Genomic DNA, 288,358 nt, shown 5'->3' with positions numbered 1-288,358 from the left:
TTGTAATTGGGCTTTCATATCCTAGGTATCATTGCAAGACACTTCGCTTGTTGTCTTGTTTCCCCTTAAATTAAAATAATCTCAACGATAAACCAGGCATCTTTGTAAGTTTGTATCCATAGCTCATCTCGCTATTCACTAGGCTACTGTGTGGTAGCTCGACGACAACCGTACTTTAAAATGCTTTAATGTAATTGGTTGACTCAATAACCGATCGAAACTACTGAATTATTCATGACTTAGTCCCGTCCTGGGATAACAATTACGCGGGCGTTGCTTTTATGCGCAAATAAAGCCCCCTGACCCTCGGAGGGTTGTAGACAACCAAATCGGACTTAACGCTTAAAAGTAGTCTGAAGGGTCCGTGAAATGAAATTTTCTAAGTAGCATATTTTATGTAACTTTCCACTCCTTTTAAATATACAACTTATTGCAGTACGTAACATAATTAAGGTAAACTGACTGCTTTACTCATTCAATATGTATTTTTTAATTTATATGTTTTCAAGGTACTTTTTGTCCGGCGAATTTTACCAAAATTGTGTATTACTTTATTACATAACAATTTTTACCTAATTATTTTTAACATATCTTTTTGAGAGTGTGTCAGTACATGGCAGTACGCCAGTGAGCACACTTTTCCACACAGATGTTTTCATGAGCAACCTTTTGGGTTTACATTTGAACAGAAAACCCCTTTAAGGGAAAATACAACATTTGCAAACATCAAAAAATAAAACTACCAAATCATTTTGAAATACCTTGCTGGACTGTTAGTGAATGACAGTGTAAAGCATCCCGTTTCATAGCACCTGGTATACTGTCATTTTCAAGAAAAGTGGTATTTTTGTATCAATTTCCAACGCTGATCGGCCGATCAGCGTTGGAAACGACTGCCTTTTTTTCAAATACTGGCCCCAATTGACCATCGCACTTGTTTGCAATCGATTACAAACCTATGAACGGGTACGAGCCAGCTAGACTGGTTCCCCTGACCTTACAATTCCCCAATGTATGTAGACTGCTCTGTTTCTTCTTATATGGAGTCAGGAAACCAGACTACAGGAAAATGATCGTTTTTCTTGGTTTTTATAGCATTTAAATTTCGAACCCAAAACCTAAAAAAAGTCAGTGTAACTATATTTGCTATATATTTCCAACCACCAAATTCCATCCATTTCTGAAAATTACAGCAAAAGCAAATGATGTATATTCCCTTTAAATGACTTCACAGTAATAGCGCCCTCTGTTGTCCAGAAAAGCGTGGACATTGCAATGTTTTCAGGAGTTCACTTTCAATGAAATTTACCAAAAGGGGATGTCAAATATATATAGGTAAAACGTACTAAAACAAGGTAAAAACGTACACGCGGTGACGCGATACAGCTAGCACAGCACAGCATAAGTGAAGATGGAGTACACCGTGTCGCAGCTAATGTCGGTCTTTGAAGGTAACATTTTCTAAAGCTCTTGCGATTGTTATAACAATGAATCACCAAAGAACAGAAAATTCACAACAGCAAATTATCCTAAATTCTGCCAACTTTGGTGCTGAAATAACTGCAACATTGGGGTATCTGCCTGAAATTAATAAAATCACTTTTGCTCATGAATATGGACATTTGTATTAGCATAAACAAAAGGCACAAAATACCTTTGAAAATGGCAAAACGAAAATGAAAAATGACTTATTGGGATACAAAGGTGTATTTTCAAGGACATTAAAAAAATCACATACTATGGCCCTTTAAACAAAACTCAAATAGAAAACTTGTTAGAAAAATGAAACATTATAAGAGCACAGGAATGTATTTTTAAGCCTTTGCAATTAACGCCATAACATTTCTTGCTGGTATTGTAGTGTTGCATTACCCAGTAACTAAGCATTGGCCTCAGGCAATAAGAGTGTAAAAACAAAGACTGTGCTTAAGATGTTTCGGTGTCTACAAAAATTTACCTCAAGATAATTCCCAAGATAAGATAGACACATAGAAACCAACATAAAAACCATGATGGAAACTTTGCCCACTTCATTTTTACAATGTATAAGCACAAAAAGGTTACCAGCCAAACTATAATACAATGCGCATGGCTGGTGACTGGTTCCCCGTTGAAGTTGCTGTACGCATAAACTTGCTTACACTTTCTGGTTTTCAGCTCCATTAGTCAATTTGAGGTATGGCCGACACAATAATGAGGGCGCTATTTGGTTTGGGTAAATAAAAAGAAAAGACTTTACCGAAATCAAACAGCGCCCTCCTATTGTGTGTGAGAGATCTCAAACAGGCTAATGGGTTTGCCTGGTGTTAATATATATATTTAATATGTAATCTCATTTTAATCCATATTCCAAAAAAATAGCATATTAGCGTTAACTGTTATAGCACTGCGCATGGGTTGTCGCGGAAGCAAATTATTGTCCAGGGACTTCACCCTTTCGATTTAAGATTATTTGGAGCAATGTTTGCATCAAAATACACTTATCCTTTTTTCCCTATTTTTTTTAAAGCAGAAGGCTTTACTTAAGATTGTATTAACTCAACTTTATATGTCACATGATTCTATCAATCGCAATTAGAAATATTAACAAAATCATCAAAAAACTTAAGTAAGCAATAAAAGGTAGGCCCACGTCTGCTTAGTTGCTTGAATATCTCATCTGTTTTGAAATGACATGCACGTCTTTCTTATCACCGTATCTGATTTCTTAATTGAAATGGTTACTCAACTCAAGCCAAATCAGCGTCCATGACAAACGTTTACCATTTCATGGTGAACTTTAGGTATGAACAGGACGGCTATACTGCTGCAATGCTACGGTGAATTGTGAATAATCGGCCCAAAAGAACACTGAGTATACAAAAGAAAGCGAAGCCATATCCTCACACAATCTCAGCCAAACCAATTGTCAATGACAAAAGGCGACCATTTCATGGTCAAGTTTACGTATAAACATGTATACTGGTGCAATACTATAATCTGAATACAACAATCTGAGTACATTGTATATACAAAGAATACAAAGCAGTCAACTAAACTAATTATGTTATACTTTCAATGACGTCACAGGGCTTTTTGAGGAGAGTACCAAAGAATGTTTATGTCCCTTCAGTCTCGAAAGTTTACTGAAACTCAAAAATCAGCATGAGAACGCTTACATTATTACCAATTGTAGCATTTTCCTATCTCTATTTTTATAAACTATTATCATCTATTACTTTTCTGCTAAGCTATAAATGCTACTTGAGCTAGACCATGACTTATTTAGAAGGCACCAGCGTGCCTCAAGCACTATGATCATTTTATTGGATGGTCGTAACGCTATGGGATCAGCAAATGTAGAGCGTTGATAGAAGAATTACTAGCATCTCTAGACTCAATTCCACTTTCTCTTTTTGTTTGAAAAATTGGAATTTAGATGCAAGTAGGCCTAACACAGTTCGTTTATCCAGCACCTATGTCGATCCCATATAGCGTTTAATACGACCACCCAAAAATTGTTAGTGCTAGAAGGCAAAATATATGGTGCCTTCTTGTTCTAGTAGACCAAGTTCCCATGCAAGCAGAATCGGTCAACCCACATGACATTACTCCTTCGCATATATCTTGACTGACTGGCAGTCAGCCACTGCCAGCCGCTGCCCATCTGCTGTGAAAGTTAGTCCGTACGGGTTGTACAGATCCTTGGCCACGCATGCGATAAACCGCCCTCTCGTGTCGTAGTGGTGAACATGACACTTGTTGAAGGTCTTGGTGGTCGCTGCGATGTAGATACCGGAGTCATCAGCGCACATACCTCGGCAGTCCATCGCGGGTTTGCCCTCCAAAATCGGATGGATTTCCCTCAATTTGGTAGCTACATCAGTATCGGAGACCTCAATGATGAACACCTTGCGCTGGTTCAAGTCACTGATCGCTATCACCTCGACGAGTTGATCAAATCGCTGGTCGTACATCACGGCTAAGAAAAAGGGTTTGATCTCAATTCGTATGGTGCGTAGAATCGATCCATCTGGGCTGTGCTCGGTCAACACCTTCATGTCATCACCCACGATGATGTTACCATTTGTCTTGACTGCCAAAGCGATGAGGTTCACTCTACGCTTCTCATCCTCACTCACCGTCTTGAACTCGGAGACATACTCTGCGTCCTCTTTGTTGTATAATTGGACCGCAGTAGGGTTAGCAATCACCCATCGTTTGGGTGTAGCCGCCACGTCATCTGAAGAAAAGAAAAAAGAAACAAGTGCGAGTGCACAATAAGCTGTGGCCGTGTTGCAAGAAGTCTTGCATGGAAACGATCAAATTGATCCCTACCAGGGCTTGAAACATGCGACGACGAAAAATTCGGGACAGGCACAGACAGACCATCCGACCAACCGACCGACCATAGCGACCACCAAGTGACATGAAGAAGCTCTTGCTAGAGCTTAATAACCCAAATTGGCGGAAATGTTTAACTTGCGACAGTGAGGTTGAATAAAAAGAGCATTTTTTGCACGGTATTTAAAGATGCGCCACGATCTAGGCAAAATAGTATAAAGAACTGTTTTTGGTTTAACTTTAATTGATTACAGATTTTGTTTAAGCGATTATCTTGCATCTGAGGGCGCTGTTTTTGTGATGTAACTTGACACTCAATGGACCATTTGTTTGTAAATGGATACAATTCATGGTCACGTGACATCCCCTTTTACTGGGAAAATAAGCCACTGGTGTATTTCTATTATGTGAGTGAGTTTTGAAAGGGGAGACTAACATTGGAAATATGAGGGAAATAGCGAAAAACAGAGATGGTGTCTGCTATTAGCTTATCTGTATCTGAGATATGGCGGACATAATAGGAGGGCGCTGTTTGAGTTGGGTAAAGTCTTTTGTAATTGCCGAAATCAAACAGCGCCTCCTATGGTGTCTGCCATTATCTCAAATAGGCTAATGCCATTCGCCTGTCGGCAACCGACAGACATGATGCGTGATCACAATAGTCTACGCAGTTTAATACGTGTATGAGGTACGACGAGAGGGCGTCCGTGGATTGGTAGCACCTAATACAGTGTTTAATTGATGTTGCATGAAAGTGCTGGGGATCTTACTTGCTTCAATGCTAATGGACTTCCAGTTGTTTCCCTGGCTGTTGCAGATGACGACACGCCCATTCTTCCTGTCAGTCACTGCAATCTTGTCCGGTTTAGCCGCAGCAATGCCTCGTGCACCTTCAAACTCCCCCTCACCGTTCCCCTTCCGGCCGATAGTGTGCACCTGTTTCCAAGTATCCACCATCACCAATTTGCCCAGGTCGATACCGCCTACCGAGGGGCCCTCCAGGAACATCGGGTAGGAGAGCTGGGCCTGCATCTTGCTAGGGGCACCGACTGGCTTCTGAAACTTCTCCAGAGCGGCCGGATACTGGAGAAGGAATGTATTGTTGGGTGTGCGTGTGATGTCAGTCACTCGTTTGGCTTCTTCTATCTTTTCGGACAGCCTCTTCTTCTGTTCCTGCAGTTCTGCTCTTTCATCGTGGAAACTCTGACTGCGTCTTTCCCGTTGGTGTTCAATGTCATGGACGGCCTGTTTCCCCTTTGTTTCCACCTCTTTGATGATCTTGGCGACTGCTTCCTTGACATTCTCGAGTGCTTGGTCCACTTTTCTTTTGTAATCCTTTTCCACCTTCTCCAGAGTCTGCCAAGCCTGTTCGGTCGCCTGCCGTTCGGTGTCCACCACTTGAATCTGGTCTCGCAGGTTTTGTCTGTACCTGTCCGAGATTTCTCGGATGTCATATGCAGCGTGCTCCTGGTCGTGGTGGTATGACCGAACACAATCTTTACAAATCATCTTCTGGCATGTCTCGCAGTAGTACTGTTTGAAGTTGCCCACGTGATCCGCACAACAAAAAAAATCAAATTGAGGGCTTTTCGGGACTGGGCAACCTGCGGTCGAAAAAGAAACGCAGATTGTTGTCGATTATCTGTCGAACGCAAAGTTTATAATATTTGACAGGTTTTGTATGACAAAAACATACTTAAATATAGTAAATGTTCGATGGTATGATAACTTTCTTTTAAACAAAATTGTTTGAAAGATTGGGATTTGGGGGAAAATAACAATATTTTAATGACAGGTTTACATTCGCCGAATGAACATGCCTTCGGTCTATACTTGCCAAGTACGTGTGTCCTGTTTACAAAAGCATTAGTCTTGCGATCTATCAATCTTTGCAGGATTTATTGCCAATATTGGTCAGTTTTGTCACTAATTCACATTTGCGAATTGGTCGTTTGGTAAATAATCAGGTTTACTTCTGAACTAAGCCTGCATGATGTGACCGTTTATTGAAACAGAGTAAAAAGATCTCTATTAAATCACTTTAATTCCTTATTCTTGGAGTGGTCAGATTTAAAACAAAAAAATCTAGTTTAGTGAGCACTGTGCCTCAGGGTAAGAGAGGAAAACTTTGGTGCGTCGTGTTCTATTTTAAACATGACGACAATTACCTCGGTGTTTCCCAAAACTCGGATCCGTCGCCATTTTGGCTTGGCCTGATATCCGCCTATTATGTTTTCCTTCAAAAAAATATCAAACTGTAGGCCAATGTGATATGCCGTGATATGGCGAAAGCCGAAACAGAGACAAAGCCGACCCTGAGAAAGGGTCATCATGCGTGTTTATTTTACCTGACCTATAAGATTTTGTCACAATGGTCGGGAACTTTTGGTCTGGGTACCAGATTATAATTATACCTTTCAGTTTCTCGGCGAGATCTTGTCTATCGACCTTAACAAACGCTGCACGCAGACTGTCGACCAGGTCGCTGCCTGGAAAGGCCTGTCGTTTCCACATCATCAGCATCTGGAAGATTTGTTCGTTTGTGTTTCCCGGATGATCCGCCCTGATTTTGGCCACCTGCGCGTCCTTGATGCCCAGGTAGGTTGCCAATTGCTGCCATTCGTTACCAATATCCTTAGAGAAATCGCGTAGATGTATTTCGGTTAATTCTGGAGAGTAAAATATCAATATACAGTTAAACACAATGCACAAGTTGTGGTTTCCAATAGGTGTATTATTCTTATGCGAATGTAGGTATGCGGACGGGTGTAAAAACAGACGTGTGGCCAACATTGTTTGATGTTCGTTTAAATGTACATGCGTTGCATCACTTCAAACATGCCGATTTTACAGTACATGGATGTTTAATTTTTGATTTAGGTAAAGTTGCTTAAGCCAAAAAAAAAAAATAAGTCGGTCTCTGGTCAGCGCGTGCGTCGAATTTAATCATGCGCGCGGTAGCTCCAACAGCGCCCTCTATTTCCGCCCCTCCTCAATTTTTTTTTACCAAAGAGCACCAAGGAATGGGAAATTGCACCAAGGCAAATGATCGAAAGCACCAAGGCAAATTATTGAGGAAACCAATGTACATGAGGACACAAAAAAAACAAAATAGTACCCTACTTGTCTGTACAATCCAAGCTTGAAGAAAAAAATAAAAAGCAAAAAAAAAAAAAAAAAGCCGCGTGGCCGCGTCAATTCCGGAACTGTGGTCTGACCAGAGACCGACTTTTTTTTGGGCCTAACTAAACTTATTCAGTGAACGTACTTTCCAGCGCTTTTGTAGGAGGTCGAGCTTTTAAACGTCAACAAGCGTCAACAAAGCGTCAACGTGTTGTGGTTATCCGGATGCCAATTTTTCAGTGGGGGCGACTGGGGCGAACTTTTTGTGGTGGGCGTGCGGCCCCCCACGGCCCCCACGCCCCCCCCCCCCCCCCCCCCACGCCGCTGGCAAAATAGTGTATGGCTAAACGACAGAACACTTTTCATATTATTTTGTTTTGGACAGGTTTAGTGACTGTTTAGTGATGAACAAAGAAAATTTGAAAAAAAGATAATTACCTTAAAAATGTAAATCTCATACACAAACTAGGATAACCTAATATTCTGCATGTATCCATGAGAAAAAAATATATACAATCACATCGACATAGCCTAATAAAATATCCCTGTCAACCACAGCCCTTACCCTGAACTAGTCAGTGAGATGAGAAAAAAACATGTCAACATCAATACAGTATGTCCTGTGTCCGTCTGACTATTTTTGAAATAGCTACAAAATCATGAGGTCCATTTTGAAAATGTTTGGTTGCGCAGAGTATGCGTGGCTCAAACCCCTATGAGTTTCATTTAATTTCAGTCACGCATCACTACACATTATATATCGATTATTATCGATCGTAACAACATTTCTGGATGCAACCCTACAAATAAATTCCCATAGACACTAGTGCTAAATGCCCATAATTCAAAATTCTTTAAAAAATACTAAGAACTCTCACATGTATTCAAGCTGCACAGAAAAATGATGATCAACATCTCATCTGTCGTTTTCTTTTCATTTTTTGGTGGGTTGACCATTGACTTTTCGAGATATTCTCACCCAAAGAAGACGACCCCTATTTTCCCCCAAAGCGGAAAAGTAGCCATCTTGAAAAAGATCCCTCCACAACATGGCAAAATAGCGCCACTTTCGAGCCCAAAAGCATCCAAAATGCTCAGCATTGGAAGCCCCAAGTCCGGGCCAGAGGTTCATTACCATATCTCTTCAATTGCCCCATTTTACGGCGCTCAGAACTCTCTAATATAGAATATTTTGAGGGTATAACTTTTATTCATGAGCTCGGCGGATGGATTTAGGCCTATTTACCGGTGTGCACCCTTCTGGACACTGTAACCAAGTTCCATGTCCTTCATGTTGTGAAAAGGGCTGCAGTTGGGATTAGAATCACTCATCATGGCAAAGCATCAGTTTAATGTTCATGGGCAAATGGTTCCAATTCCAAACCACATCGGCCTTTTTTCCACAACATGCAAGATTTCACACAGCTTGCATAACTCAGCACTGAAATTGGTTAAGGCATGGAACTTGGTCGCAGTGTCCAAAAATGTTGTTGTGCTCAATTGACAATTATTGTGTAGCGATGCGTGACTGAAATGAAACTCATAGGGGTTGAGGCCAAGGCTTAGGAGTATCTACACAACCAGCAATTTTCAAAATTGACCTCACGGTTTTGTAGTTATTTTAAAAACAGTCAAACTGACACTTTTTTTGGGGGGGGGGCAACACTGTACAGGGTGAGTAAAAAAAAAAAGCGCGGGACCCAAATCCGCAAAATTATCTTTCATATTTAAAAAAAATATGTAGCATCAAACATGGAAAACCGATTTCATAAGCTACTTTTAGATGAAAAAAATTACTGAAATTACTCAATCCGTTCAAAGAATGTCGCCATTTAAACACAACGACTCTAAACCCTCTTTCGTCCAAAAATGCGAATTCAAGAATCGTCGTCATAATTGTCTTCGAACATCACCAGCGACAAAATCTCAGTTGAAAGTTAAACATGTTCAACAAAGTCCTTTTGAAGGCCTGTCTTTTAATAAAAAAAGTGGATTTTATAAATCTTGTTTACCTATCTAAGGTTGTTAATCAAAATATTGTGCACTACAGTTTTTGACAGTAAACAAGTATTCTGTGTGATTTTCTCTGTTGTTCCAAACAGTCAAAATAGGGGAGGGGGGTTTGGACGAAAGAGGTTTTAGGGTCATTGCGTTTAAACGGTGATATTCTTTGAACGGATCGAGCAATTTCAGTAATTTTTTCCATCTATTATGTTTTAGTGCTACATATTTTTTGTAAAATATGAAATATATTTTGTGGGGGTTTGGGTTCCGCTTTTTTTGACTCACCCTGTATAATGAATACAGAAAAGCTAGAAAAGTGTCTTAGTACATGTACGTCGGCTGTATTCGATTACCTGCAATATCCTCCCGTGTATCGTCTTTGACGTCCTTAGAACCTCCTTCTGCCATTTTCCTTCCTTCCACCTGTTTATTGGTTCACTCCTTTTCAAAAACAAATTGAACAAATATTTGAAATTCTTCGTAAAATATTTCCATAAGGAAATTATATTTTCATCTATAATTAAAACATTCGAAAAGGCTAAATTCTGGATTTGGAAAGAGGCGACCATGCAGTCCAAGACAAAAAGCTGTCAGTCCAAACTGATTTATGAAGACAAAACAAAAAACTGAATGAGGAACAGTTGTGGTCCTAAATACACCGTGACTGAAATGCATCCAGATGGCCAACATAGACCTCATTCACTAGGAAGACTTTTTGGGTCGTGTTCTCTGAATTTATTTTATGAGTTTTAAACTCCTGAATAGGATGGTGCCAGACTATCTTATGATTGGAGTGCGTGCCAACCCTCACTTTTGTATGTGGCTTGAAACATAAGGATATGTTCAATCACAAATTTATAATTATTCAACAGAGCAGACTGGTATTAATTTGTAATGAAATTTTATTGCATTGCTTCCGAAAATCAAGAGTTAATACCTCGCTTTCAATTTAATGTGGCCGACTCGTGAATACAGACAGAATACGTTATCCTATAAACATCTACACCCGGAAAACGAAAAAAAAGAGGGGGGGGGGAAGGAAAAAGAGGTGCGAATTGCTTTTAATTTGATGAGGGGTAGGGCAAATGCTCCCCTGCTCACGCTCGGAAAAATGATAAATTGAGAATATAATGAAAAAGTTAAGGAATTTTTGGGGAAAATTTGCTTGCCCCCCCCCCCCTGGAAAAAATCCTAGCGACGCCCATGCATGTACATATGATGTCGACCAGGACAGAATGCCCCTAATTATATTTACATATCCTCTCATCGCCTTCATATACAAAATTAATATTCGCAATTAAAGAAATGTCAGGAAAGTTATTTCTTAAACATAATTTTGTAGGCACTAAAGCCAGCTTTATATTATTAGGCCCACTGCATTCCGGAAGTGTAACTTATGTCAACCTGTGATCTACATATATTTCTACACACTTACCCGTATCCAAATGATATCGTCTGACGTTGGCGTATGTCAGTTTGTCCGATCAGCCAAAGGTTGATGGCTTGGCAAGACCATGGAGCTATAATTTTATAAATAGCTCCATGGCAAGACAAATACGAAACAGAATCCTGATCCAATATGGCAAATAATGTTGCACCGTGTTGAAGCAATGGCGAATTTATGAATTTATTTCCTCATTTCGAAATACCAAGTTCGTCAGTCACGGGTCACTGAGTGTACACAAAATGGCCCTTAACAAAAGCCAACAGAGCTTGCCCCAGAGCTATAGAGGGCCAAGCTTCAACGATGGCGTGCACAAAACCCATCACGACGAAGCCCTTGTCAGGCTAACCAGTACCCCAAATCACGCTGGTGGGATCGTGACATGAATTTTACACTGGAACATATATTGTACAAATTTTAATTCCTCTGAAATATGTATTTTTCTTTAAATAAGAGACATCCTTTTTTTGTTAAAATTATTGTAAGGTGCACTTTTTTACGCATTTAAAATGTTCTCTGTGTTTTGTTTTTTTTCATGACAACCGAGGGAGCTGCTGCTGTGATATCAGTCAAGGCACACACATGGGTTTTCGGTTCAAATTGTGAACCCCAAAATTTGCTCACTGCAAACTTTTTGTGCATAAAGTTTACTCATTGATTCACTGTCATGTACTAAAACAGCAATTACTGCAACAGCCAAAAATAAAGATTCTGGCCGCCTTATGGTGCTGAGGTATGCTGTACAGGCCCCTTTATGATATAAGACATTTCTGCCTTGAGTGTTATCACAGTTTGGCACTGTCACACTGTACAGGGGGAGTAACAAAAAAAATCGAAACCCAAATGTCGCGACTATTGTTTTAGTGAAGTTCTACATTTAGCACTTTCACAATCTAGGATATATGAAAGCTCAATAAAAAAAGCTTTCGTTTAGTACAAGAATCATTCAATCACTCTTTTACTTTATTTACGGAATTTCAAACACAACCACCGTTTTAAAATTCTGTCCACAGATCACACAAAAGGTGTGCGTTGTTTTAGCAAAACGCAAACAATTCACACATATACCTATGTTAGCTATGTTATTATCAGTAGACAGAACTTTAAAACGGTGGCTGTGTTAAAAATTCCATAACTTGAAAATTACATGAGTGATTTGAATTATTCTTGTTCTAAAAGAAAGCCTTTGAATTGGGCTTTCTTATTCTAGATTTTGAAAGTGCTACACGCAGAACTTCATTAAAACAATGGTCCCGACATTTGGGTTTCGGTGGGTTTTTTTTGGTCCAATGGTTACGGTTTTCGACTCGTGTGCTGTGCTAGTTTTCTATGCATATGGCTTCGAATCCGTGTATGTGTATACCGTATCACAAGTGGGACATACTCATGGGTGGAGAGAGGCAATCGTAGTAAAGTGCCTTGCCCACACATACGTTAAGCAGATAAGCTCAGTGGCTGAATTAAAAATTATCCTGCATCAGCCGAGATGAACCTAATTGCCACTGAAAACTCAGGTACGGACATATTCTTAATCTCTGCATGTATCTAATCCCTTTAAAAAAGAGCACTGCTTGCCCTTGATGTCGGCGTAAAATAATAAAATGTTGTAATTTTAGGGTTTTTTTGTTGGGGGATCCAGGGCGGTAAAATAGACAATAATAAACAAAAAGTTTTCAAATGAAAATTTGTACGCCATTGTTGTAGATTATTTCCTTTTTTCCTTTTTTTTTATTCAACAACCCAATAGAATTTAAAAAGTTGTTTGGCTGATCCTTATAGATATTCTGCCTAGTGCTTAAACATTCCATGACATTAAAGTAATCTTTATCGAGACAAAATAAATGTTAAAAATATTGAAAGAAAAATATCTGATTATTTTTTTTAATAAATTGGTTTTTAACAAAGAAATATAGTACTTATCAACTCTCGTTTTAATTCAGACGTCAAAAATTCTAGCCAAACATCAAAGCAGGGTATGTTGTTATATTTAATACAGATCTTTATTTGGACTTATTATGTTTGCACAGGGTGAGTTAAAAAAAAAAGGAACCCCAAATGGCAGGACCATATTTTTAATGAAGTTCTGCATGTAGCACTTTGATCCCTATGGGCCTTATTCGCGAGTTGGCCATTTTTGTCGAGTTCCCTGAATGTTTTTTTATTAATTGTTAATTGTTGAATTGGATGGCGCCAAACTATTTATGCAGGCACAATATGCAGCATTATTTTACTGTCTTTTTTTTAAAATATGGCTTAACACATTAGAGATGTTTATTTTTTAATTATTTATTGAGGCAGACTGGAATTGATTATAAATTAAGTTGCTTTCATTTCTCTCCACAAGTTAAAAAAAATGAAGATTTTACTTAACTTTCAATTCAATAATGGCCGACTCGTGAATAAGGCACATGTGAATTGTTTTCGTTTTGCTGAAAGAACACACACTTTTTTTTGTGATCCGTGGACAGAACTTTAAAACGGTGGTTGTGTTTAACATTCCGGAACTTGAAAAGTAAATAAGTGACTTGAATTATTCTTGTATTAAAAGAAAGCTTATGAATTGGGCTTTCATATCCTAGGTTTTGAAAGTGCTACATGCAAATCTTTATAAAGAAAATGGTCCTGCCATTTGGGTTTCCCTTATTTAACTCACCCTGTTCGTTTGAAGTTGTATCACCCGCGCTCTCTTAATGAATTCGATTTTTTGTTCTCTTCATTATTTTCAACTTGTACATTATTTCAACTCCAAACAAAATCCCACGGGTATTAGCAACACTCTGGAAAAGGGGTTTTTATCTTGGCAACAAAAGGGGCTGCCTTACGAGCAGACTGGTTTCCGGTCAGTACACTAATATACGGATTATGGGGCGGGAACCAGCCTTCTAGCGAGAATGGAATTATTGTCGGGCCGCAAGTAATTCGAAATTTGTAATAAGTAATAATTCAAGAACTAAAAATGTGAGCGAAGTTTTTGTCGAGGTCTCATTCAAATTTGAACTCATGAATTGTTACAAAAATAGAAATTTATAGAGTGGGAAACCTTCTTTTAAAGAGAGCCGTGTTTCACCCGCGATGATCAAATTGCTAGTGCCTTCTTAAGATTATGTAGCCGACTCTTTACAAAATTGTAAAACGTGTACTCCAGGTGAAGTCTTTGGCGCAAAACCTCCTCAGCTACTGGTGATGGTCTGTACTTTTTCTTGGAAGCCGTTTTGATCTTGCCATTTGCCCGTGTGTACAATCCGGGCAATCCCTTGAAGAAATGCGGAAGACGTTTCTCAAGAACTTTCAGCGTGCCATCGTAGTCTTCCGTCAAGCCGACCACCGAGTAATAACGCATGACGTTTACCATGGCGCGTCCAAGCGACCAATCAGAGGGTGTCTTACATCGCAGGTCGTGGCCGCAAAAGTAACGGATGGTGACCGACGCGCTCTCAATGCTGCATTCGGTTTCGTTGTGTAGGATGCAATCGTCTAGAGTCAAATTCTTGTTTCCTCTGAACATCTTGTGCCATTTGTTGCGCGTGCCGTCACCGAAACGGTTGAAGTTGAAGGAGGACACCAAGCGGTCGACGGGATCTCGGATCATGCTGAAGTACGTGGGCTGCGCCATCTTGAATTCAGTGAAGTCAATGAAGAACAGTTGCCTGGCCAGAAGGAAGGGCGGCCGAATTCTACCCACGGCCCGCGCAAATCTGTCCTGAATGACACCGCTGTGGTTGAACACGACCGAGTAGATCATGTAGAATTTGTTCTTATCGGCCGCTGATCTGATCAGATCTAGCATGAACCGACTGCCGGTCTTGGGTATTCTGGTGTATATCACAGCTTTCGTGGCCTCCTCTCGAGTCAACCCAGGCACGAGAGAACCTTTTTTGGATTTCTTCAGGGGTAGGGTTTTCCAACTATGACTAACCAAGTCATTCCACTTGTAGTACGTCTGCCCAAAACCCTTTTTCGTTGTGTTGTTACCAGTAGACCCGCTTCCCGAACCTACTGATTTGTTTTGAGACAGCTGAGAAATCAGTGCTACCCTCAGCTCCTTACCGGTCTGATCTGGTTTCAACTGGTTCGAACCAGCTCTGCCCAGATCCGTATGCTGCACCTCTGCACCCTTCCTCCTGATCTCTGGCGCCATTTTCCTGTCAGCTTTTTCCCGTTTAAACCGTACGTACTGCACACCAGCAATGAGGCATAGCCCTATGCAAACCAGCAAAATCACTTTGCGATTGCGTCGCATTTTCTGTTGTTATCCTAACAAAATCCAATCATGGATGATGGAGGGAGATACCAAAACCAAACAACAGTTACTGTCCTCGTCAGGCGGTCTGAACTTCGATCGGTCGTTCGAAAGTTGGCCTACATTAATCCCATGCACACAGCTGTGTGGTATACTATAGTGTACAGTATTTTTGTACATGTAATACCAAAAAGTAGCTCATCATCACAAGGTCCTTCATTGTGGGATAGCGCATTGAGGCTCACTCAACTGAAACCGGTATAATGGACTAGAGCTAGTTGACCTCGCACTAAATACATATAAGGCCAAAAAAAAATAATAAGTCGGTCTCTGGTCAGCGCGCGCGTCGATTTTAATCATGCGCGTCAATCTTTTTTTTTCTCCAAAATGTTCCGCGGTAGCTCCAACAGCGCCCTCTATTGCCGCACCTCCTCAATTTTTTTTTTACCAAAGAGCACCAAGGAATGGGAAATTGCACCAAGGCAAATGATCGAGAGCACCAAGGCAAATAATGGAGGACACCAATGTACATGAGGACACCAAATAGCAAAATAGTACCCCACCTTGTCTGTACAATCCAAGCTTGAAGAAAAAAACAAAAAACAAAAACAAACAAAAAGCCGCGTCCCCGCGTCAATTCCGGAACTTTGGTCTGACCAGAGACCGAATATTTTTTTGGGGCCTAATATACATGTATTGGCCTAGTCAGACTCAGGACAAAGCGTTTGAGTATGATAAAGAACGATCTGTACATGTACTTGCAGGGGCAAGGTTCACTGATTCGAGCGCGAACAGACTTGTGACGTACAAAATAACAGCTGAATTACCTGCTGTCACCAAACCGTTGTTCTCAAGCCACCATGCAAAGACTCAATGGCGTAGACTTAGCCAGGATTTTTTTCGGGGGGGGGAGGGCAGGGGGGTACCAGAGTTGTAATGATTCGAATCAATGACTCGACTCGAGTCCGACTCGAGTCACATTTTTAGTGACTCGACTCGACTCTGAGTCCCTCAGGGTAAATGACTCGACTCGAGTCACTCATGCGAGCAACTTCGAATCCACTGCAGACAGTGCAGAGTCCCTCATCAGAAGACTGACTCGATTCGACTCGAGAGAAAAGGCTAAAAGACCCGAGTACAAAAATCAAAGCAACATTTTGCGAACAGCATTTGCAATGACTTACGGTGCAAAACACGGTACAGCAGCCGCTTGTCATGCACAGATTCCCACCTCATGGTTGTAGAACGCACACAAAAAATCTATAGGAACCGGACTTTTAACACACTTTCCAATTCGTTGTTTCATCATTCGCTTTGGGCGATTTCTTATAAAGCTCTTGGATTCGAATGCCGGCTAAATGTATGCCCTCCTTTTATCAATTTTGGCATATATTGTTCAAAATTCATGACTCGAATTGACTGGAGCTATTTGACTCGACTCGACCTTCTTGACCTAATGACTCGATCCACTTCTTTAAAAAATGACTCGACTCGACCGACTCGAAAATGAGCAGCGACGACGTGGATTCGAACCAGGGATCTTTGTATCCATAGCTCATCTCGCTATCCACTAGGCTACTGTGTGGTAGCTCGACGACGACCGTTCTTTAAAATGCTTTGATGTATTGTAACTAGTTGAGTAACTAACAACAATGCTGTTGATGTCATTGTCCGTTCTTATGGATAAACATGAATTATTCATGACATTGCCCCTAACCCTCCTAGGAATAAAAATTACGCCCGCCGCCCTGCAAACAGGACGCTGCATAGACCTTTCTTTTGTTTGTAAACATTGACGCCGTTTTATATGGACTGCCGCAAGCGCATAAATTTGAAGCCAGGGTTGGCCATTATTTTTCCAGAAAACTTCCTCATAACGCCTTCAAAACATAGTCAAAAGGCATGTGTACAAATTATGCTGTATGTTTGTTGACAATGTTGTATTTCCAACAATTAAATAATATTTGGGTTATCTGTAATAACTCTTCTTCATTTTTGCAGTGTTGGACCTTCCATAGTTTTGCAACCGGTGGTTAGCAAAAAATACAGTTTGCCAACCAAGCGTAGAAAGGTCTTTACTCTGATGAATCCGCGCTCTGATTGGTTGGATTTTGCGTGACCTGTACCTGCGCGTCATCAGGGTGCATACCTGCAAATAAACTCCCATGGACACTAGTGCTAAATGCCCATACTTCAAAATTATTTTAAAAATACTCAAAACTCTCACAGGTATTCAAACTGCACAGAAAAATGATGATCAATGTGTCATCTTTCATTTTCTTTACGATTTTTGGTGGGTTGACCATTGACTTTTCGAGATATTTTCACGCAAGGAAGACGACCCCTATTTCCCCCAAAGCGGAAAAGTAGCCATCTTGAAAAACGATCCCTCCACAACATGGCAAAATAGCGCCACTTTCGAGCCCAATAGCATCCAAAATGCTCAGAATTGGAAGCCCCAAGTCCGGGCCAGAGGTTCATTACCATATATCTTCAATTCCCCAATTTTACGGCGCTCAGAACTCTTTCATATAGAATATTTTGAGGGATAACTTTTATTCATTCATCGATTTACCGGTGTGCACCCATCACGGTCATGACTCTGCAGGTAGCAGACCAGTAAATAAACTACCATAGACCCCAATGGTAAATGCTCCCACTTCAAAAATTCGGGAAAAATACTCACAACTCTCCAAGGTGTTCGAGACACACATCAAATTAAAGCTTATTTCATCATCTTTCATTTTCTTTTCAATTTTTGGGGGGTCAACTGATGACTTTTAGGAGAAATTTCCATCTGAAGATGATCACCCTTGAAAATAGTCCTGAAGCCCATCGCCATTTTGAAAAACGATGCCTACACTCCATTGCAAAATAGAGCGCTTTTAGGATCCAAATTACATCAAAATTACACGGAACTGCAAGCTCCCAGTCCTGTGCACGGCTTCCACCCATATTTTTTACAAACCCTCAAGTTGCTGGCCCACATCATGCTCAAATACTGAAGATTTTGAGGGCATGCAAATCGTGATTTGGCCGGCGCAGGCAATTTCGGACCGATTTACTGGTCTGCACCCTGCAAGGTTTCAAACGGCTGTTAATTATATAAGATGATTCATTACTCTTTTATTCCAGTTTAAAGGGAATGTACAACATTTGCTTTTGCTGTAATTTTTAGAAATAAATGGATTTGGAAGATAAGTATGTTATAGCAAATATTGTTAAACTGACTTGTTTCACGTTTTGGGTTCGTAGATGCTGGAAAAACCAAGAAAACCAATCATATTCTTGTAGTCTGGTTCCCTGACGCCACTTAAGATGAACCGGAGAAATTTATAGACTTTGGGATCATGAGAATCAGTCTAGCAGGCTTGTAGTCTTCACAGGTGTGTAATCAATTGCAAAGAAACCGCAGACGAACTAAATATGAAAAATTAGCAGCACTTTTTGAAAAAAAGCCAGTTTTCTCCAACGCTGGTCGGCCGACCAGCGTTGGAAAAATACACTTTTTCTTGAAAATGTCAGCACACCAGGAGCCGCAACTTTAAAGGATGCTTTAGGCTGTCATTCCCTAACAATCCAGTGAGATCTTTCGTGATAATTTGATCATTTCGTTTTTGCAAAATTCAAGATTTGTCTGTTCGTTGAAAAGCGTTGGAATTTCTGTAAAACTTATCTTGCTCAGAATCACGAACGGTCGGAATGCATTATGCAACGCTCACGATTTTGTCCACATGGTCCGCAATGAAACAAAAATCACATCCGGTATGGAACGTGGGCATTTCTATGGGAGAGTTTTCGGATAGCATTTGCGCGCACTGTCTAACTGCGGTCTTAAACAGCTGCAGCCAGATGCTTTAATTATACATAGGTCATAGCCGCTTCCTTCACAAGATTCTACAATACATACAATACAATTCATACTTTAATATCCCATTGCGGGAAATTCCATGGCCTGTTTACACGTTACATGTATTTGATTTAAAACACATACAAAGCACGACTGTAAAAACTACACAAAATACAAAAATGCATATATCAATACAATAAATAAAAAAACAAAATTAACTTATAAGTTTTATAACATCTGTCCGTAGGCAAGTAAGATATATGCCAATTTACTCCCCCCCCCCTCCCCCCCCCCGCAAACAGGGCGCTGGGATACGCCGATGAGCTTCTAGTGAAGGAAGTGACTTATGACCTTTGTATAAAGCATCTGGATGCAGCTGCTCAAGACCGCAGTTATATGTGCACAAAAAATGCTATACGAGCGATATACGATCCGAGCGAACACTGCAGTTTGCAGGGCGGGGGTACGAGCGAATTTGGACAGGTACCAGTCTACGTACGATCGCTACTGCATATGGTGGCGCTATATTGCGGACGTGTTATGGATCAATCCGGAAGCAATCTCTATTTTTATTGGTCAGTAATCGCTGCATCTGATTGGTTGATTTTAGAATCCTTCCCGCGCAAATAAGGGGTATAATAGTCGACGCTAAAATTACAAAATTTAAGTTACTTGATTGTTTCTTCTGTAGTTTTGTCTAAACTATAACTCTGCGAAAATGTCTGGACGTGGTAAGGGAGGAAAGTCTCGCGCCAAGGCCAAGAGCCGATCTTCCAGGGCTGGTCTGCAGTTCCCCGTGGGCCGTGTTCATCGCTTCCTTCGCAAGGGCAACTATGCCGAGCGTGTGGGAGCCGGCGCCCCGGTCTACCTGGCCGCCGTCATGGAGTACTTGGCCGCTGAGATCCTCGAGTTGGCCGGCAACGCTGCCCGCGACAACAAGAAGACAAGAATCAACCCCCGTCACTTGCAGTTGGCCATCCGCAACGACGAAGAGTTGAACAAGCTTCTCAGCGGTGTCACCATCGCCCAGGGTGGTGTTCTGCCCAACATCCAGGCCGTTCTTCTGCCCAAGAAATCGGCAGCTGCCAAGGCCGGGAAGAAGTCATCCCAGTCTCTTGAGTACTAAGCGACAGGCAGCTCGACAACACAAAACCAAACGGCTCTTTTCAGAGCCAACAAATGAATAAAAGAGGTTATGAATCCGTGTCTGTGAAATGGCATGAACCATTCATTGAATGGTGCCAATCTAACAAGCATGACAAGTAACATTGTCTAAAGTAGGTATACAATGTATAGGGTCAGGGATGTGTTATATACAACAATACAATGAAGGGGGGAGGGAGAAGTGGGCCATCAAAAAGACAGGGTATACTTTGGCAGACCAGACATGCTTCCATGACAAACTTAAAAACACCTAGGCCTACTTGACTCGTACTTTACAAGCATACTACTAAGGTCTGAAGGTAGAGCCCAATAACAAAAAGCATAGCTGCCAACATTTCAAGATCCCAATTAGTAATCAACCCGCGCGGTCATTTTCAACTTCTCGTTTTATCAAAAGCTATACCAACATCAAGTACAGGTACATGGTTTACATGTACACATACATGTGCATACCCTTCTTGTTGTGAATAATAATGTACTGTAGGCCAAAAGATAATTTAAAAAGATTTTTTTTTTTTTTTTTTTTTAAATTAATTTTGTTTTAATTTTTAATGTCTGTATTTGTTTGTTGAAGTCAAATAAAAAATAACATCAATAACATGTGCGCATATTTTTTGGGAGATGCATGCTATCGATGTTGAGTTTCGAGTTCGTATTATGTTTTTACACACAATGATCTATGGCCACCGTGTGCAATAGAAATATCCCGCCAACATACCTTGCAAACGCATGCTGATTTATCTTTTCTGTCCGTTGTTACAAACTCAAACTCTATTACCAATTATTCCAACCATACTCTTATTAAATTCCATGATTAAAATCTCGCACTGATGGGTCTCATCCCGGCAATAAGCGACTAAATGTGCTCACGATCGTCACTGAAAAGTACTCACGGTCACATACAGTACACACAACCACACATCCACGAGATGCACACAAATGACACACCATTGAAAAATATTTTTAGTCTGGTCCTCAAGTACTCCACTGCGCACACTGCATTGATGTCTATCATGTGCTTGACTGCATTCTTATTAGACTTGTCACCAGTCCATCCATTATCGCGACATTTCGCCAGAAGTTTTCGGTCAAAAACGATACTTTACATTTTTTTTTTCGTGAGGTAGAAAATGGGAAATTCGTAATGTTTTAGTGGCAAATCGTATTTTCGTAATTTAACAAACAATTCGTAATAATTACGAAAAAATCGTACTAGTTGGCAGCTATGAAAAAGTAATAGTGCGTAAATAAATATAGGCCTATAATACAATCCCGAAAAGGGGGACCTATGATTATGAAGGGGGAATAAGATGAAAGAGAAATTAGTGTAAATAGGGAGGGGAAAAGCAACACCAAGAACACACATGACAAGCCCATGAAGCCTGTACAGACAGATTCAAACTTCCGACAAATCTATGTCCAGCCTCTTCCCACTTCCCATCCCTTTTCCCTTACTATGTCAGGGAAAATCTCAACCATTTTATCTTTACAGCCCTAATGTAAACTCTAAAATGTATGCTGATAGGCTATTTCAATATGTGTACACGTGTACACAGAGTTGGATCAAGAATACAAAATAATATTCAAAACGCTACTTTTATTTTAAACATGCAGATGGAAGTCCTTTAAAGGGAATATACATCATTTGCTTTTGCTGTAATTTTCAGAAATGGATGGAATTGGGGGTTGGAAATATATAGCAAATATAGTTACACTGACTTTTTTGAGGTTTTGGGTTTGAAAATGCTATAAAAACCAAGAAAAACAATCATTTTTCTATAGTCTGGTTCCCTGACTCCATATAAGAAGAAACAGAGCAGTTTACATACATTTGGGAATTGTAAGGTCAGGGAACCAGTCTAGCTGGCTCGTACCCGTTCATAGGTTTGTAATCGATTGCAAACAAGTGCGATGGTCAATTGGGGCCAGTATTTGGAAAAAGCCAGTTTTTTCCAACGCTGATCGGCCGATCAGCGTTGGAAATTGATACAAAAATACCACTTTTCTTGAAAATGACAGTATACCAGGTGCCATAATTTTACAGGATGCTTTACACTGGCATTCACTAACAGTCCAGCAAGGTATTTCAAAATTATTTGGTAGTTTTATTTTTTGAAGTTTGCAAATGTTGTATTTTCCCTTTAATACTTCAAATAAAATAATTCTAATAATATAAAAACAAAAAGGGGCTTTTGGGTGACACATGGTGACATGGTTTAACCTTTTCAGTCCCGGATCAAGTTTGTTCCTTGCTATGCAAGGATTTTATATAAAAACAGAATTAGTCCATGCACATACCAATTCATTGCAAATCCATGTCGGACCAAACTGCACATTCGGACATTTATTTTCCTTCATGATTACAGGCCCACGTTGTCAACAGTCATGCTTGAGCAAAGATGCGCAGGAAAGAAAAACACTTGTACATGTGTACATGTACATTTGTGTGGTGAGCAGCTCCCCATAGTATACAACATGGTTTGTGGGGAAACAGTGAAAACTCATGACCCCAAAGTGTTGGATGATTGGGACTAGCCGAGGGTGATAGTCCCAATCATCCAACAGCAAGTGATTTTGTTTTCACTATTTCCCCGCAAAAACATGTTGTATTTGTTTTACTATACCTCATGAATATTCATCAGGCAGGCGCGGTATTTCATTGGTCCATTCCACCATGTTTTTGATCGTGCAGTATTGGATCAAGTGAAAACATTATTTTAATTTAAGAAGACAAACAGAATAGAAAAATAATTTTGTGTCATTTAATAACTTTAACATTCACGCAAAACACTAGATATATTATTATTGTGTAAAATTTCACTCAGTTCCTCCTCGGTTAAGATCGCAAAGCAAGCACCACCGGTCGCCATTGTGATGTATGCTGTGACGTGACCCAGGTGTGTGATAGTACCTCACTTATTTTTGCGTGTTACGCGTGTGTACAAAGACGCAGGGAAATAGTGAAACTTTCACACGGTTGTTGCTGGAATGTACCAATGAAACGCCGCGGTTGCCTGATGAATATTTATGAGGTATAGTAATGTCATCTAGTGCCCCCCCCCCATCACAGATTTATGTCAATGTCTATGAGGTACATGTAGGCAATGACAGAACATGCATTAAATGTACAAAATTGCAGTTAGTTCAGCAGCAATGTAATCTGAATTCCTTCCTATTCGTAGACACCTTGCAAACAGAGCCGAAGACAGGCCTTTTCTTCTTTTATACATTCATTGTTTAGGCAAAAAAAAAAAGTCTCCGGTTTCTGGTATGCGCGCGCGTCACGATAGCCATGCGCGTCGGCAAAATGAAAAAGTTTTTTTTGCAATGAAAGATGATGTCTCAAAACCCTCAAACTCACTGGTTTGACTGGAATCCTGCTGCTGCACAATTTTAACATGTTTTTAGATGGGGTTATGATTGAGAATAAGCTTTATGTGGCCTCTCTGGACTCCCATATATTTGCACTAAGTTTAGTCGGACACCATTTGCAGTCATCAGCAGACATTTGAAGCAAAAAAAATCAGGTAAAAAAAAAAAAGCCGCGTCACCGAACCACTTTTTGGGCAAGCTCCATACCAGAAACCGGAGACTTTTGTTTTTTGGCCTTAATACTGAATTGATATAATATTTTGTCAGTGGGCGTGCTCTATGCATTGACTTCTCCAGCCCTACATGGGCCAGGAAAGAGTCCATCTAGGTCCAGTACAACGTCCCCAAAAGAAATATTCTGGTTTCCGACTGGGCCTACATGAAGCTGGTGAATTGCAACTAACAAATTGAAAATTATATACAATGGTAATAAAAATGATGCATTCAATTAATCTGAACTTCATGGCGTCAGGCATCGAATTTGTATCCGCATGGGCACAGTCTATGGATGTTTACCAGTGAAATTATACACAGGTTATGGGTAGGGAAGCACAGCAGAGAATTCTCCTCACAAATTGTCCCCCCCCACAATTTTTGCAAAGAAAAACATCTGTTCAGCAGAAGGGCTGAAATAAATAAATCTGCAAATTGGTGAAGTTTATCCTCCCCCCCCCCCCCCTGCCCCTACTGCGGGAATCCCCTCCCATACTGGATAATCCACAGGGTAGGGACACAACTTCCTAAATTGACAATAGTTTGATTTTGCCTTCAAAACCAACCAGCCCGTTAAACAATCGCCAAACAGCAATGTTTTTCCTGCATCCGTTTCCAGCTTTGCATCAGAAGTCCATTTACAAAGGTTCATTCGTAAACGACATAGTAGGAATCAGGCACTGCGGTTTGTTCAGCCTCTGAGCTGACTAGCGAGTCCGGTATGACCACGACCGTCTCCAACCGGAAATCTTCTCCTCCGTCTACCGTCTTCTCACTAGCCTCCTCGGGTCTCGTCTTCGACATCACCGTCTCGCCGTCGTCACATTCCAACACCAGCTCGCAGTTGGCATCATACCTGATCCCAACCTCTGTGCCTTGGCTGCTGCTGTTGCTGTTGTCGGTCTCGCTGCGGTTGGCAGTCTCCTGCTGCTGCTGTTGTTGCAGCTGCTTCTCTTTCAGGATTTGTTCGGTGAGTTCCAGGCTCTCGTAGCGTACGGTCTGAAGACGATATGACCCATCCTCATGTTTCTTGTATCTTTGTGATAAAACATGTTATAACTGATTTTCACTTTCAAAAAATATCGTTTCTATAAACAACATTTGAAACTGTGTAAATATAATCTGTTTTCGGCTTGCCATGTGTCATAAATTGATCTTAATTGAAGCTGCCTTTTCCGTGCTATTTTCAAGTTTCATCCTGAAGAATAGATTCCTTTTCTAAATCGTGACTGTTTTTGTGCATACTTTTACTCTTCAGACTTTCAAAAACGCTGAATTGTCTTTCATGATATGAATTCTATTAATTCCAATTCCTTATCCATAGCTTTAAAAAAAAACATATAAAAATATACATGTAACGCAAAGAATGGCTCGTGGAATTTCATGTCAAAAGATGTCTAGAGGACGGGCTTTATTTATTGGTAGCAGCTCTATTGTATTGTTCAGGGCTGACAATAGGAAAATGCCAGGCTGGAAAGTCCAAGACTGGCATGGCTTTTCATTGGCGAAGCCGCATCTTTGAATAAACTCCGGCTAAGTCGGCACTCTCGGAACCCGAGAATTTGTGACGACTTACGTAAATGCCGATATCTGCTGTAAGTCGTCTTTTTGCCAACTTACATGAATGGTCATTTGCACACATGATTCGTTGCACTAATTGGCTTCGGTTTACCCTGGATTATCTCCTTCATGCTTGAGTTGAATCCAGCAAATTAAACCTCGAATTGTATCATCACGTTTGGGGTATTGATAGTGGCGACCACGATACATGTGTATGTGCACAGTAACGAATTAAATGCGTGCGTGGTCCGGTATATACCACGCACACGTTGACTGCAGCAGTAGTCATTCAATAAGACGACCCCCAAATAAAATGGACAGAGCGCATGGGTACAGCCTAGAGAGGTTACTGGTATTGATATGCTCCCGATGCATATGGGATGTATGCAAAATGACACCCTTTTTCGACACCGATGCTTGCAGCGATCACGGGCCGTGCGAAACCACTTTTCACTCGACACTTTGCCAACCCCAGTACAGGAAGTCCATGCCGATACGTGATTTGTTGAATGCCGACTTACACAAAGGATTTTGTAATGCTTTTTATGGAAAGGGGACCGAGAGTAACACGACGACTTGAGCAAAATGGCGACTTATAAAAGCCGACTTAGAAATTAAAAATTCAATGGAAATGCATTACAGACAATCGGGACTTTAGTCAGACGGCCGACTTGAGCGATTTGACAAGTTGTACGATGTCAGTTTAGCCGGAGTTTACTGTATTCAGTTTGGGCCCTAAACATTATGAAAGTGAAAGGATTTGCCCTTCCTAATGAAATTCAAATGCCGCAGCCAGCTATTAAACCTCGGAATGTTCGGTGGTCAAGTGGCAGTAGTCTGCTCTAGTAAGCAGGAGGTTGCGGGTTCCAGTCCTACCCGAGCAAGCCTGTGAGAAGACACTAAGCATACTTGGTGTGACTCGAACCCACAACCACCAGCTTAAAAGTGCAAATGTCTTACATCTGTAAAACGGTTGTTCAAACATCCGTTTTCAAGAAGGGGTAAGACATTTTGGTGGGTGGGGGGAAAATAAGAGAGACTTTGATGAAGCCGAAAGTTGAAATCTGAAGAAAAAAAACTATACGAAAAAAAGGCACTGTTTACCTGAATCTACTGTGTCCTGACGGCCACTTGAACTTGTGTTTGACTTTGAGATGTCTGGTGAGCGTGGCCCCGCATGAATACTGCATTCCACAAACATGGCAGATGTACGGCCGCCTCTTCTCATTCTGAAAGAACAACAGGATTTCATTCAAATTGATTTCCTCAAAAATTCCTGATGCACTGGAACTGCAACAAAGTATCTGAGACTTGTCGAGCGTCTACAAGCTTCAAATCACCTTCGCTGGTCCCCACAGTGCCCTATCCAAGGGTGCTAGTGGAGGTTAATAGCTTTGAGCTCTCATTGGATGACTTTTGTTTACCCGATGACAGGGGGTCAACGCAGTTTCAGCACTCATTGGACAAATTGTTTGCCCACAGACGCCAATCAACTTTGATACTTTGTTAATAGCTTCGCTCGTCTCCACCCCCCTCTCACACTAAAGCTGCCACCCAGAATGCATTGCATTTTCTTACTAATTTTTGTACATGCGATTAGCCACCACAAGCACCCTATCCACAGGGGACGAGTGGTGGGCGGTGGGGACCGGCAAACAAATTACCAGCAATCGAAGAGGAAAGGTGATTTTGGATTCTCTACTATCGATAACATAACATTTTTCTGAGCTCTTTTCATTTCAAATTCTGTATCCAAAGGTTCACACTGGCAGTTAAAAAAAAAATATTATTTGAAAGCCATGTAGAAATATTTCAGTCTATGAAATAGCCGCTTGCACACACGCGTCTATGATACGCGTGCCGATCCGGCTATTAATTCTGCAAAACAAGACTGCGTCTTAACCTCAAGATTCTGACTATTCAGCGGGTGCCTTCTATCGGATCTTCCGCAACCCGTTGTTGCATTACAAAAACGTGGCAGCCAAATTGACCAATCAACAGCTTAATCCACATTTCTGCACGAACTGACTTTACAATTTCTAAAGTCGACTCTGATTGGCTGGCGCGCGGTGTTGCATATGCTCACATATATCAGACGTTGTTCCAGAGATAGCATGCAGGCTCTGTTGAAAAACGGATGACACTCAGAGTAGGAGTTATTTGCAACTAAATGGACAAGAACCTACCAATTCAATAGGTATCAGAGATATTATTCTGCCCGAAATGGCATCTAACAGTGTAGGTGGTTTCAAAAAAACGTGCCTGCGGGCACACTTTTTTAAAAGAATTACCAACGGAATCCAGCTGCAAGACCAACAAATTTATGCATACATTTTCTGCTTTCTCAAAATAAATAGCATCCATGGAGCTGAAACTTCAACAGCTACATTGCACCCCCAACTTGAGATTTGGTGCAATTTTGTCTCTTCAAACAAACAAAAATTCACACAAAAAATTCCTTCAACAGTAGAATTTCTGTTATTTTATCAATGGACTTTGCCATTCGAGCGTCTAAAAACAGCCAAACCGCAAATAAACGTCTTGAAACTAGACAAGCCTTTCCCTGGTTCCCCATACTTACAGTGTGGCATCTCATCATGTGCCTGCGCATGGTAGTCAGTCTGTAGGACGTGTACTCACAGCCTTCTTCATCACACATTATGAGATTGCCTGGCGTGTGTGTGGCGTGGTGCTTACGTAGAGCAGACAGGGACTTGCATCTACACAAGGAAAAAGAAAGGATCGGCGTGTTCGTGTATTTTTGAAGCCCGGTAAATAAGTACCGTAATTTTCGGAATATAAGCCGCGGCTTATACGTTGATTTTGCCCATGAAAATGTTTACTGCGGCTTATACACAGGGCGGCTTATACGCCGAGCCTTGAAGAATAAAAATGAAATTCACATGTGTATTTAATGTACTGGTATAAGAAGAGATATGTTGCTGAAATGAATTATCAATTAAAAAAATTAACGAACCAAAACCACGTGCCACGTAAAGGTGCCGAGCGGTAAAAAGTACGGTGAAAGCTGTCTTCGATCGACGCTTGCAAGCGCAACAAGCCGTACGTGATTCTAGTGCTGCTGCATGCAGCATGCTTTCCCCAGCGGACCACACCATTTGAGGTAATATAGGGGTGTACTATCTTGGAAACAATAATTACCAACATTTCCGCTGTTTAAAAAAAGAAAAAAAGACGAGTAATACTTTTTATGGTGTCCGAAACATTTCTTTATTCGATAATCAGTTGTTCAACGTCACAATATAATTTTTGTACTTGAAATGTATTCAAGAAACGATGTAAACCTCAAAACAGGGACTACATCACCCCTTACAAAATTAATGGATTCATCCATGAAAATGGCAGCATCGTTTTGACTATTTTCGAAGAAAGTTACGATCGAAACTTGAATACTGCTCGTTAGTAATCACAAAAATTTGATAAGTTTTGAGATAAAAACAGACCTGTATATTTTTAGGACAAAACAAATCAGCATCTGTTGCCACAAAGCAAGATTTGTAAGTAGCGCTCCAGTCATGCAACACACGCAATGGGGGAAAGTCACGGTGGGTTGCATACTCTCTCACGTGCTGCAGGAAAATGTTGTCCTAGGCCGCGCGGCGCAGGCTGCCGCGCTGGGCGATGTATTAACTTTTACGGCCGGGGACCGGACGGGGCAGCCGGCAGCAATTCCTGGTGTTTATTTCTCATCATCAATTTCCACATTTGTTTGTGAGAGTATCGATTGTAAATGATTTGATACAATTTTTGTGGCCCTTTTTATAGCTTCTGTAGTGTAAATGGAACTGGTTCAGAGCATTTTGGCTTGAATTTGGAGGCCTTACAAAATTGAAACCGCTGCCGTCGGTGCGGCTTATACGCCGGTGCGGCTTATACGCCGACTTCAAATCTTAATTTGCAGATTTTTGCGTGCTGCGGCTTATACGCCGCGCGGCTTATATTCCGAAAATTACGGTAGAGTGCAAGCAGTGTATGTCCCACATGCTTGACAATCAATCAAGTCGTGTTCGCACTGGACTTTTTCGGTAAAACTAACAGAGATTGTTGTCAATACAGACAGACTGTGCAATGCAGGGGATATAATTATATACACGATACTGTTGCCATGGATTGACCAATCAGGATCAAGGATTTAAGTTTGCATGCAGATAAAATGAAATTTCAAAAAGGAAACTTTATCTCAATGTATGGGTAGCGCAGTGTGTAAAGTGCTCCTTCTCACCAGGTTCGATTCCCGGCACAGGTCATATGTGAGTAGAGTTGTTTGTTGATTCTCCCCTGTGCAACCAGGGTTTTTCCACGATTCTGGTTTTACCTCCGGCTGCAAAAATCAAGACTTTGGATCTAGCCGTGCTTCTAGGTCAGACATGGGTCGTATGGTGGCTGCCTAAGGCCAAAAAAAAAAAGTCTCCGGTTTCTGGTATGCACGTGTCGCCGTAGCCATGCGCGTCGGCAAAATGAAAAAGGTTTTTTTTCAATGAAAGATGATGTCTCAAAACCGCCAAACTCACTGGTTTGACTGGAATTCTGCTGCTGCACAATTTTAACGTGTTTTTAGATGGGGTTATGATCGAGAATAAGCTTTATGCAGCCTCTCTGAACTCCCATATATTTGCACTAAGTTTAGTCGGGCACCATTTGCAGTCATCAGTCGACATTTGAAGCAAAAAAGTCAGGTAAAAAAAAAAAAAAGCCGCGTCGCCGCACCACTTTTTGGACAAGCTCCATACCAAAAACCGGAGACTTTTTTTTTTTGGCCTAAGGTGTCTTTACATGCCTGCAGCTTGACCACATTGTAGCCGCGTCCTTTTGCAAATCAGCTTTTGCTGTGAGTAAAGATGATTAGCCCCCAAAACATTTCTTCATTTATTACCTGTGTTCACAGAGCTGGCATTCAAAGGGACGCTCATCATCGTGTTTCCATTTGATGTGTGCTTTCAGCATGGATGGGTTTGTACATGTCATGTCACAGTGGGGACACTTGTAGTGATTAACTGCAATGAACAACACGAACCAAATAGCTCAGAGAACTATACATGTAGGGTGAGTAAAAAAAAAATGAAACTCAAATGTCGGGAATATTGTTTTAGTGAAGTTCTGCATGCAGCACTTGCAAAATGTAGGATATGAAAGCCCAATTCATAAGCTTTCTTTTAGTACAAGAATCATTCAAATCACTCATGTACTTTCAAGTTATGGCATTTCAAACACAACCACCCTTTTAAGGTTCTGTCCACGGATCACAAAAAAAGTTCAGTGCTCTTTCAGCAAAACGAAAACAAATCACATAGGGATTGCGTAAATTGTTTTCGTTTTGCTGAAAGAACGCACACCTTTTTTTGTGATCTGTGGACAGAACTTTAAAACTGTGGTTGTGTTTAAAATTCTGTAACTTGAAAAGTACAGAAGTGATTTGAACGATTCTTGTACTAAAAAAAAAGGCTTATGAATTGGGCTTTTATATCCTAGATTTTAAAAGTACTACATGCAGAACTTCAATAAAACAATAGTCCCGACATTTGAGTTTCAGGTTTGTTTTTACTCACCCTGTATTAACATAAACCTTCGACAGTATGTCCCCAAAAAAGTTGTCCGTCTGACTGTTTTTAAAATAAATACAAAACCATGAAGGCAATTTTGAAATTTTTGATTGTGCAGATACCACTTATCCTTGGCCGCAACCCTATGAGTTCCATTGTATTTCCATCACGCCTCAATGCACAATTGTCAATTGATCAGAAGAACATTTTTGGACACTGTGGCCAAGTTCCTTGCCTTAATCAATTTCAGTTCTACGTTACGTAAGTTGTACGTGTAAAATCCTGCATGTTGTGAAAAAAGGCTGATGTGGTTTGGGATTGGTAGCATTTACCCTTGAGCATTAAACTGAGGTCTTGCCATGATGACTGATTGCCAGGCAAATGATTCCAATCCCAACCGCAGCCCTTTTCACAATTGACAGTTGTGTAGTGATGTGACTGAAATTAAATGAAACTCATAGGGGTTGAGGCCAAGGCTAAGGAGTATCTGCACTATCCAAACAATTTAAATTGACTTCATGGTTTTGTAGTAGGACACTTTTTGGGGACATACTGTACAGGGCGAGTCAAAAAACACGAAACCCAAATGTCTGGAGTATTGTTTTATTGAAGTTCTGCATGTAGCACTTTCAAAATCTAGGATATGAAAGCCCAATTCATAGGCTTTCTTTTAGTACAAGAATCATTCAAATCACTTATGTACTATTCAAGTTATGGAATTTTAAACACAACCACCGTTTTAAGGTTCCGTCCACGGATCACAAACAAGGTGCGCGTTCTTTCAGCAAAACGAAAACAAATCACATAGGGATTGCGTAAATTGTTTTCGTTTTGCTGAAAGAACGCACACCTTTTTTGTGATCCGTGGACAGAAATTTAAAACGGTAGTTGTGTTTAAAATTCGGTAACTTGAAAAGTACATGAGTGATTTGAATGATTCTTGTACTAAAAGAAAGTTTGTGAATTGGGGTTTTATATCCTAGATTTTGAAAATGCTACATGCAGTACTTCCCTAAAATAACGGTCCCAACATTTGGGTGTTTTTTTTTTACTCACCCTGTATAGATCAAAAACTGCTTATGGCTCTGTACTGTACATGGTGCGTTGGGGCCTAATTCAAAGCATATTAGATCATTTGCATTTATCCCAAAGTAACCTGGCAAATTATTTACTCGGATTAAAGATCGTACTGGTACTAAAAAATCTGTGAAATTATTTATATTTCCGTTCTCCAACTTTGCTTTAGTAAGAAAACGCTCAATTGTTACAATCAAAATGGGTGAAGAAAATCTGGCTTTAAAAAAGTTGGTAGATATCGGAATCACGTACCATGATGCCTCATGTGGTCTCTTAGCAACCGCTCCGATGCAAAGATCTTGGAGCAGTGGGAACACTGGTAGTTTTGCACTGAAGAACAAATAAGTCATAATGAACGTTACGATGTATGTTAGGTATGATCAACCCTGCAGCCGATTTCACGAAACAGTGCGTACCTTACCATTGCGTATGCTGTTGTTCAAGCAACAGCCCCATGACGGATTGTCTGTACAATAGCTAGCACAATGCTTCCGCCATTGAAGGGGGCCTTCGTGATAGAATTGATAGCACGCTTGGATTGGTTTATCGTCAAAAAGATTATTAACCCTAACGTACCTAAATCCATCAAAATCCACACCCCTGTTTTGGAGGATTTCGGTGGATTCAGGATACCTCCATATTGAAAAAGTTGGGGGATTTTGATGAATTCAGGACAGTAAGCCTAGCGGTACTGCAGCATTTTGATGGATTCAGGATACCTCCATATTGAGCAGTTGGGGGACTTTGATGGATTACAGGATCTCAACAGATTTACTCCCGGCTAACTGGTGGATTCTGATGGACTCACTGGCCATCAACGATTTTTTTGCATGGCAAAATTGATGGATTTTGGCGGATTCAGGATACTTTCTAGTAAAAATACCTAAGGGGTTAGGGTTAAAGTGATGAAGAGATTTGAACATATTTGATTTCCTTTAAAACTCTAATTCACGACAACACTAAGGAATGACTGTGAATGAATTTGGTTCTTTGTTACAACATTTTTCAAGTATTATAACAAATTTATATATTGTATCGCGGCATAGGCATATTTTTTTTACCCCTAATTAACCCTAACCCCCTAGGCCCTCTGGCTAGGATGCAACCTCAATCCTGCAAAATCCTCCAATTGCCACCCAGACAAAAAAATTGGATTCAGCCTCAATCCTCCAAAATCAGCCATTATTTTCTTGACTTTAGTCTGTGGAGGGTGACCACTGCCTCAATCCTCCAAAATCCTCTGCCAATTACTGCTGTGGTTTGAGGCAGTGCGAATGGTGTTTAGAAGCAGAGCGGATGAAATACGAGAAAAACACAGGGCTGATTTATGCATGGCTGAACATAACCAATGCAGGATATGGCCTACTGGTTTGACGTAATGCATCCTCCATAAAAAAAGCGATACATCTTTGCCATTCATCCTCAATCCTCTAAAATCATCCAAAACCGGCAAGAGGATTTTGGAGGATTGAGGAGGGTTAGGGTTAATCAAGTTAATCACTGGAGAAAAAGAAGGATTTTGACTTACATTCTACGGCAATCTGTCTAGCAATGTGATCGATGAATTTGGCTCTGTTACTGAAGAGACTACCACACTCAGCACAAGCAAATCTCTTCTCCTGGGTATGACTGCGTAGATGCTCAGCTAACTTGTATTTGGTCTTGGTCACGGAATCGCAACCTGAAAATGAAACAGATGAAATCCCGAACGTCAATTAATGTCCGAAACTGAAACCGACCTGACCCGAGCTGATTTCAGTTCGGATCAAGTCGGTTTTCCATTAGTTCAGTCGGGTCGGGTCGGTTTCGGTTTTGGGTGTGCGATTTCGTGTTGGGTGGGGTCGGTAACAGCGGACACATTGTTTGTGAAATACAAGCCAGATATTCAGGTTGTTATCACGTTGGTTCGGTTTGGTTCAGTTCAGGTCATTTTTTCCGTAAATATTTGTCGGGTCGGGACTTGGGGAGTTCAGATTGGTTTCAGTTCAGATTCGGTTTATATAGATCTTTCGGGTTGGTTTGGCCTGGTCAACCCAACCTGATACTGTCAATGAAACAATGTGCATTGACCACTTAGATCAGGACATTTGGTCAGGTGACAGCCGCTTGGTCAAGCTCAGTCACATGAATTGTGGGAAATGTACAAAAACATTACTTGGGCCCTCTACAGCACTAAGCATGTGACACTTCATGTCAAAACCAGATGCTTCTGTGCTGACCAGTATTTTTCCCATAGAGGTGACTATTATATTTAAAATGATTTGCAACAGTCTCTCAGTTTAATTTTATCTAATTTCAAAATTGTGACCTCATAAAGTCCAAGTGAGGAGAATTTTGCCAAGGAGAGTCGGAAATCAAACATTAGGCCAAAAAAAAAAAATATTCAGTCTCTGGTCAGACCAAAGTTCCGGAATTGACGCGGGGACGCGGCTTTTTTTATTTATTTTTTTTTGGCTTTTTTTCTTTTTTTTCTTCAAGCTTGGATTGTACAGACAAGGTGGTGTACTATTTTGCTATTTGGTGTCCTCATGTACATTGGTGTCCTCCATAATTTGCCTTGGTGCCCTCGATCATTTGCCTTGGTGCAATTTCCCATTCCTTGGTGCTCTTTGGTAAAAAAAATTGAGGAGGTGCGGCAATAGAGGGCGCTGTTGGAGCTACCGCGGAACATTTTGGAAAAAAAAAAGTTTGACGCGCATGATTAAAGGGAATATACATCATTTGCTTTTGCTGTAATTTTCAGAAATGGATGGAATTGGGGGGTTGGAAATATATAGCAAATATAGTTACACCCCCTTTTTTTAGGTTTTGGGTTCGAAAATGCTATAAAAACCAAGAAAAACAATCATTTTCCTGTATTCTGGTTCCCTGACTCCATTTAAGAAGAAACAGAGCAGTTTACATTTATTGGGGAATTGTAAGGTCAGGGAACCAGTCTAGCTGGCTTGTACTCGTTCATAGGTGTGTAATCGATTGCAAACAAGTGCGATGGTCAACTGGGGCCAGTATTTGAAAAAAAGCCAGTTTTTTCCAACGCTGATCGGCCGATCAGCGTTGGAAATTGATACAAAAATACCACTTTTCTTGAAAATGACAGTATACCAGGTGCCATGATTTTACAGGATGCTTTACACTGTCATTCACTAACAGTCCAGCAAGGTATTTCAAAATGATTTGGTAGTTTTATTTTGTTATGTTTGCAAATGTTGTATTTTCCCTTTAAAATCGACGCGCGCTCTGACCAGAGACCGACTTATTTTTTTTTTTGGCCTTATCAAGCTCTATCTATATTTGGACCTTTCAAACAAATTGTTTAGACCAGCAACCCAGTCTGTCGCTTACAGAACAGATAAACAAATACGCCACAAAGTCCACTTGTTGACCTACCTTCCCAGCAGCATGGGTATGTCTCCTTGCCTCTCACAATGACCGGATCCTCTATCAAGCCATGATTGTCGGCGTGACGATAGAAATGCTCGGCATTGTCTGTATAGAACTACACACACCCACAAAGGGAAAAGAAATGATGAAATAAAACAGGTACACAAAAATCGTACAAATTTCCTAGCTCAGTTGGTGGAACACTGGATTTTTTTTCTGAGATTGCCGGTTCGAATCCTCATTTTGTAAATTTTCATTGGGAATCTGGAATGGCATACCAGAGGTGGCAGGTTCAAACCCGCTCCCGTCAATTTCTTTGTTCAAGTTCGAAGAAATGTTCATTGGTCGACAGCATATTGATTAATATGCAAACAAACTCACTACAGCAAAAGTAGGACTGCCCATTTCCAACAATTTAGTATGAAATTACAGGTACATGTATTAGAAACTGCAATTTACCGAATATTCAAATATTCAAAACTCGGCAATCAAGTTACACGCACCAGCTGCAACAGCTTGCCACACCAGTCAAAAGATCGATACTAACACCCTGCTAAATCCAACAGAGTCCAACCGGACTTTCCTGCTTAATCCTTCTGTGCCTCATTTTCAGTTGTATGCTGAATCCAACGGAGTCCAACAATGCATTATAATGCGGTTCAGTTACCTGCTCAATCCAACATTTTGCATGAGGAATGTACACAAGGGGTTTACTGCTCAATCCAACAGGCTCCATCAGGTATGTGACATAGTTGGATCCTGTTGGATTCAGCAGGGTTAGGGTTAGGCCGCTGAAGGGTTCTGCAGTACAGTGGAACGTCGCTTTACCGAAACACCCCCCCCCCCCCGAACATTCGGCTATACCGAACATTGTGCTTGGCTCCCGATTTTTGTGTACAAAATGTACCAAACATTGTTGTTGATAATGCCAACAGAGGAGCGACAAATGGCTTCCCCCCCCCCCCCCAGGAGTAGAAGGGGTATAAGCCACCCATTGCTGTAGGTAGTAAGCTCGAAAACTGTGTGATTACATGATTCCATAGTCGGCAATGTTCAAAGTCGTCTTTCAGTAACTACCAGGGCGTGCAGGGTGAAGTTCTGAAGGGCGCTATTTATTAAGAAGTGAGTACCGGAGCACCGGCAGCTTAAAATCGCTATACCAAATCGCTATTACGAATAATTTCTGTGGATCCCGCTATTTTCGTTATAGCCGCATTCCACTGTATTTTATAACCCTTAAGGGCTTTTTTGCTAAGAAAATGGGAACCACCAACTGCCGTCAACAAAAACTGGCAGCTGACAATAAAGCCCTACAACTTTACGATTGAAATAAACATGACAGGTGTTATTCGATATATTCAAATATTTGGTGTATGCTGGCCCTAAGTATACATGTAAGGCTGCTTCCAAATTTTCTAGTTAAGAGCTTTGTCTAGAGCCCTTTTCACACTAGAGCCTCTAACCCCGGGTTGAACTCAACCCTGGGCGAATCCAGTGTCGCCCCGGGTTGAGTTTTTTATTCTTTAACCCCGCGTTCAACCCTGCATCGTTTCACACTCGTTTATGCTCAGTTACTTACTGTTTTCAACCCTGGCAAGAATTTCAACCCGGGTTGAAAATCTCAACCCTGGTCTGGAGCAGGGTTGAGTTCAACCCGGGGCAAAATCAATCTCGGGGTTGACGCAGGGTTGACGCAGGGTTGACGCAGGGTTGAAATTCTTCAAGTGTGAAACGCTGCATGTTTTCAACCCTGCGTCAACCCTGCGTCAACCCCGAAATTTGTCTAGTGTGAAAAGGGCTTAGGTCATTGACAATGACTTCTATGTAAACAAAAATGCTTACAACAGCCATCTAAGATTTAACACCCATTTCAGACATGGCTAAATCGTGGTACCAATTAAATGAGATTTAATCTGGTGCCAGAACCTTATTGGATCCATCTCATAGTAATCTCAACCAAAGTAACAGGAAACCAGACCAAGATGGCAGTCACTCACCTGGCAGTCTGGCCAGTAGCAGACGAACCCTTCCGGCAGGTCCGGGATCAGGTTCCTAGTCGTATTTCCCAGAATGCACTCGCCAAAGTTATGTTTAGACTGCTCCTGCTTGGCCCACCATTTGATCTTGGCGTGGTAGGCGTGGAAGTACAGGTGCCGGATCAGTGTCACCTCGCCTTCCGTTGTACTAAAACTACATCCCGTCCAATGACAGGGCAACTCCTCTGTAGGGGGACATCAGAAAGAAAGTGGGAAAGATTTTCATATACGAAGTTCACTCAACACCCTGTGTACAAACCCTATGAGATTGGACTGAAATATTCTAAGTGTTTTCTAAGAAAATGCTTGTATGTATTTTCTCACTGCTCAAATTGACTTTGATGACATGAAATTGCTATCTGGGGGCTTTTTAGTCAATACAGAGGAAAATTAGTGAACTTCGCATATGGTAATCTTGCCAGAAAGTGTTTAAAACCGAAATAATCTCAATGAAGACAGTCAGAGCATACTGACCGGTACGTCAAGTTTATACCTCTGGTTCTTTTCAGAACCATTCTCTTAGTTGAGACATTATTCGCACATGGAGTTTCCGCAAACCTTTCATGCTCTGACTATCTTCTCCTGAAGATGGTCAGAGCATACTGACCAGAACGTCGAGTTTATACCTCTGGTTCTTTTCAGAACCATTCTCGGAAAGATTTCCATATACGAAGTTCACTCAACACCCTGTGTACAAACCCTATGAGATTGGACTGAACAATTCTAAGTGTTTTCTAAAAAAATGCTTGTTTTTTCTCACTGCTCAAATTGACTTTGATGACATGAAATTGCTATCTGGGGGCTTGTTAGTCACTACAGAGGAAAATTAGTGAACTTCGCATATGGTAATCTTGCCAGAAAGTGTTTAAAACCGAAATAATCTCAATGAAGACAGTCAGAGCATACTGACCGGTACGTCAAGTTTATACCTCTGGTTCTTTTCAGAACCATTCTCTTAGTTGAGACATTATTCGCACATGGAGTTTCCGCAAACCTTTCATGCTCTGACCATCTTCTCCTGAAGATGGTCAGAGCATACTGACCGGAACGTCAAGTTTATACCTCTGGTTCTTTTCAGAACCATTCTCTTAGTTGAGAAGTTATTCGCACATGGAGTTTCCGCAAACCTTTCATACTCTGACTATCTTCTCCTGAAGATGGTCGGAGCATACTGACCAGAACGTCGAGTTTATACCTCTGGTTCTTTTCAGAACCATTCTCTTAGTTGAGAAATTATTCGCACATAATGTTTCTGCAAACCTTTCATAATTTAGTATCTCCACCCTGCAAAGCCTCAAATCTTACTAATCTCAATGATTTTACAGTACATGTTGGCCAATTTAACCCTCCTATGCAAAGATCCATACTGTGCAAAGTTGTCCTTTTCAGTCAAATCAGTCAGAGTATGACTCGGGTCAAACATACAAACATACGTGTCACAGACTTCCACCTCAAGGTTCTAGAATGCACAAAATACTATCCAGGAACCGGATTTAAAACACACTTTCCATTCTGTTGTTTCATCACTGGCTTTGGGCAATTTCTTATAAAGCTCTTTGATTTGAACGCTGAATAAATTGATGTTCCCCTTTATAAATATTGGTATATAGTATTCAAATATTCGTGACTCGAATTGACTCGAGCTAAATACTTGACTCAACTCGACCTGCTTGGCGTAATGACTCAATTTGACTTGAGTCACTTTTTTAAAGGGAATGTACAACGTTTGCTTTTGCTGTAATTTTCAGAAATAAATGGATTTGGAGGATTAGTATGTTATAGCAAATATTGTTAAACTGACTTGTTTCACGTTTTGGGCTTGTAGACGCTGGAAAAACCAAGAAAACCTATCATGTTCTTGTAGTCTGGTTCCCTGACCCCACTTAAAATGAAACAGAGCAATTAATACACTTAAGGAATTGTAGGCTCAGAGAATCAGTCTAGCAGGCTTGTACCCCTTCACAGGTGTGTAATCAATTGCAAAGAAAAGTCAGAATAACTAAATATGAAAACTTAGGGACAGTTTTTGGAAAAAAAGCCAGTTTTCTCCAACGCTGGTCGGCCGACCAGCGTTGGAGAAATACAGTTTTTCTTGAAAATGTCAGCACACCAGGAGCCACGATTTTAAAGGATGCTTTAGAATGTCAGTCCCTAACAATTCAGTAAGGTATTTCGTGATAATTTGATCATTTCGTTTTTTGATGTTTGCAAATGTTGTATCTTCCCTTTAAAATGACTCGAGTCACAAAAAATCAGTGACTTGTTACAACTCTGAAATCAGTCAAGCGACTGTTGGTCGAGTGCTCCCTGCCTGCATTAAGCAGGATGAACTTGATGTGATTGTTATATGTACCGGTACCTTGATACAGCTATGCTTTGACTGCAGGTGATTGACAGTAAGCCAGCTGTGCTGACCAGTTTCCTGCTTTTGTCTGTTGACTGAATTTGACTAGTCAGAGTGCTTGCTTGAAATATGATCTGACTGTTAGTGACCAGCCTGTGTAGAAGGCATGGCAGGGGATAGCCCAGGGGACTCCCTTACTTCCTACGTTATGGAGGGATTGCAATGAAGATGTCGTCCAACCTGGGTTAGGCAGGGAACAGAATTGACTAATGCCAAAAATACATTGATATGTCGTACCCTTAAATGGCGTGATTTCAAAGTTCTTGTAGTTTTCCGCGGTGACGCCCTCTGGCAGGAGAAGGTCGACGTGCTCGTTGACGTGAAGCAGGAAGGCATCCATTCTGTTCCTGGTCTGTCCACAGCTCTGCCACTCACACTCCAGCACCATGGCCCTCTTCTTCAGGTCCGGGGGCATTCTGGCTCAGGCTGGCTGCGACTGGCTACGACCGGTTCTGACTGGTTCTTGTATGAGGCGGGAAATCTGGGCAGTTTGGAACTGGGCAAATCAAAGAAATTGCACATGTAAGCAAGCGTGGTATCATTATAGGCCATGAAAACAACATTTCTAGATTTACATCCCCTACCAAGAGAGCTGTATGTGGCTTTCTTGAACCCTAACTCCCTAGGCCTTTTTGCTAGGATGTAGCCTCAATCCTGCAAAATCCTCCAATTGGCCTCATGGAAAAAAAGAATATAGCCTCAATCCTGCAAATTCCTCCGTTGTTTCTTGAGTATGGTCCATGGAGGGGTGACCACTGCCTGAATCCTGCAAAATCCTCCGGCTGTGACTGTCAATAGGCTGAGGCAGAGGCAGTGACATCCTGGAGCAGTGCGGCGGATGTCAAGTATAATCAAGGACTAAATTTATGCACGGCTGAGCATAAACAACACAAGGTCCGGCCCAAGACCTTGACACAGTGTGTACTCCGAAATCAGCAAAGCACTTTTGCCATGTAACCTCAATCCTGCAAATTCCTCCAATTTGCAAAAAGGATTTTGGAGGATTCAGAGCGGTTAGGGTTAAGGAAGTGTGTATTCAGCCGGTTAGATTTAGCCGGCTATCTTTCAAAGTTTCAGTGAACGATATTAAGCCGGCTAGACTGTACAGTGTCCTCTTCAGTTTCATGTCTTTGATACATAGGCCCCTAAACTAAGTAGGCCTGCGTTAAAGTACGTATTAGGCCAACAACAAAAAATAGTCGGTCTCTGGTCAGACCAAAGTTCCGGAATTGACGTGGGGACGCGGCTTCTTTTTTTTTCTTTTTTTTTTTTTTCTTTTTTCTTCAAGCTTGGATTGTACAGACAAGGTGGGGCACTATTTTGCTTTTTTGGTGTCCTCATGGACTTTGGTGTCCTCCTCCATAATTTGCCTTGGTGCTCTCGATGATTTGCCTTGGTGCAATTTCCCATTCCTTGGTGCTCTTTGGTAAAAAAAAAATTGAGGAGGTGCGGCAATAGAGGGCGCTGTTGGAGCTACCGCGGAACATTTTGAAAAAGAACAAGATTGACGCGCATGATTAAAATCGACGCGAGCGCTGACCAGAGACCAACTTATTTATTTTTTTGGCCTTACCCACTACATGTACCATCATTGTTTGTGCAGCACCTGTGCCCTGTGGCAGATAGTGTAGGTCCATCATGAGTGAGAGATCCTAGTTTAACTCCCGGGCACCCGTTACCCGGCTAGCAACATTTTTATATATTTTTTTTATCCCGAAAAATTAATAAGAATGTTCTTCTTTTATGTTATTTGAAATTGACTCCAACATTTAATTACAGAGAATACGGTGTTTTTACAGTCATGACAGTAATATGCGCCATCTTGCCTGCGGGCCAATTTTACACGCGATGCTGTAATAAAATTCAAAAATACTGAATAAGTAAAGTGTACCGTTCTTATATTCCTCCATGAGTGTACAAACTACAAACAACATGACAATAGGCCCAATCAAAAACACAAATCACATCATTCATGTCAGTGTAACAATTATTAATATTTTATAACATTAAATTGTCTGCTAGTGTTGGTTCAATTCCAAACATTTCTAAGCCTCCAAGTTTAACAAAAGCCTCAGTTAATCTACTACAACCTTCCAAGGATATCACGATTCACAAGTCTGTCAAAACTTGACTGACCGGCCAGAATTATGTCGACGAAACCGGCGCGCGTTAATTTTCGTGCAAATTTTGCAAGGGTTCCGTAAATGGCGCCCTCTATTGCCCCGCAGAATTGGTGTTTTACAAAATGTTGTAGTCCCATTATTATTTGAACTAATTTTTAGGTTTCGTCGTATCATGCACTTTGAATGCAAAATGTGATTAAAACTTTTTAAAAGTACTAATTATACCTATCATTCATTTCTTGGCTTTCATTTTATTTGAATATCTCTTTATTTATTTTCAATATTGACCTGATTATGCGCAGTATGTCTCAAGATCGTATACTTTACGGAGTCGATATTTACAGCACAGCAAAGACGAGATGCGTGTTTTCGCTTGCAGCTGCAGTTCACAGCTTTTCACCCAAACGTTGGCGCCAATTTTTTGGTGATAATCATGGAAAAGAAGCCAGAAAATCAGCAACAGAAGGAAAGTGATGACCTGGACTTGCTTTGTGAGTTGGTTTATAGGCTTACCCCATCTGAAAAATATCATTTTGACGTATTATTTCGTACCTCTTTTCATTCGAACTTCCTGTGTTCCGTGTCTGGCCCACGCCCGTGAATTTTCAACGGCGTGGCAAAGCTGTTAACCTTTAGATAGCGTGGACTTGGCTGGGCACCAGTTACAACAATACACATCATATGTGATTAAGCTGGTAACCCAAACGTGCTGAGCAAAAGCATTTCGTGCTCAGCACAGTTTGTGCTGGGCTGAAACTTCGAGTTCAGCTTTGGTTTTTGGAATATTTTACACTGCTAAAAAAGTGCTAGTGCTGTCATACAATATCAATGTCAATTCAATTCAAGAAGACATTTATTCCACACTCCTTTAGAGAATACATCCATAAATAAAAGAAAGACTGGTAGCCTAAATAGCAAAATAACAAAATCAATAAATTTGTCTCAAAAATAAAAGTAAAATGCGCTTTGAAGAAATGATAAACATATTTCAGTAAATGTAGGAAGAGAAAAGCAAGTAAGCCGAGGCTTGTAAGAAACAGCCTCTACAGACAACAATAACAACAGAAAAAACAACATGATAACGACACACGGACGAGACGACTTACACGACGATAGCTAACGGCAAAAAGAAAAAAAACAAAGCAGTTTTTTTATTCAAAAACTGATGACGACTTCAAACGTGAATAAACATGGAGAGAAATAAAGAGAGAAATAAAGGAGAGATATAAAGGAGAGAAATAAGAGATCTTAAATCGACCCACGGATGACTCCGGTTAATGGACTGTGGTTCACCCTCCTAAGTAAGGACGGACAGAGCACACGAAATGTCGAGTTATACAAGGTTTTTTTCAAAACCACACTTCTTCCTAGCCCCACTAGTGTGGCCGTCGGTATGCTGCGCTGAACCCAAGGCCACACACCGTGGTCCGCGCACTACTGAGGACGTTTTCATAAAATTTGCAGGGAATTTCTTACATATGGTTGTATTCTACGATGTCCCAACTATCACTTCTGGGATGCTTGGGTGTAATGATGTTCAATTTTCCGAGATATTCTTGAATCTTTCTGGAGCCCATATGCACTCGTGAAACGTCCGGTGATGGCAGCCATTTTGAATGTGACAAGAGATGACCTCAAGCTGTGACGTCGCGTTTATGCAAATTGCTTGTCGAGCGAGGGCGTGAGTTGCAAATGCAACGGCTGTTTCCTGTGCCGTAGATCCTGAATAGAGATCAGTGCACGTGGCCCCCAGACGATAAATGCATGGTACAGGAAACAGCCGTCGCATTTGCAACTCGCGCCCTCGCTCGACAAGCAATTTGCATAAATGCGACGTCACAGCTTGAGGTCATCTCTTGTCACATTCAAAATGGCTGCCATCACCGGACGTTTCACGAGTGCATATGGGCTCCAGAAAGATTCAAGAATATCTCGGAAAATTGAACATCATTACACCTAAGCATCCCAGAAGTGATAGATGGGATATCGTAGAATACAACCATATGTAAGAAATTCCCTGCAAATTTTATGAAAACGTCCTCAGTAGTGCGCAGACCACGGTGTGTGGCCTTAGGTTCAGCGCAGCATACCGACGGCCACACTAGTGGGGCTAACTTCTTCCAAGAAGAGATTTCTTTCCACATGGTGTTACCCCCCAAAAAAAATTCTCTAAAGAATTCCATAGGCCTACTTGGCCACCACTCATCAAGCTCATGTTCCTTAACCCTAACAGCCCATAACCAATCAAACTCCAACAGTAGGTTAGTGTTTAAATCTGTTGGGATAGGTACAGTACCCCTAAACAGATGGTCTTTTACACTGGGGTTGGCATACCTCCAGAAACTAAGTCCAACAGTGTGTGTGTACAATTTCCCATGTGGGTGTTGGAATTTGCCTGAATGGGTATGGCTCCTAGTAAATTAGGCTGGGGAGTTAGGGTTAATTCATATATGACCTGAAAAGTACCAAAAATTGTAAATCTTATGAAGAAGCACTATTTAAACTCACTAAAGGGGCACTCGGCTTGGGTCCTAAAATCCCCGAAAATTTCATGTTTTGGATTGTTTACTTAAATCCCATTTCAAACATCTGGTTGAATGGAAACCAGCCGGGGGAAAAACTGCTTGTTTACAATTACATCGGACATGTCGCAGTACAATTACGTTTTTCCTGTCGTTCAATATGTACGATATACACGTCGTGTGTGTGTGTCTAGTATTATAACGTACGTATACAGCACTGTGCTCGCGAACAGCGGTGACCAATCACTAATACATAAAGTGTGGTTTCTTACACATCCGCAAAAGGCGAACACTTTACAGATGAAATCACAACTAGCACCCAAACAGCTCAACTTTTGGGGTCGCAAAAAGTGGACCCCAAAAGTCGTTCTCAGACGCATAATACCTGAATAACACAAAAATGCCCAGTTTTTAAAGGATAGTTGTGTGGATGTTTATATCCTACTTAAAATTTCTTTCCAATGAGCATCATTTCGTTCAAAGCGCGTTTCATAGCCCAATTGGGCTGTTCCAAGATGCAGTGTCCCTTTAAGGAGTGTAAAAATCCTTTTTGTAATACTTAAACTTTTTCTGTTATAGCCCATAGACTTCGTGCAGGAGGTCCGAGTGGTGGCCGCTTATGGAATTCTTTCCATTGAATCTTGGACTGAGAAACATTTCCAATTTTGTTAGGAAATACTTAAAAATGTTCTTGACTCTCCATAGACTTGTACACAACCGCTGAAGTGGCGTCAGGTTGCAACATTCTTTCCAAAAGGGGCATCAGGATGCAACATTCTTTCCTTATCATGTTTATCATGTCTATGTTTAGAATATTTGGATAAAATCATCATTATTGGTCAATAGTCCAGACTTAGTGTGTGAACAATTATAGGCCGAGTAAAAATTCTTTAGAAAAATATCTCGTCTGATTTTATTTTTTAAATAAAGGAGATGATGACACCATTTTTTTCCCCCAAGATGGATGATTTTCCAAGATAGCGATGAAGTCTTCCATTTTCTTGACTCTTCTGCTGATGCAAAATAGTGTCCAAAGGAGACGTCAACCTTTCTGCACAGCTACAATTTTGTTGGAAACAAATAAGACATTTTTTTTCTAATTTCACGGTCTGGTAACAAGACTTCTTGTTTCTTCTTCCGCCAACTAGGGTGTATCGATTGCATGAAGTGCCACGGTCAGGAATGCCCGCTCCAGCAACAAGGCACCAGACCGGTCGTCATCACCGACACACCAACCATCTCCCGTGCCCTCGCATCCCTCCCAGGAATCTTAAATCTGTGCACCGTTGGCAACAAGAGACAGGTCTTGGCTAACAAGAAGATCGCTCGCAAGACGGTGTTTGGCCCGCTGGAGGCCCCGGAGGTTAGCAGTGATGGCGAGGACGACGGCTTTGTCCTGAAGGTAAGCGGGAATCCAATCAGCCTGTGATATGGGATGTATGTTATTCTTGGTTTGTTTTGAACTCAATCTTTCTGAATCATGACTCTGAAGGATTATTTGCTAAATTCCTAAAGTAAAGTCCGAGAACCATTCTGTTGACAACTGACCCATGCACAATGGTCAACTCACGTAAAAATAGCAACGGCTATCTATAGAGGGGTCCTAAAAGTAACTACTGCTGGTTTTGCGACAGTGAACAAGCTTGTCCTGTAGGTGAACTGAATTCAATCTAAACCTGATTATCCCATTTATCTTCAAGCAAACTTGAATCCTCGATCCTGACTGGTCGATCCATGGCAACAACAGTGTGATATGAGGCTGTATTGCATGGTCGATATCGCACCCTGCGTATTGCGCTATTCCAAGTGTGAGCGACATTCCAGCTGCATGCGCTAAACCGCTAAAAGGTTCGTGTAAAGCAATGGTCCAACTTTACGCGTCAAGTTTGCTTGAAGATTAATTCGTTATCATGCTCGCGCTCGTGGAACACAGAAAATGTAGTGCGTCTGTGTCCCACATACCACTCGTCCTTCGGCCTCGTGGTATGTGGGACACAGACGCACTACATTATTCCGTGTTCCACTCGCTCTCGCGGGATAACTAATAAAGTTCCTATACATGTACTGCCAAAAAGCACCCTGACAGTTACTCTCTGCACTATAACTTTATGGATTCATACAAAGGACATGTAATACAATGTAATACTTTTACTATGTAGTACAGGTGTTAACAGGTTAAGTGTACAGCAGCCGATTTCACGTAACAGTACGTAACTTGCGCCATGCGTAGGACTGATGCAACAAATACATGTAAGCACATACATAAGCACTATGAAACTGTCATGAAATTGTCTTAACTGAAATGTGCAACTTACGCAATAAGTTGCGGCCCAAGTGGACTTACATACGCATGCCTTTGTGTAAACTTATGTGAAATTTGCTGCAGGACATTTTTCTAAAGAAAATTTTTTTATATTGTTCTGATTCCAAGGTTTTCAAGAAAGATGGAGTACTTGTCAAGCTGGACACTTCCGACGAGCAGCGCTGCAATTGGATGACCCTTGTTACCAAGGCAACCACAGCAGCCAATCAGAATCTGATCGTGTATCAGTACCAGGGTGCCTTGTATTTCACAGTCACCAGGGATATACCGATTGGAGAGGCGTTGCATGTCTGGTACGCCCCCAACTATGCTGAAAAGTTAGGAAAATCACTGCTACAAGGTGAGTAATGTGGCTTTCCGTAATATGAACATGTGCACGTTAGGCCATGGCACGTTCAGTTTCTGGTATGGAGCTTGCCCCAAAAGTGGTGCGGCGACACGGATTTTTTTTTTTTTTTCCTTTTTTTTTCTTCAAATGTCGGCTGATGACTGCAAATGCTGCCCGACTTAATTTAGTGCAAATATATGGGAGTCCAGAGAGGCCACATAAGCTTATAACCCCATCTAAAAACACGTTAACATTGTGCAGCAGCAGGATTCCAGTCAAACCAGTGAGTTTGGCACTTTTGAGACATCATCTTACATTGAAAAAAAAACTTTTTCATTTTGCCGACGCGCACGGCTACGGCGACGCGCGCATACCAGAAACCGGAGACTTTCTTTTTTTGGCCTTATCCCTAACCCTGCCAGACGCAACACAGTGCATCAGATGGAAAAGTCTGGTGCTCTTTGATGCATTCAGCTACCAACACCAGTGCTTAAACGGCCGCTTCTGAGACAATGAGAGCTAGTTCCTCTGAACAATGCCCCAGTTGTATCCTGCTGCGTTCAGGGACCACAGGCTCTGAGGCAGTTTGGCCTCGAGATTTTCGACCTGATGGGTCTTGCTGCACTGGGCAGGCTTGTCATTTAGACGAGTGTTGCATGTTGCTGTGTTTGTCAGGGTTCTTATCAAAATACTCTGGAGGTATTTTGCCCTTCATATATAAAAAAAAAAAAGGTTAGATTATGTCACCCCGATGCAAAATTCCATCTTAAAATAGTTTATGCGGTACCCGCTGCTATGTACATCAGATTTGATCCAGCCAACCGATCCCATTAGTTCGGTGGTCGAGTGGTAAGATATCTGCACTAGAAAGCAGGAGGTCCAGCACCCGATTTCATCAAACTCTTCGTAACTTACGATGCATCGCAGCGCTGCGACGCGTCGTATCTCTACGATGCGTCGCAGCTGCGACTCGTCCTGCGATCCATTTCACTGAACACGTCGTAAGTGCGACGCGTCGTAGGTGTCTTTATAGCACAACTCGGTGACTGTTTTATGTCTTTAGTCAGCGTACAGTAAATATTCATCTGATATTCAACAAAGAGTCGTCGGATCTCAGCTCAAATTTGCTAAAACGTAAACCAAATGGCGGCCGTGCGATGCAATTTTGAAGGAAAACAAGCTCTCATTGGACTGTTTAGCTACTTTGAAATTTCAACTCTAATATTCCGGTCTAATTCATAATTATTCAATGAATTTTCTATTTACAACTTTACACACATTGCCTCGGTATTATAATCTCGTTAATGTAATGTTTGTGGCATAAAACTGGCTTAGAAATGACTCTTCTTATTTTGGGATGACCACTAGACACGTCGTACATTTGTAACTTGCGACGTGTTTTAAGCCGTTGTCAAGGAACTTACGACGCGTTCAACACATCGCAACTTTAGTGAAATGGAAGATACGACGCGTCGCGAGTTGCGACGTGTTACACGTCGTAACTTGAGTTGCGAACGCGTCGCAGCGCTTCGTGAAATCGGGTGCTGGGTTCGAGTCCCACCCGAGTGATTTTTTTCCAACTTTCACTCGGGAGGTAATACACTGATTATACAGTGTTTAAACGTCGGTGCAGGGCAAAACCTAATTTGATATGCAGGGGAATACTTGAGAACAAGATGGGTACAACTCTGCCCAAACTTGTGCGCATGAGAATGTTTGAAAGTTCTAAGTAGTTTAGGTTACTTTATGCTATGCTGTCATCAACTGAATATGCATAGAGCTTTTTGCTGGTTTGAATATTCGAAAGATTAAAAACTGCGCATTGTACACACACAACTGTTCTTTTAATTTAATCGTAAACTTGCTGCGCTTTATTGCCAGATGCCACTTTTTGTTGAGGGTAACTTTTTGGTTGACAGCTGTTCATTCCACTCCTTTTAGCAGGTTAAAGCCATTGATAGCTATGAAATACTTACTGCAATAACAGTCCTGCGGCACATTACATTGATTTTCACGCGAAAATTTGTGATAGGTGCGGCACGCAGTTACAGGCGGTACTTATGAATATTCGAATATCCCGTAAAATGCAGTTTTGAATAATTGAATACAAAATTATTTTAAAAAAAACAGCCTTAGTATTTGTTTGTTTGGGGTTTTTTTATGCAAATTTAGCCCATTGAGTTTCGTAATAAATAAGTAATAAATGAAAGTAAAATAAAATTACAAAAAAGTTTATTAAGTGATGCTGTAGTAAATGACCATTTATAAGTTAAAACATTTTATATAAAGGACACTCTTCTCAAACTTGCTTGCAGCAGTAAATTCAAGTGTTTTGCAATGGAGATGGTCCCACCCGAGTGATTTTTTTCCAACTTTCACTCGGGAGGTAATACACTGATTATACAGTGTTTAAACGTCGGTGCAGGGCAAAACCTAATTTGATATGCAGGGGAATACTTGAGAACAAGATGGGTACAACTCTGCCCAAACTTGTGCGCATGAGAATGTTTGAAAGTTCTAAGTAGTTTAGGTTACTTTATGCTATGCTGTCATCAACTGAATATGCATAGAGCTTTTTGCTGGTTTGAATATTCGAAAGATTAAAAACTGCGCATTGTACACACACAACTGTTCTTTTAATTTAATCGTAAACTTGCTGCGCTTTATTGCCAGATGCCACTTTTTGTTGAGGGTAACTTTTTGGTTGACAGCTGTTCATTCCACTCCTTTTAGCAGGTTAAAGCCATTGATAGCTATGAAATACTTACTGCAATAACAGTCCTGCGGCACATTACATTGATTTTCACGCGAAAATTTGTGATAGGTGCGGCACGCAGTTACAGGCGGTACTTATGAATATTCGAATATCCCGTAAAATGCAGTTTTGAATAATTGAATACAAAATTATTTTAAAAAAAACAGCCTTAGTATTTGTTTGTTTGGGGTTTTTTTATGCAAATTTAGCCCATTGAGTTTCGTAATAAATAAGTAATAAATGAAAGTAAAATAAAATTACAAAAAAGTTTATTAAGTGATGCTGTAGTAAATGACCATTTATAAGTTAAAACATTTTATATAAAGGACACTCTTCTCAAACTTGCTTGCAGCAGTAAATTCAAGTGTTTTGCAATGGAGATGGTATAAACGAAAAGATAGATCTTAGACTGTGTTGCAGGCCTAGTATTGTAAAGATGGTTACAATGTTGAATGCAGGAAACAATACGGCCTATTTTGTATATCTCAATGCAAAGTTTCCTAACACATTGTTTTAAGGGAATATACATCATTTGCTTTTACTGTAATTTTCAGAAATGGATGGAATTGGGGGGTTGGAAATATATAGAAAATATAGTTACACTGACTTTTTTGAGGTTTTGGGTTCGAAAATGCTATAAAAACCAAGAAAAACAATCATTTTCCTGTAGTCTGGTTCCCTGACTCCATATAAGAAGAAACAGAGCAGTTTACATACATTGGGGAATTGTAAGGTCAGGGAACCAGTCTAGCTGGCTCGTACCCGTTCATAGGTTTGTAATCGATTGCAAACAAGTGCGATGGTCAATTGGGGCCAGTATTTGAAAAAACGCTGATCGGCCGATCAGCGTTGGAAATTGATACAAAAATACCACTTTTCTTGAAAATGACAGTATACCAGGTGCCATGATTTTACAGGATGCTTTACACTGTCATTCACTAACAGTCCAGCAAGGTATTTCAAAATGATTTGGTAGTTTTATTTTTTGATGTTTGCAAATGTTGTATTTTCCCTTTAAATGACATGCCTTTTTCCCCTTTTCAATTTGACCAAAAATGACAACCAGGGCTAATGAAAGTTAATTTCCTTCACCTGAATTATACATGTCTTGGTCTCACACATCCAGATACATCAACAACTGCGGATGTGACGAACCCTTCTACTGAAACGAGCCCTTCTACCGAGACGTCAGTGCCAGAGGCATCACATGCCGTCACCTCAGAAAGCGGTCCAGCGGAACACCACAAAGATCCTGATGTCATCACCAGTTCCGAATCGGCTGATCCTGCATCCAGTGCATCCACATCGATGACCGGAGCAGTGATAGTATCTGTAACACTGGAGAAGAAGTCTGGCGCATCAAGTAGTTCAACACCCCAGAAACCCCAACGCAGGATGGCTACTCGATCAACAACTAGGAAAGATCCTTCCACTGCTAAAGAGTCGGCTAGGAGCACTACCTCTAGGTCTAAGTCTGGGAAGCGAGGTTCATCAGCCATAGAAGAAGCTGCACAGGAAGACGTTGATGAAGAAACCACAGCGGATTCATCCTCAGTTGGTGAACAAGCAATCCCATCTGCGCTTCATGTAACAAAAGTCGGAGCCAACAAGCGGATTTACGTGGTCAGGGGATCAGGAAATATGAGAGGTAGAGGAAAGATGGGCATGACTGGTAGAGCAAGACCCCAGCCCAGTGAGCCTGACGAAGACGACACATGCGACGACCCACCGTCTGCTAAAGCATTTCAGTTGTGGAAGAAGAGGCTTGGAAAGTACTATCAACTGGTACCCAAGCGCAAACCGGAAGTGAGACGCGCACAAGCGTCTAAGCGAGTCAAACACAGCATAGTTGCCAAACCTCCCAAGAGAGACCGGAAGAATTCCCATCTTTCTGAAGCAGAGTATAAGCGGATTGAAGAGCGCATCTGGGATCAGGCTCAGCGATCCTGCTGCGATTGCTCCTTGGTGTTTGATGATGCTGACAAGCTGATGGAGCACGTCCGGACTGAGCATCAACAGGAACCCATCCTGTGTTCAGACTGTAAGAAGGTATGTCTCACTGACGAGCAGCTCTCTGAGCATATCGCTGTCATCCACCCAGGACCCCAGGACGTGGACGCCGACAAGGACCCCTCCAAGTACAGATGCCCCCTGTGTGACAAGAAGCTCCTCCATCTCCGCACCTTCCGCAACCACCTGGAGTTCTTCCACGGCAAGACGTTCAGCTGTCCCACCTGCGGGGGGACGTTCTGGAACCGCTCCAAGTACCTACAACACATCGGGGAACACAAGCTGCAGGGGGAAGAGGTGGAAGCTTCAGATATGTACACCTGCGATAAATGCAACCGGGAATTCACCTGTCTGTCTGGGTTGAGCATCCACAAGGCTTTCGCTCACAAGGAGAAGTCTTTCTCCTGCAAATACTGCACGTATACCACAAGGTACGAGCTCACTCTCCAGGAACATATCCTGTTCAGCCACCCCGAGATAGATCTCGGCATCCCCGAGTCTCAGAAGCTGGCCTGCGAGATCTGCTACGCCGTCTTCCTGCGCAACAGAACCCTCAAGCACCACATGCTGAACCACAAGAAGCGCGAGTTCAAGTGTAACAAGTGCGACACTGTCTACCGCCGCAAGGAAAACCTGGACCGGCATAACTGTCTGACAGCGCGTCGACGCACTGTCACCATCGACATGATCGAGACCGAGAACCAGTCCTCGAGCTCCTGCGATATGTTTGAGTGTCAGCGATGCAAGAAGCTGTTTGCCACCTACGCCGCTATGAAGCACCATGCCCAGACCCACCAGGACATTCACTACACCTGCAGCGTCTGCAACAAGGAGTTCCATAAAAGGTTCAATTTTGACAGCCACAAGTACCAGCATCTTCGCGTTGCTACTAAGGAAGACGGTAGCAGGGAATTGATTCAGGTGACGGTGGGACCGGTCAACAAGCACGCCTGCCACCTGTGCGATTGTCACTTCACCAAGATGAGTCCGCTCATTCAGCATCTTGAGGTAAGCTTATACATTTGTAAACTATTGAACTAGTATACAAATATTGAATGCTTCGAGTGGTGTAGTAAAACCAGCCTCCCGAGGTGATCCATGGACCATTCTATTTTCCCGAGGCGAAGCCGAGGGAAAATAGAATGGTCCATGGATCACCGAGGGAGGCTAGTTTTACTTCACCACAAGATAAAGCATTCAATATTTGTTTTATGACACTTCACTCACAGATTCTGCTTGATTTTAATATTTTAAATTATTTAAAAATAAACACAGTTGAAATAAACTTCAATTTCAATACAAAATTGGTGGAAAATGTATTTCTCTCTTAAAAACTACCCCTTCACGAAATGTTTGAACCCAAGTCTGCGGCGCACTCTCTTTGGAATAATACGCGCAACGTGCAACGCGCACACCAGCATGCATTTGCACACAAATACCGCGCCGTGGAAATAATACTTTGGTTGCTAATGGAATAGTACTTTGGTTGCTATGCGCATAGTACTTTTGGCCGTGCACAGAAAGATAGCAAAATTAGAAAGTAACATGTGACTCGCTCTCGGCCAATCAAGTCACAGAATCTGTGGGTGAGGTGTTATAACAAAAAATACATCCTATGAATAGTCAAGGCAGTACCCGCTGCTATGTACATTGGATTCAAACCAACCAACCGATCCCGCATGCTCGGTGGTCAAGTGATAAGACGTCTGCACTAGAAAATAGGAGTTCATGGGTTCGAGTCCCACTCGAGTTTTTTTTACCAACTTGCACTCATTAGGTAACACACTTAACTATACAATTGGTTAAGGGCAAAACCTCATATTGATTTACATCACCCCAACGCAAAAGTTCCATCCTGTGAAACTTGTGATTGATTGCCATATTAGATTCTTACAGCCAGCCGACCAGGCTAGCTTAGTGGTCGAGTGGTAAGATGTCTGCACTAGTAAGCAGGAGGTCATGGGTTCGAGTCCCGCCCAAGTAAGCTTATGGTTTTTGCTCACAAGCTTATGAAATTACAATCAGTGAAGGACCAAATCCAGTACTACATTGTATTTGTAAACCAACAAATTGAAAGGATTTCATTTAATCAGTCTGGACTACCCTGCTAAATCCAACAGAGTCCAACCGGACTTTCCTGTTTAATCCACCTGTGCCTCATTTTCAGTTGTCTGCTGAATCCAACGGAGTCCAATATAGGGTTATAATGCGGTTCAGTTGCCTACTGAATCCAACATTTTGCATCAGGAATGTACACAAGGGGTTAACTGCTCAATCCAACAGGCTCCATCGGGTATTTGACATAGTTGGATCCTGTTGGCTTCAGCAGGGTTAGGGTTGACCATGCCTTGCTGTTGAGAATAAGCTTGTTCAGGAGGACCAGAGTCTTTGCTCCTAGAGCACAAGTCAAATAGAGACTGGAATTCAAATCCACACTTAGCCTGGGGTGAGATTTCAACCAAGTTACAAAAGTAACTTTAAAAGGTGACATATCCTCAATTTGAACACTTACATTGTACCTTTTTGTGATCCGTGGACAGAACGGTGGTTGTGTTTAAAATTCCATAACTTGAAAATTACATGAGTGATTTGAATGATTCTTGTACTAAAAGAAAGCTTATGAATTGGGCTTTCATATCCTAGATTTTGAAAGAGCTACATGCAGAACTTCACTAATACAATGGTCCCGACATTTGGGTTTCATTTTTTTTTACTCACCATCTAGTTCAACACAGTTTAAGAATATAATACAGTGAATATAGTGAAAAATGTAGTTCAGAAACAGCTGTCATACATGTACTCTGTATTTCTATAGGTTTTCATATTAACCCTTACCCTACTTGACCCTCCAACGCATGCCAATATGTGCCTCAAGAAAATCTCCTATGTTTTTTGCATGGCCCTCCAATATCTGCCATGTCATTTCAAGGGTAACTGGACAGGCACTCCAATACATGCCACAGAGAACAATGAGAGTCCTCTGATAACAAAGTGAGTGCCCCCAGCTGGTCAGTATCAGGCACCCTCCAGGGCCTCCAACTCCTGCCAATTGGAGCCTTCACTGTCAAGATAGTTTATCTGCCAATATACTGCAGCTGGAGGGCATTGGCATAACCAACTGATATGCAGTAAACTACCCTCAGAGAGTAAGGGTTAAACCGGGCAAGTCTTTCACTTTTTTTTCCAAATGGATATTGCATTTTGGAACTAAACTCTTCATATGTTCCTGAAATCCAAATACAATGTTTGCCTTGGTTTGGATTTGTATCCCGACCACAGAAGTCAATTAACTCTCCATCTAAACTTGTGTAACTCTCCTAATGAATCCCCTTCACTTTCGCTCTCATTCATCTCCTTAGACCCACCACAAATCAGCCGCCCCTGAGGTCCACTCCTGCGTCCCCTGCCAGCGGCTGTTCCTAAGCAAGGAGGAGCTCTCGGCCCACGAGGCCAAACACACCCGCATCACCCTCCCACAGGGCGTGGCCCTAGACACCCTCCACAGCTGTCTGATCTGCGGGCGTGTCTTTAAGGCCTTAGGCGGGCTGGAGAAACACATGAGTCTTCATACCGGCAGTAAGAACCACGTATGTGAAGATTGCGGCAAGACGTTCCGTCGGGCCGACCAGTTGAAGTCGCACCGGCTGGCGCGGCACGATAAAAACAGCAAGTTGTACAAATGCAATGTGAGTATTTGAAGAGCTAGCTTCACTTGGTATTTTCTTAAGAAGCAGCCGTTGCTATAACACGCCGGTTCAGTGCGTGACATCACGTAGCTGCAATCGGCTGAATGAGAACATGTCCCGGTCGCTGATTTCAGGCGCAATTCAAAACATGACTCAGAAACTCTGAATTATGATAACTCAAAAACTTTGAATTGAAGTCCAGATCCAAGAATGTTGTTTTCTCGAAATATACAGCATTCACTGAGTTAAAATGTCATCAGGTTAGTTGTTGAGCACCCTTCTTTAGATTTTGAGCACTGTTGTTGCTTCAAAAAAAAATGCACAAAATTAATGACAAATGATGGACTATACATTTAAGTAAGTCCTGGTCATGTTTCAGTGCTTGATGTATTTTGTGGACAGATTTGCCCTCAACGTTGAAAAGCAGAGATGTAGGAGGAAATTCATTTCCCCCTGAATTGTATGCAGATTGCAGAATGAAAATACAGTAAAATTCTGCTGTAACAAAAACAGCTACAACGTACACTTGGCTATAACAAACTTCCTTTTTGGCCCCAAAAATATTAAATTCTATACAACGCCTGAATAAATCCCCTTCTTCTGATTCGTTGGTCGTTAATCCCATGTTATTGAATTAGTTGTCCCAAGGCATGGCGGCACTGCAAAACTAAAGGCGGCAACGCAGATTGTCCGAGCCTGAAGGGAGCCAGGATTTTGCCAGTTAGTCACCCACTGAAAATTGAAGGGGGGGGGGGGTGTTGTGGGCGATGCTGTTCAGAGCATGTATGTTATTGGACACCGTTGAACAATAGGTGATGCTCTTCATTTCTGTAAGTGAAAATTGTTCCCTTTTCCAAATAGATTGGGGGGATGGCACCACGCCCCCTAAATACACCACCGGCCCTCACCAACTATGTATAACCTTCACTTGCCTTTCTTAGATTTGCAACAAATCCTTCAAGTCCAACTGCCTTCGTCTGCACATTCAGTGGCATGCCGGCCAGCGTGACTATCAGTGTCCGCACTGCAATCGTACCTTCACTCAGCGGGGGAACTTCAACAGACATGTCATCTTGCACACCAAAAAGGTAAGGTCTGCTTCAATTCAACCTGCGCTTTGCTTGCGGCGTGACGGAACTAGCCTTGGTGGGGGCTTTCATGCTTTGTACAGTGCATAGCGGCGGCTTGTTTGTGTTTTTAGCGGTCACACACCATCACGGACACTATCAACCAACGCCTTCACCAAGGCTAGTTCCGTCGCGGCGCAGGCAAATTGTAGGCTGGCCTAAGAGACGTTTGTGATGTAGTCCCACGGCACTATGTGATTGACCAGTATATTGACATGTGATGACCTGTAGTGACTAGTGAGGACTTTCAGTGAATTGTGAGGACTTGTAGGTACTACAAAATTTTGGACTCTAGATGCTCTGTGATGCAATCTGAGGCGATTCCCTGCCACTTTCCCCTGATTTTTTTTAGCAGAAGTGTTTAAAATTATAAGAAATTTTGTTTTATTTGTTTCAATGATTAATACTCTTGCTCCTGTAAAGTTTCTTCTGTTTTCAAATTTTAGATTACGTTTACAATGTATAAGGTGTTCCAAGATCGATGCTTTCTGATGTTTAACCATTTTTAGTAGTTCCTCAATGTTTTATAAAAAATTGGGACTTACTTTGTCAATATTAAGTGTGAGAACAAATCGCATGAACATTTCATATTTCAAGAAGCCTTGTGTTGTGTAGCGCTGCCGTAGTAGCAGTAGTTCCGATTTTAAATTTGTAAATAAAACCATCCGATCGGCAGGGAGAGAAATTGTAAAACCATGGAGGTCTCGGACATAAAAAGTCATCGGCGATTGCAATTTCAATATGCTACAACACAATGTGAAGGAGAAATCTCATTTTTGTTATGTTAAAAAATATAATTGTAGATAATGACGATGAGAAATAATCACCGGGAATTGCTTCCTATCCCGCCCCGGCCGGCCCCGGCCGGCCCGGCGTGCAGGCGCGGCGCGGGCCAGCCCACACCGGCTACGCCGGCGAACTACGCGACCAAATTCCCCTCAGCATTTGAGAAAGCTACGCATTCGTGGAGCGCTAAAAAACTTGTTTTGTTGCAATACTTGCTGATTGGTTTTGTCCTAAGAACAAACAGATCCGTTTTTACTACCAAACTTATTGAACTGTTATTATCAGCAACGAGTAGTGTAGTCAAAAATCCAAATTTTCGACAGCGTCATTCTTCGAGAAGAATTCTTCACGTGCGGCCATCTTTTGGGGACGGATCCATTGATATCGTAGGGGTGCTTAACCTTTCTTTGGACATCGTTTCTCGAATAAATCCTTTACGAAAATTATGTTCCGACGTTGAAGGACTTATTTTCAAACAGTTATATGTTTCGGACTTGATAAAAAGTATTATTTATAATTTTAAAACAGTTGAAATGCTTGTAAATATTGACCTTAGGAAAGCACACCCGATAGCGCAAAATGGTGTGGTCCACGTACGTCCGTACGGAGCGCTGTATCTACATAGCACAAAACAGCACGTGCTTATTGCTATCATAGCGAATGCGTGTGGCGCAGCATCATGGTAGGGGTATCGTACGGGGTACGTGCGGTGGGATTGTTGTTTATTTTTCGCTGTGTCGTATGGCCAGTGCGCAATGCTCAAAGTCGCTGCGCTTGTATACGAACAAACGGCAGATTTTTTTTTTTCGCAACCAAAATTTATAGCGTAGCGGCGCGATTTAAGCGTAGCGCTTATTTCCGAAAGCGTAGCGGGTGCTAGCGCTATTTGATGCCTGGCTAGAACACTGGTCGTGTCACTATATGTGGAATGTAAAAAGCTGTAGCCTAAATATTTTTTATATAAAAAGAGTGCAGATAACACATAATTGTTTTTGTAATAAAAGAGTAATATACCAGAGTTGTTACTCAACATCTTTCCACGGTTGAAATTGTACTCGTAGAAAGAGATAAAGTGTGAAACCTGCGACCGAACCTTCAAGCATGAGGAGTATCTAGAGCGCCACCAGCTGGTCCACAAGAACTACGAGTTCGCCTGCCCCACCTGCAACGGAAAGTTCTCCACCCAGCATTTCCTGGACAACCACATCCGCAAGGTGAGTCCGACAATTTGGTTAATTTTGCCCAAAATAGGCCTGAAGTCCCCTTCAATGGAGAAACGGACAAATATGGCGGCCGGACAGCGGAAAACTCAATTGGACCCAAAAATCAATTTATTTGAAGGCCATGGAGGAAGACTCGGTCTGAAAAGGGCATTTTGGCAGTGGCACTAAGGGCCTCACGTGAGACTCTTAATGCCCCACGTTTGAGCGTTTGATTAGCCCGGCTCTCGTGGCTAACCCATCTGCCTTTACCCGAGTCGATCTGGGTGAGCTACTCGAACGCACCCTCAGTTATCAGCTCAGACTGGGTTTGAACAAATTTCATGGCGCCGCTTATCAGAAACTATTGCTGCAAATTAATGTTCTAAGCGAAAATGCGCTGAGGACCAGTCACAGACAATATGTGTCACATGATATTTGACTGGTAACCTGCTTTCGCTTAGCAATTATTTTCTGCGTTCAAAAGCAAAATTCTATTCTAAGCAAATTGAATTGCCATTATGGATTTACCACATTATGCTTACCACTTTTGGATTTTAGGTCCATGACGCAGCGGAGTCGTGTTCGTGCGAATACTGCGGGACGAAATTCAAGTACACCCAGTCCTATCGTAATCACATGCATCGCAAGCACCCTGATGTTCAACGCAGCAGCTACCAGCCGGTTGCAGAGTACCCGGCAGGGATAACCAATTTGGAGGTACTCGTCACGTCGCTGATTTCAACAGACAACCAAGAAACGGAAGAAACATAGCTTGTGTCCTTATGGTGGATACTTTACTGCAATTTAACCCTCCTGCTGTCGCGTAATCACCCTGACGTCCAACGCAGCAGCTACCAGCTGGTCGCAGAGTACCCGGCCGGGATAACAAACTTGGAGGTACTCGTCACATCGCTGATTTCAACGGACAACCAAGATACGGAAGAAACATAGCTTGTGTCCTTATGGTGGATACTTTACTGCAATTAAACCCTCCTGCTGTAGCGTAATCACCCTGACGTCCAACGCAGCAGCTACCAGCCGGTCGCAGAGTACCTGGCAGGGATAACCAACTTGGAGGTACTCGTCACGTCGCTGATTTCAACAGACAACCAAGAAACGGAAGAAACATAGCTTGTGTCCTTGCGGTGGATACTTTACTGCAATATAACCCTCCTGCTGTAGCGTAATCACCCCGACGTCCAACGCAGCAGCTACCAGCGGGTCGCAGAGTACCCGGCAGGGATAACCAACTTGGAGGTACTCGTCACGTCGCTGATTTCAACAGACAAACAAGAAACGGAAGAAACATAGCTTATGTCCTTGTGGTGGATACTTTACTGCAATATAACCCTCCTGCTGTAGCGTAATCACCCTGACGTCCAACGCAGCAGCTACCAGCCGGTCGCAGAGTACCCGGCAGGGATAACCAACTTGGAGGTACTCATCACGTCGCTGATTTCACCGGACAACCAAGAAACGGAAGAAACATAGCTTGTGTCCTTGTGGTGGATACTTTACTGCAATTTAACCCTCCTGCTGTAGCGTAATCAACCTGACGTCCAACGCAGCAGCTACCAGCCGGTCGCAGAGTACCTGGGAGGGATAACCAACTTCAAGATACTCGTCACGTCGCTGATTTCAACGGACAACCAAGAAAACTTGTGTCCTTGTGGTGGATACTTTACTGCTATATAACCTTCCTGCTGTAGCGTAATCACATGCGTTGCAGTTACCCTGAGGTTTAACGCAGCTCTACTGGCCCATCACAGATTTTGTAATCACTGTCAATGTGTCGAGGCCGAGTCAGCGACATCTTGGAGCAGCGCAGAGGATTTCAGGTATAATCTATTGGCCTTAAGTTATGTACTACTGAGCATAAACAACACTAGGTCTGGCCCAAGACCTTGACACAGTGCATCCTCCAAAATCAGCCACACACACTTTTGCCATATAGCCTCAATCCTGCAAAATCGTTCATTTGCAAAGAGGATTCTGGAGGATTTTGGAAGGTAGGGTTAATGAATCAATCTACAGAGTCCTCCCAAAAAACCAACAGTTTATACCTTCTGTATGGCCTCTCAGAACCTTGCTATAAATAGCAAGTAGCTGGGCAATACGTGAGAGGTTTGCGGTAACACCATGTGGAAATATCTCTTTTGTGAGTATGTGTGGTTCTGAAGAGAACCTGTTGGGTTAACTCGATTTCGAACAGTATGCTCTGTTCGTCATCAGGAGACTGCCGGACTCTAGCTGGGAAGGTGGTTTAAAGGGACACTGGGTCCTGGAACAGCCCAATTGGGCTACAAAACGCGCTTTGAACTAGATGATGTTAATCGGAAAGAACATTTAAAAGTAGGATATAAACATCGACACAACTATCCTTTAAAAACTGGGCGTTTTTGTGTTATTCCTGTATTATGCGTGCAAAAACGAATTTCGGGGTCCACTTTTGCGACCCCATAAATTTGAGCTGTTTGGATGGTAGTTGTGATTTCATTTGTAAAAATGTTTGCCTTTTGTGGACGTTGAAGAAACCATATTTTTTGCATTGGTGATTGGTCACTGCTGATCCCGAGACACACAACCTGTATATCGTACACTGAGAACGACACTTACTCCATCGTGTCCGATGTAAACAACTGGGGGTTTTTTGTCTTTTCTCGGGAACAATAAGACATTAGGTTTGTTTCCATTCAACCAGATGTTTGAAATAGGCTGAGTAAACAATTCAAAACATGAAATTTTCGGGGATTTCAGGACCTAGTGCCCCTTTAAGTACTGCCAGGGTGCTGTGTGTTCGGTGAACCTTGCAGGTGGACAATTGTGACTGGGTGCTAAGTAGGATCCTAGATGCTGTGTGTTCAGTGAACCGTAGTAGCTGGGCCTTGCAGATAGAGGCGGCGGTAAGGTATAAAGTGCCAATGAAAAGTCTCGTGAATGAAACCATTCCATGCAGATTTTGACTTCAAAATGTGCATCGTTTTTACTCTTTGCTATGTTTGCTACACCCCATCTAGTCCATGAGTCCCAACTGAAGTTGTACATCTGAACCTTCCCAACTCAATTGTTTCAACTGGAACACAGAAAGTTAGGACACTCCCAGCTTAAGTTGGGGCCTTGGTCTATTTGGGGCGTAACATGTTCATACAGTTTCTGCACCTGTGAGTGCTGTTGGGGTGATGCCTATTAACTCTTTCAGTGCCCGCGAAATTTGAAAAGTTTAACCCTAAAGTGCCCAACTTCGAGCGTTTTTGTTAATTGTTCGAAATTCTGTAAAAAAAAAAAAGTAAATAAGTTTTACTCACTAAATTTGTTGTTGTTGCTCTCTGGTATATCCTTGATATATTGGAAAGTCAAAAGTAGTCACAAACATAGTGATACACCCTGAAACACTGACCTGAACACACTTTTTGCAGAAAATACGAGATTTTTTGCTGCGCCCTCTCGCAAGAACTCGAATGAAAAAATAAATACAGGTCGTACATGCATGAAAATGGTACCATTAGAAAGAGCGAGAGCGCCCCCTTTTGATAAACATATTTACTCTACCTCGTACATGTACGAGGTTTGGCAATTTTAAGTACGAACATTTACGAACATTACCTCGTACATGTACGAGGTTGGCGCTATTGGACTAACAAATATACCTCGTACATGTACGAGTTTGGCACTGAAAGAGTTAAGGCACTCACTGTTTCACTTTATAATTTAAGGGGCTGTCTGTATAAATTATAAATTAAACTTTGCTCATCATAGCCGTTGTACAGGTTTTTTTTAGTTAGGCCACACACAAAAATAGTCGGTCTCTGGTCAGACCGGTCGAGTTCCGGATTTGATGCGGCGATGCTTTTTTTTTTTCCAAGCTTGGATTGTACAGACACAATGGATATTATTTTGCTTTTTTGTGTCCTCATGTAGCTTGGTGCCCTACATCATTTGCCTTGGTGCCTTCCATCATAAGCCTTGGTGCCCTTCCCCATTCCTTGATGCTCCTTGGTACAAAAATTTGAGGCGGTGCGGCAATATATGGCGCTGTTGTAGCTACCGCGGAAAATTTGAAGAAAAAAAAAGAGATTGACGCTCACAGATCAAAATCGACGCACACTGACCAGAGGCCGACTTTTGGGGGAGGGGGGGGCCTTAGTTTGTTTTAATTTTGTTTTAGTTATAGCCTTTGTTTAAGTAACAGAAATCAAAGTTCTATCTGCAAAACGGCTGATGATAGTTTTAACCTGTGATGTGCATCACATGATCACAGTCATGTCACTAGTGTCATGAAATGGGTGTCAGACTCATTACGCCCTGCCCCATTATCTGAAAGTAGTCTGGTTCCCAAACCAAAAGATTAAAATTATTCTGACAAATCTTGGGTAACTTAGCCACCAAGGCCAAAAACAAACATGACAAAAATATGGGCAGTACCCTCCCTGCCCGTTTTTGAATTACGTAAAACATCCAAAGTTTAGTGAATGCATTTTATTGATCAGACGTTACGTGTGCAGAGCCACACTTATAACGTCTGATATATCCCAGCATGCATGTTTTATGCAACCCCACTCGCCAGCCAATTGGATTAGAGGTTGTGACGTCACTTAGAGCAGAAATTCAGCCAAAGCTGTCGATTGGTCAATAGCTGCCATGCTTTTCTCATACAACATGGAGTTACCGAATACATGAAAGAAGGCGCTTTCTGAATGGTCAGAATCTGGAGGCCAAGACGCAATGTTGTTTTGCATCATCTGCACGCATACATGCATCATAGACGTTATTCCATAGACTACATGTAGGCCTACCCGTGAATAGTCAGAATCATTTGGTCTGGGAACCAGACTCTATAAGAAAGGGCATTTCCTGTATGTCCCCAAGCAACAAACATGCCAGCAAGTTTGTGGTCTGTAAATTAAAATTGATTCTTTTTTTCCAGAACTGCTTTCAACCATGTAAATATATTTTTTTCACGGAGGTTTGACAAGAAATTTGTTGTAGTTGAGATTTCTTTTTCTTTTATTAACCTTGCTTTGCTACACTTAAGTAAGATTTGAGGCTTTGCATGGTGGAGATACTTAATAATGAAAGGTTTGCGGAAACACCATGTGCGAATAATTTCTCAACTAAGAGAATGGTTCCTATATTCTAGGTCCTCAGCTACCACCTTAGACTGATGGGTCTCCTATACCCTAGGTCCTCCCTCTACTGGCACTGCAACCCTACTGTTCCACTTCAGTGGGCACCAAGCTTGCTCTAGGATCCCGTCTACTTGGCATCCTCACAGGATGCAACTTCACACTTCATTGATTTCGCTTTTTGCTACTTAAGTATTCACTTTCTTAGAGTTTAGGCACTCTCCTGAAGACGGTCAGAGCATACTGACCAGAACGTCGAGTTTATACCTCTGGTTTTTTTCAGAACCATTCTCTTAGTTGAGAAATTATTCGCACATGGTGTTTCCACAAACCTTTCATTATTTATTTGCTACACTTTCCAAAACACTTCAATATTTGCAAATAATTTTGCCTGTAAAGTCAATGGCCTGTAAGAGGGCAAGGATTAATTAATGAACATGGTATTTTTTATTAGCAGTGTATGCACAAAGAATGTTTGAACACAACTTTCATTTTGTGATTTGTTTTCAATGAAATCACATGTAGCATTTTTAGTATGCGAAGGGAAATTAATTGGATTGTAAAATTAAGAGAAGTGTTTTGAGTGCAGGAGTGTTTGACTGTTCAGTTGAATTGAATTCAATTGATATTTGAATGAATTGTGAAACCTTCATATCAAGTTGTACTCTTTGGAATATATTTCATCCGTTTTAGGCCAAGTAAAAAAAAATTACCAGTTTCTCGTCTCTGCAACTTCCTTTCTTCCTGCCTCTATTTTTTTTTTTTAATTCATACATTTGCAATATAGTATATTTATAAATATATTGTCTTTTCATTTGTTTCTAACAAAATTGTAGCTATGTAGAAAGGTTTATACCTCCTTTGGACACAATTTTGCATTCAGCAAAAGATTCAAGAAAATGGAAGAATCAATCCGCCATCTTAAAAAAAAAAAATAGCTCCCGCCTCTCATTTTTTTCAAAAAGCCAAGACGAGAAACTGTTGTTTTTTTACTCAAGCTTCATTTTGAACTTTTTTCTGCAGTAGACATTATTACATGATCCTCATCCAAGAAAAAGTTGCAATCTCTAACTTCTTTGAATTTTCGTTGTTGACATGCTTTTTTATTTCAAAAACCTCAAACGAACACAAATTAACAACTGACCATGGCTAAAACTTTTTTGGCAATTTCTACGAAGCCCAAATGTGTCAACGATGGATGTACATGTAAGTTACATTTCAAAAATTGACAGGGAAGCAGTTTAAACAATGAAATATACAACGGATAAATGATAGCTTAGAAATTGATTCTTATCATTTTGGGTTTTTTGTGAACCACTGTCATCGCAATCATTTCTTTATTCCTTTGTCTTTGTTGAAATAATTTACTTTACTTTAATAATGAGCCATGTCCAAAAAATGTTCTATGGCTACGGTTCACCATGGCATGTAAGTGACAAAAACTGAGCCTTAGGCCAAAAAAAAAAAGTCTCCGGTTTCTGGTATGGAGCTTGTCCAAAAAGTGGTGCGGCGACGCGGCTTTTTTTTTTTTTTTTTACCTGATTTTTTGCTTCAAATGTCGGCTGATGACTGCAAATGGTGCCCGACTAAACTTAGTGCAAATATATGGGAGTCCAGAGAGGCCACATAAAGCTTATTCTTGACCATAACCCAATCTAAAAACACGTTAAAATTGTGCAGCAGCACAATTCCAGTCAAACCAGTGAGTTTGGCGGTTTTGAGACATCATCTGTCATTGAAAAAAAAACTTTTTCATTTTGCCGATGCGCATGGCTACGGCGACGCGCGCGCATACCAGAAACCGGAGACTTTTTTTTTTTTTGGCCTTAGCCACAAATTACATGCTTTGGACATAGCCACACTGACATGTTTGTTTGTGATATGTCACCACGAAATGAGCATACATTTTTGTACAGTAGGAAAATACCATTTTGCAATACAGTGCGGAGAAGCCCAAATTTGAAGGGGTTGTCCATTTTTTCTTTCAGATGAACCTCAATCTGTGAATCCTGTTTTAGCTTTCTTCGTTTGTTCTATCAAACATCTTCAAAACCTACTTTATTTTTTTCATCCCATTTAATTATTTGACTGTTCGTTCATTGTAAAACAACATGGGATATCTAAATGCCATTTTCTCACATTAGTTTTACGACTTCAATTTAGTTGGTGGTCTATATTTCCATTACTGAACTCAGTATCCCCAAATGTTATACACAATTTAAACGTTCAGCAAAATCCAGAAATCGAAAATCTCATTCCTAAAAAAGTCGGACTTTATGCTCAGTTTGTGGGAACAGGTCACATTTGGCTAACAGGAACGTTTCTTTATAAACTAATCAAATTTGATAATAAAGATGAAGGTTTGGCTTTCCAGTGCGACGCTTCCATGCCCGAGCCCCTGCTTTTTTTGTAAAACTCTGAAAACCTCCCCCGAGACAATGATTGTGGGAAATACCAAAAGTAACCATTTTGCGCACTCCAGTAATGGTGGAAAACCAAACCAGTAATCACAGTGTGGGCAACTCGGATTGACCAATATATTCCCATAATATTATATGAACACAAATCTACACAATATAACAGCAAGACAACCAACAGTACATGTAATTAAATACTTTATAGAATAAATGAAGTTTCCAACAAAAAAACATTTGACTAGAATTTAAAATGTACACAATTTTGTTTCTATACATGTGTAAGATAATAACTTGTTTTGGTATAATACACGTGTCATCTTCTCATATAATAATGCCCACCGTGGAAGCACATTATTAAAGATGAGCTCGATAATGTACAAAATAGACCTGACATATGAGGCAAACATTGTGATAAATAGATACCGAGGCTATATCCGAATTGATGTCTGGCACTTTTGTCTAGGCTTAAACAATAGATTGATCCAAGCCCCGCCTACTGCGTGCATTTGAGCAACAACGCGCGCGTCTCCCAATGCCATACTGCATGTTTCAGACACACACGTCATGTGCACACGCACACATGCAGGGGTGAGATTTGCCAGGATTTTTGGTCAGGGTTTTTCCCTGATTTCAGGATTTTTGATCAGGATTTTTGCTGATTTCAGGATTTTTTGTCGGGATTTTTCCTTACTTCAAGATTTTTGGTCAAGATTTTTTCCTAATGCAGGATTTTTCAAGAATCCTTCTTGAAATATGGAATTCCTAAGGTTTCACCACGAACATTTTTGTTATAAGAGTTTACATGAAACAGAAGAAATGGGTATGAATTACTTGGCTACGGCTACGGCTTGAAATTACACACAGGTCTATGGGAAGTGGCTGCAGCGGCTACCATAGAGGCTTGCGTAATTTCTAGCCATTAGCCGAGTGATTCAGACACAGCCTTGGTCAGGATGTGCTGACTTAGCCGTAGACATAGCCATAACCCTATTTGGACACAGCCGTAGTCAGGATGTGCCGACTTAGCCATAGACATAGCCATAACCCTATTTGGACACAGCCATAGTTAGGAAGTACTGACTTAGCCGTAGACATAGCCATAACTCTATGCAGACACAGCCTTTAATAGTCGGGACGTGCTGACTTAGCCATAGACAAAGCCAACACCCTATTCAGACACAGCCTCAGATTTTTAGCATGTACATTTGTACAGTGACAGATATGCATGAGCAGTCCAGCAATAACTTGAAATACTCCTGAAGAAGTTTTACTTATTTTTTTATCTACTGGAAGTATGTCAGTTCTTTGGTTCAGATTATAGCAAAGATTTGTTACTGAACTTGGATTTGTTTGCTTGGCGGCTGAGTGGTGATCCCCTTTCCTTTTTGAAAACAATTTTAAAAGATCCCCATTTGCACCTTTGGTCAAGGAAAAATCAGAGCCAATTGCTTGGACCGTCTCTGTTATGTACAGTCGAATCTCGTTAGTACAAACTCTGTTAATACAAAATTCTGGTTATAACAAACATAAAGCCTTGGTCCCGACTGTGCATTTATGTGCACAATGAGTGGGACTGATGTTCCTCTTAATACAAAATTCTGATATAACAAACAATTTGGCTAGGTCCGAACAAGTTTGTATTAACGAGACTCGACTGTATGCGGACGGCACATGGTGTTAGATCATCCAACTTGTAATACCAATTGTCTATACTTCATAAAACTCTCCAATTGTTTTCTTCTGAAACCATGCTATTCACATATACATTTTCTCCTCTCTTTATCTGCAGTTTGTGTTATTTCTTTTGCCAAATCAAAAGAACTTAACATAAAAATATGTAACATAAACCTATATCTGGCCAAACATAAAAATTGGATCAAGCATGCTTGTATACATGTACTTTATATATAACTTTGGGAACGTACATAATTATTCACACTACAATCATTCAAAAGATATGTAACATAATGGCATTATGGCAATACGACTAATACAATACTAGAATCTATCAAAATTTGCAGAACTGAAACTGAAGGGTTTAAAGAACTACAAACAATAACAATATCACATCAAACTGCTTTCTAAATAAAAAAAATGCATGAACAAGATGTTGGGAGACAAATGCTATTTATGATCAAGTAATGCTGTGACTACCTTGATGCTAAAACAACAACCACCACAATTTCATCTGAAGTTAAAAGAAAGCAAAAAACATCGTGAAGAAAGTATTTGTTTTTGTTTTTGAAAGCATGCTTGCATTATTCTACAATCCCCATTCATTGCTGTATAATGGGATACAGTTTTTTCCGAATACATGTAGAAGGAAATTGGAACAGAACTTTACAAGATGAAGAGGTACACACCTTGGGAATAAGTGTGTCTTAGAAAGAGCAGAATACACACGTCTGCAGCTTTATGTATCCTTTATTAAAGGGAATATACATCATTTGCTTTTGCTGTAATTTTCAGAAATGGATGGAATTGGGGGGTTGGAAATATATAGCAAATATAGTTACACTGATTTTTTTTGAGGTTTTGGGTTCGAAAATGCTATAAAAACCAAGAAAAACAATCATTTTCCTGTAGTCTGGTTCCCTGACTCCATATAAGAAGAAACAGAGCAGTTTACATACATTGGGGAATTGTAAGGTCAGGGAACCAGTCTAGCTGGCTTGTACCCGTTCATAGGTGTGTAGGCCTAATCAATTGCAAACAAGTGCGATTGTCAATTGGGGCCAGTATTTGAGGAAAAAAAGCCAGTTTTTTCCAACGCTGGTCGGCCGACCAGCGTTGGAAATTGATACAAAAATACCAATTTTGGTAGTTTTATTTTTTGATGTTTGCAAATGTTGTATTTTCCCTTTGAGCACAGGTGGAATTTATTTCAACAAAAAGAAATGCCTTTGGTGAATTTAATTGATAGGGTCATTCCAAAACACTCATCTTCACTGAGCCTTTCTTTTCCAGTCTAACTTTCAGTAAAGGGCTTCTCTTCCCAGGATTGAATGAGCTATTTTAATACTCTCAAATATTCAACAAATTCAGACTACGAAATTGGTAACCTCGACCTAGTAACCAAACAATTTCAAGATTTAGTTTGTAACCAGGGCTAGTGTTTCTGCAAGGGAGAGTCTTTCTCTGGAATTTGTGCAATAAGCATTGCAATAGAATGAGAAGGGTCATTGCCATTTTGCTGTGGGTCTCCGATGCATGAAGCGCAATATGTGACAGAGGGACCCCCCCCCCCCTCTTTGGTGTTGGTCATTGTGTTACCAGAATCTCAGGAATTCTTTTGAGATATCTAGGGGGATGTGTTAGGTAAAAATAGTCTAGGGTGTGTGTAGGGTATAGGGTGATTTGGGGGGGGGGTTTACACCTGGGTACACTCCGATGGGCATCTGTGGATTGTGACCATTTGGTTTTCAGTTTTTCCTGTGTCAAAAGGGTCCTCTTGGAGTGCTTAGTCAACTTCTCAGCCAATCTCTGCCACTGGGCCCAGTCTTCAGTAGACAAAGCACCTCTTCTTTGGCCCAGACAGGCAGTCCCACACTCTCACATCGCAACAGATTTTAGGTCCTGAATTCTCTGCGACATTACTCCTCAAGGTTCCCCATTGTTCGACCCTCCATCACCCTGTAAAAGTCTTCAGGCAGACATTTCCAAGTTCCAAGTTCGGCCCAACGTTCCACAAGGAACTCTGTCCTCAATTGTTCAGTTTATCATCAGAAAGTTAGCTTTCAACATCCCAACTGTTGTCCACTCATGTCCCTACTCGTTATCACCTGATAAAAACCCACAGAATTTTAGATTATGCCCGATAGTATAGCTGCACTTCTCGATCAGCATCTATATACACTGGTACTATAACCCTTGTTCCTGGTCAATAGGAACACTACTGCCCTACAATCCTTGTGTCTGGTCCATGTAAAGGAAAACTAGTCCAGGCAGTCAGCAAAACAATGTTCCATAAATTACCCACGGTTCAAAACTCCACCAGATTCTTCCAGCCACTGGCTACTTCTCAATCAACAGCTATAGACCGGTACTATAATCCTTGTTCCTGGTCCATGGGAGCAATATTGCCCGGCATTCCTTGTTCCTCAATATATACAATATTGCCCTGGTCCAGAGAAACAACACTGACCTGCAATACTTGTGCCTGGTCTATAGTACCACTACTGCCCTGCAGCCCTTGTGCCTGGTCAATAGCATTACTGACTGGCAATTCAATGCCTTCCATCATTTCAACAGGCAATGTTTCTTGGCCTTCGGCGCTGGTTCCCTCACCAGTTTCGTTGGCATCTTTCCTGTAACATCCGGCGCAGACGGGTTGGGTGAGGTAGTAAGGGTCCATCTGCTCTAGTATCGCTCTACCCTCCGCCAAGAGTCCCTCTTCGATCTCCCTGAGATTCGCATTTTTCTCTTCTAAACGTGCAATTTCCTGAAGGTTGAATGAGGGGGGAAATGGTGTTATTGTTTCGTTGCTGCCCGTGTATGTCAACCTCATCAATATCCACCATCGATCCTTGACAGGGGTATTTCTCTGGGGGTGTTAGAGGGTCTAAATCTCCTTCTTGGGCCACACAAAAAAAATCATGCAGAGAAGCACAGCGAATGACTGCTCACTCCCCCCCCCCCCCTATTCCAGGATCCGCCCCCATTCTGCATTTATGTACCATAACCATAACCCAAACCCTGATCTGTACTGCACTCTATTACTCCATCACCCACTCCTACCCCTGTGCATAGCTCCCTGATTTCTATTCTCTCCTTTTACCCTAATCTGTGCCAAAATGCATCCCAGTTTACACCCTTTACCTCCATTCTGTACTCACATCTGTACCTTCTATGCGCCCTTGTTTGTAGTGTACCCCTCTTTTTGTACCCACTTCTGTACCCCACTCGCATCCCTGTATTACCCCTACTCCACATTTGTATCCATATACAATGTAGGCCTATGGACCCCACCTTTTTGTATCCACTTTTGTATCTCCTTCCCTGTATACCCTGTACCCCTCTTTTTGTACCTGCTGCTTGACCGACCTGTATCCCATTATATACCACCATTCTTGTACAAATGTACCCCTACCCACTTCGTGTACCCAGTTTGCATCCCTTTTTATACACCCCTTAACCATTCACCCTCTTCACTTCACATCCACATTAATTCTTATAAGAGTCTTACCATATTTGTTCCCATCAACAGCCTGAACCTTCACCCACCCCACCCAGCAAATGCCAGCCTTCCCCTCTGTGTCCTAGCTACTATCTGGTTCTATCATCCTCTGGACCCTGCATCCCAGTTACCCAACCGCCCAAAAAACCTAGTCAACCAACTCACCCATACCCTGCACCCTACCCCAGTGTACCCCATCTGCACCCCTGTAGCCTCAACCAACCCCACCACCAACCCATTCCTCGTAAATCTTTTGCCCCTCATAAATTCTTACTCAATCACTGCGAACCCCATACACCCTCATTTTTCTCCCCAACTGTACTACTGTAACAACTGTAACATGTAGTACAGTTGGGGAGAAAAATGAGGGTGCCCATGCAACCCGCAACCTAAGCCTTTCACACGTCCACGTCCACACACCTACCCACCCATCCACCCACCCACGATTACATAGGCATAGAAGTGGGGTACTTCTTTTGTTCTCGTGTACTAAAATCTTGCAACGTCGCACACTTATGTCAAAATGCTATTATTTTAACCAGAGTTCATTTCCTGGGCTGAAATTCGGACTTAATGTCCCTTTTCTAAAACTCTTCCACTTGCGAGGGATCAACCCACCTTGGAAATTCCTAGTTTTTGAGAAAAATCCATATTTCTATTTCGTGAAAAACTTGTGGGGTACCAAAACGGTACCCCGCAAGTCGGTGGGCATTCCTTGTGGGGTACCTCCCATTGTTCCGGTACCCCACAAGGCAGTGTTTTCTACACTAAACCCTTGCTAGTCACCCTGTGACACCCCTTCCCAACCTCCACCCACCCCTCTTCCCTTACCCTCATGCTCTGTTCATCCTCATCCTTTTTCCTCTGCCTACTCCTTGCCGAAGACTCCCTGTTCTTCTCTCGCTTGATCTCTTCCTTGGTCTGGTGGAGATAACAAAACCAAATCTCTCATCAAGTATCATCAAAATAGCAATGAGAACTGCTCAAACAAAATGTAAAACACAGGACGATTTTTAAAAAAATAAGGTGAAAGTTAAGGTGTTGCACTTTAGTCCATCAAAAGGACATCACAATTAATAATCAAATGGCCCAAGTAATGTAATTTTTTTGATGCAATCCTTGAAAATGCACCTTTGTTTCCAATTTAACCTTATTTTCAATTTTTGTTTTGCCATTTTCAAGGGTATTTTGGTGCCTTTTTGGTTTTTATACTAATGCTCATTTCCATATTCATGAGCAAAAGTGTGATGTCATTTCAGGCAGAAATCTCAATGTTACAGTAATTTCAGCACCTCAAGTTGCCAGAATTTTGGATATTTTGCTGTTGTAACTATTTTCTTTTCTTTGATGATTCGTTGTGTCAGTACATGGCAGTATAAACCCAATGAGCAAACCTTTCTCACAATAATGAGTACATTTTGGGGTTCACAATTTGAACACAAAACCCATAAACTGAACAGTGTCTTCCTGAAATGACATCACAGCAACACTGCCCTCAGTTGTCCAGAAAAGCATGGAACATTTGAATGTTTAAAGAGGTGCACTTTTCAATAAAATTAACCCAATATGGATGTCAATAGTTTTCATACATCTATGAGGAGGAAAAAGTTGCACAGAATATGTTATTAAGAAAAAATAATTGCAGTCATAGTCATCCAGTTCAAAAACAAGTTATAGGCTATTCAAATGATCGTTCACAAAGGCAACAATAGCTAGAACTTAGTAGAAGGATTGTGATGTATATGCGAACGGTCTCCCTCTAAAGAAATAGTCGTGACAAGGGTGCATTTGTAGTTAATACAGTGTGAATGATTTTAGGAGTTTATTGGCGTTCCCCATTGAAAATATGGCATGAGCCAGGGTTTGTTTCTTTTCCAAGTAGGCCTTCTGAAAGGCCAACTGGACTTCATCTCGACTTGTCACAAACAAAAAGCCACCTTTCCCGGACTGTCCGAAAACCATCTGATTAGCAATTCATTATTATGCTGTACTTCGTCATTACGTGAAGGCCGTTACTTAGATTAGTGGCCAAACGGCGACCAACAATGCGGTTGTCGAAAGATGTCGACCGGCCGGGAGGCAGTTGATGCATTATTCATTAGAGATTGTGCATACTAATCATTTTGGGAGGAGTCAAAACCGCGCGCGTTTACTTCCCAGGGGCCATATTAATGGAGCTGGTAAGCACAGAAAATAATGCGCTTAGCAAAGAAATACGGATACCAGCCAAACTGTCATCAATGTATATTGCTTTTTAACTGGTTCCCAGCTCAATTTCTGATTAGCAGGTCAATATTCTAAACATTTGTTTCTTGTTAGCAGCTCTATAGTTGGCCCAGTTCGTCCGCAATGTCTAGCTAGCCAACCCAACATACTGATTTTGCGATATTGCTTATATTATGGAAAAACCCTTAACTGAGTAATGTCCGTATCGCTGCGCTAGAAAACCGCGGGGAAAAAAGTCAACCAGTTCGGCCATCCGGTTCCGGCTTTTGTTGTACATGTAAAATACTTGAACATTCATATTACTACACTACAAAACAGCTGTTTGACATTCTACTAAATTAATGGCATTAGACACTGTCCCGAGAAGAAAGTAATGAGAACAAATTTTGAAAGTTTTAATTTCTCATCACCATTAAAGGGAATATACAACATTTGGAAACATCGAAAAATAAAACTACCAAGTTTTTACGAAATACCTTACTAGGATGTTGGTAAATGACAGTCTAAAGCATCCTGTAAAATCATGGCACCTGGTGTGAAGTCATTTTCATGAAAATGGTAAATTTGTATAAATTTCCAATTGTGGTCGGCCGACCACCGTTGGAAAAACCTAACTTTTCTTTAACTACTGCTCCAAATTCACCATTTTTTCAGTCCAAATTTTGTTTGCTATTGGTTACATGTTCATGAAAGGGTGCAGGCCAGCTAGACTGGTTCCCTTACCTTACAATTTGCCGGCATCTATAAATTCATCCATTTTATCTTTAGTGGAGTCAAGGAACCAGACTACTCCACCATTTGTGTTTTTCTTGATTTTTCTAGCATTTTCGAACACAAAACTTCAAACATGTCAGTGTGACAATATTTGATCTATTATATAGTAACCCCTCAAATAGTTCATTTCTGAAAATAACAGCAAAAGCCAATGATGTACATTCCCTTTAAAATATCTGAATATGGACAAGCGCTGGTTTACATCAAAGTTGAAATGTCATTTCAATGATTCTCCTTTTACTGAATTACTGTTCACGTTAGTCAACTTGTGTTGTACCGTATAGGTCCTATTCCTTGCAGTAGCATGGGGTATTCAATTTCACGTGGAAGGGAAATGGATGCGGCGATCAAGACCTCTCACTAGACCCAAGGAATGTGTATTAATTACAATGGAGTAGCTATTAAAAACAGAATATTTCGGAAGCCATATGGGAGGTGTGTTTTGTTATGTAAACTCATTACCAATGAATGCACAAGAGCTATACTTATGCGTCTATACAGGGTGATTCAAAAAAACCGACACTCAAATGTTGGGACCATTGTTTGAGAGAAGTTCTGCATGTAGCATTTTCAAAAAATATATGAAAGCCCAATTCATAAGCTTGCTTTTAGTATAAGAATCATTCAAATCACTTATGTACTTTTCAAATTACGGAATGCACCGTTTTAAGGTTCTGTTCCCGGATCACAGAAAGGGTGTGCGTTCTTTCAGCAAAACGAAAACAGTCACACACATCCCTATGTGATTTGTTTTCGTTTTGCTGAAAGAACACTGAACTTTTTGTGTGATCCGTGGACAAAACCTTAAAACGGTGGTTGTGTTTAAAAGTATGTAACTTCAAAAGAACATGAGAGATTTGAATGATTCTTGTACTAAAATAAAGCTTATGAATTGTGCTTTCATATCCTAGATTTTAAAAATGCTACATGCAGAACTTCCTTAAAACAATGGTCCCAACATTTGGGTTTTGGGTATTTTTTACTCACCCTGTAGTATCCCTGTTGAACAAAGCACACACTATTCATAAAATGGAATTTGCTTCGGGGGGATGTAAATTTAATAATTAGGTTTTGCCCTTCACTTTTACTCAGGAGGTAAGATACAGAGTATATGGTGTTTATACGTCGGTGAAGGGCAAAACCTAATATTAAAAAGAACACACCTTCAAGATGGCTGCTCTGCAAACGGTCTATACAATTCGCTCTTAAATTAAAGAAGTCATTACAGTTCATTCAGTCCGTTTGGTCAAAATAGTCACCGTCTGGTATAGTCTTCAGAAGCGAGATCACATCCGGATCACATCCTATTTTTCTCTATCTTGAACACAACATAACATCTAAGAGAGAAAGCATTTCTCAAAATCTCACAGGATAAAACCTTCAGAAACTACACAACTTATGTGTCTTAAAGAGTGTGCCGTTTTACGAAGAAGGGCTGACTACCCCCCCCCCCCAAAAAAAGGGGGGTTGCATTGTTATTAGCGAAGATGATTTCTGTGTTGCATGTTTCATGAAGAGAAGTGGCAAGCTTCAATTGATGTACATGTACAGGTAAATACAGGGTTAACAGTCGTCTCCTGTGGCGATATTTTAAAATATAATTTCTTTTTTTGGGGGGGGGTTTCAGTCTGACAAACTTTTAGCCTCGACAAAAACAAAATATGGATTTCTCCTCGTGTGTTTTTTTATGCCCAATGATCATGTAGTACATTTTGAATGACTTCAAATACTTCTAAAAGTGAAAGTCTTAAGCAGTTCTACAAACTCTGCATCACTGCAAGTTGGTACTTATACTGATTGAATTAGGTTACACTAATGCAATCTACGTTAACAATGTCTTAAGGCGTCAGGCAGCAATGCATCATGAGAGTGAGAAGTGATTGCTTCAGTTAAGATTCTGAAATGTTTACCTTCTTATCCAGCCGTCTGGAGGTCGAGTCCGCCTCCATGGCCAGCACCACGCTACGGTAGTTCAAACACTGCCCATCCACCACTAGGCCAGACAGCATGAAATCCATGGAAACTCAGCGGGCACGGACAAGACACCACACCGGACAATGGACGGCAGAGACGGTACCCGAGTGGACCAGAGAGCGGTGAATCGATCGCAACTCTCGGAGCGGGGATTCCCGATAACCTGAATAAATTATGAAGATGTTATCCTTACTAGTCAAAAACAAGCGCCGACAGTTGGTTGTGGTTGATATTGAGGCGCGCGCGCGTGCGCCACAGTCAATGACCTTTTATTCCTATTTTCCTGGATAGGCTAGTGAATAACAACCATCAAACTCATGGTGTAATGCATAACAAAGGATAATTCTCCAAGTTCTTGATGATAATTTCTTACGTCTACAAGGCCATGTCATCTTTATACATAAGAGAGGGGCGTGACTACGCACAGTCTTAGACGTGAGCCTTATATCAGACTCGAATCGCGTCTACGGGGAAATCCCGTTTTCTCGGGGATTCCCCACTTTCTATTTTACCATGCCTTAACCGTATACCGGTAAATGGCAGCGCTACATATGTGCTATATTATATTGGCATGCTCTGCGTTCGTTAGTAATGGCAACATTTCCCATCTGTTTCATCCATTACATTGCTCCTCGCAGCAATTACTGCTGCATACCCAAGAGGTTGTATGACGATTCTTTCCCATACGATAGCACATTAATGTAATGCAGCATTGGCAGCTGCATTGTGATGATCTGGCTGCGTGCCAAGATGTGGGGAATCCCCATTTCAAGGGACCTACCATATGGTACTATATACGATGGCTGCAGTGCACGTATAATTCATAGAGGTTAACACAATATCCGCACATCCCTAGACTGTTCGTCCTCTTGCAGCGCAGCGTGGAAACTCCCTCATTATCATAAAAGACAACCTTGGCACAAAATTGCCCTTTCTTCTCTGTGTTTTATCTCTCTGAAGGCATTTTCACCATACCATATCACAGCTATGAATTCATAGTACATCGCATGCAATGTACATGTACTTGTACATAATCATTATGCGCATTGGGCAACTGTTTTTAACGGAAATCTGAGAGGGATATACAATGTGTGTTTAGCTCATAAATGAATGTGTTTATTTTGCATCGTTTGCAGCTTTGCAAACCCAACATGAGTCGATTTTTTGGCTTGTATTTTTTTTGTGATGATGATGAAAATTACATTTCGGCAATCGGCGTCCGGAACCGATTAGACTTCACTCCAGTCTAACTTCTTTCGAAATGTAAGATACCGTCTTATTTCATAAATATATTCTCTTTGTTTATTACTCACAACATACTAAAATGATTTAAACAAACAGAGAATCGAAACGAATAATGGATGTCACCACCGTCAGTCTTTTTTTTGGCAAAACTGAGTTTATTTAATTTATTGATTGAATTGATTAATGAGTTATTCGTTGTTTGCTTGACTTGTTTAGTATATATCGTGTACATAAACGCTTTAAAATTCAAATCAGATGATTTTGGCCCACAACAAAAAAAACTCCTCAATTCAAATTGTGCCCAGTTAAGGCAGGACCTCACATGCAAGGGCGGATCCAGAACACAATTCTTTTTTGGGGGGGGGGGGCCAAACAAATGTTGGTCCCCCAAAAAAGTGGGTCCAAAAAATTGCGGCGTGGGTTTGGGGCCCGATCAAGGGCTCCAAATTTTGTTTGGATTCTAGATGCTCTGTGGTGCGATCTGAGGCAATTTCTAACCACTATAACCAATGTTGTTTAGGAAAAGATGGTGGTGTACTCATTGCCTGCCTTTTTTGCGACGTCTCTTAACAAAACAAATTGGATTCGGGGGGGGGGGGGGTTTGGGGGGGGGGCCCGATCCGCCCTTGCTCACATTTGGGAATTTCGGAATATCAGCTGAAGGGCAAAGGTGAAGTGCGGTTGGCCTGACGTTTTGTTCAACAGGTGTTTCATGTGACCTCTGTTATGACGACTCTGGGAACCAGATTAGTAAGCCTCGCCCGAATAGCTAGGCTACGGCTAACGGAAACACATGTCTATGTGATGTGGCTGCAGCCGCTTCCATAATAGGCGCGTGTGTAATCGCAAGTCGTAGCCAAGCATTTCGGACACGGCTCTTGTTTGTAACTAATAACACAATGTTAAAAGCAGCATGCACGCCTACCCAGCTGGGCCCAGGGGAATACATTCTCAGTTGGGAATAGATTCCTAACTGGGCAGCTAAGACACTTTTTCTTTTCATTCATTCATTCATTCATTCATTCGTAACTGGTTTATTGTTTAAAAAGTTAACTTGAATAACATCCATCACGGCTCGAAAGCCAAACTGCAGTTAAACACGTTTAAAAAGTTGGTGTTAATCAAGATTATGTAAACCAAAAATATCAAAACTACTTATATATTTCGTTAAAATTTCAATTAAAATCAAAAATATTCATGTTCTGCAAATTTAAAGTTTACATAGAAATGAAAAGGGAATTGAAAACAATAGCAAATATATGAAAATGTCATTTAAAAAAGACAGCTATTAACATTATATTAAGAAATGTGTGGGAACTATTTCATATGTGAAAAGAGAAAAATATGGAAACCACGTTTGATTTTTATCTTTTAAACCTTTGGATCGGGTTTCCAAAATGTTTATTATTTTTTAAAGTGTCTAAAATTCAGTCGTTCGCCACCATTGGTAATTTCAACAATAATACAATTTTGCTTGAAGTATTAAAATAGAAATAAATTTGAACAATTAGTAGTAAATAGTTTAAACCTTGAAATGTTGGGAACATTGAGATAATCATGCATTTTAACTTCATAAAAGAATATTGTCCAAACCAGCTGCGTAGCCAATGCGGGCGTGGGGGCATAAAAAAGTCGCCCCCCCCCCCCCCTCGCCCCCTCCCCCTGGAAATTTGTTAGTCCTATAATCATGGGCGTCGCCAGGATTTTTTCTAGTATTTCTCAACACATTCTCGATTTATCAGTTTTAGAGGGGGCAGGGACATTTTGCCCCCCCCCCCCCAACTCATTAAATTTACACCACTTAGTCTTCGCGCCTCTTTTTTTTTCTTCCTTTTTTTTCTTTCTTTTTTTGGTTGCTTTTCCAGGGGGGGGGGGTCAAGTGCCCCCCTTGCCCCCATGCCTATAATAAGTGACCATGTTAACGCGTTCAACAAAAATTCCCCCCACCCCCCCCCCCCTCATTGGACCCCCCTAATCCTCATTCCTTTGTTTGTATAACTTTTTATCAACAGCTCTCATTGATTTTGTACACGAATTTCAATCGTGGACTATCGGTCAATCGTGGACGTCTTGTTTGTGCCTTAACCCTTTTATCCTAGGTCCACGATTGCCGGTGTTAACACACTCACAATCACCCCCTATGTTGGCTGGGCAGCTAATCCAAACACCCCTACAGAGAAACGAATTGCTTCTTACCTCCGGCACAAATCAATGACATTCCACGAGTCTACTCCAGAAAGGGGAATCCCCATTCACAAAGCGAAAGTTGTCAACAATCACCGCGTTCACACGAAGAAATATTTTGTATGATCGCAAAGTCAAAACATTCTTCACAAGTTGCGATCATCATCATCAACATTAACAGTAAACCTACAGTGTTCCCGTGCTCCACGGTAAAAATGATTGTTATTTAGGTTCTCCATTTGATTTTATACCTCTGAGTTACTCAATGTCTGTGCGAAAAGTCTATGGTGTCCTCAATATTGCGCAACTTCATGACTACACGAATAATCAAAGCCATCGTTTCATCATATGCGCTAGCCACTACCCTCGCTTCGCGCAGTTTACGCAAGACACATACGGGTACGGCCCTGTTAAAGTGATTAATTCCAAAAAAGAAAACAACGTAGGAAGTGATAGCATATGCATATGACACTGCAGTTGTGCCTCAATTATGTTCCACCGTACGTATAATGATAGTTTTCTCTAGTATGTAAATGGCCACAGTCCTGTTTATAACTGTGCGCAAACATTGCCTGGCTCGTAATGTCAACGCGGGGTGTCACACTTTCGAGGAAACAAAGGCAATTTTATGTTTTCAAGTGTTTCATAAAATGTTTTACCCGGAAGTTTGAGTAGATTTACTTCACAGATGACCCTGGAATTTGTATTTTTTTCGTAGTCGTACCTTAGGTTTACATTACAATGACAACATTTAGTTACAAATTCAAAGAATTTGTCGGCTGATTTCGAGACCAAGTAATTTGACTAAAGTTGTTTTTGACATTAATTTTATTCTGCTAAACAAGTCTCAAAAATCACCTTTTTTTCATCACAACTTTTTTGAATCACATATCTCATTGGGAAAAAAACATTCAAAGTTTCCAACGAGATGTGATTCAAGATATGTGATTTACAAAAAAAAGTCGTCATTGGCAAACTTGTCATTTGATTAATGTTCAAGGGCCCCGTGCAATGTTATTATTTTAATGCAACCCTTGAAAAGACACATTTGTGTCCTCTTTTACATCATTTTCAATTTCGTGTTGCCATTTTCAAGAGTATTTTGTGATTTTTTATTTTATGCTGTTGAAAATTTACATATTCATGAGCAAAAGTGTAATGTTATTTCAGGCAGAAACCGCAATATTTCAGCTATTTCAGCACCAAAAGTTGCCAGAAATTGGGATATTTTGAGCAAACTTTTCTCACAAATGTTTTCAATGATCACAATTTGGGGTTCAGAATTTGACATAAAACCCCTAACCTGACAGGGTCTTCCTGAAATTCAATCACGGCAACAGCGCCCCCAGTTGTCCCCCAAAACATGGACTTTTTTATGTTTAAAAGTGCACTTTTGAATAAAATTAACCAAAAAGGATGTCAAATAGTTTTCATACATTTAAGAGGAGTATAAAGTCGCACAAAATATGTTCCTCAGAAAAAAATAATGGCATGGACCATTTAGGTGTGACGAGTTACCAACATAAAAAGAAGGGGAAAAAAGAAGAAGAAAAAAAGAGGCCAATGAAAATGCTGACTCATTCGCTATGTTTTGACTTGAACAATAGTGGGTGTTCTTGGTCATTTCCGGATTCATGTTCACCCATTCATTCTGCGCTGCCCTTTTAGTCCTGCAGCGGTAACTCGTAAACCATCCAATTTCCGGGGAAATATTTTGTTTCATAGCGTATTGTTTTTTATAAACATTTGGCTGATAACATGTTTTCAGAATGTCGAACGTTCACATTTATTGTTACCTTTTATTTCGTAGACGGTAAAGTGTGTTTTTATTTTGGTTTGCTAGTTTTTTTTTGATATTTGGGAAGTGATCCACCTTATATCTGTTCCTAATTCTCCTTTCAATTTTTTCCTTTTCTTACTTTTCCTTTTTCATATTGGGTGTAAAACGGGACAATACAATACCCAGGACTTTCAACTTAGGCCCAGTAAAAAAAAAACCACCAGTTGATCTTTCGGATTATTGTTTTCTTCCAAAAAGAGGAGGATGAGGGCCTTTTTATTTTGTTTATTTTTTATTGAAAAATAGGCTTAAATAGCCATATTTAGCTTACACGATATGTGCCTTGAAAAGGAGGAGGCCCTTTTTATTTAATAGTTCTGTGTAGTTGCCTACTATAGTTGATGATCAAAAAAACCTGTGCTTATTGAACATTTATATACATGTAGTTAGAAGCATCTGAACTTCTGAAACATCTTTAAAAAAAATTGTTATGTCTGAAATTCAAAAATAAAATTGATGCAGCCTCAAAAAAAGGACGCGGGCAGAGACGATCAACTGGGTTTTTTTTCTTTCGCCTTAGTTCAGGATAAAAGAAAAATAACCCAAAAATGTGCAGATAAAAGTTGCATCCTCGAAATGTGAAGGGAAAGGGTTACGTTTTAAAATACTGCTTGTCGTTCAACCTGTTTTTTTTTTATTGGGGGTGTTTTACACAGATTTTTCTAAAAGCAAAACGGTAAACCTTACTCTATTCCACAACACGTTCATCTTTGGAAGTGCGTTGTTTCTGATTGCAACTGGGATAAAATCCCAGCCGCCATGCAATACCTCGGGACTTCCCCGATGCTGAGTAATAAATCTCTTGCACTCTTGACATCTTGAGTCCGTGTCACATGAGGGTCTAGGACACGTATTAGCTGGAAATCTGCGACCAAAGGCTGAAAGTTTTTACTCAATCGTGGAATTTGCAGATCTAGGAATCTATTGTGTCTTTCACAATGTACATTTCCGCTTACATGGGTTGAAATTATACCCCTGGGGTAATGCGTGAAATTGATCAGCCAGCTTGCCATAATAGTTCTTGCCAGGAACTTGGGAATTTTGGCTGTCTTTAAAAACCCGCATGAATAGTTTTTACTACAACTGTCTGCGTCTAGGCTGTTTGATAGTTTTGTTAGTTAGGCCCCTATGCTTATTTTTTTTCCTATTTAGAGTGCAGTTTGAGTGTGCCACAGTGGGCGGGGTCAAGTGAGAATAAGGGGGTAGGAGGTCAGGGGGAGGGGTGTCGCCCCACACCCCTCCAACTTTTACGACATGCATGCAATCTTACATTGAGATGGACCGTTTGAACCTTTTAAAAGTTGTATACATTAATCAACATTTATTGAATTCAATGTGTAATTGTATATCTGCATTGTCAATGTGTCATTTCAATTTCCCCTGAAGGGCAATAAAGTTTGATCCTTTAGTTTTTAGCCTTTGAAACCCTGTAAGACCTAGGAAGCAAAGCACTGCATACTATGGTCCATGAAATTACACGTACTAAGTAGATAAGAGATAAGCATGTTGCACTTTGTCTTTGCCTTGCACCCCCCCCCCCCCCCCCCCCGCCTAAATTTAATATCCTGGCCTGAACATTTCTGACATTCGATGTCTCACATTTCCGCTGTTTTTCCCCAGCTACCAAAATATCCATCTATAATTTATGCATAACCCCAGCCGTACGTTCGTAGTAAGGTATTACTATTCGTTGGAATCCAGGGCCGCGCGCACGTCATCGGTCGCTGATTGGCGTACTGATAACCCCGCCTACTATTTCTCATCGGGGAATCCCTTTTCCCAGCAATACCCATTTTTGACAAGTGCATGCGTACGGCCTATGCGCATACACTGTGTGTTATAACACACATTGCAGTCTACACGAATTTAATTTATGCACAGAAAACGCTGGTTCGTTTCTGATGTTGTTTCTTGTTCGAAAAACAGCAGTCTTCATTCTACTGAAAGTCGTGTGCGACATTGCGCATGCATTTTGACTCTCTCTTGTGTAGTTGCGTGCGTGTACAGCGGATGTCCGTTCCTACAACATGCAGCCTACATGTACCTGTACATGTGCGTATGACGTTCACAGTGTTGGAACATACCGTGCCTCCGCACTGTGTCTACGCAGCAAGACTAGTGACGACTGCGCATTTCAGATACTTGTGTAAGTCTTGTACGTCTTGTATTTAATAGCCTATTTTCATTGTTTTCATTGCATCGTCGTATAGTTAACACGTGTACCCATAAACGAATGAACTTTCTTTTAAATAGTTGCTGTGATCTTTTGGAGTGCCATTAGTTTTGAAAAGTAAACAATCCAGTCTTTTTATTGCAGTCTTAAATTATATTTTATAGGCCTAGTATAACTGTACTTATACTATAGGTGTTCGATATTCGTGTAAACTCTGTGAAGTTTTCATTATAGTATGATCTTACTCGACGCGGAAATCTTTCTGTCTTATACTTTCGAATCTTTATTAACGTTATTTGATTTTATTTACGAGCAATTTTTTTTAATGGAAACCATTTTTGTCTAATCTTTATATTTTTTTCTCATTTTGGGGGAACGTGGATTGTTTCGTTAATCCGAGGTCACAATAATGTGCTTACTTTTATTTCGATTAGTTTATGAATAGGCTAGGAAAACCGCAGGAACAATGACAATACGGAGTCTTATGCAGAGTAAACATTGGGTCTATAGTATTCAGTTCTTCGTTCGAGTATCGCTATGTTGTGGTAGTTTGCATAATGTCAAATGTCATAGGTCATGGGTCATGTTTTTCTAATATTAGATCTTATTGTACAGCATATTTTGCGATATTTTTGTTTGTGCAATTACTTCGTCGGTTTATTCGGATTTTAAAATTCTTTTTTTTTGATTTGTGTGTTTATAATTGATAGTTGAACTTACATTAACATGAGTTTCTTAAAAAAACTTTGGTTTCTTTTAGTTGACTCGGACTTGTTATTCACTTATATTTGGTGTTTGTATATTTTACTGTTTGAGTTTTTCAAATTTAATTTGGTTTTACTCTTTTTTATCTATTTTAGGCCACATGTTATTGTGACTTACTTGTTTGTTAATAAATACATTTACACATAATTATGCATCCCTCAGATGTATAGGATTTTAACTTTCTGGTTGAATAATTTATTAAATTGTGCAAGCCTCAAGATGTCTTCAAGAGACACTCCTGTTAATCTGTACGTTTGTTACTCATCCTTCTTAGAATTTTTTCGTGTTATTTTATTTTTCGTACAGCTGCATTATGGTTTTGTTTTGTTTTTAATTGTTTCTTCAGAAGTGCATTGAAATTTGAGATTAAACTCTTCAGTTGAGAAGATAAGGGTATCAAATTTTATATTTTTGTCATGTTTAGCTACAAGAAAATTGTATGAATATGAGACCAGTCAAGGCCTTGCCACATCAAATTATAGGCCTATACTTGCCAATTCGAAAAATTATGGTCGAATGTAAATGACATTATTTTGTCATTAAGCAATGGAAACAGTGCTTAGTTTATAGTGTTCATGTATAAATTGTTGAATAAGCTACTGACATATATTAGGAATGATTTTTTATGGAATAAATTTCTCATATTTTACGAGACATTCGTTTCCAGGACAATGCTACATATTAATATCTGTCCGGATCTTTTTTGTATAATTTTGTCTTCAAGCTTTCAAGCATGCCTACACATTCTCAGGCAATTTGACAGGGTAATTAATCTTATAGTACACTTACTGATTTACGCATCAAGTACAGATTCTGTTGATTGGATTCCTAATAATTACATTAGTGCACTGAACTTTACTGAACAAGAGGAAACATGGAAAATGAGTTTGCTATCTGCAACTTCGCCATCAACATAATTGACCCGAAGGCATGAACGCCACCCTGTGCACACGCAACTTAGAGAATCGTGTTGCCCAGTGCACGAAACAAAATGGCGGCATGCAGCGAACAACAGCGGTACGTTTGGAGAAACGCTCAATTTAGACTTGTTTAAGCAGTTTTTCTAGATCTGAGACACTGACATCTATACCTGAATTCCACAAAGCTCAGCTTTGTTCTTAATCTACCTTTGAATTTTTTGCAATAACGCGTTTGATTCTGTTTATTGGCGTTAAAACCAGTGCATTTTCTGCATAATCCTAGCCCATATAAGCCTAAAACTCGGTCACAGTGCCCTACTCAGTGTCTCCAGAAATCACCCTGCCATTCCTCTGAAATTATTGGTCATATTTGTGTGTGCCAAATGGTCAGTCGAGAATGATAATTATAGAGACAAAAATACCGCGAAAAATCCACAGTCGTGCTCATAAATTCTACACGTAACCCATGATTCGAGTGGACGACGATCCGCCCGCGACATGACAACAGTTTATTCGAAATTCCTACCAAGACCGACTCTTCAGATTTCCCCTTGCATTAACCAATATCTCAGCTAGCGAAGTTTTTTTGGTAGAACACATTAACACCCCTAAACGAAACCCTCCCCACGGCGATCCACTTACCTCTACCGAGTCAGCTACATCCTTCCCCCGGAGTTAACGGCAGACTGTTTCGGTGCGTCCTGCCCACACCACGGCTAAACGCGGACTGAGTGTTTTGAGTATAGTACAGGCGACTAGTTTATCAAGGCCAATACCACCAACCCACGATATATCAATGACACGCCCGTGATTCAAAAACACTAACAAAACAACCCACGTTTCCCGTGGAATTATGACCAACGAACACACTCGACACCGTGATAAATGCAGAAACGAATGTCACTGAACATGAGTTCTGTAATCCAATTTTGCATAACTCATGTCATTTTAAGTTTAACATTTTAAGGATAAAATAGGTTTATCGCTGATAAATCGGCGATCGATTATCTGATATTGATACGTATTGATTACTGTGATACGTAATGATAATAACTGTTTTTGACAGGTTGTACTATTTTAGAGAGGTTAGTTTAAGCATACTTGAATTATTTTGATGTTGGAAAAACTAAGGTATTAACAAAAAATTACAAAGTTATAATAATTTTACTTGATCGATATTATTTTAAGAAATGTTCAAACTTGGCAAACTTTAGGAATCCCACGGTATTGGTCTTGCTAAATGAGCTTGGATAAAGGAATTTACTTTGAGCTTTATACGAATAAAGGAAGAAGCTAAAAGTATTGTGTACAAAAAAAATATCTACTTTATACAAGAAAATGTTTTGGGCCAGGGTTGCTTTGATTTTGTGGAAAATCTTTTCCCTAGTTTTACGGAGAGTTTGAGATCTTTACCGCGTACTAAGCGTCGTGGTTGTCCGGCCGTTGTCGCTAAACCACCGTATGGACTCAGCGGATGTAAAGCGGTACCGACTGGCAAGGCTAGAAACGCAAACACCGGCGCGTGTGCACTGGCGTCGAGTCGTGCAGCCACCAGCAATCGCTTTGTGCGAGTTACGGTTGAATTAAGTACACTCTCAAATAGTACCCCAGGGAGAAGTAATGATATCGACAAATGGGATATTGCCAATGCTTTTAAATTGCCGTTGATGTAGGCCTAATATAATACTTTTTGCTTTTTACAGCTACCAAGGTTTTTTTTTCAGAATTGTACGGCCCATGTTGTCATTCATTTTCAAGAATCCATCGATTTCTATTTTGATTAACTGTCGATCTTTCAAAAAATGAAGTTCTTAATATTGTCTTCATGTTAAGGTGGTGTCCCACGTCAGATTATCGTTTCGTGTCTGTTTTCGCTTATCATCGACCTCATGCGTAATATATTTTTCGGGATGAAGGATACTTTTTTTTTCAAAACAAGATGCTTTCCTTTGTGTTTTATTTATTCGTTTTGTCTTTCCCATCTCTAAAATTCTGTGTATTTTGTTGGAGTTTAACGAGAATGCAGTTTAGGCATATACACAGTTTGTAAGGCACCATATATCGTGACTAGTCTTCAACATGAAAATTATGACAGCCTACTGGGAAAATACACGGTTGCGGAAAAATTAATACACTAAAAACATAGCTGGGCAAATGGGTTGGCGTGAAGACCACTGTCGGTCAACGTATCAACTGCCGACACCCTTGAGCAAACCTTCCAAAACTTGCTTCCCAAAACTTGCTCAATTTTTACGCGAATTATCCAAGAATTCAGGTTATTTCATTATTATTATTATTAATATAGCTAAGGAAAATAACATTCCTAACAGTGTTTTACCCATTTTTACCAACAGTTTGATCATGACATACAAACGATCAACGAATGTTACAGTCCGTAATATGAACTGATTTAACCCCGGGATAGTTTTTCTTGCCGTATTTCGTAGATGGATCGTGAGCGGGGCGTAGAACTCGTTTCACGGCCCACTGTGATTGTTTGGAGGGGACGCGTTTAGGTCATGAGCGGGGCGATCGTGGGCCTTAAAAAAAAACACGACAAACGTGTGTATCGCTTTGGGAAAAAGTGCTTGGATTTTGACATCATTTTCTTTCAATTCGGTTGTCATTTTGAAAATAAAGAGGTTTTCATATTTAGGTTTTTTTTTTATAAAAAAGTACAGGTCTATCTGTTCAGTTAATGGTTTGTTTTACTACGTACATTTTCGTTTTTGGTTTTCATGTGTGCTTGTGTGGAAAATCATTTGCTCAAAAAAATCCGGCACAAAGTAAAAATCTTGAAAATTGAAATGTCAATTTTCATGAGCCACACTCAGTTGGGAAAACATATATTGTTTTAATGAATGTCACGTTTAAAGGCTATTTTTGGCGGTAATTTTGCCTTCAATGAAACGCGTAAACATCATGCTGTAAAGGGTGAGTAAAAAAAACGAAACCCAAATGTCGGGACTATTGTTTTATTGAAGTTCTGCATGTAGCACTTTCAAAATCTAGGACATAAAAGCTCAATTCATAAGCTTTCTTTTAGTGCAAGAATCATTCAAGTCACTCACGTACTTTTCAAGTTACGGAATTTTAAACACAACCACCGTTTTAAAGTTCTGTCCACGGATCACAAAAAAGGTGTGCTTTCTTTAGCGAAATGAAAACAATTCACACACATCCCTAGGTGATATATTTTTGTTTTGCTGAAAGGACACTGAACTTTTTTGTGATCCGTGGACAGAACCTTAAAACGGTGGTTGTGTTTAAAATCATGTAACTTGAAAAGTACATGAGTGATTTGAATGATTCTTGTACTAAAAGAAAGCTTATGAATTGGGCTTTCAGGTCCTAGATTTTGGAAGTGCTACATGCAGAACTTCACTAAAACAATGGTCCCAACATTTGGGTTTCGTTTTTTTTTTTTTTTTGACTCATGCACCCTGTACAGTGTCTTCTAATCGGATTTGAAATCCTTACTCATCAGTTATTGCAGGAAAATAACTGAAATACCGAGTTCGGAATAGTCATATCTGGCAAATTTGTTCCATAATATGAATGCATTATGTCATTTATCATTGATTGATTGGGGGTCTGTAGGAGATTAAAACGAGATGAAATGCGAGTTCACAAAAGCAAATCGCGATTTGGCAGCTTCAGTGGTCTCTATATAGAATTTAATTACAATTATATGTCATTTAAAGGATTAAAATAGTTTGCAGTTAGCGCTACAAATGTGAATTCATTAATGAATCGGAAAATGTTAACAATTTTCTGGATTTTCCCCTAAAACGTTCGTCATTTGTCTGTTGAGCTCAAAATTTTGCTATCCTTGCACACCCCTCTCGAATTTACGATTAAATTTAGTTATTTTAGCATATAAAATTGATGTGAGCCTATTTTTTTTCTTTTAAAGAGGACCAAATTGAAACGTCCCTCATTGGGATTGGAATCGCGGCCATCTTTAAAAAAAAAAAAAAAAAAAAAGAAGAAGTAAGGCTGTGGTTTCCAGCAACGAAACAATCCCTCCAAAGAATTTGTGCATGTGTGTAACCTTATTTATCGTCCTGTGGCCATCGCTTTCAGTTTAATAAAACACCTTTTACTTTAACGAAAAACACCGTTTTCAAATCAATCTTGCAAAACGTTGAAAACACGCAAACGGACATTCCTTCGGACGCGCTTTATGTAAAATTCCTTTCTGGCTTTGCCTACATCGTAAACTATTTCTTCCAAAATTGTCCGAAATCGTGACCAACACGAAGTAAAAGAAATTCAGTAATACTGCACGATAACTCTGAGCTATAGCTACGTTTGCAAAAAAAAGAAGAAAAAAGACTGAAAAGTACAACGAAAATAGTTACCTGCACGAAACGAAGTTAGGCCTTCTTGGTCTTCGACTGCAAGCGAAATGAAGGTGTGTGCTGTATATCACATAACACAGAGGGCGCTCCGATACGTGTTGGATTTGAAATTGAATGAGCTTCTAAACCGAAAATTGACCCAAACGTTTTTATACAAACGTCGTGACGCACAGACACAGAAATTTACCTGAATGAAGATGTCATAAGATTCGAATGCCCTTGTAGAAAATCAACTCTTTGCTCGTAAATCCAGCCTTATCATTGTCATTGGATATCTTGTTGGGCAACAGCGAATGAAAAACGACAAGGTGAACATAGCGCTTTCACGGCTATTTCAAATTAGCGAGTGGTATATTCGGAAACAGTCGTTCATTGACAAGATCCGGTGTTTAACCAATTCAGTTTGGTTCTCTATTTCACGTCTGTTTCCTGACTCTGTTGATTGAGATAAGAGATTGCGTGAAGGGTACTTTCCACAGGAGACGCAATATAGGGTGTCTTATTTCTTCTCTTTACTTCAGGTGATATGAAATGATATATCAGTTACATTGATTTACCTCATGAATTTCTATTACTTTTTCACGGAGATATCGACAGTAATACCTGATATTTATGACTCTCTTCGTGTTTTTGTTTTGTTCGTTGTGTTCTGGTTTGTTTTGTTTAATTTTGATTTTTTGTTTTGTTTTGTTTTGCCTAGTAGTTTACCGACAGGAATTTGGTTTTAAGTCTTTACGTTTTAGTCCAGCCGTTATGCTTACACATACTTTGTGCTCGTTGCCTTTTCGTTTTTAAAGAGTTGTTATTTCAGTTTATTTTCCTAGCAATATAAAAGTTATTCACTTTTGAATGAGACATTGAACGGAAAAAAACTCCACTTACGGTTAGTCGTTGAATTATTTCTTTAAAAATTCGAATTCTAGTTGCGTCCCGACGATAATCCAGCTCTTGCAGGACCGTGTTCGCAACATGAAAGCCCCTGATCAGAGGGGGGTACCGATGCCACAAAACGGAAGAAAAATTATACACTGCAAACAAGTGTGTTTAGAAATCAAACACTTTTTTATTACACTTTCTTGCTATCACTTTGCAAACATGTTTAAATACTAAACATATTTAGCATAAAGATGGATAGTGTTCTGCCATTGAACACTGATGTTTAGGAAATGAATAATGTTTAGCTACTATGTTTACACAGTGATAGCAATATTGTGTTTAATTGCTAAACATAGCTTTTAGAGTAGGCCTAAAGCGTTTATTTCGTTAAAACAAAACATCATAAATTTGTCAAAAAAATTTATATTTTTTTTAAAGATCACGAGGAACACATCTTAAAGTTACTTTCTTGTGTTAATATTTTGATTTGGATTTTGATGACAAATGAAGTGAAACAATGATTGATTAGACTTTTGCTTCACCTGCAAGTTTCATTGAACACCATGCCCTATATCTAATCCAATACTGAAGATTGTCATTATCCTGTCTGAATCTGTTGCAGGGCGGATCCAAGTTTTGGATCGAGGGGGAGGGGTTAGCCGCCAAATGTGGGCGTGGTGTCAGGCATTTTCTGCATGGTTTCCGTATATTTTTGTGACAGTCCTATAATATGGGGAGGTCTAGACAACCTAACCCCCCCCCCCCCCCCCCCCCCCCCCCCCCCCCCCCCCGGTAGATCTACACAGTGTTGTGATCAGAGAGTCAACGTTTTGGGGAAAATGCGCACAAATTTTGAGGATATCCCAGCAACATGGAATCATTGTTAAATTAAAACACAATCTTGGATTACTTTTTACAACTATCGAATCTGTGATACTGTCATCGGGACTTAGGTCAGACTTAATTGGTCCTCTTTGTTTCGTTAAAACAATAATTGAATCATGAGGGGGAACATCCTTTCCGAAACTGTCCGCATTTGGATTTGGGTTTGTTTTGTTTCCGCTTCAGGTCTATATTTGCTATAGGCCTATTGAAGCAGTACACAACCGACGTCATAAAATTAGAAGGGAAAAAAACATGCTTCCACTTATAGTCCACTTATTGCCAAAATGACGGTCATTATTCTTTACTGAGTTGATCCGACACTGTATTAAAATAATTCTGTAATAAAATAATGTTCGTTTTTATCAGTGTATAATACACACGAGACAAGTTTCGGTATACCTATCACGCCATGGTCTTGCATGTTCTCGACTAGGCTCAGCCTGCGTGTCATCCGGTCGAGTTTCGGAAATTGTAATCTGCATACACAACAATTGTACCTTGAAATGTACATTTTAAACTGGCTCTTGAATAAATATAATTCATTTGAAATGACTTAGCACAATTTTCTTTGTATAGACCTATATTTTTTTGGTGCATTTGGTACTATTTTTGACCATAGTGCATGATGACTCGGTGCATGTGGGTAGAGTCAGCCGGCTTCATACCGGAAGACACGCAGCATTCTTCTCACCGCAGTTCCGCCTACACACAAAAAGCAACTTTAAAAATGTTTACAGGATGGAAGAGTGTCTTTTATTTTGAGGGTAATTAGTGAATCAGATACATCGTTTTCCTGTCACATACAATTAACATGATTGTTTTTACTCCGTAATGTGGAAAAAACAAGGCAAGTAACAACACAACGGACTGTATTACATCCGTTCAAAATCCGTAGCAATTCGAATTAGCAAGTCATTATGTTATTAAAGAAGGACAAAATGGTTGCTTTTCCAGTATGAAATCAGTGTACGAAAGTAGCTAAGGTTTTAATCTAACTTATTTCTGATAACTTATGAAGATTTTTTTGAAGAAAACATTCACTGAACCCAATCATGGGAAGAAATTGATCGAATTCTGTGCGCGAACATATTGTCGAGAGTCAACCGTAATTACATTTTTTAAATATTCTCGTATCCGATTGTATTGATATTGTTTTGAGAAACCATCTCTTTTGGAATTTAGGGAAATGTTGAGATTTCTCTCACTATTTATTAAAAGTAATGAACACTTTTTGCCAAAAAAGTGTTTTTGCCGATTCAAGGATCAACAATATAATACACCCACACTGGAATTTGTATTGTTGTGGAGTCATTTCTCGTGTACTAAAGTGTTCGAGTTTGAAAGTGCAGTTTCAAAATGCTCCTATTTTAACCAGAATTAATTTCCTGTGCTGAAATTCGGACTTTACATAAAATACTTCAATTTGCGGCGGATCAACACACCTTGGAAATTCCTAGTTTTTGAGTAAAATCCATATGTCTATTTCGTGATAACCTTGTGGAGATGTATTCACCTATAGAAATTGCTCTGTGGAGACGTATTCAATCTTTTGGTCCCTATTATACCCATGTCTCCACATGGTACCGTGTAACAATCATCTGAAGCAGGTTATTGAAAAACTATAACGTGTCGAAATTTCAGCTCAACAAAATTAAACTGGCCTCATATTTCAGCCTTAGCAAGACCTTCTTTAGATGCAAATGACAGGGGAACAACAAACTTGTGAAACTACATCCGCATTTTCCCCAAAAACTGTGATACTAAACACCTCCATTTTTTTCCCAAAAATGTGAAAATACATCCCCATTTTTCTCGACGCAAAATATATAGGATTCCCTTGAAATCGCGCTGGGTTGGTCCTTACTATCGCAAGGAAATGGTGCATGGTAATTCCTCTTTTCTCGAAAATGAGAGCAAATACTTGCAATCAATGACGATACTTCGTGATATTTGACAGTTTCATTTTTGAATGTTTGCAAATGATGTCTTTAATCTTCAGGTGATATTATTGGGAAACTTACTTCCAGAAGAAGGCAAATCAGGGAAATGTATCCTATTTACATGTAGCAGGTGATGATTGTCTATACTTCGTTTGATTAATTGATGTATATATATATTTGTTCTTAAACATCAGTTTCAGTATAAAGTAGGTCCTATACCAGGGATTTTGTCGCCATTTATCCTACTAGGTATAGAGTCACAATAAAGTTCTAAAGTTTATTTACCTTGATCAAAATATGCTGCCTAAATTATTTACCGGAAAAAAATCTTTTGCCCCCTTTGGCAGGGCTGCAAAAAACAAATTGCCATGAATTTCACCAGTATTTTTATTTTTACACCGTTTAACCACAAAGCTTCTTACAAATTATTGTACTTCAAGAAAAAGAAACGCTATATTTATTATAAATTGACTAAAAGGGAATACATGAGAGCTGGTTGTGCATTTCTCGGGCACAGCGACAGTTTACTGACGAAAATAATTGCTTACTGTTAGGGGGAAAAGTCTACAAGTCTGTAAGTTAAATGTGACCTATAAACGTAAAACAATTGCGCTAAGATTTGCCCTCAAAACCTTACCTCCAGCCATATATGGACTAGTACATGTGCTGCATATTTCACTAAGCCACATGTATAAGCTTTGGGATAAATGGGTTTTTTTAAACAGAAAAGTATCATTTTTACTGGGAAGCACCAGTTCATTGGGCCATTTTCCTGAATTCAACGTTCGAAAATAATTTAGGCATATAGGCCTACTGAAAATATCCCGCAACATGCATGTTTGGTCGCCAGCTACTTTAAACTGAGAAGAAAAACGGAAATAATGTTCCACGAAATAACAAATTTACTTTTCTTGTATACGTTTGTGGTATTATTACTGAACTTGAAATGCTTCATTTACTAGGGGCCTATCAGTAATTTTTGAATGTTTTGGCTAATGCATCGCAAGCGCGATAAGTTAACACCGAATTCCTTTGTTATATCCTTCAACATGCATGTTTGTTCGCAGGCTAGTTAAACAATTATTAAGTCCAAACAATGACTTTAAACTGAGAAGAAAAGCCGACATAATGCGCCCTGAACAACAAGTTTACCTTCCTTGTCCTAATTGGTGGTAAACTTATGGAATTAAATGTATAATTTTTGGTAAACTTATGGAACTAAATCGTATAATTTTTCAGTAATTGCTTTTCAATGTTGCGATTTTTGGCCCATCACCAACGCGATAAGTTAACACCGAATTCCCCTTTTTAATAAGCTTTACGTCGCTACGTGTCGGTGAGGCTAACTATGTCAAAATTTAGAGTAGAAATTGAAAAGTAGAATTCGCAGAAGAAGTAGAATTTGAAATTAGTGTCACCTCAAAGGAAATAAATCAACGAATTTTGAGACAGGTCTTCACACAGATTTTAAGTTTAAACAACATTGTAAACAAACGTTGAGTAAAACACTGTCGGTCAATATTTGCCTACAACATTTGTATGAAGTTAACTCAGTCGTTGGGTATTTTTCGGGTAATAATTGACTAACTATTGGGAAGAATTTGCCCAAAGAATGTAGACAGTGGGTATGATGACCAACATGGGGCAAAATGCCAACCCATTTGCTAATTTGTAATGAAGGAATAAGTTGCCCACAATAAAAGAGGTTGGCAATTGTAAATATATTTATGCTAAATTGTAATATCAGTGTGTGAGATGTACAAAATGTCAACTCCGTTTTGGGGTTGCACAAGGAAAATGGCCACGCAATCATAATTAAGAAAATTTAAACTTCTTCGTTATTTTCGGTATATTATCATCTTTTTTTAACTGGGGAGCACAATTTCATAGAGGTATTTTCCCTTCAACGTTCGAAATAATTTACCGGATGTCATCTCGCAGCGTGCACGTTTGTTCGCCAGCTAGTTAAGCAACCTAAACAATTACTTTAAACTGAGAAACTTTTAATAAATTAACTCATGCATATAACCTTAACAATTTCATACAGTTTCACTGATTTGGAAAGATTATGAGTTAACAAAAATCTTTAAAACTTTCAGGTAAGTGCATGAAAACCAGCAGAATTGATGACTGTTTGTCGTAAATCTCATTTTTTTTTATGCAGTGTTCTGGGTTCCCATGTAGTATGCTAGAAGTTTATTTGGCCCAAAACAAGCAAGGATTAATGGGTGGTCTGGCAAAGAAAGGACAACTTCTTCGTTATTTTCGGCATGGCAAAATGTTAAGCAGTTGTTTACGCGACTTTCGGGGAACGAGCATTGCACGAGCGGACAGTCGAGTGTGCGCCGCGCCGCGTAGGCCGACTGAAAGGCCCGATGACTCGATGATTCCGTGCGCGCTTCCCGACTGAAAATTTGAATACACGGCGTCGAAGAATTTGTTTATTTCGAGGATAGTTTGTGAATCAGACACCTCATTTTCGTATCACATACAGATTAAGATTGTTTTGATCCCTTCATGTGGAAAAATATTGAATATAACATAAGGCAGACTGTAATGCATCCGTTTAAAATCCCTATCAATTCAAATAAGTCATTCTTTTTTAAAAACAACAAATGAGTGCAAAAATCAATTTTAACAACTGAAGGATAAAATGATCACACGCAGCTCGAACTGTTTTCCCGCTCAAGGGATAGGTTGGGCCTTGTGAATATGCATTAACGAGTTTTTGGTTTGGCTGGTCCAGGATTTGATTTGATTTGATTTGATTTAATCGCAATTTAAGATTAAGATTAAACAAAACACAACAAAGTTTATCTAGAATCGTAAACAAAAATTAAAATAAAACATAGAAAATCCTCATACAGTGGAAAAAGCAGGGATAACGCATAAAAAAAGTAAGAAAAAAAAACTTATTTCCATTGCGGTCACGCAGGAGTATAACGTAGTTGGACCATGGTTGGACAGAGGCAACACTGAAAAATTGCCTGGGTTAAGTTTAACAAATTCAACCAAAAGTTGTAGTCATACAAGACCAAATTAAATTTGGTCTTGTATGACCACAAGTTTTGGTTGAACAAATCAGAAATTCTAACCCAAACAATTGGTTATAGCCTAGAACATCCCAATTTTGGGTAGTTGCAGTTTTCATCCTTTCTTGGGTAAAATTAACCCAGGCAATTTTTTAGTGAATGCATGGGCTGTTGTCCTTTAGTGAGGCCCACTTCGTTGCAGCAACTGAATGTGGATGTCTGAGTACAACATTGTTTTAAAAAATAACTAAGGTTTTATTCAAACTATTGGTCACTTCTGAATTTATTTTAAAAAGGCATCCAATGGAAATTGTGAGCCTGGGGAGAAATTGATCGCATTCTTAACGAGAACATTTTGTCGAGAGTCAACCAATGTTCTCGTATCTGAATATATTTTTGGTTTAGAGAACCCATCTTATTACCGTTTAGTATTTTTGATTATTTGGGGAAAATTCACTCCCTGAAGAATATTTACTGTGTTGCAGCCTATTTTCAGGCAGCAGATGCTGATTTATTTTATTGTTTGGTTACGTTCGTTCTTTTTCTTCTTCTTTTTTTACATATATTTTCCCCAGTACGGAGCACTCCGATTCACGAAATCTTTCAGGGAAAATGTTGGCACCCTTGGCTGTAATTCGACATTTATAATCTCAAAGGTTCTTTCAAAACCGCCTCTAACAGATTTAGCTTCAAGAAAAACAGAAGTTTTGACTGACGGAGAAAAATAAGAGCTGCCTGTGTTTTATTCTGCAGCATGGTGACAGATTACATGTATTAATGAACTATATAAATGCTTTTACTGTTCGGGGAAAAGTCTGCCATCCAAAACTCCGGCAAAAATGTGACATATACACGTGGATTGCTATATGTAAAACGGTTGCGCTGTAGGAATTTCCCCCTTCACCGGAAGAGTGTAGGCATATGTGCTGCATATTTCACTAAGCCACAAGTAGATTTACTAATCTTTGGATAAGTGGTTTTCAATAGAAAATTGTCGTCTTCTTTTTCACCTGGGAAGCACAATTTCAGAGGGGTATTTTGATTGTTTTCTCTTCAACGTTCGAAATACTTTACCGGATGTCATCTCGCAGCGTGCATGTTTGTTCGCCAGCTAGTTAAACAATTAAACCTAAACAATTGCTTCAAACTGAGAAGAATAAAATAATAAATGCATCCTGGAATGAAACATAAACAATTTCATTTACAGTTTCATTAATTTTTGAATTTGGCGATGTTCTTGCCCATCACCAACGCGATAACTTACACCAAATGCTTTTATTCTTCATAGAGCTATTTGCTCACCAATTGCTAACGTGTATATGAGGCTGACAATTTAAAAGTTACAAAATAGTAGACTTTTAGAATGTTAAATTAACGTGAACTCGAAGCAAATGAATCAGTGAATTTTTATTTCAGGCAGGTGCTCAAAGCCTCAGACACGGTCATTAGTAAAATTCTGGTCAAACGCTTGCGCAGAAGCGAATAATTTGGTTTACACTCTAGCTGTGCCGAGATATACAGCGTGAGTAAAAAAAAAAATGCGGAACCCAAACCCCCCAAAATGTATTTCACTTAAAGAAATATATATTTAGCACTGAATATAATAATGACTGGAAAGCTAATTTCATAAGCTACTTTTTGATGAAAAAAATGCTGAAATTGTTCAATCCTTTCAAAGAATATCACCATTTAAACGCAATGACCCTGAAACCTGTTTCGTCAAAAAAAAAACCAATTTATTGTGTATTCTGACTGTTTGAGACAACAAAGAAAATGACGCAGAATACTTGTTTCAACAACTGGCAACAACTGTAGTACACAATATTTTTATTAACAACCCTGGTTTGGCAAACAAGATGATTTATAAAATCCAGATTTTTTTTAAAGACGGGCCTTCAAAGTACTTTGTTGAATATTTAACTTTTAAACTGAGGTTTCATCGCTGGTGATGTTTGAAGACAATTATGATGACGATTCTTGAAATCGCATTTTTGGACGAAAGAGGTTTTAGGGTCATTGTGTTTAAATGGTGATATTTTAAACAGATTGAGCAATTTCAGTAATTTTTTTTATCTAAAAGTAACTTATGAAATTGGCTTTCCAGTCATTATTATGTTTGGTGCTACGTATTTTTTTTAAATATGAAATATAATTTGGGGGGGGGGGTTTGGGTTCCGCTTTTATTTTACTCACCCTGTAAAAAAAGCTACTCTAACAGCTTTTCCCCACGTTCTGCATCTCTTTGGAACTCCTTGCCTAGTGGCTGTTTCCCTCCATTCTATGATCTAATCTCTTGTAAGAGGAATGTCAATTCCTACCTCCAGCTTTACTGATTTTTCTTAGCATCGTGTTTTTCTTCTTTCTAGCCCTTTGCCAAGAGTGGCTTTATAGCCTTGCTTGGGGAGATTGGTCATTTAAAAAAGTGATTTGCCTAACATTTGTATGAAATTAACTCAACCATTCGTTAATTTGGGTAATTGAGCAACTTTTTACTGTTAAGACAAAGTTTATTCATGTAGGCAGTTGTAATGATGACCAACATTGTGGGGAAAATAAAGAAGGCACGCTGTGCAAGGTCCCCCACAAAAACAAGGTTGGCAATATTTCTTAGACTTACGTGGAAAATATGCTAACATTTAATTAATTTCAGATTTACAAAATGTCGTTTTTCGACTGGACAAGAAAAATGGCCAGGCATGCAGTCATAATAATAAAAAAAAAACCTAAAACTTCTTAATTTCTTTTCGGCATTGAGACATTTGGCAAATTGTTGAGCATTTTGAGCGACTTTCAGGTAACGGGCACAGTCCAAGCGGGCTGCAGGATAGGAGTGCGCCGCGCCCACTGATCTCTATATAAAGACTGGATAGCGGATATGCATACAACATTCACACAGTAGACTTTGCATATTGACCAATTCGCCCCCGGTCTCACAAAGATGGCCGCGTATAACACGAACGTTCTACGCGTAAATACGCGCGCGTTGTATCAACAGTTGACGCGCATTTTGGTCACGTACACATATTATGATGTTCTAAAAGGGACACATTTCCGTAGTGATTATTATTTCAAAACGCCGAAAAAGTGATATTTGCGGCATTTTAGTAACCACGACATTAGAAAAACTGTAGTTAACCTTGGTCAGTGGTGGTGGTCAAAATATAAGTCAAGTGAACCGCGACGTTACAAAATAAATCATGCTGTCTATAAAAACGGCAACTTGTCCTTTGTAGATCACCAGCCGGTCTCACCAATATGGCGTCAAATTCGTACATTGTGCGGCTCTGTATTAGCTATCCAGTCTTTGATTCCATGCGCGCTTCCTGACTGAAACTTTGAATAGACGGCGTCAAAGAACTAAAACGAAGTAATTTTGAGGATATCCGGAAGTTCTAGCTATTGTGTGAAACTTCTAAGAGGGGGGGGGGGGGGAAGGGACAATTTTTTGAAACTTTCGTGAACATTCAGTAAAATTCGAAGATTTCGGCAAAACTTCAAAGAAGACATCGATCATGGAAAAAAATATTGTAAAAAAAATTATCCGGGGTATTTGAAGACGCTGTTGAAGACTATTTTTCTAACTTCATGTGAAATAAGAAGTCAAGGAATTTGGCAATCACAGATGGCTTTTTAAATTGCACATTTTGTCTGCGAAAGCGCAGTTACGTATAGCTAGAACATGTTTTTGTGTAGTCGTTCTATATATTGTGAAGATAGTGTGGTAAACAGTCAAGGAATTGGGAAATGGAAAATGCGACAGGCATGCTAGTTTCTAAAAGTATATAGGGACAAACAATGAAAAACGGTTAAAATTATTTTATTTTATAAATTCTATCACTGCTTTATGTGAAAATATGCAAGAAAAAAAATTACGTTCCATTTCGGAAGTGCTTGGAAATGAATTCTAAATCTAAAACAATTTTCTTTGCTTTGTCAAAAACTTTCGTTTTCCTCCTTTAAGAATTAAGAGTCGTCGAATATTTATAAAAGAACTCCAAAAAAATATCCCATTCGCTAAAAATGAATAATAAAGGCAAATTGTACACTGTGATCAGCAAAAACAAATCACCAGGCACCATGATATGTGTAACCAATATCCAGAACATGAAATCATGATCCGGATTCGCCTCAGGCTGTTCCTGCTTAATGTATAACACTGACTTGAACTTTCCTTCATGAGCTCAAGAAGTTATTTTGTCATACGATAGCGTCAAACTCAGCGGGCATTTTGTGAGTTTGACCCGGTCCCGCATGCCTACTGCAAACCCCCAAAAAGTGTCATATCTACGATATACATAATGCTGAAAATGGAGTAGAAAGGGGAAGACTGTGACGTCCTCAATGAAAACTATCATGTCTTACTTTGGCATTATTTACTGTCTAGGTTGAAAGTTAGGTTATTCCGGAGTACAAAGTATTAATTACCAGGCAGTGCATGCACGGAAAAATTAATGAGAGCAGGCCATGACTGTTTGGCCCTAAAAGTATCGACTGCAGTATGTCGCTTCTAATTTTGAGGAAGTAAACTGTACTTATGGGCCATAGGAAATACATTTTAGCCTGGTTTGTAAATTCTGATTCGAACTTGGTACATTTATTTCTACCACAGACATAATTATTGGCCTGCTCAATCAACGCACCGCGCGAGGAGTCCTGTGCTCTATGGATTCTTGTATAGCACCACTTATCTTATTTTTGGCAAAGAAATGTCTATCAATGAGATCGTGTGGAATTAATTGCAGATTTTTCGTGCATATTTTAAAAAAAAAAAAAAAAAATCTTTTTATGTTGCAAAATACATTTATTAGTTATCTTATGTGCTAATCTGTAAACTAGTCAGAAGCGATAAACTTGGTGAGAAAATCTTATCGGCAACCCGCCTTTTTTCTAATTATGCAAATATCTGTCTGAGAACCGAATTTCGTGAGGGCGGCTATAAGCAGACCATCTTGCTTGGCAAACAAAGCAAATAGTCGGCCTGAACACAAGCAGCATGCATCATAAGGACTATTTGGATAGAAGCCTGATTTTGCCATGAGCAAAGTATTTTCTGTCTTCAGCAGGATATCCGTGCTAAATACGAGCTAAGTACAATTGACCTCATCCCGACTGAGCTGACTCGCACAGTCTTTAAGAAAGTTTAGGCCAAAAACACCCACTTTTTTTTACCTGACTTTTTTGCTTCAAATGTCGGCTGATGACTGCAAATGGTGCCCGACTAAACTTAGTGCAAATATATGGGAGTCCAGAGAGGCCACATAAAGCTTATTCTCGATCTAAAAACACGTTAAAATTGTGCAGTAGCAGGATTCCAGTCAAACCAGTGAGTTTGGCGGTTTTGAGACATCATCTTTCATTGAAAAAAAAACTTTTTCATTTTGCCGACGCGCATGGCTACGGCGACGCGCGCGCATACCAGAAACCGGAGACTCTTTTTTTTTGGCCTTAGGTCTTGCCACTTAGGCTGCAGAAACTCAAGCTGTATGCAAAACAGTGAGACCATATATGCATCTGCATGTTTTTCTTTTTTGAGAGCTCCCACTATTAAGAGTTCCCATTCACTCGCCCCACAGAATAAGCTGATGAGCGTTTCTCTATACCAGTCGTGAGGAGGATGTTGCAAAGCTATAGGGATATTCCCAATGCAGCAGGGAGCTGATATTTCATCTGCACTCCACACACTGCAGAATGCAGATTCAATTTAGGCCACACCAACTTTTAGATCTCACTCCTGAAGACGGGTTTTTATGCCTTCTTGAACAACTTAGATTCATGCCTTGAAATTCTGCAGTCATGGCAATACCTCCTTCGCAGACGCAGATTTAAAGGCTAAACAATTACACACACAAAATTCCTACCTTATGTAGCTTCGATTGATCCAGAGCTAGCTGTGAGATTCCTAAATGATCTCAAATGCAAGATTGCAAGAGGCGTTGGAAGACGGAGGTTGCACAAAGCTCAGATCTTGGATGTCTGTGGAAGAGCAGCGAGATCCGACTTTTAACCGGAGCAGGCTGGTAAATCCAGCTCGGTGCAGCTACAGCAGCTAGGTACAAGCTGTAAGAGCAGCTCCGTGGTCTGTGATGGGTGCCTGACTTGCAGTCTGCCTAGCCTCTCTCGACTTAGATCCTCCTCAGAGCTCACGTCCGAACCAGTCCGCATCTCCAGCTCAACTGATGCCAGCCATCGCCCTTTCACCAGAAAACCCAGCAAACCCAAAATTTCCTCGAAGGCCTTGTGAGGGCAGTGCGCAGAAAGGCAACAAAAGAATGCAAACAATACTTTGAACTCCCCGCACAGGTACGGCGGTGCTGCTCACTGGGCCGTGTGGTTGGGTGCCCAGTACCAAACCTGAATATTCAAACGGGGTACAACCAGACAGTCCGAGACACCTGTCTATTTTTTTCCAAAATTAGACCTGGAATTCCCCGTATTGTTGGCTGGTACATGGAATACACGGGGAGTGCAGTAGAAAAGTGCTAGATTAAACTCACGTAACTAAACCGCCTGGGATTGCTGAGAAGGGCAGTATTGTTCTCAATAACTGGAAAATGTGAAATTAACAAGCTAGATTTAGGTAAAATGAGCAGTCTGGTAAGTATGTAAATCATGACATGGTGAAATGCCTGTATGAGAAGTCGGGTCTTTCATAGTGGTTGCTCAATTCGGTTTGGAGAAATTCTGCTCTGAATTATGGTTTTGCAACTTTGCCTTTCGGAGAGTTTGTATATCGCAATGGCATGTGCGGATATGCGTGCGGTGCATGCAGCAATGCGGTCTGAAACTCATAGATTTTGTCTGTTCATTTCGTGTACACCAGGGCCGTGCGTTTTTGTTTACAGAATATGCTAATCAATAAAGCAATGTATGCGAACAATAATTAGCTATCTCCATTGCTTTTTCATCTTTGCTGATTTCAAAAACCACTTTCAGAGTCTAGTTGAATTTACTGTCAGCCTCCCGCCGGAGAAGGACACCTGTCGTTGCCAGCTGTCCTCGCTGTTTGCTGTTGTTGCACAGTGGACAGTGGATTTTTTTTTTTGAAATGTGAACTGTCACTCATAAATATTGTGTTAACATGTACTGTGCAATGGGTTTTTTTTAATCATTATGACGAACTTTAGGAGACAGCAGCTCCCAGAGACGGGTAGGGTTGGGGGAGGGGGAGGGTTACCAGCAGAAATAGGAACCGTCAGATTTGCAATTCAGCCAGTCATGCCAGTTGAACATTCGCCGTTTGCATTTTGCCGCTTAGCACGTGCAAAAAATATCTGCTTACTAAATGCAGGTTACCAACCAAAAATGTCATGCAATGTATACTGCTTGTGACTGGTTCCTATCGAAATTTGTGTAACACATTGATTTGCTAAGCAATTATTTTCCGCTTCCCTGGCAGGTCTCACCATGCAGTCACTCCCATTGTGAAAGATCGGGACCATGCAATTTCATAGGGAAAGAATGTTGCAACCTGACGCCACTTTTTGTCTTCATATATCGTCTCACTGATCAGTCACTGCTAAAATGTTGAAAAGACATGAATCTAGGCCTGAGCGACAATTTTGATAGGAAATACTTTGAAAATATTCTTGACTCTCCATAGACTTTGTACGCAACCTCCTAAGTGGCGTCTGGATGCTACATTCTTTCATTTCAAAGGACTTGGTACAGAAGTTGAATGACCAGCCCCTCCCCCTAGTATAGGCCTATCCGGTTGTTAGTGTGACGTCAGTTCAGTTTCAACCACGCCCACTGGCCATTAAGTAGCATTGGAACCATTGGAACCGGAAGCTAACGCAACTGATGTTTATCCAATGGGCGCTAGTAATCAGTGGTGCGCACGCATGTATGACTTTTTCACTAACGAACCGGATATGCAAAGAAGGGGCTTGGACAAATCCCCCCACTTCAGTTTTAACCCCGCCCCCTCCGACTGAAACAATTTGGTCAAAACGGACTTGTAAACTACATGTGAAGTCATACGCATGAAGTCATTAGTCCCTCTCTTTACTGCCGACGTGTTTTGAACACCTCACCAGACCCCAGATACATTCAGCAAGGATTGTATATTTTTTTCTGGTTCAACAGCCCGGGCATTAACCGGCTCACACGGTTACAGGAATTCACCTGTTCGACTTCGAGGTACCACTTCCGCGTATAACAGGTAGCTTCACTGAAATAGCACACAGAGGGCCGACCTATGGTATGTGCGCCTGGATCTATATTTAACCATTCAAGTGCAAAGTTCGTAAAATGTCCATGGGTTGAGTGGTTTCGGGGTTGGCTGCCTTTTTCCTGCTATTAATAATGAGCTGTAAACATCAGTTGAAGAACGTGACCCTCATCAGTATGGTATAGCGCGCACGTAACGTAAAGCAGTTAAAAAAAAAAAGATAAATCAAAACAAAAGTGAAGAAATTCGTAAATTGTGTAGATCAGAACAGGGCAGACGAGATTTCATGCGACCACTTCGAGACCTATAGGGACGATTTAGAGTAAACTTCACTCTATAATTTTAGATTGAAATACTCGGGGGGGGGGGGAAGAGTCACTTCACTTCAGGCAAAAGCGTTCGATCATTTTGGTTGAATGGATAACTCCAAATCGTCTCCCTATAGTTTCAGTCGGTATATGGGGGTGAATGAATTTTTTTTCACGCATTGGAAATACGAGGGTATGCATGTTGTTAATTAGAGCACCTGTTTTTTCTTCTTCTTCAGTTTTTAGCCACGCCTCTCAAGCAGTTTGGCGGTGAGTTTGGTGAATGGACGATATGCGTGTTTGCAAACGAGGATGCGCGTTAAAAGTCTGGTTCCTTTTTGCACAAAAAACATTATCATTCAGTACTGTTATGACAACTGAAATGATGGCAGCACTTGACTGGAAGTGAATTCAAGCCGCTTCGTCAGTAGTGTTACGGAAAGCCGAAGCCTCATTGCCGTAGAAATGAATTGCGGGCGTCGAGTACCCTAGCTGTACCACACCTGAATGGAATATCATGAGGAGATGCGTCCCCGACTCCAGACTAGACCTTTGTACTTTGCGGTACAGGAATACAGAGCTGCGTGGTTAACCATCAAACAATCATAGATAACAAATCCAAATATAGCACTGTCATCGATGATTTCCACTTATAGCTATATAGCTATTCATGGGTACAGAGAAAACAAATCAACATCACGTGAATTTCTGAATACTGTCCAATAAAAGTTTATGACTAAGTGCTCGTTATAATTCATGTATGGTGGAACTATACCTGCCTACCTCAATTAATATATAATACATGATGCGCAGTTAACTGCTGGAATAGTGGCGTATCCAGAGGTGGGGGGCCGCCTTTTTTTTTTTACTTTTTTTTTTTACTTTTGAAGAGCGCCCCCATTTGATGGGTACCAGCCCCCCCCCCCTCCTCCCCCTGCTTTTTGATTTTACGGAGGCCAAGTGTCTGGAGGAAAAAAACATGTCTACATTTCGGCGCGGATGTGCGGTTGCCCCCCCCCCCCCCCCCCCCACATCAAAAGCTGGATACGCTACTGGGCTGGAAGATAATAATAGGCTATGGCAAGCTTGGATCGTTTGAATGGGTTGTTACTTAACATTAGAAATGATGTTTTCCTATATACGACCACCGTACCTCCGGCCATCGCAGAATGATTGCAGCATGATCGTTTTAATTGAATGTTGGACCAATTTTTTTCTGGTGTAAAAATGCCTGACTTTTGGAAAATGGAAAAAATTAATATATATAACAGTGGGATATTGAAACGACAGAAAGCCTTCACAGTGAATTCTGCTTGTCAGTCATGTGGTCAATTCGAAAACCGCCAAAATCCTAGAAAATCGTTGCTTCACCAACGGAAAAACCCGCGTGCAAATTTCGCATTCATGCCGTACCCCTAAAGTCGCACCCTGGGCGACCGACGGAGCTGTGGTCAGTAAATAGTCGTTCATTCCATGGAACCACATTGTACAATTCCCGCTTTCCGGAAACTGTTTGCGGTCGCAGTTTTCCGGTTATTATTGCACATCGCTGGGTTTTTCTGTTTTCGATTGCAAGCAGGCCTTATTGCAAGCGTATATTATGCCTGCAGTGCAGACGGAGCTCATTGTGACAACGTGCCGGGTGTATTGCTGTTGGGTGTCAAAGGTCAAGGCTCCTTATTTATAGTGGGATTTCCCTATCGACGCATTGTGTGCCGTACAAACTGGGATTCCCCGCTTTGTGACGTGCATCGTGTACATGTACTTGGCAGTCGTAATTGCCTGGCTCAATTGCTGACGTGTTTTTCGCTAGACAGAGACAGTGAACACCATTTCCTATCTGCTGTACGTAATTATTTCGGTTGTAATTTTTGTTACATGTCTGCTTCTGTCAGGGCCGGTTTGCAGTCCCTCACTATAGTCAGGTGGCTTAGGCCCAATTTTTGACAAGATCGTGACCGACTGGTCCAAAGCACCAAACTTGGCAGATATATTGTTATAGCCTTAGAGAAGATATTTAGAAGGGGTGACACCTGAAATTCTTTCGGGAAGGGTGCCTAATTTGCATAAATCATTTATCCCTTCCGTGTAATATATTTACTCCCATATTTGAGTATATTTTTAATTTTTTTATTTTTTGAAAAGTATATTTTGGTGATTCCACTTACACATCCTTACTTCACTTACATTTTCTAAAGCATTTAAGACTGACTGAATAATTATGAGGACAAAGTAACTATCCAAAATGGCTACTATTATACCATAAAGTTGCCCGCATTTATCTTGTCTCCAGATATCATCAAGTTGTCTTACCAAACCTTAGTATTGATGAGCTTCAAATTCACCAAGTTGCTTACTGGCACAGTAACTCGATTAAAACTTCATGGAAAATCATGTGAACAATGATAAAATTGTGATATTTAACCCAGAAAACAAAAACGATCAAGTCCCTCACGTTAGGCAGGCTTCGCCTAATGTTTAGCCCTATTTACGGACACCTCATTTCCCCTCTCTTTGTTTTTGTGGGCTAAATATCAAGATGATATAATTTTTCACATGATTTCCCATTTATTTTTGTTGGGGTAACTGTGCCAGTAAGTATCTTTGTGAATTTGAAGCTCATCAATACTGAGGTTTGGCAAGACTACTTGGTGATATAAGAGGGAAAAGGAAATGCGCGCAACTTTAGGGTATAATGGCAGCCATTTTGGATCTTTATTATGTCCTCAAAATCTTCAAGTCTCTGATATGCTTTAGAAAATGTTATTTAAGTAAGGATATGTAAGTAAAATCCCCAAAATATACTTTTCAAAAAATAAAAAAAATTAACATCTAACCAAATATGGGAATAAATATATTACACGGCAGGGATTAACGCTTTATGCAAATTAGGCACCCTTCCCAAACGAATTTCTGGTGTCACCCCTTCTAAATATCTTCTCTGGGGCCATAAGAATATATCTGCCAAGTTTACTGCTTTGGACCAATCGGTCACGATTCCAACCGTATGCAACCTGACTACTACATGTATAGGCCGGGAAGGGGCCGGCGGGGGGTGGGGGGGGGTGGTCGGCTGCACGGTCCATTTTTTCCTTGCGATTGATTTGACACATCTGTTTCTGCGTAATCAGCTGGGACGGTTTAATATTGGATTATGAAAAGGTTTGAAAAAAAAAACGCCCCCGCCCCGCCCCCGCCCCCGCCCCTTCCACCATGGCTACGGTCGGCCCTGCATCACTGATCTGGTTGTGTGTCTGCAAAATACTGCTAGCCCAACCTCGTCCCCAGGGTGTCGAGCAGTACGCGCCCACCCTGGAATTGGATCATTTGCATGTGCAAGATTTTTGAACACGTATGCAAATGAGGAACAGTCTGGTGCCTGGATATGCGTTAAACATTAGCGGGTTTTTTTGTATGCGGTGTCTGGGGTAAAAACAGAGTCAATTCGTAGCAGCGCGAGCACGGCGTGAGTTACAAAAACACGATTTTTGAAATCAAACTGTTACGATCTTATCGAGACAACATGCAGTATTATATTTTATATTAATATGAGCAAATTGTAAAGGAAATTAGTATTTTCGAGAAGGCGTGAATGATCGCGAAAACACGTACTGCACGTTGTGAATAATAGCACCAAGTACACGATAAAATCCATTACTAGCCAATTGCGGTATCCAATCAGGATACAGGAAGAAAGTTTCCTATCCAGGGTTTACTATTGGAAACGCGGTTGGAAATAAAGTAAGCACTGGGGACGAGGTTGCTGCTAGCCCTACATAATGGATCGAATGAAGTGAGCCCTCTAGCACTGATTGACTGCTGAGTAGCCGGCTGTACCCGTAGCGGAAAATGAGCGGGCTGTTTGCGCTTGCACGTAGGGCCCAAAGTTGGGACATAAAACGCGCTTCAGTTAGCACTGTACTGTGTAAGACATTGATTTATAATAGGCAAATTCTTTTCCCCGGGATTTAATACACCAGCCAAAATTCACAACGGAAATCTCCGTGGAAAAACTATAGAAGATTTCCCCCCTGCACCATTCCACAGTTACATCTGCAGTGTCAAAAAAACCCCCACTCTTGCATGCTAGACGTATGCATTATTACTTTTACTGTACATGATGTCATCAAAACTGGCAGACGTAAACGTTTGTCTTTTTTGACTTTGATAGTCGAGCATTTTGATTGGATAAAAGTTAGAGCGCTTTTGACGCGTAGCGGTTTCACCCACATATAATTACACCACTACAAAGTAGTTCGGCAATCAATACACATTTCCTCTTACAATACAAGCATTGATGCTTAAATACAATTCCATTTTTAAGATAATTGATTTAATTAACATTCGATGAGACCGCACAGTTTTATACTGCACGTCATGTTTCAGAATTAGATAAACAATAAAAACATTCCCTGCGGATGTGTTTTTATTGAGAAAGTGTGCATTTAAGCAAGCAGCCATTTTTGCAGCTGGAGTGTACGTGTACGTACGTACTTTGCAGACTTTGTCTTTGAAAGAGTGACATTTTTGAAGACTTTTGCAACAAGATTGCACTTCCCTAACCTAAGAAAATTGATGAGTCAACTTGTTGCCGCTTATACGATCATCAGGTAAGTATTTTGTGTAGAAAGTCTGCTTCAGTCTGGTGAATTTTGGCTGGACGAAAAAGTTACATCGATCGACCATCGTGAATCATCATGCATGGCCAGCAATAACGTGTGTGCATGATGCATGGGGCTTGTTGCCAGCCGGGCTCAAGTGGGTCGGCTCATGGTCAATCAGTCCTTGGTTCACACACTCATGAGAATCAAAACCTTTGGCAGCAATAGCTCCATGGTGTTTGCATGCTGGTACAATATCGTAAGGTTGACGACTGGCGCTTGCACGGCCACGGACATAACCTGCATGACGGACTTGACCTGCAAAAACCGCATGACGGACATGATGATGTTGATAATGTGTTTAGTTTAATAACGTTGGTTAGTGCATCACTGCATCATGTGCATGGATGGGTCCTAACTTAGCAGCTTCTTGTTTTTTTTGCGGTGATCATGGGTGGGAGGAATGATGTAGGGCCTGGTGTGTCTCTCATTAGTCTCAAGGCCAAGCATACTGCGGTGTTGTCCACTGCATACACTGCACTAATTTTAATAGGGCCTACAGTCATGACAGTCGTTTTCTTCCGGCATGTCCGGATTTTCCTAGTTCCAGATAGCTTCAAGTTCAAATAAAAACCCACTTCTTTTGGATTAGTCTCCAATAATTTTGTTTCTGACAATGTGCATTTTGAAAAGAAAAATGTAAGCTCCTTGCGACCTTGCCTACACACAAAGATTTTTCCGATAAAATGTTTAGAAGAGGAATTTTGGTCAGATTTCCGACTCGCACTTTGACATGTTTGGACGGTTTGTAGAAAATCACGGGAGCTGCGAATCGACGATAAATTTTCTCCTCAGTATATCACTTGTACCGTGTGATTTCAAATATTTTGTTCATACACTACAGTAGGCCTACATGCAGTCGTATAAACTAGCTCTTCCATCTAATGCTTGTTGAATCAAAATAAGTTGTAAAGTCTCTAATTTTTGAAAATTCGCCAACGAATGACCGTATGCTTTTGCCTAGTTCTGGATAGCGCGTGCACTTTATACCCAACTACACGCGCGATAATCGATTTTGTATGACATATTCTAGAGCTGGGTCAAAGATTTTCGGTCTGTGCGTGAGTTCGAGCCGTTGCACTGCAGACAAAAGTTTCAAAATCATTTACGTTTTGTTCTCTTTTTAAAATTTGCTTCAGAATTCTCTTGAATGAACTATTTTTTGGAAAATGAAATAATACTTTATCAGAATATAAGCCTATGCTTGATTCAGTTGGTTCTGGCTGAAAAAAAATTTCTCGAGCGATTTTTTTTTTCGCATGAAGCAGTTTTGATCGATTCGGAACTGATTGAACCGATCCGGAACTAGGAAAAGTGACATCGGTACTTTTGACGTCGTAAAATCAAATAAAAAGAGATTACATTTTGAAAATTATTTTGTGGTCTCTCCATCACTCAAGGTACACTTTTTAATCAATGTCACTTGAATTCGTGGAGTAGTTGAGCCGAAAGCAGCCTGATTGATGTTTGCTATCCGGAACTAGGAAAACGACTGTATTTGAATATTATTTAAGTGTTTGCATTAAAAAATGATTTCTCTTTCACTTTTGCAGTTGATATTGTTGTGTAGGGAGCCGAGATGTCCCATGATGAGCTGAATGCTGCCAGTGGCTCACATGGCCACATCGATAGCAATGACCACCCACCAGCTGACAAACGGAGACTCAGCATTCATCCCAGAATGAGAATGCAGAGGAAGAGCTTGGTGGGAGCTCTACAGGCAGAGACACTCAAGGAAAGACAGGTACCTAAGATTCTAATCGTACGACGTTAAAGTACCACATGACCATCGGGTTTTTTCGACCCCCGTGATAAGTCACCATTGTAGTAGGCAAGAGTTAGGTTGGCAACCACGCTGTGCTTTGTAAACTAGAGAGTAGGGTTTATTTTCACATAAAATAACTGCAAATTCTTTATCAAATGGAATGGTCACTACGGTTGTCATAATCATGCCGACCCAGCACTGCTTGTTGGCTCTACGTTTTTCTTACTGTGTTTGCCATCCATCACAGCTTTGAAGGCACTCTTACATACAAGCACGGTGCGCTTATGTTCTTTGCCTACTACAATGGTGACGCTGACTTGCTGGTTCCTGGATGTAGACCAGGTCACGTATTGAAACAGTATTGATACTGATACCATTTAACTTACTTTCCCATTTCTTTCAGGATATGACATGTTTTGATGGTCTCATATGCTTGCAGTAATAGACCAATCCATTATAAGGCCAAAACAAAAAAATGGCCTCTGGTCAGCGCGCACATCAATTTAGATCTTGCGCGTCAATGTTTTATTTATTTTTTAAATTTTCCGCGGTTGCTACAACAGCGCCCCTCTATTGCCGCACTGCCTCAAATTTTCGTGTTCAGCTGAACTCCAAATGATGGAGGGCACCAAGGCAAATGATGGAGGACACCAAGGTACTAGGATACCAAAAAAAAAAGCAAAATAGTACCCACCTTGTCTGTACAATTCAAGCTTGAAAAAAAAAAGAAAAGAAGCTTCCCCCCCCCTCCCAAAAAAAACACACCACGGTATCGCCACATCATTAATTCCGGAACTTTGGTCTCACTGGTTGAGCCCGAGTCCTAAAATGCTTTGAGCAGTCACAGAGGTAGTTAATGTCTGACGTGCGTGCACAAAAATCTGACATGCGTGAACATGATTATGACACATGCAGCTGAAACATGCAGTGTGGCATTGGAGAGATGCACATGTACATGTAGTTGCCCAGGGGCGGATTTTGGGAGGGGGGGGGGGGTTGCGCTCAGTGGATCGGTCCATTCCCTTTGGTGACTGTCCCCAAGAGCTTTTCTTTTTCTATGCAAAGTATCGTTCATGTGAAAGATCGCTGACATTCAGCTGAGATTTTTTTCTAAAGTAACTATAAACTGGAAAGTTTCAGTACATAAGTGGGCTCCAGACAATTCTGACTAGTAGTTGCTCAAAATCTAAAGATGGGTGCTTAACAACTAACATTATGAAACTTCAGCTCATTGAATGCTGTATATTCTGAGAAAACAATATTCTAGGATCTCAGTTTCAATTCAAAAGTTGCCGAGTCGTGCTTTGAATTGCGCCCGAAATCAGCATCCGGGACATGTTCTCATTCAGCCGACTGCAGCTACGCAACGTCACTCACTCAACTGATGAATAATAGTGTAGCGGTCCGCCGACCCTTCGTCCCTGCCTCCAGCCGGGAGATGCCGCCGGACGGACGCTGACAGGATTAGGCTTTCCCGATGAGCGGTTACCGGGAAACCCGGGACGTTACTTCGTTTGGAGGAAGTATACCCCCAGGCATTGCAGTGGACCAGAGATACTCGCACTCAATCACTCTCACCCTATTAGGCCCAATAACTCACAGGAGACAATGATTAAGTCACAGTCCTCTTTATATAACGTAACAATGGTGTTTTATTGTGTGCGCCTTGACAGGCGACTCCTATATAGGCGTCTATCGCTAACTCTAACGTGGACACAATGTTGGCTGCTTATTCTAACTCTTCCTGGCCAGTTAACTCACCAACTAGTGATGTAAAGGCAGCCCGTCCGGTTGGTCCCTCTTCTAGATTAACTCGCTAGCGGATAATCAATCGCAGCGCTGTCAGACCTGCATGAAACTGACTGACGACTCACCCAAGAAATAACTCGTGTCATGCGCTTCTGCTTGTGACTGACAGAGTGAGTGAGTGTCGCGCGCGCGGCTGACGCACGCTTTTATACCCGCGGGCAGCGGGTGCATAGACAGTAGCAGCGCGGAGACCACCGACGCGGGCACCAGTACCCTAGACTGGCACTATGTCCAATGTTTCGTTACAATAGCAACTGCGCGCACGTGTGCATTGTGTCAACACTTGCGCGCACCCATTCACGGATTCGCCGAATTACAAACCAACTACTAACGGAAATTTCCAAAAATGCGTCACTTGACGCATCTTTTGAAATGGCCTTCTTTCATTGCTTTCTTCAAAATGACACAATGCCAGAAAGAATCATTTCACAGGGAGATTAGTGCCATCTTTAAACCAAGTAAGCTTTTCTACAATAATTTTTTCAGTTACTTTTTGGATAGCTGCAATGATCTGTGGAAGTGCCCAAAACACTTTGATTTACATTTCCTATCATATTAAAACCCACTCTTTTTACATCTTGCTAGGCTCGAGCTAAAGATGCTCGTGAGATGCGTCGCACTCGAATCTCCCCTCTCCACAAGCACATCTTTGACATCATCCAGCTGCATACTGGCCTGGAAATACCAGCCATAGAAGAACATATACTGGACTCCTCTGAGGTAACACATGAAGCTTTACGATCAGTTTTACTGAGGATGAAATTAGATTTTAAAAAGTTGTTAAGTCAAACATGGTAAATGGATGGTAAATGTTCAATGTAATTTCACCCTCCGTGTTTGTCAGAAAACAATTTTCTTTCCTGTTTTTCTTAAGCTCGGTACCGTTATTGTGAATGTGCAGTAGCTTTAAAATGAGAATAAATGTTGATGACATTTTGCCTTCTAGACTTTGCTGGCTTTTTGCTGTCTCCAGTCGAAAGGGTATAGGAACCCAAGTATTTCAATGTTTGTAAGATGAGAATTTGTGTTCATAACAATGATTGATTGTGGTCTTGTTTGCTTTGATGAAACTACCGTTGTTTTAGTTTGTGTCTTTTCAGTGAACTCTGTAGCTTACAATGTGAGCATTTTCAAAATAATTTATCTTCTTTATTTTGAAGTTTTTGTCTTTTCAGTGAACTCTGTAGCTAACAATGTGAGCATTTTCAAAACAATTTGTCTTCTTTATTTTTTATTTTCCCCAGCAATTGGACTTAATGGACCGATTCTTTGAGAAAGATGGCTCACGATCGCTGATGTGTTTCCTTCAAGACGGTGATGCGCCCAGTCATGGTGAGTGAGACATGTGGGTCAATAATTAAGTTAAGGAGAATAATAACCAGTAATGAATGAATGAATGAATGAACACAGTAATACAATATCTTACCCAAATTTCATGATCTTCTGTGCAATAAAAAAAAATGTGCTTATCATCTCTATGAAATGGCCCCTGGTCATCCTGCTGATGAAGACCAGCGCTCTTGGACAAACATTTCAGTAATGGAAGAACTTTGTGTTGAGATAAAAGTTGATGATCATTTTGTTACGTGGATTTCATCCATGCAGATTCTGGTCGCATTGTGACGCTGCCCAAAGGAGGTAAAATGCAGCGATTGTTTGTTACCAGTGGTCTGGAGGAAGGCCTGACTGGACAGTGCATCTTCTTCTTACGGAGCAAGACTGATCAAACTCTCAACCAGCGCAACATCCATGAGGTCAGTCTGTTGTCATATACTTGTCATATTTGTACGATTTTGACATTTTATTAACTGTCTTGTTTGGCATGCCTGTGGTGAGCTGTTTTATCCACCAAGTTAATAAAATAGTTTCAAGATTTTAATCTGCCTTGTTTTGTAAAAGGCTCATTTCGTTGTTTTCAAAATAGTCATTATTTGACAAGACAATTTGTTTTGTGATACAAGTGTTAGAATTAATCCAGGTTCATCTATGTTGGTTTTGATGAATCTCATTTTCTGTATTGGACCTATTTTGTTCTATAGTGGACCAAAATTGTTTACTTTGTTCACAACTAACATTGTTCATATGTTTTTATTTGTTTTGATTGTTCTTGATTAGCAAGTTGGAGAATTTTGATTAACAGCTTTGAGTCAGTTTCAAGGTAATTGTAATCTAGTTTTGTTTAAGTTTTGTTTTAAATTGTTCAAACCAATGACTCTACTATAATTCAGGATTTTAGTCAGGGTCTTAAATCAACATCAGGGTATCCAATTAAGTTGCTAATTAATTAAAACGCAAAGATAGTCCAAGTTTTTAATCTGCATGGATATTTTTCTTGATATGTTTGCTGCATGCAAATTTAAACTGATGTCCAACTTCAACATTTTCTGGAATAAAAGAATAGGTTGTGAAAATGACAGCCAAACACAAAAAATGACCCAGAACTATATGAGCTGGAGCAAGACTTTCAATGTAATAAGTTGCTTTTGATGGAAATAAATATAATTGAATTGAAAATTAAAAACAAAGGTATGAGTTTTTTGTGTTACTAAAGGTGCCGTAATGATGCTATTTCTTAGTCAATAATCCCTAAGATTTACGTCTGTTTATGCCGCCAAATGGCATCATTACAAGTACCCTCATTTGCCCAAATATGGGTTCTGTGCGCGAACAAGAGAAGGGGCATAATGGTTTGTGAGTACGTTTTCATCTTTTCAAACCGTGGACGAAAAATACCAGAGAACAAAAGAGAACAATATCGTCCACGATTCCCAGCATACGTCTGCGATTGGGGTCATGTACAAAACCTATGGGAGTCTCGCTAACAAGTGATTACAAACAAAAGAGGGACAATAGGACGTCCACGATCGACGGTGAACACACGATTGTGTGCGTAAAGCGCAAAGTACGCACGACTACTGTTAAACTGCATGTGCACAAACCCATCATAGTGTCTTTCCGTGAGCGTCAGGCATCATTGGCTTTGCGTTAGAATGTCTCTCCCAGTAGTCTCCCCCAACTCTCTCTTTCTTACCGTTGAGGGGGTACTTGTGCACGGAGCCCATAACGCCTATTGACAGGTTGCATATGAGACTTGTAATGTTACATAAACATGATAAAGGGAATGTACAACATTTGCTTTAAATAGCTGAAATTTTCCGACATAAATGGATTTGGAGGATCATTATGTGATAGAAAATATTGTTAAACTGACTTGTTTCACGTTTTGGGCTTGTAGATGCTGGAAAAACCAAGAAAACCAATCATGTTCTTGTACAAATGTAGTCTGGTTTCTGACCCTACTTAAGATGAAACGAAGCAATTTATGGACTTTGGGGAATCGTAAGGTCAGATAATTAGTCTAGCAGGCTTGTACCCTTTTCACAGGTGTGTAATCAATTGCAAAGAAAATGCGAATTAACTAAATATGAAAATTTAGAAGCACTTATTGAAAAAAGCCAGTTTTCTCCAACACTGGTTGGCTGACCAGCGTTGGAAAAATATTTTTTTTCTTGAAAATGTGAGCACACCAGGAGCCACGATTTTACAGGATGCTTTTTACTGTCATTCCCTAGCAATCCAGTAAGGTATTTTGTGGGTAATCCTTACTTTTAGGACACCTCTATTTTTTACAAGATCTGTTCAAAACTTACTTTTGCAGATGACTGTCCAGTACCAAAGTGACTTTTGCAGGCTAAAGCAGTCTTCTTTTTTTTTCATATAAACTCATGTTAGTTGTAGTTTTGAAAGCACTTTCGAAGAAAATGTGACTTTCCTACCTTTTTTTGCAGTCAGACGTGCATTATTGTAGTTCTCACATGCGTGAAAGCCCTACATAATGAAAGCCCGATGCTGATTGGCTGCTAAAAAAATTAATTAGTCTGGTTCCCAGACCAAAAGATTCTGACTACTCCTGAATCTTTTGGTCTGGGAACCAGACTAAAAATAAATAAGTTAGTCTGGTTCTCAGACCAAAAGATTCTGACTATTCCTGAATCTTTTGGTCTGGGAACCAGACTAAAAATATATAAGATGTTTATTTTTTATCAGCCAATCAGCATCGAGCTTTCATTGCATCAAGCTTTCACGTTTGCCATCTTGGTTTTTGAGTCTGTTTTCTGGTTGTCATCGTCGTCTTTTACCCCTGAATTTCCCTCATAAATCAAAGCCTTGCCCTCTTTCCACAAAATTAAACCTGCTGATATTCAAGAAGGTGTCATTGCCAATTGTTCAGATGTGCCAAGAAGTATCAGAATGTCAATTTTGAGTGTCATTTAGTCAACTGTTTTGGTGAGTCTTTCCCTTCCTATATAGGAACGGGGTCCTAAAAGTAAGGATTACCATTTTGTGATCACTTTATCATTTCGTTGTGTGATGTTTGCAAATGTTGTATCTTCCTTTTAACTCACTGAATTCTTCTTTACTCCATACAGGAGATCAATTACGGTTTCTTTGACACATCAGGCTCTGGTAAGCTGAGCGTCTTGCCTGGTATCCAGCAGATACTCAGCAAGGTCTTCAAACCTGCTGTACACGCCCTGGACAACTGGGGAGCATTGGGTGAGACACCGCACGGCAAGAGAACACAGAAGAAATTCTTGGATTCGTTCGATGGCTTCATGCAGTATGTTGGAAGTAAGTTTTGTCACCATAGGCATGTATACTCTTAAGGCCGAACAGCAAAATGTTCTGCTTCCGATTACACGCTTTTCGGAAATAGGGTTGGTAGGTCGGAATTTTTGTTTTATTTTGCTAAATGTTTTTTTGTGCCAATTGAATGGAGTATTCAATTTTATGTACATTTTGAGTCTGAATTATTTGTGCCTGGAAAAAGTATCAAAAGTGACCCTCAAAAATGATAAAACCTTGCTTTCGGAAAAAAGCGATTGTAAGTAGGAAAATAAACAAATATTACGAGTGTTTTAATGTAAAAAGGTTGTTGGGAAGTGTTTTCGTGAAGACAGAAAATACATAATGATTTGTTTTGTACTTGCTGATAAAAACGTTAGGGTTGTGCCATAAAATTAGGGTAGGAAGCAAAACAATTTTTTTGTTCGGCTTTAGCTTTTTATGTAGATTATAACAGGCAGTTTCGACAGCCTGTTATTATTATTTTCAGTATTGCCAAAATTGACCTATCGCGGTAGAATCGCATTAGAATTGCGTCAACGCAGCTTGTGAAATATTGTCCAATTACATGATATACAAATGGACGCAGAACGCGCAACATCTGAGACAAACAAAACTTAACGTACAAAATTCCCTTAGGGCCTGGCTAACTCACAAACAGCGATAGGTCAATACTCATTCATAAATACCTCAGACAGTTTACGCATTCCTATTGGTCGAGATCCCGTCACGTGGCCGGTCTTAAACGGATGATAAAGACATGACTAGCTGGTCTTAAACACTTTTCCAGTGTCACAATAAAATGTGGACTCCTAAAAATCCAGTGCCTCTTACCGTTTCATTGGTTGAACGTTCACAATCCTCACGTAGGCATGCACAACACTACAAGCGAGTCAGAATTTTATAGTTCTACATTCAAAACGCAACGCCCCAGGTGCATTCTGCGTGACATCGCGCAGAACATGTTACGCGCGCGTCAATCTCCATAAAAGGGTTGTTTACATCTTACTCGCCAGCTGAACACTCCATTATTTTGCTAGAGGGATGTTTCAAAAAGCATGAAGTCAACTTGTTGAACAAAATCGGGATTTTTTGAACGAATTATTTGATATTTTTTTACGGATAAGGTATTTATGAATGGGAATAAATATGTGCTCGGTCGGTATTTATCACTCTGTTTAATACCGCTTAGAGTCTGGGTGCTGATAATTACCCTCGCCTCCGGCTTGGGTAATTATCAGCACCCAGACTCTAAGCGGTATTAAACGAGTGATAAAAACCTCCGGAGCACACATTTATTCCCTTATTAGTGACCCTCAAAGTGATTAAAAGTCCAATATTTTCTCTTCAGTCTGATACATGTCATAGCAGGCATTCAGTTTTTCCACAGATCGGATATCCTCTTTTTAACCTGAAAAGTGTATCGTTTGGGATAAAACTGTAGAAAGGCTCATGCAGCTTGTAATTTCTGTTTTTTGTGTGCGTGCAACTTTCATGTTGCATGTCTGACCATTTTAATGTCATTATATGAGGGGTTTTATCCAAACCATCATGCTGCTTGTGTTCTTAGGCAGGACACTTTGCTGCAACTGCATTGATTCTATTATAAGATGGAATTTTGCGTCCTGATGTAAATCAAATTAGGTTTTGCCCTTCACCGACGTTTAAATACTGTATACTCGGTGTGTTACCTCCCGAGTGAAAGTTGGAAAAAAAATCACTCGGGTGGGACTCGAACCCATGACCTCCTGCTTTCTAGTGCAGATGTCTTACCACTCGACCACCGAGCTAACGGGATCGGTTGGCTGGTTCGAATCTGATGTACATAGCAGCGGGTACCGCATTAACTATTGTGGCGGTTTTCCCTGAGGTCAATGAACCCCTGACTCGCCGGGACCAAGTAACCCGGGAGCTGCGCCGCTCGCGCGTAAATATGGCCAGGGACCGGATCCGTTTGGGTGGAAATATACCGCCCGTTACACTGAGGACAAGGAATTCTGAAGAATGGCACACCCGGAGAGGATTATTCTTATTCTACTCATGTCTAGCTAATTTATTTGACTCCACTTCCACTTACTTCTTCCGCACACTATTTACAAGAATGAACACTACTACACAATAACACCATCATTGAAATCATGACAAAAGCAACAGTATAACTGTAAACTCAGGTTACACTGACAATGCCCTAGATCGAGGTATACATGGTTGCATGTGATTATGTGTATGTCATCGTACTCACATAAATTATCCTCCAACCCGCTCGATCCAGTTCCAGCACACAACCTATCTGCTAATCAGATGTCCTTCTCTAAAGCTGCAACTACATACACGAAGTATTTCCACTTTATACAAATTGGTCTCACTCCTCTCCAGAACTTCATTCAAACTACTCAGCCCAACAACTGGCTAATTCACTAATGAGCTCTGCCCCTTTATACCCAGGCAGTCCCAGTTTCTATTATTTTCCCAACTTCCAAGTAATCACTTGAACCCAACCAGCCCTGTTTTAAAAGCCCTATACAAACAGAATTGGTCACAAAATAATGGTCCAACAATATAACCATTTTCAGTTCCCTTCCGCTCATAAGATTAATTTGCAGCCCTTCCTAAAAGTGCTCAAAACATACATGTATCTGATTGTCTCTTTCTAGCCTAGGTTATTTTACATATCCCCCTTTTAGCTATCCACAACATCATTTACACATCTCAAAACACCCTGTCAGTCTACTGACAGCTACACATGTAATCCTTAACTTATTCCCTATGACTGGACACGGCTGACGTTCCACAGCTCCCAAACTTCCAGTCCCAACCCACTAGACTATTTTTTGTTATGGAAACCTACTCTAGCCACCAGTCTTATACACATTGAATCCTTACCAGGCGCTCACCCTGCCCTGCTTCTGTAGTTCACAAGTTCACCAGACCCATTTGCGTTACACTATTATAAGGCCAAAAAAAAAAGTGTCCGGTTTCTGGTATGGAGCTTGCCCAAAAAGTGATGCGGCGACGCGGCTTTTTTTTTTTTTTTTACCTGATTTTTTTGCTTCAAATGTCGGCTGATGACTGCAAATGGTGCCCCACTAAACTTAGTGCAAATATATGGGAGTCCAGAGAGGCCACATAAAGCTTATTCTCGACCATAACCCAATCTAAAAACACGTTAAAATTGTGCAGCAGCAGGATTCCAGTCAAACCAGTGAGTTTGGCGGTTTTGAGACATCATCTTTCATTGAAAAAAAAACTTTTTCATTTTGCCGTCGCGCATGGCTACGGCGACGCGCGCGCATACCAGAAACCGGAGACTTTTTTTTTTTGGCCTAAGATGGAATTTTTTGAAAGTTGGAAAAAATCACTCGGGTGGGACTGGAACCCACGACCTCCTGCATTGATTCTGTTTGTTACTTGTTGCCAGTTTCTCATGGTACCTATCTGTCATGACAGGTGCACAGACCAATGTATCGGGTGCAATCCAGCTACGCGACTGTGAGGCCTTGGACATTGATAGTCTGCAAACTGCAGCAGACTGCATCCTAGCAGCTGCCAATCCAGAGATTGTAGACGCCTTTGATGAGCTGGTCACTTTCTGGTGTAAAGATATTGAACAGGTAACATTTCATCAGTGGTTAACAAGTCATTACAAGTTTGTGACTTTACACCATTTGCTTTTGCTGTAATTTTTAGAAATTTATGGATTAGGTGGGTTAGTAGTTTATAGCAAATATTGTTACACTGACTTGTTTGAAGTTTTGTGTTGGTAGATGCTGGAAAAACCAAGAAAAACAATGACGTTCTTCCGGTCTGGTCCCTGACCCCACTTAAATTGAAATTGAGCAATTTATAGACGTCAGGGAATTGTAACATCAGGGAACCAGTCTACCTGGCTTCAACCCATTCATAGGTGTGTAATCGATTGCAAACAAAATTTAGACTAACTAAATATGATAAATTTGGGGCAGTATTTGAAAAAAGGCAGTTTTTCCAAATTGATAAAAAAAAACCTTGAGTTAGGCCTACTCCTGTTTTTTTATGCATTCTTCTTTTACAGACTAGGAGTTTTGTATCATTTCTCTGAATCATTAATTACATATGGTTAAAAGTCTCTGTCACGGACATTACACTTCCTTTCGTATTTGCCCAGCAGAATTCTAAGCTTCATGAGATTGGACAATTTCACGGCGCTGCAAAGCACAAAAAATTTGCTTAGCACAAAAAAAGTCTGGCTTGTAAAAGCAGGTTACCAGCCAAAACTCCATGTGATGTATATTGTTGTGATTAGCATTCAGCTGTTGTTTACTATAGCATGAAAATCACGTGGAGTTTTGGCTGGTAAACTGCTTTTACAAGCCAGGCTTTTTTTGTGCTAAGCAACATTTTTTGCGTAGCAGCGCCTTGAAATCGGGCCCTGATGATCTGCTGCTTAATCCGCCAGGTCTTAGCGGAGAGTGAGCAGATGAGGAAGGAGGCAGATGACACAGGACCGCTGGCTGAGCTGGAGCATTGGAGACTACTCGCTGCAAGGTTTAACTCCATCGTGGATCAGGTCAAGAGTCATAAATGCAAGATGGTCATCCATGTGCTCAACGTGGCCAAGAGTAAGGTCCTCAAGGTATGTCTGTAGAGTGCTCTTGTCGCATTGTTCAAAGTAACAGGATATTAGGCTGCATCTAAATTCAATATAATTCATTAAACATTTATTTTGTACTCTCCACTGACAATACTGATACAGTGTCATCACAAAAAAATAGAGTGACGTAATATCAAAGCAGCAAAAGAAGTGTGTAGTTAGTTAATACAAGTTACAAATTAATGATTAGGTATATATTAATACAATTGACCTATCACCGTTTGCGAGTTTAGCCACGCCCCTTCGACAACCCTAGGGAATTTTGTACGAGTTTTGTTTGTCTCAGATTTTGTGCGTTCCGCGTCCATTTGTACATCATGTATTAAGTCGCCGTGCTTGAACGCACACACCCGTCCAGTCTGCAGATTCCCGCCCTCCTTGACAACTGCAGACTGATCGTCCGGAACGCAGACAGAACGGGAAATAACGGGCATTCATTATCGAGATGCGGCCTAATTGGACAATACGTCACACGCTGCGTTGACGCGATTCTACCGCGATAGGTCAATTAAAGTTAATAAATAGGCAAAATGAGAAAATACCAAGTAATATTGGAGAACACAAGGCGTTCTCATATAAGCCAATTATTTGGCTATAGCCCTCAGTAACACATGGGAAATGGCCTGAGCCTCTTTCATGAGTGCATGTATAATTTCAATTTAGCTGATTAATTTGGACATGGCCTAATAATTTCAACTTTTTACACATGAAGTAAGTGTCGTCCTGATATTTTTTTCTTCTACTCCCTGAGACTTTTTTGGCCCTTTGTCCCTTGTAGTGAAGTTTGTGTTTGATTAATTTATTTGACATCTGACTAGTGCCCCATAAACAAAGACATTTTCCGTGTGGCAGACCGCCAACATAGGGTTTGATAGCTCAGTTGGTAGAGTGGTGTTCCGGAGGTCCAAAGTTCAAACCCCACTCTAGTCAGGTTTCTTTTTCAACATATTACATATATATTAAGAGTGAACCTAATCAGTTTTCTTTTGTGGTTTCTTAATGATATATATTGTGGTTTCTTAAAAATATACGTTGGTTAAGGGCAAAACCCAATATTGAATTTACATCACCTGACCCAAGTTTAATCTTGTGGATAGTTTAGTTGCAGTACCCCCTGCTATATCAGATTCAAACCAGTCAGCCGCCCGACCCTGGTTAAGCTCGGGGGGTCGAAGGGTAATAGACGTTTGCACTAGTAAGCAGGAGGTCGTGGGTTTAAGTCCCAAGCGAGTAGTTTGTAATTTTTTTTCTCACTATCACTCGGGACAACACTGAGTATACAGTGTAAATGGAATATGCTGGTGAAGTGCAAAACCCAATATTGAATAGTTTATTCCGTTATCAATTAAACCACCGGTTTCGAGCTTCACCAGTTTGCATCCTTCTCACGCCTCACCGCACCCATCCTTATAACATCGCATCATCCCTGGAATCCCCCATTCTCCTGACGACAGGCAGAGCATACTGTTCGAAACGTTGAGTCCCTCCGGTTCTTTTCAGAACCACACATACTCACAAAAGAGATTTATTCACATGGTGCTACCGCAAACTTATCTTGTCTTAGTATCTTTCCACCATGCAAACCTTCAAATCTCAACTTAAACCACAAGAGGATGTTATACTTAAGTCAATAAAAGCTTGAACAAAGAAACTGACTGGCGCAGGATTTCCCAAAGGTCACAGGTTTAAATCCCGTTCCTGCTATTTCTTTACACAACCTATTATCTGTTTACCCTGCCACGCTGTGTGTGATGATGATGGATGGTTTGCACACAGGTCTGGAAGGAGCTTGATTCCCGCATCACTGACGCAGCCAACGAGGCCAGAGATAACGTCAAGTATCTGTACACATTGGAGAAGTTCTGTGAACCGCTCTATCATTCAGACCCGGTAGGTATTAGGCCAAAAAAAAAAAGATATTCGGTCTCTGGTCAGACCAAAGTTCCGGAATTGACCCGGGGACGCAGCTTTTTTTTTTGCTTTTTTTAAAAATTTTCTTCAAGCTTGGATTGTACAGACAAGGTGGGGTACTATTTTGCTTTTTTGGTGTCCTCCTGTACATTGTTGTCCTCCATAATGTGCCTTGGTGCTCTCGATCATTTGCCTTGGTGCAATTTCCCATTCTTTGGTGCTCTTTGGTATAAAAAAATTGAGGAGGTGCGACAATAGAGGGCGCTGTTGGAGCTACCGCGGAAACATTTTAGAAAAAAAAAAGATTGACGCGCATGATTAAAATTGACGCGCGCGCTGACCAGAGATCGACTTATTTTTTTTTTTGCCTTACCGGTGTAGTGTGAAATTTAGACTCTATAAAATACAGACTTGGTATTGCTCATGCCTAAGTGACGATAATTAGGAAAGTGACAGGTCACTGGTGAAGGTTAGACTCCTCACACTAAAGGAGACCAGATTTTTAGAGGAGTCCAAATTCCATATGATACTGGCAGGCTCTTCTCATCAATCTGAGTCACCTGAGAGAGATTATTTGTGTTAACATGATGAAATACAATCACTTGTTTGAGGTGAGATGAATTTCCTGTAGAGAGGATTAAAATCAGTGAACACAGACAGGATTACCAGTCGTTGGCCATTAATTAATTTGCATAGTTTGCATAGTAGTGGAATTACACAGTGTCAGACATACATTTTGGACTATTCCACAGTGTGCATAATAAAGTGGATGGTAAAACATATCAGTTAGTTACTACAGTGGTTTTTTGCCGTAGTAGAAATTGGTTCAAAACACCATGGTGGCCCACGTTCTCAGACAACTTTTTTTGATGTACCCAATTAGGCACAAAAAAGAAGAAATTCTGCTTCCGATTACATGGCATATGAAAATAGGGTAGGTAGGTAGGGAAATAATTTTTTTGGTCAATTTTTTTTGTGTACGATCATATGGAGGTGTCTGCGTGTAGTCAAGGGTAAAAGGTAGAAATTGATGGTTTCAGGTGATTTTTCCTCATTTTTCCCATAAAAAAATTAAGGTAGGGGCTGTCAGAATAGGGTAGGTAGGGAAACCGGAAGCAGAACTATTTTTTTTTTTTTTGCCTTATTAATTTTTCAGTTGCAACATGCGGAACTGCGGTTTCAAAAGGACATATGCCTATATGTTTCATTTGTGGCATTTGAACTCTGTTAAAATTTTGGCATTGAGGTTTATAATTCTGTGGAACTGCCCAATGATATTAATTATGTTCCCTTTTCTAAGTGCCTTTAATAGGGTCAGTGATACACATCTATATAGAAGAGTGACCAATGTATAGTGTATGTAGCCATTCCTTAAACAAATTTGCTTCCCTTACTAGGGACTTCGTGCTGAATCAATTTACTGCAGTACCAATTGTTTGCTTGAGAATCAAGTGATTGAATTATTTTGTGCAGGTTGGTATGGTGGATTGCATCCCTAGCTTGATCAATGCCATCCGTATGATCCACAGCATCTCCAGATACTACAACACATCAGAGAGAATGACTTCTCTGTTTATAAAGGTATGAAATCCATGATACATGTACATGAATTTGATTAAGGACATGTAGGAATGATGCTGCAGTTTTTCCTCATAAAATATGGCTTAATAGGAAGTTGCATTAATGTTAATGTTACCATGACTTTACAGAATTCATAAATACCTTGTATTCATAATTTTCATCCAAAGTAGTAAATTTACATCAGTTAGTACCAATTGAAGAAAATACTTGATACTTTTTAAGGATTTCGATGAAGTATCAGGCAAAAATAGTTTGCCTTAAATGAAGATATAGAATCAAACATTTGTTGGTGTATGTAAAATTTATTGAGTTATAAAATATATATCAATGTTGGTCACCCATCATGACCCTCATTGAAAGCAAATTTTCCATTATAGAATTTAGATAACTGACTTTTAAGTAAATATTAGCTCGAAATTTAAAGAGCTGACACATTGTAAACCAATTAGCATCTGTAGTCCATTGTATAACATTCACTGAAGAATCAATAAAACCATAAAGTACTCAGGCGGCTTCGGGCTTCAGGGAGTAATAGGCAGGGCAGGTTGGGACGCTACAGAGGCTAAAGGGCTAAAGTGGAATTGAAATATTTTTTTTCACAAAGTAATGAAAATGTATTTGGAACTTGTTTGTTTGCCGTAGCATATTGTACAAGAATTCTTGTAACAGTTATGAAATTTGGACCTAGGTGACCAACCAGATGGTGACAGCGTGCAAGAACTACATCACCAACGACGGCATGAGTCGCATATGGGACCAGCCCTACTCGGAGCTGCTCAGCAAGCTGCGCGCAGCTACCAGACTCTACAAGGAGTACCAGAAGGGCTTCCAGAAGACCAAGAAGAAGATTGAGGAGATACGGGGTGCCAGACCGTTTGACTTCTCAGAGATGTACATCTTTGGCAAGTTTGATGCCTTCTGCAAGAGGATTGAAAAGGTACAAGGAAATATTAGCAGCTCTACCACATGGTTCTCGGCCTCTCTGGAAATCAGGGAAAACTGTAAAAATGAGTTTCTATTTTTCCAGTCAGGGGAAACTCAGGGAATTTGGGGAAAAAAAAGAAAAAAAGAAGGGAAAACTCAAGAGAATTGACCTATTGCCGTTTGCGAGTTAGCCACACCCTTTAGACAACCCTATGGAATTTGTGTATGCTAATCTCAGATGTTGCGCGTTCCTTGTCCATTTGTACATCATGTAATTGGACAATATTTCACAAGCTGCGTTGACACGATTCTAAGGTTATTCTACCGCGACAGGTCAATTTGACAGTAATCCAGAAGGGACAGGTTTGCACCAGTTTGGTGTATGTGCATAGATCTCTGTTGCATGTGGTGAGGAAAGGATTGCTATAAGGGGAGAAGGGAGGTCATCGCTTGTCAACAAGTTGCCTGTATTGCAAGTTGCTTTGCTGCATAATTTTTATAGTGATGTTAAACTCCCAGCATCCTTGTTCAAGTGAAAATATTTGTCATGGAATTCTGGAAATTTATCAGGTAAAAATCAAGGAAAAAAAATTTGTTTTCATGAAGTGCTGGAAACAGGTAGTTTAGCTCAAGCTAATAAAATACATAGAGATTGGGACAATGACTGAAATTTAGAACTAGAGAGTTAATTTATAAATGAACGCTTGACTATAAATTCTCTATAAGGGAGAATGTTATGTGATGGTGATATGTTCTTGTTTGCAGATCGTTGAGATGTTAGGCACCATTGACACTTACTCCGTGCTGACGACATCTCGCATTGAAGGCATTGAACCCATGGCCAACAAGTTCCTGAACATCTACTCAGGAATCAAGAAGAAGCCTTACGATGTGCTGGACCACCGCAAGGTGGACTTTGACAACGACTATGAAGATTTCAAGATGAATGTCTTTGACTTGCAGGTACATATACAATGATAGTCTCGGTAAAAGTTGAATTTTTAGGAGAATACAAAGAGAAATATTGAAATTAATATAAAGGGGCTATTCCAGTGCTGTTTGAGGTTAATCTAGGGCCAGGGAACCAGACAACAAGAACAGCTTTTGTTTCTTGATTTTTCAAGCATCTGTGAACTCAAAACTTTAAACAGGTCAGTGTAACAATGTTTGCTATAAAGTAGTAAACCCTCCATCCACATCTGAAAATTACAGCATTACCTTTTACAACAATTTGGGAAGTCTGATGAAAGCTGCAGATAGACTGATATGTTGCTTTCTTGTGTCTGAATCTCCCTGTATAGTGTGCTCTACAGGAGTTTGTGGATGGCTGCTTTGAGAGGATCACCGCTACAAGTCAAGCTTTGATCCTGCTCAAGAGGTAATCAAGCCGTTCACTTTTTCAGATGTCTAATTTTGCGTGAAATTTCCAGATTCGTTTACATACGTTTGCGTATCAAAATTTCAACATGAAATTTCACAAAAATTAGACATCTGAAAAAGGCAGCACTTTCTGATTAGCCTATAAAGAGGGTCAGTATGCTTCTAAAGCAAAAATTAACTACAAACTAAGCCTAAATGTGAAAATCTAAATTTGACAAAGCTCGACATGTTTTTGTACATGGTGGAAGTGTGGCCTTTATATTTACGGAGGTAGTCCAGTAAATTGGCCACATTTATGGGGCTAATCACACACATACGAATCTATTAAATCACTCTCATCTTTGTGTCGATTCAAACATGCCTATTAAAGAGCTCTCATCTCCCGATATCTTACGTTGCTTGCTTCGTATTTGTTTTTTCCAGCAATTGTTGGGTCTTTTTTCTTTCAATACGTAGTTTTCTAGTTTTTCTGTAAGTTTACATGCTTATAAGTTCCGTCTTGGTCCAACTATCCGTGCATACTTGTTCTTGTTTTTTGGTTCTGTGTTAGTTCGTCCAAGGCATCTCGCCACAAGTCAAGGGTTCTGGAAGATACCTCCATAACTATACGTTCGCTTCTTACGTCTTTTCGACCATTCCATTTAATTATTCATGTATTCTCTGCTTAAATTGAATTGAATTAAAATTACACTTACATCAATAGGGGGTCAGGTTGGCGTAGCGGTTCCTTCCTTGCCTTCCACCGCTGTGACCTTGCTTTGGTTCCTGCCCTGGCCACTTGTAGATTGGGTTTTCAGTCCCTACCTGATGATTCTGTGTGTTTTCCCCAGAATATTCCTCCGGGATTTTCCTCCCACTTCTAAAGCTGTCATTTCTTATCATCATCTTCTTTTTACAGGTTTCTTCAGGCTTGAGAGCTCCAGTGCCAAGGGCACTTTTGAGGAATCACTGGTTTCATTACCAGAAATAATTAATAAGAACAAGTGTAGTAAAAGCTAGAGCTATGTCTGTTCAAACAGAACATAGGGCTTTTTCGCATTTTATAAATGTTTATGCTATGTTTGTCCTTTGCAGTCACTTTTTAGAGTGTTTAATACAGTTAAAGGTTGTTCACAATGCTTAAAATAATTCCAAAAACCCCCGCAATTCGCACTCTGCTATCCGCACTCCACAATCCGCACTCCGCAATCCCCACTCCGCAATCCGCACTCCGCAATCCGCACTCCGCTCTCCACAATCCGCACTCTGCAATCCGCACTCCGCAATCCACACTCCGCTCTCCACAATCCGCACTCTGCAATCCGCACTCCGCAATCCGCACTCCGCAATCCGCACTCCGCTCTCCACAATCCGCACTCTGCAATCAGCACTCCGCAATCCACACTCCGCTCTCCACAATCCGCACTCTGCAATCCGCACTCCGCAATCCGCACTCCGCAATCCGCACTCCGCTCTCCACAATCCGCACTCTGCAATCCGCACTCCGCAATCCACACTCCGCTCTCCACAATCCGCACTCCACAATCCGCACTCCGCAATCCGCACTCCGCAATCCGCACTCCGCTCTCCACAATCCGCACTCTGCAATCCGCACTCCGCAATCCACACTCCGCAATCCGCACTCCGCTCTCCACAATCCGCACTCTGCAATCCGCACTCCGCAATCCGCACTCGCAATCCGCAATCCGCACTCCGCACTCGGGCAACTTCCCTGAAATTACCCAAATATCTTTGGAATGCTACTGACTAACTCTGACTCCAAGTAAAGGGAAATTCAAGGCAACAGTCTGCTCTCTCCCTGTCCAGTTTCTCGCCGTGTTTCTGACGGTGACCTTCGGACAATATAGTTGACAACCTAGCCTACAACTTGACCCTATATCTCTCAGAATTACGCAATTTTTCTGTTCTTACTGACACACTCTATGTACACATTAAATCGACCACTCCAAGTAAAAGTCAATTCCTAAGGCATGTAAAAAGCACTACACGGCACTGTTTCACCTACACAACTATCACTATGGTACAGCTGTTAGAAACGTACCTGCAAATTACGCCTGAACACCGCGGTTGCGCTGTCAAATCCAGTGGATTCTCTCGGCTGGTTCTCCGTACGGACTTGTTGCTTGACCATCTGCCACGCGACTCGCTCCCGACTCTAGAACGCTCTAGCTCGGTCTGCTATGAAACGCAGCTCGCTCACATGGAATGGCGCATGCTAGACAAAACATAAACTTGCACCAGTCTCGCGCTGCTGTCTGCATGCACTTTACCAATGATATTTACGCAAATTATTATAATGAGGTCTGAGCACTAATCAAAAGCTTACCTACGCATGCTCAGCAATCTATATATTTAACAAGAATGATGTCATCATTTAATAAATTAATGAGCGATGGTAGCGCCATCAATGGGGAGATAGGACATGGTGAGAGGGACAGGACATCCCTTTGTGGAAACATGAGTAGTGTCTCAGCATGGTATCTCTGCAGGTCGCTCTATATCTGCACTCTTTGCAGTATAGGTATTTAATCGGTCCGTGGGACATCTGGATATGCCTCCACAGGAACAGTGCTTGGCATTCTCTGCACTTAAAACACCCTGGGTTTAGGTGTCTTCATTGTTAACTCTTGTCCCTTGGTCGGTACCCTGTGCACACAAACCAAGAAAGAAAATAGGTAATCAATTAAATTGAATTTCTTTACCAACTTTCCCTTTTTAGGAGGCTTTTTCTTAAGTCCCCTAACTATCTAACAATGATTTCTATTGCCTTAGAGGTAATGTTGAGGCAGTCGATGAATCCTTCTGTGATAGCGCTTTGTTGGGTTCTGTGCGGGACTACTGGACTCATCCTGACCCTGGGCCTCATGATTGTCGTCCTGACAGCCTGTGGCCGTTTCTGTGGTACTTTCTATCACCTCATCTTGAGGCATGGCTTCATCTTGTGCCTCTCCCTGTGAGATTTCTGTCTCTTCCACTGGAGGGTTTTCTGACGCCCTCTCTTTGGAACTATCTCTCTCAGACCCTTACTCGCCAACATATGGCTTTAGCCTGTCTACATGCACCACTCGAGGTTTACCTCCCCGTTTCAACTTAATGCGGACTGTTACATCTGACAACTTCTTAACTATCTGCCAAGGTCCCTCCCAACGCAACTGGAGCTTGGGGGACATGCTTTTCTTCTTGGCAGGGTTATGCAGAGCCAAAGTAGCTGCCCCTCCTTAAAAACCTGTCTCTGTCACCTTTCGGTCATACCTTCTTTTCTGCCTATGGGCGCTTTTCCCTAGGCACTCTTTTGCTCTCTCATACGCTCTTTGCATGTTGTTACGCAATTCTGCTGCGTAGTCTGTCTCGGTGTCATATTCTGTATCTGGACACCCAGTAGTAAGGTCTATGGGGTATGCTACCTCCCTACCCATCATCATCATATTGGGGGATTCCCCCGTTGAGTCTTGTGGTGTGCAGAATTTTTTATTGCCGCTTCTCCCCATAGCATCAATTCTCTCTCTGACCTGACACTTCAAGTAGGATCTACCACTATCAAACCTTCACCTTTCATCAAAAACCTTGGTGTAGTATTTGACTCTACTATGTCTATGTCACAACATTTCACAACAATATGCAGATCTGTCAACTTTCATCTACGCAATATAAATCGTATTCGGAAGTTCATCGATCAGAACACTTGTCACCATGCAGTACGTTCGCTAATCACATCTCGCCTTGACTACTGCAATTCTCTTTTATACGGCATAAGTCAAGGAGACAGAAACAGGTTACAAAAACTTCAGAACCGTGCAGCCAGACTCATTCTCTGTGTAAGCCGCTCTACTGAGGCCTTACCGCTCCTGCATCAATTATATTGGCTGCCGATTGAATCACGTATTCTTTTCAAATTAATTCTATACGTTTACAAAACACAACACGGTCTGGCTCCTTCCTACCTGACCGATTTACTCTCTTTGTATCAATCAGGTAGGGCGGGGCTTAGGTCTTCAACAGACACTTCCCGATTACATGTTCCTATTAACACTAAAACCACAGGTGATAAAGCTTTCTCGATTGCTGGCCCCAGGGAGTGGAACAAGATCCCTCAACACATCCGACTTGCATCGTCAATCATCACCTTCAAGAAATCGCTCAAAACACATCTGTTTCTTTAAATCAATTCACCTTATCTTTACATTTCATTATCCCCTGGTTCCCTTGAGTTATTCTTAAATTAAGTTTTTTGTTTTGTTTTTGTTTTTGCCTTGTTTATTTGTAGATTTGTAGTTTTGTACAGCGCTTTGATCTTTGTTAAAAGCGCTTTATAAATGCTCCATTTATTATATATTATTATGTGCACCGATATGCGAAGGTGGCATATGGGAGCATCTCATCCCTATCTCTTTGCCTCTTCTTGGGATCAATGAGCATAGCCACAATGTTAGTTCACTAATGTTTAAACCTTTCGACCATCCCATCCGACTTGGAATTTTAGGCGGTAGTTTGGGTTTTGGACACCCCAAGTATTTGGCACATCTCACCAAAAAGTATTGACTCAAAATTGGAGCCTTGGTCTGAGTGCAACTCTTGTGGTACACCAAACCGGCATATGAACTCTTTTTGGACTAACTTGAGTGCAACGGTCTTGGCAGTGGCATCGGGCAGAGGGTATGCCTCCATCCACTTCGTGTGGTAATCTCCCACAACCAGAACCCACTGGTTTCCACCATCCGTTTTGGGCAGGGGCCCGAGTAAGTCTATGGCGACCCTTTCCATGGGTACCCCTACTCGGTATTACTGCAGGGGAGCCTTTCTCTTCTTAACTGGTGCCTTTCTCCTGGCAGATAACTCGCAACTCCGCAGAAATGACCTGCAATCGGCGGACATTTTTGGCCAGAAATATCTGTATTTCATCTTGGCCAGTGTCTTACTCGTCCCTAGGTGGCCGCTCTCTTGTTCACCATGTACCTCTCTTAGGATTTCTTTCCTAATCTCCTTCGGCAAAACCAATAGCCATCTTATCGATTTGCCATCATCTGATTCCCACTTCTTGTACAGCAGACTTTCTTGGACTGCCAAGTGGTCCCAGTAGGACCAGTAAGTCTTCACCTCGGAGGAAGAGTGTGACACATTCCCCCACTCAGGGCGACCTTTGCCCTCTTTTTCTCTCACGATCCAACTCATGGTCGTATCTTTGAGTTGAGCCTCTCTCAACTCATCCCTGGAAATTGTTGGCTGGGCTACTACACCCCTCACCAACATCTCCTCTGTGGGTTGCTCCTCAAGCATTCTGCCAGGGGCTTCTCCCTTATCCATGGCCTCCTCTCGGCCACACTGCTTACACCGTCGTCTTGACAATCCATCTGCATTGGCATGTTTCTTGCCAGGTCGGTGCTGAATTTCTATGTCATATTCTGAAGTGACCTCCAGCCATCTCGCCAGCTGTCCCTCTGGGTTCTTAAAATTAAGAAGCCACCGAAGAGCGGCATGATCAGTCCTGATCGTAACTACCATAAAGGTATTGCTTGAACTCTTTCAAGTATACCACTACTGCCAACAACTCACGTCTAGTCACGCAGTACCGGGGGTAGTTTTTCTCCGGTTTACTAAGTTTTCTGCTTGCATAAGCAAGAACATTCTCTTCCCCATCCCTAAGCTGAGACAACACCGCACCGATGCTTTCCCCGCTAGCATCAGTGTCTAGGATGAAGTCTTCCTCGGGAATAGGGTACGCCAAGACTGGAGCTGTCTGAAGCTTACTCTTATTCTCTTCACATTCACCCTGGCATGCTTCACTCCATTCAAACTCCCTCGACTTTTCAGTCAAGGCATGCAGAGGACTGGCTGTCTCCGCAAAGCCTCGAATGTACTTTCTGTAGTAGGACGCGAGGTCGAAAAAGCTTCTCACGTCCCGTACACATTTTGGCACTGGCCACTCTGCTACTGCTCTCCTTTTCTATGGATCTGTGGCCACTCCCTCTGCGAACACGATGTGCCCTAGGTAGCCAACTGATTTCTGGAATAAGTGGCACTTGCTAGGCTTTAACTTAAGCCCTGCTCGCCTCAATCTTTCCAGCACTACTCTCAGATGCTGTATTGTCTCCTTCTCTGTCTCACCGAAGACAATTATGTCATCTAAGTATACCAGCAGGATCTCCCATTGTCACCCTGCCATGTCCTCCATGAGTCTCTCGAAAGTCGCCGGCTTATTGCACAAGCCGAAGGGCATGCACTTCCACTTGTACAGGCCATTTCTCACCACGAATGTGGATTTCTGACTGGCTCCTTTTTCCAGTGCAACCTGCCAATACCCTGACGCAGGGTCTAGCGTCGAAAACCACTTGGCCCCTCTCAATGCATCGAACGTTTCATTGATGCGCGGAACCGGGTACGCATCTTTGATGGTGACGGCATTTAACTTTCTGTAGTCTACACAGAACCGCCTCGTCCCATCCTTCTTTGTCACCAGGACAACATTGGCCGCCCACGGACGATCTGAGGGTTCTATGATCCCTCGTCTCTCTCAATATCATGGTCCCCACTCGAGAAGACATCTTGGAAATCAACCAAGCACTTCTCGATGTCATTGTGGTATCTCACCTCCACATTGGTTTTACTCCTCCCATACAAGTCTTGCAAATACTCTGGCAAGCCCTGTCTTACTTCCTCTGACTTGTCCATTTCACTCTGGACTGCCTCAGGTTCCACCGCGGTTACTAGACCTACGATTGTCCCTTTTCTGGCAACTCTCTTGCCTTTTCCTGGGTTAAAAACCCGCAACGGAACTGTCTCGTTCCCTGACTACACCAGTGATCTGGCCAGCACAAGACCTTTCTTGGCCAAATCTCCTCCTCTATCTAGAGGTTCTACTACAGCTGGTCCTTCCAGCCCTTGTTCTCTTCGAGCTATCCTGCCCGGCACCACAGCCTCGTGCCCGGGGGGAATTACTGTGGTCTCTGTTACCACCACCCTTCCCACAAAGGGATCTCCGGCACTGCTGGTGCACCTAACTCTTTCTCCATTTATTCTCCACTCTCGAGTCTGGAAATCCAAGTAACCCCTTGTGAGTAACAGAAAATCCATTCCCAAAATTACCTGACACTTCATCTCGATGAAGACTGCCTTCACTGTGTGCGTGGTCTTACCCACCTGCACATCCACCCAAGCAGTACCTAGTACAGCAAGGGGACTCCCATCAACCTGTCTCACTTGAACCTTGCCTGAGTCCAAGGTTGGTCTCTTTTCTTTGTGGATCTGATAGTAGACTGTACTACTAATTAGTGTGTCTGTGGAACCAGTGTCAATTAAACATCAACACTTGGTTCCTCTCACTTCACACTCTACAAACAGTCCACCTCAGGGACCAGGGTTGGCAGCTTGGCCACCCTCTGATCTCTTCTGTGCTACTGGCCAGTCTTTACGACGCCGCCGCCGTTTCTTGGGTCCTCTGGTGTTCCCAGCCCACCCGCGGACCCCACGGGTGGCTGGTTCCCGTTTCCCTGTTGCTGGAAACTTTTCTTGGTATTCTTACACTCCCTAGCAAAGTGGCCTTTCTCGCCGCATCTAAAGCAGCTCAAGTCACCTTGCTGGTTCTCCGAGGGTTCTTCCTCTTCTGAGGGTCTTCCCAACTTCCATACTCTTTGCCCTGCACCTGCTTTGACAACTTCGTCAACAACTATGTCATATTATTCAGCTCGCCCTCTAGCTTGCTGATGCTCTGCTCAATTCCTGAGTCTACTGCCCTCGCCATGTTGGCGGGTTTACCATCGAGCGTTCTCTGCTGCTCGACACTCTCAAAGTTGTCGGTTTCTAGAGCTGCCTGGATTGCTTCATCCAAATTCTTTGGACGAGCCCGGTTTATGCCTTCTCGCACAGACCGACTTTCCACTGCTTCTAGAAAGTGATTCTTTGCCAACCGGTCACGCGATTCCTCCTGAATATCAGGTTACGTCTTGACCACCGACTCTTGTATGGCTTGACCCAGCTCCTGAAGGGTCTCTTTCGGCTTCTGTCGCCGATGCCTCAGCTCAATGAGGTAGTTCTCACTTTGGCGACCTGAACCAAACCTCCTGTCCAACAACTTCACCAGCTCACTGTATGAGCGCTTTTGGCCAGTGGGTACATCCCGTATTAATCTTAGGCCGTTTCCTTGCAAACTTGCAACCAAATAGGCGGCAGCCTGCTCCTCGTCCCACTGATTCACTTCTCTTCACGACTGAAAGTGCTGGAAATATCCTTTCCACAGCACCTTGCCTGTATATCTGTCGGGGGTGACATTTGGGTCACGGTTTGACCGTTCCCGGGTCCTACCATCTTTTTCACCTACTCTCTCCTCCCTCTTCAAGGGCCATGACCCTGCTGTTGGGGTGTCTTTCTTATCCACCAAGCTGCTGCTGACCGCGTCCATTGGATGGGTTGCAAAGCTTGCTGTGGGTTATCTCCGGAGAAAACTTCTCTGTACTTTGCGGGGTCGGGCTACAACTCTTTGCAACCTGATCTGCCCCACCTGAGCCTGAGAGAAAGGACTCAATCTCCTCTATAGCACTAAACGTGCTTCTTGGCCGGACTACTTTCGAACCAGCCACTCCTTGGGGAGTGCTTTCCCCAAACTCCACTCTCTTCCCAGCCTTGGGAAGTAACTCTGGCGAGCCACCTGTAGCCCCCAGACTACTCGTCTCAAATTGTGAGACATAGCCAGAACTCATCCCCGGCAATCTGAATTCAATCTCTAAATCCACTTGCTTACTCACACGCCCATTCTTCTTGGGTGTGTCTCTACTTCCATCGGTGGAAGTCTTCTGATCATTCATGGCAGCCTCTAATTTTCTTGCCATGAGATCTTTCTCCCACTGCAGGAACTGGGCTTCCAACTTAAGCCTCTGCAGCTCCATCTCCATGCTCGAAGGATTCTGTTTACTCATACTGTTGCACTCTTGTAAACAGCAAAATGTAAACCTTCCTGTTTCTTACAGGGTCTCTAAACCTGGCAACCGTCCGCTGGGTCTTCCTTACACCTTGGACTTACTTGCCGGTACGGGAAATCTCTGCCCCAAACTCGGCAGAACAACTTTGTCTTTATGTTCTGCTTACTACACTGTTAATTTTCAACAGTGCCCAACCTTGCGGATCTGCACAAGCAACTTTACTAACACTTAGTCAACCACAACACTGACCCAATCAACTCCAATCATCCCACTTCTGACACCATTTGTGGCGTAATTATTAGTTTTCCAACGAGCCAGTCTAAGTTTTACCAGTTGAGGAAAGCTATCTGTCGCAATCTGTTTTCCAACCTAAACCTAAACTCTGCCTCAGTCCTCTAACATTGACGAGCAATCCAAAGGCCCAGGGATATGGATTCGTTTTGGTGGAAATGTACCGCGTTGATTGGTAGTTGATGGGTTGACTCTCTTGACTCATACTGAATAAAGAATTACGAGACAAAAGGAATTATTGGCAATTTCAATGGGAACTGATTTAATATCCTTCTCTTCTTATATTGGGAATTATCTTATTTACACAATTGGGTTTCAATTATAGTTATACAATTATAAACTGGCGCCTATATAATCCGCACTCCGCACTCTGCACTCCGCAATCCGCAATCGCAATCGCAATCCACACTCCGCACTCGGGCAACTTCCCTGAAATTACCCAAATATCTTTGGAATGCTACTGACTAATTCCGACTCAAAGTAAAGGGAAATTCAAGGCAACAGCCGGCTCTCTCCCTGTCCAGTTTCTCACCGTGTTTCTGACGGTGACCTTCGGACAATATAGTCGACAACCTAGCCTACAACTTGACCCTATATCTCTCAAAATTACACACTATTTTCTGTTCTTACTAACAGACTCTAAGTGCACATTAAATCGACCACTCTAAGTAAAAGTTGATTCCTACAGGCATGTAAAAAGCACTACACGGCACTGTTTCACCTACACAACTATCACTATGGTACAGCTGTTAGAAACGTACCTGCAAATTACGCATGAACACCGCGGTTGCGCTGTCAAATTCAGCAGATTCTCTCAGCTGGTTCTCCGTACGGACTTGTTGCTTGACCGTCTGCCACGCGACTCGCTCCCTACTCTACAATGCTCTAGTTCGGTCTGCTATGCAACGCAGCTCGCTCACATGGCATGGCGCATGCTAGACAAAACATAAACTTGCACCAGTCTCGCGCAGCTGTCTGCATGCACTTTACCAATGATATTTACGCAAATTATTATAATAAGGTCTGAGCACTAATCAGAAGCTTACCTACGCATGCTCAGCAATCTAAAGAATAATGTCATCATCTAATAAATTAATGAGGCAAGTAGACTTGTATAAGCCATTTCGTTACACTATTACCTAACGAACCAAATACATAAAGAATTTTGCATGTTGCGTTCTTGAGATATGGCTTAAAGGTAAAAAAAAATAAAAATCGTGTACAAAGTCTATGGGATGTTTGGCGACAAATAGAAAGAAAAAAAAATCTGAACAAAAAGAACTTGCTTTTTTGCAAATTTTGTGAAAAAGCCAATGATAAGTTGTTCAACTCACTGCGAATTGATATGGTCGAAGTGAGAGTTGAGGAGCTGAATTGTGTGTTTGATAACATTTTGTTTTGTAATATCAATAACTCCCTTATCATCTAGGTTTGACAATCTGAAAATCCCCCAGCTGCACATTGAAGAGAAGTACGCAGTCATACTACAGCACTATGGCGCTGAGCTGGAAGGCATCAAAAAGGTAAGTTCATTACTTGGCTCTAAGATGTAAAATGTTGATTGAATACTGTAACAGCCAATTTCAACAGCACAGCCAATTTCTCACTTGAGCCAAACAGCGAAGAGATAACTTCTTTTATACAGTTTATTTAGAGTAAGGTGTAGCACAAGCGCAGAAATCTTAACTTTGAAATTAAGAAGCAGACATTGTAACTTTGAAATGCACAACTCTTGATGTGAATTCCCATCATGCAAAAAAGACACCTCTTGTCAACTTGGCTTGAAGATATAAAATGTTGATTGAATACTCTAACAGCCAATTTCTACAGAACAGCCAATTTCTCACTTTGAGCACGACAGTGAAGAGATAACTTCTTTTATACAGTTTATTTAGAGTAAGGTGTAGCACTAGCGCAGAAATCTTAACTTTGAAATTAAGAAGCAGACATCGTAACTTTGAAATGCACAACTCTAGATGTGAATTCCCACCATGCAAAAAAGAAACATCTAGTCATTTTTTTCTTTGACTAATAGAATGAATGTGTGCTTGGGCGGTTTTTAAACACTCTGTTTAAGACTCTGGTTGGAGTCTGGATGCTGATAATTACTCGAGGCGAAGCTGCTGGCCATGTTGTGTCCAAAGGCAAGCCACTCCACCCCGATTTGCCTCTCTCCAACCAGGAGTTTAAATGGCCGCCAGCATTAATTACCTGAGGAGTAACCTGCGATGGACTAGCATCGCATCCAGGAGGAATAGAAATATTCTCAGTCATTTCATGTCACTAAAGCTGGAGATAAGCATCGGCCTGACGGGCCACATGGGCTCGTGACAGACTTCACTTGCTGCTTTACTAGGGGTTACCTGATAATGCATTAAGATGTCTGTCTTTGACTGCACCTTGGCCATGTTCAATTGAGTTCAGACTGCATTTTGCCATCCTCAGTTGTACATGCAGCACAAGGATGATCCACCCATTCCTAGGGACATGCCGCCTGTAGCTGGTAAGATCTCCTGGGCTAGACAGCTCTTCAGACGCATCCAAGAACCCATGGAAACTTTCAAGGTATTGTCAAAAATTCCTCATCCTCAAAAGTTAAAGGGGCACTAGGAACAGAAATCCCCGAAAATGTTATGTTTTGGATTGTTTACATAGCCTATTTCAAACATCTGGTTGAAAGGTTGGTTACCTAATGTCTTACCGTTCCCAAGAAAAGACGAAAAAAACCCACTTGTTTACATCGGACATGACGAAGTACGAATACGCTTTTCGTGTCGTTCTCAGTGTACGATATCACGTTGTGTGTCTCGAGAACAGCGCTCGGTGACTAATCACCAATGCAAAAAAACGTGGTTTCTTCAACGTCCGCAAAAGGCGAACACTTTACAAATGAAATCACAACTAGCATCCAAACAGCTCGAATTTATGGGGTCGCAAAAGTGGACCCCGAAATTTGTTCTCGCATGCATAATACAGGGATAATACAAAAATGCCCTGTTTTGAAAGGATAGTTGTGTGGATGTTTATATCCTACTTTTAAATGTTATTTCCGATTATCATCATCTCATTCAAAGCGCGTTTTGTAGCCCAATTGGGCTGTTCCAGGACCTAGTGTCCCTTTAATTCACTATCCATTCAATATGCAAACAGAAAACAAAGTTTATGCCACAAACATTTGCAGTGAAAAATTCCGTGTTGTAGTTGAGTTATCACAAGTCCTCACACATCACTTACATGTCCTTCAGTTTCAAGTCAAGTCACAAGCTATTCATATTTATTTATTTAATTCTTATTTTAACCGGGTAGCCCATGTGGAATCTCCCATGGGCCCAGTAAAGAGAAGACAATGTGAAGAAATTACAGTTTTTGAGGAGGGGGAAAACCCAGGAGAATATTCTGAGGTAAACCCACGGAATCAGGCAGGGACTGAAAACCCAATCCATATTGGCCCAGGCAGGAATTGAACCTGGGTCACAGTGTCTCTGTTTATATCCTGTTACTTTTGACCGGAGTAGTTATTGACTTGTGAATTGACTATTGATGGACTAAACTAAAACTCCTGAAGAATTCATCCGATGAGTTCACTTTTGTTAACTCCAAGTAAGTTGTTTTATGTGGAGTGCGGTGGCCTTGTGGTCTGGATAAGTATTGAATTCGTGATCTGTGGGTTATTCTGCAGCTTGTGGGTTCGAGTCCAGCCTGGTGTTATGGTGCGTGCGTCCTTAGGCAAGGCACTTTGTCATTCATTGCTTCTCCCCACCCAGGAGTAAATGAATACCTGCAAGGGCAGAGATGGTTATAGTGACTGCTTTGCACCGAAATGGCAGCATCGAGCTGTATACTCCCCAGGGAGCTGAGATGGTCTTTGGAATGTTTCCTTTACCCAGTGCGCAGGGTGATACTGACTCTTGTACAGCGCATTGGGTCCTTGTGTGAAATTCTCTTTATAAGCGTGGTTTATTATAATAATAATAATAATACCGTTCTTATTAAGCGCATTACACACGGAGTCCCAATGCGCTGTACAAATTAAAAGTAGGACAAAAATTAATCAGAATTGAACAAATGGGTTTTGAGGAGGCATTTGAATTGATCCAGACTTTGTGCGTCTTTGATGCTTTGGGGGAGTTTGTTCCAAAGAGTGGATGACGATGTAGAAAAAGCACGCTGGCCGTATGTCCTTGTAGATGACGATGAACAGGTGAGTAGGGATTGTGAGTGGGAGCGGAGTTTTTGTGGAGGTTCATATTTGTTAATCAGATCCTGTAGATATGTTGGCGCATGGCCGTGGATGCAGTTATACGTAATCAGAAGTACTTTGTACACAATCCGTTATTATTGTTATTATGTCACAAATTAGTGATCACTTACATGAAGCATAAACCGACCTCTACCTTTTTTGGAGATGTCTTTGCCAATGAGCTCTTTTAACCACACACACAATATTGCAAGAAGAACCCTCTCTATAACCTTGTTTATACTTCTTTAACCATTTGTTTTGCCTTGTTATCCTTGCAGGAAGTAGGCAGTGTATTGAAGACCCCTGAGGCACGCAAGGTGATTCGCAACTACAACCGCACAGCAGCCGTGCTGATAGAGTTTGAGATCCTTTATCACAGAGCCTGGATGAAACAGGTGGACACCGTCAAAGCAGGTAATTGAGTCCGTCTCAATTCATATCCGGGACAACTTCCAGACAAGTTGCCGACATTGTTTGGGGTAGGAGTTGCAGGATTCTGAACAACTTCCCCGCAATCTTCCCGCAATTAAGTTATCAGTATTGATGAGTCAAGCAGTTGTTAATGAACTTTTCCCCGGACCATGTCTGGGGCAAATGCAGAGCTTCTTCTAACAAAGTGAATGGTTCTACCCTCAACTTGTCCGGAACTCGTCCCGGATATGAATTGAGATGGGCCCTAAGCGTTAAACAGCCTGCACTTGCATTGTAAACTTACATGTATAGTTACGTGAAATACTTGATTGTGTTGTATAATATGTTGGAATTTTTGGACCAGGTCTGCAGGCAACCCTGCTGATCAGGCACCCAGAGACCAAGGAACTCCTGGTGAACTTTGACCCCATGCTATACCAGGTCATCCGTGAATCGGAGTGCATGCGCAAGCATGACCTGGAGATACCCGAAGCGGCTCACATTATATGCCTGGGTCAGGAACAACTCAAGGAGAATTACAACACACTCAAGGTGAAGCCATGTCGAAGTACTATCTCCACTTTCGTTAATTGACATTTTCAGTCCCACTTGACTCACAGATGACATTCAATTCTCATATACATTGAATACACATGTAACCCATTCACACACAGCCCTTAGCATAGCTTCCACACAGCATAGGCTTTGTTTGAATGGCTGCAACCATCAGCCAGCAGTAGCACACTTATCTTATATCACATCCATAGGGGAATGTGTTCATTGCAAGCCCTAGACAAGTGATTTGAATGCAGCCGTATCCATTGTACAGGATCTGGAGTCATGAAATCCAAAATAGTTTTCATTTTCTTCAAAAGTTTGAATGCACAGGAATATAAGTGCTGCAATTTCGGGATTTCACAGGTTTTTTTCCATTTCAGATCATATATCTGGCAAGCACACACATGTGCCGTAACTGTGGGCACTACACACGAGTTGTTCCATGGTACTATGGGGACCGCAGACGCTACGGGGACAGCAGAAAGTCCCCATAACTCAGTCCTAATTTACCTAACAATATAAAACCTCCCCATAACGCTGTGGTCGCCCCATTATACATTTCTTGTGTATCGGATTGCTTGTAATCAGTAGTTTCTGCTGTTTTAGTAATCCAACAATGTTTTTTTTTTCAAGCTGAACTCTGTTTTTCTGTTTATGTTGTGTTGGTCATGAGAATCATTTAGTACGGTTTGTTGTACTTGCAGCTATTACTTGATGAGAATGAAGCAGTACGGGCCAAGATCCCAGGCATCTTCCAACCCCTCATGACAGCTCACACTAAGAAGGTGGACCTTGCCATCATGCCCGGCCTGACCATGCTGTGCTGGACGTCCCTCAATCTGCAGATTTACTTTGACAGTATCCGGTCGGCACTGAGAGATCTCAATCAGATTATCAAGGAGGTAAGGTCTGCCGTGGACTCTTTGAGCAAATGCCCCCTCACTTGGTTACAATGAGAAAGTTAGGAGAGACTCATGAAAACATTTCTGATGTTTGCCTTGCGCTAATTGATGATATAGGTCTCTCTCAAATGACGTCATTTCCTACAGACCAGCCACGTGCAATCGGCATTTTGAGCGTCAACTTGCATAACGCGCATCAGCTGCGTCGTATTTGGAATACATTTTGAGCAACAAGTGTGCATGTTTGGAATATTTTCAACACTGGAATATTTTCAACACTGCGCAATGCAGCTTGATTGCATAAAATACGCAGTTGCACTTCTCCTACAGAGATGGCCGTCTTTGAGAGAGACCTATTAGTTTGTGCACTTTCAGAGTAAAATGACTTGTGCCGTTTGTACGAACCAGTGGTCACGAAGCACTATTTGTCCTACTGTTATATGCATGGAATTCAGAAATACTGCTGAAAACTTGCAGCAACAATCATGAAACAATTACGACGTGTTGTTAGGTTTGTGGCGTATGGCCTGCAATGTAACACTGCTGTGACACTTCCTGTAAAACATTGTCACAAAACTCATTTTAAGTGCAGTATTTACTAAAATGTGTTATTTGAATAATTTTGCACTGGAGTTGAGACTGGAAGATTTGTGATTGACGTTATGACAACTCTTTTGAAAACATACTTAGACCTTGCATGTTTGGGCCTTGACATCTCCTCTCAAAACACCTCATCCTCAATCTTTGGCTGAGCCATCATCAGTAAACAGAGGAAAAATGGTTGCGGTCGACTTATGCAAATAACAGTGGTGCACCCAGGATTTGGCTTATTGGGGGGGGGGACCTCACAATTGTTTTTTCAAATTTATTTAGAAGTTTGAATTTTTTACTTTTTGGCTGATGAAAAATAATTTTGTTAAATTTTTTTTTTTTTTTTTTGGGGGGGGGAACGGACTATGTTGATGTTGGTGGCGCCATTTACACCTCAATTATACTGCTCAAAAATAGGCTACATCCGGTTCGTTAGTGTGACGTAACCTCCAGCACTTTCTGCATGATTGGAACTGGAAGTTAACGCAGCTTGAGCGTTTGTAGCCAAGGGGCGCTAGTAATCAGTGCTGCGCGCGTGTGTATGACGTTTTCACTAACGAACCGGATATATATCACAACGGTCAAATCGTGGGACTAAACAAAATACCCCCCCCCCCAAAAAAAGATTGACAACCTTTGGGGGGGGGGGGGCTCAAGCCCCCCAAGGCGCCCCCCCCCCCCCCAATCCCTTGGGTACGCCACTGGCAACAATGTAAAACATTGCCAACGATTTCCCATTGGCCATGCACAAAAAGATCACAAACGTTAGCAATGCTTGCTAGAGTGGAACGCACCCCTGGTTTCTTGTCCAAACTCACCTAGCATTAAATCCATTGACAGGTGAATGACATACGAGAGGCCAGGATAGACTCTCTACTGGAGGAGATAGGAGATACAATGCTGTGTGATCTACCCAATGACAAGCCATGGAACGTGGAAGAATTCACTACCAAAACACAGGTAAGCGTTGAGGCAAATTTTATATGGATCCACTAAGTACAGAAATTACTTTCCGCAGAATTTATGTTTAGAAGAACCTCAGAGAATTGTTTTTTTTGTGATATTTTTCGTCATTAGAATATGCTGAGCAATACTTTCTGCCACACATCTTAAGCATTTCCAAGTGATTGGGCTCACGGTTGTGCGACTGTTTTATTCTAGTGAATGCAGATTTTCTCTAGCACAGTTTAGAACGTTAGACTAATCCGGCAAACAAAATGCGCAGCCACACACATTCTTAAAGACAAGGCACACGCGTCTTTCGTTAACCTAAATTGGTCGAAGGACTGAGCACGGAGTGCGTGCGTACTACCTGAGCGTGACTTGATTAGCCTGGTGCCACCTCAGAAAATGGCTGCTGCCAGATTAGTCTGTAGAATACGTGCTTCGGTATTGAGACTGTACAAATCATTATACATGTACTGTGTTTCAAATTTGGATGTGAATGATGATTACGATTTGCTCATGAAAATATTTCATATGAAAATTACGAAGGGCGTATCTCGTATTAATATTTTCAAGAATAGTTTTTGCCTTTTTGTTTTTGACGCAAATTGTAGTAAAGAAAAAGACTTTAACCACTGTTGTGTGTATTGAGCATCTTGAGGACGACATATCAGGAACACCAAAACACGATGCCTGTAGATTTATTTAATAAAGTCAATTTATTTAATTTGAAATGACATTAGACGTGCTGAACCTGTCTCCAATTGTTGTAAAGAGACAATCACCTTTCCACCCCTGGACTTCATTAAATTGACACAAATAATAAGTCTCTGTCCCCCACCTTCCTCGTGCACCCTGGACTTACAACAAACACGGGTCAAATCTAACTCCTTTTGTTCCCCTGCAAGTCCCCTGTCTTTCTACACTGTTGTCACAATTGTTTACAGAGTCAAATTACATAAAAACGGACCAGCGCCGTCTTGTCTGGCTTTGCAGCTACTAAAGTGAATTATTAGATGCAAAGGCATAGGAAGGACATTATGGCAGGCAGCATTTCAGCTGTGAGCTTTACAATTAACCTATATATGCCATTCATTTCATTAAAGGGATTAAAGTATAACCTGGGTGGATAAAAAGCACACACCGTGATCAAGTTTGACACAGAGTCAAGAAATTCTTGTACTAAATGAAGCAAACTTTGACAACAATGAATATAAAATAGTTGATAACAGTAATTTCAAGCAGTTTTTTATTTTTTTTATTTTTTAAATTTTTTTTAGTTGAGCAAAAAAAGTGACTGGAGCGGGATTTGAACCTGTGACCTACGGATTACCATTTTGGTGCTCTACCAACTGAGCTATCCTGCGCTATATTAGCGGTGCTCCAATTGTTTTTTTGTTAAAACTTTTTTGAAAAGCATCAGTGAAGTCCCAAAAAAACTGAAACATTATGCCAAATAAAACCCCAAAAAACAGAAATCAAAAAAAGTTACATCTTTCCAGTTATACTTAAAGATTTAAGAATTATTTGACATGGTGTTCGAGTGTTCTTGCATTTTTTCTTTAAATATTTCAGTTGTCGGACATTAGTAGCCGTAATGTCTCTGACAAATGATATCTCAGATATCCATAAAAACAGAAAAAAAACTATTTGTATAACATCAATCATTATTTTGTCTTCAAGGGTGGTTACCCAACGACACAAATCTGCTTATGAGATGATGAATGCCTGGAGGTTAAAAGCAAATTTGTGTCCATGACCATCTCTGAAATAGTCATAGTCACATAAACACTCAACAGAAACTGTGGAAACGGTTGATGATGTTAAATATTGACCAACCACAGTGTTACTATGCAACATATCTTTGAAGAGTTTGTTGGGAAACTGGTAACTTAGGAAACGCTGAAAATAATTGCTTCATGATATTTCATGAGATTGTCTTTATATTGTAGTAACTAATCATTAGAGATATTTCTAGATTACCAACAACTTTTGGGGAAAAAAAAATCCATTTTAAAACACAAAGAGCATAAATTCAATTGCCGGTAAAATAGTGTGTAAGACTCCTGCAGTCAACAGATTTTAGGCCTTTTTAAATCACTGATTGGTGCCATGTACACATGTGCAAAATTTTCGAAGACAACTCTTGAACACACACACATACACATCCTTTGCGCTTTAAGGTACAGCGGTGATATTAAGATACTTGCTAATCCAATATTTTCTTACTAAATAAAATGCTTCATAAGTCAAGTCATACCCACATCAACTCAGTACATGTTGTTTGTTTTCAAAACTTACTTTGATAGCAGTTGTCATCATGTGTATAATGCCACTATAACACTATTGGTTAAAGTTTGGGATATCTGCATGCATGAGAAGATATTATGTACGGTAGTTAGAATGAAGTCTTAGCACTAACTCCTATCACACAGACAGCATTGCTTTGTGTGGACTAGCAGATTATGCACTGCCTTTTTAAACTCTTTGTTTCTGACGTAGTAAACGATAACATTCACCCAGCTCACGGTGGCCAACAGAATCCTTGTCACAGTAACCAGCACAGAGGGTATCGCATTCCCGTTTGACTCTGCCACGCAGACGATGCTGAACGGTCCCCAGCAGACAAACAGTAAGGCATTGATAATGCCGACTGTTGTAAAGGATCTCCTGTTTGGCGACGCTGCTTCGTTAACCCACGCAAGGTTTTGCTGTGCCGCGATCCGAGCAGCGTGCCGGCCCGCAATTTTTAAAATCCTGAAGTACATCACGAGATTGCAAAGGAACCACATCAAACCCATTGTGAAAGTGGCAGCATACGTGGCTGAGTTATCCACACCAAATACGCATAGCTGCAAGGTTTCGTTAAAGATTGTGTGGTCCCGTTCCGAAAGAAAAGAAAACAGTGCATATAAGTGAGTTATTAATGCTGTAATGCATGTCATAACCTTGGCGCGTTTTGCCGTCATCCATGTTCCGTATCGCAAAGGATAAACTATCGCAAGGTAGCGATCGGTCGTCACAAGGAGCACAGACATCATGTTCATTGGAAGACCCTGCCTTATGATCCATGCCTGAACGTAACAAAATGCCCCATATGGCCAGGACCCCCCAGCAACCGAGACGCCAATCATTGGGAGGTAAATGAAGACTCCTAAGTTAAGGTCTCCTATAGTCATGAAGGCTAAGAAGACTTTGGTGGCATCATTCATGGTGCCGACTTTTGGGAGGATGGCAAGACACATGATGTTTAGCACCAGAATCAGCAGTGTCGTGATGGTCCATATACTGGCAGTGATAATGCTCACAATCACGTCAGTTCCATCCTGATGAGTCGTATTCATGATATCTGTAGTGCACATTATAAAGAGTTCCATTTCCACTGTCGTTCTATGCAGATCGAGAGCATGGCAGTTTTGCTAGGTAAACAGTACTGCAGTTGTCATAAAAGATATCCTTGGTTGATTATTTTTATTCCAAAGTGCCCGTCAGGCGAAAGTCGGCATAGTCTATCCTCAGATGTAACTTTCCTGGGCTTTCGTCAGTTGACATTTTAGACAGCAACAAAATCTGAGTAAAGTCATTGCCCAGTTTATGCGGTGACTTTAAAAGGATGGGCGCACATAGATTAAAAACATTCACACTTTAGTGATCAAAAGGTTCACTGGAGGCAAGGGTAGCAAGGCAGCATTGTAGCACTGGGCAAGAAAAACTATAGAGCGTGCCAACCAGAACAGACATTGGAATAGCTGACATAAAACTGGCATCACCACTTACTAGCAGCTTCTGCCGTGCACAGTTAGGATCATTTTATTCCAACGTTCCCCAAATCCATCTAATGTCAACAGAGTGAACGGACTGGCAGATAGTTGCCCATGTGGTAGAGATAGAGGCACAATGAGACAGACCTGTTGCATCCTTTGTCAAGGAAAACAATTTTTGCCAACCACTACGGAGGTTGGAAAAGCCGAAGCAAAACCAGTTTCATCACTCTATCAGCTCTGCTTGTAGAACTGCTACACACACAGTTAACTCAATCACAAGTCCTCTACCGGTGCATTTTGTCCTCATCAAACCAGAACAGTCAAGTGGACTCGGTAAACTGTACGTGCACTTTGTTCCACGCAGCCATTTGACTGCCAGCAAGAGTTGCAGTTGTGCCGAAAAGAGGTCTCCGTTGTGCTTGCCGCTGCCCAAGATTGTACTTTAGACAGTGAAACTACTTGATAAGGTTGTTGACTTTAATGGGGGCATCATCACAGAGCTCGAGAGCAAAACCAACAGATACTTGTACTTATATGGATGATGCCTCGTTAGCCACTTTTCAGCATCTTGTATGTCAAGCGTGATCTCGCAGTTATCATTAGCAATATTTCCAATCACGAGCAATCTAGGATCTTATTATTACGGATCGCAGCTTGTGTCATCTATCATGGGTTTTTCCTCGCAAAGCTCTCAAGACTTGTGTACACGCGTCATCGGGATTGAGGCGTGTTTGCTGATGCGGTGAACTAATTCATACACGCTGTGATTGCATTTGGCGGAGCAACAACTTTTGCCTAGGCCACTCCAGTGCAAACCTGAGAACGTTTGCCAATTACTCGTTCCACACATCAGGCCAAACAATAATGATGATAAAAATGACATTCACATCATGTTGAGTGTATTTGTTTTAATGGGTTGTTTGAAGACAGGCTACGGTACATGCAGTAAACATTACTCATTTTGGACTGACTTGTAATGATAAAATGAATGCTGGTTGTTGTATCAATCAACGCCAAAGTCTACATAATTGTTTGCAGTGCCTGCATGTGCACGTTGTTAGTTGTAAATGATTTCATTCGGTGTGTGAATTATTGAAAGGCTGTATATGATCAAGGAGGGGTTCTTATTGGATGCAAGTCAGGGACTACGGTAGCTACGGTTTGCATGACAACCGCATCATTGGACATGGAATTCTGTGGCTTGTAACCAGGCAATCGAGGAACTACATATTTAGCTGCTGATTCAATTTCTACATAATTGATGAAGGGCCCATGCAATGTAATTGTTTTGTAATGCAATTCTTGAAAATGCACCTTTGTATCCAATTTTACCTTATGTTGAATATTCGTTTTGCCATTTTCGAGGGTATTTTGGTGCCTCTTCGGTTTTTATGCTTATGGTTTTAATGCCAAATTTCCATATTCATGAGTAAATGTGTGATGTCATTCCAGGCAGAAATCTCAATGTTACAGCTATTTCAGCACAAAATGTTGCCGGAATTTTGGATATTTTGCTGTTGTAAAGTTTCTTTCCTTTGGTGATTCGTTGTGTCAGTTCATGGCAGTATGCCAATGAGCAAACTTTTCTCACAAATGTATTCAACAAATAATTTTTGGGTTCACAATTTGAGCAGAAAACCCTAAACTGAACAATGTCTTCCTGAAACTACATCACAGCAACAGCGTCCTAAGTTGTCCGGAAAAGCATGGACAATTTTAAATAATGCACTGTTCAAAAATAGCCAAAACGGAATGTGAAGTAGTTTTCATACATGTTTAAGAGGAATAGAAACTTGCATAAAATGTTTTCCTAATAGTCATCTCATGAACCCTTTATCTTAAGACTTGACTACTTGGCAGTCAAGCTTGTGTACAGCAAGACAATATATCAAGTGAAATGGTGCCTATCGGAGACACAAAGCTATAATGGTGCGACCGGAGACAGAAAGCCTGTAAACGTTTGCAGACAACATGACATTGTGAATAATTTTGTCTAATTGAGGTAATCAGTTTAGTTCTCAAAGAGTAAAATGGCCATAAACTACATGTAGTTACCTCATTTACCTGAATGATTATTACTTTATAAACGACTCTACTGGTACTTAAATCTTTGCTCACGCTGGAGCCGCCCTGAAGTCATAGTTAATGATTGATTTGCTGGGAACAGTTAATTCCATTCAAATTAGGTTTTGCCCTGCACCGACGTTTAAACACTGTATACTCAGTGTGTTACCTCCCGAGTGAAAGTTGGAAAAAATCACTCGGTTGGGACTCGAACCCACGACCTCCTCCGAGTGATTTTTTCCAACTTTCACTCGGGAGGTAACACACTGAGTATACAGTGTTTTTAAACGTCGGTGCAGGGCAAAACCTAATTTGATTTATATCACCCCGACCCAAAAATTCAATCTTATAATAGTTAATTCAGTTAATTAAGTGTAGACGTGAAAGTAATTGATGCTTCTTGAGGGGTGTCTCCTTGTCTATACATTATGTATGTTTTATACATTATTCCTTTGAAGCAAATGGCATATGTTTGTGAAGATAAACTCATCAACACAGTCAGCATCAAAACCGATGGACAGCCGAAGAAGGAATGTGTAATTAGCACATATCTGACTTGTGTAACTGATGTGTTTTCTTTTTGCAATTTTTACTTTCAGGGACCCTTTTCTATGGGAATCCTTTTTAGGTTTCTCGTGTCTTATTAGCCTTGCTTCCTTGCTTGGGCTAGGTTTCCAACATTCAGCAAAATAATGGACACTTAGCAATATCCTTTTGAATAACTTAAATTGTTTGTGACTTGCCCAGGTAATCAAAATCTAATAGTAGTCTGGTGCTTTTCATTTGGACTTACCATGTCAGTTTTTTAATATTTTCTATACTTGTATGTTATTTCTATGTTAGTATAATGAGGGTATTCCCTTTGTGGATCAGTAATAGAAACTCTGATCCTCTGTAGCAGTTACTTTTTTTTTCAAACCGCCTTCCTTTTTTTTTTTTTTTACAGAAACACTGTGAGGAGAAGACCAAAGTCACGGACAAGCTGAGCACCAAGATTGAAGACGCTGTCACCGACCTGGTCAGTCTGTTTGTGGAGAAAGCCCATAAAGTGACAGGGTATCAGCGTCCTGGAGACACCCCTAACAAGCAGGAACATGGCTCGGAAGGTATGTCAATGCAAGCTGTCTCTATTGGTCAGCTTGGCAAGAGAGGGTGCATAAGAGCGTTGCAGTGGCGCGCCCAAGGGGGAGGGGGGGGGGGCCGGGCTGGGGGGGGGGCTTGAGCCCCCCCCAAGAGGTTGTCAATTTTTTTTTTGATTTTTTTTTTTTTGAATTTTTGTTTTTTAGTCCCACGATTAGGCCTTGGTGATATGAATGTGGCCTGTGTTCGAGTAGTATAATAGGGGTGTAAGTGGCGCCACCAACGTCAAAATAGGCCGCCCCGAAAAAAAAAACCAATTTTTTTCTGCGGCCAAAAGTTTTGGGCAAATTTTTTTGAAAAAAAACCAACTTTTTAACAAATTTGTAAAAAAAAATTTTTGAGCCCCCCCCCCTCCAAACCAAATTCTGGGTGCACCACTGGAGTGTTGAGCACCGTGGTTTAGTGTTGATGGTGTCTGACTCATGCTAAGTGTTGCGTTGGTTCGAACCCTGACAGGGAACTTGGTGTTTGTGTTCTTAGTCAGTACACTTTGCCACAACTATAACCCCCTCCACCCAGGAGCACAAATGGGTAACCTGTGAAGGTAGAGACCAGGAGCCGATTTCATGAAACTGTAAGACGCATCTTAGGAAGAGTAACTTGTCCTAACTCGCGACTCATCATAGGATTGATTTCACCAAACTTAAGATGCATTCAACACGTCCTAAATCCCTCGGCAATGCCGCTGAACTCGTCTTAACTAAACGCCTGTCTGTAGGTCATCCTAACTCATGATTACGTTCATCGATTTGTATCGTGTCGAAATGTAGGTCATCTTATCTCATGATTACGTACATCGATTTGTATATTGTGTCGAAATCAGTGATTTGTCTTTTCGTTATTAAGGCGAGTTTTTGCCTATGGGTATATTTTTGCGGCAGTTCAAAGCTCATTTTAACTCAAGAGGAGGAAAACTGCTGTAGAAACAGTTATGAAAAGGCTTCTGTCATGCAGGTAGTTTTAATAATAATTTATTTCTAACTTACAAAATTCCATTGTTGGCCCATACCTGCCAATTTTGTAGGCCTACGCCTAACTAACAACATTCCCGGTTCTTGACAGAGAGGGGTGATGAACCCGGGGAGTGATGCGGCAGTCACGATTAATGGTATTAATTCAATGGAATGCACGGGACAACTTTTTTGCGTATTTCCTACCAACAGCCATCAAATTGACAACTTTGTCCTCGTCCAATAAATAGCAACTCCCTTATCTGTATTTCCGTCACGTCTTACCACTTCACGTTGGATGACGTGTATACACTCATACATAGGTGTTGCGGTATTCGGAACGGATGACGGATAAACACGCAACGAGTGAGGCCGGAAATATCTGTCTGCGACCCGCTTGCAGCGAGCGAGGCCGGATATGTCAGGGTGTGCTACCCGCAGATGACGGCCTGAACCCGTCTGGCATCGAGGTTCATAAAAACAATCCCTCGCCTGGGTCCGGTCAATGTCAAAATAATCCTGGCGCAAACTGGTGAAGATGCTTAGTAAAATCGGTCCTAAGATGTTCTTAGCTAGGATTGATCTTAGAGCAGGGAATCGTCTTAGGTCCTGAAATGAGTCGTAAGATAAGACAAGTTTTGTGAAATCAGCCCCAGATTGCGCTTATCTTGAGCTTCACTGTAGAAAACTGGTCTCACGGCCTGATGAACACTTTTAATAATTAGTGAAACCCTTTGAGACTTTGGTTTGAACTTTAATGTAAGCACCACAATATTACTATTAATTAGAATTGCAAGTGATTTATGCTGTTGGAAGGTTCAGTGGTAAGAGTTAAAATCTTCTTAATTAACTGCTGGATAACAGGAAGGAAGGGGAAGGGACGAGATCCAAAGTCATCAATTCTTTGCTTTGTCACGTATAAATCCTTGCAATTTCCTGAGGTGAATAATAATGACTTTGTCTTGAACTCAATCCTCTTCACCTAAAAAAGGGTAACTTATCTTTTTTTTTAAATCAAGGAACTGCCACAAGCTGTGTGCAGGCTTTCACGTATTCCTACTTTTTCCCAATTTTTGTTTACCTTATCTGACTTTTTTCTTGCAATTCCTACTTTTTCCTTCTTTTTTTTGTCTCACAACTCCTAAAAATAAAATTTCATTGAACACTTTTCATAACAGTGTTACACACTGTCATGTAAACCACACAATGATGGTCTTGGGCGCAGGAGAACCGCAACTGTACTTCCAAGAACTTAATTGAGTACGGAGCACAAGTGTTGTGAGTACAGAACATGCCAAATGAGGCTTATGATTCTGTGGACTCCTGAAATCCCGCAAAAGTCCTACTTGTATCCTGATTTTGCCCTCCAAAGTCCTACTTTTGTCGTGTATTTTTGAAAATTTTGATCATTTTGATCCTACTGTTGTCCTACTTTTTCACCTGTGTCTGCTTGAAAGCCTATGTACTGTATGTACAACGCTGTTTCAGGTGTACTTTGTACCTTCTAGTGGTACTGTCATTAAGTGATGAGACTTTGAGGTATTATAATTGCTGGATGCAAACCCGAGTTAAACCAGCACCTAAGGATGATTACTTCCGTGAAATTGCTTGATCTCTTTTTTTCGGTTAATGGCTTACCTTTGATCATAATAGATTGCTTGTGATAACATCAGAGTGGCTGTAATGTAATGACTTCCTCCGAGGAAGCTACGGGTATTAACTGAGGTTTTAAGAATAATTTACTTCTTAAGATAGGAAGGAGATTGCCCACGGTAATATCTGACGAACTATCCTCTATCACAACTCCCATGTCCTATCAAGCAATCAAGCACATACTATTTGGCAACACTATTGAGATAGCATATTTTGCATGTGAGCACGATGCTACCTCAGTAACATTTTCTAATTGGGGGTTGGGGGTGGGGGTAGGGGCGGGGAATGATCCTACAGTCCATCTCCTCCTGGTAAAAAAAAATCAGGGAAACATTCTCCTTGATCCTGAACCGCCATCCCCCCCCCCCCTCCTGATCTTTGCCCATGCCAGTAAAGTCTTCTACATATATTTTGGGTTCTGGGTAAGTCTACGGACCAATAAAAGCACATGATCAGTGTACATGTACACTCAGCATCCCAGTACAGTGGAACGCCGCTATACCGAACACCGCTATACCGAACATCATCCTTGGCTCCCGGTATTAACTCTTTCGCTACGGAATTTAATTTACCTAGTTTGTCCCGTTTGGACGTAATAAATCGCTTGAAATTCCGCCGAGCGTCGATGTGGGCGCCGCCATCTTTAAATGTATCTCCGTATTAAACAAACTGCTCACAATAACCTGCAGCGCACCCCGGCCAGACGGAGAGCCGCTGGCAGTGGCTCAAACTAAGGTCAGAGGTTATACGATATAAATTATGTAGATATGGCACACGTCATGGGGATACCCTGTTTATTCACAGCGACATCACCGAGCCGCTGCCAGCGGCTTGCCGTACGACCTGTACAATTTGTGTGTGCCGCTGTTAGCGGCTCGCCGTAGCGAAAGAGCTAATGTACAAATTAAAATGTACTGAACATTGTTGTTGAAAAAAGTCAACAGATTAACAAAAAATGTACCGGTTGTACATGTATTTATCACTATTTGGGCCACTTTTAATTCCCGAACATCAAACGACCCATAGTTACCTACATTGTGTTTGAATGTTGAAGAGTGATACCTATTATTTCCCCAAGGAATAAAAGGGAAAACCACCCATTGCTCAAGTTTCCGACTCCTCGTGCGGCCGCGGGATGTGACAAATACCGGTTCACTATCGGTCAACAGAGGGTACCGGTGGTTCAAAATCACTATACCGAACGATCATTATTACGAACACTTTCTGTTGATCCCACGATGTCCGTTTTAGCGGCGCTCCACTGTATTGGTGGGAGTATTTTACCTGTGCTTACATCACCTGTGTTGTGCACTATAATAGCTGGCAAAATGCTCCGTAACTTGAAAAGTACATGAGTGATTGAATGATTCTTGTACTAAAAGAAAGCTTATGAATTGGGCTTTCATATCCTAGATTTTGGAAGTGCTACATGCAGAACTTCACTAAATCAATGGTTCCGACATTTGGGTTTCGTTTTTTTTTTTACTTGCCCTGTACACTGCATGAGTCTAAATGAGAAGCAAAATTATACACTAAAAGTAGGGTCATTCCATAAATTGGGATCCACTTTTCTATTTACATAGAAGACATCTATGATTTTATAATGCTGATGAACTCCTTAATGCAGTCATCCTCCAAGAGTGATTATGAATAGCAAACTACCAACCCCACAAATAGTACAAATTGTTAGAAGTCATTTTCAAACAGGGACACTAAGTACGATATGTCACACTAAAATAGTACCCTGAATTTATAGAATGACCAAGTACCGGTAGCGTTTATCTTGGGAGTGTAATGCATTCTTTTCCCGCAGAGGAGAAGAGCGAGGAACCAAAGGAAGATGATGACACCCAGCGTGAGTCTGAGTTCAGCATCGCCAGCACAGAGAGTCTAGAGGAAGAGGCACAGTTACAGGAGGAATGCCAAGAACTCATCTTGCACTTCAGTCAGCGACTGCTGGAAGCATTGCTCAAAGCCACTCGCCAGTCGCTGGATAACATCAAGAGGAGGGTCTTCTTCTCAACGTGAGTAGACAAGTTGTTATCATTATTAAGATTAGTTGTCTGAACTTGCAATTGATTTAATCGCAGAGTTGTGTTTGAACAATCTTAAGTCAGCTAATCACAAGCTAGTTCACAAGAAACAGGGGATATGCACAATAACAAAGCTATTGATCTGATACACCGTACCCTCTGGAGACGTGTGTACAATAGAGAACAAAAGATCGTATACGTCTCCACAGGGCAATTTCTATAGATGAATACGTCTCCACAAGGTTTTCACAAAATAGATATAAGGATTTTACTCAAAACTAGGAATTTTCAAGGTATGTTGATCCGTCGCAAATAGAAGAGTTTTAGAAAAGGGATATTAAGTCCAAATTTCAGCAAAGGAAATTAATTCTGGTGAACATAACAGTATTTTTAAACTACACTTTTAAACTCAAAAACTCTAGTACACAAGAACAAAGGAATGTCTCCACAAGGATACGATACAAATTCCAGTATGAGTGCTTTTGTTATAGATTATTTGAATAGCTTGTTATTTAGCTGGAGAGGGGATTAGTTGTGATGGACTAGTGTTGACTTATGACTGACACTTTTACGACTCTGGTCAGTCACAAGTCAAATCACAAGCCACAGTTAACAGGGATACAGCCATAACATATCTCCTTCCCCAAGTTTATCAAGGGAATAAATGTGTGCTTGGGAGGTGTTAAACATATGTTTAAGACTGGTTGGAGTAGTATGTAATACACCAGATGGTGGACTGTACTTCACCGGAAGAGAGAGAGAGTCTGGAATGCTTTCCAACGCATTTAAGACAGTTTGACCAGATTTCGTTCAACAATTGTACTTTCTGTTTTTCAAAACACCACTCTAGCTATATAATGGAGTGTCGAGCTCGGGAGTAAGACGTAAACAATTCCTTTAATGGAGATTGGGGTGCGCGTACTGCGCGATAACGCGCAGATGCAGCTGTGGTGAGTGCATTGTGAATTTAGGACTATGAAATACTGACTCATAGTAGTATTGCGCATGCCTACGTGAGGTTTGTGAAACGGTAAAAGGCACTGGATTTTATTGGAGTCCAAATTTCATGTGACACTGGAAAAGTGTTTAAGACCTGCCAGCCATGTCTTGATCATCCGTGTAAGACCGGCCGCGTAAACTGTCTCAGGTATTTATGAATGTAGCGTAAAAGTGTCTGAATATATATAGAGGTACCAGTTAAACAGATTTAATGCTATGAAATTGGTAGTAATTCTCAGGAAAGTCTCCTCTTGGACTTTGATGGGGGAACATGTATGTGGCATTAAAACTTAGCTTTTTGAATTTTCATTCCATGCAAATGTGGTTTTATTTTCAGTTCAGTTCAGTTCAGTTTATTTCCACAGTACCAAAAAAATATCAGTGACAATGACAATGACAATCTTATAGAGAACAGCAGAAAAACACTTTGAATAAAGTTGAAGCTAAGCAAACAATAAGTATGAAAGATACAGTGGAGGGACCCATAAAGAAGCAGAGCTAGTAAGAAATGGGCACCTGAGCATGCGTGTGCATTGAGCCGGATAATGAGATTTTGTTTTTGTTAATTTGTTGGTTTGTTTAGTTTTGGAAGAAAACAATTGTACAACAAAAGTAGAAAACAAGTGTGCGAGTAAACGAGTGCAAGAAAATAATTAATCGTAATCTGACCCGTACATCGGAATATGAATGACCAGTTTCAATGCACATGCACCATTGAAAAGAAAATTAAACACGAAATACTCTTAATTAACTTACAACGGACGGGAACAAACAAATATGACTGATACAACTACGACAACGACAGGTCAGCAATGTACAAGTATATAAACAAATTGAAACCTCAATTTAGCAATGGGATTTGACATACAGTGTATACTTATTGCTGTTTGGTGATGTTCACTCTTGTTGCAGGCCCATTGGAGGAGGTGGACTCGCCTTTGGTGCCAAACGTGTTGGCAAGAGATCACCATTCTTCCAAGTCAGTGTAGCCCTGGAGATTCCTAATGTGGTATGTACACCGTAAAAGCTCACTTTCCTTTATGGAACCTCTTGTAAGTGCACTTGTAGAGGCACTGTATGGGGCTGAAAACATGGCTGTGCAGGCTCGGTTTGGAAAATGTGTGTGCAGATCCTTCTTTAGAGTTAGGGTACCTGATGAGCAATTGTAGCGCCTGGTGGTTCTGCTGCAGGGAACGGGTTTTGTCTGTGGTAGAAGTAATGATGTTGATCATGAAGTGTACTATTTTATTTCATAAACGTTGTCATCTCAAGGCCCTGGAAAATCCCATTTGAGATGTGGGCTACACATGTGAAAAAGGAGGGAGCACAACATTCTCAGTGTAGAAAGATGTTGCATTTGAACTGAGACTGATTATAAGTAGCGGAGAAACCGGATGCCGGTTGGTGTAAGGCATTCCAAAATGATGCAAAGTAGAAGAAAGTAGAAAACTGCATTTTACGTTGCTTTGGTATGAAGCCCGGGAAGGGACAGGGTGGAATTTGTTTTTGTAATTTGCTAATTCGTTCCCACGAATTACTAATTCGTTTGCTCGAATTGCTAATTCGTTCGCACGAATTGCTAATTTGTTCGCACGAATTGCTAACTTGTTCACACGAATTGCTATTTCGTTCGCATGAATTGCTATTTCGTTCGCACGAATTGCTATTTCGTTCGCACGAATTGCTAATTCGTTCCCACGAATTGCTAATTCGTTCCCACGAATTACCAACTCGTTCCCACGAAATACTGACGCGTTCCCGGATCCACGAGTTAGCAATTCGTTCCCACGAATTAGGAAATCGTGGGAACGAAATAGCAATTCGTGCGAACGATTAAGCAATTCGTGGGAACGAAACAACAATTTGTGGGAACGAAATAGCAATTTGTGCGAACGAAATAGCAATTCGTGCGAACGAGTTAGCAATTCGTGCGAACGAATTAGTAATTCGTGGGAACGAGTTAGCAATTCGTGCGAACGAATTAGTAAATTACCAAAAAAAATTCCACCCTGTCCCTTCCCGGGCTTCATACTTTGGTGACAGTGACAGTATGTGAATGTAAACAAACAGCAAATTAAAGCTATCCTAACATAACGTGGGCATTTGAATTATCTCTGGTCTGTCACATGATGCTATCAGGTGATCAAGCCTAGCCTTGATGACATCCAACAAGCCTTAAACAAAGCCACCATCTGCGTCTTGGAGGTCAGTCGTGGCGTGGCTCAGTGGGGACAGAAACGCTTCCTGGTCATGAACTCTCCTAAGTCCAGTCACTTCCAGCCCTCTCATATTGATGTGTGTAAAGGCAAAGTGATTGCATCAGGTAAGCGCTTGTCGGTTCTTCTGAAGGGCTCAGGCAGTTTCTAGAACTTCGGCTTTGTCACTGGTTCATGAGCTCATAGTGACCAGTGTTACAGTCAATCATAAGTCCTCACCAATCCCTGCAAGTCCATCACAAGTCATGCAGTCCCTAGTCAAGCCACAAGCTATTCAAATGAATAGTGAATGAGGCATTCCCTGTTATCGAACTTGTGATGGACTCTATTTTATAACCGACATACAGATCATTGTCATTTCATTGGTAGAACTCAAATCACATGGCATTCGTTATTGCTCCCATTCACGCCGGGGCTCAAAAAGTCCCATTCGCCAATGGTGAATGGGATTTACTTTTCAACAGTTAGGATCATCCTTGTTCCATGGCGCGGTATTTGTGTGCAAATGCATGCTGGTGTGCGCGTTGAGCGTTGGGTGTAGCGCTTATTGTTCCCAATAGCCAGTGGTTACAGAGTTGCATGGGTTCAAATATTTCGTGAAAGGGTGGTTTGGAAGAGAGAAATACATTTCTCACCAATTTTGTATTGAAATAGAAGTTCATTTTATCTGTGAATCAAATGACAAGGATCTATATGTCAGTTATATAAAGCAAATATTGAATGGCTTTAAATTGTAAAATGAGAGGAATATTATCGCTCGGTAAAATCTGGACTTTTCCATTTCACCCGGCTTCGCCTCGTGAAATAAAAAGTACAGATTTTATATACCTTGCGATAATATTCCTCTCATTCCACTCTGAGCAACTCACTATTTGTATACTACAACACCGTTGGCTGCGGTAATTTGGAGCAGGATCGGTGTTTTTTCCCATGTTTTCCTCTGGGTTTTTGCCCATCCCATAGTCAGCAATTAATGTCGTATACCTGTATGTTTGAAATGCACTAAATTACATATAGCTTTCCATTGTCTAAATATTTCCAAAGTACTTGTAAGAATCAGTGTTGTAAGTCGGTTCCACCAATGTACTTTTTCCATTTGAATTTTATTTTGCTTTAACTCAATCTTGTAATTTGTAACATTGTATGTATAGGGCCCGATTGGAAACCATTTTTAACTGTTTGGGCCTAACCTGGGTAAAGAAATGTATTAAATAAATGAACACTGGTAGTGACATAGCTGCTGTCAACACTCGTCACAATATGTAAGTCTCGCCAGTCCATGTTAACGGTTTATGTAAACGTTTGGGAACAAACACCGATAAGTCTAGTCCGACCCCGTGTTTGAATTTACCTAATAAGCCTCTGTAATGACGTCACACTTTGTTTACATGTGCACTTTCCTATGGAGCCAGTGGGGGCCCACGGTCCACTGAGCACCATAGGAAAGCACACATGTAAACAAAGTGTGACGTCATCAGTACAGAGGCTTATTGTCATCTACGTGATCGGTTGAACAGAAGTTGAAGTCAACATATTTAATTTTATAGTAGTCATCAATTCGCAATATTTTCAAATATGTTGAAAATTGAAAAGCTCTCTATTCTTTTGAAGTACCCATTTATTGCAGACAAAATAAATGCAAAAAATAGGATGTTCCACTGTATTCTTGTAAAATCTCGCAGGTTCACACTCTATTTATTCACATTTTCGTTGTGTTGAACAAACCAGTGATCAAGATGGAGGCCATACCGCCTCAGCAACTCAAGAACTACTACAAGAGCATCGCGGAGCACAAGGACATCTTGAAGCTACAGATGATGCTGAGCAATGCTATCAGCCACACCAGGCCCAAGATACACGACGCACTCAAGATGTTCAGTCACTTCCAGTATCTGTGGGAGGAGGATAGAAACGAAGTAGTCAAGGTCAGGATGAGAGTGGTTAATGCTAAAATCGATGAGCTCTGTGTGCCAACACAGAGAGCCCATATATAGCCCATATATAGCATGAAGTACAAAAGACTAATTTTATTTTGTATATGCGCAAAGCCATAGTGTCTTCTCATGAGCATAAGGAGTTGTCAGTGCGTTTAAATGTCTCTCCCATTGTCTCTCCCATAACTCTACCTATCCGTTTCGTTAGTGTGACGTCATCTTGATTCAATCATGCGTACTTCACACGGTGTAGCATAGCACGAATGGAACCGGAAGTTAACGCACCACAAGTGTTTATCCAATGGGCGCTAGTTATCAGTGGTGCGCGCCCGTGTTTGACGTTTTACTTATGAACCGGATACCATTGGGTGGGTGGGTACTCGTTCTTACTGGTTGGTGTGTTTAACGTGAAGTACGCACAACTAAGTTTATTCTGTATGTGCGCAAAGCCATCGCGTCATTGCGTGAGCATCAGGTGTCGTCAATGCGTTCAAATGTCTCTGCCAGCGGTCTCCCCTTTCTTACCGTTGAGGGGCTACTTGTGCACGGAGCCCTATATAGTTCAAGATGCTAAATAAAACAACTCATTGTTTACAGTTGGAATGCTACTTTCCAGACTGCTTATTAGGCCCTTTCATCAACCTTAGATGTTTGTTTGGATTGTTTTTCATGTCCAAAATTATACAGACTCACAGGCTATCCGCTCCGTTCACAAGTACCCTCTCACTGGCAAACAGAGTACAGTTGGGGGTGACCGCGAACGACGCCATCTTGCCTGACTGCAATTTTGCCGCGACGCGCGGCTGTACCACTGCGTGTACATAGTACAAATCCCCTGATGTACGTGCGTCACACACAAAGTACAAGGAACGGTGCGCGTCAACCAGCTAAATGCCCCACCCATGGGACGTCGTTGCTAGGTAAAAGGGCACCCTCTTTCGTTGGCGCACTGAGCTCATAGCATACAAATATTGACTTCTTTAATTGGTGAGGTAAAACTAGCCTCCTCAGGTGATCCATGGAGCGTTCTGTTTTTCCAAGGTGTATATAGCCGAGGGAAATGGAACCAATCAAGATACAGAATCTGTGGGTGAGGTGTTATGTCATATGCTGTGTGTTTTTATGATTGCAGGCCTTCATTGAGACACAGCCCATCCTGTCAGAGTGGAAGGCAGAGATACTTCGTTATCAAAGACTAGAGAGACAGATTGAGGAACTGGAGCCATCCGTACAGGTGGATGCCATTCAGCTCTTCACAGGTCAGTATTAACCCTCAGCAGTCTCATAGTAGAGGTATTTGTGATGGATCATAAGCACATCACAAGGGGAATGGATCATAAGCACATCACAAGGGGAACGGATCATAAGCACATCACAAGGGGAATGGACCAGAAGCACCTCACAAGTGGACTTGTGATAGATCATAAGCACATCACAAGCGGAATGGATCATAAGCACATCACAAGGGGAATGGATCATAAGCACATCACAAGGGGAATGGATCATAAGCACATCACAAGGAAACTTGTGATGGATCATAAACATATCACAAGGGGACTTGTGATGGATCATAAGCACATCACAAGGGGAATGGATCATAAGCACATCACAAGGGGAATGGACCAGAAGCACATCTCAAGTGGACTTGTGATAGATCATAAGCACATCACAAGGGTACTTGTGATGTATCAGATGTATCATAAGCACATCACAGGGGACTTGTAATGTATCATTAGCACATCACAAGTCCAGGCACAAGTAAATCACAGGTAACCGTGAATAAAGAACAGCAATGGAACGCCATTTTCACAGTCTATATAGCTTGTGAGTTGACTTGGGACTGGATGACTTGTGATGGACTTGTGATGGACTTGTGATGGACTTGTGTTGGACTTGTGATGGACTTGTGATGGACTTGTGATGGACCTGTGATGGACTTGTGATGGACTTGTGGTGGACTTGTAATGGACTTGTGATTGACTTGTGATGGACTTGTGATGGACTTGTGATGGACCTGTGATGGACCTGTGATGGACTTGTAATGGACTTGTGATGGACTTGTGATGGACTTGTGATGGACTTGTAATAGGGCTAGTGAACTTTTTTTTAAATGGTTGTATTTGTTTCAGAGATTGCTTTCATTGTAAAGCCCACCCAAAAAGAAAACAAATGATGGTAAAATTGCAAAAATTGACCCATGCAATCCAAAGTTATGGCCAAATATATGTCGATCAAATGACGTTATTTTGTATAGCAAATGTGTACGAAAATGGTGATTTTTTTGTGAAATTGAATAAAAAGGCATATTTGAACATTTGTTATGGTGTTAATAAGCACTTTGGTAAACTTTAACTTGTTTTTGTCCATTGTTTATCACAACTACTATTGGTTTCAGTTGGTTTTGAGTTGATAAAAAACATGATATGCAATAAAATGGATGTTAAAAATGTACTTTTACACTAAAAATCATGAACGGCAAGGTTGAAAAATGACTAAGTCCTACCCAAAAAGCACTAAAAGTAACAAAACTTCCATTCACTAGAACATATTTTCACCAAATTTGGATTACACAAGGATTGTGTGTAGATACAGCATGTGGACCCAAAAAGACCACAAAAAAAAATTAAAATCTAAAAAAAAAATCTACTTTTTTTGCTAATTTTTGGCCAAAATGGAGAAATTTCAGTCTGGCATGCGTAAACGTCCAATTCTCAATGCCCAAAATCCCCAAATTTGACAAAAATTTAAACAAAGATATAAAACTTGGGTATCCCATTTAGGTTATAAAACGAAGTTTCTCTCATATTTGGGTTATTTTATCCCATTTTGGTGCAAATCTCATAAGCCTAGTAATTTAGTAAAAAAAAGTATGCGCCGAGCGTAATGATTTCCCTGCGTAAATCCAATGGCCTAACGTTACATCAGTCATGTCAGTGCCCGTGCCCATCACATTTGTACACAAAAATCGTACATGCTATAGCCACCCAACAAACTTTAAAAACATCAAATTTCACTCTCAAAAACGGCCACAAAGTTATTAGATATGCTACCTGAGATACAAGCAGAGATCGATTATTAAGATCGAGGAACTACGATGTGGGCAAAAAGTGAAATGATCGCCGGTACTGCGGTAGCAAAAACACTCCGACTTCCTTTTCGTTTACACCACGTGCGATGGAGTCTGGACGGTTTCCGAAAACGAAGGACTTACACTGGTATCCACTAATATATTCTGACCGTGAGGGCCATGAAGGGAACCAGTGTAGAATATGCATTACGCGACAATAATACGCATCACGTGACAATGTTTTGGCTGCACTCGATCTCACACGTGATAATTTTCTGTTGCGTTTACATTATTGCGTGCCGGGAACGAAACAGTGATGCTTACACGACGCGCGCTGTCAAACAGAAGGCGCCATGATGAAAATCCATCGCGACACAAATGTGTCTATAACTCTAAAATAAGATCATATTTTGAAGGTTTAAAAAAAAACGATTCAAGCTTTGATATCACTTATTACAATTTTCAAGGTTCCATTTTTATTTTCAATGTATTTCGTGATGAAAAAGTTTTGGGAAAAACAAAAAGAATCGTAACTTTGCAACGCATAGGCCGATTATCATGGAACGTGGATGGTTGAATGGCATTTTCAATAAGCTTTCGACTGACGTATGGTTTCTTGACCTCTGCTATGCTACACTACCGTCGAAACCGAGTTAAACACAGTCACCAGGGCAGACAATTCTTGCCGTGGATCTTGAACGCATGGACCGGTCTGTGCGTGCCGCATGGCCCGTGAACGTAACATGTCATGCGCGCAGCATTTTTCGTACTCGGAGTTAAAATGAGACTTTTCAAACAGCAAAAACCAGTGTAATTTCGACTCAAATCACAATCACAATGGGAAAATATGTAAGTTTATTACATCATTGAACTATCTTTATAAATTACGAGGAATATTTCACAATTTTAACTTATAAATGGGGAATGAAAACATCCGACTTTTTGAAACAAAATCACCGGGCATGTGTATGTTGCGCGCATTCGTTTTGTACACAAAGTGATCACCGGCAGCAAACAGCGAGTGCGCGAGCCCTACTTGTAATGGACTTGTAATGGACTTGTGATGGACTTGTAATGGACTTGTGATGGACTTGTGATGGACTTGTAATGGACTTGTGATGGACTTGTAATGGACTTGTGATGGACTTGTGATGGACTTGTAATGGACTTGTGATGGACTTGTAATGGACTTGTGATGGACTTGTAATGGACTTGTGATTGACTTGTGATGGACTTGTGATGGACTTGTGATGGACTTGTAATGGACTTGTGATGGACTTGTAATGGACTTGTGATGGACTTGTAATGGACTTGTGATGGACTTGTACGGACTGGTGATGGACTTGTACGGACTGGTGATGGACTTGTACGGACTGGTGATGGACTTGTGATGGAGTTGTGATGGACTTGTGATTCATCACATGTTCCTTGACTTCAACACTCATCCTTGGCTGTAAAGTCAACTCATAATTTCATCCTTAGTGATGAAAATGTAAATTATTACACTTATTGATAAGCATTATGTGCCCACACACAGCTATAAAGGGTCTGTGCTTTAATTGGGCAAATATGACAGAAATAGCTTGCACAATGAAACTATGAAAGTAATCAAAGTGCCATAATAGCATAGTAAAAATACCATGATTCATCTGCACCAGTAACCAGACGGTTATGGTCTTAAGGCCAACCCAAGAAAGCTTGTTAACCCCTTAGCCCTTGTACCTCCCCAAACTGCCCTGGCTGTTACTCCTCATACCGCCCCAAACTGCCCAATCACGCTATGGTTTTATTGATTCAAGGAGGAGTAAATACAATGTAATACAATTTAGTACAAGTGCTTTTGGACAATTTTTGTGGGACAGTTCTGGGACAGCACTGAGTATATGGTGCTTATTTGATTACTTCACTGAAGGGGAAACCCAAATGTTTGTTCAGTTTGTATATTTCCTGTACCATGTATTTTGTTTTGTTTCAGATCCAATCAAGCTAGCGCTGACCATAGAAGCCCAGGCCTGGAAGATGCTCCTGGGCAAGTCCCTGAACCAGGAATACCGCAAGAAGATGGACGACATCTCCGACTTTGTGGCTGAGTATTCCAAGCGTCTGGCCCGGCCTATCAAGGACCTGGATGATGTCAGGAATGCCATGGGTGCATTGGAGGACCTCAGACAGAACGATATACGGATTGATATGACGCTGGGCCCCATAGAGGTGAGAACAACGGCCGATGTGGTGAAATTTGAGGCTATGTTAGCAATTGTCTAATGCATTAAGCCCTGCCCTATGATGTTTTGACCAAACATAGTCGTGAGCCATGTCTGACGTAGGTCTGACGCGTACATTTGACTATGATGCATCTATCTGGAACATGCAATATTACTGCCAAAGTGTATGGTGGGTTGTACTTACTTACTTGGTACTTGGTTGGTTCTTCTCCTAAGAACTTCCACAAAGGAATATAACTAGGAGGCCAGAAACACCGGGGCAAACCCCTTCTCTTGGCGATAAGTGTTACTGGGTTCTTTTACGTGTGTTAGGCCTTATACAACACACGGGACCTCCGGCTTAACGTCCCATCGGAAGGACGAAGCAATAATGGTTAAGTGCCTTGCTTAAGGGCACAAGTGTCCGGGCCCGGGCTCGAACCCACGCCACTGTTGCCTCAGAAACACCAGAGCATGAGTCCGGTGCTCTTAACCGCTAGGCCATGACACTCCACTTGGTTGTGCCAATGGATTGGTGTATCATTGACATTTAAACAATCACAGTCTCATTAAAATTGAAAAAAAAAAAAGGTTTTTTATTTCATACTAGCCCTTCTAGTTCCACTTTCACCATCTTAGTGGTGTGCCCAACAAGACATTTCCGGTAATAAAATCTGACTTGGTGTCGCACTGGGTTTTTTACTCTTACCTTCTTGAGTGCAGGATTTAAACATTTGATCCACTCTTTATGAAGCGTCCTGCCTTTTAAGCTCGTTAACCATTTTTGTTGATGATGTGTCTGCTGTTCTAATTTGCAAATCTTAAAAACAAAAAGAAATTACTGAGCACATCGGGTTTGTTGTGGTTTCGTGTTCCAGGAAGCGTACAACATGTTGCAGAAGTTCCAAGTGACTGTTGCCAAAGAGGAAGCTGACCGAGTGGACACGCTCAGATACTCCTACCAGAAACTCATCCTGCAAGCTGTAAGTACATATCACAGACATACCAGACATTGAAGCAGTATCAATCTTACAACAGTTCTCTTTGACTTTATAGATGGGTGGTTTCTTGCACTTCTTGATATGGACTATTGTTGCAGAATAACATAAACTGGTTGTAACTACAGTCGACTCTCGTTAATACATGTACAAGGTCCTTGGGACTTATGACATTATCTCGTATTATCAGACACCTCGTCTTAAGCGACAAGTATTTTTCGCGCACTCGCTGACATGCATCATGGAACGTTTATGTAGCTTATGCATAGGCCACATGCTCTTGTTGAAATTGTAATGAATTTGCGTTAAAAAGTTAAATCATGTTCAAGTTTAATCATAGATTTGCACTTACCAGACTGCAAAAAGTGCTCGTCTTAACCGTCATCTCGTATCACCCAAGCTCGTATTAAGCATTTTTTCCCCTCATAGTAATATATCCACACTTTGGTTGGGACTGGCGAAATATGCTAGTCTAAACCAGAATCTCAACTTAACCGTGCTCGTATTAACGAGTTTCAACTGTGCACTACTATTATTTTGATATAACCACCAATTTGGGATTTTGAAACAAAGTTGGAAGGTTGCTGAAAATTGGAAGTTCACTGATCTTGCACATGCTTAGTGTTTATTATGAAGGAAGTTGCAGATTTGTTTATGCTTGGCTATATCGGATTAAAGATATATGGTTGTTAATGTGTGGTGCGGGTCATCACCAAGATGTAGGATTACTGTGTATTGTTTGTTTGTTTGTTGCAGGGTAAGACTCAGACCACGTTGGTCAAGATTCAGCCTGAGTTCAAAGCTGATCTACTGGAGTCTGTTGAGACATTTTCCAGCACCACACAAAACTTCTTTGATGATTACGATATGGTATGTCAACTATTCAAAGTTTAACACTGACTGCCCTTAGTGGAGTATAGAATGTAATAGTTTGAGGTCTCGAATGAAGTCTAGAATGTAATGCATTGATGGACTGGGAAGCAGCCTCACTTTGCTCTTGTACAGCTTAATCGTGCCTTCCCTGGTAGGGAAGCTGAGGCATGGAACATTTCCCATGGCGAGGTATAGTCTTTTAGTTCATCACCATTTTTGTGACCAGTGTTTGTTGTGTTCATTTCAGGGTGGCCCGATGGTGGATGGCATTTCCCCACAAGAAGCCAGTGACAGACTGCAAGTGTATCAGGTATATTACACTTCCTTCGCATTATCTGGGGAATACTCACAAGAAATTAATTTTGCGTCTAGCTGATGAACAAACCTACATTGAACCAAAGGAGTTGTTTTGAAGTTTCAACAGCTAGGAACCCCTGCTGAGCTTTTAAATCCTTCAGCACAAAGTTGGAGTGTCATGGCCTAGCGGTTAAGAGCACAGGACTCGTGCTCTGGTGTTTCAGAGGCAACAGTAGCATGGGTTTGAGCCCGGGCCCGGACACTTGTGCCCTTAAGCAAGGCACTTAACCATTATTGCTTTGTCCTTCCGATGGGACGTTAAGCCGGAGGTCCCGTGTGTTGTATAAGGCCTAACGCACGTAGAAGAACCCAGTAACACTTATCGCTAAGAGAAGGGGTTTGCCCCGGTGTTTCTGGCCTCCTAGGTATACTCCCTTGTGGAAGTAGTTAGAAGAACCAACCAAGTAAGTAAGTAAGTTACAAACTTTATAGTCTAGGCTTGCAAACACAAATTAAAAGCCATTACTTAAGTGGAAAAGTGTCACGTGCATTCTCAAAGTCGAGCCGTGCATGCATTTTGGCAACCCTGTTGGTCAAAGTAGCACTGGTTGTGTGGGAACCACATAACAGCAAGTGTGGTTCCACAGCAATGGCTGGTCACTTAATTCGGCCATAATTGTTGGAGTATTTGAAAATAATTGGCCCTACCATTGAAATAAAATCTATCGCTTGGTTTTTTTTTTTTATATTTGACAAGACCCGTTTTGATGAGCTGTGGCGTAAATTCAGCACCTACTCGGCCGGCGAGCAACTGTTTGGCCTGACTCAGACCGAATACCCAACGCTGGCCAAGACCAAGAAGGAACTGAACTTACTGCAGAAGCTGTACGGTCTGTATAACGCCGTCATCGATGGGGTCAATGGATACTATGACATACTGTGGACTGAGGTGGACATTGAGAAGATCAACAACGAATTGCTGGACTTCCAAAACAGGTCGGTTGCTCATAGAAATTGGCTGGTGACAGGGCCTTCTCTGTTGCCGGCCCCGGCTATGGAACAACCTGCCCATCTCCATCAGAAACTCAGGCAGTGTCTTTTCCTTCAAAAAGACTCTCGAGACCTACCTTTTCCCCCAAACGTAGCTGCATGTCCTTTAGTTGTTTTTGTCTTCTGTTCCTCCTTCTTCTTTTCTAGCGCCTTGTATTCTTTGGTAATTTGGCGCTATACAAATCCAGTTATTATTATTAGAATAGTCCATTGTATGTAGGTGACCATCTCGCTTAAAAAGTATGAGGTACAGGTTGCAAATTTTGTACTTTTGTACTGTGGATATTTTTTTGGGGGGAGGGGGAATTTCCAGTAATAAATGTGTAATTCCTTACACAAATGGTTTCATCAGGAACTAAATACTATGTGATACATCATACAAGTGGTAATGGATAAACCTAGTGATGAGGAATAGACTGTTTGCATACAGCGCCATCTTAGAGATGTTTTGTCCTCTTTTTAAAACAGTAACGATGAATGCACAAAACGTCTACTCACGTATGCGTATCCTTGTAGAACAAAATCACGCATATAAAGGACGGCTGCAATTGAATTGTTAATTTTTGTTATTCAACTGGCCTCCAAAATACCAGCAGTATTGCAAAGTCTCTATTTTTTTGTGGTAGATTTTTCAGACTTAAATCTGAAATCAGGGTTTTTGAATCTGAGAGAAAGGTATTATCGGTATTGGGAAAAAATGCATCTTTCAGATCTTTGGGTTGCACGGGTGGCTTGTACGTCAAGAGCTCGCCTCTCACCACTGTGGCCCTGGTTCGAATCCCGTCCGCGGACCATACATGCATACATACATGAGTAGAGTTGTGCATATTACCCATGAGTAGAGTTGTGCGTTGGTTCTCTCCTAGCCAGGAGGGTTTTTCTCCGGGCCCTCTGGTTTTCCTCCTTCCAGAAAAATCAAACACTTTCGATCTCAGGCTGTGCTCTGTGGTCATATATGGGTCGATGTGGCCGGCAGCCATAGGCGCCTTTACATGCCTGCGGCTTGACCGCGGTGTAGCCGCGTCCTGCGCAATTCAGCTTCTCAGCTGCCGGTAAGGATGATAAGCTTCCCAAATTATTGCATCCAATTTTTAGACTTTAAAAAAAATTGACAATTTCAGTCCTATCAGCTGTCTTCCTTAAAACAGAGCGATGCATAACAGCAACTCTTGTTGTTTATTGTTTAGGTGTCGGAAGCTGCCCAAGGGGCTGAAAGAGTGGCAGGCCTTCCTGGACCTGAAGCAGAAGATTGATGACTTCAACGAGACCTGCCCGCTGCTGGAACTCATGGCTAACAAAGCCATGAAGGAGAGACACTGGGAACGCATGGCCAACGCCACGGGGCACACGTTTGACATTGAGTCAGATACGTTCTGTCTGAGGAATATCATGGAGGCTCCTCTGCTGCCACACAAGGAAGACATTGAGGTATTCAGTGCGACTCATCACCACAAAATGAGCATAAAGTTGAACTTCTTAAAGGGACACTGGGTCCTGGAACAGCCCAATTGGGCTTCAAAACGCGCTTTGAAGGAGATGATGTTTTAAAAGTACGATATAAACATCCACACAACTATCCTTTCAAAACTGGGTCTTTTTTAGTTATACCTGTATTATGCGTGTGAAAACGAATTTCGGGGTCCACTTTTGCGACCCCATAAATTTGAGCTGTTTTGATGCTAGTTGTGATTTCATTCGTAAAGTGTTTGCTTTTTGCGGACGTTGAAGAAACTATATTTTTTGCATTGGTGATTGGTCACCACTGTTCCTGAGACACACAACGTGTATATCGTACACTGAGGACGACACGATAAACGTATTCGTACTCCGTCTCGCTTTTTGCGGACGTTGAAGAAACTATATTTTTTGCATTGGTGATTGGTCACCACTGTTCTCGAGACACACAACGTGTATATCGTACACTGAGGACCACACGATAAACGTATTCGTACTCCGTCGTGTACGATGTAAACAACCGGGTTTTTTTTTTTTTTTCTCGGGAACGGTAAGACATTAGGTTGGTTTCCTTTCAACTAGATGTTTGAAATAGTATTGAGATGTTTTTAAGTCAGGATTCTTCAGGTCAAGAGGTTTCTAATTGTTTATAACATTTTAGGTACTAAGTTTAGTAACAGGAAATACAGACCACCAGTTCAAGTTGTAAAACCAATTTTCGAGAAAGTGACGTTTGAAGATCCCAGTGTTATGTCACAGTGCATGAACAGTCAACCTATAAAGCAGGATGAAAATAGGTTAAAAAGATGTTTAATGGAACCAGATAAAATAGGGAAAGGTAGAACAAGACTTGCAGATTGAAAAAAAAAAATCAACTACCCCTTCAAATTTTGGCTTTGCTCCACTGTACCAACCTCGTTCTCCCATGGGTACGAGATCTTGCTGTGCCATGTTGTTTCCCATCATGTCTTTGCGCGATCTCAACCCCTGGATTTGTCACATTTAAATGTGTCAAAATATGGCACATTATAATTAGGCTGCAGTTTATCCGTTTTACATGCCGATGCCATCTTTAAAAAGTTGTGATTTTGAAGAATCAATCCTTTCAAATATAAGGTTTGGACATTGCGTTATTTAGCAAAGATTTGTATTAAATGTACGTACCCCTTTCATCCCTTTACAACTGAAGATACAGGGGGTTTTTTAGCGAAAAACGAGGCTGCCATAATCCATTTTGCATTTTGACACCGCATGTTCAAGAAATGCGTGTCATAAGCCCATGCACGCATGTCAGAGTTTTGGGCACGCTTGTTGGACATTGGTCTGGGCTTTAATTGGTCAAGATACAGTTGGGTGGGGATTAGTGGATCAGTGTATTTTGAGCAGCTATTCATAACAGATCAACGGTTGCAGTTGTTTTAAATGACTCCAGAGTCCAGTCAAGGGAATATTAGTACACAAATTTCTCCTGTCTGCAACCAAATTCTATTTAGAGCGACGTGAATCTCTCCAAAATACATTTGAACTCTGCACGACTCTCAGACACCTGTCTGGAACAGGTGTAATTGACGGAAACTTAGCTCTCAAATAGTTTAATGAGCCACATCTGCCTTCTCCCCTCCCCAGGATATCTGCATCTCAGCAGTCAAGGAGAAGGACATCGAAGCCAAGCTGGCCCAGGTGGTCGTAGAGTGGACCTCCCAGCAACTCTTCTTTGCCAACTTCAAGACCCGCGGGGAGCTGTTACTGAAGGGAGGCGAGACTATGGAGACAGTGGCACTCATGGAAGACAGTCTCATGGTGCTGGGATCTCTGCTCAGTAATAGGTAAAGTAAAGTCTGTCGCGAGTCCCCGGCCTTGTTTTTCAAGTCATAACACTGCCCATTACACTCAAACAAAATCCTGGTGGTAACCCTGACATCTGATTGAAGTTAACAAAAAGTACATTTTTGTTGAACCGGCAGAGTTGAAATTGAGGCCTCACAAGTCTATCAGTGAACATTTGGCCTGTGAACAATGACAAAGGCTTTCTATTTTCTTCATCTCATGTTTAGCTGATCGTTTTTTTTTATTGACTTGTGATTGGACTTGTGCTTGACTTGACAACAATTTGTACAACTCTAGACATGACTTTGTGTTTCTTGCAAATTCATGATTGAAGTGAATTCATTTGGGTAATGATGAATATCACAAACTATAATAATTTATCTCATAACATTGGTTGCTTTTCCCCCTTTTGTGTAAATCAACTGTGACCTTAATGAGTCAGAGAACTGACTTGACATTTCAAACATGGGCTTACACAGGTACAACGCTCCGTTCAAGAAGGACATTCAGACGTGGGTGCAGAAACTGTCCAACTCCTCTGACATCATTGAGAACTGGCTGACAGTGCAGAACCTGTGGGTGTATCTGGAGGCTGTGTTTGTGGGTGGGGATATCGCCAAGCAGCTGCCTCAGGTAGGGAACAGTTGCCTTTATGAAGTCCCTCAAGTAGCCCTCACACAGTTACAAGTACCTCTCACACAGTCTTTGCCATCAAAGACAGTACAGTGGAACGTCGCTATAACCAACATCGTGGGATCCACAGAAATTGTTCGTAATAACGATCGTTCGGTATAGCACTTTTCACACATTAGTAGCGCCCTCTTTTACTTATTGTTATTGTGTAGTTGCATTTACAAACCGCGCGCGGAGTTGCCAAACTTGTCCATTAATATTTTCAATTCCGTAGCAGAACTTCACCAAGTACGCCCTGGTAGTTACTAGAAGACGACTTCGAACGCGTGCGACTATTGATTCATGTAATTACACTGTTTTGAATAATAGCCATTTGTCGCTCTTCTGTTGACATTTCCAACAACAATGTTCGGTACATTTTGTACACAAAAATTGGGAGCCAAGGACGATGGTCGGTATAGCCGAATGTTCGGTATAGCGGTGTTCGGTATAGCGACGTTCCACTGTATGAGTTTGTGCATAAACCAATCTTGCACATGTAGCTAAATGTTCGCGTGAACCAGTGCATGCACTGTTAATTGGGATTTCTTTTTCTATTTGTAGGAAGCCAAGAGGTTTGGCAACATTGACAAGTCCTGGGTGAAGATCATGCAGCGTGCTCATGAGAACGACAACGTGGTCCAATGCTGCGTCGGGGATGAGACACTAGGACAACTGCTGCCTCACTTACTGGAACAACTAGAAATCTGCCAAAAATCACTCACTGGGTAAACAAAAAAATCAGCTTCACTATTTTCTTGCAAATTGTGCCACAACCTTGCTGTTACAGTTTTGTTGATAATCTATTTTTCCCGTTGACACAATATAGCTCAAAGATTTCATTGATTGTACAATTTCACTAAATTTGATGCCATACCACAAAGGAATCTTGACCTACTGTAGGCAAGTTCCTACTCAGCTCAAAAACGAATGCAATTTTTGAATGTGTGATGTCCAACAAGTTTTCATGCAGCAAATTCCCAAAACAGCTTTCAACAACGGCAAATTTCGCATTTCATGATGGCAAATACACTTCGCATTCGCATTAAGTGTGAACCACCCTATCCCCTTTTAGACCAAAATTCTCTCATAGTTTTTGTAACTTTCATATTTCCCCAATATTGCAGGCATGCAACTTTTCCTCGGATCAGCTGATTTCCTCTTTTGTTACTTCCCATTTGTGCCATTGAAAATAGAAAAACACTTCACAAAGTCTGGGAAAAATTTGAATTTCCTCTTTTTTTGTGATTTCCCAGTTGCATGCCTGAATATTGAAAGATATTCTATCAGTCAAAACCAGCAGTGTTTTATACCAAAAGAAAGCATTTTGCTGTTGTGTCAATATCGACATCTTACACAACTTAATTTTTTGGTTGCTTCTCTTATAAGGGTGGTTTCTGCCTCACGTGAATGCAAATGTGATTTTAGGGTTTTTGGTCGGAAAAAGTCAGTGGGGCTTAAATGGGTTCAACTTTTGCGAATTTAAAACGGCAAAACTTGTCACGACGTCAAAAATGTGTAGATCACGTGTCGGAAGTTGACCTATTTTGTTAAAATCATCTTTACTTAGATATTGTTTGTTTCTCTTTGGTACAACAGGTACTTGGAGAAGAAGCGACTGGTCTTTCCACGGTTCTTCTTTGTATCTGATCCTGCTCTGCTTGAGATTCTGGGTCAGGCCAGTGACTCGCATACCATCCAGGTAAGTCCCAGTAAGTAGGGTTGAGTCCTATCCAAGCCCTGCTTGTGATGTGAATCTATTCTTGCAAGCTCTCATCAGGCAGCACTGAGTATCGGTGAAGGGCAAAACCCAAAGTTAAATTTACGTCTCCCCACACAGCACCATCATATATGTCAAACTAAACAAAAAAATTTGATGTTGTACATTTGTAATTTACATATTTTACCGATATTAAGGGGTTCTCTACCTCTAAATCTGAAGTTAAATTTTGGATTTGCCAAATACAAATCTAAAAGCCTTTGGTGCATGTTGATATTTATATTAATTTTCTAGTTGTTATTTCTTTTCTTTTTTCATTGATTTTATAATTTTTCTATCAGGGTACCATAAGTGTAGATGTATTTGATAAATCTGTGGGTTTCTATTATGATAACATTTCATTGAAGTGTAAATGATATTGATTTTCCTTGTAGGCTCATCTGCTGGGAGTGTTTGAGAATGTGAACGAGGTGGAGTTTCATGAGAAGGACTACGATCGCATCATTGCCTGCATCTCCAAGGAGGGGGAGGTGGTACCTGTAAGTCTGTGTTTCAGTCTTGTAATCGAGTGCATTCTGAGTCCTTAGTTTTATCACAATCCATCACAAGTCCATCACAAATCATCCAGTCCCAAGCCAAGTCACAAACTTTTGAACTGAACTATCAAACAGGCATTCCTTTGTTATTGTTCATCAACTGTTACTTATGAATTGACTTGTGACTGGACTTGTGATTTGATTGTGACTGGTTTTGTGATGGACTTGTAATGGACTTGTGATGGACTCAACACAATATCTATTGCAATTTCACATTTATTCTTTTAAGGATTGAAATGTGTTTTTTAAATTTTTTTTTACTGTTTTGTGGAACTGAGCATCTCTGTGAAATGCTGTTAGGTTCATGCCCTTTTGCTGAAAATACTAACATTCTGAATTTCAAAACTGAATTTTAGTCATCTCTACCGTAGAATATTTATCATGGGCACATGTGGTCAAGCAGTGGAGCACAGGATTAATGATCGTGAGGTTGTGGGTTCGAGCCCCGCCGTGGCCATGCGTGTTGTGCCCTTGAGTAAGGCGCTTTACCTCAATTACTCCTCTCAACCCAGGTGTTAAATGGGTACCGGTATTATTCAATGCTGGGAAGGTAACAGATTCACTGTGGAGGAGGTGTGGCGATCCCCCCACAGCAGCATATGAGTCTGGCCCAATCGCTAATGAAAGAGAGATGGGCACTCCGTTCCTGTTTACACAGGTTTGCCCCCCTTTACTTTTTTTATCATGCTGGATGATTTTATTGGCCAATTAAAATTGATAAGTGTTGATGATGAGTGTTTTTTATTTCAGTTGGACCAGCCAGTGATAGCTAAGGGTAACGTTGAGATGTGGTTAGGTGAGTTACTGACCTTACAGCAGAAGTCACTACACTCTGTCATCAGAGATGCCTTCCGAGTCATCAATGATTCCTCCTTTGAGCTGCTGGGATTCCTCAATAACTACATAGCACAGGTTAGGCCAAAAAAAAAAGTATCCGGTTTCTGGTATGGAGCTTGCCCAAAAAGTGGTGCGGCGACGCGTTTTTTTTTTTTTTTTACCTGATTTTTTTGCTTCAAATGTCGGCTGATGACTGCAAATGGTGCCCGACTAAACTTAGTGCAAATATATGGGGTCCAGAGAGGCCACATAATTTCATAAAGCTTATTCTCGACCATAACCCAATCTAAAAACACGTTAAAATTATGCAGCAGCAGGATTACAGGCTAACCAGTGAGTTTGGCGGTTTTGAGACATCATCTTTCATTGAAAAAAAACTTTTTTCATTTTGCCAACGCGCATGGCTACGGCGATGCGCGCGCATACCGGAGACTTTTTTTGGGGGGCCTTAGGCTCAAATGTCAAATGATATCCACCACTTTACTTTTTGTAGTTAGCCAGAAATATTTTGAAAAGTGTCTTTGCCTCCCCCCCCCCCCAAAAAAATTCTTGCCCCTCCCTTCAGGTTTTTAGAGTGTGATGCTACCACTGCTTAACAAGTCCTGCCGTCTTGTAAACTGATAATTTTGGATGGCAATTGGTATTGTTATGAAACAAGTGATCATCCTTGGCTACATTTTGTAAGCCTTTGTGAAATGAAATGAGAAAATGATTTGACATCACGAGACATCTACAGTGAAATTCACCAGAGGTAAATTGTGTTCAACTGTTGCGAATCACAGCATGAATACTTGCCATGATGCCACGATTTGCCAAAATTACATTCTCATTTGTTTTCATGCAGGAATACGAACGTGTCTTTAGATACTGTCTTAATACTTGCCTCAGTTTTCAACAAACAGGTTTCCCCATCATATTTCCTGCTGCACGCATGTGTAACAGATAATCACTGAAACGTGACCACATCGTAGGCTTTGCGTCTTTACTGTGCATCAAGTTTGCTCTTGCACTCATGGAACTAACAACATTATTCCTTGTCCACTGATGCTCGTGGGAGAACTAATGATAATTATCTATTTTGTACCTTCTTAGGTTGGTCTGCTAGGCATTCAGATGCTGTGGACCCGCGATGCTGAAGACGCCTTGACTGTAGCTAGATCAGACAAGAAGATCATGCAAGTCACTAACGTCAAGTTCCTGGACTTGCTCAACACACTGATTGAACAGACCACACATGACCTGACCAAGATGGAGCGAGTCAAGTATGAGACGCTGGTTACTATCCACGTACATCAGAGAGATATCTTCAATGATTTGGTAAGTCCATTCGGAGGGGACATCATTTGTATTATAAGGCGAGTCAAAAATAACAAAACCCAAATGTCGGGACCGTTGTTTTAGTGAAGTTCTGGATGTAGCACTTTCAAAATCTAGGATATAAGAGCCCAATTCATAAGCTTTCTTTAAGTACAAGAATCATTCAAATCACTCATGTACTTTTCAAGTTACGGAATTTTAAACACAACCACCGCTTTAAAGTTCTGTCCACGGATCACAAGAAGGTACTTGTGTTCTTTCAGCAAAACGACAACAAAGCGCATAGGGATGTGTTTGAATTTTTTCGTTTTGCTGAAAGAACGCACACCTTTTTTGTGATCCGTGGACAGAACTTTAAAATGGTGGTTGCGTTTAAAATTCCGTAACTTGAAAAGCACATGAGCGATTTGAATGATTCTTATATTAAAAGAAAGCTTTTGAATTGGGCTTTCATATACTAGATTACAAAACTTCACTAAAACAATAGTCCGACATTTGGGTTTCGCTTTTTTTGACTCACCCTGTATTGTATTACATTGTATTTTGTTGTATTACATTGTAATTCGTCCTATTACATTGTAATTCGTCCTTTATGAATCTGTAAAAATCATATGGTGCTGGGGCTGTTTGGGGCGTAATAGGGGGTGATAAAGCAGGGTGGTTTCTGTCTGTACAGGGACTAATGGGTCAAAGGCTGTGACTCCTCCATCTTCAATGACCTTGATTCAAAAGAAATCAACTAATGATTGTTAGCAATAGACAAGCGGACTTGATATTTTTCCATGACTAGATTTATTGATGCTTCCTCATGATTTTAAGTCAGTAAAACCATGCCTGCTCACGAAAACACACTCAAAATGGCAGGCCATTTAGAGTCTGATACTGGCCAGCGCGTGGATCATCAGAATGACCTATTAAGTAGGGGTTAACCTAATTTACCAGTGTATCAATAGGATGCTGCATTAAGTGTGACGCATGAGTGTGCAGGAAAAGTAGGCTGGCCAATCGAACTATAGGGGAGGTAGTACAGCTAAATCCCGGTTCATACTCGGCGCGAACGCGAATTTGTGACGTGTCAAGTATTCGCGATGCGAATTCGTAAAAGTTGTGCACATTTTAACTCTGGCGAATTTCGCAGTGAACGTTTACAAAATGACGTCAAGTGTGCTTCTCATTCGCGTTGAGTATGAACCGGGCTTAAGACAAACAGCTGCCAATAAGATGATAGAAGCATGAGGTCGTTGCGTGACCCTCATATATTATAAACATGTGTTGTGAGGTCAGGTCTCTGGTTTCATTTAATTTCTTAATTTATTTTTTTAATCCACAGACTGTCCAGCACATCCGTTCACCCACTGACTTTGAGTGGTTGAAGCAAGCCAGATTCTACTTCAAGGAGGATACTGATCAGTGCATTGTGTCCATCACTGACGTTGACTTCATCTATCAGAATGAGTTCCTGGGCTGCACGGATAGACTGGTTATTACACCTCTCACTGACAGGTAGATTCAATCAAGATCAATATTTAGTTCCATAATGCTGTTAGGTCTGTATAACATTGAAATATGTGTCATAAATTATAATAGAAGGTAAATATGAATCACATTTCCATTAGATGTTAAATGAATAATGGCAATTATGAAATGAAGGCCATTAGGTACATACATAGTATATGTTCTTTATGACTTGTGATTGACTTGTGATTAACTTATGACTTGACTTGTGATTAACTTACGATATAACTTGTGATTGACTTGTTATTAATTTACGATATAAGTTGTGATTGAGTTACGATTTGACATGTGATTGACTTACCATTGGAGTTCTGATGTCTAATGGTTTGATTTGCGATTGACTTATGACTAACTTACAGTTTGACTTTTGATTGACATATGATTAGCTTGATCACATCTATGCTTCTTTGATAGATGCTACATCACCTTAGCCCAGGCTCTGGGTATGAGTATGGGTGGAGCCCCTGCAGGCCCAGCAGGTACAGGCAAGACAGAGACCACCAAAGACATGGGCAAAGCACTGGGCAAGTATGTAGTGGTCTTCAACTGCTCTGATCAGATGGACTACCGAGGACTGGGACGAATCTATAAAGGTAAACCCGGTGTTAGTGGATGAGGGAGTTTTCAGTGAATCCATTTGCAGGGGTACATCATTGTATTACAGTGTAGCTATTTCCTGATGAATTTATAAAATCATACAGTGATGGAGCACTTTCGAGTTACAGGGAACACGGATCCTACACTACAGGATCAACGACTTGGCCCAACTCCTGGTTAGACGTGTGATAACGGCCCGTACTGGTGGCAAATACCATGAATACTTGTCAACAAAGACCACTGCGCGCGGTGGCTTTCAGATTTGCATGGCTCTGCGCCCGATCTGGTGTTGAAGTCAGTCAAGCCAGCTAATTTTATTTTTGAGTATTCATGAGTCTACGTTTTTGGTCTTTATTATTGAATTCTGATAAGTGATAATTTCATAACCCTCTTAATACCGAGCACAGTATCTTAAGCTTTAAAATGAACAATGAAATGTCGCTTTTTTTTCATTGGTTCGGGATCACATCTGTCTAAAACTTCTTAATGAAAGCCTAAATAAAAACTAAATTTGGGTAAACGGTGTTCTTCTTGAAATTTGACGTTTATTTTCCGGGTAAATACTGCATCTATGACGTCAAAAACTGCACAATACCATCTGTTATGTCCTGAAGTATTTATTTTTAAACAATTTTGGAAGAATTATGTCCTACATAAGGAGTAGTTTTGCATACAGTTTTATGAATATTTCCGTTTTAGATGTCATGCAAAAACCCAACACAATGGCACACCTGGAAAATTCACGATTGTAAGCCAACAGGTATTAATTCCCGTTATTACGCGTCTAACCAATTAAGGCAAGTCCACTCAGTGCATTTTGTACTGGAGCTCAGAACAGTCGTTTATCCTTCTGTGTAGGATCCGTGCAGGGAATAACAGGCAGGTGATTTGGAGTGGCATAGGGACTTAACAGGTTTAATGTTAGGACCTTCTGGAGGGAATGGTTGGTGTCTGACAGTCATTCACATTCAAAATATGAATCATGTGTACTTGCGCCATAAGCACACCAGCCAGTGCCAGCGTATAATGGGCCCCTTACTGTACACTGGAGATCTTGCGAGCTGTGATGAAGCACCATCCACAGTTCATACTCGGATACAGTCCATTGTCCACATTGCTCTATGTGCTTGCAGGTCTAGCCCAGTCAGGTAGCTGGGGCTGCTTTGATGAGTTCAACCGTATCGAGCTGCCAGTGCTCTCAGTAGCTGCACAGCAGATTGCCATTGTCTTGATGGCCAAGAAGGAAAGGAAGAGTGAGTTTATCTTCTCAGACGGTGACGTCGTGTCTCTCAACCCAGAGTTTGGCCTCTTCTTGACCATGGTAAGCTTTATGTGGATCACCAGGGGCCAATTTCATAGCGCTGCTAAGCACAAAAATTTGCTTAGCACAAAAAAGTCTGGCTTATAAAAAGCAGGTTACCAGCCAAATGTCCATGTGATGTATATTGCTTGTGATTGGTATTCAGCTGTTGTTTGCTTAGCATGAAAATCACGTGGAGTTTTGGCTGGTAACCTGCTTTAATAAGCCAGACTTTTTTGGGCTAAGCAAATTTTTGTGCTTAGCAGCACTGTGAAATTGGCCCCAGATACTTGGAGAAGGAAAGAAACCCAATTTAGATATTACCACATCTCAGAACAAAAACATTTAAAAGTTGAGACACTACCAATGTAGATAGGGCTTAGATGATTTTGTAGAGGTAGCTGGTTCAGTCATACACTAGGATGTAGTCGAGTCCATCACAAGTCCAGTCACAAGTAAATCATGAATCCATTCACAAGTCCAGTCACAAGAATCATCATTTTTATTATTATTAAACGGAACGAATCCGGTAGAGTGGGAAAAGTGCAAGCACTATAAGTTGCCTTACAGCAACCCCCACACACCTGAAGTGTCGGCGAAGAAAACAAAAACAAGAGACAACATTGAACATTAAAGAAACGAGAAAACTAGAACACGTGTGATCGACAAAAAAACTGGACAATAACGAGCAACACTAGGAAAAAATGCTTGAACAACAACAAAGGAATGCCCTTGTCATAGCTCATGTGAATAGCTTGTGAGCTGAATTGGGACTGGAGGACTTGTGATGGACTTGCAGGGACTTGTGATGAAATCGACTACATCCCTGGCCATACATTCATCAGTTACTTAAAATAAGTGATGACAAATGGTCTCAAGCCAGGACATGACTTTGTTTTTTTTTGAAAGATATTCGTGAATTTGTTACTCTGTTTTTTTTCTCTGTAGAACCCTGGCTATGCTGGCCGTCAGGAGCTACCAGAGAACCTGAAGATTCAGTTCCGTAGTGTGGCCATGATGGTCCCTGACAGACAGATCATTATGAGAGTCAAGCTGGCCAGCTGTGGATTCCAGGAGAACGTACTCCTGGCTCAGAAATTCTACACACTCTACAAGCTCTGTGAGGAACAACTCACTAAACAGGTAATGAGAAATCACAAAGGGCTTGTCAGTCTGTCTGACCTATTAGTTTTCTGACTCTTGATTGACTGGGAACATCTCATGATGCTAACTGCAGATTCCTTTCAAGTGTTGCAGTCAGCAGTCACAGATGTATTTTTTGTTGTTGCTGCAGCAAGCCTTCAGGATCTTCAAGCAGAATACTTGTTTAGTATATAGACTGAAGACCAGTTCATACTTCATGTGAATGTGATGTGGATTTGACATCATGAAACAATCGCAGCAAAAATTCACCGGAGTTGAAATGTGTTCAACCCTTCGTGAGTTCGCAGCATAAAAACTTGACACGACGTGACATGATGGTGCTATGTGGCTTTGTTTCTTGTCCACACAGGTTCACTATGACTTTGGTTTGAGGAACATCTTATCAGTGCTTCGTACTCTAGGGGCCAACAAGCGAGCCAGGCCTGAAGACAGTGAGTCTACCATCGTCATGAGGGTCCTGCGAGACATGAACCTATCCAAACTGGTAAGACATGGGCAATACGTATACCTTTGTGTAGTCGAGTCCATCACAAGTCCGTCACAAGTTCGTTCTCAAGTAATAGGTGATGAACTTTAATAAGGGAATGCCTTTGTCACAGCTGACTTGAATAGCTTGTGACTTGACGGACTGGATTACTCGTGATATGAGGACTTTTAAGGACTTTTGATGGACTAGACAGTAAGCCACACCTTGTCTTTATACAGGGTGGATTAAAAAAAATGAAACCGAGATATTATTGCTAATTGGAATAGAAGTAGGGCACATGTGAATCAAAGGGAGATATCCTCTGTTAGGGTTGAATCTCCTCTTTAAAATGACACCCTGATCATGTCATTACATTAATGGTTGACTGAGCAGTGCCCAATTTTATGAAAGGGTCTATTTAGAGACTTGCGCCACTTTTCTTGGTGAAATCTTTTTTTTCCCCACCTGCCTTAAGTGCAACCATAGCCTTTCACTCTGTGACAATTGACACAACAAAAACCACAATTGAAAAGTGGCGCAATTCTCTAAAGAGACCTTTTCATAAAATTGGTCACTGCTCAGTCAACCGTGAATGTAATGACATGACCAGGGTGTCATTTTAAAGAGGAGATTCAACCCTAATAGAAGATATCTCCCTTTGATTCACATTTGCCCTACTTCTGTTCCAATTAGCAATAATGTTTCGGTTTCGTTTTTTTTGATCCACCCTGTAGAATGAAGAATGGTAGATACTTTGACAGTAAAAGTACACTTTACACTGCATTGCTGGGTGATTTTCATATACAGCACTGAGGAAACTAAATTCACTACAAGCTTAAGGAACCCCAAAGAAAAAAGAAGTACATTTTTTCCAAATTTTACAGAAACTCCTACAGAACACTACTGCACTGTCGTTTTTTTCTTGGAGATTGTCTTGAACAAATTGACTGTGAATAAACCATTCCAGAGTTTGTCATAAGCCCTGCTCACCTGTTTGGATTGTGTTTATTACTCACATTTGTTGGGACCGAATTGGAGCAATCAATCATGGTCACCTGGCCAAAAGTCATTAATTGGGTGATGTTGTTTGATTTGACAGGCAGGAAGAGTCCACTGTCTTGTGAGACGGCCCTTAGTGCACTTTCAAATTCTGACACAATTTCTATCTCTGTCTGTTTGTGATTAGGTTGATGAAGACGAGCCTCTATTCCTGAGCTTGATCAGTGATCTCTTCCCCGGCATTCAGCTTGACAATGCAAGCTATGAGGAATTACAGGTGGCTGTGGCCAATCAAGTAGATGCTATGGGAGTCATCAACCATCCAGCTTGGAATCTCAAAGTGGTTCAGGTATTTGGAAACTCTCATTTCCCATATTAACTCTTTTTCAGTACCAAATTAATTGCCATAATTCGACAAAATTAAAACGATGTGGTATGACCTTCAAACAAAATGTTTTGGCTTGTCATATAGATCAATCCAGACAAGCTATCGCTTCTAACACAGAGGCCCCCTTAAATGGTGAAAGCATTGTGCTAGCTATAAGATTTTAGGCTTTGCATGGTGGAGTGTCAGTATCGTTTTGGTTTGCGGCAACACCATGTGGTAATAACTACTGTCGCTCAGTAGATATTTAGTTCTGATAAGAACTTGTCCTGCTTATTATCAACTTTCGCTAAGTAGTTTTTAGTTCTGATAAGAACAGTCCTGCTTCAAGTTCTAAAAGAACTTGTCTTTGGTCTAAACGTTTCGACTAGCCTGCTCTAGTCATCGTCAGGAGACTGAGGAGAGTTGTGCTAGCTATTGTGCTAGCTATTGTTCAGATAATCTGTCATGGGGCAGTTACTTTGTACAATAGCTAGCGCAGTGGTTTCTCTATTGAAGGGGGCCTTGTGAGTGTAAAGTGATCATGTGACCAGATATTTACAAAATCTCTGTGGACTCTTTGTAGAAAATGTTGATGGTTTTTCATGACCTATTTACAAAAGCTAATTGAGACTGCATTGCATGCAAGCATTTGTCCATTCGCACAACTGTGCTGAGTGTGACGCACCAATTCCTAACTGTGTGAGTATGTGAACACCGGCAATCGTGGACCTAGGACAAAAGGGTTAGGGCACAAACAATACATCCACGATTGACCGAACGTCCACGATTGAAAATCATTTACAAAACCAATGAGAGCTGTAGCTAAAAAGTTAAGAGTACAAACATAGGAATGAGGATTAGGGACAATAGGGGGTCTACGATTGCCGGTGTTTACGAAGATGTGTGTGTTGGCGGGATTATGTCATGGAAAGCCGAGCCGACGGAATCATCATTTCATTAGCACATGCGTTTTCATCGGTTTCTATGTGTTACCATTCAGCACTCCAGACTCAAGAACCACTGAGTTTTTGTGTAAATACATCTGGGAGCTAGATTTATAGGCTATGTAAAAATGTCCTGCATGTCCGTGCCGGCCTTTTGAAAAGCAGACACTTTAAAAAACGGAAATTAGTCAGCCTACCTATGTCCATCACTCCCCAGCTGTTTGAGACCCAGCGCGTGCGCCATGGCATGATGACCCTAGGTCCCAGCGGTGCAGGTAAGAGCGTCTGCATCCACGTCTTGATGAAGGCCATGGGAGATTGCGGTGCCCCTCATAAAGAGATGCGTATGAACCCCAAGGCTATCACCGCGCCACAGATGTTTGGACGGCTGGATGTAGCCACTAACGATTGGACGGATGGCATCTTCTCTACGCTGTGGAGGAAGACGCTCAAAGCTAAGAAAGGTCAGGCAAGGTTAAAAATGAGAGATAAGTTTCTTTTAATCCAAGTCGCCCTTTACATGGCTAAAGCCACTCAAAGGTACAGGAGGCAGGGATGCAGGGAAACAAGACAATGACAGAAAAGTATGTGGTAGCATAACCATATCTAAACATGGTGAGAAACCACCTAAATGACTGTTAACCACTTCGCGCCGGGATCATTTTTGCTGAAAATTTCGATTTTCGCAAAAGTCAAAATTTTCCAGCCAACTTCTGATATACAGCCAAAAGCCACAAATACTGATTCGCAAGAGTCATTTCAACAGTATATGTACGATTTTTCTGAAACCTCATATGTTTAAATACTCCGGGGTGTGCACTGCAGCGTAAATTGTACAACAATAGGCCGTGCACAACGGCTAATTCAAGGTCAACACACGGTCCGCCTTCACAGACTTCACGGACTTTGTGTGTGTGTACAAAAAGCACAAGGGATTAGCGTGTTTAGACGTCAGCCGGAGGCGAGTCGAGGCAATCTTGATGTCTCAACCAGTCAGCCGTGCCTGTGTATAAAAACAGCCAGTGCGTGTTATCACGTCCTCCAATGCAAACTAGTTAAATTAACAAGCATTGCATTTTATTGTTTTAATTTTTTGTTAGGTTATTGTTCATATATTTAATTTTGGTGAGCGGGAATGAAATTAAAAGTAACTTCAAATGTGCATTCACTGACTTCATTTGTCATAAATCCCCGCTGAGGTTTGCGGCAATAACCACACATGGTCCTATTGCCTCATGGTCATTGAGAAAGTATTTTGTACACGTAACAAATTTTATTTGCAGGATATTTGTTTGATTTTATATTCATAAATACAGTAAAAAAATTGACAGTTTTCCTTTTGTTTGAGAGCCGTCGGTGGTTTTAAACTGCTATTTAAATACATCTCAGCACACCGCGCATGCTGCACGCACCATGTAAATGGCCCGAACTTGGGGTAAAATGGTAGAACAACATCATTAGAAGTTTGTCAACTTCCGACTTTTTTTTAAATATTTTTTTGACAAAGGTATTTATAAATGGAGATGACAGTGTCGTGGAACAGTGATGTGATAGGCAGTGCTTAGTCTGCATGCTACGAGAGTATGTGAGTCCTGTGGTCTGGTTCCCGCATCTGTTGTAGCGGTCATAGGCCGATTATAGCCCTTGCCTTTGGCCTGATCCATTATCGACACCTAGGCCCTTTCTTACACAGTTATTGACTGCTCCATCACACTATTATCACCTTATTTAAATCGTCTCAAATCATTCAATGAGGTTGTCTTTGTGGTCAATAAAAAAAATTGTTTTCTGTCACTTTTTGCATCTGTTTTAGGTGAGCACATCTGGATTGTTCTGGATGGCCCCGTTGACGCCATCTGGATTGAGAATCTCAACAGTGTCCTTGATGACAACAAGACCTTGACTCTGGCCAACGGGGACCGCATCCCTATGTCTCCTAACTGTAAGATTGTCTTTGAGGTGCACAACATTGACAACGCTTCGCCGGCCACGGTGTCTAGGAATGGCATGGTGTATATGAGCAGCTCAGCGCTGGATTGGAGACCAATACTAGATGTCAGTAGTGCTTTCCCACTCTTGTAATCGATTTACACTTGAAACTTCAATTGTTGACATCATCAAATTCAGTGTAAAAATTAAAAAGACTGCTGCAAAAAAACTAACTGGAAATACCTGAAATATACAATCAACGAAATTTAAAGGGCCTAATGTTTCAGTCCCGGCAAGTTTTTTTCTCAAATGTAAAAAAAAAGAAGACCGCGTGCGGGCGTGTTGTGTGCTAAGCACACGTAGCATTCAGCCTGGAAATCAAGTCTATCATTTCAGCTATCTGTGGTTTCCGATCGCAGTGATATATGTGAATACAAAAAATGCGGGTGCCAACCATGTTTTCGTTGAGCGCATCGTGTATTGCAAGGATCATGTACACCGACAGCAGTTGTGGAATCGTGCATGTTTCGTGTCGAATATTACGTTGGAAATTCGGGTAGGCAGAATGAATATTAGGAATATGGAAAAAGTCAAAGTGATTGAACGAACCGACAGCTTTAAAGGCCATAGAAGCAAAATTAAAAAAAACAAAAAACTTGTCTTGGCTACAAGATAAAGATGACAACGGGGACTTTGTGTCGGACACGGAGTGGCTTTTTCACACACAAAAAAGTTCGGTTTTTTCAAGCAGACGTTCCGTTTTTTTTTTCAAGCAGACCCAGTTCCGTTTTTTTCAAGCAGACCCTGTGGCATCTCTGGGTTTTGAGGTGCATCAGTGCATCAGCAACAACATGCTGCATTACCGCAACAATCCCCATAAACAAATCTGACGGGCCTGAACCCCCCCCCCCACGCAAAAATTCCTGAAATCGCCCCTGACCACTCTCTTGTCACAAATCTAGTCACAAGAAAATCACAAGTCAATCCTCAAGTCCATCACAAGTAAATCACAAGTCCAATCGCATGTTAGAAAGGATGAGCAATATCTAAGGAATGCCTTCGTCTATGGTGATTTGAAAAGCATGGGTGCTGACTCGGGATTTGGGGACTCTTGATTGACCTGTGATCTTATGCAAGTACCTCAACTACAACAGAAATTTTGAGGGGATTGTCGCAGAGCGGACCCTTGCGCCGCTCTACTCAGACCAAAAATCAAGGAATAACTCAAAAGAACAGAGGACTCAACACAGGATTTATCAATCACAAAATTAAACCATTTATTACGAGAAAGAAATAAACCAAAATTAAATTATTATATACATCTGTTTGATTACATCTGTTTGTCCCCAGAGTGTTTTAGTGTTCGCGTTACATTGCCTCATCACAAACAACGTAATTCTGACACAGCTCTATTAATTACAACATAAGTATGACACAGCTCTATTAATTACAATATAAGTATTTGGGTCCGGCTTGAGGGTCGCCGTGGGACGATTCCCCCTATGAACTTGAGAGCTTGAGAACCCGGTCTGCTGCTTGGGTAGGCCCCCTACGCACCGACCGTCGGAGAGTAGGTGGAGGTTCACGTCACGTCAAACTTCAGTGAAAGTAAAGGACAGTGGCCGCCCTGCTAGCCATCGTAGGGCAGGATTACGGGAAGCCCTGTAATATCCATAAGTGCATTCTAATAAACATGCGGGTTGGGCCAACATTTCACATTCAAGTAAGATTTGAGGCTTTGCATGGTGAAGATACTAAATAATGAAAGGTTTGCGGAAACACCATGTGCGAATAATTTCTCAACTAAGAGAATGGTTCTGAATTTCACATTCAAGAAATACACAGGTTATAAGTTGGTGAAATATTACAACTTCACACAATGAACACGGTTTTCATTTTAAATGCACAAGTTTCGTACACCATGAAACGGCATTCATCATAAATGTGAAAATACAGATTTTTTTCCAAGTATACAATACACACTACACAATAAATGATTAAACATTACTACGAATAATAATTACTCACACGGCCTTCGGCTTTGTACGGGCCTATCCGTGGGTCTGGCGTTCCCGGGAGATTGCGATGTGGTACTAACACAATAGGCCTCAATGGCCCACAAGCGGGATTTTTAAAAACTCCCCTCTCAAAGAGGGTACAAGAAGTCCGCCCGACACGCAGCCTTCAGCGGCTCCCAACTCGACAGCCTCAGCGCTGAAGGTCCACACCCATCCGCTTAGCGAACACCCAACCCGGCGAGACACATTCACTCCGGCTCCCGTACCGCAAAACTCAATCCGAAAACACGTGGGCGAGGGTTTTATACCCCTCCCCGGAATGCCAGTTACTCGATTAACCCAGTTATGAATACAAACTTACTGGAGCTTGCACCACGACTGAGCCCCACATGGGTGCAAGCTCGGAATAGGTATGCAACAAAGGAAAAGGAATTACGATTTGCATAATTCATCTAGCATCAACCTCAGACGTTACATAACACTTTACGGGAGTACAAATTTAGTCTACTAATAAATTAACTCGGAAAATAAAAGGAATAATTTTAACACGTCTTGTGACAGGGATCTAAATTTAAAAAGTGCACATGGTACAGATAGTAATATTATTCTTGTTTTTACAGCACTGCTCTACAACAGAATTTTTGAGGGGATCTAAATTTTAAAAGTGCACATTGTAGAGATAGTAATATTATTCTTGTTTTTACAACACTGCTCTACAACAGAATTTTTGAGGGGATCTAAATTTTAAAAGTGCACATAGTAGAGATAGTAATATTATTCTTGTTTTTACAACACTGCTCTACAACAGAATTTTTGAGGGGATCTAAATTTTAAAAGTGCACATAGTAGAGATAGTAATATTATTCTTGTTGTTACAACACTGCTCTACAACAGAATTTTTGAGGGGATCTAAATTTAAAAAGTGCACATAGTAGAGATAGTAATATTCTTGTTTTTACAACACTGCTCTACAACAGAATTTTTGAGGGGATCTAAATATAAAAAGTGCACATAGTAGAGATAGTAATATTATTCTTGTTTTTGTCGGATAGGGTTGGCTGCGAGGGCAGCCACCAGGTGAAGCTGCAGTCCTGAGGGATCTATATGACAAGATCTTTGATGATCTGTACCGTTTTGTCTCACTCAACCTCCATGCCAAGATGGACATACTGGAGTGTAACTACATCAGGCAGGTATGGGCCAAGATTGATCAGAGACTATTAATTGATTGGAGATTGTTTTATGGTGTAAGTTGAGCCCAGCGCACTAGTGTTAAAGTATAATTGGTGGGCAGCTGTGTTAGTTAGGCAGAAATACACATAGAAAAATATGGTAGCACTTCAAATGACTAACAAGAATAAATGTGTGCATAAACTTTTGTAACTACAACTACTTCATCAGATGCAATGAAGCGTGCCATCATACAAGGTTGTATAAGTGTACATGTGCAGTTTAAACAAAAGGTGGTGATGATTCAGTTGTGTAGTGTTTAAAGGGAATGTACATCATTGGCTTTCGCTGTAATTTTCAGAAATGAACTAGTTGAGGGGTTAGTATAATAGAACAAAATATTGTTACACTGACATGTTTGAAGATTTGTGTTCGAAAATGCTGGAAAAACCAAGAAAAACAAAAATGTTCAAGTAGTCTGGTTCCCTGACTCCACTAAAAATGAAATGGATCAATTTAAAGATGCCGGAAAATTGTAAGGTAAGGGAACCAGTCTAGCTGACCTGCACCCGTTCATGAACATGTAACCAATAGCGAACACAATTTGGACTGAAACAAATGGTAAAAATGGAGCAGTAGTTGAAAAATAGTTAGGTTTTTCCAACGGTGGTCGGCCGACCACCGTTGGAAATGTATAAAAAAATGCCAGTTTCTTGAAAATGACTTCACACCAGGTGCCATAATTTTACAGGATGCTTTAGACTGTCATTTACCAACATCCTAGTAAGGTATTTCGTAACAACTTGGTAGTTTTATTTTTTGATGTTTGCAAATGTTGTATTTTCCCTTTAAGTGCAATTGTCTCTAGTCAAATGATGATCAAACATCATCATGAAACTACTCAATCCTGGCTCCCATCAAGTTACACATGTCTATGGGTAGTCTGCGAGTGACCAACCTTGATTGCGACTAGACCAGCTAGTCCAGTTATGATAAAGTTGCTGGAACTTGCTCTAAGTTGCTCAGCGATCTTACAGTCGATTACTTGGCAGCCTGATCATTTAAACTTACTCTCTAACCATTTTCGCTGAGACTCTTCCTGAATCATCCCACATCTGCCACTGAGCAGGAACCATTTGCATGTTTTTTTTTTTAACATCCAAGGAGCATCAAGCCACATGTAAAGTAAATATGTCTAGGCTATACTAGTGCAGACATCTTACCAGTCAACCACCGAGCTTGTCAAGGTCAGCTGGCTGGTTTAAAGTGGGTACTGCAATGAATGTGGGTACTGCGATGAATCACTTTTTTGTATGATGGAATTTTTGTATCGGGATAAATATTAATTCAGTGTTGGATTTTTGGCATTCACCGAAGTAATTTCCTGAACACTGTACACTCAAGTGCTATGCGAGGGCTTGTTTGCGAGAAAAAATCACAAGTTACTCAGCTGGACCTGAAACCCATGACCTCCTGCTTACTAGTGCAAACGTCTTACTACTCGATCACCCAGCTTGCCGGTGTCGGCTGGATGGTTCGAATCTGATATAGCAGATGAGGGTAACACATACAGTGGAACGCCGCTATACTGAACACCACTATACCGAACATTTGGCTATACCGAACATCATCCTTGGCTCCCGGTTTTAATGTACAAAACGTATCGAACATCGTTGTTGAAAAAAGTCAACAGATTAACAAAAAAACCTACCGGTTGTACATGTATTAAACACTGTTTGGGCCACTTTTAATTCCCGAACATCAAACCACCCATGGTTACATCGTGTTTGAATGTTGGAGAGCGATAGATGGCTATTATTTCCCCAAGGAATAAAAGGGAAAACCACCCATTGCTAAAGTTTTGTGACAACTCCTTGTGCGGCTGCAGGATGTGAGAAATACCAGTTCAGTGACTTCACTATTGGTCTAAAGAGGGTACCGGAGGTTCAATCACTATGCCAAACGATCGTTAACCCTAACTCCCTAGGCCTTTTTGCTAGGATGTAGCCTCAATCCTGCAAAATCCTCCAATTGGCCTCATGAAAAAAATAGCATATAGCCTCAATCCTGCAAATTCCTCCGCTATTTCTTGAATATGGTCCATGGAGGGGTGACCACTGCCTGAATCCTGCAAAATCCTCCAGCTATGACTGTCAATAGGCTGAGGCAGAGGCAGTGACATCCTGGAGCAGTGCGGAGGATTTTAAGTATAATCGAGGGCTAAATTTATGCACGGCTGAGCATAAACAACACAAGGTCTGGCCCAAGACCTTGACACAGTGCGTACTTCGAAATCTGCAACCCACTTTTGCCATGTAACCTCAATCCTGCAAATTCCTCCAATTTACAAAAAGGATTTTGGAGGTTTCAGGGCGGTTAGGGTTAATATGAACACTTTCTGTGGATCTGTGATGTTCGTTATAGTGGCGTTCCACTGTAGTATGATGGATTTTTCCCAACCCTATTGTGAATTCTCATCCACAGTCAGTTGACTTACTGGACGGCCTGATCCCAGTCAAAGACGAGCACGACCACAGCATCCTACCAGCCTCTCACCTGGAGAAACTCTTCATCTTTGCCCTGATGTGGAGCCTGGGTGCCTTACTGGAGCTGGACGACCGAGTCAAGATGGAGGAATTCATGCTGGCTCATGAGAGTAAACTCCACTACCCTCAAATCGAGGAGGGCAGCGGACACACTATCTTTGAGTTCGTCGTCAATGCTCAGGGTAGGTATCATGATTGACAGCAGAGGGCAAAACTGTTACGCTATCAGACAATTTCTGTATTTAACCAAATTTGTCTGGAGGGGGTGTTTGCCTAGTGGTTAGGGTTTGTGACTCGTGATCAGAAGGTCAGGGGTTCAAATCCAGCTGCTGGCCATATCGTCACCGTTTTCACCAAGAGACGGGCATGTCAAAATTGACAAGTTTTTAAAATATTTGCTTTAAAACCAGGTACTTAAGCATTCTAACATGTTTCCGTAAGCAAAACATCATTAATTCCTGAATAAGATTAATGACGTCAGGGGCAGAATATCTCGAAAACGTTTTTTCTTCAAAATCCACTTGCCTGTCCCTTCGTGAAACCGGTGACGATATGTTGTGTCCTTGGGCAAGCCACTTCACCCCCACTTGCCTCTCTCCACCCAGGAGTATAAATGGGTACCGGCATTAGCTGGGGAGCAACCTGCGATGGACTGGCATCCCATCTAGGGGTGAATAGAAATATTTTCAGTCGTTTTATGCCAAGGAAACCGAAGATAAATGTCGGCTTGATAGGCTATATTGGCTTGTAACAGACTTGAATTTTAACAGTTTGTGGTCAGGTAAAATTTTAATGTTAGTGCATTGTGGATACTCAAAATTGGTTGTGCCACTTCATACGTCTGTACAGTTTTGTGTCTGATATCACCCTCTGTACTGTATTCAGCCAGTCAATGAGTGTTGAGAAAAAAAAACCTGGTTGAAGTATATATTTTGGTGATGCCAGCTTCAGGTTTTTGTTTGTAATGCGAGATAAGTTTGGCTATTAACAAGTTTGAAAAAGATAACTTCGATGCAAAGCCACACCTCCAGACATTTCCAGGGCAAAAGCTTTTAAGAATACGATTCAAGGTCTCTGAATAGCCCGCAGATACATTGATCCCACATAGGGTTAAGGCCGGTTCATATTTAGTGCGAAAGCGAATCCAAAACTTGAGCACATTGGAACTCTAGCGATGTTTGCAATGAATATTTCGTTATATCCAAAAATGTCACTTCACAGTCCCATTCTCGTGACGTACGAACTGGCCTTTATTCATAACGAAGCTTTTACTTGTGTGTGTGTATCGCAGGTGATTGGGAGCATTGGTCCAACCGAGTCCAGGAATACCTGTACCCCAGCGACTCTGTGCCTGTCTACACCTCCATCCTGGTACCTAACGTTGACAATGTCAGATCCAACTTCCTGATTGATACCATCTGCAAACAGCACAAGGCAAGTAGCAATTACCATTTCCACCCCAAACCGTGTAGAGATACGCACGTTTGCATCATGCAAGCAGAGCTATTGTCAGTTTTCTTGCTGTCACATCTTCAGTACATAGAGGTAGGACCTAGTCCATGCAGGAACTGCAAATAACACTGAGTGAACTTTATGGGCTCCTTGTGTGCACAAGTACCCCCTCACCGGCAAGAAAGGGACAGTTGGGGTTCGCTCGTACCCCCCGCCCTGCAAACAGGACGCTGGGATACTCTGATGAGCTTCACAGAATCTTGTGAAGGAAATGGCCTTTGACCTATGTATAAAGCATCTTGCTGCAGCTGTTCAAGACCGCAGTTAGACAATGTGCGCCAAATGCTATCAGAAAACTTCCCATGAAATTGCGCATATTCCATACCGGATGTGATTTCTGTTTCATTGCGGACCATGTGGACAAAATTTTCAGCGTCGCATAATGCAATCCGACCGTTCGTGATTCGAAACGGAGTCTGAGCGAGTGACGAGAATTGTAAATTTACAACACAGATAAGTTTTACCGAATTTCCTACATTATTACGCTTTTTAATGAGAAAAAACATCTCTAAACTGGAATAAAAGAGTAATGAAACAGTCTTAACGGCCGTTTCAAACCTTGCAGAGTCACGACCTTGATGACGCGCAGGTCACTGGTCACGCAAAATCCAACCAATCAGAGCGCGAATTCATCAGAGTATCCCAGCGTCCTGTTTGCAGGGCGGGGGGTACGAGCGAACAGTTGGGGGAGACCGTCAGGAGAGACAATCGAACCCATCGCCAACAACACCTGATGGTCACATGAAGACGCTATGGCTTTGTGGGCATTTAGAATAAAATAAGCCTTGCATACTTCGAGCTATACGCGCGCGAAACAGTATGCGCAGGCGGTGTGTCCCGTCCACGGGGCTCTCAAAAGTGCTGAAAGAGCGCCCTCTCTTGTTGGTGCACTGAGCCCATACTAAAAGCTAGTAAAAGACATAATTGTGCTCGCACTGGTTTGTAAGGCTGCACGGCACAGTGTCCGCGAGGCTGGGTTTCTTGTTTTGACCTGTGGTTTGCATCTTTTCGTATCATCGCCACATTAGGACAAATGCATCTGAGCAGAGTTGCATGACAACCAGGCACAGAATTTGTCCTTGTATCAGCTAAATGCTTCAATTTCAAATTCCCGTTTACATCATTAAAAAAAATATCAAGCACTTAAGAAAGTCTGTAGGATTTCCTCATTGTTTTTTTTTTTTGCGTCCAGTTGCATGTCCAAGTAACGATGGCACTCAAGAGACAGTTAATGTTGGAGCACTTTGTTATTTTCGATACTCAGGGGTTCATGTGCGTGTAGTCTGTAATTAAAAAAACTCAACTATCAATCCTGGAGTATGATTAAAGTTTAACTTGTCTTTTTTTCTTTGGCCAAATTTCAGGCTGTGCTGTTGATTGGTGAGCAGGGTACAGCCAAGACCGTCATGATCAAAGGCTACATGTCCAAGCACAACCCTGATGTACACATGAGCAAGAGCTTCAACTTCTCCTCAGCCACTACCCCCATGATGTTCCAGGTAAACCACTCCGTCCAAATTCTGAGAACTCAATAAACCCGCTGCAGTCTTGATGTTTTGATCGTAGACGGATCTTCTACTTTTCGAATCAAAATATTAGGCCCTCCTTATGGTTAGGTTTCAGGTCACTCTTCCTCATAGTCAGCTTTTAGAAGCTTAGTCTTCCTTTTTTTTATGAGAGTTGCCCATCACAAGGCCCTATTTAAGGGCAACTCGAAGTGAGGGCTATAGAACAAAGGGATAGAAAAAAGAAGGTTAAAAAAAGAGGAAAAATTACTCCAAAAGAAAGAAAAGCATTTATGTTATGCTTGAACTGGGACAGGTCCATCATGATGGTGAAGCAGTGTGTCGGAAGAAACTGAATGAATACTTGTTTTGGAAGCAATGACTGTATATGCATGTGATTGGATGGAGAAGCATGTAGCGCACCTGAAGGGACGGTTAGGATTAAAACTTAGAGAAACACTGTTGGAGCACATTGCGTGAGAGTATCTGTAAAACAAGTACAGGTCGGCAACAGGTCGGCATTTGCAAGAGGTTCTAGATTCCGGTAGTTTAATGATTAGATCCATTTATTCAAATCTTCAATCTGCAGCGAACCATTGAGAGCTACGTTGACAAGCGTATGGGCAGCACCTTCGGTCCACCAGCCGGCCGCAAGATGACGGTCTTCGTCGACGACGTCAACATGCCCATCATCAACGAGTGGGGCGACCAGGTGACCAACGAGATCGTCCGTCAGATGATGGAAATGAAAGGCATGTACAGCTTAGAGAAACCCGGCGATTTCACCAACATCGTGGACGTGCAGTTCATCGCTGCTATGATCCAGCCTGGAGGAGGCCGGAACGACATCCCAGAGAGACTCAAGAGGCAGTTCTGCATCTTCAACTGCACGCTGCCGTCTAACATGTCCATCGATAAGATCTTTGGTGGGTGAAATATAACTCAAATTATCTTATAGTTTTTTTATGTATCTATTTATTATTCAGCCATTGGCCAGGATAGTCCACGGAAGTCTTTAACCTTGTTTCCAGTGGGGTCCCTTGGTAGAAGATGTGGAAGGAGATTACAGTTTTAGTGGTGGGAGGAAAAACCCAGAATGACATTCTAGGGGAACCCACGGAATCAGGTTGGAATTTGAAAACCCAATCCACATTTAAGCCCTGGTGGGAATCGAATCCGGGTCACGGCAGTGCAAGGCGCAACCTGATCCCCATGTGTTTCAACTTTGGAGGCGCAGCAAGGTTGTCACTAAGACCTCACAAGTCAATCACAACAAGTCTTCCAGTCACAAATAGCTGTTCAAACAAAGTTCAGTAAAGTCTCTTCTTTGACGTTGCTTGTCCCAATCCGCTCCGTTCACAAGTACCCCCTCACCGGCAAAGAAAGTACAGTTGGGGGTGACCGACCGACGCCATCTTGCCTGACTGCAATTTTGCCGCGACGCGCGGCCGTACGTACCATGCCACTGCGTGCACATAGTACAAATCCCCTGGTGTACGTGCGTCACACAAAGGAACGGTGTGCGTCAACCAGCTAAATGTCCCGCCCGTAGGACGTCGTTGCTAGGTAAAAGGGCGCCCTCTTTTGTTGGCGCACGGAGCCCATACTTGTGAGCTTGATTTCATGTATGATTTTCTTGTGACTGATTGAGGGTAGATTAAAACTCTACAGGGTGAGTAAAAATAAACAAAACCCAAATGTCGGGACTATTGTTTTATTGAAGTTCTGCATGTAGCACTCTCACAATCTAGGATATGAAAGCCCAATTCATAAGGTTTCTTTTAGTACAAGAATGATGCAAATCACTCACGTACTTTTCAAGTTACGGAATTTTAAACACAACCACCGTCTTAAGGTTCTGTCCACGGATTACAAAAAAAGGTTATGGTTGTTTCAGCTAAACGAAAACAATTCACACACATCCCTATGTGATTTGTTTTCATTTTGCTGAAAGAACACTCAACTTTTTTGTGATCCTTGGACAGAACCTTAAAACAGTGGTTGTGTTTATTAAAAAGTACATGAGTGATTTGAATAATTCTTGTATTAAAAGAAAGCCTATGAATTCGGCTTTTATATCCTAGATTTTGAAAATGGTACATGCAGAACTTCCCTAAAACAATGGTCCCAACATTTGGGTTTCGTTTTTTTTACCCACCCTGTACAGTACAGGTTTGAGTAGTTTTGTGAGGTTTGAAAAGAAAATGCCAAGATAACTTATTTGGTCAAGAGCAAACTGCTGAGTGCCAATCGGATATGTAGTAAAAACCAAGTGATTTACTTTGAGTCTCTGAAATGAAATTTTTTTTTAAATTAAAATACGAATTAAAATAAAAATTCAATTAAAAAATGAATTAAAAAAGTCAAACTGCATGAAATACTGTTCCACTGTTGAATTTGAATAGTCCAAGAAGTTTTTTCTGTCAGACATAATAGTGTTGATATATTTCATTCATAAGTGCCTAAAACAGTTTACGCATTCCTATTGGTCGAGAGCCCGTCACGTGGCCGGTCTTAAACAGATGATAAAGACATGGCTAGCTGGTCTTAAACACTTTTCCAGTGTCACATGAAATTGGACTCCCATAAAATCTGGCGCCTGTTAGCGTTTCATTGGTTGAACGTTCACATTCCTCACGTATGCATGCGCAATGTACTACCAGTGAATCAGTATTTCATGGTCGGAAATTCACACTACACCAGCCCAGCTGCGTTTTGCGCGACGCGCACGCCAATGTCCCACCGGTCTTAAACAGAGTGTTGTAATACCTCCCGAACACACATTTATTCCCTTAATAAATGTTGGTTATGATTGCAGGTATTATTGGCTGCGGCTATTTCTGCTCGTCTCGTTTCAAGGATGAGGTGGTGGAGGTGGCCAAACTGCTCGTGCCAGTCACTCGCAAAGTCTGGCAAGCTACTAAGGTAGGTTCAAACTACTGTCATCACATTTCAATAATTATACGTACAACCAAGCACACATGGAAAGATAATATGGTGTTTTTAACACCTGAGGGGCGCATAGCACCTGAGGAGAATAAAGATGTAAATTTGGAAGCACAGCTGTAAGACTTGGAAGCAGACAAGAAAAGCAACATTTTGACCTAAACATGAGCTGAATAAAGTGCACCCTGATTTTTTTCCTTCTAATGTGGTTTTATTTTGTTGAATTTTACCAGAATTTGTGCATGTGGGCATCAGCTTTACACATGCCCTACTTTCTACCTATTAAACATCGATTTGTGAATCTGCAGTCTAGCCAATCAGTACCGTCATGTCATAGCCTACATCATTACATCATCATCTAACGGTTGCAACCGAGATCTCGTTCACAACACCACGCCAGGTGTCTTAATCCGTCATTATGTACGGAAGGTCTTCAATTTCACATTGGGTGTCTCTGCCAATCCCGTCAATGTAGTTGAAAGGTCTTCGTCCTCTATTAGGGCATGGAAGTCTCCAACATAATACATCAGATATGACCTGGTTTACAGCACAGTAGCAGTGGCCAGCAAAGTGAACTCGTCGTTGAGCAACAATAGCAGAGATAGCCTACATAATACCACGATTTTCTGCCCATGTGTAAATGTGTAATTTACTACTGCATGATTTGCCACCTTTTGTTTCTACTTTTTGTTATTGTTCTTCTGTGTGAGTAATCCCGAGGCTTACCATCTTCTAACCATCAGGTTAAAATGCTACCAACCCCAGCCAAGTTCCACTACATCTTCAACCTGCGTGACTTGTCTCGTATCTGGGAGGGCATGCTGCATATCGCTGGTGATGAGTGTCAGGATGCTACGACGATTATGGCACTGTGGCACAATGAATGCACTCGAGTCATTGCAGACAGGTACAATGCTATCTCTTTGCCTACAGATTTCAGTGCCTAATTAACCCTCCAAGTCCTTAGCCTTGGTCAAGGCATTTGAAGATAGTGTCCGATGAACAGTGGCCGTACGCTATACATGCACCATAGAGCTATATTAAATTTATACTAGAGCGCTAACTCGATGTACAAAGTAATGCTTGATGGGCGCATCCATGTTTGTGCACAAACCTATGGAATACTCAAAATTTTGTACGGCTTTTGTACGGCTATTTGCATATCTGCATTTGTATTCCATACCGGTGCTTCATCGAAGCCAATATGCCTATACACGATCAGCAAATGAGCGTGTCATTTTGCTCTACGCAAACAGCGCAACGTGTGCGCGTCCCTCCGCTGCAGATGCTTTTTGTTTGCGTATCTTCTACTTGCGCGTTGCATTTAGAGTACACTTTTAAATTCAATCCATCTATTTTGATTGTGTTCTACAAACGCACATAAATTCAAAATGTCTGCGCCCAGAGCGGCTTCAAAGCGTCTTCGCGCACAAGAATGAGGAGTTAGCGCTCTAGTAATTTAATATAGCTCTATGACATGCACTCACACGTACTGTATGAAGCGCGAACTGCAACCTCACGCGGCTAGGCTACAATATGCAAATCAGTTGGTGCTAGTTGAACGCCTTGGACAACCGATATAGTCATGATTTTTTTCGGGCAATTTTCGTTACTTTCTCCGCTGGATTAATTTCCAATTTTATTTGGTCTGCAGATTCCTAACTTGTTGGAGAATGTAGCCACACTGTCCAGCTCTCTGTCCATGTAAAATATGAACCTCCACAACCAAGTACTGAATAAATAATCTCATCTTTATTTGCATATGAGAAAAAAATAAAAATCGCTTAAATAAAGAAAAACATACTGCCTAAGTCAGCATAGATTTCTCCCTTTAAACATTCAATGGTATCATAAAATTATAATAATAATAATAATGGCTTCTTGTATAGTGCTCATGTCTGTCACAAGGTGACGCTCCTAGCGCTCTTATTATTACCCCTGGCTTTAGCACGGCTGCCATTACGGCGCTCAAGCATTGAAGGAATTTCTTCCTACCAGATACCCATTTACTACACCTGGGTGGAGAGAGGCAATTGTAGTAAAGTGCCTTGCCCAAGCGCACAAGCACCATGTTCCCCGTCATGATTCGAACCCATGTACCACGGCACACGAGTCGAACACCGTAACCACTGGACCACAGCACCCCACAATTATCCCAACCATTTAGAAACGATCGTTGAAATGTTAGTTCCGAACTTTGTCATTGAATACCTACAAACGGTAATTAAAAAGTGTTTGTAAATTCAAGGTGAGTGAAGGAAATACTGACTGGACTGAAATTCTCCACAGATTCACCAATTCCGAAGACAAGCAGTGGTTTGAGACGGCCATCCGACGCGTAGCCAGAGAGGAGCTAGACGAGGACCTGGCTCAAGTCATCCCCGATGAGCCGTACTTTGTGGACTTCCTACGAGACCCGCCGGAACCCACAGGAGATGAGCCTGATGATGCCGTGCTGGAAGCTCCTAAACTCTACGAACTGGTGAGCGTTGCTCTCTAAAACTACAACTTTTTTTGAAGGGGAGACATAAAATCAACATATCTGGAATATGACTGGTGTGCCTTGTTCTGGTTCGTGTATTTTTTTCAGAACTACTCTGCTAAACAGATGCCAGCATGCATGGCATGTCACCATCATATATTTTAGTGGTTAAATGTATGGTGTAAAATTAATACTTGACCTTTATACATTTTATAATGTATCAGCACGTTGTTGAGTAATTTTCTCTGCAAAAATTCAGGCTGGTTCATGTTGGTGAACCAGCCTGGATTGGCAGTGAATTCACTTCAAACCTAAACTTCAGTAGTTTTGGATCGACCTTAACATTCACTTTTGAAACAAAGGTCACAATTAAAGATATAGTCCATCATTTGTAATTTGTGCATGTTGTTCGTTTGAAGCATCAAAAGTGTTCAAAATCTAATGAAGGATACTGAACAACTAACCTGATGAATGACTGTGAGCAACACCCGTGGCTCACAGCCAACTGACACACCTGAGCGAGCAGGACGCTCAGCGGGCATCCCTCAACACAATGCCCAAGGCTCACAGCCAACTGACACAGTCGAGCGAGCAGGACGCTCAGCGGGCATCCCTCAACACAATGCCCAAGGCTCACAGCCAACTGACACAGTCGAGCGAGCAGGACGCTCAGCGGGCATCCCTCAACACAATGCCCATGGCTCACAACCAACTGACACACCCGAGCGAGCAGGGCATGCCCAGCAAGCACTCCTAATCCTAACAAACCCTACTTAAGGAGTAGCATCTCCAACTTTCTTCAGTCTCCTGACGATGACTAGAGCAGGCTAGTCGAAACGTTGAGACCAAAGACAAGTTCTTTTAGAACTTACAGCAGGACTGTTCTAAACAGAACAAAAAACAAAAAAACTACTTAGCAAGTTGATAATAAGCAGGACAAGTTCTTCTCAGAACTAATATCTTCTAAGCAGTAGTTATTACCACATGGTGTTACCGCAAAACCGAAACGATACCGATACCCCACCATGCAAACCCTCAAATCTTATAACCTGATGAAGTTTCAGCTAAGCTTCAGCTGTATATTCCAAGAAAAACAGCATTCTAGGATCTCAATTTCAAATCAAAAGTTACTGAATCATGCTTTGAATTGTAGCTATATGCGACGTCGCGCACTGATCTAACGAATTATAGCAACCGCGTGTGCGTCATGCCAATGCTTGCGCGCGCTTCGCCGAATAACAAAACGAACTACTAATTTAAATTTTCCTACAGTGCGTCTTAAGACGCACCGTTGGAAAGGCCTTCGTTGATTACTTCAAAATGACAGCTTCCCAGAAAGAATAATTTCACAGGGAGTTTAGTTCCCTTACTATCTTTCAACCAAGTTTGTTTTTCAACAATAATTACGCCAGTTACTTTTCGGATGGCTGCAAATGATGGACTATAGCTTTAAAATCCGTTTGTATTTTCTCCGGTTAACCAAATGACGTAACATTTTAACATTGCCAGTTTTTTCTCAAATATAGGAAGGGATGGTAGCCTGCAGTTGCTTTTCAGATTTTGTGCTCTTCAGGATGTCATTGTCATGTTAATGTCATCGTCATTTTAATGTCATTGTCATTTAATGTCATTGCCATTTTATGTCCATGCCATTTCAATGTCATTGTCATTTAATGTCATTGTCATGACAGGTTCCAAGCCTAGAGTTTCTTGCCGAGAAGCTTCAGCAATACATGGCAATGTACAATGAAGCAGTGCGAGGGGCTCATATGGATCTGGTCTTCTTCAAGGATGCTATGACTCACCTCATCAAGGTACCCGTTGGCATTGGGAACTGGGGCTAATTTCATGGAGCTGCTAAGCACAAAAAATTGCTTAGCACAAAAAAAAGTCTAGCTTAGTAAAAGCAGGTTACCAGCCAAAACTCCATGTGATTTTCATGCTAAGCAAACAACAGCTGAGTTTTGGCTGGTAATCTGCTTTTATAAGCCAGGCTTTTTTTTGTGCTAAGCAAATGTTTGTGCTTAGCAGCGCCGTGAAATTGGCCCCTGGTTGTGACATTAGTCTTTGATAAGCATTAGATCATGTTAGTCTAAGCATTGGAACATGATGGTCTACGTGCAGGAACTGTATGTGGAGGTGTCTGTCAGGCATTGTTTGCCATGTGTTTGCCATGTGACCAGTTTTTTGCAGCAGCTCGAGATCAGCGCATTCTGGTCTCTACCTTAACTGGTACCCATTTATACTCCTGGGTGGAGTAAGGCAATTGTAGTAAAGTGTCTTGCCCAAGAACACAAGCACCATGTTCCCCACCGGGGTTCGAACCCATTTACCCCGGCACCTGAGTCGAACACTGTAACCATTGGACTGTTATCATAGGACAAATAGTATGTGCATTGTTTTCAACAGTGGTCGCTACAAATGTTTGGTCACAATTGAATGTGCAGAATTAAAATAGTAGCCTAATGGCAATATCTAATTTACAAAGTTCATCCACAGGTAATTGTTTGGAAAATAATGGAAGATGACTGAAATGTCCTGATTTTCACATTTTCACTTCAAAATGATAGAACGTAAGAAATTTTGCCTTGGAGAAAGTTCTTGCTCATAACAAAATCTCATGTCATCCTAACTTTTATGGTTTTGAATCACTGGACATTGATGTTGCTTCTAAAGTAAATGTGTGTATTGTGGCGGATTGCTCCCGAACCCAGTTACTTCCTCGGACCGGAGACTGACGAGCAGCCTCAAGGCTAAGGGATGCAAGTTCGTTTTGGTGGAAATATACCGCCTAAGGAATTGATTGGCTTTCTCTGCTCAATAAGTCAAATAAACACAACAGGACACCTGATTTCGGACCACAATGATTTAAATATGGTTTATTGAATCAACAATTGCCTTATGAATGATTGATAATTAAATGACTTGAGTGAACTTCTTGGACTTGGGGGAACCTTTTATTATTAATTAAACTTGCTGTATGGCTTACTACTCGATGTGCAAGGCTGACTACCTCGCTGTTTGGCTTACTACAAGGCTTACAAACTACAACAGACGTTAAGTTTATTATAGAGGTTCTGAGGTAACAACTTAAGCTGCGGACGATCAACGTGGCTTACAATAGCTGCTGGGGTCGCTAGTCAGCCACACAGGGAACGCAGCCGTATGAAAGCAAGGTCAGTACACGTTCACCGCTATTCACCGTATAGGTGTACACCACAGCAGGAACACCGACACCTCTCCCGATACTTGGCACGCTCAACCACCTTGGCTGATGCTACTCCCAACGCACGGCTTACTTATGTTCTCCGCTACAACGGGGAACTAAACGCTACCGGGATAAGTGCACGCAGCTCGCCGGCAACAACCTAGCGATCTCGGCTCCCTAGTAAGCGCTACCCACGGCACAAAGCCGATCCTAGTAAACCACACACAAACCACAAACTCTACAAAGTTCGTGCTTACCTCTCACTGTTGTCTCCTCGACCGCCATGAACGCACTGACCGTCTAACCACGTGTGTACGTCTCCACAGCACACAGAACAATGCTGGGCGACGCGCAGCCAATCACATCTCTGCGCGCAGTCACGTACACTAATGCTCCACCCCGTGACATTGCTCACTGGGGGGAAATCCCTAAATTGTGCTAGTCTCCTAACCAGCCTACATGTTTATAGAACACTTTCGCCACACAGGACCGGGCAAAGCCTGGAACGTCCTCGTCCAGAAAAGCTTAACAAACAATAAAGAAAGTGTCTCTAAAACCTAACTGTTTCTATACAATTCAATGTAAAACAAAAGGTTTAACCTTTCCTTTATAATACAATACAAAACATAAGGGTCTTAACTTTTCCTTATACATCAATAAGAAAGTTAAGGGGGGGCTGATGTTGAAACTCATTAAATATGCACAGCATCTTGTACATAGAAAAAGGCACTTTACTTCAAGTCTAAATTTATACAATCATAAAGTCAGGTCTAAATTTATACAATCAAAATACACTTAGTGTTACTGATGTGGACTTACACATATACACTGTTTTTTTTTCTCTATAAAATACACACTTCTTGAAAAATAGATAACCCTTTTTTTATACAAAAATAACGTTTTTCCAACCTTTTAACAATTATAAAGTGGTCTCTATAACAATGAAAAACAAGTATAAATATGAAAAACAAGTATAAATATGAAAGAACAAAATCACCCTGCAAATCAAGTCAACAATAAAACATAATCGAATGATTAAACTTAGCACACTTAGAACACAGCTGCTGCCCTAGTTGCTGACCGGACTTTCCCACACTGCGTCGATCTTCGCCTGGAAAGTTCGCCGTTTTTCTTCCTGTCTGACCATCTTGGCTCCGACCCATACCTCTCGGACTATGTGCTCTTTGATTGTAGCAAGCCTTCTCTTCAGCTTCGGCCGCCTGGTTGACGATTCTTCGGGTTGTCCGTCGGACATCTCCTCTAGTGATGGCATTGAGGATGCTGTTGACGCGACCGGTGATACTGACGGGTGTCCTCCCATGAACATCGACCGGGGCTTTCCAGTCAAGGGACGGACTGGTGCCTGCTGCACTGGTGGAACTGGTGCCTGCTGCACTGGTGGAACTGGGGGAGGAGTCGCTGCTCGAGGGGACTCGCTCCTCACTAGGGGTGAGATTGGACAAGGGGATAGCGACAGCGCATCTGGATCTACTGCTGTGCCTTCCTGACCCTCTACAGGAGGTGCTGGTGCGGCTGGAGCTTCGGCGGGCCCTGTCTGGCTCCACCCTGCGCTATCTAGCGCTCTGGTTTCGGTGTGAGGTCTATCTGGCCGTTCTACCTCTGGCCGGATGGAATCGCATTCCTGCACCCAACTTGGGTGGAATCCACCGTAGTGACGTCTCATGGTGTCGCTACGTGTTGACCTGTAAGCGCATCTCCGGCAGTAGAGATACATCACTGGGCCATGTGACTCATGGACATGTCTCCACAAGCTTTGACGTTGCCAATACCAATTCAGGCACATTGTGCATCTGAACTTTCTTGGCTTCTTCTGTCGCTTCTGGGCTTCGTTCTTCTTCATCTTAGATCTTATGGAAAAACAAACCAAAACGACATGGTTAAAATTCATCTACACACTGGCTACATCAACTAGCAATTAGGCCTACTCTACATAACGAGGGGGAAGTCGCCTATTACGCCTTGGGTTGCGCCTTGGCATTTGTCCCTCGTCTTCCAAATTTGACCTTGGCTCATCCTCTGGAGCCTCTATCAGCTTTTCTGCTGCAGTTTCTTCTGCTGCAGTTTCTTCTGCTTGAACCCCCTCACTAAGGTCCTGCCCCTTAATCTTGTACTCCCAGGGTACAAGGGGTTCACCCGTGTATGGTTTCAGCCTATCACTGTGTACCACACGCGGCTTGCTTCCTGGTCGCAACTGAATGCGAAATGTCACATCTGATAAGCGGCTAACGATTAGCCATGGCCCCTCCCACCTAAGCACCAACTTGGGGGACACGCCCTTCTTTCTTGCTGGATTGAAGAGCCAAACGAATTGACCTTCTTTGAAACCTCTATGAGCCGCCCGGCGGTCATAGTTTCGCTTCTGTCTCTGGGCATTCTTCCCGAGACACTCATGGGCCCTCTGGTGTGCAGCCTGCATATTCTTTCGCAAGTTCTCTGCAAAGTCTAGCCCATGGTCGTCATCTTCTACCTCTTGACACTCTGTCAGTAAGTCAATCGGCAAACTGACTTCTCTGCCTAGCATCATCATATTTGGTGATTCACCCGTAGAATCTTGGGGTGTACACCGATATGCGAATGTGGCATACGGGAGGAACTCATCCCAGTCCCGTTGTCGCCTCTTGGGATCAATCAACACCGAAACGATGTTCACAAGCGTTTTGTTAAAACGCTCGACCAACCCGTCAGACTTCGGATTGTAGGCGGTGGTACGAGTCTTAGTGATGCCTAAGATCCGCAACACCTCGCCAAAAACCTCAGACTCAAAGTTACTGCCTTGGTCCGAGTGCAGTTCCTGAGGAACCCCGAACCTGCAGATAAACTCGTTAACCAACTTGAGAGCAACTGTAGTGGCAGTGGCATCCGGAAGCGGATAGGCCTCCATCCATTTTGTACAGTAGTCAGCGACTACAAGGATCCACCGATTCCCACTATCGCTCTTGGGCAGTGGCCCGAGCAAATCGATTGCCACCCTCTCCATGGGCACACCAACCCTATATTGCTGTAAGGGTGCCTTACCCTTCTTGGCTGGCGATTTCCGCCTAGCACACATGTCACAACTACGAATAAACGACCTGATATCGGCCGCTAAGCCTGGCCAGTAGTACCTCAGCCTCACCTTGGCCTCGGTCTTTCTAACCCCAAGGTGTCCGCTGAGCAGCCCTCCATGCAGCTCTGACAAGACTTCTTTCCGATGGTCTACTGGCAGCACCAACCGCCATCGTACCACCTTCCCATTATCAGACTCCCATCTCCGATAGAGAAGTCCATTTCTCACAACCAACTGGTCCCATAACGACCAAAGTGTCTTACTACCTGCTTGGGTGTGGGACACTTCCTGCCAAGCTGGGCGACTGTCACAACTCTCTTTGGCTCTGATGAGCCAACCCATGCAATTGTCGGCCAACTGGGCCTCCCTTAACACTTCATTTGTCAAAGTCGACTGAGCCTCTATGCCCCTAGCCAGTGCCTCCTCTGGCTTGGCCTGGCTCCCAAAATCCTCATTGACCTCAGTTTTCTCAGCAGTGTCCTCACTTAGGCCACACTGCCTACAGGGCCGTCGAGACAGCCCATCAGCATTACCGTGTTTCTTTCCTGGCCTATGCTGAATCTCTACGTCGTACGCAGAAATAATCTGGATCCATCGTGCCACCTGACCTTCGGGGTTCTTAAAGTTGAGTAACCACCGAAGTGCGGCATGGTCGGTCCTCAACTTCACTTTTTGGCCGTACAAATACTGCCGAAAGTGCTTAAGGTACACGACAACTGCCAACAACTCTCGTCGTGTCACGCAATAATTGCGTTCAGCCTTGCTCAGCTTACGGCTAGCGTAAGCTAGGACTTTTTCCTCTCCATCTTGTACTTGGGACAAGACCCCACCTATGCCGTCTCCACTGGCATCTGTGTCCAAGAGAAAATCGCCCTCCGGAATTGGATAGGACAATATCGGGGCAGACTGGAGCTTAGCCTTAAGCTCATCAAATGCCACCTGGCACGCCTCGCTCCAAACAAACTCCCTCGCCTTCTCTGTAAGGGCGTGGAGCGGACTCGCAATTTCTGCGAAACCCTTGATGTACTTCCTGTAATAGGATGTGAGGCCCAAGAAACTTCTCACATCCCTTACACATCGAGGGACTGGCCAATCGGCAACGGCTTGGACCTTCTTGGGGTCTGTTGCCACCCCGTCTGCTGAGACAATATGGCCCAAATAACTGACTGACCGTTGAAATAAATGGCATTTGCTGGGCTTCAACTTGAGCCCAGCATCTCTCAACCTACCCAACACTATTCGGAGACGCTCTTGGGTCTCCTCAACCGTTCGACCAAACACAATGATGTCGTCTAGGTAAATCAATAAGATTTCCCACTGCAGGCCTCTCATGACCTGCTCCATAAGGCGCTCAAACGTGGCTGGAGCGTTGCATAACCCAAAGGGCATGCACTTCCAGCGGTAGAGACCATTCCTCACCACAAAGGATGACTTCTGGCTGGCGTCTTCATCGAGAGCTACCTGCCAGTACCCTGACGCTAAATCTAAGGTACAGAACCATTTCGCCCCATGCAACGCATCAAATGTCTCATCAATGCGTGGCACTGGGTAAGCGTCCTTGATGGTGACATCGTTAAGCTTCCGGTAGTCCACACAGAACCGCTTTGTCCCATCTTTCTTACCAACCAGGACAACGTTCGCAGCCCAGGGGCTATCAGAAGGCTCTATGATGCCTCGCTTCTGGAGGTCAACAACTTGCCTCTGAATCTCCTCCTGGTAACTATATGGGTGACGCCTTGGCCGTTCCTTCACCGGCCTTGCATCTCCGGTATTGATGTGGTGTCGAACCACATCAGTCCGGCCAATGTCAAACTCAACCCTCGAAAAGACATCTTGAAATTCTCTCAAACACCCTTGGACCAACCCATGGTGTTCTACGTCAACGTTGGCTTTACACCGTTCGAATAGATCGACTAAGTGTTCAGGTAACTCAGGCTCTGTGGAACAAGTAGCCACTTTGCCTACCTGAATTGCACCCGACTCGACCGCGGAGATAACTCCTGCGGTTGTCCCCTTTCTAGCTGTCCTGGTCTCACGACCAGGATTGAAAACTCTCAGCGGAACGTACTCAGTTCCTGCTTCTACCAATGATCGCCCTAGCGCTAAGCCTTTCGTGGCTAACTCGCCTCCTCCCTCAAGAGGTTCAACAATTGCTGGCCCAACCAGCCCGTGACGTTTCTCAGCCACTACTCCGGGCACGACAGCTTCGTGACCAGACGGTATCTCTGTGGTCTCTGCAACCAGCACTCTACCGATGAACGGTTCACCTCCACCATCGGTACATTGGATGTTCTCACCATTGAGCATCCACCTCTTGCTTAGGAAGTCCAAGTTCCCACCTGTAGTCAACAAAAAATCCATACCCAAGATGCCAGCGCATCTTATCTCTGCAAAAACTGCCTTCACCGGGGAAATAGTACGACCAATCTGAATGTCTACCCATGCCGCTCCCAGCACTTCCAGTGGTTTACCATCAACCTGCTGGACGCTAACCTCATGTGCGAGCAAGGCAGGCCTTTGCTCTTTTGGCATCTGGTAGTAGATCCTACTGCTAATCAATGTATCAGTCGACCCAGTGTCTACTAAAAATCTGCATTTTGTCTTCCTGACAATTCCTTCCACAAATAAGCCATGCTTTGGGCTCTTGACCACACTTGGGGTCACAATAAATCTCTTGTCGTAGCTTGTCGCCTGCGAACCATTTTCCCCACCAAGCTTGGGGTGCTTTACTGTTGAGGACCCTTCGGAGTCTCCAGCCTGCCCGCGGGTCCTCCGTTTGGCCGGTCTCCGTTTCCCTGCTGGAACTTCGTTTCCTTGGGTGGCTTCTTGCAACTTCTTGCAAAATGGCCTTTCCCACCACAATTGAAACACGTCAACAATTTGGGATCCTTAGGAGGTACCTGCACCGGGGCACTTCCCCTTCTACCCAAATCTGACAATCTGGCCAAGATGGCATCCAACTTTTGGCCCTGTCCACTGAGCTCAGATTGTAACTTGCCAACTTCCGACTCGACTTTACAAAAAGCCTCAGACTGTTCACCCACGGTGACTTCGAGTTTCCCAACTCGGTCATCGGTTGCTGAATCGAGAGCCCTAACTAACTTGACTGGCTTTCCCTCAAGTGCCCTCTGTCTCTCGACCTTCTCGTAATTCTCAGTCTCTAATGCGGCCTGTATGGCCTCGTCCAAGTTCTTTGGACGCGCCCTATGAATCCCTTCACGCACCGTCTGACTCGTGACGGCATCATGGAAATGATTCTTGGCAAGTCGATCTCGTGCGTCTTCCTTTAACTCAGGATATGCTTTTACTGTAAGCTCACGCACTGCTTGCCCTAACTCCTGCAAGGACTCCTTCGGCCCTTGCCGACGATGTCGCAATTCGACTAAGTAATTCTCAGCCTGCAAGCCGGAATCAAACCTCCTCTTCAACAACTTCACCATTTCCGCATAACTATACTCATGTCCACCTGCGGATCCTTCTCCCAGTACTCTGAGAGCATTTCCCTGAAGGCTTGCAGCGAGGAATGTAGCGGCTTCCTCATCATCCCAGCGGTTAGCCTTCTTACAAGACTCAAAATGTCTGTGGTACTCTCTCCACAAGACCTTACCACTATACCTATCGGGAATGATGTTTGGACGGTGCCGCTTCCGTCCCAACTGCTCCTTCAACTCACTCTCATTACATACCCTTGGCTCACTTATTAATGGCCAAGGGCCTACCGACGGGACAACTTCAACCTTTCCCGATCGGTCACCACTATCGCCTACTCGGGTAGCAAAACTCATTAGTTCTGCCCTCAATTTCTCAGGGGTCAAAACCTCCTGTCCCTCTGCAAAGGGATTATTCCGTGTCGAATCACTTCGACCTGGTCTTATGTTACTCAGACCATCTTCTTTATACGTACCAGGCATCTTAGCCACCGGTGTTTTACTCTTTACCGATAAGTCCAATGCAGGTTTCCTAAAGGGTGTGCTCTCCCTAAAGCTCACCTCTTTCCTGCCCTCATGGACTATCTCCGGCGACATGGCCACACTCGGCATCATCGCCTTTGCCCTGAAAGACTCATAGCCAGTTTCGCTTGGGACTCGAAACTCAATTTCCGGGTCAACCCGAAACCGATACCTCTCTAGCTCAGTCTCTTTTGCAGACTTTTCTAGCTGCAACAACTGATGCTCCATCCGCAAGCGACTCAATTCCTCTTCGAGTGCCTGCTCTTTGCTCTCACCTGGCGAGGCAACCGCACCACTCTGCCTGCTCATGGCAACGATATCCGACAACGGACTCTTTTTAACAACGCCAAACAATTTAGTAAGCTCTCCGAAAGCTTTCGACTTATTAGCGAATTTTACTCAATCAATTCCAATCCCACTTCTGACACCATTTTGTGGCGGATTGCTCCCGAACCCAGTTACTTCCTCGGACCGGAGACTGACGAGCAGCCTCAAGGCTAAGGGATGCAAGTTCGTTTTGGTGGAAATATACCGCCTAAGGAATTGATTGGCTTTCTCTGCTCAATAAGTCAAATAAACACAACAGGACACCTGATTTCGGACCACAATGATTTAAATATGGTTTATTGAATCAACAATTGCCTTATGAATAATTGATAATTAAATGACTTGAGTGAACTTCTTGGACTTGGGGGAACCTTTTATTATTAATTAAACTTGCTGTATGGCTTACTACTCGATGTGCAAGGCTGACTACCTCGCTGTTTGGCTTACTACAAGGCTTACAAACTACAACAGACGTTAAGTTTATTATAGAGGTTCTGAGGTAACAACTTAAGCTGCGGACGATCAACGTGGCTTACAATAGCTGCTGGGGTCGCTAGTCAGCCACACAGGGAACGCAGCCGTATGAAAGCAAGGTCAGTACACGTTCACCGCTATTCACCGTATAGGTGTACACCACAGCAGGAACACCGACACCTCTCCCGATACTTGGCACGCTCAACCACCTTGGCTGATGCTACTCCCAACGCACGGCTTACTTATGTTCTCCGCTACAACGGGGAACTAAACGCTACCGGGATAAGTGCACGCAGCTCGCCGGCAACAACCTAGCGATCTCGGCTCCCTAGTAAGCGCTACCCACGGCATAAAGCCGATCCTAGTAAACCACACACAAACCACAAACTCTACAAAGTTCGCGCTTACCTCTCACTGTTGTCTCCTCGACCGCCATGAACGCACTGACCGTCTAACCACGTGTGTACGTCTCCACAGCACACAGAACAATGCTGGGCGACGCGCAGCCAATCACATCTCTGCGCGCAGTCACGTACACTAATGCTCCACCCCGTGACATTGCTCACTGGGGGGAAATCCCTAAATTGTGCTAGTCTCCTAACCAGCCTACATGTTTATAGAACACTTTCGCCACAGTATTGACAAGTGCCAACCCCCAAACCCCGCCCGACCCTCCCCACCCCCACAAAAAAACAACAACAAAACGAACCAAAACAAACATAAAACCCTGGGAACTAAATCATGATCACTGAGTAAATAATAATTAATAATGATTTCTCTCCAAGGGCCTTGGGAGCATTGGACAGTTGATTGTTTTTCTCTCTGTAGATATCCCGTGTCATCCGTACCCCGGTAGGCAACACGTTGCTAGTCGGCGTGGGTGGTTCGGGTAAGCAGAGCCTGACTAGACTGGCTTCATTCATTGCTGGATACAAGATCTTCCAGATTACCCTCACAAGGTACATCACACAAAACCACGTTCTTGTCAGTGTTCTAGCTGGGTCCATCAAGTTCTCAAAGGTCCATCACAAGTCTGTCTTAAGTCTGTCACAAGTCCATCACAAGGCATCTTAGGCCAAGTCAAGCCACAATCTCTTGAAGGTAGAATGGACCATTTGTCATTTGTGCATTCTCTTCGTTTGAAGCAACAAAATGCTCAAAATCTAATGACGGGTGCTTAACAACTAGCTCTGTGAATGCTGTTTATTCCGAGAAAACATCATATTCTTGATCTCCATTTCAATTCGAAGTTGCCGAGTCATATTTTGAATTGTGCCCTCATGACACAATCCCGAAATCTGCATTTGGGACATTATTCTCATTCAGGCGATTGTAGTTACTGGTACGTCATGTCACACACTGAACCAACAAATAATAATAACTGTGCGCACGTGTGCGTTGTTTCAACGCTTGCACCCATTCACAGATTCGCCCAACTACAAACGGAAATTTCCAAAAATGTGTCACTTGACACATCTTTGGAAATGACCTCTATTGTTTTCTCTTCAAAATGACAGCATGCCAGAAGGAATAATTTCACAGGGAGTTTAGCGTCATTACTATCTTTAAACCAAGTAAGCTTTTTCAGAATAATTTGGTCGGTAACTTTTTGGATAGCAGTAAATGGTTCACTCGACCTTTAAAATGAAGTGTGACAAAAATGTATCCCTTTGTTATTGTTCACCCCCTGTAACTTGTGACTAGACTAGTGTGAAGGACTTGTGTATGACCAGACCTGCGAAGGATTTCTTTTAGACTCGACGACAATATGGATTTATGCATTGCCATCTAATTTGTTTCTTTGTGCATGAACTCCTTGTTTGTTTGCAATAATTTTCAGAAAAAAAATGTAAAACTATTATGTTGTTGTTTGTTTACTCGAACTTAACACTATTAAAAGACAGTACTTAAATTTGTATGATGACTTCCAGGGTGTTTCCTTTGAAATTATACTGCTTCAGAAAATTTCGTTTAAAATTCGACTGTTTGTTCATTTCGAATTGAGGCCATTTTACTTTAATACAGACCTACCTCTTAAGAAAATCAAATCTGTTGAGTGTGGTAAGCCTGGAATTATTTTTTTTATTCCAGAAATTGATGTTTGATTTTTAAAAAATACTAAATTAGTATTTCTATCTTTCTTATTTATTGGTTTTCAGTTTTATATGATCATGTTTTATCATGTTGCATTAACCTCAGTGTTTTTTGCATTCTTTACTTTACACGTTAAATCTAACATTTTCAATCGTCGCCATACAGTTGAAGTTTCTGATTGTTGCTTCTAGTGTTAATGGTGAGTATATGTTTTTAAATAAAAATTGAAAATACTAGTGGATATTTGTAATTGTTTTGAGTTAAAATTTTTGTGTTGTGAAATCTTCTAAATCTTTGAATGTAAAAGATTGCCTTTATTCTTGATAATGCATGCTAAATTTTAAATTTATTGAAAGCTCTCATTGTTGTCACTGTGTGCACTGTACACAATCCTATATCATAGTGCAACAGCCATTGCACAACAGGTGTTTTCACGATTATGTCTTCGGTTGTAAACTGTGACAAAAAGTCCACGTATGACCGACGACTGTTCTCAAAGACTTGGTTTTGCCTAAGTGCTATCCTGTTCCAACCCGGAGCACACAAAAGCCATGGACTACATCAAATTTAATTGCGGTGCCCGCCGCTATATGTACATCAGATTCGAACCGGCCAGCCGATCCCTCAAGTTCAGTGGTCGAGTGGTAAGATGTCTGCACTAGAAAGCAGGAGGTCGTGGGTTCGAGTCCCACCCGAGTGATTTTTTTCCAGCTTTCACTTGGAAGGTACATGTAACACACTGAGTATACAGTGTTAATACGTCAGTGAAAGGCAAAACTTAATATTGATTTACCTCACCCCGACGTAAATTGACCTGTTTCCGTTTGCGAGGTAGCCTCCCCCCCCCCAAGACAATCCTATGGAGTTTTTGTACACTAAGTTTTGTTTGTCTCAGATTTTGGGCGTTCCGCCTCCATTTGTACATCATGTCATTGGGCAATATTTAACAAGCTGCGTTGCCGCGATTCTAACGCGATTCTACCGAGATAGGTCAATTCCATCTCATGAATACATCAAATTGATTATAGTGCAACGCATGTTTCCTAATTGCAGGTCCTACAATGCCAGTAACCTGATGGATGATCTGAAGTATCTGTATAGAGTAGCAGGCAGCCAGGGACAGGGCATCACATTCATCTTCACTGATAACGAGATCAAAGATGAAGCCTTCTTGGAATACCTCAATAATGTGCTGTCATCAGGAGAGGTACGTCATGAAAATGTCTAAAAAGAACTGTACATTCCATTTGTATAGTGGAGTTTCTGTGTTGGAGAGATGACAGTTTGGTGTTTTGATTTTGCCCTTCACTCATGCTGTCTTGCAAGCCCTCGCACAACATTGACATTACGTCAGTGAAGAGCAAAATTCAACATTAAATATATTCAATTCGTCATCATAGACCTCAATGAAAGCAACATCAATCACAAAGCCTCCGTTGAATACCTTAATAATATCCTCCCACTATTCTAATTACAGTGGCAGAAATGGAGAGGGGGGTGTTAGGTAGTCTAACATCCCCCCCCCTCTCTCTCCCCTCCGGCTGCCAAAAAAACTTGATCTGCCTTTCATTTAGTCTAAAGATACTCTATTTAGCTGGAATATTATTGTGCGATTTGAAGAATTGCACCCCAAGGTTAACATGCAAACAATATTTGGTGACTGTGCTCTCATTTTGTGGAAAAATAAGAAAAAAATAAGGAGAGTTCATTCATAAGTTTTCAAAGTATTGATCGATAATAACCCAAAGAGTTGATCAATTGAGAACATTGTGTCATTTTGTTGGGTAATTCCCTGTGTCGTAGTCAGTGTGCTCCTGATGAATCACAAGTACATCACAATACAAGTCCAGTCACAAGTAAGAGGCGATAAACAGTAAACAAGGAATGCCTTCGTCAAAGTTTATTTGAATAGCTCATGAGTTGATTTGGACTGGATGACTTGTGATTGACTTGTGATTGACTTGTGATGGACTTGTGATTGGCTTGTGATTGACTTGTGATGGCTTGTGATGGACTTGTGATTGGCTTGTGATTGACTTGTGATAGACTTGTGATGGACTTGTGATTGGCTTGTGATTGACTTGTGATTGACTTGTGATTGGCTTGTGATTGACTTGTGATTGACTTGTGATGGACTTGTGATGACTTGTGATGACTTGTGATTGGCTTGTGATTGACTTGTGATGACTTGTGATTGACTTGTGATGGACTTGTGCTGACTTGTGATTGGCTTGTGATTGGCTTGTGATGGACTTGTGATGGACTTGTGATGCCTTGTGCTTGGCTTGGGATTGAGTTGTGATTAATTTGTGATCCATCACAAGTACTGCAACTACAGCACTTGTAATTCCTGCATTCCTTACCTCCTTAGGTGTCCAATCTCTTTGCCCGCGACGAGTTGGACGAGATCACTCAAGAGTTGATATCCGTCATGAAGAAGGAGTTTCCCCGCAGACCGCCCACCAACGACAACCTCTATGAGTACTTCATCTCCAGAGCTCGCAACAATCTACACGTTGTCCTGTGCTTCTCTCCGGTAGGTTCAGAAATACTTAATCATTGACTTCATGCAAGAACGATAGATGACGCTAAAGCCTACTTAGGAAAACACAGGGAAGAACACTCTGTTTTTACGAACTGTTTGTGCATGCCGTAGTGCAGAGTATGCTTTCCCAAATAATTTGCTGAAACCTGTGTTTTGTCTTAGTTTGAAAAGAGCACACCTAAGCATTGGTGTACATTTGCTAAGGCACTCAAATGTTTTCTCTATTTTTGAGTTTTACTGCTACTAAACACCTTGTATGTATTTGTGAGCCTATTCATTAATACTGTTGGCTACCACTCAAAGTGTGTTCACTCAATTCTCTTTTGTGAAGACTTTGCAACTTTATTGAAGAATTACCAACTTTATTCACAAAAGAAACTTTCATCTTTGTGAAAGTATGAGTTAATGAATACGTCAGCATTACAGATGGAATGTATCTTAGCCGATCAGTAAATAATTTCTTGGTTTTGGGGATTTCTGTTCTCTTTCAGGTTGGAGAGAAGTTCCGTAACCGTTCCCTGAAGTTCCCGGGCCTGATATCCGGCTGCACCATGGACTGGTTCACACGCTGGCCCAAGGATGCCCTGGTAGCTGTCTCCAACCACTTCCTGTCCAAGTTTGAGATTGTCTGCCCTCCTGAGACCAAGCAGCAGCTGGTGCACACCATGGGGGAGTTTCATGACGGGGTGGCCGAGACTTGCACTGATTACTTCCAAAGGTAAGCCCTCACTTTGCGATTCCCTATTCTTCAAAATTCTTTTCCCTTTGTTCTTCACCAATTTAACTAAAGGCTGGTACATACTTCACACAAATGCGAGTTTGAAGCGAATCAGACATCAGGAAACATTTGCTGCAAAATTCGCTGGAGTTTGAATGCACTCAACTGTTGCAAATCGACAACGCGAACACTTGCCATGATGTCTCCAGTTCGTGATTGCATTTGCATCTAGTATCAACTGGGGCCAATTTCATAGAGCTGCTTAAGCACAAAATTTGCTTAAGCACAAAAACGTCTTGCTTAATAAAATCAGGTTACCGGCCAAAACTCCATGCGATTGTTATGCTAAGTAAACAACAGCTAAATACCAGTCACAAGCAATGTACATTACATAAAGTTTTGGCCGGTAACCTAAGTTTACTAAGCAATGTTTTTTCGTGCTTAACAAATTTTCTGCTTAAGCAGCTCTATGAAATTGGGCCCTGGCCTTAAACAGTGTGGCTGGGATTTGCACTATTTCCAAAGGTTTTTCCTTGCTTTGCAATTCCATTTCATGTAATTGTACTAGGCATACATTTTATTTCTAAGCTGTTTGTCCATATCCACGAAGCACATTATGTTCGTCAGGAATAATTTTTGAAATTATGATATCTAAATTTAACTCTTTGCCTTAGACATGTTAGAGTTGCTATTTTTGAGGCGGAACCACGTCAGCTCGCACGCCGCATGGGCTTTTGAAAGACAAGATTCACATGCATTTGATAACCCTTTTGGTCGGAGGAGTGGATGCATGGTACCTGAGCACAACTTGCGCAAGCCTATTTGAATATTTTCCACAATTCTTTTGTCTTTGTTCGTCAACAATTTAACCAAGGGCAGGTTCATACTTCACCCAGCTGTGAATACGAAAAAAAGACGTAAGGAAACATCTGCTGCAAAATTTGCTGGAGGTGGAATGCGTCAGCCTTCGAAATATGTTTGAAGCAAATTCTCATCATACATGTTTGTTATACCTCGGTAATAGATCGTGATGTTTTATTGGTCGAGAACCGAGCACGTGATGTGCCACAAACACGCATGTATGGTGTCAGGGTACACCCTGTGGTACATGAGTGATGTACCCCACGGGGTACATTACCTTGATTGTCCCCACTGTTGAAAGTGTTGTTTCTATCGCCTTGTATAATAAAAAAAAGCCCGGATAAGAGGCTTCAGACAGCGTGCGCACATGCACGTACGCATGTCGGATGGACGCGCGCGCATGGAACATGGTCGCAGCTGTGATTGGCTCATAACGGGGCAGGGATTAATGGATTGGTCTATTCAGTGAAAAGGTAAATTAATTTGTGTTCCTGTGCAGTGCAAAACAAATTGTGCGAATATTCATGGTGTAGTAATCGCGGATCTTTTCAAAACAATACTTCCGCTATTACCGCACGGCAACTGGAGGAAATCCTACAACTTCAGATGCTTGGAATCTATTACCATGGCATAACAAAACAATTGTTGCCTGCCGTGATTGGGGTCCATGGGTTTTGTACACCCTCGGGTGCAAATGGCACCCTCGGGTGTACAAAACACCATGGACCCCATCACAACAGGCAACAATTGCATAATGTTGTTTACGTACCTCTTTGATGATACACAGGTACCGTCGCCAAACCCACGTGACACCCAAGTCCTACCTATCCTTCATCGACGGCTACAAGTCCATCTATCTAGAGAAGTACGAGACGATCTCAGAGTTAGCTCGTCGGATGAACACCGGCCTGGACAAGCTGATTGAAGCCAGCGAGTCTGTGACTCAGCTGTCCAAGGATCTGGTGGTCAAGGAGAAAGACTTGGCTGTGGCTTCTATCAAAGCAGACAAGGTAAAATGTTATTGGATTAACCCAACAACTAGTCTAGGTATATGTGACTTGAAGCTTTGCATGGCAGATGAGATAAAATAGAGGAAATTTTTGGGTAACACAATGTGGAGAGAAATCTCTTCTTGGAAGAAGTGTGGTTCTGAAAAGAATCGGTTGGTTGAGTGTAGAACTCGACATTTCGGACAGTGTGCTCTGTCCGTCCTCAGGAGGAAAGGAGCACACTGTCCAAAACGTCGAGTTCTACACTCAACCAACCGGTTCTTTTCAGAACCACACTTCTTCCAAGAAGAGATTTCTCTCCACATGGTGTTACCCGAAAATTTCCTCTTTTTTTAACTAGTCTAGGGTCAAGACATTGTTGTAAATTGGAAACGCGATCACCCGCCTAAAGAGGGGGTTTACCAAGATGAACCGTTATCACCCACAAATCACTATCTCAACATTGTCTTGGGAATCTTTGTAAAATCTCCCCCTGAAAAAAAATTGGGGCAACTAGTGTGTATGTGCTACTTCTGCAAGCAGGCCTAACAATGCATTTTTAAAAATGCATTTAAAAAAATGGACATAATTTTTCTGCACAGGCAGCTCTACTCGGGCATGAAACTTTTCCTTGGATCAGCTGATAAATTTTTACTTCTCATGTTGCTATGGAAAAAACCCCAAAAAAACCACAGGAGCAAAATATGTTTTGAATTTAGAATTTTCTTGGTTTTTTTCATCGACTTCCCAGTCGCTTGCCTGCTTACTCTGGAGTCTTTTTTTTTCTTCAATTTTTCACCAAGCTGAGATTACCTTCCTTTTCTCACGAAATGCTTCAAAATCCTGGTAGATGTTGAAGATTAGGAGGGGTAATTACCCTTTGTGAAATTTGCTTTTCTCTCAACTTACATTAATGCCACTCGATTATCATATGTGATGCGATCAAGCTCAAAGAGTCGTTTGTCGAGAATTTTCATTTGGAGATTCAGGCCAAAATAGGACCACTTCATCACATCACTTCATCACATTTCTTTGTGTTCCGACTTCCTTAAATTTTGTCGTTTGTCGAGAATTTTTATTTGGAGATTCAGGCCAAAATAGGACCACTTCATCACATCACTTCATCACATTTCTTTGTGTTCCGACTTCCTTAAATTTTTAACTAAAGATGGTACCAGCATGCGGTTTCACAGCAGTAATGCTGAGATTAAGCTCTTTTCAAATCTGTAAAAAAAAAAAAATATTGACCAGGGTCGACAAATGACTTATTTTAGCTTGATCACATCACAAATGATTTTTCAATTTATTAACAGGTATTGGCTGAGGTGACAGTATCAGCACAGGCCGCAGAAAAGGTCAAGAGCAGTGTGCAGAAAGTCAAAGACAAAGCCCAACACATCGTGGATGAGATAGCCGCAGACAAATCCATAGCCGAGACTAAGCTTGAAGCAGCCAAGCCGGCCTTAGAGGAAGCCGAGAACGCCTTGAATACCATCAAACCGGCGCACATCTCCACAGTCAGGAAGCTGGCCAAGCCGCCGCATCTCATCATGAGGATCATCGACTGCGTGCTGCTGCTTTTCCAGAAGAGATTGGATCCTACCACCATGGATCCTGAGAGGCCCTCGCCTAAGCCATCCTGGGGAGAGTCCCTCAAGGTAAGGGGATGTGTCTCAAATTTAGCCTAACTTCAGAGAGTTGCTAAGCATAGAAACTTTGTTAAGCAAAGAAATATTCACTTAGCACAAACAGTTGATCCAGTGCATATTGCTTGCAGGCTTTAAAGTATTCCCACTTTTCCTACTTTTTCCTAGTTTTGTTTACATTGCTCCTACGTTTCCTACTTTTCACTTGCATTTCCTACTTTTTTGTTCCACAACTCTGAAAAGTTAAATCTCATTGAATTTTTTTCATATGAAGGGCTAAAAATTTTGTTCACCGAATAAGTCCATAGGAACCCGCCACAGCACTCTCAGACCATACACTCTTGTTTTACTTTACTCTCGAGGACAATGCTTTGTGTTTCCCTTTGTCCCTGTAATATTACATTCTCCTGTAGACTAAACACACAAACTTGCTACAGAGGACCGTTTCCAACAAAAGACCCAACTCCCGAGGACTGAAAGTATCTGTTGTTCTCCCTTTGTGTGTCGGTCCTCGGGGGTTATTTAGAACACATACAAATCAGTAAAGTTTATTAGCACAAATAATAATAATAATAATAATAACGAAGTTTTATAAAGCGCACATATCCACCAAGGAGCTCAGGGCGATATTACAATGAAAACGAAACAAAACAAAATCAGTTTAATTACGAAAAAACGGATCTTTCGACATGAGGTGTGTTTTGAGAGATGTTTTGAATGAGTGAATAGAAGTGGAAGTTTTGATATGAAGAGGTAGTTGATTCCAGAGATGTGGTGCTGCAACAGAGAAAGATCTGTCCCCCCAGGTACGATGAGATTTGACTTCTTGAAGAAGATATTTATTTCCAGATCGAAGGTTGCGAGATGGTTTGTATATATTGAGCATGTCCAGGATGTACGCAGGTGCTTTCCCATTAAGTGCTTTGAAGACAATGAGCATCAGTTTGTAGATGATTCTAGACGATATTGGGAGCCAGTGAAGATCCAAAAGGACAGGTTTTATATGGGAGTGTTTTGTCGTTAAAGTGACCACACGTGCAGCAGTGTTTTGTAGGCGTTGGAGACGGGATAGCTGAACATCTGGAAGCCCAAATAAAAGTGAGTTTCCCATATCAAGACGAGATGTAACAAAGGAGTGGACAATCTGTTCTGTGGAAGCGCGATCAAGATATTTCGGATCTTTCCTATGTTGCGGATGTGAAATGAAGCAGAGCGAACTGTGTTAGAAATGTGATTCATGAACAAATCCTCCAGTTGATAAAGATCTCAATCCGAGATGATTGATTGTACCTGGCAGGTGATGAGCGGGGGAGGTTTTGTCTCCATGCTCCAGACCTTCCCCAAGGACACCATCACAGAGGAGACAGTGGAGCTACTCGCCCCATACCTCGACATGGAAGACTACAACCTGGCTAGTGCTAAGAAGGTGTGCGGTGACGTAGCCGGCTTGTGCTCATGGACCAAGGCTATGGCTATGTTCTTTGGCATCAACAAGGAAGTCTTGCCTCTTAAGGTTGGTCTTGTAGTCGTAATAGTAATAATAATAATAATTTGGTGCTTACATAGTGCTTTATACCTAAGGTCTCAAAGCGCTTCACAATTGTTACCCTACTTTCATCATGCCATGAGACCAGTTTTTGCAGCAGCTCGACATCAGCGCCTTCTGGTCTCAAACTTTCACTTGTTAATGGTACCTTAAGGAGACATTTCTTTGTCATTTTTGATAGCTTGGGAGGCACGACACATAGTATGTCACAGCTCCTATTCAGAGGCAAAATTTTACCGTCGCAAATAGGCTAGATCGATTTCTCTTGGTCCAAAACATAAATATACCAAAATTTGTGGGGGTAGGATAAGGTAAAATTGTGGTTAGGGGTCAATATATAGTTAGAAAAAGTTTTGTACACAAGTCTAGGGGAATGTCTTCCATATTATTATACCTGTAAAGGTACCATTAAAGGTATAGTCCATCATTTGTAATTTGTGCATTTTGTTCGTTTGAAGCAACAAAAGTGCTCAATATCTGAAGAAGGATGCACAACCAATCTGATAAAGTTTCAGCTTAGCTTCAGCTGCATTTATCGAGAAAAACAACATTCTAGGATCTCGATTTCAAATCAAAAGTTGCTGAATTATGTTCTGAATTGGGCCTGAATTAGGCGTCCGAGACACGTTCTCACTAGCCAATTGCAGCTACACGATGTCGCGTACTGATCCGACGAAGTATAGCAACCGCGTACCCGTGTGCGTTGTACCAATGCTTGCGCGCGCTTCGCCAAATAACAAAACAAACTACTAATTTGAATTTCCTACGGTGCTTCTTAAGACGCACCATTGGAAAGGCCTTCTTTCGTTGATTTCTTCAAAATTACAGCTTGCCAGAAAGAATAATTTCACAGGGAGTTTAGTCCTCTTACTCTCTTTCAACCAAGTATGTCTTTCAACATTAATTACTCCAGTTAGTTTTTGGATAGCTACAAATGATGGACTCTGGCTTTAAGGAGACACGGTATCGTAATTTCTTCGAACGGTGGGAGACATCGGTCATTATGTCTCCCTAATGTCACAGCCCCCCTTTAGAGGCAAAATTGTATTGTCGCAATTAGGTTTTATTTGTTGCTCGTGATCGTGGTCTAATTAGTAAACATACCGAAATTTGTGGAAAAAGGACAAGGGAATATTGGGTTAGAGCACATTTACATGTAAGTTTGAAAAATGTTGTGCACAAGTCTATGGGGATGTCTCCCAAATGTCCAATCCAGGGTAATTAGTATGACCCTGGCTGGATTGGACATTTGGGAGACATCCCCATATTATTATTATTTAGTGTCGCTCAAACGTTTATGATTTCCATTGGCAGGCTAATCTAGTCGTGCAGGAAGTCCGTCTGAACGTGGCCAATACTGAGCTATCTAAGGCCCAGGCAATCCTGGACGAGAAGCAGCGAGAGCTAGATGAGGTCCAGGCCAAGTTTGATGCCGCCATGAAGGAAAAACAGGTATAAAAGTAACAATGTTTCTTTACAGTTCCCCATGCCCCATTAAAACTAGGTGATAAAAATAATGGCATTGCTACACGCACGGTACATCATATTTCAGCATGAATTAGACATAGTTTTCTAACGTTGTTAGGCATTGAATTTGTTTTTCCGTCAGCGTGGTAGCAGCACCACCCATAAGTATCCCTGATGAGACCACTTTTATAAATCGTAGGTTAAATAAACTTGCGGAATATAGTGTTTACAAACTCTCCGAAAACATTAGGCATGCAGTGCTTGTAACATCACCTCAAAATTCTGCAGTTATTGCAGAAGAACCTGCTATTAGAATTTGAAGCTCTGACTGACTTTGCTTTGAAATGATTTATTTTCGACTGACCGGTTGATGCTGATGAGTTCTTGAACTCATGAACAGCAAAGACTGATTGAAAGTTTCAGGTGGATTTTTGACCCAGCCCTTCTGTCTTTTAGTTGTCGGAATTATTGGAGTTGCAGGATGATGCTGAGTCCTGTAAAAAGAAACTCTAATTAAAGACACTTAAAAAGTTCAGGGGTATCGTTTCGGTTTGCAGTAACACCAAGTGGTAATAACTACTGCTTAGAAGATAGTTAGTTCTGAAAAGAACTTGTCCTGCTTATTATCAACTTTCGCTAAGTAGTTTTTGTTCTGATAAGAACAGTCGGAACAAAAACTACTAAGCGAAAGTTGATAATAAGCAGGACAAGTTCTTTTCAGAACTAAATATCTTGTAAGCAGTAGTTATTACCACATGGTGTTACCGCAAACCGAAACGATACTGATACTCCACCATGCAAAGCCTCAAATCTTATATAAGTTCAGGGGTATTATTAATCCGGCTCTGTTTTTTTACATTTTAGAATTTACCTACACGATGGTGAGTCGTGTAGGGAGAAGATGTTTTATCAGTAACAGCTTTAGAATTTGTTTAAAAATAAGGATAAATTTTGATCTGGTACTGTTTTTGTAATTTTAGGACTTGTTGGACGATGCGGAGTCTTGTAAAAAGAAGATGTTAGCAGCGTCTGCCTTGATTAATGGGCTGGGAGGAGAGAAGGTGCGATGGACGGAGCAGAGCAAAGAATTCAAAGAACAGATCAACAGGTCAGGCTGTCGAATAATGTCTTCAAGTAATATGTGGTCTGGTTGCATCTTTTATACTCTCAAATAAATTATGACTGTACAAAAGTACGGCGGGTCCCACAGAACCATTGTATTGCTGAAGTACATGGTTGTTTTATTGTCGCAATGTTTCAAATCACTAAACAATTGACGTATCGCAGTAGAATTGCGTGAAAATTACATCAACGCTGCTTGTGAAATATTGTCCAATAACATGATACCTACAAATGGACGCAGAATGCGCAAAATCCGAGACAAACCAAACTTAGTGTACAAAAACTCCATAGGGTTGTCTAAGGGGCGTGTCTGACTCGCAAACGGCGATAGGTCAATTACTCATAAGGCTGAAACAGAATAGAAAAGTTTCTCATAAATCTTTGCCCCCAAAAAAGCAACAAAAGAAAAAAAAACAACTTGAAATTAACATCATAGTTTAGCAATATACACCGAAATGTTGAGACCTAGCAGTAATTATGACCAATATGTTCTGTATGTGGAGCAATTCTACAGTGCTTCACTATAAGACGTTGCCACAGAGAGGTTGTCCTGCAGTGGGGAAAACAAAACCTTCCATGAATTTTTGGCCAATTAGCCATTTTTTTAACTGAGCAAATAAATACAGTGCTTAGACCAACAACAAAAATAGTTCTGCTTCCGGTTTCCCTACCTACCCTATTTTGACAGCCCCTACCCTAATTTTTTTATGGGGAAAATGAGAAAAAAACACCCAAAACCATCAATTACTACCTTTTACCCTTGACTACACGCAGACGCCTCTATATGATCGTACACAAAAAAAATTGCCAAAAACAAAAATCCCTACCTACCTACCCTATTTTCAAATGTCATGTAATCGGAATCAGAACTATTTTTTGGGGGCCTTATTTTAGTAACCCCAGAAATTGCCCCCCTATTGGTTGATTGTGCTGAGATTTAATGTCAATTTGAGTCAACCCCAAATGATTGATTTGATTTGTGTGGTTATCCAGGCTTGTTGGCGATGTACTCCTAGCCACAGGTTTCCTCTCCTACTCCGGCCCATTCAACCAGGTCTTCCGTCTCAACATGAATGAAGACTGGATGAATCAACTGACTACCAGGAAGATTCCGTTCACTAAGAACCTCAATATCACCAGCATGCTGGTGGATAATGCCACTGTGAGTGCTACACACCATTATAGCTTTCCTTATTAGAAATTTCAGGATCTGATTGTACGAAATTTTGATGAATATCTGAAATTTTGGGGCAACTTTGAAATTGCACTTTAGAAAAAAAGGTACCTCTGGGGCAGGGTTCCCAGTCACTCTGGAAATCAGGGAAAACCTTTAAAATCGAGTTTCCATGTTTTTGGTCAGAGAAAAACTCAGGGATTTTGAGGAAAACACCAACAAGCAGGGAAAACTCGGGGAAAGGTTTTTCGCCAGTTTGGCGTATGTGCGTCTTGTGCCATGTGTCCAAGTTGCGTCCATTGACGGACTGGCTGTGGCTTTTAGGTGTTGATGCAGTGTGAATGTTATCAGTATCGGTATCTCAGTTGCTTTGCTGCAACCACCTCTTGAATTCCCAGCAGCCTCTTCAGGTGAAAATATTTCTCATGGAATTTTGAAAGTTTCTCAGGGAAATATCAGGGAAAAACTCAGGGAATTTTGTTTCCATAAAGTGCTTCGTTCAAAATCCTCCTTAAAGATGTTTGCTGAAATATGAGGTGGAAAAGAGCTCAAACACTTATATTCCTATTCACTCAGATTGATATTCACTCAACACAGGCTAGGGTACATTCCTATGATACAACGTAATTAAACCTTCAATTTTGGACTCAGAGAAGGACTTGACTCCAAAGGCACTATCTAGCAGCTGTACGATCACTAACCCATGCTAGTGTTTTGCTTAACAGATAGGAGAATGGAACCTGCAGGGTCTACCCAATGATGACCTGTCTGTGCAGAACGGTATCATTGTGACCAAAGCCACACGCTACCCACTGCTGATTGACCCACAGGGACAAGGCAAGACATGGATTAAGAATCGTGAGAAGGAAAGTGGATTGCAGGTAGGAACTCATCGACTCCTGAAATGCGTACCAATCCGGGCAAGCTATCACTGTGATCACAACAGGCCCCTTAAAGCTAGAGTCCATCATTTGCAGCCATCCGAAAAGTAACTGGCGTAATTATTGTTGAAAAACAAACTTGGTTGAAAGATAGTAAGGGAACTAAACTCCCTGTGAAATTATTCTTTCTGGGAAGCTGTCATTTTGAAGTAATCAACGAAAGAAGGCATTTCCAACAGTGATTCTTAAGAAGCACCGTAGGAAAATTTAAATTAGTAGTTCGTTTTGTTATTCAGCGCAGCGCGCACAAGTATTGGAACGACGCACAGGCGCCCGCGGTTGTTATAATTCGTCGGATCAGTGCGCGACGTCGCGTATAACTGCAATTCAAAACAATTCAAAACATGATTCAGTAACTTTTGATTTGAAATTGAGATCTTAGAATGCAGTTTTTCTCGGAATGTACAGCTGAAGCTTAGCTGAAACTTCATCAGGTTAGTTGCTCAGTATCCTTCATTAGATTTTGAACACTTTTGTTGCTTCAAACGAACAAAATGCACAAATTACAAATGATGGACTATAGCTTTAAATGACGAAAGCATTGTACTATGTATTCAGGTAATCCGTCATGGGAAGTTGCTTTGTGCAATAGCATGCACAATGGTTTCTCCATTGAAGAGGGCCTCGTGAGTGTAACCGCTCCGTTCACAAGTACCCCCTCACCGGCAAAGAAAGTATAGTTGGGGGTGACCAAACCGACGCCATCTTGCCTGACTGCAATTAATTTGCCGCGAAACGTGGCCACTGCGTGTACATAGTACAAATCCCCTGGTGTAGGTGCGTCACACACAAGGAACGGTGCGCGTCAACCAGCGAAATGTCCCGCCCATGGGACGTTGTTGCCAGGTAAAAGGGCGCCCTCTTTCGTCGGGGCACGGAGCCCATAGTGATCAGGTACCCAGATTCATCAATAGACCTGTCCATTAGGCCCAACCTCATTGTGTTTTGACCAATCACAGCCATGATGAATGTCTAGCGTGCGTGCTACAATGTCTGACATGCGTGCACGTGCGGGTATGATGCGTCGGGCTGCAACATGTATGCAGTGTTGCATTGGATTTGTGCACATGTATGTTGTTGCCCACACGCGAGTCAGTGGGGCAAGGGCTGATCCAGAACGCAAGTTTGGGGGCGGGCCCAATTATTTTTTTTGTTCCCCGAAAAAGTGGGTCCAAAATTGTCTGCCCCAAATTTAATAAAGGTTTCCCGGGCCAATCTCCTGAAATGTTCATTCACTTCTGAAAATCGGTCGTTCATTTTCGTCTGAATTTGAATGCATGTCTTTTATCCCATTTCAGTTCAACGAAAGTTCAATCTTTTTTCATTGTCTGTGCATTCGGTTTGAGAAACAGATGGCCAATTACGTTACCTGTGCATTCATTTACGCAAGCATACCTTTTCTAAATTGAATTCAGGTACAGCTAATTTGATTGACTGTTAATGAAAAAGAAGCCCCTAATTGTATCTGGTGCCGATGGCATGAAACTAAAAGTGAAATAGAATGGTGAATGTTTTAAATCGCCCTCTAAAAGCAAAAAAAGAAGTCTTGTAAACGAATCTGAATGGACATAAACGAAAGGTGCTGCTCAATCCCTTAATTGATTGAACTGAAATGGAATCGAATGCCCAGGTAGCGAAGATGAAACGCTTGTTCAGATCAATTCTCAAATTCAGACGAAAATGAATGACCGATTTTCAGAAGTGAATGAACATTTTAGGAAATTGGCCGGGAAAACCTATGTAAAAAGCAAAAAAAAAAGGTGGGGGGGCACTACGACTCTTCATGGCATTGGCGCATAGTGGCGCAATTTTAATGCTGTACGCAGTGGCTTCATTTTTTGCGACACCACTTCAAAAAAAGTTGGAGTGGGCGGGTCTTAATGTATTGGTCTATTTGTCACTGTTTCCACCAAGGGGCAAATTTAATGTTTCGTTTCATGTCAAGTCAGTGATGATTTCTTATATGAATTTTCACCTGATTTCATCATGAAATTTGTTTAACAGAGAGAAGCAAAACAGATCGCACGTATTAACCCATCAACTCTCTTCACATGAGAGGAAAATCAGTGATGTGAAGGGATTCAAATGCACCTCTTGTGAAAATATTGTGAAAATATCTGAATGACATTCAACATGCCAAGGCATACACTGTGCATCATTTTTAAAATTTTACCAAAGGAACACATATCGAACAAGCAGATTTTGTTTTTAAAAAAACAACGGGTTAAATTTTTGGTTGAGATCAAAAGAATACATTTTCTAAGTTTTCTTTATTATATTTGTTCGAGTTAGTATTTGAAGTAGTCAGAGATTAAACTTTTCCGATTTTAATCGGAAAACCGACTTTTTGAATTTCCCAACGAAATTTCCGATTTTTTACAGTGTGTCCCACAAAATTCGATTTTGTAAGGATTTTTCTTACAAAATGTCATTTTATTTCAATCATAATTTCGAAGAAAAGTCGATGGAAATGGCACGTTAAAATCATCGCGAACGTAGTTTTAATCTCTTTCACCAGTCGCTACTGGAGTGTTTCAACGGTAGAAACACAGGGCATAACACTGATCAGAGCCTTCTCCGGCTGGACAAAAGGTTAAACATTGACAGGCGACATGGAAAAATCACTGTGTCGCACGTGCGTGCGAATATGCAATGGTACCAGCGTACGTACCGCACCGTACCGTCCGCTAGCACATGGCCGGTCGGGAACGGGTATGTAGCCTTGTGAACGATCCAGTGGACAAAATCATTATGTTGTGCGATTTTCGGAAGTTTTAAATTTAGTTATACAAAATACAATGCTTTAAAAATCGTGATGATTATCTCGAGGATAGCGAAGAGAGCATTAGCGAAACATTTCACTGGCATTTGTTAAAAGAGAAAGACGATAATACCTGATTTTTCCCCACGTATGAATGCAAGTGGAGTAGTGGAGTTGTGTGGTTGAATGGACATGATTGAAGCACCATGAACGGTGCCCTTGTCTTTCGGACTTTTCCCTAGACTTTCTCAAGTAAGATGTGAACTTCTTTATTGATGACTCCATTACTCTAACCGTAATTCGGGCATTTTATTCAATGAAAACACTGACCATTTAAAAAAAATAAAGCAGGAGTAGGTGTCCGGAAACTGGGCATGAAGTGTATTGTACATGCATGTACATGTGTGTAATTATTTTCCAATTTTTTGGCCATATGCCAGTTTCATCTCTGAGTAGTGTCTTCACACAGCTTGAACCTGCATTATTAAAACTATTCAAATTATTCAAGATGCCAAAATCATGAACAATTTGAATTCAAGTAGGTAAAATTTGTCCATTTGTTTTCATTCCTTTCCTTATTTCATTTCTTGTGTACAGGTGACGTCACTAAACCACAAGTATTTCCGAACTCATCTTGAAGACAGTCTGTCCCTGGGTCGTCCATTGCTTCTTGAGGACATCGGGGAGGAGCTGGATCCAGCCTTGGATAATGTGCTGGAGAAAAACTTCATCAAATCTGGATCCACCTACAAGGTAATGAACTCTCGTAAGGAACTGTGAGATGAAGAGATCCCAATAAGCGTGATAATTTGGGACTCTTAGAATTCATTTTTGTGTTTCTTTTAATTGACTAACAACAAATTGAATGAAATGGTACCACTGCTTAGCTTTGTGGAACATAAAACCCTACCCTACAAGATGGCTATTGTGCTTAAATCTGTTGTAGTGATAAAACAGTTGACTTCAAGCAAGTAGGATTTATTGAAACTATTGTAAACTGTATAACTTATCATTCAATTGATTCTTAGCACCAATGTAAATCCTGATTGTGGGCCATAAGAGTGGGAAGTGTTGCAATGTAATTGAGTAGCATTATAACTGAAAATAAATACAAGTGCTGAACGCTGCTTACTGACTGGCTTGATGTGGAATAAACAAATCAGAAAAGTTGGGGGGCCTATTGTTTGGGTCCAGGTCAAAGGCAGAATGACAGGGGTACAAAAACAAACAAGAAGGGGACACACAGGTGTGCAGGTGTAGAAGGAAAAATACAAAGGAGGGATTAAATAGGAGGAGGGATTAAATAGGGGGCAGGGACCAAGGGAGTGTGGCAGTAGTTGAAGAACAAAGGGGATTAAGACAGGGGATGGGAGGGGGAAGGAACAAAGAAGTGTGGTGGTGGCTAGAGATTAAAAGGGGTTGTTAAGAGAGGGATTAACTAAGTTGTGAATGGAAGGATTAACTGCTAACTGTAGATGAGCTAGCCTCACAATGGATTGTTAGCAATCAGATTATCTGTGGTTATGGGCAATTAGGATGGAAAGTGTTAACTGTTACCTGTTAACTGCTAACTGTTGATGAGCTTACCTCACAATGGATTGTTAGCAGCAATCAGATTATCTGTGGTTATGGTCAATTAGGATGGAAAGTGTTTAACTGCTAACTGCTAACTGTAGATGAGCTTACCTCACAATGGATTGTTAGCAGCAATCAGATTATCTGTGGTTATGGTCAATTAGGATGGAAAGTGTTTAACTGCTAACTGCTAACTGTAGATGAGCTTACCTCACAATGGATTGTTAGCAATCAGATTATCTGTGGTTATGGTCAATTAGGATGGAAAGTGTTAACTGTTAACTGCTAACTGCTAACTGTAGATGAGCTTACCTCACAATGGATTGTTAGCAATCCATTATCTGTGGTTATGGTCAATTAGGATGGAAAGTGTTAACTGTTAACTGCTCACTGCTAACTGTAGATGAGCTTACCTCACAATGGATTGTTAGCAATCCATTATCTGTGGTTATGGTCAATTAGGATGGAAAGTGTTAACTGTTAACTGCTCACTGCTAACTGTAGATGAGCTTACCTCACAATGGATTGTTAGCAATCAGATTATCTGTGGTTATGGTCAATTGGGGTGGAAAGTGTTGCAGTGCTATTTTGTAGCACAATTAATTGTAAATTGTACAACAGCAGGGTTCGACCGTAACTTTTCTTTTCACTAGCCAGCCAGGCTAATGAAACAGACTCTTAACTAGCCCGGGGTCATTTTCACCAGCCCGCATGTTTTTGTTTCATCGAGTGTCTCATAAACGTTAATGTGCATACATGTAAAACATGTATCCTGAGGCAATCTTGTCAGTGTTTTTAATAAACAAATCTAATAATTTAACCCTAACAGTTAATGAAATTAGACACAAATTGATACAGGTTTGCTTTCTGAATTTAATGATTGAATTCTTCCTGTCCTTTCATCTTTGCCGTAGCCCAATAACATTTGACTCGCCAGCTGGGCTACTTAAGTAATACCGTAGTTTGACTAGCCTGCCGCTGTTTTGACTAGCATTAATTGGCTAGCGGGCTACTACTAAAGTTGAACCCTGACAACAGTAACCATTGAATGCAATTCCCTCTTAGCACCTGTTAGCACCTGTTAGCACCTGTTAGCACCTGTGCCACATGTTATTACATGATATATTAATTCCCTTATGAATCCATAAACTGTAGAGTATTAATGGGTTTGGGGCAGTACAAGAGAAGGCAGGGCAGTTTTTGGCAGTACAGTCTAATGGGTTAATTGTAACAATTGCTACACTTTAACAAAGAGTACATTCTCCCACTTACTTCAAATCAAATCCATTAACCTCCTTCCCATTTGACATCACTTCTGTACATTCCCCTCGTTAAAAAAGGAAAAATCAAACACTTTCGATCTCAGGCTGTGCTCCGTGGTCATATATGGGTCGATGTGGCCGGCAGCCATAGGCGCCTTTACGTGCCAGCGGCCCGACCACATTGTAGCCGCGTCCTTCGCAATTCAGCATACCAGCTGCGAGTAAGGATGATTAGCCTCCCAAATTATTATTATTATTATATTATAAACCTATTTAATTACTGTGTTTTTGATTAAGGTGAAAGTAGGAGACAAGGAGGTGGATGTAATGAAGGGTTTCACCCTGTACATGACCACCAAGCTGGCTAACCCTACCTACACACCAGAGGTTAGTTATTCTGGTTCCTTTTAGGGATCTGAACTCTTTAAAAACTTATTATTGCATGGGATCTAAGGAATTTCACTATTGGATTTTGCCCCACATATGTGACCGGCTCCACAAAAAAGTGTATTAAGTCGCACTGTGCATTATTGTGTAATGGCCTGCTCAACATTGAGAGGGTGAAAATTTTGTCAAAATGTGATTTTCAGTTTTTGTCATGAATGACATCTTTAATACCTACAGTGTGAGGTTGCATTCACAGAAATTTTGATTTTGATGAACAAAGTGGAAGAAACAACCATTTTATGTGCATCGTTTTGTTGTTCTACAACAAAGCCAGCTATTTCAAGGCCTGTTTTCTCAGTTGTGTAATTTGAACTCTAAGGAAGTAATTAATATGCAAATATGTCATATCTCCAGAACGGGAGGGGCTATGGAGCTCTATTATATACCAAATGAAAGCTTACATTGTGGGCTTTCAAACGATGTGTATTGAATTTCACTTTTTTGCGACATAAATACCTTTTTTAGTGGAGCTGGTCACATATATGTAACATACACTGTTTACCCTGTGTTGTCAAAGAGCTTTCGAGAACCGATATTAAAATTTATATTTCTCAATGTAAAGTTCCATCATACAAGCTAAACAAGGATGTGAGAAAGATTTTTAAAGCTCTTCGCACAACGGTTGTTGAGTTTATGCATCTTGTGTTTGTGTTGTGTTTGATTGTAGGTGTCGGCCCGTACGTCCATCATTGATTTCACTGTCACCATGAAGGGACTTGAAGACCAGCTCCTGGGCCGCGTCATCCTCACAGAGAAACAGGTACATCTGATCAACTCTGTCATCATGCAACGTCCTTGCATGGAATCCTTTTTCTAATACGAGGCTTCACCTTGTGGCCACTTTGCAGGGTATGCAGCTTTGCTGCCAGTCGCCCTGCCTTCTGCCTTGATGGTGATCAATTTGTGAACAACTTGTGATCACACACACACACCCACACTGAAATTTGTTTCCTTGTGGAGACATTCCTTTGTTCTTGTGTAGTAAAGCTTTCGAGTTTGAAAGTGTAGTTCCAAAATGCTCTTATTTTAATTAGAATTAATTTCCTTGGCTGAAATTCAGACTTAATATCCCTTTTCTAAAACTCTTCCATTTGCGACAAATCAACCCACCTTGGACATTCCTAGTTATTGATGTATGTCTCCTTGTGTTGTTAGGAGTTGGAAGCTGAGCGGACCAAGCTGATGGAGGACGTGACGGCCAACAAGAGGAAGATGAAGGAACTGGAGGACAACCTGCTCTTCAGACTCACCAGCACACAGGTCAGTCATGGGCAAAAGAAAATATTTGATTTGCAATTCTTAGGCCAATAAAAAAAAGTATCCGGTTTCTGGTATGCGCGTGCGTCGCCGTAGCCATGCACGTCGGCAAAATGAAAAAAAAAAAATTTTCAATGAAAGATGATGTCTCAAAACTGCCAAACTCACTGGTTTGACTGGAATCCTGCTGCTGCACAATTTTAACGTGCTTTTAGATTGGGTTATGGTCGAGAATAAGCTTTATGTGGCCTCTCTGGACTCCCATATTTTTGCACTAAGTTTAGTCGGGCACCATTTGCAGTCAACATTTGAAGCAAAAAAATCAGGGAAAAAAAAAAAGAAGCCGCGTCGCCGCACCACTTTTTGGGCAAGCTCTATACCAGAAACCGTAGACTTTTTTTTTTGGCCTTTTGGTTGACAGCAATCAGAGTCAAGGTCCATTTCCATAGAGATGTGATGGAGGAAGGGGCTACAAGGCTCAAAGTATGGAACTGTCATTCCTAGGTTATAATTATTAAGACCTATGTTAGATTTAGTTAAAACTATAATTCCTGTTAATGTTCTCTTAAGGAGGCATTTTTCGTCATAAGTTATATCCTGAAGAGACATGCATACTGGACATTAAGGAGACATTTCAATGTCTCCCTAATGTCACAACTCCAATTTAGAGGCAAAATGTTATTGTCCCAAATAGGCTAGATTGATTGCTCATGGTCCCAAACGTAAATGTACCAGAATTTGTGGGGATAGGATAAGGGAAATTTGAGTTAGGGTCTTAAAGTTGGAAACATTTTGTGCACTACCCTATGGGAATGTCCCCCTAAGATACCATTCCCCGTAATAATAAGAATTACTCTAATGACCATAATTACGGTAATACTTATTAATAAGAATTACTGTTCATTCAGGCTTGTAAGCAAAATGCAAATGCTGTACCTCAGCACAAGTCCTTAGGGAATTTTCAAGCAAGCATATGTAACAGACTTTTTGGATGGTTCCACTATTAAATGAGCCCTTTCATCACTCTTTATGTGACCCTAATGTGAACAAACAAGTTTGAATTTTGGGTATTTTTTTTCAAATGTCAAGGTTGTCTGGCATCATTGATACCTTGTTGATTTTCTGATGAAAAAAAAGGAACGCTCTTACTTTGAAATGAGTGATGATCATTTTGTTTCTGATGATTGACAAGTCTGATGCCTTTCTAAAAACTGTTTGGAGTGACAAACATTTTTAATCTCTATCTTATATTTAAAAAAAACAGCAGTTGTCTTGGAAATGTAAAGTTTAATATGTTTCGTAAAAAAATGCATTAGTAAAAGTGTCAGTTGGGAAAACAGTTGGAAGTGTGTGCTTCCAAAATGTTTTATTTCGATTTGTGATAATCCTACATTCCATTTCAACCATCAGAGCACATGTCATGTAGTTAATGGCAATTGCATTATAAACAAACATTGTTCCATGGCAATTGTGTTAACACGTTTGTCAAAATTTGACACAAAGAATTTTCAGTCTCACTAAAGTCCTTCATCTGTTTTGCTGCAAAATAATTGCTGTTTGCTCCCAAAGCACAAATTAGTTTCCAAAGAATAAATCCTTTCATTCAGTTGCTCTCATTTTACATGATACAGGCATGCAACAATTCCTCGGATCTGCTGATTTCCTTGTTTTTTACTTCCCATGAATGCCATTACAAATTGAAAAACACTGTACAAAGTCTTGTGTGGTTTTGAATGTCTTCATTTTGTCTAAATTCCCAGCTGTGTGCCTGATGATAGGGACATCACTGGCATTATTTTTCTTTAAAAATCTAGCAGTCATAGTCGTGGAATGACTTCTTTGTTTTACTGATTGCATTTTCCAGGGCTCCCTGGTGGAGGACGAATCTCTCATCTCGGTGCTAGCCACAACCAAGGAGACTGCAGAGGAAGTGACTGACAAGCTGGTGGTGGCAGCAGACACTGAGATTAAGATCAACGAGGCAAGAGAAGAATTCAGACCAGGTGGGTGCTTTCCCCAACAACAAACTATGAATTCTGCCAAGGAAGTTTTTCTGACAATAGATGCATTTGCTGATTGAAACAGTACACTCATCTGAGAAGCATGGATACCGAGAATGGTAATGTTCTGCAAAGATCATGTTTATCATGACATGAAGGGTTATGCATATATGTCTAATTTTTTAATTGTGAAAAGAATGCAGAGTTTATTTTGAAGATGTCATTTTGCTGTGTGGATCCCAAAATGTAGTCACTTTTTTACAAGATATGCAGGCCTCTTGATATTTCCTGTCTATAACTTTTGGATGTGCAGCCCTCTCGCGGCTAGCTTTTGTAAGCCTGGGTTGTGTCTTTGTTCAGCATCGATTGTTTTAGCAAAATAATAATAATTATTGTGCTTATATAGTGCTTTCCATCGTATCAACAATCTCAAAGCATTTTACATTATTACCCTGTTCATCAGGCCATTAGACCATGCGGCAGCCGATATCAGCGCTCAATCGGTCCTCGACCCTCACAGGTACCCATGCATACTCCTGGGTGGAGAGAGGCAATTGTAGTTAAGTGTCATGCCCAAGGGCACAAGCACCATGTTCCTGGCAGGGTTTGAACCTACGCACCTTCGTACATAAGTGAAACACAGTAACCACTGGACTGTGGCATTCTAAAATGCACTACATGTTGTAAAGTAAGAACCGGTAGCTAGGCTATGATTAAGCTGCAGGTCACAATGTTAAAAACACCACTAACCCTTTAGTCACCGTAACGTCCGAAAGCACCCGGTGCATTTCTCCCTGTAGAGCCTGAACTTCCCGAGCACTGTCTATGGCTAATTGATTCTTCAGTGAATAAACACAGTGTAATACAATATAATGGTGCTAATAAAGTAAAAGCTTGAGTAAATAGAATGAGTATAAAATATCACTGATTGAAAATTTAGGGGTGCGAAATCTCAGCTTTAAAGCTGATTTCAGCTTTTTTTTCAGCTTTTTCTCTCACTTGCTGTGTACAAAAGTTCAGCTTTTTACACCTTTTTCAGCTGTTTTCAGCCATATCTGTCAGTGGTCACTCACACCCCTGCTCTTCTCAGAACCTTCTTCTAATTACTTCTCCCAAGACATTCCTTAGTGTTACTACAAACTGTTCACAGTTTTCAGATGAATCTATTTGCATTTGATCTCTTGTGTATAGTTGCATCACGAGGCAGTATCCTGTACTTCCTGATCACTGAAATGAGCATGGTGAACATCATGTACCAGACCTCTCTCAAGCAGTTCCTGGGCGTCTTCGATTTGTCCATGGCAAGGTAGGAATCCTGCTGTACTTTTACTGAGGCCCAGCAGAACATATTGTTTAAGGTAAAGGTAAAGATCCCATAGCCATTACTGGCCGTAGGGGCAGTGGGATGTTAGAGGTCCACTGTGTCTTGGGCGCGGCATATGAGTGGCAGTGACCAGTCCTCTCCTCTCACCGTCTTACCTTCCCTGAACGAATCAGGTACCCATTTTACTCTTGGGTCGTCAGAGAGAGTTTTCCAGTTTTTGGTCCGAATGGGATTCGAACCGCCAACCTTCCACTGCGTAGCTCCACGCTCTAACCGCTCGGCTACTAAACATATTGTTTATCGATGAGCTAATTAAGCTAGAATCAACAGAAAACCAACAAGTGATGCATTGCAAACCATGGCTGGAAACCTGTTTTCGCCAAGCAAATATTTTCTGTGCTTCTGACTACCTGGGGAATGTGATCTCTCTCTCTACGGCTGGAAATCTATGTTTTTCATCTAAATTTTGCAGAAAATTGTATTGTCTTTGCGTGAGTGCCAGGTGCCAGGTGGAAAAATTTAAACAATAAAAGCATAAATATAACTGCTGCAAACTGCTTACTGACTGGATTGACGTGAAATTTACAAATTAAAAAAGTTAGAGACCCTAAAATTTCTCACCCTGACAGAGTCATTGTCAATATTTGCTTGTGACAAGGATCCTGCAAGTTTCAAAACATTAGGGTCTCTAACTTTTTTATATTTTCTTTGTAAAGCTGAGTAAAATGAGTCCGTGGTCGTTGGATGTCGGTTCTTGATTCATTTAACAGATCAGAGAAGTCTCCCATTCCAGCTAAGCGCATCTCCAACATCATCGAGTACCTGACCTATGAGATCTTCAAGTATTCCTGCCGTGGCTTGTACGAGAACCACAAGTTCCTCTTCACCTTACAGCTGGCTCTCAAGATTGACCAACAACTTGGCAATGTCAAGCACAATGAGTTCCAGACACTCATTAAAGGTACATGTAAGACTAACTGGAAGTAAGAGTTTGGCTTCAGGAATTTACTTAGATTGTGTGTAAATGCCCGAACTGAAGCCGTAAACTGATGTGGCTATCAACAGTTTTGAGGTGGCACCATGGGAGTGTGGCCTGGTGGTTAGGGTTCGTGACTCACTATCAGAGTGTCAAGGGTTCAAATCCAGCTGCTGGTCATATGTTGTGTCCTTGAGCAAGCCACTTCACACCCACTTGCCTCCCACTTGCCTCTCTACCAAGAGTGTAATGGGCACCAGCATTAGCTGGGGAGTAACCTGCTATGGACTGGCATCCCTCATGCTACTAAAACTGGAGATAAACGCTGGTGTGATGGGCCATATGCTCGGGACAGACTTTACTTTGGCTTGCCATGCTCGTTCCAGTGTTGTAATCGCGTACTTTTTTCCGAGTACCGAGTACTGCCGAGTACTTAAGTTGACGAGTACGAGTACTAGTACTTGTACCTCTGAGTACAAGAACAGGTCTCCGAGTACGAGTACAAGTACGAGTACAAGTACGAGTACAAGTACGAGTACTTGTACTTCCGAGTACGAGTACTTGTATTTCCGAATACGGCAAATGGTTCATTGTGCATAATTGGCCCAGGCCCAGTCAGACCGATGTACAGACTCACTCACGGCTAGCTGTTAAATTTGTTTGTCCGGACATGCACAGAGAAAAATCATGAAACTTCCATTTCTCCACAAGCCAATCAACCATTTCAAACTGATAAAATAAGGCCGTGGTAAGTTATTCGAGTACCATCACTTTGACCCTCGAGTACAATTTCGAAATGTTGAGTACGAGTACTTTGCTGCCCGAGTACGAGTATTGTCATTTCGAGTACGAGTACTTTGACGTTCGAGTACGAGTATGAGTACAAGTACTACTAAAAAAGTACTCGAGTAGTACTCGAGTACGAGTACCGAGTACGAGTACTACAATACTGGCTCGTGCTACACGAGGTCTTAATTGTATGTGTATGTGTTATTTGAAAATTCAGTTGGTCACCGGAGGACTTAGTGCTTACATACAACCTGCGCGCATGTATTGCCACTAATTTTGCTTTTGGGATTAGTCTATACATGTACCACATCATACAGCGGAAAATGCAAAGTGTAAAATGTGCATTCAGTTGTGACTTGAATTCTGATGAATAATGTGCATCCTTTAGATAAGTATTAAAGAGGTTGTGGAATGCTCGAAGACATTTCCGTCATATTTCGGGTATATGTAGCCTAAGGTGTGATGAAATAAAAACGACTATTGTTTCTGTCATGAAATTAATACAAAAGGTACTTTTGAGAGCTGTTTTTCAGGTCCTGTTTTGACTTGAACGTGCAATTTGTGTAAAAGTCGTCGTTGGGGGCAGCAAACAAAACATAGTAAATCGTGACGTAATAAACAGGACTCCCTATGCAGCGTAGTATAAACGAGTCCTTTTAAAAAAAATTACGTCACGATTTTTATGATTTTTACGAAGAACCTGACGACTGTTGATTTCAATTATGCGCTCGCCGACCAACAAATTACTCGATGAATTTCAGTTTTATAAACACATAAACGCACATTACAAAACAATGGGAGTTTGTTATTATGAGATATATATGGGTCTACTCTACAATAAAAAAAATATAAAAAAACAAAACGACTTTCAGCATTCCACAACCTCTTTAATATTATATGATACCATCTTCAGTAGATTTCCAGACTGTTATGTGATGATGAGTTACAATGCTTTTTTTTTGTAATGATTTGACTTAATTCTTGCAATTGTTTTTACGCTTAGGTGGAGCTGCACTGGACCTGAAGGCTGTGCAACCCAAGCCATTCAAATGGATCACCGACATGACGTGGCTGAATCTGGTCCAACTCAGCAAACTGCAACAGTTCCAGGAAGTCCTTAACCAGGTAGAAACATTGCATGAAGAACAGTGTGCCATAGAATCACAGCAGGCGCGGTTCTAGAACCAATATTTTGGGGGGCTAGCACGGTGGATCCAGAATTGTTTCAGGGAGGCGTGCTGAAATGTTGACCGGTTATTTTTTCCAAACACTTAGGCCTCCGAAAATCAATAGGGGGGGGGGGGCTCATGCCATATTTTCAATGGGAAGCGCCACTAAAATCCTAAAATCATTTACACTATATTAACTAATGCACCCTTGTCACGACTACTTCTTTAGGGGGAGACCGTTCGCATGTACATCCCAATCCTTCTTTTTGCTAATGCTATTTTTTTTTTTACGAAATTTATTTTGGGGGTGCTAGACAAAATTTGGGGGGGCTACAGCCCCCCCAGACCCCCCCCCCCCCCCCCCCCCCCCCCCCCCCCCCCCCCCCCCGTAGAACCGCGCCTGAATCACAGTCCTATTCATTCAGCGTGTGAAATACTTTGGGGCTAGTCTTGTGCTTACATAATTTCTGAACCCATTAGTCGCTGTGCTGCCTCAAACCGTGCGTTTGATTCATTAGTTTTCATAAGATGGAATTTTTGCGTCGGGGTGATGTAAATCAAATTTGGTTTTGCCCTTCACAGACGTTTAAACACTGTATACTCAGTGTACATGTAAGTAAGATTTGAGGCTTTGCATGGTGGAGATACTAAATAATCGCTTTCGCTGCTGCCACATAAGTGTTTACCTTCTTAGAGTTCAGGCATTCTCCTGAAGACGGTCAGAGCATACTGACCGGAACGTCGAGTTTATACCTCTGGTTCTTTTCAGAACCATTCTCTTCGTTGAGAAATTATTCGCACATGGTGTTTCCGCAAACCTTTCAGTATACTCAGTGTGTTACCTCCCGAGTGAAAGTTGGAAAAAAAATCACTCGGGTGGGACTCGAACCCACGACCTCCTGCTATAATCACTCACTTATAGCAGGAGGAATCACTAATGATTCATTAGTGGTGCTATATCTGAAAGTTGCCCTGGAAAAACGAGAGGGCTGGCTTCTAACCGTGAAGAAATAAGACAACGTAGCTCTTTCACTCTTTTTTAAGCCACCACCTTCAGTGGCCCTGGGCCTTGTTGTTGGCATATCTCATGAAAAGAAAGGCACTCCTTCCAAATAAAAAAAACCCTGTCATCACTTGACATGCTTTGTGTGGTGTGTGTTGTAGATCCAGCGTAGTGAGAAGGCATGGAAGGTTTGGTATGATAAGGACGCTCCTGAGGAAGAGGTCATACCTGATGGTTACAACACGCTGGAGACATTCAAGAAACTACTCCTAGTCAGGTAAATACAATAGATAATCGAATCCTCAATCCTCTGTAATATGGGTGTTACTTCTCCTGAGGACTTCCACAAGGGAGTATAACTAGGAGGCCAGAAACACTGTGTTACTGGGTTCTTTTACGTGCGTCAGGCCTTATACAACACACGGGACCTCCAGCTTAACGTCCCATCCGAAGGACGAAGCAATAATGGTTAAGAGCCTTGCTTAAGAGCACAAGTGCTCGAACCCACGCCACTGAAACACCAGAGCATGAGCCTGGTGCTCTTAATCTTTAGGCCATGACACTCCACCAGTAACCTGAGTGTTACTTTTGACACCAATCCAGAACTGTAATTCCCAGCCCCTCCAAAGATCATGTATTTAATCTCACCCATGGTTATATACTTTTAATATATATTTATTTCGATTTAGAAATCATATAAAAAAAGGAAAGATTAAGATGCTGAATCTCACATTTACGTATTAAAATTGACTTTCATTTCATCAACATTTGCTGTGAAGGCCGTTTGAAATTGCTGATTTTACCTGTTTTTTGTCATGGGCTGTCATATATCATGGTGCTGCTTGGCTCATGATTTTCTGCAGTAAGTTGTAGTTATGTTGAATTGAAAGTGCTACTTCCTAAATTCTGCAAATATCCTCAGAAAACTTCTAGATGAGTCATTCCATAAATTTTGGGTTCATTTTTTCCTGTCCCTGTTACATCTGACATCCATGATTTTATAATTCTGATGCACTTCTTAATGCAGTCATCCTCCTAGAGTGATAATGAATAGCAAACTAACCCAACAAATAAAAAAAAATGAAAGGATCTAGCAAGATTAGGATTATCAAATAGCTGAATGATATTACGTCACATTTTGATTCCTTAAATTTACTATTGGTGCTCCTTAGGAGTTGGTGTACAGACAGGGTCATCCCCCAAGCTCGTAAGTACATCGCTAATTCCATGGGAGCCAGATACGCAGACCCAGTCATCTTAGACTTGGAGAAGACGTGGGAGGAAGGTGACATCAGGACGCCTCTCATCTGCTTCCTGTCCATGGGCAGCGACCCCACCAACCAGATTGAAGGACTCGCTAAGAAACTCAAAGTTGGTAGGTCGGATGTATCAATTGCCAAGTGTATATCCATTACTTGTGGGGTGCTGTGGTCCAGTGGTTACGGTGTTCGACTCGTGTGCCGTGGTACACGGGTTCGAATCCTGACCGTGGGAACATGGTGCTTGCGCTCCTGAGCAAGGCACTTTACCATTATTGCTTCGTCCTTCGGATGGGACGTGAAGCCGTAGGTCCCGTGTGTTGTGTAATGCACGTTAAAGAACCCAGTAACACTTATCGCCAAGAGAAGGGGTTTGCCCCGGTGTTTCTGGCAGTGGCTGCTTAATGCACCGCAGCACCTTGTAAACCATTATAAAGGTGGGACATAATGGTTCTCATATTTCTCATGTACTTCATTTACCTGTCTCTAATAATAGACATAATTTCCAGCGCCTTGAGTACCTAATTGTTGGTAGATACGTGCGCTATATAAGACTTTGGTATTATTATTATTTATTATTATTACTTCTACCGGAATGATACGTGTATCTTGTTTTTGTTTTTTCTGGTTTGAGTAAACTTACAATAGACTATTTTATTAATTACAAACCTGTAATACTTTGGATGAAAACTATAGATCTATGTTGAACTTTAGCCCTTGTACCGTCCCAAACTGCCCTGCCTGTTGATACTCCTCATACCGCCCCAAACCGTCCAGCACTCTTTATTGATTCATCGAGGAGTAAATCGCCAGGTGCCCGGCAGATGAGCGTTCTGACGCGGAATCACTTTTCAAAAAAATTGCATTGAAAGGCGTCAATGTTCCCCCACGCATATATTATGAGTCCAATGTTCCCCCACGTATTAATAATCGTACAAATTTGAAATTTGTCACATGTATTAAATATAATTTTTGGAGCAACGTGTGTTAATTTCTGACGGATATGTTAAGATTTCATTCAAAGAGAGGCAGTTTTCTGCATATGCCCTTTTGCTCGGAACATTTTGGTGATGACGCGTTCGCGCATAAGGGCGTATGCGCATATGCCCTTCTGCCAGGCACACGACGAAACACAATGTAATACACATGCTAAAGGATCAATTACACTAGCAGCTGATTTTTTACGCCAATGTGGAAATTTACACAAATCGTCTGTGCATGTGTTCAATGTAATTTTGGGTTTTTTTTGTTTCTATCAGAATGTAGAGCTATCTCCATGGGTCAGGGACAGGAAGTTCATGCCAGGAGATTAGTGGCACAGTCCATGGCTGGGGTAAGTAGCAATGTATAATCGGACATCAGCTTCCCCTTAATTCAGCTTTAGAGGTACAATGCATCATTTGTAATTTGTGCATTGTGTTCGTTTGAAGCAACAAAAGTGCTCAGAATCTAAAGAAGGGTGCTGAACAACTAACCTGATGAAGTTTCAGCTCAGTGAATGCTGTATATTCCGAAAAAACAATATTCTAAGATCTTGATTTCAAATCAAAAGTTGCCGAGTCATGTTTGGAATTGGGCCTCAATTCAGCATCCGAGACATGTTCTCACTGAGCCGATTGCAGCTACGCGATGTCGCGCACTGAACCGACGAATTATAGCAAATGCGCGCACGTGTGCGTCGTGTCAACACTTGCGCGCGCTTCGCCAAATTAAAAATGAACTACTAATGGAAACTTCCAACGATGCGCCTTTAGACGCATCGTTTGAAAGGCATTTTTTCATTGTTTTCTTCAAAATAACAGCTTGCCAGAAAGAGTTATTTCACAGGGAGTTTAGTCCCATTACTATCTGTAAACCAAGTATGCTTTTCAACAATAATTATGTCAGTTACTTAATTAGCTGCAAATGATGGACTGTAGCTTTAAGGTCAGTCTGCATTTAAATCACACTTGTCTTTGGCTGGCAGTAACACATGTTGCTGTGGACCAATCTGAGCACACTATCAATTCTATCATGAAAGCCTCCTTCAATGGTGAAAGCATTGTGCTTAGCTATTGTTCAGATAATCCGTCATGGGACAGTTGCTTTGTACAATAGCATGTACAATGGTTTCTCCATTGAAGGGGGCCTCGTGAGTGTACAGTGATCATGTGTCTGGATTCAGCTATTGGAAGTGGCCTCAGTCACTGCGGGCAAGGACCATTAGTCGACTAGTGGTTGATTTGTGACGTACCTTACGCCTGCGCACTGATAGCAACGTGCGAACGTCTCTAGTCAAACGCTGGTCAAAATGTCATCGCAAAACTCTTGGATCCTGGCTCCCAGCTGTACGTTATGAATGGGCGCGGCTATTGGTTACCAGGGATGCAACCAGCCCCAGTAGGTTGGTTCCAAATAGTCGACTAGCGTAGTCCACCACCGTCGACTAGACAGAGTTCGGGCTAACTTTAGTCGAACTATGGTTAACCAACAGTCAACAATAGTTCTTGCGCGAACTTGCCCTAGATTGGTGCGTGTAATTCGAAGCCGTAGCCAAGTAAATTGGATGCGGCAATAAGAAAATTCAAAATTTGGTAAATGGATTTGGACTCGTCCAAATTTTAAGATGCAAAATAAAGTACTCCTAATGCCTTGCAGGGAGGTTGGGTGCTACTACAGAACTGTCATCTTGGTCTGGACTTCATGGATGAGCTACTGGAGACAGTGACGACTCATGAACCAGTACATGAGACATTCAGAGTCTGGATCACCACGGAGGAACACCCACAGTTCCCAATCAGTCTCCTGCAGGTAAACACATACCCGAACTCCCACACCCTCCTAAGTTCATAAGAATTGTCTTCTAAGTATTGCTAGAAAAGTATTTTTTTGGGGGTGACACTCTAAAATAGCATGGGTGCTGTGGTCCAGTGGTTACGGTGTTCGACTCGTGTGCTGTGGTGCATTGGTTCGAATCCTGACCGTGGGAACATGATGCTTGTGCTCTTGAGCAAGGCACTTTACCATTATTGCTTCGTCCTTCGGATGGGACGTAAAGCCATAGGTCACGTGTGTTGTGTAATGCACGTAAAAGAACCCAGTTACACTTATCGCTAAGAGAAGAGGTTTGCCCTGGTGTTTCTGGCAGTGGCTGCAATATGCGCCGCAGCATCTTGTAAACCATTATAAGGTGCTACATAATGGGTCTCATATTTCTCATAAAAAACTTTATTTACCTTTCTTTAATAATAGACATATTGTCCAGCACCTTGAGTACCTAATTGTTGGTAGATACGTGCGCTATATAAGACTCCGGTATTATTATTATTATTATTATTATTACAACACATCTTTAAGATCGTCTTGTGTGTTTCCTTCAGTCCTCCATCAAGTTCACCAATGAGCCTCCTCAAGGCGTCAAGGCGGGACTGAAGCGCACCTTTGCAGCCATCACCCAGGATCAGTTAGACATCAGTAATCAACCGCAGTGGAAACCAATGCTGTATGCTGTGGCATTCCTCCATACAACCGTACAGGTATCCTGCCAAAATGTCTTACCTCTCACAATTAGCATCATTTTTTTTTCAAATGTCTTTGTTCAATTTGAGTAAAGGAAGAGCTTATTGGACATTTTTTTTTTTTGGGGGGGGGGAGGTATTTTTGTTTTTGTTTCGTTTCTTCCCCAGGCTGGAAAATGCATGTGCCTGATACGTCTGTCTTGATCCTGTCTCTCTGCCGCATAACAGGCATGCAACAGGGAAGTCACAAACAAAAGAGGAAATTTAAATCTTCCCAAGACTTTGTACAGTGTTTTTCTATTTTTAATGGAACACATGGGAAGTTGTAAAAGAGGAAATCAGCTAATTCGAGGAAAAGTTGCATGCCTGGTATAATATGCGCCCGGCTATTGGTAACCAGCGTTTGCTCGTACCCACCGCCCAAACGGCGCTGGGAAGGGCTAATCTCCTTCACAAAATTTTGTGAAGGAAGCTGGTCCTGAATTATCAACTAAACCGACTATAGAGAGCTAATTGTCTACCTATGGCTAATCCCAGTTCTTGCTCAAACTTGCTCTGTTTTTTTTCCCCAAACTGTTAACAGGAGCGTCGCAAGTTTGGTCCTCTAGGCTGGAACATCCCATATGAGTTCAACTCAGCTGATCAGACAGCCAGTGTGCAGTTCATTCAGAATCACCTGGATGATATGGATCCTAAGAAGGTATGAGAATAGCTAAGATTTTTAATTTTTTTATGTTGTCAATTTTTAATTTCCATCAGATTAATAGTTAAAAGACGGAAGTGTGACCTAGTGGTTAGGGTTCGTGACGTTAATTTTTAATTTCCATCATATTAATAGTGAAAAGAGGGAAGTGTGGCCTAGTGGTTAGGGTTTGTGACGTTATTTTTTTTAATTTCCATCATATTAATAGTGAAAAGACGGAAGTGTGATCCAGCTGCTGGCCATACTGTGTCCTTGAGCAATCCACTTTACCCCAACTTGCCTCTCTATCTCCCCCTGCGTGTATAAAATGGGTACCGGCATTAGCTGGGGAGTAACCTGTGATGGACTAGCATCCCATCCAGGGGGAATAGAAGTATTCTCAGTCACTTCATGCCAAGGAAACCGGAGATAAATGCCGGCCTGAAGGGCCATAGTGGCACGAGTCATACTTTACTTGCACTAGCTAGCTTATGACATGTGTGGCCGGAGCATGCAGTGCAGCATTGGGGAGATGAGCATTATTTCGCCCAAGTACAAAGTGGATGAGGCTTATTGCCAGTTATGTATTATCATCTTGGTCGTTATTGAATTCATTGGTTGCTTTCTACAGGGAGTGTCCTGGAACACAGTACGCTACATGCTGGGTGAGGTGCAGTATGGTGGAAGAGTGACTGATGACTACGACAAACGCCTTCTCAATACATTCGCCAAGGTGTGTATAGGCAATAACAGCAATCTACTCAAATGGTCATTACTTTTACTCTACCGGACGGCATGTAACCGAGTTCTTATGTTCACATAAGTCCTGTCAGATGTAAACCACACATCAATTCACAGGTCTGGTCACGAGCAGGGATGTAGTCGAGTCCACTGTCCCTTGTGAGTGCACTTGTATCATAGACTTGTGATGGACTAGCCCGCATCCCTGGTCAGGAGTAACAGCTGATGAACAATAACCAAGCAATGTCTTTGTCACAGTTCAGTCTACATTGCTGGACCGAGCCCAGTCTAATGTGGCTTTCTTAGATGTAGGTAGCTCTCCAGCACTTAACTGGGTCGTCATTCGTCACTCAAATTCTGATGGGAGGCAGGTGGCTCTGGACAATGACGCACATACATTGGGGATAGCCTGACTGTTTGATCATGGAGCTATAAAAAAAAGGCTCCATGATATGATCAAGGACAAACCATGCACTGCCGCCGTATGTGCGAACATATTTTTTATGGTGGTTAACTGATTGAGAAACCATTATCTCAGTAAGGTGCTCATGAATACGAACCAGTGAATCCCGGGTTCCCGAAAGCCACATTAGACTGGGCTCGGTCCAGTAATGTTGACTTTGGACTGGGTGACTTTTGATTGACTTGTAATGGACTTTATCACAACATGTACAATAATCGGTAATTTTATCATCATAGGTGTGGTTTGGAGAGCACATGTTTGCAGACACCTTCAAGTTCTACACGGGGTACACCATCCCTAAGTGTAAGACATTACAGGAGTATCATGAGTTTATTGACAAGCTGCCATTGACTGACACACCAGAGGTCTTTGGGTTGCATCCCAATGCAGACATCACGTAAGTCACTCACACATGACATTTGAGTGCCAGAATTTAACCCCAAACATCTGGTGTGGTTTTTTGGGGGCGAAAAGAGGGACAATTAGTGGAGAACATAAACTAGCTGTATCAGTAAAGGGTCTTCAGTTTATTAAATGAAAGGTATGTGCTCGCCAGAGCCCCTCTGAATTTGTGCCATGCTGTGGTTATTTAACAATTGTTGACTGCTGTGATGTGGGATAGACGTTTTTAACACCCGAGGGATAGACGTTTTTAACACCCGCATAGCACCCGAGTAGTATGCGCCCCGAGGGGTTTAAAACGGCATATCCCATATCACAGCAGTCAACAATTGTTTTGTTATATCGTGCCAATAAGTCAAAAAGATATTAAAAGGGTTGTAACTTACTGTGTGAGAAATAAATAAACCACTGTGATACAACCTTTGATAACTGAAAGTTTGATGTTCTGGGGACATGAGACTGAGCAGTTGACGCTGCAGTTCTCATTGTGCGAAGCTAGCACGCCGTCATGTTCCATATGTGCATGCAAAGTGCGCAATGAACGCAGTGCGATATATCACTGATCTCCACGTAAAAATGGATATAAGTGTGTGACATGCATCTACGTGGCTGTTCTAGACCAATGAAAGTACAGTATCCAAGCATAATATAACAATAAAGATTATCGAATAGATGATCCTCAACAATTCTCAAGTTACATATCAAGAATGGAGCATGCAAATTTCTCATGGAAACCTCTCTTGTCAATTTGTGATCTTACAGGTATCAGAGCAACACCGGTATCGAGGTACTGAACACCATCTTGAACATTCAGCCCAAGGATGTCGGAGGAGGAGGCGGTGAGACTAGAGAGACCACCGTCTTCAAGATGGCTGAAGATATGCTGAGTAAACTACCACCTGATTATAAACCACATGAGGTACGTTGAAAAACATGATGATACACCTCTTGGCCTTGTGGCATATATATAGGACACAAAAAACAATGTACGTTATTCTGTGTTCCACTTGTGCTAATAACATGAATAGTGTGCGTTTCGTTATCAACTCCTATCTTTTTTCCTCTCCAGTATTAACCGCAACTTGTTGCTACCTTCAAAGCTGATCTTTTTGGTGACTTTTTTTGCTTCAAAGGTTCTTTTAAAACTGGATGCTTTTAAAGAGGTTGTGGAATGCTGGAAGACATTTCCGTCATTTTTCGGGTATATATGTAGCCTAAGGTGTGATGAAATAAAAATGACTATTGTGTCTGTCATGAAATGAATACAAAAGGCACTTTTGAGAGCTGTTTTTTTAGGTCCTGTTTCGACCCGAACGTGCAATTTGTGTAAAAGTCGTCGTTGGGGGCAGCAAACAAAACATAGTAAATCGTGACGTAATAAACAGGACTCCCGATGCAGCGTAGTATAAACGAGTCCTGTTTATTACGTCACGATTTACTATGTTTTGTTTGCTGCCCCGAACGATGACTTTTACACAAATTGCACGTTCGGGTCGAAACAGGACCTAAAAAACTACATATACCCGAAAAAAGACGGAAATGTCTTCGAGCATTCCACAACCTCTTTAATATATTTAGAGCCTGTTGGAAAAATAACCTGATCTGGATCCATAAGACAAAATTTAATAGCCCATTTTGTGCACACTCATCTCATTAAGCCGTGTCTCTCCAAGAAATTGGCACCAAGATTTTCCTTAACAATTAACATTGTTTCCATGACTTGCAGGTGCGAGCGCGTCTGGTCAAGATGGGAGCCCTGTCATCCATGAATATCTTCCTGCGTCAGGAGATCGATCGTATGCAGCGTATCATCAGCCTGGTCCGTAGCACACTCACTGATCTCAAACTGGCTATCGAAGGAACTATCATCATGAGTGAGGTAGGTTGAACAAGCTTGTTCATCTGTGGAGGACACAGCTAGTACCCAGCCAGGAAGGGCCAGTGGTCCACCGATGGTGCACTTATGGCAAAAAGGGTGGCCCACCATCAACAAACACAGGTGTCTAGCCAGCGTCCTTGCTCATCGGTTTACTGGTGGCCCACTGGTGGCAAAGTAACGACAATTCATTACTGGACCGAGCCCAGTCTAATGTGGCTTTCTTAGATGTAGGTAGCTCTCCAGCACTTAACTGGCTCGTCACTCGTCACGCAAATTCTGATGGGTGGCAGGTGGCTCTGGACAACGACTGCACATGCATTGGGGATAGCCTGACTGTATGATCATGGAGCTATAAAATAAAAGGCTCCATGGAATGATCAAGGACAAACCATGCACTGCCGCCGTATATGCGAACATATTTATGGTCGTTAACTGATTGAAAAGCCATTATCTCAGTATCGCAAAATCCACATTAGACTGGGCTCGGTCCAGTAATTTATCGGTGGGTCACCATACCAGCGGTGAGCCAGCGGTCGACGATCGGCACTCCTGTAGAATATCAGTGGCTTACCACTGGTGAGCCTCTGGATACTAGTTAATGCACGGCAGTGGTTTGACGGCAGCCTACCAATAGTAGTGAGTTTCATTTTTCACCTCGTGAGGGATCAAGTGGGCCACTGGCATCCCACTGGCGGCTGCTGATCCCACCGGTGATGTCCTGATATCACCGGCGGCCCGCTGGCCCTTGCTGGCTTGGTATTGTATTAATGGATGAAGGTCATTTAATTGGGGGTCGACCCGATGTTCCCAAATACCTATGTTCCCCCAAAATTTTTAGGGTTAATTAGGGTGAGGGTAAGGGTTATAGGGTTAGGTGGGGAACATAGGTATTGGGTAACATACAGGTATGCACCCCTTTAATTGGGCGTGGCATATGTTGTGATTATTGAAGCATTGAGGCTGAAATTAATTGCTGCTTATCATTGCTTGCAAGTTTACTTTCTACATTGTCTTATTACAAGTTTACTTTCTACATTGTCTTATTACAAGTTAACTTTCTACATTGTGTTATTACATGTATATATAGAATCTACGTGATGCTCTTGATAACATGTACGATGCCAGAGTGCCTGCCCTATGGAGGAAGCTATCCTGGGAGTCATCTACTCTAGGCTTCTGGTTCACTGAGTTACTGGAGAGGAACAGTCAGTTCTCCTCCTGGTGCTTTGAAGGTAGACCCACTGTCTTCTGGATGACTGGATTCTTCAACCCGCAAGGTTGGTTTAAGTTTAACTGAGTGCCGATATGTAAGGAGTAGAAACAAAATAATTGCTAATTGTACAAGATGTGCTTAGTTCAAGAGCCACTAAAAATTTCAGTATGCTTTATGCAGCAACTCTACATTTGCCTGCCTCTTGTTGCTTTCAATTTTGTTTTTCTGCTTAAGAATCACAGATTTGTATTTTATTTCAACAATTTATTTTAGTGTCTTCAAAGCCTTAAAAAATAGTGTTCCCATTGGGTGGAATGCTCCCAGTGAGTCAGAGCAAGTGGTGTTCCCATTCCAACGTTCCAAGTCTTAAGATGTCTTATTATAATTAAGTTAACACGATGCATATATTTCAGGATTTCTGACCGCGATGCGTCAAGAGGTGACCAGAGCACACAAGGGCTGGGCCTTGGATTCGGTCACTCTGCATAATGATGTACTCAAAGCCTTCAAAGAAGAACTCACATCCCCTCCAACTGTAAGTAGATACACTGACCAACTCACCCCGTCTCATTTCAATCCTGGTTCAATAGAGTACAGAAGTGAATACGTGTATCATGCACACATGTGTAAAAGACATTAGCGCGTGATTCAGCCCATGAACCAACACGTGCACGTACTCCATTCGCTTGCACTACACTTCACGGTTCTAAATGCAGGCATGCAACTTTTCCTCGGATCAGCTGATTTCCTCTTTTTTCACTTCCAATGTGTGCCATTGAAAATAGAAAAACACCGTACAAAGTCTTGGAAAGATTAGAATTTCCTCTTTTTTTTGTGACTTCCCTGTTGCATGCCTGTAAATGACGTCACACTTCGGTACTCTATTTACACACATTTCATCATCATCATCATCATCGATTGACCGCAACTTGCGCTTGTGTCGGGCACGATGATGGACGCTGTTGAAATGACTACATCAGATGCTGGCTGGAATATTTTGCCTTTTGCGAAAATCAAAATTTTCAGCAAAAATAATCCCGGCGCGAAGTGGTCAAACTCAAACTGATACCAAAACAAATGGCAAACACAAACCCCTGGATGAGGAAAGTTAAACCTAGAGTAGGAAATCACCTGGTTAATCAGACAGTCATTTAGGGGATTAGGGATTGATTGTTCCCCTTGATTACTTCAGGATTACACTTTCCTGAATCACCAGAAATAAAGTGATGAGCTTAATGTTTGATGTAACAGGAAGTCAAATTGGGTTTTTGCTCTTCATGTTACAGGAAGGAGTGTACATCCATGGTTTATACCTTGACGGTGCTGCCTGGGATCGTAAGAATTGCAAACTGATCGACCCCACCCCTAAGGTCCTCTTTGTCAACCTGCCGGTGGTCCACATGTTTGCCATCAACTCAACAGCACCCAAGGATCCACGTCTCTATCAGTGTCCCGTCTACAAGAAACCACAGCGTACTGACTTGACGTACATCACTCCCATATGGCTCAAGACCACACCGAATCCTGATCACTGGACCCTCAGGGGTGTGGCTTTACTCTGCGATATCAAGTAGAACCTGGTTCCTTAGATATAAGTTCCTTCTAGTTCACACAAGTTCCATTGAGTAGAACTTGGTTCTAATTGTTAGATATCAGTTCCGTCAAGTGAATACTGGTTTTAATAACTGCACAATGTTCAGGGGTTTGGCTATTTACTCTGTGATATCAAGTAGAACCTGGTTCTCCAGATATAAGTTCCTTCTAGTTCACACAAGTTCCATTGAGTAGAACTTGGTTCAAATTGTTAGATATCGGTTCTGTCAAGTGAATAATCAGGTTTTAATAACTGCACAATGTTCGGGGGTTTGGCTATTTACTCTGTTACATCAAGTAGAACCTATAGATATTTGGGTATTAGTTCCTTCTAGTTCACACAAGTTCCGTTGAGAAGAAACTGGTTCCAATTGTTAGATAGTAGTTCCCTCAGGTGAATACTGGTTTAAAAAAAAATGGCTCAATTGCACATTGTTCAAAGTGAAACAAAAATTGAAGCCCATTTTGAAATTGCAAGTTCTTTGAAATTCCTTTTGTATTATTTGTTCCATTAATTATTTATTTGTATTATTATAGTTACATTGAATCTTTCTCAAGCAATTTCCCTCGTTCAAGGCAGACGTTTCTGTATCTGTTCATTGAATTTTTAAAATTTCAATTGAATGAATTTTTAATTGATTCATAAAGGTCTCGTTGGTTTTGACAAAAATAAAATGAAGAGATTTTCCCGCATGAAAAGTGATTTCTTTGCCAGCCTTCGAAAAAAAGGTAGTTAATAACCCATATTAAGTAACACTGCTATCTTTGAAGTTACTTTATCCAAAAAAAATTACATGGTAAAACAGTTCAAAAGGATTTCATTTGAATTTCAAACTCCCCCTATCAGATCACAACTATGCTGTTTACTGCGCTTTCTTTTGCTATCAAATGGATGGCAGTATAAAGATATTATAAGGTATTTTAAAGTTATCGAATTTCTGATATTGATATCTTCATTACATCGTACAGCAACGCCAAGATAAAGAACATGCCCAAATGTTTGTTTTCAAATTGTTTTGCTTAAGTTTGTTACACTTCTTGTTAAGAATTTTAACCTATTTTGGAACTTGCCATTTACATGTAATTGGTTTTGGTTTTTGATTGAAATTAAAATAAAATTTCCTGTTTAAGATGATGCAGTTTGATTTGTGACAATTCATTCAAGTAATTAATTGTACATGTATTTCCATTTGTGGCTTTCTGGGTTTTACAGGAATATTTGAATTGCTCAGAATTAAAATGGTTATATACACATAAACACTGTTTGCAAATTTTCTTTTGAATGTCATATCTGCCCCAAACTCGAGTGGGAATGTGTTTTATGGCCCTTTGGCATCTTCCCTGCAAGTTTCAAGGATTTTCATTTTTTGGCCAAAAGTAAATAAAAATGGAAAGGGGTTAGCCTTACATTTTAACTCAAATTCGGCCAAAAACTGTCATTTCTCCAAATAGGGCACAAATTCTTTTAGATGCAAGAGGAGCATCAAATAATTCTAAAACACCCATAATTTTGAAGATTTTTGCCAAAATCATTGAATTATTGAGAAAAAAATTCATATTTTTGACTGAAATTTTCCCATATTTTCTGAGCAAGTTTTCTTTTGAACGGCACATCTGTCCCAAAATCGAGTGGGAATGTGTTTTATGGCCCTTTGGCATCTTCCCTGCAAGTTTCAAGGATTTTCAGGTTTTTTTGGCCAAAAATGAAGAAATTGCAAGGGGTTAGCCTTACATTTTAACTCAAATTTGGCAAAAAAATTGTCATTTCTCCAAATAGGGCACAAATTCTTTTAGATGCAAAAGGAGCATCAAATAATACTAAAACACCCATAAATTTGAAGATTTTTGCCAAAATCATTGAATAATTGAGAAAAAAAAAATCATATTTTTGACTGAAATTTTCCCATATTTTCTGAGCAAGTTTTCTTTTGAATGTCACATTTGTGCCAAACTCGAAGGGGAATGTGTTTAAGGGCCCTTTGGCATCTTCCCTGCAAGTTTCAAAGATTTTCATTTTTTGGCCAAAAGTGAAGAAATTGCAAGGGGTTAGCCTTACATTTTAACTCAAATTCGGCCAAAAATTGTCATTTCTCCAAATAGGGCACAAATTCTTTTAGATGCAAGAGGAGCATCAAATAATACTAAAACACCCATAATTTTGAAGATTTTTGCCAAAATCATTGAATTATTGAGAAAAAAAAATCATATTTTTGACTGAAATTTTCCCATATTTTCTGAGAAAGTTTTCTTTTGAATGGCACATCTGTCCCAAACTCGAAGGGGAATGTGTTTTAGGGCCCTTTGGCATTTTCCCTGCAAGTTTCAAAGATTTTCATTTTTTGGCCAAAGGTGAAGAAATTGCAAGGGGTTAGCCTTACATTTTAACTCAAATTCGGCCAAAAATTGTCATTTCTCAAATAGGGCACAAATTCTTTTAGATGCAAGAGGAGCATCAAATAATACTAAAACACCCATAATTTTGAAGATTTTTGCCAAAATCATTGAATTATTGAGAAAAAAAATCATATTTTGGACTGAAATTTTCCCATATTTTCTGAGCAAGTTTTCTTTTGAATGTCACATTTGTGCCAAACTCGAAGGGGAATGTGTTTAAGGGCCCTCTGGCATTTTCCCTGCAAGTTTCAAAGATTTTCATTTTTTGGCCAAAAGTGAAGAAATTGCAAGGTGTTAGCCTTACATTTTAACTTGAATTCGGCCAAAAATTGTCATTTTTCCAAATACGGCCCAAATTCTTTTAGATGCAAGAGGAGCATCAAATAATACTGAAACACCCATAATTTTGAAGATTTTTTGCCAAAAATCATTGAATTATTGAGAAAAAAAATCATATTTTAGACTGAAATTTTCCCAAATTTTCTGAGCAAGTTTTCTTTTGAACGTCACATCTGTCGCAAACTCGAGTTGGAATGTGTTTTATGGCCCTTTGGCATCTTCCCTGCAAGTTTCAAGGATTTTCAGGTTTTTTTGGCCAAAAGTGAAGAAATTGCAAGGGGTTAGCCTTACATTTTAACTCAAATTTGGCAAAAAAATTGTCATTTCTCCAAATAGGGCACAAATTCTTTTAGATGCAAAAGGAGCATCAAATAATACTAAAACACCCATAAATTTGAAGATTTTTGCCAAAATCATTGAATAATTGAGAAAAAAAAATCATATTTTTGACTGAAATTTTCCCATATTTTCTGGGCAAGTTTTCTTTTGAATGTCACATTTGTGCCAAACTCGAAGGGGAATGTGTTTTAGGGCCCTTTGGCACTTTCCCTGCAAGTTTCAAAGATTTTCATTTTTTGGCCAAAAGTGAAGAAATTGCAAGGGGTTAGCCTTACATTTTAACTCAAATTCGGCCAAAAATTGTCATTTCTCAAATAGGGCACAAATTCTTTTAGATGCAAGAGGAGCATCAAATAATACTAAAACACCCATAATTTTGAAGATTTTTGCCAAAATCATTGAATTATTGAGAAAAAAAATCATATTTTGGACTGAAATTTTCCCATATTTTCTGAGCAAGTTTTCTTTTGAATGTCACATTTGTGCCAAACTCGAAGGGGAATGTGTTTAAGGGCCCTCTGGCATTTTCCCTGCAAGTTTCAAAGATTTTCATTTTTTGGCCAAAAGTGAAGAAATTGCAAGGTGTTAGCCTTACATTTTAACTTGAATTCGGCCAAAAATTGTCATTTTTCCAAATACGGCCCAAATTCTTTTAGATGCAAGAGGAGCATCAAATAATACTGAAACACCCATAATTTTGAAGATTTTTTGCCAAAAATCATTGAATTATTGAGAAAAAAAATCATATTTTAGACTGAAATTTTCCCAAATTTTCTGAGCAAGTTTTCTTTTGAACGTCACATCTGTCGCAAACTCGAGTTGGAATGTGTTTTATGGCCCTTTGGCATCTTCCCTGCAAGTTTCAAGGATTTTCAGGTTTTTTTGGCCAAAAGTGAAGAAATTGCAAGGGGTTAGCCTTACATTTTAACTCAAATTTGGCAAAAAAATTGTCATTTCTCCAAATAGGGCACAAATTCTTTTAGATGCAAAAGGAGCATCAAATAATACTAAAACACCCATAAATTTGAAGATTTTTGCCAAAATCATTGAATAATTGAGAAAAAAAAATCATATTTTTGACTGAAATTTTCCCATATTTTCTGGGCAAGTTTTCTTTTGAATGTCACATTTGTGCCAAACTCGAAGGGGAATGTGTTTTAGGGCCCTTTGGCACTTTCCCTGCAAGTTTCAAAGATTTTCATTTTTTGGCCAAAAGTGAAGAAATTGCAAGGGGTTAGCCTTACATTTTAACTCAAATTCGGCCAAAAATTGTCATTTCTCAAATAGGGCACAAATTCTTTTAGATGCAAGAGGAGCATCAAATAATACTAAAACACCCATAATTTTGAAGATTTTTGCCAAAATCATTGAATTATTGAGAAAAAAAATCATATTTTGGACTGAAATTTTCCCATATTTTCTGAGCAAGTTTTCTTTTGAATGTCACATTTGTGCCAAACTCGAAGGGGAATGTGTTTAAGGGCCCTCTGGCATTTTCCCTGCAAGTTTCAAAGATTTTCATTTTTTGGCCAAAAGTGAAGAAATTGCAAGGTGTTAGCCTTACATTTTAACTTGAATTCGGCCAAAAATTGTCATTTTTCCAAATACGGCCCAAATTCTTTTAGATGCAAGAGGAGCATCAAATAATACTGAAACACCCATAATTTTGAAGATTTTTTGCCAAAAATCATTGAATTATTGAGAAAAAAAATCATATTTTAGACTGAAATTTTCCCAAATTTTCTGAGCAAGTTTTCTTTTGAACGTCACATCTGTCGCAAACTCGAGTTGGAATGTGTTTTATGGCCCTTTGGCATCTTCCCTGCAAGTTTCAAGGATTTTCAGGTTTTTTTGGCCAAAAGTGAAGAAATTGCAAGGGGTTAGCCTTACATTTTAACTCAAATTTGGCAAAAAAATTGTCATTTCTCCAAATAGGGCACAAATTCTTTTAGATGCAAAAGGAGCATCAAATAATACTAAAACACCCATAAATTTGAAGATTTTTGCCAAAATCATTGAATAATTGAGAAAAAAAAAAATCATATTTTTGACTGAAATTTTCCCATATTTTCTGGGCAAGTTTTCTTTTGAATGTCACATTTGTGCCAAACTCGAAGGGGAATGTGTTTTAGGGCCCTTTGGCACTTTCCCTGCAAGTTTCAAAGATTTTCATTTTTTGGCCAAAAGTGAAGAAATTGCAAGGGGTAAGCCTTACATTTTAACTCAAATTCGGCCAAAAATTGTCATTTCTCAAATAGGGCACAAATTCTTTTAGATGCAAGAGGAGCATCAAATAATACTAAAACACCCATAATTTTGAAGATTTTTGCCAAAATCATTGAATTATTGAGAAAAAAAATCATATTTTTGACTGAAATTTTCCCATATTTTCTGAGCAAGTTTTCTTTTGAATGTCACATTTGTGCCAAACTCGAAGGGGAATGTGTTTAAGGGCCCTTTGGCATCTTCCCTGCAAGTTTCAAAGATTTTCATTTTTTGGCCAAAAGTGAAGAAATTGCAAGGGGTTAGCCTTACATTTTAACTCAAATTCGGCCAAAAATTGTCATTTCTCCAAATAGGGCACAAATTCTTTTAGATGCAAGAGGAGCATCAAATAATACTAAAACACCCATAATTTTGAGGATTTTTGCCAAAATCATTGAATTATTGAGAAAAAAAATCATATTTTTGACTGAAATTTTCCCATATTTTCTGAGCAAGTTTTCTTTTGAATGGCACATCTGTCCCAAACTCGAAGGGGAATGTGTTTAAGGGCCCTTTGGCATCTTCCCTGCAAGTTTCAAAGATTTTCATTTTTTGGCCAAAAGTGAAGAAATTGCAAGGGGTTAGCCTTACATTTTAACTCAAATTCGGCCAAAAATTGTCATTTCTCAAATAGGGCACAAATTCTTTTAGATGCAAGAGGAGCATCAAATAATACTAAAACACCCATAATTTTGAAGATTTTTGCCAAAATCATTGAATTATTGAGAAAAAAAATCATATTTTTGACTGAAATTTTCCCATATTTTCTGAGCAAGTTTTCTTTTGAATGTCACATTTGTGCCAAACTCGAAGGGGAATGTGTTGAAGGGCCCTTTGGCATCTTCCCTGCAAGTTTCAAAGATTTTCATTTTTTGGCCAAAAGTGAAGAAATTGCAAGGGGTTAGCCTTACATTTTAACTCAAATTCGGCCAAAAATTGTCATTTCTCCAAATAGGGCACAAATTCTTTTAGATGCAAGAGGAGCATCAAATAATACTAAAACACCCATAATTTTGAAGATTTTTGCCAAAATCATTGAATTATTGAGAAAAAAAAAATCATATTTTTGACTGAAATTTTCCCATATTTTCTGAGAAAGTTTTCTTTTGAATGTCACATTTGTGCCAAACTCGAAGGGGAATGTGTTTTAGGGCCCTTTGGCATTTTCCTTGCAAGTTTCAAAGATTTTCATTTTTTGGCCAAAAGTAAAGAAATTGCAAGGGGTTAGCCTTACATTTTAACTCAAATTCGGCCAAAAATTGTCATTTCTCCAAATAGGGCACAAATTCTTTTAGATGCAAGAGGAGCATCAAATAATACTAAAACACCCATAATTTTGAAGATTTTTGCCAAAATCATTGAATTATTGAGAAATAAAAAATCATATTTTTGACTGAAATTTTCCCATACTTTCTGAGCAAGTTTTCTTTTGAACGGCACATCTGTCCCAAAATCGAGTGGGAATGTGTTTTATGGCCCTTTGGCATCTTCCCTGCAAATTTCAAGGATTTTCATTTTTTGGCCAAAAGTGAAGAAATTGCAAGGGGTTAGCCTTACATTTTAACTCAAATTCGGCCAAAAATTGTCATTTCTCAAATAGGGCACAAATTCTTTTAGATGCAAGAGGAGCATCAAATAATACTAAAACACCCATAATTTTGAAGATTTTTGCCAAAATCATTGAATTATTGAGGAAAAAAATCATATTTTTGACTGAAATTTTCCCATATTTTCTGAGCAAGTTTTCTTTAAACGGCACATCTGTCCCAAAATCGAGTGGGAATGTGTTTATGGCCCTTTGGCACTTTCCCTGCAAGTTTCAAAGATTTTCATTTTTTGGCCAAAAGTGAAGAAATTGCAAGGGGTTAGCCTTACATTTTAACTCAAATTCGGCCAAAAATTGTCATTTCTCAAATAGGGCACAAATTCTTTTAGATGCAAGAGGAGCATCAAATAATACTAAAACACCCATAATTTTGAAGATTTGTTGCCAAAAATCATTGAATTATTGAGAAAAAAAAATCATATTTTTGACTGAAATTTTCCCATATTTTCTGAGCAAGTTTTCTTTTGAATGGCACATCTGTCCAAAACTCGGGTGGGAATGTGTTTAATGGCCCTTTGGCATCTTCCCTGCAAGTTTCAAGGTTTTCATTTTTTGGTCAAAGGTAAGGAAATTGCAAGGGGTTAGCCTTACATTTTAACTAAAATTCAGGCCAAAAATTGTAATTTCTCCAAATAGGGCACAAATTCTTTTAGATGCAAGAGCATCAAATAATACTGAAACACCCATAATTTTGAAGTTTTTTTGCCAAAAAATCATTGAATTATTGAGAAAAAAAAATCATATTTTTGACTGAAACTTTCCCATATTTTCTGAGCAAGTTCTCTTTTGAATGGCACATCTGTCCCAAACTCGAGTGGGAACATGTTTTAGAGCCCTTAAAGAATCTTCCCTGCATGTTTTAAGCAATTTGATTTTTTGGCCAAAATTGAAAATATTGCAAGGGGTTAGCCTTACATTTTACTCAAATTTGGCAATTTTTTTTTTTTCTCCAGAAGGCACACAATTTCTTTTTGATGCTATGGCAGCATCAATCAATAGTCAAACACCCATAATTTTAAACAATTTTCCAAAAATCATTGATCATATGTTTGACAGAAATTTTCCCATATTTTGTGTGCAAGTTTTCTTTAGCATGGCACATCTGTTCCGAAATCAAGTGGGAATGTGTTTTATGGCCCTTTGGCATCTTCCCTGCAACTTTCAATGACTTCAAGACTCAAGAGGAACACCTATAAGATTACATTTTTTGGGCAAAAATCATCAATTCATTGAGAAATAAATCATATTTTGGACGGAAATTGACATACATGTAATTTTCGGTGTTTGTTTCTTTTGTATTGCACATCTGTCCTGGAGTGGGAATGTGTTCTAGAACCCTTTATGCATCTTTCCTGCAACTTTCATACAATTTCATTTTTTGGGGTTTTATTCCTCCAAAAACCACACGAATTCCTTTTGATGCTAGAAGAGCATCAATCAGTAGTCAAACACCCATAATTTTGAAGAGTTTTGCCAAAACGACTGATTTATTGAGAAAAAAAATTCATATTTTGACTAAAATTTTCCCATATTTTCTGCGCAAGTTTTCTTTAGCATGGCACATATGTCCAAAAACCGAGTGGGAATGTGTTTTATGGCCCTTTAGGCATCTTCCCTGCAACTTTCAATGATTTTCATTTTTTGGCCATAATAGAACAAAATTGCAAGGGGTTAGCCTTACATTTTTTTTTACTCAAATTCAGCCCAAAAAAAAGGACTTTTCTCCAAATACATGTAGCGTACAACTTCCTTTGGATGCAAGAGGAGCATACAGCGGCTACCCCTTCTTGTAAAGATAGGCCTGTTTAAGAGAAAGTTCTACCCTGTATGACTAACTTGTATAAGAGATCAAATCATTTCAAATTTTATTATTTTATTTTACAAGAAGAAAAGGAATACTATTATCAAACTAAAAAAAAGCTATAAAACAAATAGCTGAGCAAACTCACTTTGGTAATAAACTCAACAGAAGAGAGTACGGGCTGGATCTAAGTTTGGTTTATACTTTTTCTAACAATTTTTTTATTCATGCAATAAATTATGTCCAAAATTGTAAATACATTGTAAGGAAAAAAAAATATTGAGCTACATGTACTTCATTTATGACTACACAGCTAAGGTAATACAATATATCACAAATCAAGATGAAAATTTTCAATGTGAACAAATACTGGCGCCCTGGACTACATTACTTGTTGCTAATGAGTTGAATCACATACAAAAGTGAAGAAACCCTCTGAAAAAATCTAACATTTAACCATAGATAACGGGAAATGTTATACATCGTAGTAAATACAAAATTGAAGGTAACAAACGAGCCATTTATTAAACATTTTGTTAACGGGACAAACATGCACTTGGCTGGTGGCCTTGTAAACGTACTTCTTTACTACCAGCCGAGCGCATATTGTTCTCCCATTCATAAATATCTATCAGTCAAAAACAAGTCACAAATTCACAATTTTCAAACGATTTTGTTCATCAATTTTTATTTCAAGTTTTGTGAAATTACCCCTCCAGCTGGACATGTCCATGGTTACTTGTACATATGTGCCTCCAGCGCGTAGCTATAATTTCATTTTATGGCGATTCGCATGCACACGGCACATACTGCGCGATGTTGCGCAGAACGCAGCGGTACCGGAAAACAGTGTTCAAAACCAGTTGATTTTTTTTTCCAACCGTTTAAAACCACCCACGTGACAGGCTCTCGACCAACAGGAATGGGTAAACTGTTTTGGGTACTTACAAATCCTATTTATTAAAAAATTTCATAAAATACAATTTGTTCAAACAAATGGCCAGGTTTAGCTTGTCTTGAAGTTTACTGGCCTCATGCTACATATAAGCACTGTCATTTCACAATACAATGTACTTTCAGGATCAGCTGGTAGATTTTGATCTCTGACTGTAACGCATTTTAAAACAAATGTTTCTTCAGCTGAGTATGAGGCAAGTCCAATGGACAAGAAACAACCGACTTTGTATTACATTGTACTACACTGTATTAACTCCTCGATGAAGCCATAAAGCCAAGAGTGTGAGAATAACCATAAATGCGTGCGCGAGTCTCAGCGCGTGAGAGTTATATAGCAGGCCTGTCGTCAAACACCAATTTCTTAATTCCTGTAAATACCATGAAAGAAAACTTGTTTTTCGTCAAGTTATACCTCAGGGAGACAAGGTAGATTAAGGAGACATCTCAATGCCTCCCTAATGTCACAACTCCTATTAAGAGGCAACATTTTAGTGTCGCAGACATGCTATTTTGATTGCTCGTACATGTATATTGATTGCAATATTGACTGCTCAGTTCAAAACATAAATGAACCAAATTGTGTGCGGGTAGGATAAAGTCAAATTGGGTTAGGGGTCATGAACAGTTGAAATTGTTTGAGCACATCCCGATGTCTTTCTTAGGTGCCATTCTCAGTAATAATAACCCAAGTAATTCTATTACTTCTTTCATGAAATTGCTGAATCGAGCATTACCGATTATTTCTCATCACTTTAACAGAAATAGATACTCCAGAACTCAACGTCTGATTTTGATCAGCAATCTTTACAAGGGCCAGTCACAAAACAATCGCTGTACAATTCGCTGAGGTAGAAAATGTGTTGCAAATGTGCAGTGCAAATACTTGCGAAATTTGTGTTCACAGTTTGCTTCCGTGCAGAGTAGGAACCAGCCTTAACTGTAAGAAATATCTTTCTTACACTGAACTGATAGCAGAATGGATACCATATTTTCCTCTTATAGACACCTCTTATATACAGAGTTATAATTTACCAAAGCTATTCACAGAGACAATGTGTGATTTGCATAGCTGTGAAGGCAGAGTTAGGGTTTGACACAAAAAGTTTACAACTATTGTACATTCATTAATCTTTTTACAAATCGACTAGAAATACAAGTATGAACCCATCATTACTGGTCCTTCGTTACTGGTCCATCAATAAATGCCATCTTAGGCAGCACACACTATTTACAGATTCAGTAAAGGTTTGAACTTCAATGTTCACTCGTACCTTGAGACTCAAATCAAAATAAGAGGATAAACCAAACTTGGTTTCTTTTGGGATTATTGACAAAAAAACTTCCTTTCTACAAATGATTAATTGAAATCCTTTTCAACAATGACATCATCCACCGATACAAAAAGAAAACTTTAATTTCAAAACATATTCACTGCCCTATTTTGCTTCTGCTTAATGCTCTTTGCTTAAAGACTCAAAAGATTCACACTTCAATTGCATTTCTTGGTTAAGAAAAGTACTTAACTGCTGAGCTAAGGACATGCCTCAAAATGCTCACCATCCAGTTCCATCTCACACAATCCATTTTGAACAAAGTACCTTCCCAATGGAACAAGGAATGTCTTAAGCATGTTTTCTTCTGGATTGGCATATCAGAACTGTGTGTGCACATCATTGGGAAATGTACTAAATGGAATACGTGTCAAAGTCATCACATAAAACGCCAAACTGCTCAGCGTCATCATGGCAGACTCACTTAGTATGTGACTGATCAGAGCTTCTCAGTGTACGCCTAACATCATGCTTGGATGATCCAACACCTGCCGCTCCAAGAGCAGCGTCAGAAGTGCTGGACTTATCTTCTGCAACCTTTCTGTGCTTTCTCTCTGCTTGGAAGGTCTCATGTACCGGTGAGCTTGGCTGCATTGTAGTTGCCTGCGGTACTTGTCGTTTGCTGCCAATGCTGATAGGAGTGAGTCTGACATAGCAGTGGTCCATAGCTGCCATCTGGTCCTGAACGTTTTGGGGGAAGCTGGCCGAGTAAGAATGGTCATGGCTACTGGCATGGTCTTCTACGCTGCCTCTCAGATCCTCTGCTCTTGGTAGCTTCCTGTCTACTTCAAAAGTCACTTTTCCAACACTGACTGTTGAATCCTGTCTGCTGCCTGCATCATCAGAGTCTCCATTTGCCCTCATTCCATCCTGAGTTTTCCAGAAGTAAGAGTGGTCCATCTTTGATGTGGCTTTTAGCCTAGGACTGCTTCTCTGAGGTCTGCTGCCAGTATAAGAGTGATCATGTGGAACCAAGCGTCGGTCTGCGCTGGTCTTACTTCCAGTGCTTTCTCTCTTAGCCTCTCTTGGCATCCCCGATCCCTTACTGCGCTGCCGAAGAGCTCTCAGTTTCCTTCTATTGTCACTGCTGTCGGGTTGGGGATTTTTCATGTAGGAGTGGTCCACTGTTGTCTTTCGCTTCTTATTGTTGAGCTTATTAGCAGGCTCTGTCTTCCTCTTTGCATCCCTTGTACGTAGTGACCTCCTTGTTATATTTGTTTCTTCTGTGGTGTCTGGATTGGTCATTTCAGAGTTCGTCTTGCTTGTAGCATCTGAGCAGGATTCCTCCACCAATTCTTCAGAGCTGGTACTTGTCTTCTCCTCTTCCCTAGTTGAGTCAGCTGCCTGCTCTGCCTGCTCTGTCGTTGACTGCTGCTCGTCATCACCCTCTACAAATTTAGTACAAATGGAGTGTGGGTTCCTCTGGTTTGAATTCGAAGTGGTTCCTGACTTCTCCAATATCTCTGAATCAAAAACCAAGGGCTGGGCACAGAGTAATTGATTAGGTAGAGCTTCCTCACTGCAACAGTCATTCATCACTTTACAAACTTTTTTCTGTGGTGTGCCGACAGATTCTGAAGAAGCTCGCTGCTTACTTTTTCTCTTAAGAGTGTTGACCGTTGAATTACTATCATTTTTATCAATGTCACAAGTCTGCAGCTGATCTTTGCTGCTCACCTCAGTGCTTCCATCTGCCTGATTTAGGCTTCCACTTGGTAATGGCTTATACGCAGAAAACCTCTGTAATTTTCTCTTTGCCATGATTGCCAAGACATCATCCATGGTCAGTGTCATCTTCCATTTACTTGCTGTCGAGTTGTGCTTGTCACCTGCACTGACCTGTCGAGTGGACAGAGGCTGAGTGGACAGAGTACTCTGAGGAATCAACTGCTCCTCACTTGGTAGAGAGCTTAAGCCTGGACTAGTGGACACATCAAGTTCATGAGTTACATGCTCCATATTCTTGTTGGTATCTGGGCACAGAACCCGATTAACCAAAGGATCTGAGCGTCTGCTTCCCAAGCTCTGAGGATTTACTTGGACCACAGGAGCCTTCAATGACAGACCAGGTAGTATCGTGGACTTATCAGGAAGACGTATTGGCTGTAAATTGACAGGTACTGAATTCATGAAGAACATTGTCCTGTTCTGAGGCACTGCTTGCCCTGTGCTGAGAAAAGATCCATTGTTGGGGGCGATGAGTCTTGGCACAGTGCCACCATTTAATCCATGGAGCGGGTGTCTTGCCATTCTGGTCTGAATCACCCCTTCTCTGTCAATCGTTTCAGCCAAGATGCTACCTGGCGGCAGCTTGGTGTTCAAAGACAACATTGGCAGCCTTGGACCTGGTACCATTTGGAGCATTAGATTATGTTTGCTGTTGACCTGCTGAGTTTGACCGTTTGCAGATGACCCATTCCTTGGAGCCACTGCAATGCCTGTAAACCCTAACTGAGGTAACAATGTTGGGTCAGAAGGCTTAGGTAGTGACTTCGGGTTTCCGTTATCTGTTCCGTCTTCTGCGGTCTCTGACTGGCCGTCTTTACATCTACCTCTGTATGTTGGCTTTTCATTGTGTTTTGTCTTCATTTTATCCGTGCGAGTTTCTTCTAACTCAGGGTCACTTGTGCCATTATCCACGGTTGTCTTTGGTGTACACGATTTCTTGCCCTTTGATTGGTCATTCTGCTTAGGTAAGGTATCACACTTCTCCAAATCAGCGAGGCCATTAGAAGATCCTGATGAAGATGGCAGGTCTCCCGCACTCTTAAGCAATCTTGGCGACCTTCTCACAGGTACGCTGTAAACTGCTGGCTTTATCTTGGTGGACTTAGTTGCTGCTGGGCTTCTTTTGACTTTGGGACCAGGCTGAACCCTTTTACCACTTTTGTCTTGTGGGTGAGTGTTTTTTCCACTAGCTGCCATGCCTAAAGGCTTGGTTTGGCTTACAGCTGATGGATTAACAACTGTTGCCGCAGTGGGAACTCCTAAATTACAAGTACTTTCAGAAGGAAATTTGGAGGGTGACATATTTAGCAATGTCGTGGTTAATTGAAGTGGACGGCTGACTACAATATTGGCCTGCACAGGGGCCCCACTGGCATTGACTGCTGATGGCTGTACTCCCATATACTTAACTTTAGCTACTGGAACAGCCGATTTTGTGATCACTAGACGGATTGCCGGAGGCCTTGATTGAGCCCCACTGGGCCCTGCACCGGGACTGTTTACAGCGCTGACAGACCGGGATATGGACTGCACGACGGGATTGTTTGTAGCACCAATTGACAGGGGAATGGGCTGAGTGCCAGGAGGTTTCTTCTGCTGATTCTTGACATACTGCGAGACGATATACCGCGACAGGCTTGATGTTATGTCCTTTCGATCATCTACCCGTTGCTTCCTCACGTAACGCTCAACTCCTTTGATGGTATTCTCGCTGAAGTTGCTGATGACTGCGGAGTCAACTAATGAAGATAGGTAATTGTGGAAAGGCTTTGCAAGCACCCCTCTGTAATGCTTATTAATGAGTGAGGTTGGTAGTGTCTGCAGGTTACCAAGTATCTTCGCTTCGTTTGAGGAGGGAAAGAGTGGTATCTCCTTGAATTCTGGGTGACTATAGCCAAGGGGGATCTTGTATTTAAACTTTGCTACCTTTGAGCTCACCATCGCTGGATCTGATGTAGGAAGGGAGTGTGGTTGGGGGGAACCTGTGATCATCTGCAGGGCAAGGCGGTAGAGGTCTGACAAGTCAATCGCCTGGAAAAACCTCATAAGGACAGTGGGTTGCAGCAATGGCGGATGAGGATTGGTAGAAGGTGCAGGTGGTTTGACTTGCGCATGCTGCCCCCCAAGTCCAGCAGCCTGACCCTGAGGACACAATGTTGGAGCTTCCTGTACAGATTCTGTTTGACCATCTTCCCCCTCACTTGACATGGGGGAAGAATCTACGACAGAGTTTTCAGTCAGCATAGCCTCTTCTGATTCTTCTGAATCACTGCTCTTATCTAGCCAACTGCAGCTGCTGTCATCATCACTGCTGCTGGTTATCACATCATGCTTGCCATAAACAGGAAGCTTACTACCCTGTGGATGGTTGATAGAAGACTTGGAGATGATTTTGTTAGAAGCAGAGGTAGAACCAAACCCTGAAGTTGAAGGCTTGGATGGTTTAAGTTGACCAGAAGGAATTGTTGACACTGTTTGAGAAAGGGCAGGTTTTAGATTGCTGGATGCAGGTTTGACTGTCTCCTCTTGCCTATGAACAACAGACTGGTCAACACCTTTCTCAGAAGAGGCTTCCATGCTTTCATCCTGATTGGTATTATCCGCATGAGGATCGGCCTCAGAACCAGCCTTTTCTTTGATCTCAGGATGGTCTGCTTCCAGTTCTTGTGACTTCTTACTAGAGGCTGGTTCACTGATGGTGGAGGCACTCTCTTGGTTATGTACCATCTTTCCTGAGCTTGAGTCTAGCACTATGGGTGGATGGCCCCAAACTTTGGGTTCAGCTGTTGTTTTGTGCAGACATGTTGGCTCATGCTTCAGGACATGTTTGCGGATGCTGTTTGCAAAACCACATCTGTACCTACATCTATAAATGGTTCTCTCGGGGCAGACTTTATCCTTAATGGATAACGTGTACGCTATCCTGTGAAACTGCTTCTTGTGCAAATGCAGTTCTTCCACAGATGAGACCTTAGAGTCGCACATGCTGCAGGTGTATGGGGGACCCGTGTCTGATAATGCAGACACAGGAAGAGGTTGGCTTGGTTCAGCAATCTCCTTTCGGGATATGTACTCATACTCATCAGGGTGATGCGTAATCTGATGCTTATTGCATTCTTCCAGTGTGTGATGCAGTGTGTTGCACAGCAGACAGCGCCATTCCTGATCTTCTTCGGTTGGTTCAGCTTGCACTAAGGGGCTGGTTTCCGTCTTCTTCATTGGCCGGTGATTGAGCCTGATGTGGAGTTCAAGCAGTCTCTTGGTCGGGAAAATGACATTGCACGTGGTGCAGTACCAGTGCTGTACAGCTTCGGTATTCACATTCACAATGAAAGGCCGAGTCTCGTCTTGCTCATGTACCTCTTTGATGTGTTGCTCAAGACCAACTTCTGAATATACTCTTTGATGACATTGCACATGCGGACAACGATGTTCTTGATGGCTTGATACACGCTGTTCTTCCTTCAATTTTTTTTGGGACTGGATTCCTTTGTCAAGGCTTTCTTTTTTCCCAAATCCATGGTGAACAATTTTAGTGTGCTGGTCCAACAGCCCCTTGTTTCCAAGTTTCCAATTGCAGACCAAACACCAGTTATGAACCTGTCGTTTGTGGCATGAAAGATCACAGGCTGAAGTACCCCTGTAGCCACACCATACGCAGGCTGGCTTGATTGCTACCTCGTAGGCTTGCCGATGTTGGACAAAAGCCTTGTCTTTTGGTGGAAACAAAGCCTTGCACTTCTTGCATCGCTTGCTAATTTTGGAAGTCCTGGGCACAACACAGTAGAACTTTTGCTGAAAGCTTGCATCAGGTTGTCTGTTGCTCTCTCCAACAGCATCAGAACTGCCTTTGCATGCACTGCAGTCTGAAACAATCATATGCTGCAATTTCAAATGTTCAGTCAATGTCGAATGACTGGAGAATACACCTTTACAAAGTTTACAGACATAATCCACGGGCTTCGAGAGATGGCACGCTTCCTTGTGTCTGCGTAGTGTGCTCTCCTGTAAAAATGTGGACATACAGACGTAGCACTGGAAAAGTAGAACTGGGTGACGATTAAGCTCATGCTTTGTGAAGGCACCTGGAGCAGAGGATTTGTAGTTGCACTTGGAACATTTGTACATGTGGTATTGTTTGCCATGTTTATTGCTGTGTAACAAAAGCGATGGCAAATAACTAAAGGACAGGTGACACTCTCTGCACTTAAAGGACCCGTAGTATTTTTTGTGGTGTGGCCGATGGCAGAGGCCTGGTTTCCTTGTATCCCCGAAATACTTCTTCAGGATTTTCACTTTGGTGTTTGTTGCGATTATTTCCGAGTACAAATCATCATCCTCGTTTGTAAATTTGCCTGATGTTTTCACACCTGTCATGGAATCACTACAGCTTGCTTTAGCTTGGACACCTTTTTTACGGACAGGTGTTCCGAGATTGGTGGATGACATATTTGTGGCCGACGTAGCGGTGGAGTCAGCACCAACATGAACTGGAACTTGGAAATCTAATGCAGCTAGGGAGCTTACTTGAGGAACTTCACTGGATTTGGAGCCTTTTACAACTTTGTCGTCTTCTCGAGTGTGAGAACCATCCATAGCTTGGGAACCTTCCATATCTAGAGACACTCCCGTTGCTTGGGAACCGTCTGTAACATGGGAGCCTCTTAAAGTTTGGGAATAATTGGTGGCTAGAGAGTGTTCTGTCCCTGAGGAGCCCTGTGAAACTTGTGAGCCAGCTGTAGATTGGAGTCCCCATAACGCATAAGTAAATTCTGAAGCTTGAGGGTCTTCTGTAGATGGGCAGCCTCTCAGAGACTCAGAACTTCCTTTGTCACTGGAACCCTCGGTGGCTTTGGAACCTATGGCAGTTTTGGGACACTCTGCAGGATGGGAACTTTCCACTGTTTGGAAAGCATCTGCAGCTTGAGCACTTTTGGTAGCTTTGGATACTTCCATAGCTTTGGAATCTCCAGCAACGTTGGGATTATCTGACATTTGAGAGCCTCCTGTTTCTGACTGACAGTCAGGCTCAGAGCCTGACACATCAGTCAAGGTTGTGCTGACCGGACAGCACCTGATGTCATCTTCAAGAAGGCACTTGGATGAAACAGAGGTCTCAACGATCTCCGCGGCTTCATCTGTAGCAGTAATGACACCATCACTGGCTGGTTCCCGGACTGAGGAAGCATCACCATCATTCCTGGCTTCACTGAAAGATAAATCGCAGAGAGAGTCTCCTGCAGTGTCTTCCATAGCTTGCTGAATGGCTTCCGCATGGGTAAAAGATTCGTTAATGGAGTCACTGTTGCTTGACACTGTGGAGCTTCCATGGCCGCCACTGAAAGCATGCTGATCTCTTCTTGGCAAATCTGACAAACTTCTCTCCTCGGAACCATTGGATACCAGAGTTGTTTCCATGGTTTCAGGGACCTCCTGACCTGACGTCTCAAGGTAGTCTTCCGGTATCTTGTCACTGGTGGAATCTGCCTCCATTCTAAGCATCTGTTGTCTCAGCCATCAGGGTATCAAACAAAATTCTTGAAAATGGGTGACATCATGGCGGTAAAAGCAAGAGACACACAGCAAATCAGGACCTGTATTGAAAAAAAAAAAAAAAAAAAAACCTTGGTATTGGTGCTGTGGTCAGAATATATTCACAGACTGTAGTACTTAAAAAAAACTGAAAATAAAATAATATAAAGAACAGGTACTGGATTGGGTGATATTCACCTCGTGGAATGGAACATTCCATCTGTCACCTCATGAAATTATTCTTACCATTGCACTCATAACATTCATTTTTTGAATGATATTACACTGGCATTGATTAGGAAATTGGCACCACTCAACATACCAAAAGGTTGCAAGGTCATGTGGTTATATACTTTCATATGACCTTGCTATAAATTCATGCATTGATGCAATTTTAGGCTGGGTCCGAATCTCTAGTCTAGAGCCATTGTCTAGGTCATCGCCCCACAAAACTGTGTGGGAACAAGCCGACAGTAGCCATAGCCGTAGCCCTGGAAGCCTGTTTTGGACACAGTGTTGTACAGTGCATTTCAAGATAAAATACCACACATGGGGTACTAGAGAGTGTAGAAATGAGACTACAAAGAGTCAGACATAAGAACCATAAAAACAAAATGGGTGCTGCGTAGCACTAATACACAAGTAAGGAAAATAGTGCATGAAAATAGTGCTCACCAGTAGTTCTTGGCCGAATTTTCGGACTGGTGTCGTTCTTCAGGGCGTAGGTTGTAATGAGGAAACGCGGAGAACTCGATGTTGCTGCCACGTGGTAACAGCGTTCCAAGGCGGAATATCAGACGCTGCAACCACTCCTTCCGTGTTTCCTCAGTCTGCGTGGAGTCAAGACGCAGTCTATGCGCATGTCTTCAATGGTTTGGGGTGGGGTAGTGAAGTGTTACCCAATGAAAAAAAACGAAAAAACAAGGACACCGCTGTTGGGCAACACTTCACTACCTCACCCTATACCATTGACGACATGCGCATCTGCGTCTTGACAACCACGCAGACTGAGGAAATGCGGAAAGAGCGGGAGAAGCATCTGATATTCCACCTTGGAACGCTGTTCCCGCGTGGCATCGACGTCGAGTTCTCCGCGTTTCTTCATTGCAACCTACTCCCTTGAAGAAGGACACTAGTCCGAAAATTCGGCAAAGAACTTCTGGTGAGCACTACTTAAATTTATACTTTCTCTGTAAGAAAAAACCCCACCTTTCTACTAACTCTAATATTCTGATTTGCACTTGTTGCAATATTTCAGCAGAAATGTAAACCATGTCTTCACGGTAATATAAGATCTATATTACAATCAATTGGTAGATGCGATTGAAATGAATCAAACTTTTGGTGAAGTATTTCGGTCTTTAATCATAGTGCAATATGTGATTTGAACATATTTGGTCATAAGGCCAAGTAAAAAAAAACATGTTTAGCGTCCTGCCTTTTTGAAGAAAAGGAAGGAGGCGGCCCTTTTTTTTTCCTTCTTTTTTTTTCCAAAATGGCCGTCCGACCGGGCTAATTTTCAAGATGGCCGCCAATTGTTATTTTAAATAGTTCCCACATGGACTTAGGAAATGACTACCAGCTTTATATGGGCTAGATGCAATGGACAAAGAGGCCAAAATGATGTCACTGTTTAAAATTTATCATTTTTTCGGGTTTTTGTTCAATTAAAAAAAAATAATAATAAAGGAGGTGGCCTCGAAAAAGGAAGCGGGCGGGACGCTAAACATGGTTTTTTTGTTTGTTTAGGCTAACGATACTAAATTATAACTTACAATATGGAACAGGTAAACATGCCAAAAAAGGATATCACTCCGAACTCTGCGGTCAAAAATGGCTAAATGCGATGAAAAAGTCAACTGTGCTTCCACTTGGTATTGATAAAAATCAACACAAACTGACACATGAATTCTTTCTTTTTTTGTGTGATGAATACAAAATACGAATCGCAAACACGCTGTACCGTCTGCACCAAGTCATTATGCTCCTTTAATTACTGCCTCGAGTTACATGTCTCTTCCAGCAAGCGCTGCCATTTTATTATTATTTTTTAAGGGGGGGGGGGGGGGAGGGCAGAGGGACTTCATGTGGTGACCATAGAATTATCCCATGTTTCATGCTTAGGCCAAAAAAAAAGTCTCCGGTTTCTGGTATGCACGCGCGTCGCCATGCGCGTCAGCCAAATTAAAAAGTTTTTTTTTCAATGTGAGATGATGTCTCAAAACCGCCAAACTCACTGGTTTGACTGGAATCCTTCTGCTGCACAATTTTAACGTGTTTTTAGATGGGGTTACGATCGAGTATAAGCATTACGTGGCCTCTCTGGGCTCCCATATATTTTGCACTAAATTTAGTCGGGCACCATTTGCAGACAGTGTTGTAACTTTGTAATTGTGCGTCTGGAAGCCAGACTGACAGAGCGAGGGTTGTGTATCTGGAACCTGTAAACACTTTTTAATTAGCTCAATATACTTCTCAAGCCTTGTGGCCTTACTGAGGTCACCTCAAGTTGCACTCTGAAGGATATTTGTGAGAGTTTTAAGGGGATCGAAGCGTCATCTGCAACATCAGCCGACATTTGAAGAGAAAAAAAAAGTTGGGGGAAAAACAAAAAAACCTGCGTCGCCGCACCACTTTTGGGGCAAGCTCCACACCAGAAACTTAACAAGCTTAAACAGGTGGAAACTGAGCTTGCCGAGGTTCGGCTTACTGGTTCAAATTACGTCAGTGGTTTTGCTCAAGGGCCAAACTCAATATGGAAAATTAAAATTATCGAAGTAAATAAACAAACCTCATTTCTGTCCGTGAAAGCCTTGTTACAGACAGGAACTAACATAGATGAGTGCCTCTGCACCTAGTCCGCCTTAGGAAATATGTCTACAAATAAAATCAAACACAGATAGAGGTTTTTAATAGCAAGTAACATCGTCACAGCAGGAAAATAGCAAAACTGAAAGGTTTTAATAATTCGCCTTCTGATAACATCCACTTGAACAAGGCTAATCAGAAGGACTTTCACACTTTATCCACCTGACTTGAACTGAGCCCAATTGCATGGAGCTAACAAGAAATATTGCTGAAGGCAGTAATAATAATGTGCTTACATAGCGCTTTAGACCAACGGTCTTAAAGCACTTTACAATTATTACCCCTTTTCATGAGGCTATGAGACCAGTTTCTGCAGCAGCTCGAGATCAGCGCATGCTAGTCTCTACCTTCACAGGTACCCATTTATACTCCTGGGTGGAGGGAGGCAATTGTAGTAAAGTGTCTTGCCCAAGCACACAAGCACCATGTTCCCTGTCAGTGTTCGAACCCACGTACCACAGCACGTGAGTCGAACACCGTAACCATTAGACCACAGCGCTCCAGTGCTTTATGAAGACAGACAAAAACCAGATGCAAGCATTATACACTGAATGATATGAAGTGTTCATTTCCAAAAAAAAATACATCCGTTCGAAAAAAAAAAAATATGCAGTTGTGAAACTTTAACCCTCCATTTGTTTTATCAGTCAGACTGTCAAAAATTCCTCTTCTCCTGCCATGCCTTTTACACAGGCTAGTCACCAACAGTCAGATCATATTTCTTGTAGGCACTTTGACAATTCGGGCGATTCACAATGCAGAGCGCCACCAATAGTTTGCCACGGAGAGTTCATTTTTCCCAGTGCATTGTGGGAGATGGTCAACAAATTCGCAGCGCGGGACATTTGAAATTGTTCGTTTTTTCCGGTCAGTAGTTTCGTAAGCGTATGATTCGAGTATGTTTGCACTTTTAATTTCTTTGTATCAATATGGTGATTTTTTGTAAGGCGGCAGAACGCTATGCCCTATCTATAACATAATAGCTCAAGTTGTCTACTGACACTCATTCAAATGGGCCATATTTTGTCGACCGTAAACTTGAAAAGTTGACTCTCCATGGCAAACTCTTGGTGGCGCACTGCATTGTGAATCGCCCGAATTGAATTCCATCAAGAGACAAAAGCAGAAGACTGGTAGGCACAGCTGGCTTATCAATCTCTTACAGTCAAAGCATAGCTATAGCAAGTTCCATAACAGTCACAGCCAGTCAATCCTGCCTTATGAAGGCAGAGAGCACTCAACTGCTAAAAACAGTCACTTGATTTATTTGGACTGCTATTTCTATGCTGTTTTCTACGCTTTCCTTTGTCATAAAACTGGAAGGCCAGCTCAGCAGTCAAAATAAAGCAAGTGATTGTTTTTAACAGTTGAGTGCTCCCTGCCTTGCCTTCTTACAGCAGATTGACTGGCTGTGATTGTTTTGAAACCTGATATAGCTGTGCTTTGACTACCAGAGAGGGGGGGGTTAAAGAATATAAACAGATATAATAGCAGTTTCCAAACTTTATTTTTGCTCTATTGTATTCTGAAGTTGTGTTTAGCTACACAAATGTATATAGCAGCCGTCAAAATTCATTTTGGGCAGCCAGGAGTCAACGGGATTCTAGAAGCGAAATGGGAATGAAATGGCGTATAGCATTTTGAAAATGACCTCTTCATATTTTGGCCAGTAATTCGTTTTTGCTCCTGCGTTTTTCTAATTTTTAATAGCATATACAAGAAGTTTGAAAAAGGACATCTGCTCTTCTGAGGAAAAGATGCATGCCTGGTCCTTTCAGTCATCATTCACTGAATTGTTTATTGTGTACAATCAAATGGAGGCGGGTAGTCAAGGGTAAAAGGTAGTAATTGATGGTTTTGTGTGTTTTATTCTCATTTTTCCCATACAAAAATTAGGGTAGTGGCTGTCAGAATAGGGTAGGTAGAGAAACCAGAGGCAGAGCTATTTTTGTTTGGCTTAAAGTAATATCACTGGCTGTTTATAAAAATAAAATGGGGGGGGATGAGTGGTAGGGGTTTCTGCCTTTGTCAAGAGGTAATATGTCCCCATTTTGTGTGACACAAGAAAAGCTAATCAATATAAATTTACCCTCAAATACGTCAATCTTTGACTCTTGAAGAAGCCAGATAGAGATGGATATGATGACAATATTCTGCTTGGTAATTCTTTACGGCAAATCTGCATGAACCTGCAACCTGTGTCAAAAAGAAAAAAATATACAAAACAAAATGATTAAAGAGAGCACATGTATTGCTTTTACAAAAGTTTGTGAATTTTCGATGTGAAGTTTTACAGATGAAATGTTACAATCATACTCAGTTCATTTATTTTCTATTGCAAACACATTGTATTAACAAAAAGGACCAGCAATACAATAAGGAATGCGCACTTTTCAATTGAATCAGAATCAGATTCTAAATTTTTAATGCAACTTGCACTAAAAAAACACCACATTTGCTACATGTATTGCTCAAATTGGCAGCAATTGTATTTTTTTTCTAATTAAAGAGTATTATTGCTGGCATTAGGACTTGCGGCGTGATCCCTGGTTACATGGCAATAGAGGTTTATGGCTTCTGAAAAGCACCCCTTGAACAAAGACACTGACAAAATGGGGCACCGCCAACATAGGGCTGGACAGCTCAGTTGGTGCCCCCGAACAGTAATTCGGTTCAAACCCCACTCCAGTCAATTGCTTTGTTAAACTTTTAAAAAAAGAAATAAGGAAAGATTGCCATATCTGGCCATCAGTAATTTTTCCCTTAAATGACCAATCAGCCATCAGAAAGTGATAATATGTCCTAAAAAGTCAAATTAGCAGGGCCAAATTTTCAATTTTTACTGAGAAAACACTTGAATATGTTTAGACCAGTCCCATATGGTTTGTGCACCGGTTGACAAGTGATGGCCAGATATGGGAATCTTTCCAGAAATAAATTCAAAACATTAATTTAGCCTACAAATGGGTTTTGTGAAAGGGTAGTTATCGGGGGGAGGGGGGGGGGCCTAGGCTTGGGAAGGGAATCTTCGTTTTGTCTAGCGTGATAAAGTCAAATCAATCATTGTCAATTGGTTAGCATATTAATTATTTCCTACAAAAAAAATTGCTCAATTAGGTAGGTGTGCACATTTGAATTTTGCAATATTTTTTACCCAAGGCCAAAAAACAAAAGTCTCCGGTTTCTGGTATGGAGCTTGCCCAAAAAGTGGTGCGGCGACGCGGCTTTTTTTTTTTTTTACCTGTCTTTTTTGCTTCAAATGTCGGCTGATGACTGCAATTGGTGCCCGACTAAACTTAGTGCATATATATGGGTGCGGAGAAGCCACATAAAGCTTATTCTCGATCATAACCCCATCTAAAAACACGTTGAAATTGTGCAGCAGCAGGATTCCAGTCAAACCAGTGAGTTGGCGGTTTTGAGACATCTTTTATTGAAAAAAAAACTTTTTCATTTTGCCGACGCGCATGGCTACGGCGACGCACACGGATACCAGAAACCGGAGACTTTTTTTTTTTGGCCTAACGACGTACCACAAAAACGTAGGCATGACAAATGTTGACAATGCGAACAAAGCAAAGACGAGCTCAGCAATTTGGAAAGTCTACTGAAAATAAAATGTGATTAGACTCGCCAAGTCTAACACAAGGTATTGCCAAGTCAAAGTTCCACGTTAAAATTTTAATAAAAACCAATTTTCTCCCCAAAATAAGTAAATTAAAGCAACACTCTGAATTCAGTAAGCAAAGTGAGCCATGGCAGCCATTTTGTAAGCAAAAAGAATTATGGAATATTCCATTTTATAAATTAGGTATGGCAATAAACCATGTGCCAAATTTATTTGTACAATGTACAAGAAGCAAAACAAACTTAGCACACAGAAGCATGCATTTCATAATTCTTTAATTAAGGACAATGTTACATAACATTTACATTTTGATAAATGTACAGTATTGGTTTTTAGCTTAAATGACTTGTGTGCAGTTAAACTTCCCACTGCACAACCGACCGCATCAACGTGCATAGCGCATGGTACTAAGCAGCACAGCTTAAAGAGAGGAACACCCCTATCATGTGAGAAATGGAATAACCCATGAAAACTGCTTTGCAAACGGAATTTGACTGTACACAGTAAAACAAGGAGGCACGAAAAGGGAACAACGAAAGACAGATTAAATCAAAGATAACACGTTATTTGAAAGGGCTGACACCTTAACACAGACGCGAATAACATATGGGATTACTGAACCGATGTTTCTATCTTGCAAAATAATATAAAGAAAGGAAAACCGGTCACATGCACAAACTTGTTTCGAGTTCGATGTCCTATCTAGCACAGCTAGCCGGCCTTGCCGTGTAAACTTAAATTTTACTATTTCTGCTTCCTCAAAAAGTTACTCATGTATTTTTTAAACACAAAGCTCTTTCTAGAAAACCAGGTTTCTTTCCACCAGCTTACCCACATTCCAATCACTTGGTTAGAAACTTACAGAAAATACACTTCTCTGAAGAAGACCCGACTCGACTTGCTGTACGTCCGTGCGTCCGTCCATTAATGGGGAGCTAGCGCGCGCATGTAAAATACACGTACACGTACGACGTGTATACATTCATTGCATGCAGATAACGCACATACACGTACGGTGTACGTACGGGCGGATGCCTTTATTATGATGGCCCAGAATGGACATGTACAATTTTTTTTAACGATATCGATTTTTTCAATTATCAAAAGTATTATGTAGCATAAAACCCTTCAGGCAAAAAAAGGCCAGTATACACATGTACAACAAGGTGTATACCTGTAGTTTTCATCTGCAGAACAGACCACCATCATGGAATAGTTACTGCTATTATTGTTTTAGAAGTTGTGTACTCCAATCAACACCTCCAATTATTAATGGGGAACTGTTTTGGGCTAGATGATTCCCCCCCCCCCTCGCCCCCATTCCCACTACCCCACAAACTTAAAACTAGTTATAACCATGGAAGAATTCTACCTCCATGGTTTTATAAACACAACACACAGAAAGAACCAAAATTCAACAATTGAGGAATATTACCATATAATCTGTGTATATATTTTCGTCTCATAAACAGTATACATGCACACACAATCCTTTACTGCAAGAAAGAGCCTCCACATTATATAAAACCTGATATAGAAAAAGTCACAAAGATTAAAATCAGAGTTTTTGATTTAAAACGCATTTACAATGGGCACACACAAGCTTTTCACATCAAAACTACAACGATTTGACTAAAGTGGCATTTTCTGCCTCATTCTGCATTTGTAGGGGCCATCCACTTTTTTCATAATTTTCACCAGTGTACGAGTACTCTTTTTTTTCTGGACCCCCTTCTAGAGAGTACAAACTGAAAAGGAAAACAACTGCTCATTTCTCTGCTTATCAGGGAGGTAGGTGTTACAATTATCATCATTTGAAATGATTTTTGAAAAACATACATATATGTACTTATCATGGAGGTAGGTATATAATCATTTTAATTATTTTTGAAAAGCATACATGTGCATCCCACTCCCCCACACGATTTGTCCGCTTGTGAAAGTGCTGAAAAAAAATGCATGGCCCCTGCATAATAATACTAGGCACGACCTGAAATACCCTGACGAAATACTTTTCACTCAATCAAGAAAATGCTTCAGAGTAAACAATACAACGATCCAAATAACCTGTAGATTAATACAATTCCATTACATTTCCATTACACTTCTATTTTGTTGGTACTTGTACACGCAGCTAAGTACATAATAGATTCTGAAAATAAGATTGAATATTTAGAGGTTTGAACATGGCTATAAACTGTATTTCAGTATTACAATACACATATTTTTCCTGTGATATTCACAAACTTAATAAAACAAAAATGAGATTGGAAGGTTTGTGCAAATAACAAGGTGATCAATCTTTCAAGTAAATAGCTAAAAACCCAATATCATCATACATAGTGGTGAAGGGAACCTTCAATCTATTATGATACAGTAAACAACAAGCCTCTTTCAGTATTAATACCAGTAGGATAGTAAACAAACATGAACAGAGCTCATTCAACCATGACCACCACAATGCTATCAATAAACTACTACCACATATGACTTCATCAGGCCAGAAAGTATGAGTCATGGAATCGGAACTGCCATTTATGGTAAACCACACATCTCTATGGCCACACTACAATACTTTTAGTTATCATTGTAAACACAAAACGTATCACAGTTTTATCTACTACATTTAACATAGTATTCAATGTGGCAACAGAGTTTCAGAAATCTTTTACAAAACAAGTTAATGTACAGTTCCATGGGGACTTTTTTTTACAAACTTGTTAGTTTAAGTAGGCCAATACAATGTAGAATGCACAAAATTAAAGGGTACATGAAATTAACTTTACACTAGATCATATTTGTTTTAAATATCTGTTCCTCTGAAATGTATACAAAGTTACAAACTATGAGACATCCCTATGAGACATTTAAAGTGTTTCATTTTTGCCTCCTGAAGTCTGAGGAGGTAGTTGCTGTGATGTCACTTTATGCACACAGTCTTTGGATTAGGGTTTTTCTCTTCAAATTTAAACACCAACTTTTGCTCACTAAAAGTATTTGTGGAGAATTTTTTTTCGTCTTACTGTCGTGCACAGAAACAACAAATGAATCACCTACTAAAGAAAAGAAACAACAGCCAAAAAAAACACCCAAATTCTGGTGACTTTTCATGCTGAAGTACATGTAAGACTAAAGTTTCTTCCTTAAATGACATTACAGTTTTGCTCATGAATATATGGAACTTTGTATTTGCAGAAAAACAAAACAAAAAATGCACCAGAACACCACTGAAATGGCAACATGAAGATTAAAACTTAAGTTCAATGGAACACAAAGGTACATTTCGAGGATTGCATATTTACAAAAATTCCATTTCATGAGCCCTTAATAAGCAATTAATTTTTCCTTCAGCACTTTTTACCACAATATGTCAATGGTGATGCTTAAAAAATACTCTGAATAAATAAGTGAGAAAGCTGTGTAAATAAATACAATATCACACATATAATATAATACAAATATTTCAAAATACCACCAGATAAAATAACAAGTGTCATAAATATGAAAACCATGAAGGCACAACTTTTATAAGGCACACAGGTGATAAGAGTTTCAAGGCACAGTTCAACAGTCCTGAGTTGAATAAAATGTTATTTTATAAGTACTTTCTGTGAAAAGTTCACAAACAAGTTGAAAATATGAAAGTATAGAAAGTCCATGATGGAACTTGAATGACACCACTCCATATTAACAATGGAACCAAACACTCATAAACACAATGGCCATTCAGATAAATACAAGTGCACGTATGACATCACTGAACAAGCATGTGAACCAGCACTGCTAGACAACTTCCTGTAACAGCACTTCACATGTACAAAAGGGTACTGAATAGTACTTTCAAGTGAAGTTATTAAAAAAATACCTTAAAAACCTAAACTATACAAGTATTTAAACAGACCACTTACATGTCACCAATAAATGTACTTCCCCCTGTACTGTAGTTGTAACGAGGTAATATTCTTCTCTCTAGGTATTAATAGCATGGCAAGAAGCTCTTGACCTCAAATTTTCCTGCCGTTCTATTACCTTTTAACTTAAATACGTACAAAGTTGTTAATAAAGAGTAAAGAATCGGCTTACATTACATGCATTAGGAAGCAAATCCAAGATTTATAGGTTTTTCTTTCAATATTACATCCTAATCATTTTCATCTCAAGTTAGGTTTTGCCCTTCACCAACGTTTAAACACTGTATACTCAGTGTGTTACCTCCCAAGTGAAAGTTGGAAAAAATCACTTGGGTGGGACTCGAACCCACGACCTCCTGCTTTCTAGTGCAGATGTCTTACCACTCGACCACCGAGCTAACGGGATCGGTTGGCTGGTTCGAATCTGATGTACATAGCAGCGGGTACTGCATAAACTATTTGGAATTTTGCGTCGGGGTGATATAAATCAAATTAGGTTTTGCTCTTCACCGACGTTTAAACACTGTATACTCAGTGTGTTACCTCCCGAGTGAAAGTTGGAAAAAAATCACTCGGGTGGGACTCGAACCCACGACCTCCTGCTTTCTAGTGCAGATGTCTTACCACTCGACCACCGAGCTGAAGGGCAAAACCTAATTTGATTTATACCACCCCAACGCAAAATTCCATCTTATAACATTTTCATCTCACTTAAAACATGAATGCCAGATTAATTTAATTCTTTTTAAAAATGAATACTGTACACAACTTGATAAAAGCATAAGTAATTAAGTTAAGTAGCAAACGGCTTACGTTTACTCTATTCAGTTCAGTTTACACAACAAAAATTCATAGGACGAGTTCCTCTTAACTCTTAAGAGTATGGCTTGGTTAGCAAATGGATAGTACAATACAAGCCTTTACACAACCTTCTGTATTCTGTGTACATGTACATGTAGTACCGGTAACTCATAGTAACTTACTTTTGTTTTGAAAGAAGTCAAAGAGATCAGCAAAAATGTTTGGCAAACTGATAACGGAAAGGGGATTGGGAGGATGTGATTTAAAAAAAAAGTCTGGCCAAATTTAATCAAAACATCATCTTAACCACAAGAAGAAGCAACTTTCTAAACATCCAAAGGCCAGTTCAACTTCATGTCAATAATCGTTGTTTCACTAATGTGACATAAAGTGTGTCCCAATAAACACTGTGCATGAAGAAATCGCTGATTTTTTCAAAAGTAGGTCAGAAAAGCTAATCAAATTTTATAGCATTTCAAGCCTATGGCTATGGTCTTGTTTATAATTGGTGAAAAAATCAAGAAAATCCAACGATGCAAACCAGACATATATCTTTGATTTGGTAAGGCTATGTATTTTTCGACCTGCACAATGTAATTTTAACACTTAGTATTTGCTTGTATATATGTAACAATTATTGGCTTTTTGGTATGTGTTACAAATGGCTTGAAATATTGCATGGCCTTTATGTTGCATTCGGATTTTGTACATAGATAACATTTTGGGTACATAACACTATATAATCAAATCTAATACCACTTGGAATGCCTAATAAAAATTAATAACAGGTGTTAAAGTCTTTGACAAAGATTTTGAAAGGACAATGAACATGCAAACTTCTTTGACAGCTGAAATGTATGGGCCTAAGCTTAACTACATGTACAGGATTCTAATTGTACAGGAGGAAAATAATATCATAGCCTTACAAAATCAACGATATCTCTGGTTTGCATTGATGGATTTTCGTGATATTTTCACCAATTATTAACAAGATAATAGGCTTTAAATAATATAACATTTGATTAGCTAGTATGACCAACTTTTGAGCAAATCAGCGACTTCTTCGTGCACAATGTTTATTGGGACACCTTGCATGCCGTTACCCTTAACAAATTCACTTTGCTCTCAAATCCCGTGAAGTATGAATCGGGCTTAACACACACTGTGAAAACTTCTTTGTGAAAGTGTGAGTTAAGACTGCATGCTTTCTGGGTGTGACATTTAGCAGAAGGGCACAGGTGGTGATGCTGATTCCTGTGTTCATATAACATCACATCCTCAAATCACACAAAGCTGCTGAGGGTTTCAAGGTGTTGGTTGATCTGGATCATTCCAACAATTCCGCCAGCTTGGGTTGGTGAGCCTTGACCGCCAGCTTGAATTGCCGATAAGCTGAAGGCCCTCGCTCCGGGATCATGTTGACCAACACTCTGGCCTTGTCCTCCTTGGTCATTCCCGCTCGGACCTGGTTGCAATCTTCCTTGCTGAGAATGCCACCCTTCTCCAAAACGTCCATGATGCTGTCCGTCTTCAGATTCAGGATGAGCGAGTCTCGCCGCTGGAAGGTGATTTTCTTCGCAACTGGGGTGTTGTTGTCGCGTTCGGGAATGGCAGACTCGGTGTCCAGTTTCTTCACCAAGTGGGCGTAGCGCTCCTTCAGTGCGTAGCGGAAGTGCTGGTAAGCCAACGGGCCCTTGGTGACAAGAATGTCCAGCAAGGACTTGGCCCTGTCTTTTCTCGTTTTGCCGGCGGCGATCTTGTCGCACTCGTACGGGGTGAGGACCGTTCCGTTCAGATACAGCAAGACGTGCTCCGTGTTCAGCTCCTGAGCGATTGCGTCATAGTGGTAGCACAGCTTTTCCCTGTTGCGTTCATCCATTTCGCTAAGGATTTCTTAAGTCAAACGGCTGCTGTGTTGTTTGCTTGATGCCTGTGATAAAAAAAGGGAAACCTGTAATTAATTGACAGTTTGACATAGAAAAGCATTTATATTGACGTAGTTTAAGTACTGAATACAAAGAGAGTTGGACTATTTAATAAAAAGTGTCATTCTTTAATTATTACCAATTTACACACTTCACTTTGCATGACCTAATAAAAAGAACATTTTTAAGCAAACAAAAAACACAAAAACCTGAACTTTTAACATGTTTAAAGTCACAATAAAATAAATAAAATTAACGGCGAGTGTTACTCCTCAATGAACCAATTTAGTTTTTTCAAAGTCATTACAAAACAAACATTAAAAGATAAGCATTATAAAAAAACTTTCTGTCTCACTCAGTACTGACTGCCTGTGCTACGCTACGGCAGTGGTGCAGGAAATTGGAGAACACAAAAATATTACTGGGGCCTATCGTCAACATTTTCCAACCAACGGTAAGGGTTAATAAGTTTATAATAAACTAACTCAACACAATCGAACTCACCGCCTAAATGGTGACAGTTTGTCTCCGTTTCCTTCCCTTCAAGTTTCACTAGGCCGAGTGGGACGGGTGATGGTACCGTGCCTTGCGCCAGTAGTGCGCCCACAACATTCACTAGTCGTTCGTCATCATCATGCATTCCCATAGCATTCCGTACAGACACGCGCGTACGCACGTACGTACGTATCTAGCCTCGTCTCCAGATTGTCGAGCAGTACGCGCCCACCACTACCTGGTCTCTCACTATTGGAAACGCGGTTGGAAATAAAGTAAGCACTGGGGACGAAGTTGGTACGTATCCGATCCGCATTCGGTCGTTTTCAAAATACTTTCAATTAAAGTCTGTCCCCCCTGTGCATAACAATCCAGTCCACGCAGGATGAGTTTGGGAACTAGACTAGCTTTGATTCCCAGCATATGGCATATTTTATTCTACCGTGTAGTTCGTGTCAGGAACGAGAACGAGCTGGGATCTTGCGCTCATTCATTTCAAAGATGATCATATTCTCCAAAAAAGAAAGGCTGATTTTCCGCAATGTTTCAATTTTGTCCCTGCATCGCGTTACCGCCATGCAGTGGCGCAACGGCTACAATTTCTGAGGGGGCACCTTGGCCTTGCTTATGGGCGCGATATTTTTGTCAGTGCGCCTTTTCTTTCTGTACACATGCATCATGGACGTATTTAAGTACGTTGAGTTGCAAGAGCTAGGTTCTCGGACTTTATTTTCCCTTGAAAAAAAAAATCCTCCAAACCACATATTGGTAAAAGAAAAATGTTCCAAATTCGCTCTTGTCACACTCCCGCCATTGGGCACTTTTGCACATCCTCGATCTGGCAACTTTATCAAAATACCCGCCGCGGTTCTGAACCCAGACACGGGAATCACTGAACCGGCTATATTTATTGTGAACAGTTGCCAGATCGAGGCTCTGCATGCCCATGGCGGAAGTGTGAAAAGAGCGAATGACTAACAAACCTTTTTAAGAGAAAAAAAAAGAAGTAAAGAAGAAATTTATAAAAAAAAGCATCCAACGGGAATCGAACTCGCTTCATCGGATTTGTAATCAAAATAGTATCCATGACAATACAGCAGTGACTCGATCTATGTGGTAGTTTTAAACATTCAATATACTATTGCATAATACCCCCCGGCATAATTCTATATACTAGCGAGCGTGTGGTATGGGAAAAAATCGCTGCCTGGGCACATTTTTCAAGGGGGGCATCTAAAGGCAATTGATATTAGGCTACTTTTGTTCAATTCACTATTTCAAATGGCGGGGGGGGGGAGGGAACGCAGACCCCCCCCCCCCCTTCAATAGTTACACCACTGCCCCACTGCTACTTGATACTGGGTGGCAAAACAACTGACGCAGAGTTTCACCTTGAAAAAATAGATTGTTTTTATTTACTATTTTTGAGCAAATATTATTCATTTTTGATTGAGACATCGAACGAAAAATGTTAAGGTAAACAATAACGTTTAGTTATTGAATTAGTTCTGCACAAAATTCGAATTATTAGCTGCCAGACATGCAATTCGGCTCACACAGCTCGGGCACTGAGGTTCTTTGTGCGCAAAATGAAAGCCATTTTTAGAGGGCCCTAGTGCAGACGCGCACGCCCAAAATCCGATAAAAGTAGTTTTTCCTTCACAACAATACAGTACAGCACCTAAAAGTCGGTATCTTAAAATGTCTACGCAAAACCCCCTACACCGGGGGTTTGTGTAGAAAATATCAGA

At 41.2% G+C, this 288,358-nt stretch overlaps 9 protein-coding genes across 12 annotated transcripts; 3 read left to right on the top strand and 6 right to left on the bottom strand.

Moving 5' to 3' along the window:
* Positions 1-3,535: 3,535 nt before the first annotated feature.
* On the bottom strand, positions 3,536-5,907 carry LOC119735482. The gene is made up of 2 exons (XM_038209187.1): positions 5,094-5,907; positions 3,536-4,222 (listed from the first exon to the last, which is right to left on the bottom strand). Exons 1-2 carry the CDS (start codon positions 5,830-5,832, stop codon positions 3,588-3,590), a joined length of 1,374 nt encoding a protein of 457 aa, XP_038065115.1. The 5' UTR covers positions 5,833-5,907; the 3' UTR covers positions 3,536-3,587.
* Positions 5,908-13,470: 7,563 nt separating this feature from the next.
* LOC119735382 (uronyl 2-sulfotransferase-like) lies at positions 13,471-15,322 on the bottom strand. The gene has a single exon (XM_038209079.1). The coding sequence runs from the start codon at positions 15,132-15,134 to the stop codon at positions 13,971-13,973; it is 1,164 nt and encodes a 387-aa protein (XP_038065007.1). The 5' UTR covers positions 15,135-15,322; the 3' UTR covers positions 13,471-13,970.
* Positions 15,323-19,320: 3,998 nt separating this feature from the next.
* Positions 19,321-20,189, top strand: LOC119736280 (histone H2A-like). The gene has a single exon (XM_038210326.1). It carries the CDS (start codon positions 19,703-19,705, stop codon positions 20,108-20,110), a length of 408 nt encoding a protein of 135 aa, XP_038066254.1. The 5' UTR covers positions 19,321-19,702; the 3' UTR covers positions 20,111-20,189.
* Positions 20,190-23,758: 3,569 nt separating this feature from the next.
* Positions 23,759-42,531, bottom strand: LOC119735580 (histone H4 transcription factor-like). Of its 3 annotated transcripts, none has more exons than XM_038209342.1 (10): positions 42,428-42,531; positions 39,990-40,248; positions 37,310-37,533; positions 35,319-35,427; positions 33,460-33,612; positions 32,184-32,261; positions 30,188-30,308; positions 27,875-28,013; positions 26,398-26,522; positions 23,759-24,769 (listed from the first exon to the last, which is right to left on the bottom strand). In XM_038209342.1, the coding sequence occupies exons 2-10, from the start codon at positions 40,165-40,167 to the stop codon at positions 24,382-24,384; spliced, it is 1,515 nt and encodes a 504-aa protein (XP_038065270.1). In that variant the 5' UTR covers positions 40,168-40,248; positions 42,428-42,531; the 3' UTR covers positions 23,759-24,381. The 3 variants fall into 3 exon arrangements, with proteins under 3 accessions (XP_038065270.1, XP_038065269.1, XP_038065271.1); XM_038209341.1 differs by lacking the exon at positions 42,428-42,531 and adding an exon at positions 41,843-41,978; XM_038209343.1 differs by lacking the exon at positions 42,428-42,531 and adding an exon at positions 41,889-41,956.
* LOC119735579 (PR domain zinc finger protein 15-like) lies at positions 42,203-60,663 on the top strand. Its single transcript, XM_038209340.1, has 8 exons — positions 42,203-42,366; positions 45,546-45,799; positions 46,829-47,060; positions 50,930-52,821; positions 55,173-55,499; positions 56,441-56,587; positions 58,474-58,626; positions 59,173-60,663. The coding sequence occupies exons 1-8, from the start codon at positions 42,309-42,311 to the stop codon at positions 59,383-59,385; spliced, it is 3,276 nt and encodes a 1,091-aa protein (XP_038065268.1). The 5' UTR covers positions 42,203-42,308; the 3' UTR covers positions 59,386-60,663.
* An 8,314-nt stretch (positions 60,664-68,977) lies between these two features.
* On the bottom strand, positions 68,978-76,918 carry LOC119736257. The gene is made up of 3 exons (XM_038210302.1): positions 76,241-76,918; positions 72,162-72,251; positions 68,978-70,595 (listed from the first exon to the last, which is right to left on the bottom strand). The coding sequence occupies exons 1-3, from the start codon at positions 76,346-76,348 to the stop codon at positions 70,200-70,202; spliced, it is 594 nt and encodes a 197-aa protein (XP_038066230.1). The 5' UTR covers positions 76,349-76,918; the 3' UTR covers positions 68,978-70,199.
* Positions 76,919-109,447: 32,529 nt separating this feature from the next.
* LOC119735419 (dynein heavy chain 8, axonemal-like) lies at positions 109,448-255,822 on the top strand. 2 transcript variants are annotated; one of them, XM_038209120.1, is made up of 87 exons: positions 109,448-109,616; positions 111,221-111,411; positions 113,827-113,961; positions 114,486-114,573; positions 114,847-114,995; positions 117,672-117,873; positions 121,315-121,478; positions 122,303-122,479; positions 124,274-124,387; positions 125,882-125,989; positions 126,678-126,926; positions 127,679-127,876; positions 128,215-128,291; positions 138,923-139,016; positions 139,939-140,058; positions 142,012-142,147; positions 142,509-142,696; positions 143,407-143,604; positions 145,036-145,155; positions 151,915-152,074; positions 156,525-156,735; positions 158,656-158,752; positions 159,883-160,066; positions 161,688-161,884; positions 163,026-163,152; positions 166,936-167,171; positions 168,043-168,147; positions 168,919-169,032; positions 169,283-169,345; positions 170,090-170,328; positions 171,570-171,810; positions 173,464-173,663; positions 174,144-174,297; positions 174,901-175,064; positions 175,936-176,038; positions 176,491-176,595; positions 177,403-177,564; positions 178,582-178,806; positions 180,137-180,309; positions 180,736-180,914; positions 182,052-182,239; positions 183,167-183,361; positions 183,732-183,866; positions 185,035-185,196; positions 186,376-186,622; positions 187,972-188,213; positions 191,158-191,298; positions 193,760-194,003; positions 195,113-195,255; positions 196,698-196,832; positions 197,428-197,764; positions 199,657-199,763; positions 200,528-200,691; positions 202,074-202,266; positions 203,958-204,080; positions 214,121-214,251; positions 216,440-216,593; positions 217,758-217,922; positions 218,423-218,649; positions 220,298-220,520; positions 221,813-222,157; positions 223,443-223,658; positions 225,006-225,143; positions 226,139-226,266; positions 227,274-227,442; positions 228,180-228,335; positions 231,754-231,909; positions 234,291-234,380; positions 235,108-235,200; positions 235,596-235,700; positions 237,562-237,700; positions 238,889-239,003; positions 239,792-239,982; positions 241,790-241,911; positions 243,120-243,235; positions 244,131-244,333; positions 245,477-245,550; positions 246,855-247,007; positions 247,577-247,732; positions 248,298-248,414; positions 249,028-249,129; positions 249,837-249,997; positions 250,765-250,921; positions 251,729-251,881; positions 252,969-253,158; positions 253,508-253,629; positions 254,381-255,822. In XM_038209120.1, exons 2-87 carry the CDS (start codon positions 111,247-111,249, stop codon positions 254,666-254,668), a joined length of 13,932 nt encoding a protein of 4,643 aa, XP_038065048.1. In that variant the 5' UTR covers positions 109,448-109,616; positions 111,221-111,246; the 3' UTR covers positions 254,669-255,822. The 2 variants fall into 2 exon arrangements, with proteins under 2 accessions (XP_038065048.1, XP_038065049.1); XM_038209121.1 differs by lacking the exons at positions 109,448-109,616; positions 111,221-111,411; positions 113,827-113,961; positions 114,486-114,573; positions 114,847-114,995 and adding an exon at positions 115,383-115,399 and having other exon boundaries at positions 254,381-254,668.
* Positions 255,823-263,632: 7,810 nt separating this feature from the next.
* Positions 263,633-275,859, bottom strand: LOC119735551. The gene is made up of 2 exons (XM_038209285.1): positions 275,771-275,859; positions 263,633-273,041 (listed from the first exon to the last, which is right to left on the bottom strand). The coding sequence occupies exon 2, from the start codon at positions 272,947-272,949 to the stop codon at positions 266,140-266,142; it is 6,810 nt and encodes a 2,269-aa protein (XP_038065213.1). The 5' UTR covers positions 272,950-273,041; positions 275,771-275,859; the 3' UTR covers positions 263,633-266,139.
* A 9,476-nt stretch (positions 275,860-285,335) lies between these two features.
* LOC119736052 lies at positions 285,336-286,801 on the bottom strand. The gene is made up of 2 exons (XM_038210057.1): positions 286,617-286,801; positions 285,336-286,117 (listed from the first exon to the last, which is right to left on the bottom strand). The coding sequence occupies exon 2, from the start codon at positions 286,064-286,066 to the stop codon at positions 285,515-285,517; it is 552 nt and encodes a 183-aa protein (XP_038065985.1). The 5' UTR covers positions 286,067-286,117; positions 286,617-286,801; the 3' UTR covers positions 285,336-285,514.
* Between the last annotated feature and the right edge of the window lie 1,557 nt (positions 286,802-288,358).

Source organism: Patiria miniata, unplaced genomic scaffold, assembly GCF_015706575.1.
Source record: "Patiria miniata isolate m_02_andy unplaced genomic scaffold, ASM1570657v1 HiC_scaffold_29, whole genome shotgun sequence".
NCBI classification, from domain to species: domain Eukaryota; kingdom Metazoa; phylum Echinodermata; class Asteroidea; order Valvatida; family Asterinidae; genus Patiria; species Patiria miniata.
Note: the sequence above shows the minus strand (reverse complement) of the source record. Positions and strands in the feature narration are given on the sequence as shown.

Coding starts and splice junctions, on each gene's coding strand:
- LOC119735419 (XM_038209120.1), top strand. CDS start 111,247: ATGTCCCATGATGAGCTGAATGCTGCCAGTGGCTCACATGGCCACATC. Junction 117,874..121,314: donor CTTCATGCAGTATGTTGGAA/GTAAGTTTTGTC, acceptor CTGTCATGACAG/GTGCACAGACCAATGTATCG. Junction 169,033..169,282: donor TCTTTGATGATTACGATATG/GTATGTCAACTA, acceptor TGTTCATTTCAG/GGTGGCCCGATGGTGGATGG.
- LOC119736257 (XM_038210302.1), bottom strand. CDS start 76,348: ATGGATTTCATGCTGTCTGGCCTAGTGGTGGATGGGCAGTGTTTGAAC. Junction 72,252..76,240: donor CCAGACGGCTGGATAAGAAG/GTAAACATTTCA, acceptor TATCTCCACCAG/ACCAAGGAAGAGATCAAGCG. Junction 70,596..72,161: donor AGGATGAACAGAGCATGAGG/GTAAGGGAAGAG, acceptor TTCAACCTTCAG/GAAATTGCACGTTTAGAAGA.
- LOC119736052 (XM_038210057.1), bottom strand. CDS start 286,066: ATGGATGAACGCAACAGGGAAAAGCTGTGCTACCACTATGACGCAATC.
- LOC119735551 (XM_038209285.1), bottom strand. CDS start 272,949: ATGCTTAGAATGGAGGCAGATTCCACCAGTGACAAGATACCGGAAGAC.
- LOC119735579 (XM_038209340.1), top strand. CDS start 42,309: ATGGAAAAGAAGCCAGAAAATCAGCAACAGAAGGAAAGTGATGACCTG. Junction 45,800..46,828: donor ACGACGGCTTTGTCCTGAAG/GTAAGCGGGAAT, acceptor TCTGATTCCAAG/GTTTTCAAGAAAGATGGAGT. Junction 56,588..58,473: donor TCATCTTGCACACCAAAAAG/GTAAGGTCTGCT, acceptor TTGTACTCGTAG/AAAGAGATAAAGTGTGAAAC.
- LOC119735482 (XM_038209187.1), bottom strand. CDS start 5,832: ATGATTTGTAAAGATTGTGTTCGGTCATACCACCACGACCAGGAGCAC. Junction 4,223..5,093: donor GTCCATTAGCATTGAAGCAA/GTAAGATCCCCA, acceptor TCTTTTCTTCAG/ATGACGTGGCGGCTACACCC.
- LOC119736280 (XM_038210326.1), top strand. CDS start 19,703: ATGTCTGGACGTGGTAAGGGAGGAAAGTCTCGCGCCAAGGCCAAGAGC.
- LOC119735580 (XM_038209342.1), bottom strand. CDS start 40,167: ATGCCCCCGGACCTGAAGAAGAGGGCCATGGTGCTGGAGTGTGAGTGG. Junction 33,613..35,318: donor ATACCCATGCTGCTGGGAAG/GTAGGTCAACAA, acceptor TTTCATTTTCAG/GTTGCGATTCCGTGACCAAG. Junction 26,523..27,874: donor ACATGATGAGATGCCACACT/GTAAGTATGGGG, acceptor TTGTTCTTTCAG/AATGAGAAGAGGCGGCCGTA.
- LOC119735382 (XM_038209079.1), bottom strand. CDS start 15,134: ATGCGACGCAATCGCAAAGTGATTTTGCTGGTTTGCATAGGGCTATGC.